This window comes from Anomaloglossus baeobatrachus, chromosome 1 (assembly GCF_048569485.1).
Source record: "Anomaloglossus baeobatrachus isolate aAnoBae1 chromosome 1, aAnoBae1.hap1, whole genome shotgun sequence".
Lineage (NCBI taxonomy): Eukaryota > Metazoa > Chordata > Amphibia > Anura > Aromobatidae > Anomaloglossus > Anomaloglossus baeobatrachus.
In genome coordinates, this window is record NC_134353.1 from 217,453,679 (window position 1) to 217,697,747 (window position 244,069).

The 244,069-nt window shown below is 43.6% G+C and overlaps 1 protein-coding gene and 1 pseudogene across 1 annotated transcript; both read right to left on the bottom strand.

Annotated features, from left to right (window-relative positions):
* Positions 1–66,555: 66,555 nt before the first annotated feature.
* On the bottom strand, positions 66,556–242,802 carry HHIP (hedgehog interacting protein). Its single transcript, XM_075335779.1, has 13 exons — positions 241,568–242,802; positions 227,807–228,002; positions 207,162–207,318; positions 201,171–201,372; positions 125,499–125,650; positions 122,875–123,048; positions 122,358–122,501; positions 118,646–118,767; positions 113,583–113,706; positions 111,903–112,033; positions 109,345–109,426; positions 72,217–72,365; positions 66,556–67,233 (listed from the first exon to the last, which is right to left on the bottom strand). Exons 1-13 carry the CDS (start codon positions 241,823–241,825, stop codon positions 67,040–67,042), a joined length of 2,085 nt encoding a protein of 694 aa, XP_075191894.1. The 5' UTR covers positions 241,826–242,802; the 3' UTR covers positions 66,556–67,039.
* LOC142303201 (heat shock cognate 71 kDa protein pseudogene) lies at positions 115,060–116,624 on the bottom strand (annotated as a pseudogene).
* Positions 242,803–244,069: the final 1,267 nt, after the last annotated feature.

A 244,069-nucleotide genomic window follows, 5' to 3' on the forward strand; every position in this document is an offset into this window, starting at 1 on the left:
TACCGCATCCAAAAAACACCAGTCCTCTGAGTTGTCATCCCAATCAAACTTGCTTTCTCCCAGCTCTGAAGTCTCCATCAGCCCTGCACAGTATGGTGGAACTGAGATGGCTGAGTCTGCAGAGCTGTTCAGTCACACTAAAGCCTGGGAATCAGAGGTCTGCTCCCAAGCTACAGCGAGTACAGACCAGGAAATGGTCTGCAGTGATGCCAAGAACCTTTGTGACTCTGATTCAGGCCGTGAGGACCACGTTTCTGAGCATAATGTTGACCCTTTTTCACAAACTGTAACACCTGTTGTTATAGACAATGAGGAACATACTGATGATGATGAGACGCAGATACCAGATTGGGATGACAACTTAAATATTCGGTCAGGGCAAGAAGAGGCTCGGTCTGAGGGTGAGGGGAGTGCAAACACAACAATTGATGAGGAAGTTCTAGATCCCACCTACTGTCAACCCACAGTCAGGCCCTCGAGGAGGTCAACAGAGACGGTGGAGGAGGATGCAACTGACGACGAAGTTACCTTGCGCCTTCCTGGACAGAGTAGGAGTACTGGTAGCACGTCTACACAACTGCATCCTCAGCCACCACTGTGCCTCTGAGCACTAGTCGGGGTGGATCAGCAGGTCGCATGCCCTCTAAGCCTTGCCTAGCCTGGTCCTTTTTTGACATAGCAAAAGATCGCCCAAATTATGTGATCTGTAAAATTTGTCGTGATTCTGTTAGTAGAGGGCAAAACCTCAGCAGTTTGACAACTTCTTCCATGAATTGTCACATGAATAAATATCATATGTCCCAGTGGGAAGCTCACCGTGCTGCAATGCGGCCTAGCGGAGCGAACCATCCACCGCCTGCCCCTTCTAGTGCATCCGCGCGCTCTTCATCTTCTAGGACTGTGGGGACAGCTGTCACACCTGGTTTTCCACGCACAACTTCCACCACTGTAACCGCAACAGGCAGTTTGCTTGGTAGGTCGTCAGTTGGTTTGGAAGAGGAAACAAGTACGTGTGTACAGCTCTCTCAGACATCGATAGCACCAACGTTGGATGAAGGCGACATCATGTCTACTCCTGCACGTTCCTCACAAAGCTGCATTTTTCCAGGCACACCCTACTCAACACCGTCTACACACAGCAGCGAGATCTCTGTCCCTCAGATGTGGACAAATAAAAGGTCATTTCCTGCGACCCATGACAAAGCTAAGAGGTTGACTTTATCCCTCTGTAAGCTCTTGGCTACCGAAATGCTGCCTTTCCGCCTGGTGGACACACAGGATTTTAGAGACCTTATGTCTGTCGCTGTGCCTCAGTACCAGATGCCCACTCGCCACTACTTCTCTAAGAAAGGTGTGCCCGCGCTACACCAGCATGTCGCACACAACATCACCGCTTCCTTGAGAAACTCTGTGTGTCAACGGGTGCATTTCACCACCGATACTTGGACCAGTAAGCATGGATAGGGACGTTACATGTCGCTGACTGGGCACTGGGTAACTATGGTGATAGATGGTGAAGGGTCTGCTGCACAAGTCTTGCCATCCCCACGACTTGTGTGTCAATCCTCTGTCTGTCCAAGTTCAGCCACTGCTTCTGCCTCCTCCACCTCATCTGGGTCCTCCACCTCCGCCCCAAGCCTGCCTGGTCAGGCCACCCACGTTTGCACTGCGCAGAAGGAATCACGCACCCCTCATTACTATGCTGGCAGCAGAGCGCAACGGCATCAGGCGGTCTTTAGCTTGACATGTCTTGGAAATAGGAGTCATACAGCGGCTGAGTTGTGGGCAGCTCTGGAGACTGAGTTTAAAAAATGGTTGTCTCCACTCAACCTGCAGCCTGGTAAGGCCGTGTGCGACAATGCTGCAAACCTGGGTGTGGCCCTTCGCCTGGGCAAGGTGACACACGTGCCTTGTATGGCTCACGTGTTGAACCTTGTTGTCCAGCAATTTTTAACACACTATCCCGGCCTAGATGGCCTTCTGAACAGGGCACGAAAACTGTCTGCTCACTTCCGCCGTTCAACCGCCACAGCTGAGCGACTTGCATCGCTCCAGAAGTCTTTCGGCCTGCCGGTTCATCGCCTGAAATGCGATGTGCCGACACGCTGGAATTCGACTCTCCACATGTTACAGCGACTGTGGCAGCACCGCCGAGCCCTGGTGCAATACGTCATGACGTATAGCCTGGGCCAACGAGATGCAGAGGTGGGGAAGATCACCCTGATGGAGTGGTCTCAGATCAAGGACCTATGCACCCTTCTGCACAGTTTCGACATGGCGACGAATATGTTTAGCGCTGACAATGCCATTATCAGCAGGACAATTCCAGTCATTTACATGCTGGAGCACACGCTAAACACTATTCGGAGTCAGGGGGTGAGACAACAGGAAGGGGAGGAACTACAGGAGGATTCATATGCGCAAGACACAACAACATCACCAAGGTCCAGACATTCATCATCACCATTGCGGCAGGCATGGGACCATGGGGGACAGGGATCAACAAGGGCGCATGGTAGCAGGCGAAATGTTGAGGAAGGTGCAAGAGAACATGAAGAAATGGAGGAAGAACTGTCCATGGACATGGAAGACTCAGCGACCGAGGGAGACCTTGGTCAAATTTCAGTTGAAAGAGGTTGGGGGGAGATGTCAGAGGAAGAAAGAACGGTTAGCACCTCTATGCCACAAACACAGCGTGGACTTGGTCCACATGGCTGCGCAAGACACATGAGCGCCTTCTTGCTGCACTACCTCCAAAATGACCCTCGTATTGTCAAAATTAGAAGTGATGATGACTACTGGATTGCCACACTATTAGATCCCCGGTACAAGTCCAAATTTTGTGACATAATTCCAGCCATAGAAAGGGACGCACGTATGCAGGAGTATCAGCAAAAGCTGTTACTCGATCTTAGCTCGGCTTTTCCACCAAACAACCGTGTAGGTGCAGGGAGTGAATCTCCCAGTTGTAACTTGACAAACATGGGACGGTCTCATCATCTTCAACAGTCTACCCGTACCAATAGCACCGTATCTGGTGCTGGTAACAGCAATTTTATGGAATCTTTTCATAATTTTTTTAGACTGTCCTTTGCAAGGCCACCAGAGACAACAAGTCTGACACATAGTCAACGGCTGGAGAGGATGATACAGGAGTATCTCCAAATGAACATTGATGCCATGACTTTGCAAATGGAGCCTTGCTCATTTTGAGCTTCAAATCTTAAAAAATGGCCAGAGCTCTCAACTTACGTCTTGGAGATTTTGTCGTGTCCAGCTGCCAGCGTTGTCTCTGAACGTGTCTTCAGTGCTGATGGGTGTGTGCTGACAGATAAGCGCACGCGTCTGTCCAGTGACAATGTGGACAGACTAACGTTCATGAAAATGAACAAGTCATGGATCCACAAGGAATTTACTACCCCTGTGTCATCCTGGGGAGAGTAAATGCTTGTGGATTTGGAATGTGCTTGATGCAAATCAAAACATCCTGTTTGCAACTAGGGCACAAGTACTGCCACTGATGGGGTGTCTGTGTGGCCCAATTTTTGGAAAAAAAGGAAACTCCGCTTGGAGTAACCCTTGCTTACATTGTTTTTAAAAAAGAACCAAGATGAACAGAGCTGGGATCAGGAAAGACTTTGCTACCTACCCCGGTGTCATCCTGGGGACGGTTAAGAATGGCGTATTTTTGAATGTGCTTGATGCAAATCTAGCTGTGAAGTGTACAACTGGGGCATAACTGCTGCCACTGAAGGGGTGGGTGTGTGTGGGGCCCAATTTTTGGAAAAAAAGGGAGACTCCGCTTGGAGTAACCCTTGCTTGCTGTGTTTTTTAAAAGGAGCCAATATGAACAAGTCATGGTTCAGCAAAGACTTTGCTACCTTACCCGGGGTCATCCTGGGGACGGTTAAGTATGGCGTATTTTTGAATGTGCTTGATGCAAATCAAAACATTCTGTTTGCAACTAGGGCACAAGTACTGCCACTGATGGGGTGTCTGTGGGGCCCAATTTTTGGAAAAAAGGAGACTCCGCTTGGAGTAACCCTTGCTTGCTGTGTTTTTTTAAAAGGAGCCAAGATGAAAAAGTCATGGTTCAGCAAAGACTTTGCTACCTAACCAGGGGTCATCCTGGGGACGGTTAAGTATGGCGTATTTTTGAATGTGCTTGATGCAAATCTAGCTGTGAAGTGTACAACTAGGGCACAAGTGCTGCCACTGAATGGGTGGGTGTGTGTGGGGCCCAATTTTTGGAAAAAAAGGGAGACTCCGCTTGGAGTAACCCTTGCTTACATTGTTTTTAAAAATGATCCAAGATGAACAGAGCTGGGATCAGGAAAGACTTTGCTACCTACCCCGGTGTCATCCTGGGGACGGTTAAGAATGGCGTATTTTTGAATGTGCTTGATGCAAATCTAGCTGTGAAGTGTACAACTGGGGCACAACTGCTGCCACTGAAGGGGTGGGTGTGTGTGGGGCCCAATTTTTGGAAAAAAAGGGAGACTCCGCTTTGAGTAACCCTTGCTTGCTGTGTTTTTTAAAAGGAGCCAAGATGAACAAGTCATGGTTCAGCAAAGACTTTGCTACCTAACCCGGGGTCATCCTGGGGACGGTTAAGTATAGCGTATTTTTTAATGTGCTTGATGCAAATCTAGCTGTGAAGTGTACAACTAGGGCACAAGTGCTGCCACTGAATGGGTGGGTGTGTGTGGGGCCCAATTTTTGGAAAAAAAGGGAGACTCCGCTTGGAGTAACCCTTGCTTTCATTGTTTTTAAAAATGATCCAAGATGAACAGAGCTGGGTCAGGAAAGACTTTGCTATCTACCCCGGTGTCATTCTTGGGACGGTTAATTATGGCGTATTTTTGAATGTTCTTGATGCAAATCCAGCTCTGAAGTGTACAACTGGGGCACAACTGCTGCCACTGAAGGGGTGGGTGTGTGTGGGGCCCAATTTTTGGAAAAAAAGGGAGACTCCGCTTGGAGTAACCCTTGCTTGCTGTGTTTTTTAAAAGGAGCCAAGATGAACAAGTCATGGTTCAGCAAAGACTTTGCTACCTAACCCGGGGTCATCCTGGGGACGGTTAAGAATGGCGTATTTTTGAATGTGCTTGATGCAAATCTAGCTGTAAAGTGTACAACTAGGGCACAAGTGCTGCCACTGAATGGGTGGGTGTGTGTGGGGCCCAATTTTTGGAAAAAAAGGGAGACTCCGCTTGGAGTAACCCTTGCTTGCTGTGTTTTTTAAAAGGAGCCAAGATGAACAAGTCATGGTTCAGCAAAGACTTTGCTACCTAACCCGGGGTCATCCTGGGGACGGTTAATGATGGCGTATTTTTGAATGTGCTTGATGCAAATCTAGCTGTGTAGTGTACAACTAGGGCACAAGTGCTGCCACTGAATGGGTGGGTGTGTGTGGGGCCCAATTTTTGGAAAAAAAGGGAGACTCCGCTTGGAGTAAACCTTGCTTTCTTTGTTTTTAAAAATGATCCAAGATGAACAGAGCTGGGATCAGGAAAGACTTTGCTACCTACCCCGGTGTCATCCTGGGGACGGTTAAGAATGGCGTATTTTTGAATGTGCTTGATGCAAATCTAGCTGTGAAGTGTACAACTGGGGCACAACTGCTGCCACTGAAGGGGTGGGTGTATGTGGGGCCCAATTTTTGGAAAAAAAGGGAGACTCCGCTTGGAGTAACCCTTGCTTGCTTTGTTTTTTAAAAGGAGCCAAAATGAACAAGTCATGGTTCAGCAAAGACTTTGCTACCTAACCCGGGTGTGACGGGGGTGTACAACAGAGCAAAGGATGGACGAGGCCGAGGGACGATCCAACAGGTTTATTAACAGGAATACAGGAACAGCACACGATAAGTCCACGTAAAACAGATTCGGGGGCCCTTCCCGACAATCCTCGGACCGGATAACAAAGCAATCGTCCTCACAGTAGTAAAAATAAAAAAGTTACGGCTCTCGGAAGAAGGGGAGCAAAAAACAAAAACGCAAAAATGGAAAGTGCCCCGGGGCTGAAGGGGTTAATTTCATTCTCTAACCAATTTTCCTCTTTTAACCATGTCTTCCATGAATTGCAAACCTATTGTTTCTAAAAGTCCTGAAGAGGGTTGGAGGGTAAAATATTTGAGTATATTGTGTAGAGGAGGGTAGAGAGGCAGGCCCAAAGTTTGTTCCAGAGCATATAGAACTTTAGTTACAATACTGTCCTGAGTAGAGTTGAGCGCGGTTCGCGGTTCGAGGTTCTCCAGTTCGCGGCTCGAGTGATTTTGGGGGCTGTTCTAGATCGAACTAGAACTCGAGCTTTTTGCTAAAGCTCGGTAGTTCTAGATACGTTCGAGAACGGTTCTAGCAGCAAAAAGACCAGCTAATTACTAGCTGGCTTTCCGCTGTAATAGTGTAAGTCACTCTGTGACTCACACTATTATGAAATTTCAGTGTATAGTGTGCGGGAACAGCGCATTCATATCACTGCTGTATGGATCATTTTTTTTTTTTTCCTTGTCTTCCTTCCCTAAGCGCGCGCGTGTAGTGGGGCGGGCCAGCATGTCAGCCAATCCCAGACACACACACAGCTAAGTGGACTTTTAGCCAGAGAAGCAATGGCATATGTGATAGGATGTCAATGTCACATGTCCCTGCATTATAAAAACGGACATTTTCCTCCAGCACGCCATTATCTGCCTTCTGCGTCCTTGGTGTCAGTCACCGCTGGCGCAGCTCCTATCTCCGATACTGCTGTGTACGCTCTATACACAGCGCTGTACAGAATAGGGATAGCACTTTCTATCAGTAATTTTAAGGGCTAATACCGGCAGGGTCAGAGCCATAGGTGACAGGTCCGTGAAAACAGAGTTTAACAGCTACACAAGATGACAGCGTCTGTGTAGCTAAGGTCAGGGATTTCCTCGCTGCATTTCCCCATTAGGAGGGATAGAAAGGCAGGCTTCCTTTCCTCTACCCAGAGACCCACAACCCTGCCACTGTACCCTCCTGCCCTTTGCACACTCCAACTCATTGTTACTAAGCCATTATACTAGCAAACACTGAGTGAACTTAGTGGCATCCTAAAAGTGGCTGTTGGACTTCTGTATTGTCCCACTAGTTCAAAGATATTTGCAGCATGTCTGCCTGCATTGCACACTCAAACTCATTGTTGCTAAGCCATTATACTAGCAAACACTGAGTGAACTTAGTGGCATCCTAAACGTGGCTGTTGGACTTCTGTATTGTCCCACTAGTGTAAAGATATTTGCAGCACGTCTGCCTGCATTGCACACTCAAACTCATTGTTACTAAGCCATTATACTAGCAAACACTGAGTGAACATAGTGGCATCCTATACGTGGCTGTTGGACTTCTGTATTGTCCCACTAGTGCAAAGATATTTGCAGCACGTCTGCCTGCATTGCACACTCAAACTCATTGTTACTAAGCCATTATACTAGCAAACACTGAGTGAACTTAGTGGCATCCTAAACGTGGCTGTTGGACTTCTGTATTGTCCTACTAGTGCAAAGATATTTGCAGCACGTCTGCCTGCATTGCACACTCAAACTCATTGTTACTAAGCCATTATACTAGCAAACACTGAGTGAACTTAGTGGCATCCTAAACGTGGCTGTTGGACGTCTGTATTGTCCCACTAGTGCAAAGATATTTGCAGCATGTCTGCCTGCATTGCACACTCAAACTCATTGTTACTAAGCCATTATACTAGCAAACACTGAGTGAACTTAGTGGCATCCTAAAAGTGGCTGTTGGACTTCTGTATTGTCCCACTAGTGCAAAGATATTTGCAGCACGTCTGCCTGCATTGCACACTCAAACTCATTGTTACTAAGCCATTATACTAGCAAACACTGAGTGAACTTAGTGGCATCCTAAAAATGGCTGTTGGACTTCTGTATTGTCCCACTAGTGCAAAGATATTTGCACCACGTCTGCCTGCATTGCACACTCAAACTCATTGTTACTTAGCCATTATACTAGCAAACTATGCTGCCAGTTTAAGGGCCGTAGTTGCATTGTCAGGGATAATTATTGTTGTTTATTCTGCTGTTAATAAAGCTAGACCACCGCTGAAATCTACACCACCTCTCAATTTTTACTACCACATTTTAAGTGCACAATCTTGTCGCTATCAAAATGAGTGGCAAAATGACAGATGCTGGTGGAAAGGGGAAGAGGCATGTTGGAAAAGGAAAAAAAGGGTTTGTCCGTAGGGAAGGTGGCAAAGCTCCATTAACATCTGCTGAAGATAGACCATCTTCCAGCAAAAGTAAGATGTCTACTACTTATCGTGGACAATCCGATGTGCTCCCTTTTTTACGGACATGAACAACTGGAACAAAGGTAGATGATGGCCAAAAAAGGAAAATGCTTGAATGGATCTCAAGTGGTCCAATAAGTGCCCTCTCCGCCACCTCAACTACCGCATCCAAAAAACACCAGTCCTCTGAGTTGTCATCCCAATCAAACTTGCTTTCTCCCAGCTCTGAAGTCTCCATCAGCCCTGCACAGTATGGTGGAACTGAGATGGCTGAGTCTGCAGAGCTGTTCAGTCACACTAAAGCCTGGGAATCAGAGGTCTGCTCCCAAGCTACAGCGAGTACAGACCAGGAAATGGTCTGCAGTGATGCCAAGAACCTTTGTGACTCTGATTCAGGCCGTGAGGACCAAGTTTCTGAGCATAATGTTGACCCTTTTTCACAAACTGTAACACCTGTTGTTATAGACAATGAGGAACATACTGATGATGATGAGACGCAGATACCAGATTGGGATGACAACTTAAATATTCGGTCAGGGCAAGAAGAGGCTCGGTCTGAGGGTGAGGGGAGTGCAAACACAACAATTGATGAGGAAGTTCTAGATCCCACCTACTGTCAACCCACAGTCAGGCCCTCGAGGAGGTCAACAGAGACGGTGGAGGAGGATGCAACTGACGACGAAGTTACCTTGCGCCTTCCTGGACAGAGTAGGAGTACTGGTAGCACGTCTACACAACTGCATCCTCAGCCACCACTGTGCCTCTGAGCACTAGTCGGGGTGGATCAGCAGGTCGCATGCCCTCTAAGCCTTGCCTAGCCTGGTCCTTTTTTGACATAGCAAAAGATCGCCCAAATTATGTGATCTGTAAAATTTGTCGTGATTCTGTTAGTAGAGGGCAAAACCTCAGCAGTTTGACAACTTCTTCCATGAATTGTCACATGAATAAATATCATATGTCCCAGTGGGAAGCTCACCGTGCTGCAATGCGGCCTAGCGGAGCGAACCATCCACCGCCTGCCCCTTCTAGTGCATCCGCGCGCTCTTCATCTTCTAGGACTGTGGGGACAGCTGTCACACCTGGTTTTCCACGCACAAATTCCACCACTGTAACCGCAACAGGCAGTTTGCTTGGTAGGTCGTCAGTTGGTTTGGAAGAGGAAACAAGTACGTGTGTACAGCTCTCTCAGACATCGATAGCACCAACGTTGGATGAAGGCGACATCATGTCTACTCCTGCACGTTCCTCACAAAGCTGCATTTTTCCAGGCACACCCTACTCAACACCGTCTACACACAGCAGCGAGATCTCTGTCCCTCAGATGTGGACAAATAAAAGGTCATTTCCTGCGACCCATGACAAAGCTAAGAGGTTGACTTTATCCCTCTGTAAGCTCTTGGCTACCGAAATGCTGCCTTTCCGCCTGGTGGACACACAGGATTTTAGAGACCTTATGTCTGTCGCTGTGCCTCAGTACCAGATGCCCACTCGCCACTACTTCTCTAAGAAAGGTGTGCCCGCGCTACACCAGCATGTCGCACACAACATCACCGCTTCCTTGAGAAACTCTGTGTGTCAACGGGTGCATTTCACCACCGATACTTGGACCAGTAAGCATGGATAGGGACGTTACATGTCGCTGACTGGGCACTGGGTAACTATGGTGATAGATGGTGAAGGGTCTGCTGCACAAGTCTTGCCATCCCCACGACTTGTGTGTCAATCCTCTGTCTGTCCAAGTTCAGCCACTGCTTCTGCCTCCTCCACCTCATCTGGGTCCTCCACCTCCGCCCCAAGCCTGCCTGGTCAGGCCACCCACGTTTGCACTGCGCAGAAGGAATCACGCACCCCTCATTACTATGCTGGCAGCAGAGCGCAACGGCATCAGGCGGTCTTTAGCTTGACATGTCTTGGAAATAGGAGTCATACAGCGGCTGAGTTGTGGGCAGCTCTGGAGACTGAGTTTAAAAAATGGTTGTCTCCACTCAACATGCAGCCTGGTAAGGCCGTGTGCGACAATGCTGCAAACCTGGGTGTGGCCCTTCGCCTGGGCAAGGTGACACACGTGCCTTGTATGGCTCACGTGTTGAACCTTGTTGTCCAGCAATTTTTAACACACTATCCCGGCCTAGATGGCCTTCTGAACAGGGCACGAAAACTGTCTGCTCACTTCCGCCGTTCAACCGCCACAGCTGAGCGACTTGCATCGCTCCAGAAGTCTTTCGGCCTGCCGGTTCATCGCCTGAAATGCGATGTGCCACCACGCTGGAATTCGACTCTCCACATGTTACAGCGACTGTGGCAGCACCGCCGAGCCCTGGTGCAATACGTCATGACGTATAGCCTGGGCCAACGAGATGCAGAGGTGGGGAAGATCACCCTGATGGAGTGGTCTCAGATCAAGGACCTATGCACCCTTCTGCACAGTTTCGACATGGCGACGAATATGTTTAGCGCTGACAATGCCATTATCAGCAGGACAATTCCAGTCATTTACATGCTGGAGCACACGCTAAACACTATTCGGAGTCAGGGGGTGAGACAACAGGAAGGGGAGGAACTACAGGAGGATTCATATGCGCAAGACACAACAACATCACCAAGGTCCAGACGTTCATCATCACCATTGCGGCAGGCATGGGACCATGGGGGACAGGGATCAACAAGGGCGCATGGTAGCAGGCGAAATGTTGAGGAAGGTGCAAGAGAACATGAAGAAATGGAGGAAGAACTGTCCATGGACATGGAAGACTCAGCGACCGAGGGAGACCTTGGTCAAATTTCAGTTGAAAGAGGTTGGGGGGAGATGTCAGAGGAAGAAAGAACGGTTAGCACCTCTATGCCACAAACACAGCGTGGACTTGGTCCACATGGCTGCGCAAGACACATGAGCGCCTTCTTGCTGCACTACCTCCAAAATGACCCTCGTATTGTCAAAATTAGAAGTGATGATGACTACTGGATTGCCACACTATTAGATCCCCGGTACAAGTCCAAATTTTGTGACATAATTCCAGCCATAGAAAGGGACGCACGTATGCAGGAGTATCAGCAAAAGCTGTTACTCGATCTTAGCTCGGCTTTTCCACCAAACAACCGTGTAGGTGCAGGGAGTGAATCTCCCAGTTGTAACTTGACAAACATGGGACGGTCTCGTCATCTTCAACAGTCTACCCGTACCAATAGCACCGTATCTGGTGCTGGTAACAGCAATTTTATGGAATCTTTTCATAATTTTTTTAGACTGTCCTTTGCAAGGCCACCAGAGACAACAAGTCTGACACATAGTCAACGGCTGGAGAGGATGATACAGGAGTATCTCCAAATGAACATTGATGCCATGACTTTGCAAATGGAGCCTTGCTCATTTTGAGCTTCAAATCTTAAAAAATGGCCAGAGCTCTCAACTTACGTCTTGGAGATTTTGTCGTGTCCAGCTGCCAGCGTTGTCTCTGAACGTGTCTTCAGTGCTGATGGGTGTGTGCTGACAGATAAGCGCACGCGTCTGTCCAGTGACAATGTGGACAGACTAACGTTCATGAAAATGAACAAGTCATGGATCCACAAGGAATTTACTACCCCTGTGTCATCCTGGGGAGAGTAAATGCTTGTGGATTTGGAATGTGCTTGATGCAAATCAAAACATCCTGTTTGCAACTAGGGCACAAGTACTGCCACTGATGGGGTGTCTGTGTGGCCCAATTTTTGGAAAAAAAGGAAACTCCGCTTGGAGTAACCCTTGCTTACATTGTTTTTAAAAAAGAACCAAGATGAACAGAGCTGGGATCAGGAAAGACTTTGCTACCTACCCCGGTGTCATCCTGGGGACGGTTAAGAATGGCGTATTTTTGAATGTGCTTGATGCAAATCTAGCTGTGAAGTGTACAACTGGGGCATAACTGCTGCCACTGAAGGGGTGGGTGTGTGTGGGGCCCAATTTTTGGAAAAAAAGGGAGACTCCGCTTGGAGTAACCCTTGCTTGCTGTGTTTTTTAAAAGGAGCCAAGATGAACAAGTCATGGTTCAGCAAAGACTTTGCTACCTAACCCGGGGTCATCCTGGGGACGGTTAAGAATGGCGTATTTTTGAATGTGCTTGATGCAAATCTAGCTGTAAAGTGTACAACTAGGGCACAAGTGCTGCCACTGAATGGGTGGGTGTGTGTGGGGCCCAATTTTTGGAAAAAAAGGGAGACTCCGCTTGGAGTAACCCTTGCTTGCTGTGTTTTTTAAAAGGAGCCAAGATGAACAAGTCATGGTTCAGCAAAGACTTTGCTACCTAACCCGGGGTCATCCTGGGGACGGTTAATGATGGCGTATTTTTGAATGTGCTTGATGCAAATCTAGCTGTGTAGTGTACAACTAGGGCACAAGTGCTGCCACTGAATGGGTGGGTGTGTGTGGGGCCCAATTTTTGGAAAAAAAAGGGAGACTCCGCTTGGAGTAAACCTTGCTTTCTTTGTTTTTAAAAATGATCCAAGATGAACAGAGCTGGGATCAGGAAAGACTTTGCTACCTACCCCGGTGTCATCCTGGGGACGGTTAAGAATGGCGTATTTTTGAATGTGCTTGATGCAAATCTAGCTGTGAAGTGTACAACTGGGGCACAACTGCTGCCACTGAAGGGGTGGGTGTATGTGGGGCCCAATTTTTGGAAAAAAAGGGAGACTCCGCTTGGAGTAACCCTTGCTTGCTTTGTTTTTTAAAAGGAGCCAAAATGAACAAGTCATGGTTCAGCAAAGACTTTGCTACCTAACCCGGGTGTGACGGGGGTGTACAACAGAGCAAAGGATGGACGAGGCCGAGGGACGATCCAACAGGTTTATTAACAGGAATACAGGAACAGCACACGATAAGTCCACGTAAAACAGATTCGGGGGCCCTTCCCGACAATCCTCGGACCGGATAACAAAGCAATCGTCCTCACAGTAGTCCAAAGAGTTCCACACAATCCCACGGGCCGCCACACAGGCCTAGCTCCGTCCATGTCCACAGCCACCCAGGCTGGGAGCTCCTTCTTCTTCCAAGTTTCAGCTCACTCTGAAGTTACAAAAAGGGAAATGCATTGTCTGTGCTCCTTGACCAGCCCACCATGTTCAGGGGGTAGGGGTCACACATCCTATCATCAATGGTTTGGTCCATCACAGCGCTCCGATATGTCTGCCAGCCACAGTAGATGAAGGGATCCCCTGCTGTGCAGAACAATGACTATTCCTTCACTGGCCAATGCAATTACAGACTAGATACACAACTCTGGATAGAAGACAACAGGCTATTTACATAATCACATTAGATGCCAAGACTGCAATTGTATGAGAGAGACACATTGAGACCAGTAGCTCCCCCAAGGAAATACATGAATTACAACTAATACAACCAGGGAAAAGTTAGATGACATATTATCCAAAATAAATGACAGGGAAATATACATATCATGACATAGTATCACAGCATATACAGTGAGAGGGTAAATTACATCTTCACACCGGGGTCATCCTGGGGACAGTTAAGTATGGCGTATTTTTGAATGTGCTTGATGCAAATCTAGCTGTGAAGTGTACAACTGGGGCATAACTGCTGCCACTGAATGGGTGGGTGTGTGTGGGGCCCAATTTTTGGAAAAAAAGGGAGACTGTGCTTGGAGTAACCCTTGCTTGCTGTGTTTTTTAAAAGGAGCCAAGATGAACAAGTCATGGTTCAGCAAAGACTTTGCTACCTAACCCGGGGTCATCCTGGGGACGGTTAAGGATGGCGTATTTTTTAATGTGCTTGATGCAAATCTAGCTGTGAAGTGTACAACTAGGGCACAAGTGCTGCCACTGAATGGGTGGGTGTGTGTGGGGCCCAATTTTTGGAAAAAAAGGGAGACTCCGCTTGGAGTAACCCTTGCTTACTTTGTTTTTAAAAATGATCCAAGATGTACAGAGCTGGTATCAGGAAAGGCTTTGCTACCTACCCCGGACTCATCCTGGGGACGGTTAAGAATGGCGTATTTTTGAATGTGCTTGATGCAAATCTAGCTGTGAAGTGTACAACTGGGGCACAACTGCTGCCACTGAAGGGGTGGGTGTGTGTGGGGCCCAATTTTTGGAAAAAAAGGGAGACTCCGCTTTTTTAAAAGGAGCCAAGATGAACAAGTCATGGTTTAGCAAAGACTTTGCTACCTAACCCGGGGTCATCCTGGGGACGGTTAAGTATGGCGTATTTTTGAATGTGCTTGATGCAAATTAAACATCCTGTTTGCAACTAGGGCACAAGTACTGCCACTGATGGGGTGTCTGTGTGGCCCAATTTTTGGAAAAAAGGGAGACTCCGCTTGGAGTAACCCTTGCTTGCTGTGTTTTGTAAAAGGAGCCAAGATAAACAAGTCATGGTTCAGCAAAGACTTTGCTACCTAACCCGGGGTCATCCTGGGGACGGTTAAGTATGGCGTATTTTTGAATGTGCTTGATGCAAATCTAGCTGTGAAGTGTACAACTAGGGCACAAGTGCTGCCACTGAATGGGTGGGTGTGTGTGGGGCCCAATTTTTGGAAAAAAAGGGAGACTCCGCTTGGAGTAACCCTTGCTTGCTGTGTTTTTTAAAAGGAGCCAAGATGAACAAGTCATGGTTCAGCAAAGACTTTGCTACCTAACCCGGGGTCATCCTGGGGACGGTTAAGTATGGCGTATTTTTGAATGTGCTTGATGCAAATCAAAACATCCTGTTTGCAACTAGGGCACAAGTACTGCCACTGATGGGGTGTCTGTGTGGCCCAATTTTTGGAAAAAAGAGAGACTCCGCTTGGAGTAACCCTTGCTTGCTGTGTTTTTTAAAAGGCGCCAAGATGAACAAGTCATGGTTCAGCAAAGACTTTGCTACCTAACCCGGGGTCATCCTGGGGACGGTTAAGAATGGCGTATTTTTGAATGTGCTTGATGCAAATCTAGCTGTGATGTGTACAACTGGGGCACAACTGCTGCCATTGAAGGGGTGGGTGTGTGTGGGGCCCAATTTTTGGAAAAAAAAGGAGACTCCGCTTGGAGTAACTCTTGCTTACATTGTTTTTAAAAATGATCCAAGATGAACAGAGCTGGGATCAGGAAAGACTTTTCTACTTACCCCGGTGTCATCCTGGGGACGGTTAAGAATGGCGTATTTTTGAATGTGCTTGATGCAAATCTAGCTGTGAAGTTTACAACTGGGGCACAAGTGCTGCCACTGAAGGGGTAGGTGTGTGTGTGGCCCAATTTGTGGAAAAAAGGGAGAACTCCGCTTGGAGTCACCTTGTGGTGTTTTACATGATTTTAGAAGGGCGTGCCATGCCTATATCTGTGTCTCCTCCTCTATTTTCCTTGCCCAGCTCTTTTGTTTTCGCATGAGTATATGTCCTTGTCACTTTCCCATGTGTTTGTGTTGTGCTGTGAGTTGTTTGTCACCTTTTGGACACCTTTGAGGGTGTTTCTAGGTGTTTTTATGTGTTTGTGATTGCCTGCCATTGTTTCCTATGCGGTTCGTGTTCGGTTCGTCGAACGTTTGAACTGAACTCGATGTTCAAACGGCTCGACTTCGGTTCGTCGAACTGAGACCCATGTTCGACGAACCGAAGTCGAGCCGAACAACGACCGGTTCGCTCATCTCTAGTCCTAAGCAACCCCAATCTGACATTGCACATTGTATAATTAATGTTGTTTTTTTACATTTGCGAACACTTAACATTGTACATTTTCCACTCATTTACAGTGCACTACATATTTATTATTTCAGAAGTACATTTCTTTAGTATACCTACATAAAAATGTAGACAGACCCAAATTGTTTAATATTCTGTGTGGTCATAGACAAACCCTCCAGAGTGTCTGGTTCTTTCAGAGTCACAGTGTTGTAAATGGACTTCATAATGAAAAGGTCTGTCTTAGGAATGATGTCATATAGGATCTGTGAATGTGGGGTAATGTATTGTGTCTGTAAAATGTAAGGTTAATCTTGACAACCCATATATCCATTTCGAAAGATAAATTGCTACATTATGTATGTCAGTCGGAAATTTATCATAATAAAAGCTTTGTATTTTGACAACATTGACTGTAGCATTCATTGCAGCACACTTTTTCCAGCACACTTTTTTTTTTGTCGGTTAATCTATTCTATTTGTTATCATCTTCGTACACCAAGGCACTTTTTTTCTGCATAGTATCTTAAACTTAAAATTATGACATTATTTCCGATTTTGAAACTTACATTTGTAATTTTATGCTTATAACATACAGATTTGTAGGTTAAAACCAGACATGCATTATTTTTTTAATTCTCCTAGTGGATTTACATTTAGTATATTTATATGCTGTGAATTTGCCCAATGCAAATCAACAATAAAATACACATGTGCTACATGTAGATTTTGATAGGAATGTGCCACAGAAATGCTGTGGGCCATCTATATATACATGTGCACTCCTTACCATGCAAATGATAAAGTCCACAGCAAGTCCACATTTGATGCAAACAAATCACAGCCTGTATAAATCCTACCTAAAAGGTTAATGGTTTTCACTAGACACTTACCGATGAAGTAAATTGTCTACAATTGTTAAGGTTTATTTATTTTTTACTAATACTAATACTAATTGTGGCTAAGATGTCCCAGATATGTTGGGCAAGAGCACTCAAGTATAAATTATGTTTTTATATCAATATACTTGCGTGAGCATGAGTATATTATAGTGTGTGCCGAAAAAAAAATAAAGCATACAAGTGTTTGTAGAACATATACACTGGTGATCAAAATTAGAGAACAACACACAATTTCCTAAATGTTAAGGTCATTGTGTAGTCCTATGTGATTATATCCTAACATGAGTAAAATCGTAGTATTTTAAGCTTATTTCATAAATCGAATTTATTGTAAACCACATAATAAAAATGTAAATCAGATAAATGGAAAAAGAACACTGATCAAAATTAGAGAATACTTTCAGATACCTGCAAGTTATTGGTGTTAATCTGGCACCTGGTGCTAATTTCCTTAATTATCTTACAAATAGTGATGAGCAAACCCCCCGATGTTCGCGTTCAGGATCCTCGCCTGAAAATTTTTTAAATATCGAGTTCGGGTTCTGAGATAACGTGAACTTGCGTCCGAACACCAAACTTGGACTTTACAGTTATGGGATGGGGCGGGGTTGTAAAATAAAGAATATAGTTAATAATAAACATTGGCATTATACTTACCGCTCCTGCAACGCGTCCTGCAGACTCTGTCTCCCGGCCACTTCTGTTTCCGTGTCCGATCATTGCTGTGCCCCTGGGTTACAGGACCTTCCATGACATCATAGCCTCGTGACCAGTCTGGTGTGAATGTTGTACAGACATTGGGTTACAGACTAGTCACATGGCTATGATGTCATGGAAGGGCCTTTAAGTCAGATGTAGCAGAGCTGAAGATGCTGGCCCGCCTTTGTACTACGTTGGAGGTTTTTTTTGAGTAATAAAGATGGAGTCCTAAATGTCTTCTGTTTTATTACTAATAAAATATTAATATTTTTTCTCTGTGTTGTTGTTTTATTTTACTGTTAAAACAACAGACAATCACAGACGCTGTCACAGAGAGGGCGCTGTGATTGGATGCTGGAGTAACCTGAAACCAGTCAAAACATTCTAGATTCTAGAAGATTCCAGGTTACTCCAACAACCAATCACAGACACCTATGCTGCGTGACAGTGTCTGTGATTGGCCATTAGGTCCTTCACACATAACAGTGTAAATATAAATAGTTAAAAAAAATTACGTAGCGCTTTGCAATATTTTTCATTCTCAGCGCAGATAAAGCGGACAGCTATGGGCTGTCACCCCCATCTGCTTGGCTTTACCTTGGCTAGCAATCAAAATACAGGGAAGCCCATTATTTTTTTTTAATTATTTAAAAAAATAATTAAAAAAAATGCGTAAGCTCCCGCCGTATTTTGATCACCAGTCAGGTAAAGCCAGGCAGCTGGAGGCTGGGAATCTCAGCATGGTAAGGCCCAAGCATTCTGGGCTCCCCACTAGAGATGAGCGAACCGGTCCCGGTTCGGCTCGAGGTCGGTTCGTCGAACGGAGGTCCCGTTCGAGTTCGGCTCGTCGAACGTTCGACGAACCGAACTCGAACTGCATAGGAAACAATGGCAGGCAATCACAAACACATAAAAACACCGAGAAAACACCCTCAAAGGTGTCCAAAAGGTGACAAACAACTCAAACACATGGGAAAGTGACAAGGACATATACTCATGCGAAAACAAAACAGCTGGACAAGGAAAAAGAGGAGGACACACAGATATAGGCATGGCACGCCCTTCTAAAATCATGTAAAACAACGCAAGGTGACTCCAAGCGGAGTCTCCCTTTTTTTCCAAAAATTGGGCCCCACACACACCCACCCATTCAGTGGCAGCACTTGTGCCCTATTTGTACACTTCACAGCTAGATTTGCATCAAGCACATTCAAAAATGCGCCATACTTAACCGTCCCCAGGATGACCCCGGGTTAGGTAGCAAAGTCTTTGCTGAACCATGACTTGTTCATCTTGGCTCCTTTTAAAAAACACAGCAAGCAAGGGTTACTCCAAGCGGAGTCTCCCTTTTTTCCAAAAATTGGGCCCCACACAAACCCACCCATTCAGTGGCAGCACTTGTGCCCTAGTTGTACACTTCACAGCTAGATTTGCATCAAGCACATTCAAAAATACGCCATACTTAACCGTCCCCAGGATGACACCAGGGTAGGTAGCAAAGTCTTTCCTGACCGCAGCTCTGTTCATCTTGGCTTCTTTTAAAAACACAGCAAGCAAGGGTTACTCCAAGCGGAGTCTCCCTTTTTTTCCAAAAATTGGGCCCCACACACACCCACCCATTCAGTGGCAGCACTTGTGCCCTAGTTGTGCACTTCACAGCTAGATTTGCATCAAGCACATTCAAAAATACGCCATACTTAACCGTCCCCAGGATGACTCCGGGGTAGGTAGCAAAGTCTTTGCTGAACCATGACTTGTTCATCTTGGCTCCTTTTAAAAACAATGTAAGCAAGGGTTACTCCAAGCGGAGTCTCCCTTTTTTTTCCAAAAATTGTGCCCCACACACACCCACCCATTCAGTGGCAGCACTTGTGCCCTAGTTGTGCACTTCACAGCTAGATTTGCATCAAGCACATTCAAAAATACGCTCTTCTTAACCGTCCCCAGGATGACACCAGGGTAGGTAGCAAAGTCTTTCCTGACCGCAGCTCTGTTCATCTTGGCTTCTTTTAAAAACACAGCAAGCAAGGGTTACTCCAAGCGGAGTCTCCCTTTTTTTCCAAAAATTGGGCCCCACACACACCCACCCATTCAGTGGCAGCACTTGTGCCCTAGTTGTGCACTTCCCAGCTAGATTTGCATCAAGCACATTCAAAAATACGCTCTTCTTAACCGTCCCCAGGATGACACCAGGGTAGGTAGCAAAGTCTTTCCTGACCGCAGCTCTGTTCATCTTGGCTTCTTTTAAAAACACAGCAAGCAAGGGTTACTCCAAGCGGAGTCTCCCTTTTTTTTCCAAAAATTGGGCCACACACACACCCACCCATTCAGTGGCAGCACTTGTGCCCTAGTTGTGCACTTCACAGCTAGATTTGCATCAAGCACATTCAAAAATACGCCATACTTAACCGTCCCCAGGATGACTCCGGGGTAGGTAGCAAAGTCTTTGCTGAACCATGACTTGTTCATCTTGGCTCCTTTTAAAAACAATGTAAGCAAGGGTTACTCCAAGCGGAGTCTCCCTTTTTTCCAAAAATTGTGCCCCACACACACCCACCCATTCAGTGGCAGCACTTGTGCCCTAGTTGTGCACTTCACAGCTAGATTTGCATCAAGCACATTCCAAATCCACAAGCATTTACTCTCCCCAGGATGACACAGGGGTAAATTTGACCAAGGTCTCCCTCATCTGCTGAGTCTTCCATGTCCATGGACAGTTCGTCCTCCATTTCTTCATGTTCTCCTGCACCTTCCTCAACATTTCGCCTGCTACTATGCGCCCTTGTTGATCCCTGTCCCCCATGGTCCCATGCCTGCTGCGTTGGTGATGATGAACGTCTGGACCTTGGTGATGTTGTTGTCCCTTGCACATATGAATCCTCCTGTAGTTCCTCCCCTTCCTGTTGTCCCACCCCCTGACTCCGAATAGTGTTTAGCGTGTGCTCCAGCATGTAAATGACTGGAATCGTCATGCTGATAATGGCATTGTCAGCACTAAACATATTCGTCGCCATGTCGAAACTGTGCAGAAGGGTGCATAGGTCCTTGATCTGAGACCACTCCATCAGGGTGATCTGCCCCACCTCTGCATCTCGTTGGCCCAGGCTATACGTCATGACGTATTGCACCAGGGCTCTGCGGTGCTGCCACAGTCGCTGTAACATGTGGGGAGTTGAATTCCAGCGTGTCGCCACATCGCATTTCAGGCGATGAACCGGCAGGCCGAAAGACTTCTGGAGCGATGCAAGTCGCTCAGCTGCGGCGCTTGAACGGCGGAAGTGAGCAGACAGTTTTCGTGCCCTGTTCAGAAGGCCATCTAGGCCGGGATAGTGTGTTAAAAATTGCTGGACGACAAGGTTCAACACGTGAGCCATACAAGGTACGTGTGTCACCTTGCCCAGGCGAAGGGCCGCACCCAGGTTTGCAGCATTGTCGCACACGGCCTTACCAGGCTGCAGGTTGAGTGGAGACAATCATTTATTAAACTCGGACCGCAGAGCTGACCACAACTCCTCAGCTGTGTGACTCTTATTCCCAAGACATGTCAAGCTAAAGACCGCCTGATGCCGTTGCGCTCTGCTGCCAGCATAGTAATGAGGGGTGCGTGATTCCTTCTGCGCAGTGAGAACGCTGGTGGCCTGACCAGGCAGGCTTGGGGCGGAGGTGGAGGACCCAGATGAGTTGGAGGATGCAGAAGCAGTGGCGGAACTTGGACAGACAGAGGATTGACACACAAGTCGTGGGGACGGCAAGACTTGTGCAGCAGACCCTTCACCATCTATCACCATAGTTACCCAGTGCCCAGTCAGCGACATGTAACGTCCCTGTCCATGCTTACTGGTCCAAGTATCGGTGGTGAAATGCACCCGTTGACACACAGAGTTTCTCAAGGAAGCAGTGATGTTGTGTGCGACATGCTGGTGTAGCGCGGGCACACCTTTCTTAGAGAAGTAGTGGCGACTAGGCATCTGGTACTGGGGCACAGCGACAGACATAAGGTCTCTAAAATCCTGTGTGTCCACTAGGCGGAAAGGCAGCATTTCGGTAGCCAAGAGCTTACAGAGGGATAGAGTCAACCTCTTAGCTTTGTCATGGGTCGCAGGAAGTGGCCTTTTATTTGACCACATCTGAGGGACAGAGATCTGGCTGCTGTGTGTAGACGGTGTTGAGTAGGGTGTCCCTGGAAAAATGCAGGTTTATGAGGAAAGTGCAGGCGGAGACATGATGTTGCCTTCATCCAACGTTGGTGCTATCGATGTCTGAGAGAGCTGTACACACTCAATTGTTTCCCCTTCCAAACCAACTGACGACCTACCAAGCAAACTGCCTGTTGCGGTTACAGTGGTGGAAGTTGTGCGTGGAAAAACAGGTGTGACAGCTGTCCCCACAGTCCTAGAAGATGAAGAGCGCGCGGATGCACTGGAAGGGGCAGGCGGTGGATGGTTCGCTCCGCTAGGCCGCATTGCAGCACAGTGAGCTTCCCACCGGGACCTATGATGTTTATTCATGTGACGATTCATGGAAGAAGTTGTCAAATTGCTGAGGTTTTGACCTCTACTAAGAGAATCATGACAAAGTTTACAGATCACATAATTTGGGCGATCTTTTTCTATGTCAAAAAAGGACCAGGCTAGGCAAGGCTTAGAGGCCATGCGACCTGTTGATCCACCCCGAATAATGCTCATAGGCAGACTGGTGGCTGAGGATGCAGTTGTAGACATGCTACCAGTGCTCCGACTCTGTCCAGGAAGGCGCAAGGTAACTTCGTCGTCGGTTGCATCCTCCTCCACCGCCTCTGTTGACCTCCTCGAGTGCCTGACTGGGGGTTGACAGTAGGTGGGATCTAGAACTTCATCATCAATTGTTGTGTTTGCACTCCCCTCCCCCTCAGACCGAGCCTCTTCTTGCCCTGACCGAATATTTAAGTTGTCATCCCAATCGGGTATCTGCGTCTCATCTTCATCAGTATGTTCCTCATTGTCTATAACCACAGGTGTTACAGTTTGTGACAAAGGGTCAACATTATGCTCAGAAACCTGGTCCTCACGGCCTGAATCAGAGTCACAAAGGTTCTGGGCATCACTGCAGACCATTTCCTGTTCTGTACTCACTGTAGCTTGGGAGCAGACCTCTGATTCCCAGGCTATAGTGTGACTGAACAGCTCTGCAGACTCAGCCATCTCAGTTCCACCATACTTGGCAGGGCTGATGGAGACTTCAGAGCTGGGAGAAAGCAAGTTTGATTGGGATGACAACTCAGAGGACTGGTGTTTTTTGGATGCGGTACTTGAAGTGGCTGAGAGGGCACTTGTTGGACCACTTGAGATCCATTCAAGCATTTTTCTTTTTTGGCCATCATCTACCTTTGTTCCTGTTGTTCGTGTCCGTAAAAAAGGGAGCACATCGGATTGTCCACGGTAAGTAGTAGACATCTTACTTTTGCTGGTAGATGGTCTATCTTCAGCAGATGATAATGGAGCTTTGCCACCTTCCCCACGGACAAACCCTTTTTTTCCTTTTCCACCACGCCTCTTTCCTTTTCCACCAGCATCTGTCATTTTGCCACTCATGTTGATTGCGACAAGATTGTGCACTGAAAATGTGGTAGTAAAAATTGAGAGGCGGTGTAGATTGCAGCGGTGGTCTAGCTTTATTAACAGCAGAATAATAAAGAATAATTATCCCTAACAATGCAACTACGGCCCTTAAACTGGCAGCAGTGTTTGCTAGTATAATGGCTTAGTTATAATGAGTTGGAGTGTGCAATGCAGGCAGAGGTGCTGCAAATGTCTTTGCACTAGTGGGACTATAGCAAAGTCCAATAGCCACGTTTAGGATGCCACTAGGTACACTGAGTGTTTGCTAGTATAATGGCTTAGTTATAATGAGTTGGAGTGTGCAATGCAGGTAGAGGTGCTGCAAATGTCTTTGCACTAGTGTGACTAGACAACAGTCCAATAGCCACGTTTAGGATGCCACTAGGTACACTGAGTGTTTGCTAGTATAATGGCTTAGTTATAATGAGTTGGAGTGTGCAATGCAGGTAGAGGTGCTGCAAATGTCTTTGCACTAGTGTGACTAGACAACATTCCAATAGCCACGTTTAGGATGCCACTAGGTACACTGAGTGTTTGCTAGTATAATGGCTTAGTTATAATGAGTTGGAGTGTGCAATGCAGGCAGAGGTGCTGCAAATGTCTTTGCACTAGTGGGACTATAGCAAAGTCCAATAGCCACGTTTAGGATGCCACTAGGTACACTGAGTGTTTGCTAGTATAATGGCTTAGTTATAATGAGTTGGAGTGTGCAATGCAGGTAGAGGTGCTGCAAATGTCTTTGCACTAGTGGGACTATAGCAAAGTCCAATAGCCACGTTTAGGATGCCACTAGGTACACTGAGTGTTTGCTAGTATAATGGCTTAGTTATAATGAGTTGGAGTGTGCAATGCAGGCAGAGGTTCTGCAAATGTCTTTGCACTAGTGGGACTATATCAAAGTCCAATAGCCACGTTTAGGATGCCACTAGGTACACTGAGTGTTTACCAGTATAATGGCTTAGTTATAATGAGTTGGAGTGTGCAATGCAGGCAGAGGTGCTGCAAATGTCTTTGCACTAGTGTGACTAGACAACAGTCCAATAGCCACGTTTAGGATGCCACTAGGTACACTGAGTGTTTGCTAGTATAATGGCTTAGTTATAATGAGTTGGAGTGTACAATGCAGGCAGAGGTGCTGCAAATGTCTTTGCACTAGTGGGACTATAGCAAAGTCCAATAGCCACGTTTAGGATGCCACTAGGTACACTGAGTGTTTGCTAGTATAATGGCTTAGTTATAATGAGTTGGAGTGTGCAATGCAGGCAGAGGTGCTGCAAATGTCTTTGCACTAGTGGGACTATAGCAAAGTCCAATAGCCACGTTTAGGATGCCACTAGGTACACTGAGTGTTTGCTAGTATAATGGCTTAGTTATAATGAGTTGGAGTGTGCAATGCAGGCAGAGGTGCTGCAAATGTCTTTGCACTAGTGGGACTATAGCAAAGTCCAATAGCCACGTTTAGGATGCCACTAGGTACACTGAGTGTTTGCTAGTATAATGGCTTCGTTATAATGAGTTGGAGTGTGCAATGCAGGCAGAGGTGCTGCAAATGTCTTTGCACTAGTGGGACTATAGCAAAGGCCAATAGCCACGTTTAGGATGCCACTAGGTACACTGAGTGTTTGCTAGTATAATGGCTTAGTTATAATGAGTTGGAGTGTGCAATGCAGGTAGAGGTGCTGCAAATGTCTTTGCACTAGTGTGACTAGACAACAGTCCAATAGCCACGTTTAGGATGCCACTAGGTACACTGAGTGTTTGCTAGTATAATGGCTTAGTTATAATGAGTTGGAGTGTGCAATGCAGGCAGAGGTGCTGCAAATGTCTTTGCACTAGTGGGACTATAGCAAAGTCCAATATCCACGTTTAGGATGCCACTAGGTACACTGAGTGTTTGCTAGTATAATGGCTTAGTTATAATGAGTTGGAGTGTGCAATGCAGGTAGAGGTGCTGCAAATGTCTTTGCACTAGTGGGACTATAGCAAAGTCCAATAGCCACGTTTAGGATGCCACTAGGTACACTGAGTGTTTGCTAGTATAATGGCTTAGTTATAATGAGTTGGAGTGTGCAATGCAGGTAGAGGTGCTGCAAATGTCTTTGCACTAGTGGGACTATAGCAAAGTCCAATAGCCACGTTTAGGATGCCACTAGGTACACTGAGTGTTTGCTAGTATAATGGCTTAGTTATAATGAGTTGGAGTGTGCAGAGGACAGGAGGGTACAGTGCCAGGATTGTGGGTCTGGGTAGAGGAATGGAAGCCTGCCTTTCTATTCCCTCCTAATGGGGAAATGCAGCGACGAAATCCCTGACCTTTGCTACACAGACGCTGTCGCTGTTTTCAGGACCTGTCACCTTAACTCTGACCCTGCCCGTACGAGCCCTTAAAAGGACTGATAGATAGTGCTATCCCTATGCTGTCCAGCGTATCCAATATCGGCGATAGGACTCAGGACGGAGCTACCCCACTGATGTCTGACACCAAGGACGCAGAAGAGATAATGGCGTGCTGGAGGAAAATGTCCGGTTTTATGATGCAGGGACATGTGACATGGACATCCTATCACACATGCCGTTGCTTCTCTGGCTAAAAGTCCACTTAGCTGTGTGTGTGTCTGGGATTGGCTGACATGCTGGCCCGCCCCACAAGACGCGCGCGCTTAGGGAAGGAAGACAAGGAAAAAAAAAAAAAAATGGCGATCGCCATTATACAAACAGGAGTGATCTGAAGGCGCTGTTCACGCACACTATACACTGAAATGTCATAATAGTGTGAGTCACAGAGTGACTTACACTATTACAGCGGAAAGTCAGCTAGGAATTAGCTGTTTTTTTTGCTGCTAGAACCGTTCTCGAACGTTTCTAGAACTATCGAGCTTTTGCAAAAAGCTCGAGTTCTAGTTCGATCTAGAACAGGCCCCAAAATCACTCGAGCCTAGAACTGGAGAACCACGAACCACGAACCGCGCTCAACTCTACTCCCCACACTATCAACTGCAGTCTGCAGCCACCTCTGGAAATGGCGCATTGTTTCTTAGCGCCATTTCCAGGTGCTTTACCCGGCTTGTCCAGCGGCCATGATGACGGTGGCAAGCTGGGTAATAAAGGGGTTAATATCAGTTCATATTTTCAGCTGGTACTAAGGTCAAAATTCATGGTGTCATGCCAAATTAGACTTGGCCACCATAAATTTCTAGTAAACAGTAAAAAAAAATATATTTATTTATATACATCGAGCGGGGGAAATATGCTTGCTGAAATTTATTTAACCTTTCATAGAATAGCCTTTGTTGGTGATGACAGCTTCAGCTTGGAGATATATAAATTTCTCAGGTGTGATTTTGGCCCATTTTTCCACACAAACACTCTTCAAATCCTGAAGGTTCCCTGGGCTCCTTCTATGAACTCTGAGCTTTAATCTGTTCCATAAATTTTCTATTGAAATCAGGTCAAGTGAATGGCTGGACCATTCTAGCCAATTCTATTTAATTTCTCTGACACTAATTGAGACTTTACTTGGCTGTGTGTTTGGGATCATTGTCTTGCTGAAATGTCCAACCTCATTGCATCTTCATCATTTTGGTAGATGCATGCAAGCAAATTTTATCAAGAATATCTTGATACATTTGTCCATTCATCCTTCCTTCGATCATATGAAGTCTGCAAGTGCCATATGCTGAAAAACAGCCCCACACCATGATGTTCTGAAATCCATACTTCACTGTTGGTATGGGGTTTTTGGAGTGATTTCTTTTTTTGCCTCCAAGCATGGGTTGTATTAAAGCAACCAAACAGTTCAATTTTGGTCTGATCTGACCAGACTACACTACCGTTCAAAAGTTTGGGATCACCCAGACAATTTTGTCTTTTCCATGGAAAATCATACTTTTATTTATCAAATGAGTTGCATAATGAATAGAAAATATAGTCCAGACATTGACTAGGTTAGAAATAATGATTTTTACTTGAAATTATCATTTTCTCCTCTCCACTTTGCTTTTGTCAAAGAATGCTCCCTTTGCAGCAATTCCAGCTTTGCAGACCTTTGGCATTCTGTTAATTTGATGAGGTATTCTGTAGATATTTCACCCCAAGCTTCCAGAGGCCCCTCCCAGAAGTTGGATTGGCTTGATGGACACTTTTTGCATACCATACGGTCAAGTTGCTCCCACAACAGCTCAATAGGGTTGAGATCTGGTGACTGGGCTGGCCACTCCATTACAGATAGAATACCAGCTGCCTGCTTCTTCCCTAAATAGTTCATGCATAATTTGGAGGTGTGCTTTGGGTCATTGTCTTGTTGTAGGATGAAATTTGCTCCAATCAAGCGCTGTCCACATGGTATGGCATTGCAAAATGGAGTGATAGCCTTCCTTATTCAAAATCCCTTTTACCTTGAACAAATCTCCCACTTTACTTGCACCAAAGCAACCCCAGAACATCACATTACCTCCACCATGTCTGACAGATGGTGTCAAGCACTCTTCCAGCATCTTTTCAGTTGTTCTGTGTCTCACAAATGTTCTTCTGTGTGATCCAAACACCTTAAACTTTGATTTGTCTGTCCATAACACTTTTTTCTAATCTTCCTCTGTCCAATGTCTGTGTTCTTTTGCCCATATTAATCTTTTCCTATTATCAGCCAGTCTCAGACATGGCCTTTTCTTTGCCACTCTGCCCTGAAGGCCAGCATCCCAGAGTTGCCTCTTCACTGTAGATGTTAACACTGGCGTTTTGCGGGTACTATTTAATGAAGCTGCCAGTTGAGGACCTGTGAGGCGTCGATTTCTCAAACTAGAGACTCTAATGTACTTGTCTTATTGCTCTGTTGTGCAGCGGGGACTCCCACTTCTCTTTCTACTCTGGTTAGAGCATGTTTGTGCTCTCCTCTGAAGGGAGTAGTATACACCGTTGTTAGAAGTCTTCAGTTTCTTGGCAATTTCTCGCATGGAATATCCTTCATTTCTAAAAAGAAGAATAGACTGTCGAGTTTCACATGAAAGTTCTCTTTTTCTGGCCATTTTGAGAGTTTAATAGAACCAACAAATGTAATGCTCCAGATTCTCAACTAGCTCAAACGAAGGTTAATTTTATAGATTCTCTAATCAGCAAAACTGTTTTCAGCTGTGCTAACATATTTGCACAAGGGTTTTCAAGGGATTTCTAAACATCTCTTAGCCTTCTAACACAGTTAGCAAACACATTGTACCATTAGAACACTGGAATGGTGGTTGTTGGAAATGAGCCTCTATACATATAAATATTGCATTAAAAAACAGACATTTTTACCTAGAATAGTTATGTACCACATTAACAATGTATAGAGTGTATTTCTGTTTAATTTAATGTTAGCTTCATTGAAAAAAATGTGCTTTTCTTTCAAAAATAAGGAAATATCTAAGTGACCCCAAACTTTTGAACGGTAGTGTATATTTTCCCAGTATTTCACAGGCTTGTCTAAATGTTCCTAAGCAAACTTTAAATGCACTTGAACATGGTTTTTGTTTGGCAATGGAGTCTTGCGTCGTGAGCGGGCATACAGGCCATGAAGGTTGACTGCATTACTCGTACTTATTGTTTTCTTTGTGCCTCCTGATTCAAGGTTTTTCTGTAGCTCTCCATATGTGGTTCTTGGCTCTTGGCAACTTTTAAGATACTTATTTTTACTCCTTTGTCTGACATCTTGCAAGGAGCAACTAGTCGCGGCCTTATTTATGGTGAAATTTTGTTCTTTTAACTTTCAGAATATGGCCCCAACAGTGCTCACTGGAACCTTCAGTAGTTTAGAAATTCTTCTGCAACTAATGCCATCAGTGTGTTTTGCAACAATAGGCTTACGAACGTCTTCATACAGCTCACTGGTTTTACCCATCATAAGATGTTTCTTGTGTGTCACATTGTTAATGAGACTCCTTTTTATAGGTCATCAGTTGAATCAGCTTATTTTTCAGTAAGTGTCAGGATTGCTTTCTAACAACTGATAGTATATTTCAGCTGGTGTCATGAATTTCCATGGCATTTTGGATCTCTCTTTTTTTGTCATGTGTTCAACACTTCTTTCCTGTGTCATTTCTCATTACCACACATAACCTAATTTATGGACATCTATGGTTTGATTCCTTTCAGAAGCTAATATAAAGTCTTTACCTAAAAATAAAAACTAATAGAAATGAATATATACAGTACTGTGCACATATTTTAGACAGGTGTGGAAAAAATGCTGCAACATAGTAACATAGAAGTGTTCACAGTTTATTTTTGTCACTTAACAAAGTGGAAAGTGAATGAAAAAAGACAAATCTAAACAAATCAATATTTAGACTGACCATATGTTGACTTCAAAACAGCATCAATTCTTCTAGTTATACTTGCATACAGGCTTTGAAGGAACTTAGGAGGGAAATTGTTCGAAACATCTTGAAGAACTACCCAAGGATCTTCAGTAGATGTTTGGCTTGTACACATCCTTCTGTCTCCTCATGAAGGATTTTAAGATTAGGGATCTGCAGGAGCCATATCACTTCCAGTACTCCTTATTCTTCTTTATGCTGAAGATAATTCATAATGATTTTGGCTGATTGCTTGAAGGTATAGTTCTGCTACAGAATAATTTTGGAAGCAATCATGGGTATGATTGAGGGTATTGCATGATGGATAAGGATCTGCCTTTATGTTTCTTCCTGCATCATAGGAGAACACAGATTCGGTGCCAATGGCGGGCCCATACCAATGGTCCATGCTGTCAATCATCAGAAGCACACTACCCCTTGTTAAGCAGGAAGCCTGAACATAGGTGTCACGCTCCCCGGGTCCTGACGTCGTTCCTCACTCACCGCTCCGGTCCCCGGGTCTCCTGCCTCCAGTCACACGTCCTCCTCGGCACCGCTCCCTGCTCTGGCCTCCGGCACCCGGGCGTCGCGCATGCGCATTAGGGCGCGCGCGCGGTCACTGACCTCCTCTTTAAGGCCCAGCACTCCCTAAACAGGATATTGCATCAGTCAGGGTCAGGTATATTTGGAGCTTCCTGCCTGGAGGGCGTCGCCTGTTCTATGAGTTCTATAGCTAGGAGTCCAGGTCCCGCTTGCTGTGTCTTGCATTAACACTGTGTCTTCCACAGAACCACTTCTACCAAGTTAACCTGGTCCTGTTCGAGAGGTCCTGCGGGGACTGTCCTGCCAAGCTATCCTGGCCTGGGCCACAGCCTGTCCGAGTGGTCCTACGGGGACTATCAGCTGAGACGCTACCATCTTCTTCAGTCTGAACCTGCCTCCTACCCTCGGCTTCACCCGGTGACCTTTGCCTCCTCTACCGGTTGGACTCTGTTCACGTCTGACATCTCTACCTGCCATCAGTACCCGGGCACCGTCATCACACCTGGCACCAGGAACTCTTTGTCCCCAGGGACTTCCTCATTCCAGCTTCTGGAAAGGACTCTGACCTTATCCTGCTTAGTGCTCCGGCAACCGTGCACCTAGGCCCTCCAGTGGGGTGACCGGACAGTCCCTGTATAGGGGTTAGCTCTGTGTTGCCTCACTGGGGGAGTCCGATGCACGGCCCAGAGGATCCACCACCCAGGCATTACAGATAGAACAGGCCATGGATCCCGCCGAAGCTTTAGCCGCTCAGTTGGCCGGATTGCAGCAGGAGCTGGTCCGTCAACGCGAAACCCAATCCCGTATGCTGGCCTTCATGACGTCAGTGGAAACCTGCCTGAACACGCTGCAAGCAACCGCCACGTCCCTATCAACACCAGCCATGTCCACGACCTCCATAGGAGCCGCCACCGAGACCTCAAGACTCCGACTGGCTTCTCCGCCAGGGGATCCCAAGACCTGCAGGGGGTTCTTGAACCAGTGCTCGCTCCACTTCAAACTGCTGCCGCGCCTCTTCGCTTCTGACCAGGCCAAGGTAGCCTTCATAATGTCCCACCTGGAGGGTGAGGCACTGGCATGGATGAATCCCTTGTGGGAGAAGGAAGATCTCGTAACCAACAACATCCGAGACTTCCTGCATGCCTTCCGGGCCACCTTTGATGAACCCGGACGCGCTTCCACGTCGGCTTCCTCGCTACTCAGACTATGACAAGGGGCTTTGACAGTGGGACAGTATGCTATCCGGTTCCGTACCCTGGCCTCTGAGCTAGGGTGGAACAATGAAACCTTGACTGCCGCCTTCTGGGAGGGACCTACCGGTCGTATCAAGGACGAGCTGGCCGGCCGAGACGTCCCCTCTACCTTGGACGCCTTGATCGCCCTTGCAACCCGGATAGACCTCCGCTTTCAAGAAAGGTCTAAAGAAATGTCCCGCAAGTGGCATCCTGTAAGGCACTCCGCTTCTCCACAGAAGCCCATCCTCTCCTCATCCGTGCTCCCTGGCTCCTCCATCCATGAGCCCATGCAAGTGGACCGGCTACGGTCCTCCGAGCAGCGTCAAGCGGAACGAGCCGCCAAGGGCCTATGCTTCTATTGTGGAGACGGCGCACACCAGGTGCGTTCCTGCCCAGAGAAACCGGGAAACTCCAAAGCCTAGGGTTGGTAGGAGAGGCCACCCTAGGTACTGGGAAGCTCTCTGACCCAGTGACATGGACTGTACAGGTGACAACAGGAGAAACCGACTTCACGGCAGAGGCGTATCTCGACTCCGGGGCAGCGGGTAACTTCATCCACCAGGCCACAGTGGACAAGTACCAGGTACCTGTCACCCTGCTGCAGACACCCCTTAAAATAGCCTCTGTAAATGGGGAACCTCTCTCTGTCACCGTCCTGTTCGTCACCAAACCTGTGAAACTGCGTATTGATGCACTACACACCGAAGAAATCACCTTCCATGTTCTGCCACGCATGTCTCATCCGCTTCTACTGGGTTTACCCTGGTTACGGGTACATGAACCTACGGTTAGCTGGCGTACTGGAGAAATCATCCGTTGGGGTCCGTCTTGTTATGAGAACTGCCTCCAGTCAGTCCAGCCCGTCCATCGTCCTCCGGCCCCGGACTCCTTACCGGGCCTTCCTCCAGCCTATTGGTCCTTCGCAGATGTCTTTGATAAGAAGGAGTTGGAGGTATTGCCTCCACATCGACCCTACGACTGTGCCATTGACCTTCTGCCGGGAACAACACCCCCTCGGGGACGGATATACCCTTTGTCCCCTGCTGAAACCCGGGCCATGTCTGACTACATCACCGAGAACCTGGCACGGGGATTTATTCGACGGTCCTCGTCCCCGGCTGGTGCGGGCTTCTTCGTCAAGAAAAAAGAAGGCGACTTATGGTCCTGTATCGATTACCGGGGACTGAACCAAATCACGGTAAAAAACAAATACCCACTGCCTCTCATCCCTGAACTCTTCGATCGGCTCCGGGGGGCCCGTATATTCACCAAATTGGATCTCCATGGGGCCTACAACCTGGTTCGCATACGCTCCGGAGACGAGTGGAAGACCGCCTTCAACACCCGGGACGGGCACTAAGAATATTGCGTGATGCCCTTCGGTCTTTGCAATGCCCCGGCAGTCTTCCAGGAGCTGGTGAACGACGTATTCAGGGACCTCCTCTACGTCTGTGTGGTCGTATATCTGGACGACATCTTAATCTGCTCCCCAGACTTATGGACTCACAGAGAGCACGTGCAGATCGTGCTACAGAGGCTGAGGAAGAATCGCTTATACGCCAAACACGAGAAGTGTGTGTTCGAGCAATCATCCCTTCCCTTTTTGGGCTATGTGATATCGGATACCGGTCTGCAGATGGATCCCGGGAAGGTCTCTGCTATCCTCGACTGGCCTCCTCCTTTGGGACTAAAAGCCATCCAACGTTTCCTCGGCTTTGCTAACTACTATCGCCAGTTCGTCCCTCACTTCTCGACCCTAACTGCTCCGCTCTCCGCCCTGACCAAGAAGGGGGCAATCTGAAGGCTTGGAAACCCCAGGCCGAAGCCGCCTTCTGCTCTCTGAAGCGGTCCTTTGCTTCTTCTCCAGTCCTTCACCGACCTGAGTTGAACCGCCAATTCACCCTGGAGGTTGACGCCTCCTCTGCAGGGGCAGGGGCCGTACTTATGCAGAAGTCCGCCACCGGGAAGATGGTCACCTGCGGCTTCTTCTCCAAGATCTTCTCAGCCCCAGAACGCAATTATACCATTGGTGATCGAGAGCTCCTGGCTGTTAAGATGGCGTTGGAGGAATAGCGATATCTCTTGGAGGGAGCGGTTTACCCGGTGATCATCTATACTGACCACAAAAACCTGGATTATATACGCTCCGCTCAAAGGCTGAATCCGCGCCAAGCACGTTGGTCTCTCTTCTTCGCCAGGTTTGACTTTCAGCTACACTACCGGCCCGCGGACAAGAACGTAAGGGCGGATGCCCTGTCTCGGTCCTTCGTTCCGGTGGACCAAGAGGAGGAGCCAAACCAGCCCATCATCTGTCCTAGCAAGGTCATCCCGGTGGCTCCCGTCTCTCTGGCACAGATCCCTCCTGGGAAGACGTACGTCACGGAGACCGACCGACTCAAGGTCCTCCAATGGGGACACTCCTCGAAAGTGGCCGGACACGCCGGCCAGAAGAAAACCTGGGGCGCAATCGCCCGTTATTATTGGTGGCCGTCTCTTCGTACGGATGTCACCACCTTCGTCTCTGCATGTTCCTCCTGTGCCCGGAACAAGACGCCTAAGCATCTGCCCTTTGGTCCTCTTCTTCCTCTGCCGATTCCTTCCATTCCCTGGCAACACATAGCCATGGACTTTGTCACGGACTTGCCCTTGTCCTCCGGTCATGCGGTCATCTGGGTCGTGGTGGACCGGTTCTCGAAAATGGCTCATTTTGTTCCTATGGCTGGATTGCCCTCTGCTCAAGAGCTTGCGGACGCCTTCATACAGCACACCTTCCGGCTGCACGGCTTTCCTGCCCATATTGTGTCCAACAGAGGAACCCAATTCACCTCACGCTTCTGGAGGGCTCTCTGTGAACACCTGGGGGTGTCTCTGGACTTTTCCTCTTCCTACCACCCTCAGTCAAACAGACAAGTGGAACGAGTCAACCAGATAATGACCACCTTCCTTCGCCACTACGTCAATGTCCACCAGGACAACTGGTCCACGCTCCTTCCTTGGGCTGAATTCTCTCATAACCACCAGGTCAGCGAATCCACCTCCAGTTCTCCCTTCTATGTTGTCTATGGTCTCCAGCCTTCTGTGCCATTACCAGTCTCTCCAGCTTCCGATGTACCTGCAGCAGATGCCGTGGCCAGAGACTTCTCCGCTACATGGGCCTCAGTCAAGACCTCCCTAGGACATGCTGCTGCACGAATGAAGAAACATGCGGACACGAGACGTCTTGATTCTCCTCGCTTCTCTTTTGGGGACTTGGTCTGGCTTGCCTCCAAGTAAGTCCAACTCAAGATTCCTTCGTACAAGCTGGGTCCGCGGTACATCGGTCCCTTCAAGGTCCTCAGGATGATCAACGAGGTATCCTACAAATTGCAGCTTCCGCCCTCCCTGCGGATACCCAACTCCTTCCATGTGTCCTTGCTGAAACCTGTTGTCCTTGGTCCCTTCTCTTCTGATGCCAGTCCTCCTTCTCCCATAGCCGATGATGACATCTATGCGGTAAGAGATATCGTGGCCATGAAGACCGTCAGGGGACGGCAGTACTTCCTGGTCGACTGGGCAGGTTATGGTCCCGAGGATAGGTCCTGGGAACCCCGGGAGAATGTGGGTACTCCTCTGATTCATGCCTTTCTGTCCTGGTTGCAGGGAGGTGGCCTGGGGGGGTACTGTCACGCTCCCCGGGTCCCGACGTCGTTCCTCACTCACCGCTCCGGTCCCCGGGTCTCCTGCCTCCAGTCACACGTCCTCCTTGGCACCGCTCCCTGCTCTGGCCTCCGGCACCCGGGCGTCGCGCATGCGCTTTAGGGCGCGCGCGCGGTCACTGACCTCCTCTTTAAGGCCCAGCACTCCCTAAACAGGATATTGCATCAGTCAGGGTCAGGTATATTTGGAGCTTCATGCCTGGAGGGCGTCGCCTGTTCTACGAGTTCTATAGCTAGGAGTCCAGGTCCCGCTTGCTGTGTCTTGCATTAACACTGTGTCTTCCACAGAACCACTTCTACCAAGTTAACCTGGTCCTGTCCGAGAGGTCCTGCGGGGACTGTCCTGCCAAGCTATCCTGGCCTGGGCCACAGCCTGTCCGAGTGGTCCTACGGGGACTATCAGCTGAGACGCTATCATCTTCTTCAGTCTGAACCTGCCTCCTACCCTCGGCTTCACCCGGTGACCTTTGCCTCCTCTACCGGTTGGACTCTGTTCACGTCTGACATCTCAACCTGCCATCAGTACCCGGGCACCGTCATCACACCTGGCACCAGGAACTCTTTGTCCCCAGGGACTTCCTCATTCCAGCTTCTGGAAAGGACTCTGACCTTATCCTGCTTAGTGCTCCGGCAACCGTGCACCTAGGCCCTCTAGTGGGGTGACCGGACAGTCCCTGTATAGGGGTTAGCTCTGTGTTGCCTCACTGGGGGAGTCCGGTGCACGGCCCAGAGGATCCACCACCCGGGCATTACAATAGGGGAATGATGTGCTCCTTATGACAGAACTTGAATAAATTGCTTTTGGCCATTTCTAGAATTTAGGCTATGCTCACATCTTTCCTTTTTTTTTTTACACCATTATCAGAAAAGGAAAATAGAATTAAAGCCCGTATATGATGAACACCAAGAGCGCCTTTAACTTTATGACAGAATCTGTAATGCTTCCTTATCCGTGAAGCAAATCAGAAGTCAATCACAATTGACTACATATAGAGTACTATTTTAAACGTCTGTATATGTAGAAAGATCAAGTAACATGAGATATAGCACAACAATATCACACATAAATTATACACACATCATGTATTCCTTTGGAAGCAGATATGAACAAAAAATGGAGATCACCATTCAAAATTTCTCTGAGTGACCAAATGTAGGACAAAAGATTGCTATTAACTGTCAAATGAAGGCTGGATCATTGGAGATTGGTCACACTGCTTAGCAGTGAATTGCTCCTGTGGTTAAATAGGACCACATTTCTGAGCAAGGAGGGAAGGTTGGCCTTCATGCTCTTTTATTTTGTGTTCCATTTTTAAATAGGCTGTCAATGGGGTCCACATTGTGAAGCATTATGAATGCACTCTTTTATGGCAAGCATTGTTCATCAAGAGCTCAATACAGATGTCACTGCTAATCTCCATTTTCACATGACATATTAAGTAACTGGAGATGCATTCATCTTTAGTTGTGTGAAATATAAAAAAAACACATATTTCTTTATAGAAGATTAAATTAACCAAGGAGTGGACTATTACCAGTGGCCATTTCACCCCATTATGCTAAATCATTCCAATTTTATGTTTAATGAATAAAAGTCACCAAATAACATACATAAGTATGATGAATAATTGAAGCATATTTTATCTATAATAGGAACTGCACACAGCCAACGTAAGAGCATAGACTTGGTATAGGTTCAAGCTAATATGTTATAGAACCTAGATATTATATAGTGTAGGTAGATTAATAACCCAATTTTATGTCCTACGGCAGTGATCTACAGAACGGAGCTACAAGTTGCCTGTACGCACACACAGGTTAAAATGGTGTACATAGAAGCTTTAGGCTGCCTTCACACGTCAGTGTTTCCGGTACGTATTCATACGTACCGGAGACACGGACATACGCAGACTCATTAAAATCAATGGATCTGCGCACACATCAGTGTTTTCACAAAGATCGCATGTCTGTATGAAGCACAGACATGTCCATGTGTTCTGCACGGAGACAAGTCCGTTTTTCTCTGGCAGCACTGATGTCACATGGACCACACACTGATGTGACCCGTGTGATGCATACCGGAGAAAACTGTGAAATAAACTGATTTTCTATACTCACTTGTCTCCAGCGCTGCTGTCTTTAGCGCTCCTGTTGCTTGCTTTCAGGCCACCTCATTATGCTCATGAATATTCACTGCACCGTGGACCCAGAAGCAGCAGCAGTGCCGGAGACCAAAGCACCATGGACAGGTAAGTATAGAAGTTTATGCTGTCTGTGTGCTATCTGGATGTCACATGGACAGCACAGGGACAGCACACTTGTGTCAAAATCACGGCACATGGATAGGCCATACGCACCTTCAACACAGCCATGCAAAACACGAATGCTTTTCACGGATGTGTGAAGGGGGCCTTAGCCAGAGACTTTACAGGTTTGTAACAACCAATGTGGCCGTATAATGATTATAGCCACTGGTATAGTACCGCAGTTCAGACAGTCAAAATAAAGCAAATGGGTACAAAAAATAAAACTTAACCTTTAATTAATATTCCTTAAAAGGAAGCAAGAGATCTTCACTTCCATAAAAGTTATCTATAAAAGTGCCACACACCACATATCCCCCTTAGCATGTATCAGGGGCTCAAATGACCAGAAAGGACTTCATGGAAGATAACATAAAGGTGTGCTGAACAGTTCAACATGCACAAGAAAGGACAGCCACCAACAGATTTGAACTAGGTGTACCACAAAAGGTTCAAAAATCACTGTCTCAAAAAGAAAATGGAACGGTCTCACCCATCATGATGTGATCCATTCGCCTTCACTGAGATTTTAAACGGATTTTGCAGTCTTCCTGGGCGTCCCAATGGTCCCTATTCAGCTGAACACATGGTCCCCTTTAGATTAAATCCTTAAGTCCCTGTTCTCCCAACGTGTTTCCTACAACAAGTATTCTTCAGGGGAGCTTAAACAAGAGACCAGTCCTTATCCATAAGGACTGGACAGGACATGCAGACGGCAGCAGCGGGCCTTCCAAACACTGTGCACACTGAAGAATACTTGTTGTAGGAAACGCGTTGGGAGAACAGGGACTTAAGGATTTCATCTAAAGGGAACCATGTGTTCAGCTGAATAGGGACCATTGGGACGCCCGAGATGACTGTAAAATCCACTTAAAATCTGAGTGAAGGTGGATGGATCACATCATGATGGGTGAGACCGTTCCATTTTCTTTTTGAGACAGTGATTTTTGAACCTTTTGTGGTACACCTAATTCAAATCTGTTGGTGGCTTTCCTTTCTTGTGCAGGTTACACTGTTCAGCACACCTTTATGGTATCTTCCATGAAGTCCTTTCTGGCCATTTGAGCCCCTGATACATGGTAAGGGGGATACGTGGTGTGTGGCACTTTTATAGATAACTTTTATTGAAGTGAGGATCTCTTGCTTCCTTTTAAGGAATATTAATTAAAGGTTAAGTTTTATTATTTGTACCCATTTGCTTTATTTCAACCAGTGTGGCCCCATGAGGTGGATATGGGAAAATAATGCTTCGACAGGAGAATACAGCATCAGATGGAACACTGAAGATTTATTTTCTTTAACCCCTTGCACCCAAGGTGATTTTCCGTTTTTCATCTTTTCCTCCCATTTTTCAAGATCCATAACTTTCTTATTTTTCGGAAAACATTGCCATATGAGGATCTTTTTTTGGAGGGACGAGTTGTGTTTACTCTGCCCCATATTGTACTGGAAAACGGGAAAAAAATTCAAGCGCAATGAAATTGAAATAAAAGTTTAATTGCACATTTATTTTTTTTTTATTTACCATGCACTAATTGCTAAAACTGACCTGACGGTATGATTCCCCAGGTCAGTATGAGTTTGTAGATACCAAACATTTATAGTTTTACTTTTTTGTAAATGGTGTAAAACATTCAGAAGTTTCTAAAAAAAAAAAAAGAATTGCGCTTTTGTCGCCATCTTCCTAGACTCGTAGCATTCTCATTTTTTTATTTTGGTGCTCAGTGATGGCTTATTTTTTTGCATCTTGAGCTAATATTTTTAATTACACTATTTTTGCTTAGATGCAACGTTTTGATCACCAGTTATTGCATTTTAATACAATGTTCCGATGACCAAAAAAAGGTAATTCTGGCATCTTGATTTTTTCTCGCTACACTGTGTACTGATCAGAATAATTAATTTTTAATTTTGGTATATCGGGCATTTCTGAACAGGGCAATACCAAACTTGTGTATTTTTTTTTTATTATTGTTTTATTTTTATTGCGGCAAAAGGGGGGTGATTTGAACTTTTATTTATTTTGTTTTTTTCATGTATTTTAATACTTTTTTTTACAATTGTTAATGATTTTACTGGTCCCCCTAGGAGACTTTATGCCTACAAAGTCCAATCGCTTCTCCTGATCAGCTGTTCTCCTGTGAGTGCCAGCGCTCTGTCAGCATTCACAGGAAACACGTCATGGCAGCAACAGGGGTCATCTGACCCCACGTTGTCAGGACAACCCTCTGGCACCCTGTGATCGAATAAATGGACTACTAATGGCGTCGGGGAACAGCATGGTATTTGACAGCGTGATCTAAAGGGTGCTTATCACGCTGTGACATCGCTACCGATATATCGTCGGGTTCACGTTGTTAGTGACGCACATCCGGCGCCGGTTGCGACATCACAGCGTGTGATACCAAGGAGCGACGATCAACGATCGCAAAATCGTCCAAAATCGGTGATCGTTGACACGTCGCTCCTTTCCTTAATATCGTTGCTGCTGCAGGTACGATGTTGTTTGTCATTCCTGCGGCAGCACACATCGCTATGTGTGACACCGCAGGAACGACAAACATCTCCTTACTTGAGTCCCACCGGCAATGCGGAAGGAAGGAGGTGGGCGGCATGTTCCGGCCGCTCATCTCCGCCCCTGCGCTTCTATTGGACGGCCGCTCAGTGATGTCGCGGTGATGTTGCTGTGATGCCGAACGCACCCCCCCTTGAAGGAGGGATTGTTCGGCGGTCACAGCGACGTCGCTGAACAGGTACGTGCGTGTGACGCTGCTGTAGCGATAATGTTCGCTACGGCAGCGATCATCAAATGTCGCACGAATGACAGGGGCGGGTGCTATCGCGCTCGACATCGCTAGCAATTGCTAGCGATGTCGCAGTATGTAAAGCACCCTTTAGAGGTTAATAGGCATAGGTGGATTGGAGATCCACCCGCACCTTTGAGCTGCACATGTCTGCTGATCAGGGAATAATGTGGGCTCGCATTGAACCTAGGACAACAAAGCTACAAAGAAACAGTGCTACCAGTAGGTGCAAAATAAAGGAGATTTCTAAAATGTCATTCACAAGGTGCATTTCTTCTTTGTTTTTTTATTTATCTGAGGTGCATTTTTTTAATTGCAATGAAATGTATTAAAATGCCTAAAAAGCATGAAAAATACAACAAAACACATGTCATATATGCAACATTTTTCCTGCCAACACTACATTTTTTATGCAATAACAAATGCTGCAAAAAAGCACTGTGTGAACATACTTTTACATCCTTAGTTTATTCATTGCTTCTCTTTGAAGTCTGTTTTTGCAAGAACAGTCTTCACCTAGTATAAAAGTTTAGATTTGTGTTTGTAAGTTTTGATGCTTTTCTGGGATAGCCAGGGCGACCTTTGTAAGATCTTGGGCCTCCCAGATGAAGTCCATGTTGAGTGTTGCTTTAAATTTTGAAATGTATATGTACACTAAAATCACTATGCTATCCACCATGGAGCCAAGACCAATCTTTGCTGTGACATGGTTGGTTGGCCAATACATAACTTTCCACACTTGTACTTAGATGTCTGCTTTTAATTATCATGTTAGATATAGATCTATAGCATTGGGCAGTATACGATCACTGCTTTTAATTACCATGTTTGAAGGTTTTTGCGCTTGGCCATTTAGCGCCTGGGGATCTTTTTTGGTAACATAATCTTTTGTAAGACCTGACCTGTAACAATATATGCACAATTATAGGATAATTCCAATGAACACATTTCTATAATACTCTCTGTTCAGGGTCCCTTGACAATGGATCCATAAGAATAGAAGATCTAAGAGGAGGAAGTCCACAATATTTTATTCTAGATATCTAATATATGCAATCTATATTTAGTGGAGATACCCTTGAGGAACCCTATTATTTTTTTCTGAACAGAGTGTATGTAATGGTGTGTGTGTGTGAAGAAAGCTATAAATTAGGGAATTAGGGAATAGACTACAAGGTTTAGAATTCTGAGACACATTATGTCATTCAATTGTTAATTTTATTTTTTTTCTGTAGTTTACTTTGACCTGTAGATATACTGTAGTGTAATTAAATTACATAAACTGATGCTCAGTATATTACAGTGGTTTTAGATATAAAAAGGCTTATTAGTCAATTAATAGGGGGTCATCATTCATTTAAAGGGTTTGTCCACCTACACTGCCTTGCAATATTTTTCGGCCCCCATTGAATTTTTCAACCTTTTCCCACATTTCAGGCTTCAAACATAAAGACAAAAATGTTAATGTTATGGTGAAGAATCAACAAGTGGCACACAATTGTGAAGTTGAACAAAATTTATTGCTTACTTTAAACTTTTTTTAAAAAATAAATTACTGAAAATTGGGGCGTGCAATTTTATACATCCCCTTTACTTACAGTTCATCAAACTCACTCCAGAAGTTCATTGAGGATCTATGAATGATCCAATGTTGTCCTAAATGACTGATGATGATAAATATAAGCCACCTGTTTATAATCAAGTCTCCGTATAAATGCACCTGCTCTGTGATAATCTCAGTGTTCTGTTTAAAGCACAGAGAGCATCATAAAGACCAAGGAATACAACAGGCAGGTCTGTGATACTGTTGTGGAGAAGTTTAAAGGGAACCTGTCACCAGTTTTTTGGCATATAAGCTGCGGCCACCACCACCGAGCTCTTATATACAGCATTCTAACATGCTATATATAAGAGCCCAGGCCGCTGTGAGAACATAAAAAACACTATAATACTTACCTAACGGTCGTGCGGTGGGCCATATGGGCGTCTCCATTCTCCGGTGGCGGCGCCGCCTCTTTCACCCATCTTCTTCCTCCTTCTTCTCTAACCACGTGCATGACGCGTCCAACGTCATCCAGACTCGCCAGCACTCAGGTCCTGAGCAGGCGCACTTTGATCTGCCCTAAGCAGGGCAGATCAAAGTATTGTAGTGCACCTGCGCAGGATCGGCGAGTGTGCATGACGTAGATGCATCATGCACACAGGCTTCAGAAAGAGGACGAAGACGGCTGAAAGAGGCGGCGCCGGCACTAGAGAGCGGAGATGCCCATATGGCCCACCGCACGACCGTTAGGTAAGTACTATAAAGTGTTTTTTATATTCTCACAGTGGCCTGGGCTCTTATATACAGCATGTTAGAATGCTGTATATAAGAGCCCGGTGTTGGTGATAGCAGTGACAGGTTCCCTTTAAAGCCGGATTTGATTACAAAAAGATTTCCAAAACTTTAAACATCCTAAGGAGCACTGTGCAAACAATCATATTGAAATGGAAGGAGTATCATACCACTGCAAATGTACCAAGACCCGGTCATCCATCCAAACTTTCATCTCAAACAAGGAGAAGACTGATCAGAGATGCAACCAAGAGGCCCATGATCACTCTGGATGAACTGCAGAGATCTACAGCTGAGGTGGGAAAGTCTGTCCATCAGTCGTACACTGCACAAATCTGGCCTTTATGGAAGAGTGGCAAGGAGAAAGCCATTTCTCAAATATATCCATAAAAAGTGTTGTTTAAAGTTTGCCTCAAGCCACCTGGGAGACACACCAATCATGTGGAAGACGGTGCTCCGGTCAGATGAAACAAAAATCGAACTATTTGGGCACAATGCCAAACGATATGTTTTGCGTAAAAGCAACACAGCTCATCACCCTGAACACACTGTCAAACATGGTAGTGGCAGCATCATGGTTTGGACCTGATTTTCTTCAGCAGGGACAGGGAAGGTTAAAATTGATGGGAAGATGGATGGAGCCAAATACAGGACCATTCTTGAAGAAAATCTGTTGGAGTCTGAAAAAGACCTGAGACTGAGATGGAGATTTGTCTTCCAACAAGACAATAATCCAAAACATAAAGCAAAATCTACAATGGAGAGGTTCACAAATAAACTTATCCAGGTGTTAGAATTACCAAGTTAAAGTCCAGACCTGAATCCAATTGAGAATCTGTGGAAAGAGCTGAAAACTGTTGTTCCCAAACGCTCTTCATCCAACCTCACTCAGCTTGAGCTGTTTGCATAGGAAGAATGGGCAAGAATTTCAGTCTCTCGATATGCAAAACTGATAGGCACATACCCCAAGCGACTTGCAGCTGTAATCGCTGCAAAAGGTGACCCAAATAAATTTTGTTTAACTTCACAATTGTGTTCCACTTGTTGTTGATTCTTCACCATAAAATTAACTTTTATCTTTATGTTTGAAGCCTGAAATGTGGGAAAAGGTTGAAAAATTCAATAGGGCCGAATACTTTTGCAAGGCACTGTACCTATATTTTATAAAAATTAGTCTACAAATTGCCTCTTCAGAGAGGAGAACTTGAACTCTAGTGGCACTTATTAGAAGCAGCAATCCTTAAAGTCAATATCGATCATTTAATGAGCCTTGCCGTAAAACATAGGAGAAAAGCCAAGCCAAAATCTCAATGTGCAATCATCTTGTTTCTGAGTATTGCCCATCGTCAGTACAAATTATGAGATCTGATTTGGCTGTATATGAGGCTCAGACTGCGTGCTAGGGTAAAACGTTTCTCCTTGTGGAGAGAGACAAGGCTGGCATGTCACTGCAAATTGAGATTCTGGTTTGGCTTTTATCCTAAGTCATATGACAAGCCTCAATAAAGGGTTGATTTTGACTTTTAGTATTGCTACTTCCAATCGGTGTCATTAGTGTTCAAGTCCTCTTTCTCTCTGACTAGGTCTCCTTACACTGACATGCCAGGGATGTCACCCTCCAAAAAGAGAAATTTTACTTCTTAGATAGACCTGATTTGGCTGTATGAGAGCCTCAGACTCGAACACTTTGCACTAATAAGGGGCAATATTCCAAAACACAATGTCTGCAAATTGAGATTCTGATTTGGCTTTATCCTAAGTCACATGGCAAGGTTTGTCAATGGGTCGATATTGACTATTAGGATTGTTACTTCTAATAGGTGGCACTAGAGGTCAAATCCCCTTCTTCTCTGAAGAGGCAATTTGCATATTTAATTTCACAGAGGAATATTGCATGGTTTATAATCCTCCTCACACTGACATGCCAGCCATGACACTCTACACAAGGAAAAATGTTAACCCTTTTATAAAAACTAGTAGACTGTCATAAAATAGCAGAATACTTAACTTACCAATCCCCACTTCTGATAAGCCAATGTTCTCTTGTCCTTAGTTGGTTTTTGCTGTTCCTGCTCCATTGATGACATGTCAACATGATGTGATAATTTCAACTGATCACTTGCAACAGCGGTGACCATAGAGGAGTTGACAGGTCACTACTACATCCAGTGCTTTGCTAGAGCAGTCACAAGTTCTAACTGTACAGTATCAAGGGAGCAAGAAGAGCAGAGACCGGTTGGGGAAAAAAAAAAATTGTCATCACACGAGTGTATTTAAAATCAGCATTGAATGTTAGGTGATATATTGTATTTAATTTTAATGTTATGCTTGCTAGCTTTGACATGTCTCCGAACTCGAGGACAGTACAGTGATGGACACAGACACAGAAAGCTTTTACTTGACATCAGGCAATAGAGAATAGCTATTAAAGTTTTTCAGAAAAGTTACAAGCCTAATGGTTACACATTCTATAGTGGTACAATGCTTGGCAGTTTCACAGCAAGGAGAAGGCAAAGCTTGGCAGTTACAGTTCAAGATTGAGGCACAGGACTTGGTGGTTTTGGTCAACGTCTGGAACAGTCTCATAACCCCCTTGGGACCTGTCGACTTTTCACTTTTGTGCTTTTGCTTTTTTCCTCATTTTCTTCCAAGAGCTATAACTTTTTTATTTTTCCATCAAATTAGCCTTATTGGAGGTTGCTTTTTGCGGGATGACTTGTAATTTTGATTGACTTCATTCACTAAAAAAATAGGAAATAAATCCAAGTAGGGTGAAATTGGAAAAAAAATGACAATTCTGCCACTGTTTTGGAGGTTTTGTTCATCGTGCAGTAAACATGACCTGGCAGCATGATTATTCAGGACAGTACAAATATGACAATATCAAACCTTGTATATTTTTTTTATATTTTACTTGAAGAAAACTCTTAAATTTGTAAAAAAAAAAGAAACAAACAAAAATTTTGTATTTCTATAGTCTGAGAGCCATAACTTTTTTTTTTACTTTTTATTTCAGTAGAGCTGCGTGAAGGCTTGCTTGTTGAATGTCAAGTTGTTATCTTATTAACCCCTTCACCAGCCAGCAATTTTCCGTTTTTCATTTTTTCCTCCCTTTCTTCCAAGAGCCATAACCTTTTTTTTGTTCCATTAACATAGCCATATGAGGACTTGATTTTTGCGGGACGAGTTTTATTTTTTAAATAAATCATTAATTTTACCATAAAGTGTACTGGAAAACTGGAAAAAAAAAATCCAAATGTGCATTACAAAAAAAGTGCAATTCCACAATTGTTTTTTGGGTTTATATTCACCGTTTTCACTAAATGGTAAAACTGAACTGCTTATATTATTGTGCAGGTCAGTATGAGTTTTACGATACCTCACGTATAGTTTTTTTAATTTAAAAAATATTCAGAAATATTTAAAGAAAAAACGCTTTTGTCGCAATTTTCCGAGAACCGTTACGTTCTCATTTCTCAGGATCTGGGGCTGTTGTTTTTATAAATACTATTTTTGCACTGTTGATGTGATGTTTTGATCATCTGTAATTGCATTTTATTGCCAAAAAACTAACTCTGGGAGTTTTATTTTCTTTTTCTGTTATATTGTTTATAGATCACGTTAATTTATTTTATATTGTGATAGATCACAAATATCTGAACATGGTGATACCAAATATGTGTATGTTTTATTTTCTTCATATTTTTACACTTCCAAGTGTACGAGGGGCGTTCCAAAAGTCATGATAATCGGTTATTTCTATTGCACACAGAAATTAAAATAAAATGTTTTCTTCTCTCTTAGGTACCCACTAGTCCAGGAAAAAAAATCACTTAAATAGACCACGATTCCCGGGAGCTACATTCATTTGAATATGAACTGCCAAGGAGTGAACATCAAAATGGAAAAAAACGAGCTCAGAGCTGTCATCAAATACCTCTGCTTGAAAAAAATGACTACCAAAGACATACACAGCGACTTGGTGGAAACATTGGGGGACTCTTCTCCTCCATATTCCACAGTTGCACGCTGGGCCGAGGAATTTAAGCTGGGAAGAACATCGACGGAAGATGAACATCGTGAAGGACGCCCATCCACGTCCCTCAATGAAGAAAACGTGAAAAAAGTTAAAGCAGTTGTATTGGCAGATCGAAGAGTGACTATCAGGCATGTAGCTGAGGTCACAGGGATCTCATATGGCAGTATTCAAAGAATCCTTACAAAAGAATTGCATATGAGAAAGGTCTCCATGCGTTGGGTGCCAAAAATGTTAACCGACGAGTAAAAGAAGAAACGAGTTGACATTTAAATAGAAAATCTCGAAAAGTTCCAAGCAGACAAGGAGAATTTTTTGTCACGTTTTTTGACCATGGACGAGACCTGGATCCACCACTTTGATCACGAAACTAAACAACAATCGATGACTAAAAAATGAGCCGACGAACCGACGCCGAAGAAATTCAAAGTGTCAAGCTCAGCAGGGAAGGTTATGGCGTCCGTTTTTTGGGTCGCTGAAGGAATTATTATGGTGGACTATTTGGAGAAAGGAAGCCACTATTACGGGCTCCTACTACGCAGAACAAACAAGAAGATTGAGGGAGGCTATCAAGGAGAAAAGGTGTGGCAAACTGCGGGCTGGAGTGCTGTTTCACCAAGATAACGCGCCAGCTCACAAATCTGCAGTTGCCATGGCAACCATTCAAGAAGCGGGCTTTGAACTGGTGGAACACGCCCCCTATTCACCAGATCTAGCCCCCAGTGACTTCTTTCTCTTTCCTCGCCTCAAGGAACACCTCCGGGGCAAGAAATTTGACGACAATAGCGACGTGATAACCGCTGTTGGGGATTTTTTTGAGGGTCAAGATCAAGAATTTTTTTCGAAGGGAATTCTAAGTTTAGAAAAGAGATAGACTAAATGTATAAACTTGTTAGGAGACTATGTAGAAAAATAAAAATTTTTTTTAATATATTCATTGTGTTTATTATTGATTATCATTACTTTTGGATCACTCCTCGTATTTGTGTATTGAATGGCATATATGCGTGTGTGGCTGGGGAAAAATGCAATGTCAGTCCAAATACACACATGCTGGCAGTATTCAGACAGTACTCTAGGAAGTGAGCACTGTCAATCAAAAGCAAGTGAGACCCCCAATATGAAAATGAGGAGGCATAGATGATGTACACACATCTATTTTCCATGCCAGAGGGGCACAGTAGCTTTGTTATTTGCATACAAAGAAAATTATTTTCTCAGTTATTGTACCAGTAACAGTGCTATGGTTGTTAGAAGGGCTAAAGGCCCAGTCACACACAACAACTTACCAGCGATCCCGAAAATGATGCGACCTGATATGGATCACTGGTAAGTCGCTGGGAGGTCGCTGGTCAGATATCACACAGTCAGACCTTACCAATGATGCAGGAATGATACAGGTCGCAGTAACGACCTGTATAATGATCTCAGCAGTCACTGTGACCCTGTCACACAGTGTCAAACACAGCGATGTGTCCTGCCCAGCAGGACATCACCTTTGAAGAAAATGGCCTGGACCATTCTGCAACGACTAGCGATCTCACAGCAGGGGCCTGATCGCTGGTAGATGTCACACATAATGAGATCGCTAACGGGATCGCTACTGCGTCACAGAAACCGTGCCTCAGCAGCGATCTCGCTAGCGATCCCGTTATGTGTGACAGTACCTTAAGTCCTCTACAGCACTGTAACCCATTTAAATTGCATTTTGGGTGTGAAGGACTCCTTTTAAATACCTAGACTCATCCCCTCCCCTCCCTATGTAACGTAATTTTCTTATGTCCACACACATGACCTGTACTTCAGGTAACCAGCGTAGTTACCGCCTACATAACAACACAGTCAGGGGCCCACTGTCCGTACCATACAGAACTACATTTTACATACTTTGTGTGTGTTGAAGAAGCTAAATGGCGAATTAAAGTTGCTTTGCCCACTATAATCTTAACAAGTATGACCACTTAAGTAATCGGCTATAATCAGTTCAAGAATAGATCTTTTTGTCAGGGAATATGGTGGGAATTATGCTAAGACAAATCTCCTTAAAAGGCTGATGACTAGTGATGGGTCAACCTGAACTGTAAGGATACAAACTCTAGTGCCATCTGTTGTAAGTAGCAATCCTAAAAGTCAAATGTGGCTTTTTAAACAAGCCTTTTCATGAGACTTAAGGCTGCTTTACACCAGAAGATCTATTGTGCGATAGATCGTCGGGGTCACGGTTTTTGTGACGCACATCCGGCATCGCTTGCGATGCCGGCCTGTGTGACACCTCCTAGCGACGCAGTATCACTCACAAATCGTGAGTCATGTACTCGTCGCTAGGTTTCATAATATCGGTTAATTTAATTGTTCATCGTTCCCGGGGTACCACACGCCGCTCCGTGTGACACCCCGGGAACGATGAACATCGCTTACCTGCGACCCGCGGCTCTCGCCGGCTATGTGGAAGGAAGGAGGTGGGCGGGATGTTTACATCCCGCTCATCTCCGCCCCTCCGCTTCTATTGGCCGGTGGCCGTGTGACGTCGCTGTGACGCCAACATCCCTCCCACTCCAGGAAGTGGACGTTCGCCGCCCACAGCGAGGTCGGACGGGAGGTAAATACGTGTGACGGAGGCTTACTGACTTTGTGCACCACGGGCAGCGATTTGCCCGTGACGCAAAAAGGACGGGGGCGGGTATGATCGATTGTGAAATTGCACAATCGGTCGTACCGTGTAAAGCAGCCCTTAGGATTTACTGCAGGATCAGAATCCCAATTTGCAGACACGGTGTTTTTGGGTGATTGGCCCTCATCAGTGCAAAGTGTGGGTATCTGATCTGGCAATAAATCCTTAGTCTTAAGCGGGCTTTACATGCTACGATATCGTTAATGAATTATCGTTGGGGTCACGTTGTTTGTGATGCACATCCGGCATCATTAACAATATCGCAGTGTGTAAAACTTAAGAGCGATCTGAAACGATTGCAAAAGCAGTCAAAATCGTTTGCCGCGGAGAGGTCGTCCTGAAATAAAAAATCGTTTACTGCTTTTTAGCGATGTTGTTTGTCGTTCCTGCGGCAGCACACATCGCTATGTGTGACACCGCAGGAGCGACAAACATCTCCTACCTGCGTCCACTGGCAATGCGGAAGGAAGGAGGTGGGAGGGATGTTTACCACCCGCTCATCTCCGCCCCTCCGCTTCTATTGGACGGCTGCCGTGTGACGTCGCTGTGACGCTGCACGACCCACCCCCTTAGAAAGGAGACGGTTTGCTGGCCAGAGCGACGTCGCAGAGCAGGAATGAGCATGTGACGCTGCCGTAGCGATAATGTTCGCTACGGCAGCGATCACCAAATATCGGCCGTACGACGGGGGTGGGTGTTATTGCGCTCGACATCGCTAGCAATTGCTAGCAATGTTACAGCGTGAAAACCCTACTTTATGAAAAGGCTTGTTTAAATAGCTACATTTGACTTTTAGGATTGCTACTTCCAATAGGTGGCGCTAGAGTTTGTCGCCTTCCTCACTGGAGGGACAATTTGAATAAAGGCCCCTAAACACATTGAACTATTGTCACCCGTTATCAATGGGTTTGGCTTTTAGTCTCATATGAAAATGGGCCCCAGGCAACTGATTGTTGGGGGAGATGTCAATATCCAATTTTGGACTGCTGATCATTTTGTAATAAGTCATTAGCAGGCATGTCTGTTGGCAGCTCTCTTATAGAGAGCACAGTAGCACTTGGCCAAACAAGCACTCCTGTGTATGGGAGACATGGTCAAGATGGCTGTTGACCGAATGATTGGCCGAAAGATGGTCATCTGATGTGTATGTATTGCTGAAGCCTTAATTAAGAAAATTCTAACACACAAGAATTGGCTTAGATTCTTTCACTGTTGACACTTAAACTGTGCTCTGTGCATTACAGAATTAATAAATGCCCTATGGTTTGAAATTGGATAACATATTAATAGTTTTATTTAATTTAATAGTAATGTCTAGTGATGAGCGAGTGTAATCGTTACTATTCGCTAAACGCACGGATAGTACGGTATTCGGGTTACTCATTATATTGCGAGTTTCTGTATACTTGCCTCACGATATTCGTATGTCTCGCCCAGCAGGTTTAGCTCCTAATTTGCAGTCGCTAAACATGCTAGGCTTCTTAACCAATCACAGTAATATCGCAGCCATCTTGTGGCATTACTGAGATTGGCTGCCCACGCTTCATACTTATTGTTCACGGCTTTTATCTCTTTGGTCATCTGAAGGCAATTGTCTATGCTGTGAAGATACAAGATGTGCAGCATCTGAAACAATGGATACTGGAAGCCTGAGCTAGCATTTCTTTGGCAGTGTTGCTATCAGTGTGTCAAGAGTGGGAGAAGAGGGTTGCATTGACAATCCAACACAATGGGCAGCACTTGGAACACATTTTATAAGTGGTCATAAAATTGTAAATAACTAATGAACAAATAAAGTTATGTTAAAACCAAGCACACCATTGTTTCTCTTGGGAAATTCTCAATACATTTTGTTGTCTTACATTACCCTCTTCCTATTGGAAAAAATAATGTTGGATCCAAAATGTCCAACTTCAAAATGGCCGCCATGATCACCACCCATCTTGAAAAGTTTCCCCCATCCCATATACTAATGAGCCACAAACAGGAAGTAGATATCACTAACCATTCCTATTTTATTTAGGTGTATCCATATAAATGGCCCACCCTGTGTTATATAGAGTCATTACAAACAGAGTGATCTATTTCAAGTGTTTATTTCTCTTCATGTTGATGATTATATCTTACAGCCAATGAAAACCCAAGTCATTATCTCAGAAAATTAGAATATTATATAAGACCAACTGAAAAAAAATATTTTAAACTCAGAAATGTTGGCCTGCTGAAAAGTCTGTACAGTAACTGCACTCAATAGTTCATCGGGGCTTATTTTGCATGAATTACTGCATCAAGTCGACGTGGCATGGTGCCGATCAGACTGCGTCACTGCTGAGGTGTTATGGAAGCCCAGGTTACTTTGATAGCAGCCTTCAGCTCGTCTGCATTGTTGGGTCTGGTGTCTCTCATCTTCCTCTTGACAATAACTCATAGATTCTCTATGGGGTTTAGGTCTGGCGAGTTTGCTGGCAAATCAAGCACAGTGATACTGTTGTTATTAAACCAGTTATTGGTACTTTTGGCAGTGTGGACAGGTCCCTTGTACTGCTGGAAAATTAAATTTAGGTAAGAGGCTTCAGGCGTTGTTTATTGGTCATAAGTGGCTTGACATATAATATGACAGTTGTAGCCCATGTCTTGGATATGTCTGTGGGTGGTAGCTCTTGAAGCACTGACTCCAGCAGCAGTCCACTCCTTGTGAATCTCCCCCAAATTTGTGAATGGCCTTTTCTTAACAATCCTATTAAGGCTGCAGTTATCCCGGTTGCTTGGGCACCTTTTTTACCACATTTTTCCCTTCCACTCAACTTTCCATTAATATGCTTGGATACAGCACTCTGTGAACAGCCAGCTTCTTTACTAATAACCTTTTGTGTCTTACCCTCCTTGTGGAGTGTGTCAATGACTGTCTTCTGGACATCTGTCAAGTCAGCAGTCTTCCCCATGATTGTGTAGCCTACTGAACCAGATTAGGCGACCATTTTAAATGCTTAGTAAGACTTTGCAGGTGTTTTGTGGTAATTATTCTAATTTTCTAAGATAATGACCTTTGGCTTTTCATTGGCTGTAAGCCATAATCATCAACATGAACAGAAATAAACACTTAAAATAGATCACTCTGTAATGACTCTATGTAATATATGCGCTTCCCCTTATGAATTGAATTACTAAATTAGATTAACTTTTTGATGATGTAATGTATTGAGATGCACTTGTGTGTATATATATGTATATACATATATATAGTTTCTTTACATTTATGAAGGCAATAATTTAACAGCTAACATCGCCCAGTGTAGTTGCATCCTAAGGCTTCAGCTGTTCGTCTTTTTCTTCTTTACTTTTGGTTTGAGACACTTTATTATTTAGACATCTTGTTTGGAGTTGTTAGTATAAAAAAGTGAATTTCCAAAATGCCAGTTGAAGATACAAATACAGACAATGAAAATGTAATTAGTCAATATTTTCAGGGTTACAGATGTGAGTAGTTTAATCATTTTTCAAAAGATTGAAAACTAATAAAAACATACGATAGACTTCATTGGGTGGGAGGGAAAATAACAGTATTATTTATCAAAAGATCAGTGTTCTTTATAAGATGCCGGATTCAACATCTGCACAGTGAATAAAGGTAAAATACTTCATATTTTTTCAGGACATAGCTTTCTTCACATGCAAATCATATTACTATGAACACTTTCAATAAGAGTCATTTTTTAATTTCTTGAGTCTGCAGAAGTGAATCTATAACTATAACAGGTTGGAAATCTACTGAAAGTAGTTAGAATTCGAATTTGAGTTTTGTGATTTTTTTTTCTAACTCTCTGTATAGGATGAATTGAGCACTGGAGATTAGTGGAATATGATGAATAATTGCACCACGCTTTTTCAATTAGTCCATTATTTATTGTTTTGAAAATACACTATAAATAGCTACTAAATGTACTTTTACAGTTTACGTTTCCCCAAGTGTGTTAGTGTATAAAAAGCTTGTTAGTGCTTCATATACAGAATTTACAGCTTGAGTCCCACTGGCAGTAGGGACTTGCACCAGTGGCAGTAGGGGACTTACATATACCAGTGGCCTTAGGGACTTTCACCACTGGCAGTAGGGACTGATACCAGTGTTTGCTGTATAGCACTTGCCCTGCGAGATGAAGAATGGTGAAGGATCCATGGGAGAGCATAAACTACCATAGTTTTTAAATTATAAAACACACTTTTCCTTCCAAAAATTTGTATGTCTAAATCTGAGTGTAGCTTACCGGGAGGTGGAGAATTGGTGCAGTGCTGTCTGCGGTGGGGGTTGTGCTGGCTGCAGTGGTGGCTATTCTGGTGTTCTGGTGGGGGCTGTGTGGAGCAGGGTGGTGCAGCCAGTGAGATGGTCTGTCGGTGGTGCAGGGCTGTGCTAGCTGCGGTGGGGGCTGTGTGGAGCAGGGTGGTAGGGCGGGTGAGATGCTCTGTCGGTGGTGTGGAGCTGTTCTGGCTGCGGTGGGGGCTGTGTGGAGCTGGGCAGTGCAACGGGTGAGATGCTCTGTTGGCAGTGTGGGGCTGTACTGGTTGCAATGGGGGGCTAGTGTGTCGGTATGACGGGTGAGATGCTCTGTGTCGGTGCAGAGCATTGCTGGCTGCAGTGGGGGCTGGGTGGAGCAGGGTGGTGCGGCGGGTGAGATGCTTTGTCAGTGGTGCGGAGCTGTTCTGGCTGCGGTGGGGGCTGTGTGGAGCAGGGCAGTGCAACGGGTGAGATGCTCTGTTGGCGGTGTGGGGCTGTACTGGTTGCAGTGGGAGCTGTGTGAAGCAGGGCACTGCAGCGGGTGAGATGATGTGTCGACAGTGTGGGGCTGTGATAGCTGCGGTGGGGGTTGTGTGGAGCAAGGCAGTGTGGTGGGTGAGATGCTTTGTTGGCAATGCAGGCTTCAAATAATGCTGCCCAGAGTCAGCGCATGTGCAGATGGAGCTTTCAGCTCAAGATCTTATTTGCACATGTGCTGCCTCCGGCGTATTGATCTCCCAGCAGCGGACTTAAGGAAAATGGAACCCGGAGGTGGTGCGTGCGCAGATGAGATCTCGGCTTGTCATTGAGCAGAGAGCTCAATTTGCGCATGCACCAATTCTGGGTGCCATTTCTTTGAAATCTTAGTGAATTGGGCCCAGGTCCCGGGAATATTACTTAGGCAGTAATTAATTCAGTTATTCCCAATTAACAATCTTAATTTAGATATACAAAACACACCACCAGTGTACAATATAAATATAGTGACTAATTAGGTCACTTGCATATAGACATAATCCAAGACAAGAAGAAAGATAAACATAGATATTTGTCAAAAGTGAGGGTTCACATATAAGGGATTACATCAGAGCCCAGGAATTAACTTAGGGGCCGTGATTCGGTTGTTCAGGCAGCGCCACACAGTATGAGAGGCATTAAGAGAATTGCAGTTCATATAGGTCCAGGTAAGTACAGTTAGGTCCAGAAATATTTGGACAGTGACACAAGTTTTGTTATTTTAGCTGTTTACAAAAACATGTTCAGAAATACAATTATATATATAATATGGGCTGAAAGTGCACACTCCCAGCTGCAATATGAGAGTTTTCACATCCAAATCGGAGAAAGGGTTTAGGAATCATAGCTCTGTAATGCATAGCCTCCTATTTTTCAAGGGACCAAAAGTAATTGGACAAGGGACTCTAAGGGCTGCAATTAACTCTGAAGGCATCTCCCTCGTCAACCTGTAATCAATGAAGTAGTTAAAAGGTCTGGGGTTGATTACAGGTGTGTGGTTTTGCATTTGGAAGCTGTTGCTGTGACCAGACAACATGCGGTCTAAGAAACTCTCAATTGAGGTGAAGCAGAACATCCTGAGGCTGAAAAAAAAGAAAAAATCCATCAGAGAGATAGCAGACATGCTTGGAGTAGCAAAATCAACAGTCGGGTACATTCTGAGAAAAAAGGAATTGACTGGTGAGCTTGGGAACTCAAAAAGGCCTGGGCGTCCACGGATGACAACAGTGGTGGATGATCGCCGCATACTTTCTTTGGTGAAGAAGAACCCGTTCACAACATCAACTGAAGTCCAGAACACTCTCAGTGAAGTAGGTGTATCTGTCTCTAAGTTAACAGTAAAGAGAAGACTTCATGAAAGTAAATACAAAGGGTTCACATCTAGATGCAAACCATTCATCAATTCCAAAAATAGACAGGCCAGAGTTAAATTTGCTGAAAAACACCTCATGAAGCCAGCTCAGTTCTGGAAAAGTATTCTATGGACAGATGAGACAAAGATCAACCTGTACCAGAATGATGGGAAGAAAAAAGTTTGGAGAAGAAAGGGAACGGCACATGATCCAAGGCACACCACATCCTCTGTAAAACATGGTGGAGGCAACGTGATGGCATGGGCATGCATGGCTTTCAATGGCACTGGGTCACTTGTGTTTATTGATGAAATAACAGCAGACAAGAGTAGCCGGATGAATTCTGAAGTGTACCGGGATATACTTTCAGCCCAGATTCAGCCAAATGCCGCAAAGTTGATCGGACGGCGCTTCATAGTACAGATGGACAATGACCCCAAGCATACAGCCAAAGCTACCCAGGAGTTCATGAGTGCAAAAAAGTGGAACATTCTGCAATGGCCAAGTCAATCACCAGATCTTAACCCAATTGAGCATGCATTTCACTTGCTCAAATCCAGACTTAAGACGGAAAGACCCACAAACAAGCAAGACCTGAAGGCTGCGGCTGTAAAGGCCTGGCAAAGCATTAAGAAGGAGGAAACCCAGCGTTTGGTGATGTCCATGGGTTCCAGACTTAAGGCAGTGATTGCCTCCAAAGGATTCGCAACAAAATATTGAAAATAAAAATATTTTGTTTGGGTTTGGTTTATTTGTCCAATTACTTTTGACCTCCTAAAATGTGGAGTGTTTGTAAAGAAATGTGTACAATTCCTACAATTTCTATCAGATATTTTTCTTCAAACCTTCAAATTAAACGATACAATCTGCACTTGAATTCTGTTGTAGAGATTTCATTTCAAATCCAATGTGGTGGCATGCAGAGCCCAACTCGCGAAAATTGTGTCACTGTCCAAATATTTCTGGACCTAACTGTATATACTGGTGCTCTCCAAGTGTCCCTTTTAATAGAAGTGAGCCATCAACTTCAATGATAAACAAATAGTCTCCACCTCGACGCGTTTCCCCACATAAGAGACATGTGGTTCATCAGGAGGCTATAAGGTAAATACATTCTATCAGCAACAAGTTGAAAAGATAATATATAAGATACAGAGTTTAAAACTACACCACATATGGTATGAAGATAGAAAAAGAACCAGAGATATAAAAGTACTTGCCCAAAGAGATATGGTGTCAGATATGCAGGTCCATGGCGCCAGTCAGAAAGGATCCACAGCAAGACAATGCTGTAAAGATGATACTGCCACAGTCCAGAGAGGCGTCATGGAGCTGCATATCGACATGGGGATTAAATAGCCTACATTCCGATAATGAGCTGTGAACAATCAGGGCAATCTCGTAATTGCCGTCACCGCCACAGATGCGCATGCCCAATGCATTACAGGCAATGCACACGCGTGGACGGAAGCCCAACAGCGCCAACAGTCAGGGCAATCGTGCGCCGCCGTTCACACCGCAAATGCGCATGCCCAAAACCTCACAGGCAGCACGCACGCGTGGACGGAGGCCCAGCAGCGCCACAGCCAGCCAGTGAGTAACAGCATCACAGCGCATGCGCGGGACCTCAGATAATACGGCATCTCTCTTGAATGGAAAATCACGTGATAAAACAGAGGGAGGTATTCCCGCGCGTGCGCAGTAGTGCGCAAGAGATACTTAGTATTTCTCATTTCATACATTGCAGGTACTGCTACGATAATATTCTAATTGCAGCAGATACTTAAAGATATAAGCGCCGTACTAAATGAGGCCCCCGCTTACAACGCCAAGCACATTAATTGATAGATATAATATATTATATAGTAGCAAGCAATATTGCATACATTATTAGATTAACAGAGAAATCCTAGCAAAGAGGTATATAAGGCATACCATACGTGCAAGCAGGTATACCCTCCATGTTCCCATTGGGAGGGTATATCTGAAGCAGAAGATCCCAAGGGGCAAGAATTCAAATATATAGATATTGGCCATCAATATGGTCCATCCATCCCGAAAGGGAAAAGGTCTTCCAAAGTAAGGCATAGTGGATTATGCAAAACAATTTCGGGTTCCTCTCAAAGCTAAGTGGGAAGGAAGCAGCTAAAAGGAGAGCTGTTCATTAAGCCCTCCCAGAGTCAAAGATCCTATTTTAAATATCCATGATGATTCTTTTTGCAATAATGCTCTATCAAAATCACCTCCCCTGGAGCTAAGTCTAACCACCTCCAATACAGAGAACCGAACATGAGCTATGTCTCCACGATGGACCGTGTTGATGTGACGAGAAATTGGTGTGTCTCGTCCATTCCGAATGTCAGAGAGGTGTTCACCCACCCGCCTCCGGAGTTCTCTCAGGGTCTTGCCGATGTAATCCATAGGACACGTGCAAGTAGCCCTATAGACAACTCCGGAGGTTTTGCAATTACTAAAATCACGTAGAAAGAAGGTTTTTCCCGTGGCTGCACTAATCACCCTCTTACATTGTTCCATAGAGCCACAATATTTACAATTGCCACAGCGAAATATCCCACAAATGCGTCTATCCAGCCAGGTTCCTTGTGGTCTAGGCCCTTGGTACATACTGTGCATGAGTCTATCACCCAGGGTACGACCCCATCTATAGGTGATGCTGGGAGATTTTGTGATGTATTTTGCCAAATCGGGGTCAGCCCTCAGGATCTTCCAGTGTTTGTTAATCACTAAAAAGACCCGTTCAGATTGTATATCGTATGTATCAATAATACAGTTAGGTCCAGAAATATTTGGACAGTGACACAATTTTCGCGAGTTGGGCTCTGCATGCCACCACAGTGGATTTGAAATGAAATCTCTACAACAGAATTCAAGTGCAGATTGTAACGTTTAATTTGAAGGTTTGAACAAAAATATCTGATAGAAATTGTAGGAATTGTACACATTTCTTTACAAACACTCCACATTTTAGGAGGTCAAAAGTAATTGGACAAATAAACCAAACCCAAACAAAATATTTTTATTTTCAATATTTTGTTGCAAATCCTTTGGAGGCAATCACTGCCTTAAGTCTGGAACCCATGGACATCACCAAACGCTGGGTTTCCTCCTTCTTAATGCTTTACCAGGCCTTTACAGCCGCAGCCTTCAGGTCTTGCTTGTTTGTGGGTCTTTCCGTCTTAAGTCTGGATTTGAGCAAGTGAAATGCATGCTCAATTGGGTTAAGATCTGGTGATTGACTTGGCCATTGCAGAATGTTCCACTTTTTTGCACTCATGAACTCCTGGGTAGCTTTGGCTGTATGCTTGGGGTCATTGTCCATCTGTACTATGAAGCGCCGTCCGATCAACTTTGCGGCATTTGGCTGAATCTGGGCTGAAAGTATATCCCGGTACACTTCAGAATTCATCCGGCTACTCTTGTCTGCTGTTATGTCATCAATAAACACAAGTGACCCAGTGCCATTGAAAGCCATGCATGCCCATGCCATCATGTTGCCTCCACCATGTTTTACAGAGGATGTGGTGTGCCTTGGATCATGTGCCGTTCCCTTTCTTCTCCAAACTTTTTTCTTCCCATCATTCTGGTACAGGTTGATCTTTGTCTCATCTGTCCATAGAATACTTTTCCAGAACTGAGCTGGCTTCATGAGGTGTTTTTCAGCAAATTTAACTCTGGCCTGTCTATTTTTGGAATTGATGAATGGTTTGCATCTAGATGTGAACCCTTTGTATTTACTTTCATGGAGTCTTCTCTTTACTGTTGACTTAGAGACAGATACACCTACTTCACTGAGAGTGTTCTGGACTTCAGTTGATATTGTGAACGGGTTCTTCTTCACCAAAGACAGTATGCGGCAATCATCCACCACTGTTGTCATCTGTGGACGCCCAGGCCTTTTTGAGTTCCCAAGCTCACCAGTCAATTCCTTTTTTCTCAGAATGTACCCGACTGTTGATTTTGCTACTCCAAGCATGTCTGCTATCTCTCTGATGGACTTTTTCTTTTTTTTCAGCCTCAGGATGTTCTGCTTCACCTCAGTTGAGAGTTCCTTAGATCGCATGTTGTCTGGTCACAGCAACAGCTTCCAAATGCAAAACCACACACCTGTAATCAACCCCAGACCTTTTAACTACTTCATTGATTACAGGTTAACGAGGGAGACGCCTTCAGAGTTAATTGCAGCCCTTAGAGTCCCTTGTCCAATTACTTTTGGTCCCTTGAAAAAGAGGAGGCTATGCATTACAGAGCTATGATTCCTAAACCCTTTCTCCGATTTGGATGTGAAAACTCTCATATTGCAGCTGGGAGTGTGCACTTTCAGCCCATATTATATATATAATTGTATTTCTGAACATGTTTTTGTAAACAGCTAAAATAACAAAACTTGTGTCACTGTCCAAATATTTCTGGACCTAACTGTACGTGTAATGTTGGAATCATTTTCACGCATCCTAGGAGCCATGAGGCTATGTCTATTAATATTCTTGGCATAAGCATATGACCATTGTATGATCTGTTTGGGGTACCCACGATCTAAAAATCGACCAAAGAGGTCTGAGGCCTGTGTCTTAAAATCTTCCTCCCTTGAGCAGTTTCTGCGTATCCGCAGAAACTGCCCCTTTGGAATACCTTTCCTGAGGGGAAGGGGATGATGACTGTCCCACTTCAATAGGGAGTTGGTCGCTGTTGGTTTACGATGGGTAAGGGTATGAATTTTACCCCCCTCACCTTTTAATATTACCAAGTCCAAAAAGGGGATGGAATTCCGATCACAGGTATGGGTGAATCTTAAACCCAAGGAGTTGTTGTTGAGGCCTCCAACAAATTGTTCAAACTCAAAAATAGACCCTGTCCAGAGGATGAGGATGTCATCAATGTACCGGACCCAAAGTCCGATAGATTGATTAGATTCCCCATCCCCCCCCCCCAAAAAACTACCGTTTCCTCCCACCAGCCCAGGTATAGGTTAGCATAACTGGGGTCACGAGGGCTCCCCATAGCTGTACCCCTGAGCTGGTGGAAGTACTTGGTATTAAATAAAAAATAATTGTGATGCAGGGTAAAGGACAAAAGTTCTTCAATGAATTTGCTGTGTCTCACACACTCATCAGCCCTTGACCTCAAGAAAAAATTCACCGCCAATAATCCTAGATCGTGGGGGATGGAGCTGTAAAGTGCCTCCACGTCAATGGAGGCCAGGATAGTATCCGGGCCCACATTGACGTCCTCAAGGATTTGTAAAAGATGAGGGGTGTCCCGGATACAGGAGGGAAGAGAGGTGACAAATGGGCGTAGGACTCTGTCCACATAGATGCCAACGTTTTGGGACAGAGAACTAATGCCTGCCACAATAGGCCTACCCTTCAAGGGCTCAAGGCCCTTGTGCAGTTTTGGGAGGGCGTAGAACACTGGGATTACTGGGCAATGTGGTACCAAAAACTCATGTTCGTTCACCGATATCAGGTTGTTCTTTCTAGCCCTATCAAGTATAGGGAGGAGAATATCAGTATATGCTTTAGTGGTATCATGGGGTAGACGTTCATAAGTGTCTCTATCTTTAAGCAGGGCATGACACATGCCAAGATATTTTGTGACTCAAAACCACAAGGTTTCCACCCTTATCGGACTGCTTGATGATGAGATCATCATTTTTTGATAGCCGATCAAGTGCCTTTAGCTCCCTTTTAGTAATAATAATAATAATAATAATCTTTATTTCTATAGCGCCAACATATTCCGCAGCGCTTTACAATTCAGGAGGCTCATATACATATACATATCATATACATAAACATATACAAACAAGTAACAATTATAGAAGATACAATATTTAAAGGGAAAAATGGCAACCCTGCTCGTGAGAGCTTACAATCTACAATGAGATGGGGGGAGGGGCTTATTTACAATGACAATCCAGCCATCTCATGGGGGATAGATAATGGCTTCCTGGACCAGTTGGCCAGAGCCTTGAGATGTATTTGGGTGCCATGGAGTTTGACGTGGGGTTATGTTCTGAGAAGTTGTAGAGGGATTAGGTGAAATTAGTTTGGCTAGGGAGTGTGATAGGCCGCCCTAAAAAGATGCGTTTTTAGGGAGCGTCTGAAGCTGAGTAAGTTGTGATTTGTCCTAACTTCTTGGGGTAGAGCGTTCCAGAGGTTTGGTGCAGCTCGGAAGAAGTCTTGGATTCGGGAGTGGGAGGTTCGAATTAGTGTGGATGTTAGTCGAAAGTCATTTGCAGAGCGTAGAGAACGGGTGGGATGATAGACAGAGAGGAGGGTGGAGATGTAGGGGGGGTGCCGCACTATGGAGAGCTTTGTGGGTGAGAACAAGCAGTTTGAATTGGATCCTGTGATATATGGGCAGCCAGTGCAATGACTGGCAAAGAGCAGAGGCCCTTTGCCAGGCTCATCTAGTAAGATTAGAATCCAAGCCATATAATGATTGTGGAATTTTCAGGAGGTCATCTTGCACAAGTCTTAAAAAGATATCAATGCTTGTGCAGCTATGAATTGGTGGAGATTTTTTACTTGGTGTCTTCAGATTAGTGAAGGGACCATCACCATTCCTTAAGAGTGGAACCTGTATTCCCCGCAGAAAAATCTTCAGTGGAAAACACTTGGCTGGCTTCCTCAGCCCAGGGAGCTGTGTTAACAGGCCCTGTTAAAAATCCTGCCATGCTTTGAGTTTGAACAATTTGTTGGAGGCCTCAACAACAACTCCTTGGGTTTAAGATTCACCCATACCTGTGATCGGAATTCCATCACCTTTTTGGACTTGGTAATATTAAAAGATGAGGGGGGTAAAATTCATACCCTTACTCATCGTAAACCAACAGCGACCAACTCCCTATTGAAGTGGGACAGTCATCATCCCCTTCCCCTCAGGAAAGGTATTACAAAGGGGCAGTTTCTGCGGATACGCAGAAACTGCTCAAGGAAGGAAGATTTTAAGACACAGGCCTCAGAACTCTTTGGTCAATTTTTAGATCGTGGGTACCCCAAACAGATCATACAACGGTCATATGCTTATGCCAAGAATATTAATAGACATAGCCTCATGGCTCCTAGGATGCGTGAGAATGATTCCAACATTACACGTATTATTGGTACATACGATATACAATCTGAACGGGTCTTTTTAGTGATTAACAAACACTGTAAGATCCTGAGGGCTGACCCCGATTTGGCAAAATACATCACAAAATTTTCCAGCATCATCTATAGACGGGGTCGTAACCTGGGTGATAGACTCATGCACAGTATGTACCAAGGGCCTAGACCACAAGGAACCTGGCTGGATAGACACATTTGTGGGATGTTTCGCTGTGGCAATTGTAAATATTGTGGCTCTATGGAACAATGTAAGAGGGTGATTAGTGCAGCCACGGGAAAAACCTTCTTTCTACGTGATTTTAGTAATTGAAAAACCTCCGGAGTTGTCTATAGGGCTACTTGCACGTGTCCTATGGATTACATCGGCAAGACCCTGAGAGTACTCCGGAGGCGGGTGGGTAAACACCTCTCTGACATTCGGAATGGACGAGACACACCAATTTCTCGTCACATCAACACGGTCCATCGTGGCGACATAGCTCATGTTCGGTTCTCTGTATTGGAGGTGGTTAGACCTAGCCCTAGGAGAGGTGATTTTTATAGAGCATTATTGCAAAAAGAATCAGCATGGATATTTAAAATGGGATATTTGACTCTGGGAGGGCTTAATGAACAGCTCTCCTTTAGCTGCTTCCTTCCCACTTAGCTTTGAGAGGAACCCTAAATTGTTTTGCATAATCCACTATGCCTTACTTTGGAAGACCTTTTCCCTTTCTGGAGGGATGGACCATATTGATGGCCAATATATTTTTATTCTTGCCCCTTGGGATCTTCTGCTTCAGATATACCCTCCCAATGGGAACATGGAGGGTATACCTGCTTGCATGTATGGTATCCCTTATATACCTCTTTGCTAGGATTTCTCTGTTAATCTAATAATGTATGCAATATTGCTTGCTACTATATAATATATTATATCTATCAATTAATGTGTTTGGCGTTGTAAGCGGGGGCCTCATTTAGTACGGCGCTTATATCTTTAAGTATCTGCTCCAATTAGACTATTATTGTAGCAGTACCTGCAATGTATGAAATGAGAAATACTAAGTATCTCTTGCGCACGCGCGGAATACCTCCCTCTGTTTTATCACGTGATTTTCCATTCAACAGAGATGCCGTATTATCTGAGGTCCCGCGCATGCGCTGTGATGCTGTTACTCACTGGCTGGCTGTGGCGCTGCTAGGCCTCCATCCACGCATGCGTGCTGCCTGTGAGGTTTTGGGCATGCGCATTTGCGGTGTGAACAGCGGCGCACGATTGCCCTGACTGTTGGCGCTGTTGGGCTTTCCGTCCAAGCGTGCGCATTGCCTGTAATGCATTGGGCATGCGCATCTGTGGCGGTGACGGCAATTACGTGATTGCCCTGATTGTTCACAGCTGATTATGGGAATGTAGGCTATTTAAACCCCATGTCGATATGCAGCTCCATGACGCCTCTCTGGACTGTGGCAGTATCATCTTTACAGCATTGTCTATCTTGCTGTGGATCCTTTCTGACTGGCACCATGGACCTGCATATCTGACACCATATCTCTTTGGGCAAGTACTTTTATATCTCTGGTTCTTTTTCTATCTTCATACCATATGTGGTGTAGTTTTAAACTCTGTATCTTATATATTATCTTTTCAACTTGTTGCTGATAGAATGTATTTACCTTATAGCCTCCTGATGAACCACATGTCTCTTAAGGCCCCGTCACACTAAGCAACATCGCTAGCAACATCGCTGCTTACAAACAACTTTTGTGACGTAGCAGCGATGTTGCTAGTGATGTTGCTGTGCGTGACATCCAGCAACAACCTGGCCCCTGCTGTGAGGTCGTTGGTTGTTGCTGAATGGCCTGGGCCATTTTTTAGTTGTTGCTGTCCCGCTGTGAAGCACAGATCGCTGTGTGTGACAGCGAGACAGCAACAACTAAATGTGCAGGCAGCAGGAGCCGGCTTCTGCGGACACTGGTAACCACGGTAAACAGCGGGTAACTAAGAAGCCCTGTCCTTGGTTACCCGATATTTACCTTCGTTATCAGCCTTCGCAGCTCTCACTGTCAGTGCCGGCTCCTGCTCTGTGCACATGTAGCTGCAGCACACATCGGGTAATTAACCTGATGTGTGCTGTAACTAGGAGAGCAGGGAGCCAGCGCTAAGCTCCCTGCTCTCTGCACGTGTAGCTGCGTGCGCTGGTAACCAAGGTAAATATCGGGTTGGTTACCCGATATTTACCTTAGTTACCAAGCGCAGCATCGCTTCAGTGCGTCGCTGTTGGCTGGGGGCTGGTCACTGGTTGCTGGTGACAGCTCACCATCAACCCGTGTAGCGATGCTCCAGCGATCCCTGCCAGGTCAGGTTGCTGGTGGGATCGCTGGAGCGTCTGACTGTGTGACCTCTCACCAGCAACCTCCTAGCAACTTACCAGCGATCCCTATCAGGTTGTATCGTTGTTGGGATCGCTGGTAAGTTGTTTAGTATGATGGTACCTTTATGTGGGGAAACGCGTAAAGGTGGAGACTGTTTGTTTATCATTGAAGTTGATGGCTCACTTCTATTAAAAGGGATACTTGGAGAGGACCAGTATATACTTACCTGGACCTATATGGACTGCAATTCTCTTAATGCCTCTCATACTGTGTGGCGCTGCCTGAACAACCGAATCACGGCCCCTAAGTTAAGTCCTGGGCTCTGATGTGATCCCTTATATGTGAACCCTCACTTTTGACAAATATCTATGTTTATCTTTCATCTTGTCTTGGATTATGTCTATATGCAAGTGACCTAATTGGTCACTATATTTATATTGTACACTGGTGGTGTGTTTGTATATCTAAATAAAGATTGTTAATTGGGAATAACTGAATTAATTACTGCCATTTCTTTGAAGCCTGCACCGCCGACAAAGCATTTGGGCCACCCGCCAGCACAGCCTCTGCAGCCAGCACAGCCACTTGCACCTTGGCCAGCACAGTCGCCCCCACCACATCCAGCACAGCAGCCAGCCAGCCAGCAATGCCTTACTCTAGCACCCCGCCTGCCTCTTGTGACCCCGCACCACCACCACTGCCGCCCCCTCAACTAATACACCAAATGAGTATAAGACAGACCCCATTTGTTTTTTTTTACCTTTATTATCTTTAAATTTGAGGTACGTCTTATAATCTGGCGCGTCTTATAAAATGAAAAATACAGTACTTTTTTTCAATCATTTATTTAAGGAAAGGGGTGGAATACCCCTTTAATGATATTAAAAAGAGTTTCTCACTCCAGATTAGGTCAGTAGTCAGTAGTCTGGATTTTTACAGTATATTTTCTGGGTATCTTGCAATAAAAATGTTATAGAGCATATAAGGCCAGTAGGCACCAATTACAACTCTAAGGGCGGCTTTGCACACTACGACATCGCAGGTGCGATGTCGGTGGGGTCAAATTGAAAGTGACGCACATCCGGCATCGCATGCGACATCGTAGTGTGTAAAGCCTAGATGATACGATTAACGAGCGCAAAATCGTCGTAATAGTATTATCGGTGCAGCGTTGGCGTAATCCATAATTACGCTGACACGACGGTCCGATGTTGTTCCTTGCTCCTGCGGCAGCACACATCGCTGTGTGTGAAGTCGCAGGAGCGAGGAACATCTCCTACCGGCGTCACCGCGGCTTCAGTAGGATATGCGGAAGGAAGGAGGTGGGCGGGATGTTTACATCCTGCTCATCTCCACCCCTCCGCCGCTATTGGCCGCCTGCCGTGTGACGTCGCTTTGACGCCGCACGACCCGCCCCCTTAGGAAGGAGGCGAGTCGCCAGCCAGAGCGATGGTCGCAGGGCAGGTGAGTGCGTGTGAAGCTGGCGTAGCGATAATTTTCGCTACGCCAGCTATCACACGATATCGTACCTGCGACGGGGGCGGGGACTATCGCGTGCGACATCGCAGCATCGACTTGCGATGTCGCAACGTGCAAAGCCCGCCTAACAAGGGTAGTGCTATTTAGAGGGGAAAAAAGCTGATCAGTAATTATTAGTGATAATCGAATACTAAATATGGGTTCGGGTTAATTGTACTGAAAATCTAGTACTATTCATTTTTTCCACTTATAACAACTGCAAAGGATGAACACACCCGCTGTGTATTAACATGTATAGCATAGAAAACACATTAGTTGACGCTGAAAACAAACAAGCAATCAAAAAAAGTAATAATATCAGTTACAGGTTTATTGCAAAGAATACTTTTTGCATTACTATTATAATATAGTAAAATGACCCGTGAAAGCTAAAAAATGCAATTACCTGAGATAATAATATAAAAAAGCAAAAGTGATTTAGGAAAAATTGTCCCTCCCATGGTAGATACAAATGAAATACTGTACACATGAAAAATTTTAATCTAAATAACTATTTTAATGTTATTTTAGAGACAACCAAAAGTATGATTTTTCTCACATGACCTTGTTGCAGCCAGTGTTTACAATACAAGGATGTTTAATAAATGAATATTGTCTATATCTTCACACATACATATACACTCAAATATTCATAAATTACACACACAAACTCACTTTTATGGACAATATATTTAAATTAATAAAAATATTTTAAAACACAGGGATTTAGAGCAGAATTACAAAGTCCTTTTTGTTTGTTTAATTTACATGGTTTAAAAATAAATGCCCGTTTAGAACGTATCCAAGCAGTCCATGATAACTATACAATGTAGCTAGTAAGATCCAGCAAATATGATGTCACATCAATGATCTGGTCTAGAATACCTGCCCTGGCCACTCTCCGAATGTTTCTATCCACTTGCTCGCACTGTGGGCCCAGGTAACCTTTTTTACATAAACACTTGTTTGGCCTCACGCAAACACCTCCATGCCGGCACGCTGGCTCACATTTTGCTGTAAGGTATAAAAGAAATGCAGTATGACTTACAAAATTTTTTCAAAACATTGCAAAAAACAAATGTTGCATTCTATTAAAGTACTCCTTATACTGAATAACATCCTCTACCAACACCCCCACCCCAACTGTTTCTAGAAAGCTCTAAATATTCAGGGAGGATCTGATAATTGGAGCATTGATTACAGCATGATGGGATACTTATGCTAAGTCTTTTTCTGGGGGCATGCAGCACTCATAGTTATAAAAGAAGCTGGTATTTAGAGGAAATGATTTGCATGACTTAAATTCATCATCACTTGAACTGCCAAGATCCCATGGCAACTGTTCCATGATATGTATGATTTTCGTAGCACAAGATTGCATATAAGCATAACTCATTAAAGAGGTTTCCACTTCTAATGTGACCCCCTTTCTTTTATCCTAACTCTTCCTTACTAACACTTTCCTAAGATACTTCTGTCTACTCTGCTCTTGTAAGCTTATCTCTAACAGGCTCGTAAATACCTTTACTGTGGCTTTAGTTTTGATCCTTCTAACTGCAGACCAGAATTGGACCAACTAAGCAGGGCATGTCACTGGTGGGGCCGAGAGGAGAGTAAAGAGTGATCTGGGCATGCGTGACCAGACTACTGTCACTCACGGAGAGGAAGCCCAGTCCTCATCAGTGACATGCCCTGATCAGTTAGTTTGATTCTGGTCTGTAGTCGGGGGGATCAAAACCAAATAATAACAGTGGTCCATACGCCTCCTGAGGAAACAGGATTGAAACGCACGTCGAGGCGCCCGGTTGTCATCCCTTGGCCACGGCACACTTGTGATTTACATAATTAATATCACCACTGTTATTATTTGGCACTTTAAATTATCCCAGTCCATGAATGTATAGTACCGAGGTGGGGTGTATAAGTGCCTAGTCTTGCTACAGAAGTATAGGTGGTACTTAGCCTTAGCACTTGTTATGCATTTACAACAAATGTATAATGCTTTATGCTAATATTCAAAATACAATTGGTGTTATTGTAGTGGTCAATTGGTGATACCGGTAGTGGGACAACCTGCTTATTTTTATAGATTGTTTTTTAAAAATGTTTTAAAAAAATATATAAATAAAGGATATTTTATTAAATTTTGGATTGGCATTTGTCCTGATTTCGATCAGTTATGTTAAATAAAAAAATATAGGAGTCAATCGATGATGACAATTGATCACTGTAATATTGACATACATTAGGTCCAGAAATATTTGGACAGTGACACAATTTTCGCGAGTTGGGCTCTGCATGCCACCACATTAGATTTGAAATGAAACCTCTACAACAGAATTCAAGTGCAGATTGTAACGTTTAATTTGAAGGTTTGAACAAAAATATCTGATAGAAATTGTAGGAATTGTACACATTTCTTTACAAACACTCCACATTTTAGGAGGTCAAAAGTAATTGGAAAAATAAACCAAACCCAAACAAAATATTTTTATTTTCAATATTTTGTTGCGAATCCTTTGGAGGCAATCACTGCCTTAAGTCTGGAACCCATGGACATCACCAAACGCTGGGTTTCCTCCTTCTTAATGCTTTGCCAGGCCTTTACAGCCGCAGCTTTCAGGTCTTGCTTGTTTGTGGGTCTTTCCGTCTTAAGTCTGGATTTGAGCAAGTGAAATGCATGCTCAATTGGGTTAAGATCTGGTGATTGACTTGGCCATTGCAGAATGTTCCACTTTTTTGCACTCATGAACTCCTGGGTAGCTTTGGCTGTATGCTTGGGGTCATTGTCCATCTGTACTATGAAGCGCCGTCCAATCAACTTTACGGCATTTGGCTGAATCTGGGCTAAAAGTATATCCCGGTACACTTCAGAATTCATCCGGCTACTCTTGTCTGCTGTTATGTCATCAATAAACACAAGTGACCCAGTGCCATTGAAAGCCATGCATGCCCATGCCATTGCGTTGCCTCCACCATGTTTTACAGAGGATGTGGTGTGCCTTGGATCATGTGCCGTTCCCTTTCTTCTCCAAACTTTTTTCTTCCCATCATTCTGGTACAGGTTGATCTTTGTCTCATCTGTCCATAGAATACTTTTCCAGAACTGAGCTGGCTTCATGAGGTGTTTTTCAGCAAATTTAACTCTGGCCTGTCTATTTTTGGAATTGATGAATGGTTTGCATCTAGATGTGAACCCTTTGTATTTACTTTCATGGAGTCTTCTCTTTACTGTTGACTTAGAGACAGATACACCTACTTCACTGAGAGTGTTCTGGACTTCAGTTGATGTGAACGGGTTCTTCTTCACCAAAGAAAGTATGCGGCGATCATCCACCACTGTTGTCATCCGTGGACGCCCAGGCCTTTTTGAGTTCCCAAGCTCACAAGTCAATTCCTTTTTTCTCAGAATGTACCCGACTGTTGATTTTGCTACTCCAAGCATGTCTGCTATCTCTCTGATGGATTTTTTCTTTTTTTTCAGCCTCAGGATGTTCTGCTTCACCTCAATTGAGAGTTCCTTAGACCGCATGTTGTCTGGTCACAGCAACAGCTTCCAAATGCAAAACCACACACCTGTAATCAACCCCAGACCTTTTAACTACTTCATTGATTACAAGTTAACGAGGGAGACGCCTTCAGAGTTAATTGCAGCCCTTAGAGTCCCTTGTCCAATTACTTTTGGTCCCTTGAAAAAGAGGAGGCTATGCATTACAGAGCTATGATTCCTAAACCCTTTCTCCGATTTGGATGTGAAAACTCTCATATTGCAGCTGGGAGTGTGCACTTTCAGCCCATATTATATATATAATTGTATTTCTGAACATGTTTTTGTAAACAGCTAAAATAACAAAACTTGTGTCACTGTCCAAATATTTCTGGACCTAACTGTATGCCCTAAACAATCTGATGGAATGATGGCTACAAAGCATTCATATCTCCTTATGGAGGATTAGCTGAGCTGGTGTAATGAGACTTATGAGCAATGCTAAATAGCACCACCTCAAGAAGAAAAACCTGTCACTCCAGTTCCATTATAGGTAGATGCCTTGTAAGTCTATGTCTGAAATATTATAGAGTCTTGTGACATGACTATGGCTACCAACCAAACAAGATATATCCAGCTGTATTCAGTTGTTTCAGAGTTTCAGCTTTTCATCAGTAAAGAGCAGGGAGGTGCTTTTCTGGGTGGGAAGACTATAATACCATTCATAGATGGTATTGTTTCTCCAGCTTGTATGGGGATCCAGTCTTATGAGCAATACTCAGGGGCACTAGAGAGAACATTTTCTTCGTAATAGTGGAGAACTAATTTGTAAGCTATCGTTATTCAAATATTTCAACAAAAATGTTTGCCAAGCTTGTTAGGATAATATGCATGTGGGATAATATAGTCAGTAATCCCAACATTCAACCGTTATGCATCCTAAAATGGCTTTTTAAAGGAAATAGGCTGCATTATCCTAGACAATTAATGGATTGACCTGTTTGGTTAGATACCATCTCATTTTAAGAACACATTTCAATACAAAGTTTGCCAAGTAGATATTTCCAATAAAAACTGAGACCAAAGGTGTTAAGAGAGTAATACTGGTATTAGTTTGAAAAATATTATAGGGGAGCTGCCAAATGAGGAAAATAACATTAAATAATGGGTTACTTCAACATCTTGATTGAGGAACACAGTGCTTCCTAGCCTCCCGAGAACCTGATTGCTGTGGGAAGGATGTTCTTAATTGACTAACCATTTGAGCTGCCATTATTGTAATGTTGCGGGCTTGAACTTTGCGTCAGGAGTGGACATATCAATGGTGCAACCTGTGCAGCCGCACCAGAACCCCAAGGGTAAGGGGACCCATTTCTACCACCAAAGCAGGTGAAAGTGCATTTTGATGAGTTATTGGACTGAAAAGGGCTCATATATTGTTCTTGAACAGGGGCCCTTTTCTGTCTTTGTCCACCAGGGGTTTGCATGCTCTGGTAATTGCAATCAAGTTAGTCTTGCAGCATGTAAAGACCATTGCTTTATTCACTTCTATGGGTGTATAGGAGCGTATATGGATGTGCATGTGTGATCAATACATCCATAGAAAGCGAATAGTGTGGATTTTTACCCACCTCTCTATCACTTCAATCACACAGCCCCGTTCTCATAATAAGGGGACATCCCAGAGGTTGAGACCCCAGTGAGCATACTTTTATTACCTACCCTATGGATATGTCATAATTCTTAATGAATATGGTCACATCCCTGTTGATAAATGCGCTATCAAGCTCATCAAATATTTCAAGCTCCATATAGATAAAATAAATGTATGAGATTTTTATCTGATGTCAACGGGCAACTTTATGTTTTGATATAGATTTGTCGTACAACATATTTTTATTAGATTTTCTCCAACACAGACATTACAGAAAAATATTTCCAATTTATGTGGAGGGGGGGGATAAGGGTAAATGAGGTACTATCTTATTAGAAGAATGTTATTGGAGAAAATGGGAAGGGATCGGGGTTGATATAGATTTGTAAAACGCGTCAGTGTCCACTTTACAATAGCCCCAAATTACCTTATGGAACGGCACTTATGAGTTCTTAATACAAATAAAAACAGAGCAAATGAAAATCTGACGTGTAATATAACTCTTATTTTAAATAAGACTAAATTACGGAAAATCAAGAGTATTCACATCATGGAGCAGACACAGCAATGAGGCTCACATATCATTTAAGGCTGAAACTGTCATTATATGGAGACACTGTGCCTTTCAGCACAGATCAACCACAATAAAATTACAAGGCCCTAAATTATATATTCGGAGGCGCCCAGAGAACATATAGAGGATTTAGGTTGGATTACTCAGTTATGTTACTAAATCCCACTAATCCTTCTCTCTCCAGTTACTTCAACCTGAGTATAGTTATTGTTTTGTGTTAATGATGACAAATTAATGGAAAGCACAAAAAATCAAGGCACATGTAATAAAAAGATTACTAACCAATTCGGCAGAATTCTCCTTCCCATCCTTGATTGCAGCAGCATTTTCCTGTGGGTGTGCAGTGGCCATTTTTACAGTTCCGGGAACACTCAGATGACAGAGGCTGTGCCGGCATCACTGTCCTTCTACAATCTTCAGGTATTGTTGGTCTGCAAAAAATAACAAAAACACAGGTTAATAAAAATAAATATAAAAATAAATAAAAAATCTACTTCAAAAATCATTATTACTATATAATTTGTGCAAAGATAACAGTAATGTATTCAGTAACTCCTAAGACACGCAAGCAGTAGTTTTGCAACTTATTTTATTATGGTTTGTGATGTCTGTTTTTTTACATCTAAATTATATGCTGTTATCTATAATAATGTGTATTTTTACTGTTATCTTTCAATTTAAATTGTTGTTTTAACATCCAGCATCTGTGAACTTTAATGTGCCCGTTTCAGATTTTTTTTTGTGTAAATTTAGTTCATGTTTCTATCTGTAATGCATACCCATTTTTATACATGGCTTACTGGCATAGTTTTGTACAATTTGAGGTTTTTTTTATACATACTAGCATAGTTTTGCACAATTTCAGTTTTTTCAGAGTCACTTGCAGTATTTAAAGGGGTTTTCTAGGACTTTAAAAAGGTTGTCCACTACTTTTACATTGGTGGCTTATCCATAGGATTGGGCATCAATATCTGACCGATTGGGGTCCAACACCCTTCATCCTCGCCGATCACCTGTTATAGGGGTGGCAGGGCAACAGGCAACCAGAAATGCTCAGTTTCGGAGCTGCCCTGTCAACCTATAATGGCCACAGCCAGGTATCACACATCTGCCTACCATTCAAATCAATGCCTGGTGGATGTATAGTAGCCGGACAAGTCACTCCAGAACTGAGCATTTCCAGTTACCTGCTACTGCCACTGGCACCGAGAACAGCTGATCACCACAGGTGGGGGGTGTTGGACCCCAGACGATCAAATATTGATGACCTATCCTAAGGATAAGCAATCAATGTAAAAGTAGTGAACAACCTCTTTAACACTGATGTCCAAACTTAGGGGTCATCAGTGTCTGCCCCCTGCCTTACCCCTGCCACCAATCAGCGATTCCTGATGGTGACGAATGGAACTGATCAGTTAGAGCTACATCAATGGAATAATGGCCGCAGACAGGTACTGTACAGTATATACGACCACTAATGATTTGAATTGGGGTGGATATAAAGTACTTAGCTGCAGCCACTATACAGGTGACAGAGCTTTGCGGTGCAGCTCAGCAACAAAGCACCGGGAACAGCTGATGGGCAGGGGGTGCTGGATGTTGCACTTCCACTAATCAGGCATTGATGACCTGTCCTAGGGATAAGTCATCAATGTTAAAGACCTGAACAAACCCTTTAACAACTTTTTGGATAATTAAAAAACCTTATCTATCGCTATAATTCACTATATATATGAATTTAATAATATAAAATTAATGTTATGTGTGCATATATTAATGAATGAATGATGCATTTATTAATAAATAGATCTCATGAGTATGATGTAGTTAGTGTGAAACTTGATGTCAGATTTGCTATATAAACATTATTGAAAGTTTGAACACAATCTCCCCCCACCTAACCTGATTTACAAATCCTAATTTTAGCATAATGCCTACTCCTGAAACTCCACACATGTACCCTGATTGACAGTTCCTAAGTGATTCTCTTCCCTGCTGCTGAGATCTCTCACTACTTAGTACAAGTTGCAACTAACAATCAAACTGGGTTGGATGGAGATTGAATATTGTTAGACTCATGAGCTCTCTTGCTCTCTAGCTACATTCATAAAATGGTAATTTTATTATCAGGAGTTTGCAACAATTTTGACATAGACTTTTATATTTATTTTATAATGTACAGTACAGACCAAAGGTTTGGACACACCTTCTCATCTCTAGAACAACTATTAAGAGGAGACTTTGTGCAGCAGGCCTTCATGGTAAAATAGCTGCTAGGAAACCACTGCTAAGGACAGGCAACAAGCAGAAGAGACTTGTTTGGGCTAAAGAACACAAGGAATGGACATTAGATCAGTGGAAATCTGTGCTTTGGTTTGATGAGTCCAAATTTGAGATCTTTGGATCCAACCACCGTGTCTTTGTAGAAAAGGTGAACGAATGGACTCTACATGCCTGGTTCCCACCGTGAAGCATGGAGGAGGAGGTGTGATGGTGTGGGGGTGCTTTGATGGTGACACTGTTGGGGATTTATTTAAAATTGAAGGCATACAGAACCAGCATGCCTACCACAGCATCTTGCAGCGGCGTGCTATTCCATCCAGTTTCCGTTTAGTTGGACCATCATTTATTTTTCAACAGGACAATGACCCCAAACACACCTCTAGGATGTGTAAGGGCTATTTGACTAAGAAGGAGAGTAATGGGGTGCTACGCCAGATGACCTGGTCTCCACAGTCACCAGACCTGAACCCAATTGAGATGGTTTGGGGGTGAGCTGGACCGCAGAGTGAAGGCAAAAGGGCCAACAAGTGCTAAGCATCTCTGGGAACTCCGTCAAGACTGTTGGAAGACCATTTCCAGTGACTACCTCTTGAAGCTCATCAAGAGAATGCCATGAGTGTGCAAAGTAGTGATCAAAGCAAAAGGTGGCTACTTTGAAGAACCTAGAATATAAGACAGTTATTTCACACTTTAAGTATTTCATTCCACATGTTTTAATTCATAGTTTTGATGCCTTGTGAATGTGAATCTACAATTTTTAGAGTCATGAAAATAAAGAAAACTCTTTGAATGAGGTGTGTCCAAACTTTTGGTCTGTACTGTATACAATTTGCATTGTAAAATCTAGTTTCAGATTCTCTTTTAGTAACAAAAAGGAGATGTATCATCAGGGGTGTATATAGAAATCACAGAACCCCATAGAAGAAATTTTACTTATGCCCTCCACAAAAAAAATATTTGGAGAGGTGGGTGGGCTCATACCTCCTAACTTTTAACATTGATCGCGTGACAAACAAGAGGAGAAACAGGAGGTGCAACAATTTCAAGAGATTGGCTTGAAATTGTTGCTCCTACTTATTCTTTATTTTGCTGCATCCTTATCTGTTTGTAGTGCACAAGACAGGCTTTTTAGCGCATATGCAGTACAAAATCCAAAAAATATAAAAATCATGTACGATATTTTTTTTTTTTGATGGACACTAAATATGTCAGAGAAAAACACCTATTTTTTTGCAGACTGTCCGTAAATGTTTGGACAGTTGGTATCCTACCTGTTAGGTTAAAAAGCTAATCAGTAACAATGAAAATTTATAAACCCTTCAGAATTTCGGCATCAATTTGACCTATTCTATCCCTTGCTCTTAAAGTGATCTTTGTTGGTCCACCACTCCTCAGGAGGGTAATAATGGTCTTGATTTTTTTCCATTTGTACACAATCTCTCTCGTTGTGGATTGGTAGAGTCTAAATCATTTCCAGAAGTATGTTGTTAAGATTACACTTTGATGTATTCCTGTACTTTAAGTAAAACACCTCACCCATTCACACAATTGTCATCACATTGAATGAAGACACAAGAGTTTAATTTCCTACCAAATCATCTGGTGGGTTTAGACCAACTGCTTACCCTGGAGGGGCATGATTAAATGTCTACCTAGTCTTCACTAGAGCCTCTCATGGTGAGGATAGGTTGAACTGCCAGAAGACACCAGGTACCACTGCAGGGCTGTCCCTGGAACTGCAGCAGCTGACCAAAGGGTCAGAGGTGTGGGTACGATGTACAGGAGGGAGAGACAGAGGCATGGTCAGACAGTCTAGGGTAGGGGCAGGCAGCACAGGGTTAGGATGCAAGGCAGGGTCAGGAGCGGAGAAGTCAGGCGGACAAATAATTAAGCCGAGTCGACAACAGAAGACCTAATATGGCAAAAGGCAGGAAGTAGATGATAGCAGACTGGGAACCAAGTTCGGGCAAGCAGTGGTGAAAGGAGTTGCCTAAAATAGACCATGTTTGCACAGAATAGGTCAGGGATCCTAATCTCTCCAGTACATGGCAGGGATAATTTCCTGCAGAGTCTGGTCACACCCCCTTAAAGTCAAATAGAAGTCACATGCAGAAGCGGCAGTGGAGAGAAGTGCCGCAACAGACAACTCAGTAGGAGACCTGACACAAGGCCCATGGTGAGTGGGGCAGCACTGAGGAGGTATGCGAGTTGCCTCTGTGACAATCTGCTAATCCTAAATGTTCACATACTTTTGCCACTGACTGACATGATATTGGATCATTTTCCTCAATACAAAATGACAAAGTCTAATATTTTTGACTCATTTATTTCATTTGGCTTTCTTTATCTACTGTTAGGACTCTTATAAAATACATTTTTAGGTCAAATTTTTGGAGGAATAAAAAAAATTCTGAAGGGTTCACAAACTTTCAACCATCAGTGTATTTTAATAATGCTGTGACTTTTACTATGATAGGTTTGTGGTTTATAAGGTCACAACAAATCATGCAGAGGTATTTTTCCACCCAGAATTATAGCGTACTTCTTCAGCTCATAGTCATAACCATTTGCTCGTTACTACATGCTAACTAGTTGAAAAAAATCTTTTGGATTCCAGGTGCAAGCAGTTAAAATGCATAATAAATCGAGTGACAGCAATGCACTGAAAAGAGCCAATAAATGGGCACTGTAAATGCCAGTACACAATTGTATGCTATATTCTAGTGAAACGGAGAAAGGCATAGCACACACAGGTGTAATTCACATTAAGCTATTTCTATTATTAAAAATAACCGTGCATAATACCGTATTTTTAGAAGAACAAATCTAATAGTACATATATAATATGTGTTTATTTGAAAACTAGCACAGTGAAATCATTTATTGTTACAGTACACGTTAAGATAATTTTACACGATTTACAGTTTACATAAGCAGTAGAAGCTATATACTGTATATCACTTGATGAGCAGCTCATCCTGTACTGATCCCATGTACCAGCCTGTAATATAATGCAGCATTCAACTCTACAGAATTCAGAGGTGAAGTCTCCCCACATCCTGCCCTGAATGAGACAAGTGCCCCCCAGTAGGTACACACTTCCTGATTTGGCCCATATACTCGTATGTACAGTCATGGACAAAAGTGCTGAAACCCTTTAAATTGATCCAGAACAAATTATTGCAGTTATACACATTGTGTTATACACGTTTATTTCCTATGTGTGCATTGGAACAACATAAAAAAAATTAGAAGAAAAGGCAAATTGAACATAATTTCACACAGAACTCCAAAAACGGGCTACAGAAAATTATTGGCACCCGCGAATTAATATTTGTTTTCACACCCTTTGGAAAAAATAACTGCAATCAGTCGCTTCCTATAACCATCAACAAGCTTCTTACACCTTATAACTGGAATTTTGGACCACTTTTCTTTTGCAAACTGCTCAAGGTCTCTCATATTTGAAAGGTGCCTTTTGTTAACAGCAATTTTTAGATCTCTACACAGGTGTTCAATGGGATTTAGATCCGGACTTATTGCTGGCCATGTCAGAACTCTTCAGCACTTTGTCTCCATCCGTTTTTGGGAGCTTCTTGAAGTATATCGTTGTCTTGCTGGAAGACCCATGACTTAGGGCGCAAACCCAGTTTTCTGACACTGGCCACTACATTGTGGCCCAAAATCCTTTGGTAATCTTCAGATTTCATGATGCCTTACACACAGTCAAGGCACTCACTGTCAGAGGCAGCAAAACAACCTTGTGATGGTGTGATATTGTGGGTTGTGTATCATTTTATGTAGGTTTGTATTTTAGGCGTGTTGCTCTGTCCATTCTATGTATTATTTCTCCTGTATGCAGGTGTATAAACCCCTGCAGTGCTTCTGTCCCTAGGTGTGGGGGAGAGAACCTGGAATCCACTCAACCTCTTTGTTTACCTGAGGGATTATTCAGTCTGTCTGAGAACTACAAGAGAGAAGCAGGAAGATTCATCCTCTGTGATTGAAGCTGAAGCTCCCCAGAGAGACCTGGACATTTATCCCTTACTGGAGTATATCTGTGTTTCTGGACTATTTTACCCTCTGTGTGGTGGATTATTTTATGGACCTTCTGATTTTGCTTGGAATAAATGTTCCTTTGATTGTTCATCCATCTCTCGCTCTGTTGATTGTGTGATATCGGAGAATGAACCTGTGACAACTGGTGGCAGTGGTGGGATCAACAGAGCAAAGCCCAATGGAGAACCACCCACAGGGTGAGTACAGAAACTGGACTGCATACAGTCTACAGGAAAGAGCCAGAGATCTGAGTCTGAGCTACCAGGGGCTGACTAAAGAGGCTTTGTGTGATATCGGTGAAGGACCCCATGACAAACCTCAAAACATATTTTAATTGTCATATCTGACTGTAGGTACTGTGTTCTTTTCTTTGTAGGTCTAATTCCATTTTTGGTAAACAGCAGAATTATAGTGCTTTACCAAAAAGCTCTATCTTGATCCCATCTTGGTCTGTTTTGTCAAACTGAAGTCCAGCTTTTTTATGTGTCTGTGTCAGTACCAAAGACCTCTCAACCGCCTGGTGCCTTTCTACCAGGTCCACCAGGTCATCGGCATTCCAGGGATTCCCTGAGCAACCCAGAAATGAACTGCCCTCGGAAGATATGTGTATGAATTTGTTGAGGATGACCCTTTCCACCATCTGTGCTGGGAATGAAGATTCCAACCATTTTTGAACCTGGTATAATAAGTCAAACATTTGGAACCAGGGAGATTTGTCACAGCGATAGCCCCGGTGGTGCATTTACTGTGCTTTGACAGTCAAAGTTAGTCCTAGGTACACCAAGATCTCGGTTTTCAACTTAACATATTATTTTGCGTAGGGCAAGGCCAGGTCATAATAGGCCTTCTGTGGTTCCCCCATTGAATATGGCGCCAGAACCTCTGACCACTGCTCTGAAGGCAATTTCTCCCCTTCCACCACCAGGAACAGCCAGGAATACTTCAACATTGTCCCCTGGATTCATCTTTTGCAAGGCTCTCCTTACTGTCTTACTCAAATGTGCATTATCACCTTGGCTTGGGGTTGGTGCAGTTGCCCTGGCCTCTGCTAAGCGTTCCATCTGTTGCCTGTGCTGCTGCTGTTGCATTTGCTGTTAACACTGCTGCTGTGTTGCCACTGCTGCTGTGCAACTGGAGATTAGCCTGCATCAGGTACTTTATCAGCTCCTCCATGTTGTTTACTTTCTCGCCTGCTGTCACTTTTACCAAAAACATGTGATTTCTGTGCCTGTGTTTCTGCACAAAATATAGGGATTTCAACTTACTCAGTTGCGTTTGAGGTAGGCATGGGAGGCAATTTAAATAAAACATCCTGGCTGCATTATTAAAAATCCATAATTTATGCCACCAACACAACTTTTCAGTGCAGGAAAAATAGGCTACACAGTATACCAGTCCTAGCATAGAGACTTAACACAGGAGAGCTTCTTACCTCCACCCACAGAAACCTAATGAAATACCTGGAATTCCTGATATTCATCACACGATTCCCTGGGGTGGGAATATGTGAGCAGCTAGTCCCACTTATCTCTCTGGCTGCTCATAAACCCGTCCCTGCCATGCCCTATTAATGCTCTCAGTATTATATGTGCTGGAGCTTGCTTCCGGGCTTACAACACTGAGGATAACAACCATATCTCCCATCCAAAATGTGTTTGGCAGCCATCTTACAATACATATACAGTTAGGTCCAGAGATATTTGGACAGTGACACAACGTTTAATTTGAAGGTTTGAACAAAAATATCTGATAGAAATTGTAGGAATTGTACACATTTCTTTACAAACACTCCACATTTTAGGAGGTCAAAAGTAATTGGACAAATAAACCAAACCCAAACAAAATATTTTTATTTTCAATATTTTGTTGCAAATCCTTTGGAGGCAATCACTGCCTTAAGTCTGGAACCAATGGACATCACCAAACGCTGGGTTTCCTCCTTCTTAATGCTTTGCCAGGCCTTTACAGCCGCAGCCTTCAGGTCTTGCTTGTTTGTGGGTCTTTCCGTCTTAAGTCTGGATTTGAGCAAGTGAAATGCATGCTCAATTGGGTTAAGATCTGGTGATTGACTTGGCCATTGCAGAATGTTCCACTTTTTTGCACTCATGAACTTCTGGGTAGCTTTGGCTGTATGCTTGGGGTCATTGTCCATCTGTACTATGAAGCGCCGTCCAATCAACTTTGCGGCATTTGGCTGAATCTGGGCTGAAAGTATATCCCGGTACACTTCAGAATTCATCCGGCTACTCTTGTCTGCTGTTATGTCATCAATAAACACAAGTGACCCAGTGCCATTGAAAGCCATGCATGCCCATGCCATCACGTTGCCTCCACCATGTTTTACAGAGGATGTGGTGTGCCTTGGATCATGTGCCGTTCCCTTTCTTCTCCAAACTTTTTTCTTCCCATCATTCTGGTACAGGTTGATCTTTGTCTCATCTGTCCATAGAATACTTTTCCAAAACTGAGGTGGCTTCATGAGGTGTTTTTCAGGAAATTTAACTCTGGCCTGTCTATTTTTGGAATTGATGAATGGTTTGCATCTAGATGTGAACCCTTTGTATTTACTTTCATGGAGTCTTCTCTTTACTGTTGACTTAGAGACAGATACACCTACTTCACTGAGAGTGTTCTGGACTTCAGTTGATGTTGTGAACGGGTTCTTCTTCACCAAAGAAAGTATGCGGCGATCATCCACCACTGTTGTCATCCGTGGACGCCCAGGCCTTTTTGAGTTCCCAAGTTCACCAGTCAATTCCTTTTTTCTCAGAATGTACCCGACTGTTGATTTTGCTACTCCAAGCATGTCTGCTATCTCTCTGATGGATTTTTCTTTTTTTTCAGCCTCAGGATGTTCTGCTTCACCTCAATTGAGAGTTCCTTAGACCGCATGTTGTCTGGTCACAGCAACAGCTTCCAAATGCAAAACCACACACCTGTAATCAACCCCAGACCTTTTAACTACTTCATTGATTACAGGTTAACGAGGGAGATGCCTTCAGAGTTAATTGCAGCCCTTAGAGTCCCTTGTCCAATTACTTTTGGTCCCTTGAAAAAGAGGAGGCTATGCATTACAGAGCTATGATTCCTAAACCCTTTCTCCGATTTGGATGTGAAAACTCTCATATTGCAGCTGGGAGTGTGCACTTTCAGCCCATATTATATATATAATTGTATTTCTGAACATGTTTTTGTAAACAGCTAAAATAACAAAACTTGTGTCACTGTCCAAATATTTCTGGCCCTGACTGTATGGGTATGAGAGCATTGCTAGTCTCTTTCCTCATTGACATTGTGATAAACATGCCTAAATACTCTAGACCAGCAATTTACGAAAACTTCTGCTTTTACAAAGGTTTAATTTCCTGTTGAACAGTAAATTAAGACTTTCTAACAACCATATATTTTTAAGATTCCCCACGACTTAGAGTGGCATTAAAATGCTTAGGTTGTGTTAATGAACAAGCTCAGAAATAATTTACAAAGAAAACACAGCACAAACCAAATTTTTAATTCTTGCAATTTACTTATTTATTTACAAGTTCAATGTGAATCTAATTAATTCATGTAGACAAAATAGATATCAGCTTGGTATGGTTCAATACGTTGTGACAAATTGTGACACTTTGGCTCCTCTTGAGTATTTATCTCATTATCATAAGATGCAGAATGAAGAGAGCTGGTTACAATGTTGCTGTTTCTTCTGGTAAGGGTGCTGTAACAACATTGCACTCAATGAACAGGTAGATCTGAATAACATTATTTGGAAGGATCAAAGAGCTCTTAGTGCTGAAGGTTCTTCTCATTTTGAATCTTGAGACAAAGAAATGAAGGCTCAAGAAGCCGAAACGTCACAATTTGTCACAAATCATTGAGCCATGATCTGATATCTATTGTGTCTCCACATGAGTTTATTGGATGAACTTTGAACTTGTAAATAAATATTCTTTAATAGCAAGAGTTACAGATTAAAGTGTGCTGTGTCTTCTGTATGGATTATTTCTGAGACTATTTTCCCTCCCTAGCACTTCCCAACCCATTTATAACAGGGTGAACTTCATTTCTCTTATACTTTAGTTCACAAGCCGACTGATTCCAGTAGAAGCTTTCAGAATTATGAGTTTTGCTATGGACTATAATACACACTATAGTTCAGCACTAGTGTAAGCTCTCTTAACATGTCTAATTTACTACACTAGTACTTTCTATATACTGTAGCTGAGAGACAGACCTAACCTGCATAGGACTGTATAAGACTTATATTGTCCCTATTACAGTCCATCAGTTTCACTGAGACGTTGCACCTTCTGGCTTTACAGACTGATATCCTTCACACTAGATGGATATTCCAAAGCTACAATATGAGCTGCCTTTGGTTAATACTATTTCAGTTGCACCCACCAGGTTTATCCTTTCTGTTTTACACCGGCATCCCCACACTGTCCTGGTTCCCTCCCCCCCCCCCCCAAGGATGCTATGTCACTCACTCTCCCGGCCACTTAGCGGTGGCTGCTCTATCTCCGATCCCTGCCGCCCGCTCCCAGGACCTGTGCACGCTGCACCGGACTTTTGGGAGCACACTTAAGACCAGCAGGCCCTAACCTGGAAGTGCCTTTGAGCAATAGGCACCCACCCTCCCCTTATGGGAGGTGCCCGTGCAATGTTGCCTAATCTTAGAGATGCAGTCCTAGTTGTTCAGGTCCCTTACCTATGTGCTGCTACTGTGTTATTTACACCTGTCTGTTTCGTAGAACTGGCAGCTCCGGCTGCATCATTCCACATCAGCTGAGCCTGCTATACCAGCTGCTCCTGCTGCATCATTCCATACCAGACTAGCCTGCTGTACTGGCTACCCGCTGCTTCACCTGTCTAAACCAACAGCGCCTGATGTACCTGCTGTTGTATCTATTCATACCTTCTATGCCTGCTGCATCTGCTTTATCAGAGACTGTCAATATCCATACCCCTGGTACCAGCTGTAGCAGCACCAAGTCTCCCTGAGTGGCACCTGGTGAAAACTCGATGTGCGCTTAAGTCACAGCTCTCAGGTGTACCTTGTGCTATGGCCCAGTGAGTCCACTCCTGCTTGCACTTGCGAGCATTTCAGTATACCCAGGCCATGGTTCCGCTGGCTTCATTGCTTTCCTGCTTATCGGCCTGCAGCAAGAGGTGGTCCGGCAGCGAGAACAACAGGACCGAATTCTGACCCATGCATGCCTTGTTGCAACCATCATTGCCTGCTGTAGTCACTACTCCAGAAGCAATCTCAGCTCCAAATCCCGGCCTTCATTTGTCTACTCCTCTGCAGTTTGACCTCACATTCCACGAATAATCCAGAGAGGTGAACCGAGAGTGAAGGTTGTTGCGCCTGGCTCCTCACGTGATAAGTTTCTGTCCTGGAAAGCCGAGATACTTCCAAGCATAGAGTATATTAGAGAAACTACCATAGGTGAAAGCAAGCCCTCTTCACCTTTATCCTTATCTGTGTCCATATCTTTTGGCAACATCCGTTTCACTGAGTCGGCCTTTCTGGACTCTGGTTTCGCAGGAAACTTCATATAGCAGGCCATTGTGCATCGGTACTGGATTGCCATCTATTGACTCCAAGTTCCCACAGCGGTGTCATCTGTTGATGGAAAGCCTTTGTCCAAAGCTATCCAGTTCATCACTGACCAAGTTGAGCTTTGGGTGGGAATACTGCACACAGAGAAAATCATTTTCCACGTGCTACCAGGTATGTCACACCCTCTGCTATTGGGTTTGTTGTAGCTTCAGAGACATGAACCTGTCTTTGACTGGAGATCCAGAGATGTGCTCAGATGGGGTCCATCCTGTCAAGAAAAATGTCTTGATCTAGTTTGACCTGCAAGCCCGCATGTGATGCCCTGTAATCTTCCGGGCCTGCTGGCCACCTACTGGGCGCACGTGGATGTCTTCAACAAGAAGGAAGCTAAAACACTGTCACCACATAGGCCTTACAATTGCCCAATCAACCTTTTCCCTGGTTCCTCACCTCCTCGCAGTTGAATCTACTTTCTATCACAGCCATGTCTGTATACATCAAGGAGAACCTGACAACAATCCAGATGTTCCCCTCCCCAACCGGAGCCGGGTTCTTCTTTGTTACAAATAGGATGGCTTCCTGTGTCATTGTATTGATTATAGAGGACTCAACCAAATCACAGTCAAGAATAAGTACCCACTGCCACTTATACTGAAAATTGTTCTACCGACTTCAAGGGTCCAGGATCTTCGCTAAGCTCGATCTCAAGGGAGCATACAATCTTGTCCATATACGGTCGGGTAACGAATGGAAAACTGCCTTCAATACCCGTGACAGCCACTATGAGTATGGGGTGATGCCATTTGGGCTTAGATATGCTTGTATTGAGGAATGTCAGGCACGTCTAATTGGAGTCTGGCCAGAAATATGCAATACTGGTGAAGTACGCAATATCCGTGATTTTGACAGTGTGCACATAGCGCACTGTCAGGATTTGAAAGTCTGAAATCACATAGAGTGACTGCAAACTTATCAAATGAGTGAACAATCCCTTTAAATAAGTCTCTGTTATTGCAGCGCAGCCTGCTAAATTAATCACAAGTACAGGGGAGGGGATGGGGCACTGTTTTTGGGGAAAAGTAGATAGTGAAGCATTTTACACTATCATTTATTGTTCTCTTTGCCCAGATTTTCATACAGTGGGGGCAAAGTATTATCATTAGTGTACCACATGAACAGTGTGCCAGTTTCCCTTTGAGGACAGTGACAGCTTTTCCAGTTTTATGTGATAAAAAGTTATGCAACCAATGAATAAGCGATTGTTTGATATATTTGTATAGCTTTAACACAGGTAATGTGTATGCAATATAGAAGGGGAACTGCTGGTTTACCATTCTTTTCTGTTGAAAAGTGAGTAAAAAACATAAATGAACTTTCCAAAGTCATTGGCCCACAATCACAAATCATCTGAATATCCAATATAAGTCATTTATACATGAAGACTATGAATTATGCTTAGTGCTCTCCGGTATTACACCGCTCCCACAAATACATTACAATTCAACACATTTGTAAAGGGTTTTAGCATGTTTAATTACTAATCACACATCTCTATTCAATGTATAAAGCCGCACATATATTTTATGTTTAACCAAATGTCTTCTAGAGGGAGCAAAGCAACCTAAAGAAAACATTTCTAGAACCTGAAACTAATTCAGCCAAAATAAACATGCTGTTATAGAAGGGGCATATTGAAGTTGAAGCTTACTTTATAAGCGTGCATGTTTTATAGCCATTTTAATATATATGTTGCCTTGCATGCATTCACATATTTTAATAGGGCCTATAAATAATTGCACCTGTGATCCAGATCAGGTAAAAATTAAATATATAGCTATAGCTTTTCCATAAACATGACTCCCCTAATGCTTTTACAATTACCAGATTTTGTATATGTTGAGAAAATTGTATCACATCATAAAACTGCAAAAGTAACCACCATACTCCAGCAGAAAATGTTTCTATATCTAATACCAACTAGATTTTGTTAGTATGCATGTATAAGCGTTAATATTAATAACTGATGTGCTCAGTCATAACATAATAGTAAGATGCAGAAGCAACCAAACAGGGGTGTAACTATAGTGGGTGCAGGGATTGTAGTCAAACTCAAGCTCTGGAGCCTAATGGGGCCCATACAGAGACGAAATGATCGCAGTTGCAAGGATCGTGACTGTGACAGGGCCTGCCTGCCCCAGCACCTGCTTCAGCTGGATGTGCATCCAAGGGCGCACATCTACCTGAAATGCATTGCAGCGCAGAGACCTGTCGGGTCCCTGCAGTGCGATACACAGTGCCGGCAAACAGAAGCTGGCAGCTTTCAGCGGTGTCCTCGTGACTGAAACGGTGTGTGACAATGACATCATGCGTTGCCATAGCACAGATGCCTGCTATACAAGCGTACACCGTGCAACGTGGCAATCGGGCAGGGGGAGTATAGTATATACCAGGAGAGGCCCATGAGAGGAATATATACTAGAAGGAGAACAGTATCTACCAGAAGGGTCCCAGGAGGATGACATTATATACCAGCATAGGGGAGATACCAAGATGGGGGGGCATATAGATCAGGACAGGGGACATATTTAAAGGATGTAGCCCAGGATGGGGGACATATATACACCAGGAATATACCAGGATGTGGGACATATTTACCAGAAAGTAGGCCAGGATGGGTATATTAGAACAGGATGGAGGACATTACTACGTAATGGGGGTGGCAACTCGCATGTCTTTATAGGATTTAGAACGCTGAATGCATGTGTATATATATATATATATATATATATACACACAATATATATATATATATATATATATATATATATATATATATATGTGTCGCCCGGGGACCAGGGGTACTCAGATCCGGGCCACAGGGTCACTTCTGTGGGTATCACGGTGGCGTGACCCGGTCTGTGATCCCAGGCTCCACAGTAAAAGGGGATTTGGGTAAGGGAGATTGTCCGTGACGCCACCCACGGTTGTGGTGAAGTTGGAACACCACCGCTGCTTTGGATGGGGATCCCGGGAGCGATGGTATGGAGCAGCTAGATGTTATTTCTCCCCTCCGTGGGTAGGGGGTTGGTAGTCCCGGGGCCCGGTGATAGGGTAAGCAGGGAGCAGGGCGCAGTGCTGCAGTGCGGTGCCCGAGGGCATGGGTGTACTCACAAGTAAGTCACACGGAGTCACTGGTAAACTAGGAATTGCCGGTGTCCGCAGCCTTCGGTACGGGGGTGTTAGTGTCCCACACACGGTGCAGCAGCCCTTGTTGTTCTTTCCCTGCAGCAAGGTGCCTTTCTCTCCACTCTTTCTCTTTCTCCTCAGCCGGGAATGGGGAATCCACTCCCCTGTAGTGATCCGGGTACCCAGGTACCGAGGGGCCACCGCCCTGCTCCGGCTACCTGTTCTGGCCCCTTCCTCACTACGGCCTGTCCCGGCCCTTTCAGAGCACGCCTCACTCCCAGCCTGGGAGCTACAACTTCAGACTTCTGTCCTGTCTGCTCTCCACAGACTCTCTGCTCCAGCCCCTCCCCTCTCCTCTGCTTTTCCCTTACACTGGGGGCTGTGCTTTGTCATGCTGCACCGGTGTGAGATCAGATTACCAAGGAGGATTAACTCTTTCTGTGACAACCTGGCTGTGCCAGGGCGTCACACACCCCCTTGGTAAAACACGGCCCGTCCTCGGGCCGTCTGGCCACCAACATTTTATTAAACTGGGAAAAGAATAAAACATTTTAAACATTTTCACACATGCATTTTCAATAATGGCAACGTAACGGGTCCTTTAGTCACCCACCCAAACAACCTAGCCTTGGTGCTGCCCCTAAAACCCAGGCAGCACCCCTTGACCCCAGTCCAGGAACGGCTCCAGATTGGTCAACGGGACCGGTACTTCGCTGCCGTTGCGGCCGGGCGGACTGCCGGAGCCGTCGTCATCTCCGTCGCGGCCGGGCGGACTGCCGGGGCTGGTGGCAGGGTGGTGACAAAGGTGAGGCTTGGGGATCCCAGGTCTGGGTCCTCCCCCACAGACGCTGCGGGCTCCGCTACCGGTAACAGGGGTAACGGGTCGGTGCATCGCTGCGGTGGCCTCTTCCAGGAACCAAATGCTGGCAGAGTCCTGGCGTCCCTGCCTTTACAGTCCTAGTCACATAAACTGCAGTTCCTTCTTTCTGCTCCCCCTTGGTACTCGGGAGCAGTCCTTCCAGCAGCTTTTAAAGTTTCCCTGTCGCTTCCGGTCCTCCGGAGCTTCACTTCCGCCCGCGTTCTCAGGGGGCGGAGCCTCTTTTTCGCGCCCGCCGCTCGGAGAAGAAGGCGCCAAGCTGTTGTTTTTGGCGCCTAAAATGGCGGCTAAAATGGCGGACTTCTGGATTTTTCCTCAGCGGGACGCCGCTGACGGACGGGGCAAGGCGCACTTCCTCCAGGTGACTGGATGGGCTCGATCCTGTTCGTGACGCCAAATGTGTCGCCCGGGGACCAGGGGTACTCAGATCCGGGCCACAGGGTCACTTCTGTGGGTATCACGGTGGCGTGACCCGGTCTGTGATCCCAGGCTCCACAGTAAAAGGGGATTTGGGTAAGGGAGATTGTCCGTGTCGCCACCCACGGTTGTGGTGAAGTTGGAACACCACCGCTGCTTTGGATGGGGATCCCGGGAGCGATGGTATGGAGCAGCTAGATGTTATTTCTCCCCTCCGTGGGTAGGGGGTTGGTAGTCCCGGGGCCCGGTGATAGGGTAAGCAGGGAGCAGGGCGCAGTGCTGCAGTGCGGTGCCCGAGGGCATGGGTGTACTCACAAGTAAGTCACACGGAGTCACTGGTAAACTAGGAATTGCCGGTGTCCGCAGCCTTCGGTACGGGGGTGTTAGTGTCCCACACACGGTGCAGCAGCCCTTGTTGTTCTTTCCCTGCAGCAAGGTGCCTTTCTCTCCACTCTTTCTCTTTCTCCTCAGCCGGGAATGGGGAATCCACTCCCCTGTAGTGATCCGGGTACCCAGGTACCGAGGGGCCACCGCCCTGCTCCGGCTACCTGTTCTGGCCCCTTCCTCACTACGGCCTGTCCCGGCCCTTTCAGAGCACGCCTCACTCCCAGCCTGGGAGCTACAACTTCAGACTTCTGTCCTGTCTGCTCTCCACAGACTCTCTGCTCCAGCCCCTCCCCTCTCCTCTGCTTTTCCCTTACACTGGGGGCTGTGCTTTGTCATGCTGCACCGGTGTGAGATCAGATTACCAAGGAGGATTAACTCTTTCTGTGACAACCTGGCTGTGCCAGGGCGTCACACACCCCCTTGGTAAAACACGGCCCGTCCTTGGGCCGTCTGGCCACCAACATTTTATTAAACTGGGAAAAGAATAAAACATTTTAAACATTTTCACACATGCATTTTCAATAATGGCAACGTAACGGGTCCTTTAGTCACCCACCCAAACAACCTAGCCTTGGTGCTGCCCCTAAAACCCAGGCAGCACCCCTTGACCCCAGTCCAGGAACGGCTCCAGATTGGTCAACGGGACCGGTACTTCGCTGCCGTTGCGGCCGGGCGGACTGCCGGAGCCGTCGTCATCTCCGTCGCGGCCGGGCGGACTGCCGGGGCTGGTGGCAGGGTGGTGACAAAGGTGAGGCTTGGGGATCCCAGGTCTGGGTCCTCCCCCACAGACGCTGCGGGCTCCGCTACCGGTAACAGGGGTAACGGGTCGGTGCATCGCTGCGGTGGCCTCTTCCAGGAACCAAATGCTGGCAGAGTCCTGGCGTCCCTGCCTTTACAGTCCTAGTCACATAAACTGCAGTTCCTTCTTTCTGCTCCCCCTTGGTACTCGGGAGCAGTCCTTCCAGCAGCTTTTAAAGTTTCCCTGTCGCTTCCGGTCCTCCGGAGCTTCACTTCCGCCCGCGTTCTCAGGGGGCGGAGCCTCTTTTTCGCGCCCGCCGCTCGGAGAAGAAGGCGCCAAGCTGTTGTTTTTGGCACCTAAAATGGCGGCTAAAATGGCGGACTTCTGGATTTTTCCTCAGCGGGACGCCGCTGACGGACGGGGCAAGGCGCACTTCCTCCAGGTGACTGGATGGGCTCGATCCTGTTCGTGACGCCAAATGTGTCGCATGGAGTCACTGGTAAACTAGGAATTGCAGGTGTCCACAGCCTTCGGTACGGGGGTGTTAGTGTCCCACACACGGTGCAGCAGCCCTTGTTGTTCTTTCCCTGCAGCAAGGTGCCTTTCTCTCCACTCTTTCTCTTTCTCCTCAGCCGGGAACGGGGAATCCACTCCCCTGTAGTGATCCGGGTACCCAGGTTCCGAGGGGCCACCGCCCTGCTCCGGCTACCTGTTCTGGCCCCTTCCTCACTACGGCCTGTCCCGGCCCTTTCAGAGCACGCCTCACTCACCGCCTGGGAGCTACAACTTCAGACTTCTGTCCTGTCTGCTCTCCACACACTCTCTGCTCCAGCCCCTCCCCTCTCCTCTGCTTTTCCCTTACACTGGGGGCTGTGCTTTGTCATGCTGGACCGGTGTGAGATCAGATTACCAAGGAGGATTAACTCTTTCTGTGACAACCTGGCTGTGCCAGGGCGTCACATATACACACACACACACACACTATATATATATCTGTATATATATATATATATATATACACTGTGTATAAATATATATATATTTATATACATATACAGTGCCTACAAGTAGTATTCAACCCCCTGCAGATTTAGCAGGTTTACACATTCGGAATTAACTTGGCATTGTGACATTTGGACTGTAGATCAGCCTGGAAGTGTGAAATGCACTGCGGCAAAAAAGAATGTTATTTCTTTTTTTATTTATTTTTTTAAATTGTGAAAAGTTTATTCAGAGGGTCATTTATTATTCAACCCCTCAAACCACCAGAATTCTGTTTGGTTCCCCTAAAGTATTAAGAAGTATTTCAGGCACAAAGAACAATGAGCTTCGCATGTTTGGATTAATTATCTCTTTTTCCAGCCTTTTCTGACTAATTAAGACCCTCCCCAAACTTGTGAACAGCACTCATACTTGGTCAACATGGGAAAGACAAAGGAGCATTCTAAGGCCATCAGAGACAAGATCGTAGAGGGTCACAAGGCTGGCAAGGGGTACAAAACCCTTTCCAAGGAGTTGGGCCTACCTGTCTCCACTGTTGGGAGCATCATCCAGAAGTGGATGGCTTATGGAACTACTGTTAGCCTTCCACGGCCTGGACAGCCTTTGAAAGTTTCCACCCGTGCCGAGGCCAGGCTTGTCCAAAGAGTCAAGGCTTGTCCAAAGAGTCAAGGCTAACCCAAGGACAACAAGGAAGGAGCTCCGGGAAGATCTCATGGCAGTGGGGACATTGGTTTCAGTCAATACCATAAGTACTCCACCGCAATGGTCTCCGTTCCAGACGAGCCCGTAAGGTACCTTTACTTTCAAAGTGTCATGTCAAGGCTCATCTACAGTTTGCTCATGATCACTTGGAGGACTCTGAGACAGACTGGTTCAAGGTTCTCTGGTCTGATGAGACCAAGATCGAGATCTTTGGTGCCAACCACACACGTGACGTTTGGAGACTGGATGGCACTGCATACGACCCCAAGAATACCATCCCTACAGTCAAGCATGGTGGTGGCAGCATCATGCTGTGGGGCTGTTTCTCAGCCAAGGGGCCTGGCCATCTGGTCCGCATCCATGGGAAGATGGATAGCACGGCCTACCTGGAGATTTTGGCCAATAACCTCCGCTCCTCCATCAAGGATCTTAAGATGGGTCATCATTTCATCTTCCAACAAGACAACGACCCAAAGCACACAGCCAAGAAAACCAAGGCCTGTTTCAAGAGGGAAAAAATCAAGGTGTTGCAGTGGCCTAGTCAGTCTCCTGACCTTAACCCAATTGAAAACTTTTGGAAGGAGTTCAAGATTAAAGTCCACATGAGACACCCAAAGAACCTAGATAACTTGGAGAAGATCTGCATGGAGGAGTGGGCCAAGATAACTCCAGAGACCTGTGCCAGCCTGATCAGGTCTTATAAAAGATGATTATTAGCTGTAATTGCAAACAAGGGTTAATCCACAAAATATTAAACCTAGGGGTTGAATAATAATTGACCCACACTTTTATGTTGAAAATGTATTAAAATTTAACTGAGCAACATAACTTGTTGGTTTGTAAGATTTATGCATCTGTTAATAAATCCTGCTCTTGTTTGAAGTTTGCAGGCTCTAACTTATTTGCATCTTATCAAACCTGCTAAATCTGCAGGGGGTTGAAGACTACTTGTAGGCACTGTATATATATATATATATATATATATATATATATATATATATATATATATATATGCACAATACATATGCATATACATCTAACCAACATGCGGGATGGGGGGCCAGGTCCAAATTTTGCACTGGGGCCCATGGCACTCTAGTTACTCCACTGGGCCCATGCCCCCCTTTGGAACACCAATGGTATTAAAAACACATGATAGCTGGGGACAATATTGTACATTTTACATTTGTGCCCATGAGCTTGAAGATACACCAGATAAACCTACCAAAAGTAGTGTTAATGGAGTACAGTAAGCCTAGCAGCAAAATCAAAATGACCTCTAACTTTCCATGTTTCCTCATATTGTGTCCTCTGTGGCCACACCATCCATGAAGAAGAGGACTCCACTAGCTACCATTCCTACATTATGGTAATTATAGTGTACAGTCAAAAGTATGTTGGCACACTAAAATAACAAATATTTGCACGTCCAAACATCTCATTCCATTTCATGGACCCTTATACAAACTTAGTACTATCTTTAATAGCATTTAGGATTGGCCAGCTTATAGAAGGAAGAAATTTGACAAAACTGTCTAGGTGGTCAAATGCTTTTCTGGAGCTGGCCATTTCGGAACTGCTTGTTGTCCATAGTTTGTTTGTAAAGGAAAATAGCAAATCACTGACCATACCCTGTTGTAATCTGTGGCCGGATCTGGGCTTCGATTGCTGTGATACAGACCAGTCATTTGGCATGGCTAACTTTTCAACTACAGCACTCAACAATGACAGAGAAAATTGAACACTTAACATCTACTTTTCAACAGTTACGTGTTTTCTTGGCATCTGTATTGTAATTGTCTAAAATCTATGGCCAACTAATGACAGTGTTGTAATTAAAGTCTTAAGCTCTTCAGTGTCACCATTTTACTTTACAGATAAAATATTGATTTTATGCACCTGCAATACTGGTTCTGGCAAAAATGGCAGAATTAGAAGAGGAGTACAAACACAATTCCAAAAATGTTGGGACACTGTAAAATGTAAAGAATACATGAATGCAATGATTTGGAAATCTCTTATAGCCATATTTCATTTACAGCAGAATATTGAACTCCAATTAGAAGTTGAACATTAGATATTTTCCATTTCGTTTGAAAAAAATAACTAATTTAGAAATGAATTGCAGTAACACATCTCCATAAAGTTGGGATAGGGCCTTTTTCCTTTGGTTTTTGTTTTATAATGCGCCAAATGTGTTCTCATGGGGAAATATCCAGACTGCAGTCAATCCAGTTCATCTTCAGAACGCTTCTTCTGCAACACCAAGTGGTTTAGTGTTATCTTGATGAAATATGCAAAACCATCTGTGAATTAGTTGTCCAAATGGGAGCACACTGTGTTCTAAAATCAGCACTTATAGTGCCTTTCAAGATGTGGAAGCTGTCTGCCATGAGGGACTATGAGGACATTGGTAAACTGGGGCACCTAAGCTGACCCTCAGATTAGCGGTCCCTGTGCTATCCCTGTTTTCCGAAATACCCCAAATGGGTGGGGCTGTCTGAGTCTGCTTCCTGGCCATGCTCCCGACCAGCCTTGATATTCTACCCCTCCCCCTCCCCCAGGGGGGAACCAGAACATAAGTGTCATTTAACCCACAGAAATAGACAAACAGGGGAAACCAAAACTCTGTCACACAGCATGCACAGAGGTAAAAGACAACAAAAGATTAGAAGGAAAACAAGACAGGGTGGAAACAACAAACGACGGGTAACTCCAAAACAACACCAAGCATAAAGTATCTCTTTCTCCGGAAGTTTGGGACACCACAGCACATAGACCAACACAGCAGAAACTATAGTCAGTGTGTGTGGAAGATCTCCTTTGCACTAAGTATGGGGAAACAGATATGATAGGCTTCCTTACAACATGTGATTCCAGAAGCCTAACAAGCAGGCTAGACGAGGTTAACTCTTGCTAGCCTGTCTATGACTGAACACACTGCTGGTTGACGCCCGAATCTGCCTGTGTAGATCAAAAACACCAGAGAAACCATTGGGTGAAGTGTCAGAATCTGCAATGTGAACAGCGTCTTGTGCCACCATGACCATCAGCAAGTTTGATGTAAAACTCCGTGTGAAACTGGCCATGTTATAGGCAGTAATGCAACCCCATACAATCAGAGATGCAGGTTTTGAACTGTATGCTGGTGACAAGCGTACTAAAAGTCTAGTTTCCGTAAAGAATTTTACATTTTGATTCTTCTGAGCACAGTAGAATTTTTACATTTTGCCTCAGTCCAGATATGATGCAGCATTTCTGGATTATGTTGAAATATGGCTTCTTATTGCATGATAGAGCTTTAACTTGCATTTTCGGCTTGCACGGCAAACAGTGTTCATAGACAACAATTTTTGAAAGTATTCCTGAGGCCTTGCAGTGATTTTCATGACTGAATCTTACCTGCTTTAATGCGCTGCCACCTGAAGAATCATAGATCACGAGCATCCATTATTGACAGTCTGAAATTGTACACATGGATTTCTTCCTTATCTCTGAATCTTTTGATGATATTATATACTGTAGATGGTGACATATTCAAAGTCTTTGGAGTTTTACTTTGATGAAAATTTTTCTGAAATTGTTCCACAATTTTTAGATGAGGTGAACTTGTAACCATGTTTGCTTCTGAGAGACTCTACCTCTTTAACATGGTCTTTTTACACACAGTCATGTGATTTGCCTGAAAATTGACCTTCAGGATGTTCTTCATTAGTATCACTTACTTTTCCAGCCTTTTGTTAACCCTGTCCCAACTTTTTTGAGATGCGTTTCTAAATAAGCTAACTTTTTCAAATGAAATTAAAACTGTCTTACACCGTCTGATATGGGTTCTATGCTCGGTTATGAATAAAACATGGCTATAAGAGATTTTCAAATCATTTAATTATTTTCTTTACACTTTACACATCACAACTTTTTGGGAATTAGGGTTGTAGCCAAAAGGAACATTGACCAAGGTTGTGGGTCATAGAAATAGCTAGAATTTTTTTATTGCTGTTTATGTAGGAAAAGGACAAGTTATTCTTTTGCAAAACTAGAGCAGATCCATATTTCTATTTCAGGAGGACCTGCTTTTGGGCTTCCTTTCTTTAGTAATCTTGTACCCTAAAACTTATGATGAAATGCAGCTATCTCTTGCATTAATTAGTGGATAAGCGTTGTGGAAAGAGAGTAATGCCGTGCTGCAAAAGACAAAAGACAATCCAGGGTAATAGATAGTGATTTCTTTCTCTACACGTTTCAGAGAAGACTTTCTCCTTCCTCAGGAACATCACATAAGTGTATGATTTTCCTGAAGGAGAAAGTCTTCTCCGAAACGCATAGACAAAGAAATCACCATGAATTATGCTGGATTGTCTTTTATCACCGCGGCATGGCATTACCTTATCTTCACAACGCCTATCATCTGCTTCCACATGGGACTGCAGCAGTCGTGTAACCTATGTGAATACAGTTGATTGTGACTCTCACAACCTCCCAAGGTAAGCCTCTCAAGTGTCTTTTCTATCTTTTAACCTCTGGATAAGATCCATTTTCACAATTTTATTGTCTTTCCAGCTACCTTACATTTTGGTATTAATTAGTGACATTAGAGCATATGGACATGACAGAATGAGGTCTACATGTTTCAGAAACCCTCGATGAGTGAACAGAGGGAGACACGAATATTGTAATACAATACAAAGGCATACATGGATGCATAGCCAGCTTTACCTATGTGCGATTGGTGCTGTCGCACAGGGCGCCGGCTGGCAGAATGCAGAGGGGGCGCCCAGGGAGCAGCAATTCACTTTCACTTTGCTGCTCCTTCTCTTCACAGGCTCCAGCAGGGCACCCTCCCCTCCTCTGGGCTCTGCATCCTGTGTTCTCCCACTCTGCACAGCACAGCCTCCAGCAGAGGGCGCCCTCCCCTGCTCTGAGCTCTGCATCCAGTGTTCCCCCGCTCTGCACAGCCTCCAGCAGAGGACGCCCTCCCCTCCTCTGGGCTCTGCATCCTTTGTACTCCCGCTCTGCACAGCCTCCAGCAGAGGTCGCCCTCCCCTGCTCTGGGCTCTGCGTCCTGTGTTCTCCTGCTCTACACAGGCTTCAGCAGAGGGGGCCCTCCTCTCCTCTGGGATCAGTGTCCTGTCTGCTCCCTTCTTCACCAGAGAGAGGGGGGAGAGGTGCCTTCACTGCCGGAGATGCAGCTACTAAAGACCCACTGACCTGGAGCCCAGGAAGTATACAGTAGGTGAGTATAATGTGCTGTGTGTCATATCAGTAATGTATTATGTGCTGTCTGTGTGATGTATAACATGTGTGTGTCCTGTATATTGTGCAATAACTACCTACTTGTCTGTCTATACATCCATTCTGTCTGTCTGTCTGTCTATACATCCATTCTGTCTGTCTGTCTATCTATACATCCATTCTGGCTGTCTGTCTGTCTATACATCCATTCTGGCTGTCTGTCTGTCTACCCATTATCTATCTATCTATCTATCTAGCTATCTATCTATATTAGCTATCTATTTTATCTATCTGTCTGTCTTATCTATTTCTCAATTATATATCATATAATCTTTTTTTATGTCCACGTGGGATCTGTGGGGGCTCCTGTTATATATAAGAGGCTATGTGGGGGCCCCTGCTTTATATAGGAGGCAATATGGGGGGCCCTTCTGTATATAAGAGGCTATGTTTAGATCACATCTGTGTGTAGGAGCCTGTGTGGAGACTCCTGCTGTGTATAGGAGGCTGTGTGGGGGCTCCTGCTCTGTCAGAGGATGTGTGGGGGCTCCTGCTGTGTGCAGGAAGCTGTGTATGGGCTCCTGCTGTGTGTAGGAGGCTGTGTAGAGGCTCCTGCTGTGTATAGAAAACTGTGTGGGGGCTCCTTCTGTGTATAGGAAGCTATGTGGGTGCTCCTGCTGTGCATAGGAGGCTGTGTGGGGGTTCCTTCTGTGCATAGAAGGCTGTGTGGGAGCTCCTCCTGTGCATAGGAGGCTGTGTGGGGGCTCCTGCTGTGGATAGGAGGCTGTGTGGGGGCTCCTGCTGTGTGTAGAAGGCAGTGTGGGTGCTCCTGCAGGTATTTGCATATAATTGTACTGTGGCCTCTAGAGTTAACTCCTCCTGAGGACCCCAGACACCCCAGTCTGACCCTGCATCCATCTATCTTTTATATAGTATCTATGTGTGAGGCAGCAGTCTAGGGTAGCACAGCAGGGAGAAGCCACTGCAGACTGACCTCATGGGCTTGTCATCCTGGTGGCATCATCCCTTGCCAGATATTAAATGTGTGTTTTATCGGAAACGAGGCAGCATCAGAGTAAAATAAACATGACTGCAATAATGGAGCCGATGTCTGATTCCTTCAGGTGTGAGCCCAGACTGGTTAATAAAGGAATTACAGTATATATACTGTAGTTCTTTCATACACAGGGCCCCTCCTTCATGGTGTGTATGTGGTGCTGCATCTCAGTCTGTTCAGGTCATTGGAGCTGAGAGGCATCATCACAAATAACTTGAGGACTCTTTATTATTTAGAAAGCAGAGATTTTTTTGTAAATTCCCCTTTAACATCTGCAGTTTGAACTTTTTGGTCCAAAGTACAAGCAGCATCGGCTACCGGCTTCATCGTGCATTGTCTAGTATCATCCTGTACATTTTATCTTCAGGATTTGTATAGTAGATACTGATCCCACCAATGGGGCCACGACCTGCGCCGCTCTAAGTGTATAGGAATCTACTGTATATCATCTCTCCACGAAGAGCGGCAGCGCCTCATTCTCAAGATACATGTGGCCCCATTGGTGAGTTCTGCATGTACCATCCATGATGTAATATCCAGGGATACAGCATAAATGGTTGAAATCGGAAGACCCTTATAAGAACGAGGTCAGGCGTGGTGTATTTGAGGTGCAGATTCTCCAGCACAAATTTGGAGGAGTTTATTGTACATTTGAAGAGATCAATTTTCTGAGGATATAAAAAATGGCCTCCTGTCCTCGTTTTTTCCTGGGAAACTGGGTAAAAAAATCAGTAGAGGGGGCACCAAAGGGCAGTTTTGCACAGGGCACCATTGAGGCTATGGCCGACCCTGCATGGATGGCAATTCCCTTGATTGGCTAATTTGTAAAACGACATTTCTCATATATGGTTGGCCATGGCCACAGCCTTTTTGGCAGTTAAGGACAGAGAAATCCGACTGGGATCAACATATTGCCAAACTGGCTTCTTTACAAGTCAAAGTTAGTTCCCACATGAAAGAAGGCCACAAGTAATGAATAATTCACTAAATGAAATATGTGAAACACAAATATGCAGCAGGTCATAAAGTTACTTTAATCTTTGATATGATATGTCATATCACAGATAGGTCAAGAGATGTTCCTTTCTTATAAAATACAAATAACCACAGAACAGCAGGGTCACGTGTTAGGATTTTTGTGGCTAAATCACATTTTGGGGTTATCATTTTATTGTGCATTTCATGTTAATGACAGAATAGTTCATTTATTTTATGTAATATTATTCCACTTATATTGCATTAATTGCTCTTGTCGAACCTTTCTAATTTGCAGGTTTTGATTAATGTTTCTTTTAATCTGCCTTCCTACGATGTTACATGTCGTTTGTAAGTCTTTGTATAGCTACAATGAACATTAACTTGTACACTGCCACCTTGCCCAGAAAAGGGATTAAAAGCTCAGGAGTTTAGTGCAACTGCTAAACAGTTTGCACTGCTATCAGGGTGGTCGCAAAAACAACACCTGCTGCCTAAGCACTTAGCAGCTGGGTCAACAGGCCCTGTAGGAGTTTATCAACTAAAGGGGCCACTTGTATTAAACTTTTCCTGTAGAACTTCTGAGAGCAAATAAGAAACCTACATCCATAACATTTCACAAATAAAGATCATTTTATTAATGCATCTAAGGTGCTACGGAAAGAATATAAAGGAACGTCTTCATGTCGTGAATAAATATGGAAATAGGTATAGTCTGGAATATTTTTTTCTCCTTTATCCCGGAATAAATTACAATAGAACATTTTAATGCATAATGAAGCTGAAGTTCTTGAATTGTTCATTAAAGTGTTAACAAACAACTTGTTACTCCAATTTTCATACATTCCTGGAACATATACATAATCACTTCATAAAACCTGTACATTGTGAATGGCTGAAAAGTGTTTTCCAGGCTGCTCTTACCAACTATTTAGAAGAAGTTGTATGTTGAAAGCCGTCAAGTAAAATTAAAAGCACAACAGACCCATTACATGTTTTAAAGGAACTTTCCAACCTCCTGGGCATCTATGCATGAGGCAGGTGTTCTACCAAAAGCCATATAATCTTATAAACACGAAGAGAGTTTTTTTAAAAATGTTCCAAAAATCACTGGTGGATGACTGATAGTCAATGGTGAGGATATATTCACATTGTTTATATGTAATTTATTGCTATGCAGTTGTTTTTGCATCATTATATGTCTCCCTAATAAGTTAATTATTTTTAATAGTTTCATTTATTTCTTACCTATTATGGTAAATAATAGAGATGAGCGAACCCAATGTTTGGTTTTGGGGCCGAATACCGACTTTTAATAAAAAAGTTCGGTTCAGAAGCTTTATGTATGCTGACCACTGGCGCGAGCATAGCTGTGCGCGGGTATGCTCGGTCCTCAGCTCAGTGCGAGCCACTTGCAGAGTTTGAACGGCTCCCACTGGGGGTAATAACAGCGTGATCGGATGTAGTGTGCACCCCCCCAAAAAAAGGAAAACCCTGCGCACCCTCCCCCGGAAGTATTCTGCTTATGGCTGGCTATATGTGAGCGGAGACTCGAACTGCCAATCAGTGACTTCCATTGGGGTTCAGGCCAAGTCCGAACCAGTGGAGGTACGGTGCAGCTGCAGCTGCCAAACCGAACTTGCACAGATTCGCTCATCTCTAGTAAAGAATTCAATTTCATATTTCCCTATTATTTGATAGAAATTGTACAAATCCACTGGAAAGTTCTAGTTTCTGAAAAAAAGGTTAAGGCTCTCTCTTGAAATACATTTCTATCCAAGTGGTTGTCACTTTAGGGACCTAAACAGATTAAGGGAAGGTTAAAATTGAATTTAGGGGCTTTTTCTCATTCCTTTTTTATAGAAAATAATGATGAGGGCAGTATTATTTTTCAAAAAAACTCTCTTGTTTGTGACACGCCCCCTGACGAAGGTTGAGAAGACCGAAACACGTGTCGGGAGTTTTGGGAGTCCTACTATACAGCGGTAATTACAATCTATGTGTCTTTGTGTCCACTATGGCTTTATGTTGCGACATGCCGCAATAGCGATAGCGTAGGCAGCCTTGGCCTCAATGAGGGGACATTGATCTGAGATATTTTAATCTGGATACATAGCGTGTGATATATGGGTCTTTTTTGGCTACTAGCAGAATCTACGGTATAGCGATCACTGCCACTTATTGGCTGAGACTGTCTTTTTGTGCGTGCTAGCATGCAGTGGGAAATATACTCCATATACCTTGGTGATCTCAAGGCTTGGTGATTATAACATGCCATAATATACGGGACTGTTTGCTAGCTCAGACATATATTGATTAATAATTAAAACCATGACTGATCAATGATTAGAATCATGGTATAGCGATTCCTGCTGTTCATTTGCTAAAAACTACTCTTAGGTGGATTTTTGGTATGTAGGCAAGCTACAACATATGGGATTATATATTGTACCTAGTACGGTATCACTGTTGGGAAGTTTGTATGATCTGAATATCCAGCATATGTTGCAGAGGTCCCCCTTTTTATAGACTAATGGGTAATTTTGGACTATAGTGACCCCTGATGTTTAAATGGAAAACGTATGGTTATGGAAATGATTAATATATATATACATATATGCTGGATATTTTTGATTCTCATGCCTTCTATCATATCAACATCAAGTGATTTCTAGTAGGTAGGCATGTTACGATATATGGGATTATATATATATTATATCTAGTACGGTATCGTTGTTGGGAAGTTTATATGATCCTAAATATCCAGCATATGATGCAGAGATCTCCCTTTTTGTTATAGGCTTGGGTAATTTTGACCCCTGCTGTTTAGATGAAAAATTATTTCTATGTAAATGATCTATATATATAGATGCATATGCTGGATATTTCTGATTATTATATATGCTATTGGTGGTCATAACCACACAACTCCGCTGTATAAAATGAGTTTTATATGATATATATGATGCATTATTTGTGTCCACTGTAATACTTGTAATAACACTTGCTAAATAAAAAATCACTTTTTGTATAATTTTGATTCTTATCTTATTGGGCTCTTGATCGTTTGTTCTCTTCCCCTTTTACTATATATTATACGATTTATGCCCGGTTTTGATATAGTCCTGGTTTCTAATCGAATATTTATATATTAATATCAGAATCATGAAAATGTAAGAATGTATTTCACACTGCTGGTTTGTGGTTTTAATATAGCTATTAAAAGGGAAATAGAACGATGAAATGGAAAAATGAAGGTAAAATTTTGGCTTTGGGAATGATCTGTCATGTTATAGAATTGTTTCTCAGTCACACGTCCTGTATTTTGTAACTATCGGATTTCATCTTGCCACAGGCTAGGTTTCATAAGAGAACTAAGATGGACTCAAATCATCCACTGAGAATAATAGAAAAAAGTATATCAAGGTAAAACATGCTTTACATGACAAGCAAAACAACACTCATTTCCCAAGTCGTGTATGAAAATCACATTACTGTGACAGATTGCAAATAACTTCCAGTGTCTCCATCAACCCTTTGGGGTCAATGGCTTTAACATTCTTGGAGTCTGCCTCCTACATATCCTCTACGATACTCAATACAAAGCATCCTTTCCACCCACACACTGCTCTGTGAGGTCTGGCTTCTCAGGTATGACATTCTGGGACCACCCTAAGAGTCCAGTCAAGGTCAATTAATGTTTTTTTGCAATCAGATCCCAATAGTTGCTGGGATTTGCTTAAAGTAACTTACTAGGGGGAGTATTAGATGCAGGTAACGGCTTGAATGAGCTTGACAGTTACATTATGTGTTAGGAAAAGGCCAGGTCCATGTCATGGTGGCTTCATTAGTAACCTCTGTGTGGGGTAAATGCCATTTATTTTCAATCATTTCACAGGGTAACAAAACTGTGTGTCTGGCCCTAAATGAATCTGAAGCCGTTTCTTTCTGTTTACGTTCTTTTCTAGAAGAATGCTGCGCTGTCCATCTATTTCTAAACGTTTATTCTGTCTGTAAACACAGCCATTTTGGGATCTGCTTGTCTTTTGGCCATTATAATCAGTTAGAGCTCAGCTACATTTATACACACACAAGGTGTTTAACTGTTCTATGTAAATTACAACATTCCTAGAATTCAAATAAAGGGATTTTTTTTTATCATTTGGATATATACACTATGTGATTTTAGATACGTCAATACATTTTTATAGGAGACAACAGTATAATAAAAAAACATATTTAACAAACTTTTTTAAAAATTTAAATTTTAAGCTGGCTAAATATGTATTAATTCGGTGATATGCAATGAATTTTAGAGGATTAAGGGGGCTTTACACGCAACAACATCGCTACCGAGATGTCGTTGGGGTCACGGCATTCGTGACGCATATCCGGCTTCGTTAGCGATGTTGTTGCGTGTGAAACGTACGAATGACTGCTAATGATCAAAATTACTCACCTAATCGTTGATCGTTGACACGTCGTTCTAATCCCAAATATTGTTGCTGTTGCAAGACACAGGTTGTTCGTCGTTCCTGAGGCAGCACACATCGCTACGTGTGACACCCCAGGAACGAGGAACCTTACCTGCGTCCTCTGGCAATGAGGTGGGCGTCACTTTCTTTCGGCTGCTTCTCCGCCTCTCTGCTTCTATTGGACAGCTGCCGTGTGACGTCGCTGTGATGCCGCATGAACCGCCCCCCTTAGAAAGGAGGCGGTTTGCCGGCCACAGCGATGTCGCTAGGCAGGTAAGTCCGATGGGTCCTAGCGATGTTGTGCGCCACGGGCAGCGATTTGCCTGTGACGCACAAACGACGGGGGAGGGTGCTTTCACCAGCGACATCGCTAGTGATGTCGCTGCGTGTAAAGCAGCCTTAAGGTTTTTCTTTTACATGGGCAGACGAACTGACAAAAATCGAAGATTTAGCAAATTAATCAGCGCCTATTTATTAACATTTACATGTGGCAATTATTGTATTCCACACAAAAGATCATTCAGTGGATTTGAGCAAATTGGTTCAAGGCAAATTAAATGTTCCTGGAATTCCTAAATCCGAATTTGCTTGTGATTTGTTTTGTACAAATTCATCAGTTGTCTGGCCTCTGTTTTGCTTATTTTTTAAAAGATCTGGGAAGGGGTGAAAAACATGTTCCGCTTGCTGCTCAATTTTCCCCCAATTGGTCCCCGGGCAGCTCCTCCTGCCTATTCTACCCTTCTACCCTTCTACACAATGATCAACATCCTTCTCCCGCGTCTTCATTTTGTGCTAGGGCTTCCAGTGGCGAGTGGGCCTCAATGTGTCACAATGACGTAGAATGAATATGCATGAACGAAGAGGATGTCATGGGCATTGCTGAAGTAAGAGGCGGATGGAGCTGCACGGAAGACAAAATGGGGAGCTGTGGTGGGACAAGAAAGGTGGATACTATATATTTGACAAGGAACTTTCGATTTGCATCAAATTCATTTGATTCAAATTGAATTTCCTGTCTAAATTTGAACAAACCGCATAATTTGAATTTAGGCAGATTCGCTCATCTCTATCAGACAATTGTTTATTTTCCCCTTCCTTTCATGCAGATTATATTAATGTCGGCAGCACATCCCGTTTACATGAGATGATGTTAATCCAGCTGACAAACAATGATTTAAATGTTTACATTAAACACTTGCCCAACAAGATAAAAAAACTTTGTTTTAGAGTTTGAATCTATAGCAAGCGAGTCAACTCCAACTAGTGACAAAAAGCAATCAGCGACAGAAAACCCAACACATTTGGAAACATTTGGAACGCTTTGTTGCAGTTACAGGAGGTCGCAGATCGCAACGAGACTCTTCTGAGCTGACAATGACAGCTGCATAGACATACACACTGTCACTCTCGGATCAGGAGTGCCACGGAGGATTGCAGTGAGAATGCACCAGCTAGTTAAGTGAATGAATATTCAGCCTCACAATCCCAAATATTGCTCTGAGTCATGCACAGACACTCGCACTCTATGCCTCATGTATTACTGGTACTGCCAACCCAAGGATCGCATCACAATCCTCAGTGACTCTCCTGAGGTGAGAGTGACAGTGAGTATGTCTATAAATCTGTTACACTCAGCTCAGGAGAATCACCGTGGATTATGATGTGATCCCCAGGCTGGCAGTACCGATAATACAGCAAGCATAGAGTGCGGGTGCCCGTGCAGGACTCAGAGCAGTGGGCAGGATTACAGGGGGAGGCTGAATATTTATTCACTTAATTAGCTGCGCATTCTCATTGCAATCCTCAGCTGCACTCCTAATCTGGGAGTAACTGCGTGTATTTCTATGCAGTGGTCACTGTCATCTCAGGAGAGCCACAGAGGATTGCAATGCGATCCTCATACAGTGATAAGGTACAGCAGACATAGAGTGTGGGTGCCCGTGCAGGATTCAGAGGGATTGGCAAGATTCTGCATGGGGAAGAGGGTGAATATTCAATCACTTAATTAGCTGGGGCTTAGAGCAACACAAGGGTACAATAGAAGTTACGTATCCTGAAATTTCAGGATTCTGTTAGTTTGAGTACACAACTGAGCTTACTTTCAGAGTAGGGCTTATATTTCAAACCTGCTCCAAAAAGGTCGAAAAATGTTACTATAGCTTATTTTCAGAGTAGGGTTTATTTTCTGGTAAACATGGAGACATCTAACATGATTTCCTCTGGTCTGCTCAGTCTCATCTTTAAAAGCCCATCCTTTAGGTCTAATCAAATTATTGCCTCTATGCTGAAGATGGCCCTATTAAAGGAATCATCACAGGATCTGTGACAATTAGTGTAGACCTATCTGGAAGAATTGTCACAGGATCTATGATGTTTTGCATTTGGTGGATTTAGAGAGAGAGAGAGGGAGTCCATGTCATCCATATATGAAATGTCACTGATGAAGGGAGAACATAACAGGGTTCTGGTCAAGTGACCCTTTTTTACAGTGACATTGCTGAGAATCGGGTCTGTTACATTTGATATCTAAAGGCCACGTCTCACTAAGCGACATCGCTGCTGAGTCACAGTTTTTGTGATGCAACAGTGATTTTGCTAGCGATGTTGCTGTGTGTGACATCCAGGAACGACCTGGCCGCTGCTGTGAGGTTGCCAATCGTTGCTGAATGTCCTGGACCATTTTCTTCAAAGGCGATGTCCTGCTGGGCAGGACACATTGCTGTGTTTGACACTGTGTGACAGGGTCCCAATGACAGCAGAGATCGTTATACAGGTCGCTACTGCAACCTGTATTGTCACTGAGTCGTTGGTAAGGTCTGACTGTGTGACATCTCACCATCGACCTCCCAGCGACTTACCAGCGATCCTTATCAGAAAGTATCGTTGTCGGGATCGCTGGTAAGTCGTTGTGTGTGACTGGGCCTTAAGTGTTACTAAAACCCCTTTAAAAATGTTCACTTCCGAACCTGAATGGTGACAAGTAGTGATGAGCGAGTATGCTTGTTACTACTCGGTACTCGCACGAGTATCACTGTACTTGGGCTACTCGGCGGGTACCGAGTAATTTCGCGATACTCGTGCTGTACTCATGGTCTGCATCCCTGCATGTTGGCGCTCTTTTGAGAGCCAGCCCTCATGCAGGAATTGGCTGGCAGACCACTGCAATGCCACAGCCCTGTTAGTTGTGGAATTGCAGTGATTGGCCGGCCTGCACAGCGTGACCGAGCCTTTATACCGGCGGGCGCACTGTGCTCTGCACACAGCCATCTTATATTCCCTGCTTTCCACGCCCACAGGCGCCTATGATTGGTTGCAGTGAGACACGCCCCCACGCTGAGTGACAGGTGTCTCACTGCACCCAATCACAGCAGCCGGTGGGCGTGTCTATACTGTGCAGTAAAATAAATAAATAAATAATTAAAAAAAACGGCGTGCGGTCCCCCCAATTTTAATACCAGCCAGATAAAGCCATACAGCTGAAGGCTGGTATTCTCAGGATGGGGAGCCCCACGTTATGGGGAGCCCCCCACCCTAACAATATCAGTCAGCAGCCGCCCAGAATTGCCGCATACATTAGATGCGACAGTTCTGGGACTGTACCCGGCTCTTCCCGATTTACCCTAGTGCGTTGGCAAATCGGAGTAATAAGGAGTTAATGGCAGCCCATAGCTGCCACTAAATCCTAGATTAATCATGTCAGGCGTCTCCCCGAGATTCCTTCCATGATTAATCTGTAAATTACAGTTAAAAAACACACACCCGAAAAATCCTTTATTAGAAATAAAAAACAATAACAAAGTCCCTCATCACCAATTTATTAACCCCGACAAACCCTCCATGTCCGGCGTAATCCACAGTCCTCCAGCGTCGCGTCCAGCTCTGCTACATTCAGGTGACAGGAGCTGCAGAATACACCGCCGCTTCTGTCAGCTTCACACAGCAACTGAGGTGAGTAGCGCGATCAGCTGCTGTCAGTCAGGTAACTCACGGCCACCGCTGGATCCAGCGGTGCCGCGATTAACCTCAGTGACAGCAGCTGATTGCTATACTCACCTCAGTTGCTGCATGGAGCTGACCGGAGCGGCGGTGAGTAGCGCGATCAGCTGAGCTGTCACTGAGGTTACCCGCGGCCACCGCTGCATCCACCGCTGGATCCAGGTAACCTCAGTAACAGCTCAGCTGATCGCTATACTCACCTCAGTTGCTGCATGGAGCTGACTGGAGCGGCGGTGAGTAGCGCGATCAGCTGAGCTGTCACTGAGGTTACCCGCGGCCACCGCTGCATCCAGGTAACCTCAGTGACAGCTCAGCTGATCGCTATACTCACCTCAGTTGCTGTGTGAAGCTGACCGGAGCGGCGGTGTATTCTGCAGCTCCTGTCACCTTCATGCAGCACAGCTGGACGCGACGCTGGAGGTCCGTGGATTACGCCGGACATGGAGGGTTTGTCGGGGTTAATAAATTGGTGATGAGGGACTTTGTTAGTGTTTTTTATTTCTAATAAAGGATTTTTCGGGTGTGTGTGTTTTTTAACTGTAATTTACAGATTAATCATGGAAGGAATCTCGGGGAGACGCCTGACATGATTAATCTAGGATTTAGTGGCAGCTATGGGCTGCCATTAACTCCTTATTACCACGATTTGCCAACGCACTAGGGTAAATCGGGAAGAGCCGGGTACAGTCCCAGAACTGTCGCATATAATGTATGCGGCAATTCTGGGCGGCTGCTGACTGATATTGTTAGGCTGCGGGGCTCCCCTTAACGTGGAGCTCCCCATCCTGAGAATACCAGCCTTCAGCCATATGGCTTTATCTGGCTGGTACTAAACTTTGGGGGACCGCACGCCGTTTTTTTTAATTATTTAATTATTTATTTCACTGCACAGTATATACACGGCCACCGGCTGCTGTGATTGGGTGCAGTGAGACACCTGTCACTCAGCGTGGGGGCGTGTCTCACTGCAACCAATCATAGGCGCCGAAAAGCAGGAAAGCAGGGAATACGAGCGGCCGGCTTTTTCAAAAGAGGAAAAGCCGCTGGAGTTTAGTGAACAGCTGTGCAGCGCCGCGGCAGTGATCGGGGAACGGTAAGTAAGAGAGAGGGGGGAGAATGACCGACAGACTGTGAGAGGGGGACAGACAAGACAGAGAGAGACCGACAGAGCAAGACCGACCGACGGGAGATAGAATGAAAAAAAAAATGACCGACATCGCTAGTAAAAAGCACAAAACGTGCGTTTTGGACATCGGAGTGCCACACAATGTTTTACATAAAATCTTTCATGTATTAATCTCAAAATGTAACATACACCAGCTCTATCTCACTATTGGGTATGTGCCCTTAACATTTCCGCCATGAAAATTCATTTTGGTGTCATTTTGGAAGGTTTTCTGGTGAGTCCGTAAAAATGGCGTAAAACTCGGACAAAATTGTTCACAGCTGTGACTTTTGAGTGATAAATGCTTCAAGGGGTCTTCCCCATGCTGTTGCCATGTCATTTGAGCACTCTTCTGAGACTTTTGTGACATTTTTAGGGTTTCTACATGCTGCCGGGGGTCATTTCAGAAAAATACTCGGGTCTCCCATAGGATAACATTGGGCTCGGTGCTCGGGCCGAGTACACGAGTATCTTGGGATGCTCGGCCCGAGCCTCGAGCACCCGAGCTTTTTAGTACTCGCTCATCACTAGTGACAAGACATTTTAACCAGCTCCATGCCACCCAAACTGTGTTGACTAAACTGTAAATTGCACCCAATAGGCTGCTATTAAACAATTAATAAAGTGGCAGGAGACCTTATCTCTGAAATTCAGCATTATTGATAGTAAAACGTATATATATATAAAAAGAATTTAAGGGACAAATTAGGTTGAAATAAAAGAATTCTTGGAAGCATTTGATGGGACATACTTTATATGTAATCAAATTGTAACTATATGGGGTAATAAATAAATTCTTGTTGAACATTGCAGACCTCACCCAAACCTAAAATAGCTGATTACATACTGTCCTGTAAGATTAGACTTTTTACACAGCACAACAAATGTTAATAACATGTGAAACATCTGAAGCGGGAATGGGAACTATTACACATACTCGGTGAATGTTAATAGCTTCTTAAAGTAAGATGAGTTTTCTTTCAGTGGATTAGAAGTAACTATTTAATGAATAACATGGCTCCAACATTATCCTAATACATCTATACTAATTTCAAAGGCTCCTGATATCCCCGTCCTATCAATCAGCCATGTAAAGTGAAGTTTGGATTCCCTATTTTTTATCAGTGATGGTCACCAGATAATAGCACAATTATGTAGTATATTGTAATCCTTGTCTTTAATATTTGCTTTATCAAATATTTTTTATGGGCAGCATTCTAAACTATTATTTGAACCTGTAGTAAAATGCTCTTATAGTATCTTACTTCTGTACTTAAGTTAAAAAAACCTTTTACCTTTTAGGGTCAATGATCTTGTAAAGTTTTCCACTGTGTGTCTGAGTCATACTTTTACTGCTTGACAGTATGTAGACTTCACCTGTTAAAAATGCCAATATAACATCAAGGTTACACATATTATTTCATGACACACCAGAGGCATTTGTCAGATTTCTTATTTAGGTGGTTCGTACTCAGTCGCGGCTTAAACAAGCCCTTCCGTGAAGTTTGTTTTTTTTACTATATCTGTGTACATGCACATGAAGTCTAGTGTGTATGTGTTACTATACCCACCTAAAGTCACTTTCCTTGGGATCCAGCGCCGTTCTGCTACTCTTCTTAGTGAAGTCACCACTTTTCACACAATCCGGATCACTCTAGGCTCTGTGTGTAAGCCGGAAGTCTCTTTTACAATGTAAGTCTATGAAACCTCGTTCTGAGGCTCCATAGACTTAAGGTGGTGTCACACATAGTGACGCAGCAGCGATCACGACCAGCGATCTGACCTTATCAGAATCGCTGCTGTGTCGTTACATGGTCGCTGGTGAGCTGTCAAACAGGCAGATCTCACCAGCGACCAGTGACCAGCCCCCAGCCAACAGCGACGCGTAGAAGCGTAAGTAAGGTAAATATCAGGCTACCAAGGAAAGCACTTCTCTTGGTTACCCGATATTTACCTTAGTTACTAGCGTCCGCCGCTCTCATGCTGCCAGTGCCGGCTCCCTGTTTCCTGCACACGTAGCTAGAGTACACATCGGGTAATTAACCCGATGTGTACTCTGGCTAGGAGTGCAGGGAGCAGGGAGCCGGCACTGGCAGCGTGAGAGCACACCACTTAGCGCTGGCTCCCTGTACTCCTAGCCAGAGTACACATCGGGTTAATTACCCGATGTGTACTCCAGCTACGTATGCAGGGAGCCGGCACTGGCAGCGTGAGAGCGGCGGAGGCTAGTAACTAAGGTAAATATCGGGTAACCAAGGAAAGGGCTTCTTAGTTACCTGATGTTTACCGTGGTTACAGCTTACCGCAGGCTGCCAGAAGCTGGCTCCCTGCTCCTTGCTTGCTTCAGTTCGTTGCTCTCTCGCTGTCACACACAGCGATGTGTGCTTCACAGCAGGAGAGTAACGAGCAAAAAATTAAGCAGGACATTCAGCAACGACCGGCGACTTCACAGCAGGGGCCAGGTCGTTGCTGGATGTAACACACAGCGACAGCGACGGGACGTCGCTGCTACGTCACAGAAAATGGTGACTTATCAGTGACGTCGTTGTCATCGTCGCTATGTGTGACACCACCTTTACACTGAAAAAAGCCACTTCTGGGTCACACACTGCAGAGTGTGACAGAGAGTCTGAAGAGCACTGATGTCACTGAGATGAGGAGCAGAACGGTGGTGGGCCTTGGAGAAAGTGTAGACAAACAGAATTAGACACGCACCATTTATAATAATAATGCCAATAAAAAGAGTATCCGTGCAGTGTACCAAAAATCATGAGAACTAGGAAAAAAAGAGAAGTACACATACAAGCACCGGACCTCTAATGAATGAGATGTGCTACTCCTGTATATCCAAAGTGATGCATCTTTTATTAAACATAGTGAAAATATAAAACCATTAAAAAACACACAATTCCCCTTACAATAAATAGGGGATCCTCTCCCAGAATCCCTATACAATATCACAAGGGAGATGACTAGATGTAAGAATCATACAGGGTAATCAGTACAAAATTGCAGAAACAGTGTATGAGAAACACAGCATATAACCAGAGATATTTACCATAATGGTGGTTAAGTCAAATGACCAAAGATTTAACCCAAAGAGCATAAGAAGTCAGAAGGAGTGAGGAGGTTAAAAACCTTATCTTGGATAAAGTGGCGGCAGGTGAGTATGTTATTACATACACGCTACAGTACTTGCATATATACTCAGATTTAATGAAAAATAACTTAATTGGAGAGCTTCTTTAATTATTGCTTTACTATTTCCTAATATTGCTAAAGCATTTAAATAATTTCAGGGTACATGCCGATGATCCGGACACACTAGACACTTGCAGAGGTGCGAGTGTTCTCCGCAGAAGAATGCAGTATCCATACTCACGATCAGGGTTCTGGGTGCATCGGATTTTTGCTGTGTTCTCCTGCCAAGAACACTCGTGTCTCCACAAGCATAAATTGAGATGCTGAGTCAGTTTTTTCTGAGGAAAAAAGAAGCACAATGGGAATGGGATTTCTCTAAATCCCATCCACTGTGTTTGTACTGTACAACACAGCGTTTTGGACGCAGGAAAAACACGCTACGTCCAAATCACTGCTATTCCTGATTGTGGGCACGTACCCTTAGTTTGCCCATGATACTGGAATATTTGCTCATAATGATTGTTACACACGCTATTGTTCTTAGTACAAAATTATACACAATAAAATCAATACGAAATCAAGACACTAGTGATGGATTTGTCATAGCTGTAGCCTGTCTGTAGACTTCATAATTTAAACATGGCAAAATTTAGGTAAATGTTATCCCCAAGAACCTCACAAATAACATATTTACATATTCTATGTATTGTACCTAGTTCATCTTCTCCGAAACCCAGAATGTGTCCTGTGAAGGGCCCTCTGCATGAAGCTCCGCTGCCGATACAGAATGGTTTCTCCTGCCATTGTTTAGTGATGGAATTCTGGTGGAGCGTTGCAAAGTTTCTGAAAGTATACAAGAATCACTTGCTCATGCTTTCAAAGAATCCAAAATCTTGTAATTTATTTAACATTTTAACAAAACAAAGTTACATTTTTCCTCATCTAATTAAATGGTGACAACTAATCTGGCTATGTGTTTAGTTTTAGAAAACTAAATTAATGAATGGTAATATATTTCTAAGTAAGACACCTAATTGCTAGAATTTTGGCTACTACCCTAAATTACGAAAGACTAAAATGTGGCAATTGTTCCAATATAGTCTTTGTAACACTATCATGCTGTTTATTATGTGACTTGACTTTGAGAACTGGATGAGCCACATAAGGTATCTCAATTTTAATGAAGCACAGTGGCTCAGTGGTTCGCACCGTACAGTGGGCAGCATTATCGCTCAATGGTTCGCACTGCACAGTGGGCAGCATGGTGGCTCAGTGTTTTGCACTGTACAGCAGGCAGCATTATAGCTCAGTGGTTTGCACTGTACAGTGGGCAGCATTATAGCTCAGTGGTTTGCACTGTACAGTGGGCAGCATTATAGCTCACTGGTTCGCACTGTACAGCGGGCAGCATTATCGCTCACTGGTTCGCACTGTAGAGTGGGCAGCATGGTGGCTCAGTGTTTTGCACTGTACAGCAGGCAGCATTATAGCTCAGTGGTTTGCACTGTACAGTGGGCAGCATTATAGCTCACTGGTTCGCACTGTACAGCGGGCAGCATTATCGCTCACTGGTTCGCACTGGACAGTGGGCAGCATGGTGGCTCATTGTTTTGCACTGTACAGCAGGCAGCATTATAGCTCAGTGGTTTGCACTGTACAGTGGGCAGTAGGGTTATCAGTGGTTTACACTGTTACATTACAGCTCTGGGGTCCTAGGTTCATATCCCACCAGTGACAACATCTGCAAAGAGTTTATATGCTCTTCCCCTGTCTGTGTGGGCTTTCTCCCGACTCCAAAGACATACAGATTGGGGACAGTGATGCTGATGCGCTGTGGAATTAATGCCGCTATATAAGCAAGTAAAACAAATATCTAATTATAACAATATATGGCAAATATTTGACAAAAGCCCTAATTACTCTTAGGGTATGAATGAGCATCAATAAACATGCCAACCACACTGACCTATACTATGCAAAGTAAATGTTTAGATGATAAACCAAACAATGGTAACAAATGATTTGTTGATGACGGCTTGTGTTACGTCTGCGGGTGGTCAAATTTGAGGGAACATTGTTATAACAATACCAAACACTGGAGAAGAAAAACAAATTGCAAACAATCTACCTATGTACATGAAAATATGTATACAGATTTAAGTGTAAAACTTTGCTTTTGAGACAAGTCAGAAGTTTGATCGTTGGGCTCCCCTAGTAATCGATGATGGAGTCCAACAACACAGTATTCAGAGTCTATAGACTTTAAATTAAGCCTGTGTCTTAGAGATGTTAACTCAATAGTTACATACATGCTCCTTGTTCACAAACTAAAACTCAAAAATCACCTTTATGTAATTATCGTAAAAAGTAGTAGAATTCAATGGAAACATACCCATAACGGTCTCCGAATACATAGCTTCCGTATAGCCGTTCCGACTGACAGCCTCTGTATATAAAGCCACCAACTGTTTGTCCATTGCTTAGTGGCTTAAATTCTAAGAGCGGAGACTCATTTTCTGAAAACGAAAAGGAACTGTTGTAGCATTAGGACAAAACAGTACAAAGATGTCTAGAATGAACATGAATTATGCCTTTATAAAAAGGAAAAGAAAAAAGTAAGATTTTATAGTCCAACTTATCTCTGTTGTGTTCCTGAAGTGTCCCTAATTTGAAACTTATCAATGCATCTGTATTTGTGTATAAACATACTTATATATTAGAATATCATGCCGATTTACATTTTATTATGGCTCGAAGAGGACCTGTCACGAGGTCAAGTGTCCAGTTTTTTCTTTTCTTTTACTCTAGCTTTTCTCCTGGGTATTCCAACTTTTGGTTTTTATATATCTGCAATATGCTTTGAAAAATATAGAAATATATATTTGTTTTAATTTTTATGATCTTTATTATTTTTATGGGGCGGCACGGTGGCTCAGTGGTTAGCACTGCAGTCTTGCAGCGCTGGGGTCCTGGGTTCAAATCCCACCAAGGACACCATCTGCAAAGAGTTTGTATGTTCTCCCCGTATTTGCGTGGGTTTCCTCCAGGTACTCCGGTTTCCTCCCACACTCCAAAAACATACAGATAAGTAACCTAGATTGTGAGTCCCAATGGGGACAGGGCTGCCAATGTATGTAAAGCGCTGTGGAATTATATGAATAAATATTATATATAAATATTATTAGGGGTTGAGGCTTGTACTAATAAAATTGGAGCAAAAACTGTTGACTTTTTAACCTACTTAAGGTACGATCCCACTATCAGGATGACATTGCATTCTGGATGCACTGTCATCCCTCCTGCGGAGACGCGAGTGTTCTACGTGGGAGAACCCAGTGTCCAAGCACACATTCAGGGTTCTGGGTGCTGCGGATTTTCTCTGTGTTCTCCCCATTGAGAACACTCGCGCCTCCGTAGCATAAATTGACTCAGAAAGCCACACTGCAGGTCCGTTTACACTCCAGAAAAAAGAAGTACAGTGGGCATGGGATTTCTATAAATCTCATCCATTGTGCTTCTACTGTACAACGTAGTATTTTGGACTCAAGGAAAACAAGCTGCGTCGAAAGCGCTGCGGACACTGATTGTGTGGATGTACCCTTTAAAGAATATTGCATTGTCTAGATACAATTGTATCCACTTCTAAGCTGACAGCAGGACTAGGTGTGAATGGGGTTGTTGCCGTCACTGACAAAAATAACAAATATCTTGAAAAACTTGATAAATTGAAGCATAAATAAATATGCAAAAACATTTTTTAGAACTTATTTTACCCAACTTCGTTCACATTACTTAACAATGATTTTTATATTTTCAAACATCTAAAATCTGGTGAATGTCTTATGTTGCTGAGGCTCCTTACACTGCTCTTATGTAGTGATGGGCGAACCCGAACTGTAAAGTTCGGGGTTCATACCAAACACATAGTGTTCGCGCACACGGTCTTCAATCTGAGGAACGCCACGAGGAGCTGGAGGAATGCCGGTCAACTCGAACTTGCCCAGAAGGTTGTTGTCCTTGGTCATGGCCCTTTCACCTTCATAGACCTGGATGAGGACACCAGGCTGGTTGTCGGAGTAGGTGGTGAAGGTCTGAGTCTGCTTGGTGGGAATGGTGGTGTTACGCTTGATCAGGACAGTCATGACGCCGCCAGCAGTCTCAATACCCAGAGACAGAGGGGTGACATCGAGCAGAAGGAGGTCCTGCACGTTCTCTGATTTATCTCCAGACAAGATGGCCGCCTGCACAGCTGCACCATAGGCCACGGCCTCGTCTGGGTTGATGCTCTTGTTCAGCTCCTTCCCGTTAAAGAAGTCCTGCAGCAGCTTCTGGATCTTGGGGATACGTGTGGAGCCGCCGACCAGCACAATGTCGTGGATCTGGGACTTGTCGAGTTTGGCATCGCGGAGAGCCTTCTCTACTGGGTCCAGGGTTCCTCTGAAGAGATCGGCGTTCAGCTCTTCGAAGCGAGCTCTGGTGATTGAGGTGTAGAAGTCGATGCCCTCGTACAGGGAGTCGATCTCGATGCTTGCCTGTGTGCTAGAGGACAGGGTGCGCTTTGCACGCTCGCAGGCAGTGCGGAGACGGCGAACAGCTCTTTTGTTGTCAATGATGTCCTTCTTGTGCTTCCTCTTGAATTCGGCCACAAAGTGATTGACCATTCTGTTATCGAAATCTTCGCCGCCCAAATGAGTGTCGCCAGCGGTTGACTTCACTTCAAAGATACCGTCTTCAATGGTCAGGATGGACACATCGAAAGTGCCACCACCCAGATCAAAGATCAGCACGTTCCTTTCTGCACCAACCTTTTTGTCCAATCCATAGGCGATGGCGGCAGCGGTCGGCTCGTTAATGATACGCAGGACATTGAGGCCAGAAATTGTGCCGGCATCCTTTGTCGCCTGACGCTGGGAATCATTGAAGTAGGCGGGGACGGTGATCACAGCATTGGTCACAGTCTTGCCGAGGTAAGCTTCTGCAATCTCCTTCATCTTTGTCAACACCATGGAGGAGATTTCTTCTGGGTAGAAGGACTTGCACTCTCCTTTGTACTCCACTTGGACCTTGGGTCTGCCGCTGTCACTTATTACATTGAACGGCCAGTGCTTCATGTCAGACTGCACAACGGAGTCTTCAAACCTGCGGCCGATCAGTCGCTTGGCATCAAAAACTGTGTTGGTGGGGTTCATGGCGACTTGATTCTTGGCAGCATCACCGATCAGCCTCTCTGTGTCGGTGAAGGCCACGTAGCTGGGAGTGGTCCTATTGCCCTGGTCATTGGCAATGATTTCCACCTTGCCATGCTGGAAGACGCCCACGCAGGAGTAGGTGGTGCCAAGATCGATGCCGACTGCTGGTCCCTTAGACATGGTTTCTGCACTGCGGTTATCCTTTGCCGGTTTCTGCTGAGCTGCTCGCCGTCTCCGAGCCGCGTGCTGGTGAAATGAGCGCGCACACGGTCTTGAACATAAGTTTTCCTGGGAAGCTGGTGTTACAGTTCGGGTCCAGAGACTGTAAAAAAAAGCACATTAGTAAAAAACATTATGATTATACTTACCGGTCCTGAAGACCCACTCAGCCGGTATTTCCCGTCTGCTTCTGCTTCCGGGTCTAATCATTAACTTCCAGTGGTATTCCAGCCCCATAAACTCACTGTGGGAGTCTCGCATCGGTGTCACCCAGCACCGTGCACACTCTCCTGACAGGAGCGCCTCAGCTGCATGGAAATACATGCAGCCAACCCGCTCCTGTAAGGAGAGTGGGTGCCGTGTCAGGTGATACAGATGCGAGACTCGCACAGTGACAGTTAATGTTCAATCGAATCCATGGCTCATGGACTCGGAAGAACCCTGATGTCACCGCGAAAACGGCCAAAAACAGCCGAAGAGTGCCGAGTGATGAGCAGTACAGTGAATATCCCCGGAGGTTAATGATCGGACCCGGAAGCAGAAGCGGCTGGGAGTCAGCGGCTGAGCGGGTCTGCAGGACGCGTTGCGGGAGCAGTAAGTATAATGACAATGTTTATTATTAACTATATTCTTTATTTTACAGACCTTCTGCCCCATCCCATAACTGTAAAGTCCAAGTTCGGGGTTCGGACACAAGTTCACGTTATCTCAGAACCCGAACTCGAACTTTACAAAAAGCTCAGGCGACTCTCCCGAACACGAACATCGGGGGGTTCGCCCCCTCACTATTCTTATGTTCTGTCCCTTCTGCAGATTGCAGTGTGAATGATAACAGAATATCAAAAACAACTTTAGGTTTAGAAGTTTCCATGCTACTAAGCTTACATGGTAACATCCAAAGTGTGCACACCGTGCATGATCTGCAGAGTAGTGTACATAAGTGGTGATTTTCTCCCCCTTAATGGAAAAGCATGACTCATCAGGATTAACTAGTTTACCAAATTATTTTTCAGTCCTTGTAGAATTCTGGTGGAAAGAAGTTGATAAGTGATGACAAAGTTTGCTGTGTAATGTCTTGGTTAAACATCTGCTGATATTCTAGTTGGATCCCTGTTAGCATGACGTGGGTGACTGTAATATTAAATTCATTCAATGGCACCAAAATGTAGGTTTATGCAGTTATTAACCCATCTGGTTATTTACCATAATGGACAACAGTGGACTTTCCTATATTGAATGGTGCTTGAAAGTTCAATAACCCTTCAGAATTTTTCATATTTCTGAGTAAATTTGACCTAAAACAACAGTAGAATTTTAAAAACTAAATAGATAAAAGATTTTTTTTATTGAGGAAAATGATCCACTATCTTATATCTGTGAGTTCCACTTCTGTTTCCTCCACAAAATTTCAAGTGTATTAAGGCCATTCAATTTTTTCCCAATTGACTTAAGCCCCGTTCGCATGTCTGTTATAAAAACACTCGTTTTTCACGGTCCGTGTTGAAGGTGCGTATGGCCATGCGTGTGCCGTGATTTTGTCACACAGAGCTCAGGAACTTTATACTCACCTGTTCCCGGCGCTGCTGCTTCCGGGTCCGCAGTGCAGTAAATATTCATCAGCATAATGAGCGGGCCTGGAAGCAAGTGACAACAGCGCCGAAGACAGCAGCGCTGGGGACAGGTGAGTATAGAAAATAATTTTATATCAAAGACAGGTGTTTTCTCTGGTACATGCATACTGATGTCACATGGATCACGTCAGTGTGTGGTCTGTGTGACATCAGTGCTGCCGGAGAAAAACAGACTTGTCTTTGTGCGGAGCACATGGACACTGATGTGTGTGCAGACCCATTGATGTTAATGGGTTTGCGTATGTCCATGTCTCCTCTACATATGAAAATGAACATCATACTAAATCACGGATGTGTGAAGGAGGCCTTATGCTGACCTTTGGACTTCTGTATTACGCTATATTATCTGCCATTTATATATTCTAAATAACTTTTTTTTTTTTTTTACAGAGCTGGAAAATCACAATGTAGCCTACCATAATCCTTTCCTTTAATGATCTGTAATATTCGTGAATTTGACCTGTTTCTAGCATTAGAATCTGAGCAAAGAATAGTTGAATTCATACTGGTTTCTTTGGAATGACGATCGACCGCACACCTAAAGTTAGAAAAAAGAAGTGAGTCAAATATTCTATATTCTACTCTTTAAAGTAATTTTTCACATGGAAAAGTACTGTCCAAACTTTCAGAAACTGTCATAAAGCTGTATCATATGAACATGTTTATAAATAGTTTTAGCCCCCCTCAAAAATCCATAGAACCTGTAATATGTTGATTCCTTCTTGTGTTCGGCGTCCACTGGATGATACCACTCAGTGATTGATATCTATCTATGTATGAACAGTCTCAGACAGTCTTTAAAGAAGTTGTCCACTACTTTTACATTGATGGCCTATTCTTAGGGCGGCTTTGCACGTTGCGACATTGCACGTGCGATGTCGATGGGGTCAAATCGAAAGTGACGCACATCCGGCGTCGCAGTCGATATCGCAACGTGCAAATCCTTTTTGATACGATGAACGAGCGCAAAAGCGTCGTTATCGTATCATCGCTGCAGCCTCCGACATTTCCATAATGCCGGTGCAGCGACAGGTGCGATGTTGTTCCTCGTTCCTGCGGCAGCACACATCGCTGTGTGTAAAGCCGCAGGAGCGAGGAACTTCACCTTACCTGCCGCCGGCTGCAATGAGAAGGACGGAGGTGGCCGGGATGTTTACATCCTGCTAATCTCCGCCCCTCCACTTCAATTGGCCGCCTGCCGTGTGACGTCGCTGTGACGCCGCACGACCCGCCCCCTTAGGAAGGAGGCGGGTCGCCGGCCAGAGGGACGTCGCACGGCAGGTATGTGCGTGTGAAACTGCCGTAGCGATAATAATCGCTACGACAGCTTTCACTAGTTATTGCACGTGCAACGGGGGCGGGACTATTGCTGCAGCATCGGTAACACATTGTTACCGATGTCGCAGCGTGCAAAGCCCGCCTAAGGATAGGTCAGCAATATCTGATTGGCTGGGGTCCGACACCCGGCATCCCCTCTGATCAGCTGTTCTTGGCGCCGGTGGCGGCAGAAGGCAGAGGGAAAGGCTCAGTTTTGGAGCTGCCTGGTCTTCTGCTCGCAGCTGCAGCCAGGTACTGCACACCTATTGATTTAAATGGGAGACGGAAGTGCAGTACCCGGCTGAGGCCACTATCAATTGATGGGGCAGCTCCGGAACTGAGCATTTCCTGCCGCCTGCACCGAGAACAGTGAGAACCCTGACCAATCAGGCATTGATGACCTATCCTAAAAATAGGCCATCAATGTAAAAGTAGTGGATAGCCCCTTTAAGTCACGGATTAGGACCACAACCTGGACTCATAATCCTATGAACAGCATAATTTTAAATCAATAAATTACAGCTTTCTCCTCTGCATAACAAAAGATGTTACCTAAAGAATGTGATCATTCTTTATTGGCCACGGGAATAGTTACAAAATGAAACAGTTTTCCTAAACATATTTCATAATGTATCTGATAATTCTGTGCAGATGGTGAAAGACAAATATAGTGGTGAAAGATCTCATAGTAAAAGTCAATATTTCTCCATTTCTAATTCTAGATAATAACTCCCCCACCCCAATGCTGTAATGTCTGATGAGTGAAGCCCTGCAGAGATTCACAATAACTATGCTGGAATCAATCTATTTCAGAATTCTGTTTCTACACGTCTCATAGCTGCTACAGGAGTAATTTGATTTAATAGTTTAAAGGGGCTTTCCAGGACATTTATATTGATGGTCTAACCCTGGGATAGGTCAAAAATATCTGCTTGGTGGAAGTACGACATCTGGCACCCCTGCCGATCAGCTGTTCTCAGATCTGTTGGCAGCTTGTAGTATTCAGTTGCATAGCAGAACTACATAGCTCCATCACCTTCATAATGGCCGTGGCTGGGCACTACACATCTGTCCCCTATTGATTCGAATATGGGGGCAGATGAGCAGTACCCGATTGTGGCTACCATACATCTGAAAGAGCTGTGCTGTGTAACTTCGCATATGAGCACATCTAGCTGCCTCCAGCATCTGAAACAGTCATGCGGGGTACTGTGTATCACACCCCCACTGATCAGATATTGGTGGATAAGATAAGCCATCAATATAAAAGAACCGGACAACCCCTTTAGCAGGGAACCTGTCAGAACAGTTTGACTCTGGAAATTAGTGGTATGACTGTGTATTTCGTTGTATGATAAAAATTATACCTGTTTTGTAGTAAACCCAAGCGCTATTGCTGTAAAAAGAAGGTTTGAGGCCACATGCAAGTTTACCTGGATGTTTTCTGAGAGCATGGCAAGCACGCAAACTTCCATTTCTCAGCAATGACATAGCCGATTACAAGGCAGGTACCATTTTTATTGTTCTGTGGAACATACAGCCATAACAAAAATTTTCAGAAATAAAATCCTCCTGACAAGTTTTCTTCAAATGCAAAGTAAAATAGTTGTGAGCTTATGTGTTACTCATTAAAGTTGAATGGCTCCCTCTATTCCTTCAGTTCATAAATAGTTGTCTCACAATAGACATTTATCATTTATCCAGAGACTACACCACTGAGATACCAATCATCATTTAGATGTTGGGCCCCGAGCCATGGGTTCTCTGCGGCCATGCAGAGAGAAGGAGAATAAATGGAGCATCTCTCAAGCATGTTTGATTCCAGGTCGATGGACCTGATGGAGACAGCCAAGTACAGAATTCTGCTTTTATATTCATCCCTATAGACACAGAAAAGAGCGTGCTCCACCATTGCTCTATTCAAACTCTTACTGGGTCCCCTGCCATATAGATCGCTTCAAGGTGTTCTCGTACTGGGCTTTTAGTGATCCTTTATATAGGAAATAAATGTTCATTATTCTTCTAACTCTTAAAGGGGTTGGCCACTACTTGGACAACCTCTTCTCATTCTCCATGTTTGCCCTGTTAAAATAAAAAAGCTTATACTCATCTACTGTGTCAGTGTTGTTCCAGCGGTGTCGGGGCTCATGTACCCAAGGCTCATGATGTGAGGTTGTGACGTTATGAAAGCCTGCGTCCAATCACTGCTGGCTTCTCTCTCTCTACCTTCGGACATGAATAATCAACCGAACATGAGAGCTCCAGCTGGCTCCTCAATTCCTGTTGATTGCTCATTTGTCCAAAGGAGGGGAAAGAGGAGCCAGCTGTGATTGGGCTTGGGGCTCTCAAGATGTCATAACCTCACATCATAAGCCCCAGGAATACGAGCCCTGACACCGCTGGAACAACGCAGGCACATAAAGTGGGTATAAGCTGTTTTATTTTAACAGGGCTATATGGGAATTAATATAATTTAACATGGGGAATAAGAAGGGGTTGACAAGTAGTAGACAACCTCTGAAGATGTTTTTACACTGCACGATTATTGTGAATGTGTGATCCTATGAACCCTTGTTTCATGAAAATCATGCAGTCTAAACAAACTACCGATCACCCAACAAATATGACAAATGAGCAAATTGCTTTTGAAAACATCTTTTGCTTCATCCAAAAGATCATCATTCTTTTCAAAATTCTGTTTAAATAGGACTTGTGCTACCAATAACAATAGTAGCCTCTACCAATTCAAACTTATATCTTCTGAGTTTCCTCCCTGGCTTTAAGCGCTTAGAACAATAACGTGTGGCTTACCTGCCTGGGTTATGAAGTCCATGTGCAAAGATCTCAGGTGGCTGGTTTGTACTGTTAAAGTGAGGATTGCTTCTTGGTACTGAGTAGAGAGCATTGCATCCATCAATATCAACATCTAATCTTAGTACTGACCCTGTAAAGTCACTAAAAATCAATATGATAAAAAAATGTGTCAAATGATAAAAGCTTTAATTGGTTTTACAAAAAGGATTTGTGAACTGTAGCACAAAACCAAAAAACCTAAACTTACAAAACTTACAATGTAATAATCAAACTGTATATGACACATGGCTGAAGACATAAAACTGTAGCTCTAAATTATCCAAGGATATAAATCAACTTTTGTTTTATAGTATGTACCTAAAAAGTCAAGCTGAAAATCTGCTGGTTGTAATAGTATATTGCAAAACATTCTAACTAAATTAACTAAAAGTAGAAAATAAACCGTGACGCTAACCCACAATGCCATACGAGGCAATATCAAATAAAAAATTGTTTCAAATTTTTGAAGTGTTACCTTAAACCATCCATTTCTTCCATATCATCAATAGTTATCATTCCATCTCCTAGAACAATATACAAGAAGCCATCTGGACCAAACAAAAGCTGTCCTCCTAGATGTTTCCTGTGCAGTTCTGCTACTTCAAGAAACATCCTCTCGGTTCTCACATCCACTTGACTGGGATTCTTCCTGTTTTAAAATGAATAATTTAAACTGTATATTTAAACAAGTTAAGGTTTGTTAATGTTATTTCTATATGAGTACACTGAATATCTATCTAATATCTGTCAATCTAATATTGTTTCACTATAGGCACAATGTATTTAAAAAAAAATGCACGTCTACCAAGGGTACAGAGTGATGATAGCATCTTTACTTTAAAAATAGTTCAGAAATCAGTGATTTCATGATACCGTCAATGAATTGAGCACATCTAGGACATCATTGGTCGGCAATTGCAGACAACTGCCAACAGCGGATCTGGATGAGATGTATGTTCAAGTGCGTTCAGAGTGGCAGAAGATTCCTCAGACAACCATTGATAGCAGCCAAGGCGTGTAATTGCAGGGAGGGATTTTTGCAAGTGGAGTATACTCTATTCTGAACAAATCATGATGTTTTGGAAATGTTCTTTGCATTCTTTCACCATTAGTGTATCATTAATATATCTAACGATGTTGTGACTATCATAACTCCACAACATTTTTTGCAATTTCAATATCAAGTAGTGTATATATACACACACACAGACACACATATATATATATATATATATATATATATATATCTCACACACACACACACACACACACACACACACACACACACATACACATAATATATATCTACACACAATATATATATACACATACACACACTACTCACAAAAATTTAGGGATATTTGGCTGTAGGGTGAAGGGTGAAGTTTGAGGATGAGCCTAAAATGAACGCTAAACTTTTCAGGTTTGCTTAATGTGACCTTCTCTAAACTTTTGGATGCTCATGTCTAACTGTTCAATCTTTCAGTACTTTTTGCACAGCTTGTTGCAAAATAGCAAGGCGCTTAATGGCAAAGTTCACAACAGATATTTGATCCATGAATTGTCCAAAAAAATTGAGGTTCAATTAGAATTGATGTTTAAACAGTCCTCCTCATCATGCTGTTCACAATTTAACATCATGAGACCCAGACGACACCTAACAATTGATACACAGTACCTCACCATTGCAGCAATTCAACCAAGATGTTCTCAGATGAAAGTAGCCACTAAGCATAGAGTGTTACAGAGTGTCATCAGTAGGTTGCAACAGAGATACAGAGAGACTGGAAGAGTCACACAAAGGCATAGAAGTGGACATTCTTTGGCCACATCTCACACTGATGACCACATCATTGTGAACAATGCCCTTTAGAATTGGATGATGAATGCCACATAACTCCAGGCACATTTAAGGGAGGTGAGAGGAACCCAAGTGTCATGCTAGACCATTTGAATCCATTTACATCAGCATTGTCTGCATGCTAGATGACCTGGAAGGGTATCTGACCACTAGACATGGGAGCATTTACAATGCACGAGGGACCAGTAGGCCTCAGTGCTGTTCACTGATGAAAGTCAATTCAGACTCAGCAAATTGATGGCTGCCAATGATGTTGGAGACGTCAAAGAGAGCACTATGTATCAGTCACTGTAATCACCAGATGAGCCTTTGGTAGTGGTGGTATTACAGTGTGGGTAGGGCAGGTGTGTCTTGTCAATACAGAACTGTCCTACACTTAGTGAATAGTACAGTGACAAGCCAGTACAACTTGAGTAACATCAGTAATTCAGTCATTCTGCCTCTGCATGAAAACCACAGGCCTAACTTCATCTTCATGGATGAGAATGCCCCAGCTAATGGAGATCGCATAATTAGGGAATAGCTACTGGAGACTGACGTACCTCAAATGGTGTGACCTGCACTTTTTCCAGACCTGAATCCCATGGGAAACCTATGGGATCGGCCGAGTTGCCATATAGAGACTTGTAACTGCGTACCCCAGAACCTCAGTGACCTTATGGCTGTCCTTCAACCAGAGTAGGATGCCATGCCTCTGCAGACAATAATTCCACTTGTGAACAGCACGAGATATCTTTGTCAAGCTGTAATTGCTGCTCAATGCCACACAACATGTTATTGATACATTGATATTTTGTTTTGGGGTATACCCACCGCTGTTGTTGGCTTTTGCTTCAATACATTGTTTGAGATGAGGAAATCACTATTTCATGCTTCTTATTTAAATGCCCTACATTCATAATAAATTACCCCTGTAGGGTGAACTTTTTACGTTTTCCATGATTTATATCCGAAAGCCAAATATCCCTAATTTTTTGTGAATACTGTATGTATACACTGTATATATACACATATACTATATATTATAAATTTACTTATTTCTCCATTTCGACATATACACACACATTTGGCAAGCTTGTATTGCTTCGTGATATTTGACTGTGTTAGTAGAAGGAACAACAGTAACTTTAGTGGTTAATACCCCAATCAGCACACATGTATAATTTTATGAATGAACCAGATGTTCTAACTATTACTGTTAAAATGGACAGCACCACGCTGCTTTTTAGATGCTGTACCTAGATACTGTGTACTCTACAACGCGAAGAATGTGGTCGTGAGGTCCGCTGGCCCAACGCTCTTGGTTGGTGGTGTATGACACATACAGCTTTCCATTTTTCTTATAATTGGGATGGAATGCAAGGCCTAGCAGTCCTCTTTCATCTCCTCCCTGCAGTCAAACGAGAAACACAAAGAATTGTGAAGTTAATTATGTGCTTTATTGTGTTTCATTTGGAACCAAGAAAAAAAAAATCTTTTCTTTCGAACGGATAATCTGTGCCCAAACTTCTTTCTTTCTTCTATGACTACCGCACAAAAAACGATTATAAAACATTTCACTTTGGGAGACTATTTAAGAGTTTGGAAAAGACAATTGTCCTGCATGGTTATCTATGCTCCAGGCTCTTACACTACTTTTGTGAAGTGATTTGTGTGTGTAATCTTTTGGTAGCCATGAAGACAAGTTTAAGTGCTTTAAAGAATTCTTAGCTGGGTTACTAGGTTGCTTGTAGTTTCTTGAAGGCAAATGAAGGAAAAAAGGTTAATAACATTTAATTCAACTATGCACAACGTAAGAAGAAGACGGAAGAAAAAAAAAACACATCCACGGCTGCCAAGTCCCACTGTCTTGGCAATATGTTTTGAAAACATTCAAATTGCTAGTGTAATATGTAAACCTTTGTTTTACCCTGGAGGCAGCTACATCACTTGTCACAACTCTGGTGGTCCTCACATCATTGCTCCCTGTAGGTACAAACCCGCTATCTCTGATTCCTACATGGAATTCATAGCTAAGAATGTGGTCAATGTAAAGGCGCTGTCCTTACATAGCTGCATGCAGAAAAGGCTTTGGAAGAAATGTAATTTCAGATTTTTCAACAGTGAATTGACAATCGATTTAGCTATTCCTTAGACAATCCCTTATACACCAAAGTAATAACTTATTGGAAAAATCATAATGATGAAGATATTCAGAAAGGGAACTAATAAGATCACATTTGTCCTTTTAGGTGTCTGTGACAAATCTAACAGAAAAAAAGTATTAGGATTATTCTTTATTGATGAGAGCGGTTGGCCATTATTTACTTTTACAGAGAACTGTGAGGGGTACTCGGTCCCGGGCGTGTGTGACACTCAGGGGAGTTGTGGTCGCGGCCGATGCCTGATTCCGTGACCCTGGGGGTGGGTCCGAAATAAAAAGGGGTTTAAATAAAATAAAATAGTTTTTGTCGACTACGCCACTTGTGGTGTGTGGCCAGGTTATTTGGAGCCGCCGCTGCAGGGTTCTGCTGGGGCTGATGAAGTTGCGCACCTTAGGTGTTTTGGGCCCTCCGCACGCAGGGCTGGACCCCAGCAGTGGATGATAGGGATTGTAGTGAGAAACAGTCAGTGTGAGTGCACGAGATGAGCAAGAACACAGTCCACACCAGTGTTGCAGTTTCCACTTGCCTTTACTTTATGGTGGTACTTGAACCCGTGGGGGCCGGATCCATGTGTACCTGCTTCTCTTGTTCTCTGTGCCAGCTGTGACCTGGGTTGGCTGTTCTCCATGCACACTTGTTGTTGGTGGACTCCCGTGGCCTAGAGCTACTTGGGAAACCCCTCCGTTTCTGTCTTGGTCCTATTGCAGGCAGCCTGGACTATTTAAGTGGTTCAGTCCCCGGTCTCCTGTTTGCTGCCTGTGCGTCATACTTTTTTGGGTTGGCGATGGACCCTGGAGATCTTCTCGCCTGGCAGAGTTAACAGATGACCATAAAGTGTCCCATTGTTCTAGGGTCTGCACCCCGCTTTGTGCTGAGTCCTGTGAGTCTTGGTTCCAGAGTTCCACAGGCCTACCTTGGTACCTGGAGTCTGATGCTTCCACAGGTAACCCACGGTGCCTGGAGTCCTGGCTCCGCACTCCACAGTCACTCACTCCTTTTTTACAGCACTCCAGTGGTGTGGTTCTTCAGGTCAGTTTCACTACTTTCACTTTCCACTACTACTCCTCTCCTCCTTTCCTTTACTTCCTTCTCTGACTGACTGCTACTCCCGACTACTCACTATTTCCTGCCAGCTTCCCAACTGACCACTGGCCCCTTCCCCTTGCTGGGTCTCTCCCTCAGGTTGGGTGGCTACTATCCAATCAATGTCCTCCCATTTTACCTGTTTCTAGGCAGTCTCCCAGTTTGGTGTTGGGGTTGTGTGTGGCCTGAAGGTGCTGGTGTGTTTGCTGGCATGGGTATTCCGGGGTTTGAGTTTTCCACAGGTTACATTTGTGGCACCTGGTACCACAAGGGTGCTACATATACAGTATTCTAGAATACAGTTTACAAGTCACCAAACCGATCTGTATAACATAAAATAGAGCTTTTATTATACTCACCTGCGAGGCGGCACAGTCCGATGGGCGTCGCTGGTCTTGATCCGCCACCTCCTTTCTGCTTGCAGTTGCCATCCTCTTTCCCTTCTCCTTGTGGATGACGCATCCTACATCAACCACACAGAGTCTGCCATTGCCCTCCTGCTCATGCGCACTACTCTCTGCCATGCTGAGGGCAGATTAATGTATTGCAGTGTGCATGCACAGGGAAAGTCTAAGAACGCCCGTGCATGCGCACTACAATGCTTTGATCTGCCCTCAGCAGAGCAGAGAGAAGTGCACAGCAGCACAATGGAGGAAATTGTGTGGAAGATGTAAGACGTGTCATCCACACGAAACAAAGAAAGAGGTCAGTGATGGCAAGCAGAGATGAGGCGCCAGATCAAGACCAGCAATGTCAATTGGATCGGGCTGCCTCTCAGGTGAGTATGATAAAAAAGTCTTTTTTATGTTATACAGATCAGGTTGGGGACTTATATACAGCATTCTAGAAAGGTATTTATAAGAGCCTACTGGTGGTGGCCGCAGTTTATATGGGAAAAACATGAGGACAGGTTCCCTTTAAGGAACATACTGTACATTGCCTAATGAAACAACATTTTTATAATAGCATTTGTTAGAACTCTGCATTTATTAATTCCTCCAGAAACTATGAATAAAATGACACTTTGATGTTATCAAGGTGTACCTTTACCCTTTCTAATAGTGCCCAATCAAACTGTATTAAAAATCTTAACATTATTTATACACTTTCCAGATAAGATACAGGTATAGCACAACACAAAATAAAAATTGCTCCAGAAATGTTATTTTATGGAGACTCCAAGAATTTCTGGATATATATGTCAAGGTATCTGCTATGGGCTCTACACATTGGTGATTGTATCTTGAAAATAGGTAAAAGAGATCTAAGGAGCTAAACATATTTACTCACCAAAAAGCCCAAGTGTATACAAATAACATTTTGTTTGCCATAAGTCTATGAAACTGTATAGCATTTACCCACTTCTCAAAACCCCGTAATGATGTATAACCCTATACTTGATATCGACTAAATAAAATTCTACATTGTTTGTTTGCTCAGTTGTATGACATATGTCCACTATCAAACACCTATCAAAGTTGAAATCTCTACATGTTTTGGTGGCCAATATAGGTTGTGTCATCTGCTGAAGATCCATTTGAAATACACTGATAACCTGGTGTAGATTCACCCTGGGCAAGGCTTGGCCTCACCCTCGTGTTGTAGAGTCCTATTCTAGCATCCATGTAATGGCTAAAAGCTCCAAACTCCCCAAGGTTGTGCTGAACTAAGCCTAGCATGGAACCCTTAGGGGTACTTTGCACACTTCGACATCGCAGGTGCGATGTCGGTGGGGTCAAATCGAAAGTGACGCACATCCGGCGTCGCTGTCGACATCGTAGTGTGTAAATCGTTTTTGATACGATTAACGAGTGCAAAAGCGTCAAAATCGTATCATCGGTGTAGCGTCGGTCATTTCCATAATTTTCACACTGTGTGTGAAGCCGCAGGAGCGAGGAACATCACCTTACCTGCGTCCCGGCTGCAATGAGGAAGGAAGGAGGTGGGAGGGATGTTTACGTGCCACTCATCTCCGCCCCTCTGCTTCTATTGGGCGCCTGCCGTGTGACGTCGCTGTGACGCCGCACAACCCGCCCCCTTAGGAAGGAGGCGGATCGCCGGCCAGAGCGATGTCGCAGGGCAGGTAAGTGCATGTGAAGCTGCCGTAGCGATAATGTTCGCTACGGCAGCTATCATAAGATATCGCATGTGCAACGGGGGCGGGGACTATCGCGCTCGCAATCGCAAGCATCAGCTTGCGATGTCGTAGCGGGCAAAGTACTCCTTAGGGCGCAGTAGAATTGCTAGGGATTTGGGTTAGATGCCCATAATGCAGTCACTTTTATAAGGCCATATTACAGCCATGTAAAATTGCATTAACCCATTACTTGCCAAATTAGAAATTTTCATTTTTTTTTGTTAAATGACAAATTTTTAATGAAAAAAATTAAAAATGAAAATGAAATTTAAGCAAAATTAATGAATGCAATGTATAAATTAAATAAATTAATTAAGGATTAATTCATTTAATTTAATGAATTTTAAGCAAAAGATTAGGCGTCCCAAAAAAAGGACATTGGTAGATAATAGGTTAAAGAGAACTAATTAGCTTTTTTTAATTTTTTTTTTATTATTATTATGAGCTAAATGATCACTTATCACAAAAAATCACCACAATGTTAAATGACAGAAAATGAAATTAATCAATTCCTCTCACAGTCTTATTCAGTAAACCCCTCGCTTTTATGTGAATTTTGACTTTTCCGAGCTGTTTTTAGCTGGGAAGCTTTAATAAATAGACACAATTTAGTTAAAGACTCTGAATACTGACTCATGTAATACGCCTTCCTAATGACCTCTGCGAGTGAAAACATTTCTTTTCTAGCTAAGCATGCCTTGAAAGCATTTCCAGAATGCATGACACTCAATCCCTTGTTAGTCAAGAAAAAAATTCTGCCTCACAAATATTAGTGCCACTCGTTCTTTGATAACAATCTGGCACCACGTCCCAGTGTAGATTAGAATGCCACGTTCCAGCTAATGAATGGAAAGGGAAACATCTGAAAAATCCAGAGATTTGCACTAGGAGTGAAACATTTTTTACACATCTTCCTGAATGACTAAGATTGTTCTAATATGTTCCCAGAAAGTACAGGCATAACTTTCAGCTACCCGACACGTGCCAGAGAAATAAACTATGATCCTTACCAACAATTATTTGCGGTTCTTAGTTATGGTCTCATCTTAGATAACAACATGTAATTCTTTAAGGTCATAACATTCTAGTTTTTTTTACAAGAGCTTCGGATTAATTTACTTTCCTAAATTTTAAGTAGGTCGTTTATAGCAAAATTTGTTTGGAATTTGTATGGTTTCTAAATATTTTCTTCCCGATTCTTTAGCTTAAATACATAGTTCAGAAACATACTAATAGCCAGTATCTGGTTTCCTATAATGTTGGCCTTTGAACGTTTTTGGTATATTCCAATATTCCATAGTATACAGTGGCAGACACAGACAGAAGGGGGCCCCTGTGTAAAGACAGTATACGGGCCTGTTACAGTCCAATAGCTCATCATAATGCATAATGCCACTTGCTGTGGAGGTAGACATGGCCCCTCACCTCTTGAGCTCCTGTGTAAGAACAATATATGGGTCCCTTACAGTCCAATAACTCATTATAATGCATAATGTCACCTGCTTTGGAGGTAGACATGGCCTCCTCACCTCTTGAGCACCTGTGTAGGCATAATATATGGGTCCTTTACAGTCCAATAACTCATCATAATGCATAATGCCACCTGCTTTAGGGGTAGACATGGCCCCTCATCTCTTGGACCCCTGTGTAAGGACAGTATATGGGCCTGTTGCAGTCCAGTAGCTCATAATAATGCCTAATGCCACCTGCTGTGGAGGTAGACGTGGCCTCCTTACCTCTTGAGCCCCTGTGTAAGACTAATATATGGGTCCCTTACAGTCCGATAACTCATCATAATGCATAATACCACCTGCTTTGGGGGTAGACATGGGCTCTCACCTCTTGGGCCCCTGTGTAAGGATACCTTCTTTGGAATTAGAATTGGGCCCCCTAACTTTTTGGGCCCTTGTACTGGTTTCACCAATGATTTGTCTGCCCTAATTCTATATTATGGAAGTATGAACTAGAAAATGTGCATCTAGTGTAGAATACATCCAATAATTATGCTGTAATAAGACACGTAAAGTGTAGTATGGAGATGTAGGGGCCCTAAGTGTTTTTCTACAGCGTCACTGCCCATAGCACCATAGCATTGCAATGGGGCCTCATTCTAAATTGCATACAAATATATATATATATATTTTTTAGAATGACAGGAATGAATTAAGAGTTAAAATGGAAATTATTGAAATTAAATATTTAAGCAATGGTTTAATGAGATCCATATCATTCTGCTAATCTGAGTCTCCCAATTTCCGACAAAGTGGTGAGGTACCCCCAACTGTCGCAATGGATACTCGGGAAATATTGAATTCCCTGCTATTTTAACTGGATGAACAATCTCATCGCTCTTGCCAGGCGGAAGACCGGGATAAATGTGACTTCATTTGTTTTTGTTTTAATTCAAACCTTTATTTGTATAAAGATTTGTTTCTACAAACTGTGACTAATGAAATGGTCATGCAGCTAAAAGAATTATCCTCACATCATTATAATGAAACATAAATCCAGTAACCCCAACTTGTAACTTGCTAGTCTTTGGATTTGCTACTGACATTCTATATTTGCAACCATAAATCTAAATAAGAACTTGCACTGACCTTCCTTAAGAACAAACATTAAACAATTTAGAAGACTAAGTACTCCCTTTCCTGAATGGCTTGTGGACCACCAAGAAACAGTCATAAATTTCAAGAAATATGAGGTTTTCTATCACGTTTCTGCCCCTGCGGAGTTTTGCAACAGATTGTTTTGACTCCAAGGTCAGGTTAAAAAAAATGGACTGCATACTTTTATAATACAAGATAGTCTGTTTTTAAAACATTGATGACAACAATTAGGATGTGTCACATGCCGGAAAGATAAATCTGAATATAATACATGTGAACAACTCTCTTTATGGAAGCAGAAAAGTGCAAGAAAATAGCACCGGAAATGTTACGAGAAGATTAATCTACATGTTAAAGTTATTTTATTGAATGAAAATTACGACTACATTTAGAAAAATCAACCATAACATTAAAATTACAGACACGTTATCTTAGGCAACAAAAGAGCAGTTGAAATTGAGCTTTTTGAAGTTGAAGAATAAAAAGAATCTGAGTGACAAAATGACAAAGAACAAAATGAGATGTCTGGGTCACATTATTTCAAAAACGATAGGTCTTATCAGTTGTTCCCTGTATCCTTCTATATCAGGGTTGATATCTACCAATATATTGTGTCCAATCACGTAGAAGAGCTACCATAGCAGAAATTACTGAAAAAGTACTGGATATGATAGAGAGATGTCAGCATATAAAGAAGCTGATTTATCAAAGTGTTTGTGCCGGAAAACTGGCGTAAAACACTTTAAATTATTCCAGTTTTGGGCAACGGAACGTTTGCCATTTTCATGCCATTTTCAAGCAACTACACCAAAATGGGTGGATTCTGAGAGGAGTTGGAGTGGTTGTGCTGCCCAAATTCATTAAATGGCAGCACAGTATAGCTACAAACCCCTCATTAAGACAGGCATATGAGACACTAGTTTTAATGAATCTGGGCTAATGTGTTTTGTAGTATGCAGCGTATGGAGCTGCGTTGCTACAGTCCAGTTAACAAGCTCATGGAAACCCCTATCTACTGCCAGAAAAAACAGACAATTTGGCATATGAATTTAAAAAGAGTCTGTCAGCAGGTTTGCGCTATGTTATCTGAAGACAGCATGCTGCAAGGGTTAAAACAGAGAATTCAGGGATGCCTGTCTTGTTACAGTCTGATCTGTTATTTATTTGCTATGTTTGTTTATGTAACAGGACACAGCAGGCCTTATTATTGCTTGGACTACAATGTAATGTGCACGGCAATCTGGCACGACCCCTCTTCTGATTTACACCTCACTGTTAATGTACAATCTCTACTGAGAGTGCGGGTGTGGCAGGGACAGCTCTCTTAGCTCTGCTTCATGATTAAATCTAAAAACTTCAAAAATGTGTCAGAAAGGATCTCTTTGCCTACATCCTGCTGTTCTCAGATGAGGTGGCACAAACCTGCTGACAGATTCCCTTTAAGTACTGGACCATAGAGAAATGAATAAAGGTTATCTTGTATATTATGTGGATTTCTGGGTGCATGTATGTTGTACATTTGGAGCATAGATAGAACCGAGCTCAATTGTTGGAAGGAGGAAATCCTAAGAAGGAAGTGTCATGCTACAGACAAAGATCTGCTGCGAAATTTTGGGTTCTAGCATTCAGGTGGACAATACTTTAAAAACACACGACTGAACTAAACATTGTTGTAGATAATTTCACCCATTCTTACAATTCTATTCACTAGAGATGATTCCTACTCCTGGGATTCTGGTGTGAGTTGGAATATTGTTTGGTAGCTGAACCCCTCTAGTCTTCATTCCATGTACACTCACAGCTCAACATTACATTGATTTGGTTATAAAGACCAGTGGTATGGTCATTTCTCCATAGTGACCAAGGAATCAGTCTTCAACAAGATAATGCCAGGCTCAATGTTGCTTGTAACTGCATACCCTAAGGGCGGCTTTGCACACTATGACATCGCAGGTGCGATGTCGGTGGGGTCAAATCGAAAGTGACGCACATCTGGCGTCACTTGCGATGTCGTAGTGTGTAAAACCTTTTTGATACGATGAACGAGCGCAAAAGTGTCGTTATCGTATCATCGGTGTAGTCTCCGACATTTCTATAATGCCGGTGCAGCGACAGGTACGATGTTGTTCCTCGTTCCTGCGGCAGCACACACCGCTGTGTGTGAAGCCGCAGGAGCGAGGAACATCACCTTACCTGCGTCCCGGCTGCTATGAGAAGGAAGGAGGTGGGTGGGATGTTTACATCCTGCTCATCTCCGCCCCTCAGTTGCTATTGGCCGCCTTCCGTGTGACGTCGCTATGATGCCGCACGGCAAGAGTGACGTCGCAGGACAGGTGAGTGCATGTGAAGCTGCCGTAGCGATAATGTTCGCTACGGCAGCTATCTCAAGATATCGCACGAACGACGGGGCGGGGACTATCGCACTCGACATCGCAGCATCGGCATGCGATGTCGTAATGTGCAAAGCCCGCCTAAGTGTGCTACCATAGTCTGCACCATCTCTGGACTTGTCTGCCATTGAACACAACTTGGAAGTTGTTGGTTGGTAATTGCAATTGTTGCCGCCAGCAGAGGATCTTGATGATTTCCTTACACGTATGCATTCAGTGTGGCAGAATGTTTCTCACGCAACTATTAATAAGCACAGTGATAATTGATTGTGTGGCAAGGTGTGTAAATGCATGTATTATTGATGAAGTCACTCATTCTCAATACTGAATAAAATGAGATGATTTGAAAATGTTTCGATTTTCATTATTTGCATGTCATTATCCTGTCATTTCGATAGTTACATGACTTTGCCTTCTCCAAGATGTTTAGAACATCCTCCCAGTGTATAAGTGTACCTAGAAGAATTGATGCTGTTTTAAAGGCAAAGGGTGGTCACAACAAATATTGACTTGACTAAGATTTTCTATCATGGGGTGTGATGAGGTGACTTGGAATAGTGGTTTCTTTACTGGCCTTAGGGCTAGAGGGGCCCTAGCTATCCCTGTTACCAAGGATATGTCCAATGGGGATGATGTTATGGCCGTCTTCCTAATCCTAGCTCCTGAATAGCCCTGGTCTATACCTCACCTCCAGTATCCCTGGGAAGGAACAGGGCATGAGTGGTTTATCCCATACAAATAGACAGACAGGGAGAAACCAAAACTCAAACTCACTGCACACACACACAAATACACACACACACACACACACACACACACACACACACACACACACACCAGTAAGATAATACATGCTCAGGAGGAAATAAATAATCAGGGAGGAAATAACAATCAATGAGTATATTTCTACAACACACCAAATAACGCACAGGAGATCACCAGAACTAGATCACCACAGCACAAGGACCAGTATTCGCAAATGAAGCTATAATCTGCATAGAGGAACAGGCGCCACCATTCTTAAAAGAGTGGAGGTGGCTGTGATAGGTCTCCAGACACCTGTGACCCTAGCAGCAACCCACAGGTCAGCAGAAATGAATTCCTGCTAGACTGACCACTAAAAAGCACACAACTGGTTGACGCCCGAGTCTGACTGAGCAACTCAAAAGTACCAGGTGTTGTGTCAGACTTTGCAGTGTGAACAGGGTCAGACGTCACCATAACACCTGGGAGCTTAGAGCTGAACTCAGTGTGACATTTTCCTTGGGGCTTGGGCCCCTGATCTCTTCAAACCAGACCCTATTGATGCCCTTGATTTTTGATATTTAAAAATGTATGCAATTTGTATAGTGAAATCTAATGACAACTCCATTTTAATGATAACTAAGACAGTTTTAATGGTGAATTATAGACAATGCACAAAAAAGTACAAAGATTTCAGCAATTATGTCTTTAATTTCAACCTGTTATTTAATACTGAGAAAAATATAGACTCTCCCCATTGACTGCAAATATTAACTGCCTTATTACAAATTATTAGAAAGAATTTAATAGAAAAAAATACAGCTGCCTATAAATACAGAATTTGTTCTTAAATCCTTTAACATGTGCTAGATAAATTATTGCTAGGTTTTGATTAGTTGCAATGAGATGCAATGGCCCTGTTATAACACTAACATTTCTAACTCTGAAATTTCCTGCGTAATGTATATCTTAGAAGCACTAACACCATAATTGTATCTTTTACAGTTACATACACATGACAGAATAGTTGAAACACACATGAGCAAGGGCAGGGTCTTCAGAATGCTACCCCCGCCCTTGGGCGATGAATTTGAGCAGAATAACTGTTGGGCGTGCAACCATTCATGTAATTCCATTCTGATGCACCTTTCCCAAGCAATTCATAGGGTTCTTGGGATTGACAGAATAAGGCAGAACATTGTTTATTAAAAAGAAGTCCCAACTCAATAGTATACTTGGTAATTTCCTTCCCTGCCAACCTCTTGTCCCAGCCCTCCACATGGTGTCCCTGCTGCCCTTTAGTCCATTGCCTTCAAATGTTTTCAATGGGAGAGAAGAAACAAAAAGGTTTCTTCTCTCCCCAACATCATCTGTCAGGAAACAGTATGGTGGCCCTCATACACATTAGATGGTTGGTCCTCTGCTATTAGACTTTGTTCTAATGTGTGTGGGGGGGTTTTAAAGTACACAAAAAGAATGTGAACTGAACCAATGCATATGCTATTCTATCTACCGGAAGGTGTCTCAGAAAACAGCTAATGTACAATGTAAAGTAGCAGGTAATTACAAACATGATCATTTTCTTAGATTTAAGCGCTCCTGCATAATCAAAGAACCTACAACAAATATATACCTTTTTAACAAATAAATAATGTATGTCCTGAGAACACATCTTATAGGGAACCTGTCATATTGTACTTGCAATCCAATCTGCGGACAACATGGTGGTGAAGAGACTCTAAGCAGAATATCTGAGATTTATTGGTAAATATTCTGTACAACTTGTATTTTACGAGTCCAGTGGGTGGTGCAACTCAGTGATCCTGCATGCAGAAATAGCTGTCAATCACTGAGTAGGACCACCCGCTAGACTTTACTGAAACTTTTCCTATAAAAAGGTATATCAATCTGATCAGCTTCTCCTGATTAGAGATGAGCGGACCCGTGAAAGTTTAGATGGACTTTAGATAAAGTTGGTTTTGAGACATGGACTTGACCTGAATCTCAATGGAAGTCACTAATTGGGCAGTTCGGTCTCTGCCGACATGCAGCCAGCCATAAACAACCCTTCCGGGGGAGGGTAGGCAGGGTTTTTCCATTTTTTTTTGTTTTTGTTTAATCTGATCACGCTCTTGTTACCCCCCAGTGTGAGCCAATCAAACACTGCAAGCGGCTTGCACTGGGCTGAGCACCGAGCGCACCCGAGCACAGCGATGCTTGTGTGAGTTGTATTCATAAGTAACGCACAAACGTTTCTTTTTGTAAAGCATGTTTGGTATGAACACCAAACACTGAACCTCAGGTCCGCTCATCCCTACTCCCGATCTTTAACATCCTGTCTACACACCAGATACTATTTTCAGAATTACAGGATCCCTTTAAGATAAACTCCATTCCGATACCCTACTTTTACAATTACTGACTATTCGCATATGAATAATGTGCAATTCTCCAGATAATGGCAGAGCTTTCTTTGGGGAATGGTGTGACAGTAGATAAATCTTTTCATATGATTTATGTACTCAGTCTTTTCACAAACCAAATAAATGTAAAAGGTCTATCCGCCAATCCAAGCAGCGTAAAGCTGTAGGAAATAAAATAAAATGTGCTCATTTCCTTCTTTTTACAAGCATTAAATAAAAGTATCATCTTCTAACCCAGAGCTTTACATTCTAAGCAAATTAAGAGCATTTGTTAAATTACTGTATAGGTTTATACTCACATTTTTATTAAGAAAATTGCCCTGAAGAGTAGGCTGAACATGGACGGAGTTTGCATATCTTGGAACACTGGCTTTAACAGTTCCAGTCTAGAGCTTTGAAAAAAAGCTATTAAAAGCTAGTCATATATATGATGTCATTCTCATAATGTCTTAAAAAAAGTCGAAAAGTACAAATAATATTTGTAATGTGCGACTTCATCCACACAGCTTTCCATTCCTCAATCTTGGATAATATTTCATGGTGTTTGCTATTTGTTAAATGAACACCTTGCTTGGAAAAAATCTCTTTAGGACGATGTCAGCAACGTTTAGCCATTTTTTACATCAATGAAACAATTTTGGATGGGATCATGAAAATTCCCATGTTGCCAAGCAGAATGAAACAACACAAAGGCACTTTTCAGTTGCTCCTGTAGATCCCCTGTTCATTCTCTCGGTGGCACTTGGATTACATAATCAACCTCTCCTTGATCCCTCATCCTCATATAGACATCAACGCATGCAATCGCAAAAGTCACATGCCGGCTCCTGCAACTAATAAAAACCAGCTACGAAAATAGGTAATCTTCAGAGAAGCATTACATAGCGCTGCAATAATTTTGTCAATTAAATCATGGCTGAGTCACACCTTTTTATTTCTGGTGGCCAACAGGTTTTATTACACACAGGCTTCAAATCTAGGGAATAAGACAGCTCAGAAAAATGGAGATATTAGAGGAACTTAGAAAACTGTGATATTAAAGACAAATGTATTAGCTGGAAAGAAATAGGCATGAATAATAATTGATGTGTCCATTGTGCATGTACTGTTTTTATTAATAACTTCTTTGACCAGATGTTCTATCAAGAAATATTCAAAAAAAAGTTGACCTTGGAAATGCAATAAAGGCATATATTCAGCCCTTATACTCAGGGCTGGACTATAAGGCCCTGTGCACACGCTGGGGTTTTTGACACAGTTTTTGTTTTTTTAAATCTGCATGTGATGGGTAAATGAAGCAGTATCAGTTAAAGGGATATTCTCATCTCCAAGATCCTATCCCAATATGTAGTAGGTATAATAATATTAGCAAAACCAGGTAGTCACACAGTTTAGCCCCCGCACAACACCTTTCCCACACAGGGCTAAAACAGCCGACCTGAAACCCTAGTCACCCCCCTCAGGGAAGGACAGACACACCAGTGGGTGGGACCAAGCGGATGGAGAACGCCCACCTAGGGGTCTGGAGAGCCCGGGGTGGGAAAACAGTAGTTAAGTCTAGATAAGCCTAGAGTCAAGTTGAGTGGAGTGGAGGTAAGGCTGACAGGTGCCAGGGTCGGAGCCCTGACACCTTGGCTAGGTGGCAGACAGTAGCCAGTGCCGACAGGAGATGGGAAGACGGCTGCTGGAGATCCGAGGTGGACCGGAACAGGGTTGCAGCCCACCGGTGCCGACACCGGAGAACCGACCCGGAAACCGTGCCCAGATGGGGTACTCGGAACCTGAAGCCAGGACCGGCACCGACGGCCTAGCTAATTAACTGATTGTGGGCAGGAATCCCAACCTAAGTCCCGAAAAGTAGACAACAACCCACAGAGAGGGATAGGGCATCCGCCAGGGCCCGGTAGATCCCACGGGTCAGCGTCTGATGGGCACGGCTCCCAACCAAACCACCGGGAGCGGACTCCCCGTGTTTCACACCGGGAAGTCTATCTTAGAGCAATACGAAGTGCAGAGGAGAAAGGCATTGACTACTAGCCCGAGTGTGGGACCTGATACACCCATCTGCAGAGGCCGGCCACCATCACCTTGGTTTACCAAAAGAATTGTGTGTTTACTGACTCCACAGCTCAGCACAGCTTCGTCCAGCACCAGGACAACCGAACTGTAAGTGTGCTGATCCCTGCAACCCTGCACAACACTGGGCCCCGGGGCATCCATCCCTACCCACGGAGGTTAACATCCAGCTGCCAACACATATCCCCCGGGTATCCCATAACAACAGCGGTGGTACTACATCTCACCACACACCATGGGTGGCGTCACAGACAGTTTACAACAAATCCCGTACAATTACGTCCCCTTTTTATTCGAAGTGTCCACGCGACCCCCGGGTCCGGAGAACCCCTCGAGCCATACCATAGATCTGGATCCGAGCAGCACCGGCTGCTGGCACGGGGGCGGCACACCTCCAATTAAAAATGTAGTATAGTTTTCCTGATATAGCCATGTGTCTTACCTCATGTGCAGGGCATTGCAGCTTTGGTATCCATGGTTACGACCACGAGCAACTAACAAATTGTCACTATATGAGTGGATGTAACCAAGGATACCTAAGCTGCAATGCCCTGCACATGAGGTAGGAGACATTACTATATCAGGAGAACTATACATGTCTAATTGGAGGTATTTGCTAATATTCTTATTACAACTATTCACATTAGGATAGGATCTTGGGAATAACCCTATAACCACAACAAGATAGACAATACACTTGCATTACCTTTCTAATTGGAACTATTTGTTCATATTTTTATTATTACTACGCCTACTACATATTGAGATAGGATGTTGGAGATGGGAATAACCCTTTAAATAAATATACTGAAAAGTTATCCACACATTATGTGACACTGTTACTACATTGGGAGCCACTATCAGGGTTAGTAAAAGTAACTAAGTAAATACTAAGAATCGTCACTAAAGGTCCAGTCACACTAAGCAACTTACCAGCGATCCCAACAACGATAGGGATCGCTGGTAAGTTGCTAGGAGGTTGCTGGTGAGCTGTCACACTGCGACGCTCCAGCGATCCCACCAGCAACCTGACCTGGCAGGGATCGCTGGAGCGTGGCTACACGAGTTGCTGGTGAGCTCACCAGCAACCAGTGACCAGCCCCCAGTCTCCTAGTTACAGCACACATCAGGTTAATTAACCCGATGTGTGCTGCAGCTAAATGTGCACAGAGCAGGGAGCAGCGCACAATGCTTAGCGCTGGCTCCTTGCTCTCCTAGTTACAGCACACATGGGGTTAATTGCCTGATGTGTGCTGCAGCTATCTGTGCACAGAGCAGGAGCCGGCAGCACAGGCAGTGAGAGCGGAGGAGGCTGGTATCAAAGGTAAATATCGGGTAACCAAGGACAGGGCTTCTTGGTTACCCGATGTTTACATTAGTTACCAGCCTCAGCAGAAGCCGGCTCCTGCTGCCTGCACATTAGTTGTTGCTGTCTCGCTGTCACACACAGCGATCTGTGCTTCACAGCGGGACAGCAACAACTAAAAAATGGCCCAGGACATTCAGCAACAACCAACGACCTCACAGCAGGGGCCAGGTTGTTGCTGGATGTCACACACAGCAACATCGCTAGCAACGTCACAAAAGTTGTTCGTTACCAGCGATGTTGCTAGCGATGTTGCTTAGTGTGACGGGGCCTTTACTATGGACAGGTAACATGATGGTAGATAATGATTTGTTTTATCTGGAGATTGGTAGTTATTGTGTTTTTATTATTTAAATATTGAACAATAATCTCTTAATTATCAATACTGTATTTTTTGGAATAAAAGATACACTCTTATATTAAAAATTTGGAAAGAAAATGAGGGGTGCATCTTAAAATCCAAAAGTAGCTTACTGGGAGGTGGAGAATTGGCGCTGTGCTGACTGTGGGGTGCCGTGCTGGCTCTGGTAGGGCTACATGATTGCTGTTGGTGTCGGGGTGCTACATTTCATTGTTGGCATCATGAATTCACAGATGTACTGCTCTATATTGAAAGACAGAGTGCTACCATCACTCCATGCTTTTGGTAGATGTGCACTTTCCCAACATGACAATGATCCAAAACACACTTCTGTTGCATTTCTGAAGAGCAGGGTGAAAGTGGTTCAATGGCCAAGTATGTCTCCTGATGTGAACCGAACCAAAACACCTGTGGGGAATTCTTCATTCTGGGTCCAGGCTGCAAAAGAGGTCATTCTTGAAGAATGGAAACAAGATAGATGTTGTAATATGTCACCAAAATGTTTATTCCATGCCTAGAAGAGTTAATGCTGTCCTTAAAAATCATGGAGGTCATACAAAATACTAAAAAAAATATTTTTTTATGTGGGGTATATTCATTTTGCATCAAATAACTAATTATATGTAGGATATAGTCAGGTGTTTGAGTAACTAATTATACCAAATGTGTGATAATGATCATCATTATCCTATGAAACTGAAACAGCCAAGTAAAAGGCTTAAAATTGGGTGAAGAACAGCCAAACTATGCTATAAAAGTAAGGTTGTAGAAGAGAGTTTTATAACATAGGTTATAGACCATAGCATGACTATACACAAGACCAAAGACAGTTAAACCAGTAAGGTCTCTCCAAGAAGAAGCACCAAGATATGTTCAACAGTGAGGACCGTAGACACAGTGGATGGCCAAGGACACAGGGCAGCAGATGAAAAAGACACATTAAACTTCGAAATCGTAATATGTACAGCAATGCCATCATCTCAGAATTGGCAGCAAGTGAGACCTAGCTACACCAATTTACTATTCGGACAAGTCTGGTTTGAAGTGTTCATTATGGAAGAATTGTGTCCAAAAAGCCTTCTACATGGAAACAAGGCCACGTTCCTCAACTACTTGAAAACATTGTCATTAGGGTCTGTTCTCTGATGAGTCAAAAGATGAAATATTTGTCTGTAACAGAAGATAGTTCATTATATGGAAGAACGGGACAGCTGTAAATAGGGTGGCAGGGAGCACTGTAGTCATGGTCAGTGAGTGTTGCAACCCCCTGGCCCTGTGTAATGCCTGCCTGGATCTACAGACTCAGACGGGCTGTAATGGACAGGCTAGAGGGAAGCCACTCACCAAGCAGGACCCCCAGAACCCTGAAACCCTTTAACCCCTATACAGGGATTTGGAATTACACAGGGCCCTGGAGATCACTACCTGTGGAAGGCAGCAGTCCGGAGAGTAGTCGTCAGGCAGGGTCAAACCAGGAATTGCAGAACAGGGACAGAGTCGATAGGCAAGGACGTAATCAGAAAACGAAGCAGAGGTCAAATCCGGATCGTGCAGCGAGGTACATAAACGACAGGCAGAAGGGTAGTCAGAACACAAACAAGGTCAGCGCACAGGAATCAAAATACAAATAGCACAGGAGCCAGGAATACAAACTATCTCTGGCAGTGGTCACATGACAGGAGGGGGAATAAGAAGGGTGTGGTGTCCTCCCATTGGCTGCAGGTGAATGATGGAAACTTCATCTGGAAGACACACGCCACCTACAGTCAGCCAGTGGTACTGCAGGTTCCAGGGAAACCCAGCCTAGTGGATGAGCGGAGCCTGTGCTCAGCAGAGCCACGGGCACCGACTCCTCTCCCATCACCAGCACTATCCATGGAGGGAACACGGCGTCGCCTGGTGATCGGAGCAGAAGTCGCAGGAGAGGACTCCGGTGGGGACATGACACCCTGCTACAGGCAGATTATCGGGCCTGTGAACGTTTAGGCTTTGTCCACTTACTTGTCGTTTGGGGTAGGTTCATCTGTTCTATCTTCTGGTACAGAGGCAATCAAGGAGACAACACAAACGGATTCTCTTCTCATTAACACAACTTTACTGTACGTTTAGTATAAAACGCATACAAAATGCAGTCACTTGAAATTCCTCTCTCCTTATCCATTACTTTCTTCCGTCCTGTGCACTATACTATACTTCTTCTGCTGTCTCAGATCTCCTGGCTGTACTCTGTTACCAGCCGATTGGTCTCACCCCATCCAATACATGGGATCCTAGCTTTGCTCTCTTGCTTGTGCCCGGTGGGTCCCGCAAAATCCCTATGTTGCCCAGCAGGCCACCAAGAACAGACCTGCTTATAGGGGGACCGGTCCACCCCCGGCACCACAACCACCCTGCTCCTTAGGTAGCCATCTTCTTTCTTCCAGTACATTTCCTATCTCACAGGGATGTAGTTCCCAGAGCTCCTCCCAGGGGCTAAACCTATCCTTAACCCCTAATGCACTTGCTGTTAAAATGCGGCCGAGCTACCCGGCCTTACTGCATTTCACCAGTACTTCTATCTAACAACTTCTCTAACTCTGCTACATCTTGCTATCTGGGAACCGCTCTGCTGATTCTGCATCTAAACATTTCTTTTACAAAAGACATATGGTATACATTACTTTCAATACAATGCTGTACCCTCTTCTGGCCACTAGATGGCATGGGCCACACTTACTGCATAACCACATAAAATACCAGCATAAAATCTTCTAAAACATCAATTACAAAATATTATGAACATTGCAGTCGGGGTCTTCAGGGGGAAAATTCTTCTAATCCCTGGTACACTGACCACCTCCTTACATAGCAGAACAATAATAAGTGTCTGCAGGCATCAGTGAAGCATACCGGACATTCCTTCCAAGATAGGGGGCTGCATTTCAGTAAATGGAGTTGGGGGTTTCAACAGGTTTGTGTCCTAAATGTTGAGAAATACAGGCAGATACATATGCATCATGCAATACCCTAAGCTAGGGGTCTCACTGACAACAAATTTATTCTACAGTATAGTAGGAAAACAACCCCAAACAATCAACCAATGTGATCAAGAACTTTCTTCATGAATTATTGTCTGTTTTTTGTTTAGTAGGTAAATGTATATACAATTAGGTGAAAGGACCACTATCAAAAAACTGCAAGCCACTCATCAAGGGAATGTACTTACTTTCCTCCATTGTAGCTAAATGTAGCTCTCCGGGTCTTGTCATGCACGCTACCATTATACATGGAAGCCACGACTGCTAACATGCTGTCTAATAAAACAGAACGCTGTACTCCGTCTCAGGGAAATATTTTGATATTAAGAAGCATAGCACATGACTAGATGTAAAACATCCAGCTATACTATTACCACAAGAACTATCCAGTAATAACAATGCGATTGCCTTATGACATGAGATGTCAAACTTGGCTCTTCATATGAGGAAACGTTTTCTACCTCACAGGTTGTGGCCAGCATGAGCTATATTTATATGTCAGGTCCCTACTAATGGCGTCTACCATGTCTAAATTTCACTTGCATAGTATACACATTTGTGTGAACGCTGATTGTAAAGTCAAATCTTATATTTTATGGATGATTAGAGGGAAAACCTTCATACAGTCAGGGCCAGAAATATTTGGACAGTGACACAAGTTTTGTTATTTTAGCTGTTACAAAAACATGTTCAGAAATACAGTTATATATATAATATGGGCTAAAAGTGCACACTCCCAGCTGCAATATGAGAGTTTTCACATCCAAATCGGAGAAAGGGTTTAGGAATCATAGCTCTGTAATGCATAGCCTCCTCTTTTTCAAGGGACCAAAAGTAATTGGAAAAGGGACTCTAAGGGCTGCAATTAACTCTGAAGGCGTCTCCCTCGTTAACCTGTAATCAATGAAGTAGTTAAAAGGTCTGGGGTTGATTACAGGTGTGTGGTTTTACATTTGGAAGCTGTTGCTGTGACCAGACAACATGCGGTCTAAGGAACTCTCAATTGAGGTGAAGCAGAACATCCTGAGGCTGAAAAAAAAAGAAAAAATCCATCAGAGAGATAGCAGACATGCTTGGAGTAGCAAAATCAACAGTCGGGTACATTCTGAGAAAAAAGGAATTGACTGGTGAGCTTGGGAACTCAAAAAGGCCTGGGCGTCCACGGATGACAACAGTGGTGGATGATCGCCGCATACTTCCTTTGGTGAAGAAGAACCTGTTCACAACATCAACTGAAGTCCAGAACACTCTCAGTGAAGTGGGTGTATCTGTCTCTAAGTCAAAAGTAAAGAGAAGACTCCATGAAAGTAAATACAAAGGGTTCACATCTAGATGCAAACCATTCATCAATTCCAAAAATAGACAGGCCAGAGTTAAATTTGCTGAAAAACACCTCATGAAGCCAGCTCAGTTCTGGAAAAGTATTCTATGGACAGATGAGACAAAGATCAACCTGTACCAGAATGATGGGAAGAAAAAAGTTTGGAGAAGAAAGGGAACGGCACATGATCCAAGGCACACCACATCCTCTGTAAAACATGGTGGAGGCAACGTGATGGCATGGGCATGCATGGCTTTCAATGGCACTGGGTCACTTGTGTTTATTGATGACATAACAGCAGACAAGAGTAGCTTGATGAATTCTGAAGTGTACCGGGATATACTTTCAGCCCAGATTCAGTCAAATGCAGCAAAGTTGATCGGACGGCGCTTCATAGTACAGATGGACAATGACCCCAAGCATACAGCCAAAGCTACCCAGGAGTTCATGAGTGCAAAAAAGTGGAACATTCTGCAATGGCCAAGTCAATCACCAGATCTTAACCCAATTGAGCATGCATTTCACTTGCTCAAATCCAGACTTAAGACGGAAAGACCCACAAACAAGCAAGACCTGAAGGCTGCGGCTGTAAAGGCCTGGCAAAGCATTAAGAAGGAGGAAACCCAGCGTTTGGTGATGTCCATGGGTTCCAGACTTAAGGCAGTAATTGCCTCCAAAGGATTCGCAACAAAATATTGAAAATAAAAATATTTTGTTTGGGTTTGGTTTATTTGTCCAATTACTTTTGACCTCCTAAAATGTGGAGTGTTTGTAAAGAAATGTGTACAATTCCTACAATTTTTATCAGATATTTTTGTTCAAACCTTCAAATTAAACGTTACAATCTGCACTTGAATTCTGTTTAGAGGTTTCATTTCAAATCCAATGTGGTGGCATGCAGAGCCCAACTCGCGAAAATTGTGTCACTGTCCAAATATTTCTGGACCTAACTGTATATAATATGGGCTAAAAGTGCACACTCCCAGCTGCAATATGAGAGTTTTCACATCCAAATCGGAGAAAGGGTTTAGGAATCATAGCTCTGTAATGCATAGCCTCCTCTTTTTCAAGGGACCAAAAGTAATTGGAAAAGGGTCTCTAAGGGCTGCAATTAACTCTGAAGGCGTCTCCCTCGTTAACCTGTAATCAATGAAGTAGTTAAAAGGTCTGGGGTTGATTACAGGTGTGTGGTTTTGCATTTGGAAGCTGTTGCTGTGACCAGACAACATGCGGTCTAAGGAACTCTCAATTGAGGTGAAGCAGAACATCCTGAGGCTGAAAAAAAAGAAAAAATCCATCAGAGAGATAGCAGACATGCTTGGAGTAGCAAAATCAACAGTCGGGTACATTCTGAGAAAAAAGGAATTGACTGGTGAGCTTGGGAACTCAAAAAGGCCTGGGCGTCCACGGATGACAACAGTGGTGGAAGATCGCCGCATACTTTCTTTGGTGAAGAAGAACCCGTTCACAACATCAACTGAAGTCCAGAACACTCTCAGTGAAGTAGGTGTATCTGTCTCTAAAGTCAACAGTAAAGAGAAGACTCCATGAAAGTAAATACAAAGGGTTCACATCTAGATGCAAACCATTCATAAATTCCAAAAATAGACAGGCCAGAGTTAAATTTGCTGAAAAACACCTCATGAACCCAGCTCAGTTCTGGAAAAGTATTCTATGGACAGATGAGACAAAGATCAACCTGTACCAGAATGATGGGAAGAAAAAAGTTTGGAGAAGAAAGGGAACGGCACATGATCCAAGGCACACCACATCCTCTGTAAAACATGGTGGAGGCAACGTGATGGCATGGGCATGCATGGCTTTCAATGGCACTGGGTCACTTGTGTTTATTGATGACATAACAGCAGACAAGAGTAGCCGGATGAATTCTGAAGTGTACAGGGATATACTTTCAGCCCAGATTCAGCCAAATGCCACAAAGTTGATCGGACGGTGCTTCATAGTACAGATGGACAATGACCCCAAGCATACAGCCAAAGCTACCCAGGAGTTCATGAGTGCAAAAAAGTGGAACATTCTGCAATGGCCAAGTCAATCACCAGATCTTAACCCAATTGAGCATGCATTTCACTTGCTCAAATCCAGACTTAAGACGGAAAGACCCACAAACAAGCAAGACCTGAAGGCTGCGGCTGTAAAGGCCTGGCAAAGCATTAAGAAGGAGGAAACCCAGCGTTTGGTGATGTCCATGGGTTCCAGACTTAAGGCAGTAATTGCCTCCAAAGGATTCGCAACAAAATATTGAAAATAAAAATATTTTGTTTGGGTTTGGTTTATTTGTCCAATTACTTTTGACCTCCTAAAATGTGGAGTGTTTGTAAAGAAATGTGTACAATTCCTACAATTTTTATCAGATATTTTTGTTCAAACCTTCAAATTAAACGTTACAATCTGCACTTGAATTCTGTTTAGAGGTTTCATTTCAAATCCAATGTGGTGGCATGCAGAGCCCAACTCGCGAAAATTGTGTCACTGTCCAAATATTTCTGGACCTAACTGTATATAATATGGGCTAAAAGTGCACACTCCCAGCTGCAATATGAGAGTTTTCACATCCAAATCGGAGAAAGGGTTTAGGAATCATAGCTCTGTAATGCATAGCCTCCTCTTTTTCAAGGGACCAAAAGTAATTGGAAAAGGGACTCTAAGGGCTGCAATTAACTCTGAAGGCGTCTCCCTCGTTAACCTGTAATCAATGAAGTAGTTAAAAGGTCTGGGGTTGATTACAGGTGTGTGGTTTTGCATTTGGAAGCTGTTGCTGTGACCAGACAACATGCGGTCTAAGGAACTCTCAATTGAGGTGAAGCAGAACATCCTGAGGCTGAAAAAAAAGAAAAAATCCATCAGACAGATAGCAGACATGCTTGGAGTAGCAAAATCAACAGTCGGGTACATTCTGAGAAAAAATGAATTGACTGGTGAGCTTGGGAACTCAAAAAGGCCTGGGCGTCCACGGATGACAACAGTGGTGGAAGATCGCCGCATACTTTCTTTGGTGAAGAAGAACCCGTTCACAACATCAACTGAAGTCCAGAACACTCTCAGTGAAGTAGGTGTATCTGTCTCTAAAGTCAACAGTAAAGAGAAGACTCCATGAAAGTAAATACAAAGGGTTCACATCTAGATGCAAACCATTCATAAATTCCAAAAATAGACAGGCCAGAGTTAAATTTGCTGAAAAACACCTCATGAAGCCAGCTCAGTTCTGGAAAAGTATTCTATGGACAGATGAGACAAAGATCAACCTGTACCAGAATGATGGGAAGAAAAAAGTTTGGAGAAGAAAGGGAACGGCACATGATCCAAGGCACACCACATCCTCTGTAAAACATGGTGGAGGCAATGTGATGGCATGGGCATGCATGGCTTTCAATGGCACTGGGTCACTTGTGTTTATTGATGACATAACAGCAGACAAGAGTAGCCGGATGAATTCTGAAGTGTACAGGGATATACTTTCAGCCCAGATTCAGCCAAATGCCGCAAAGTTGATCGGACGGTGCTTCATAGTACAGATGGACAATGACCCCAAGCATACAGCCAAAGCTACCCAGGAGTTCATGAGTGCAAAAAAGTGGAACATTCTGCAATGGCCAAGTCAATCACCAGATCTTAACCCAATTGAGCATGCATTTCACTTGCTCAAATCCAGACTTAAGACGGAAAGACCCACAAACAAGCAAGACCTGAAGGCTGCGGCTGTAAAGGCCTGGCAAAGCATTAAGAAGGAGGAAACCCAGCGTTTGGTGATGTCCATGGGTTCCAGACTTAAGGCAGTGATTGCCTCCAAAGGATTCACAACAAAATATTGAAAATAAAAATATTTTGTTTGGGTTTGGTTTATTTGTCCAATTACTTTTGACCTCCTAAAATGTGGAGTGTTTGTAAAGAAATGTGTACAATTCCTACAATTTCTATCAGATATTTTTGTTCAAACCTTCAAATTAAACGTTACAATCTGCACTTGAATTCTGTTGTTGAGATTTCATTTCAAATCCAATGTGGTGGCATGCAGAGCCCCTTGCTTTTGGGATTGCTGGGTGTCCCAGTGGTCGGACCCCCAGCAATCATATCCATAGCCTTCAGATGTTGAGTAGCTTTCAGCTATGATAATATATCTTTAAATATTTTGGCATACCTATGTAATTCCATATTCTTCAATGCATGCTTTTTCCAAAAGGCAGACACAGAGGCAAAAAGTAATTACAACCGTTCTTTTAGTTCAACAAATGAAACTTTACAGGGGAGATAATGAGCACAAAGCTTAAGCATGGTTTCTTTATATAACTTCAGATACACAGCAACAGAGCCTCTGACAGTCCCCTTCCCACACAATGGTTTCCCTTCTCCATCCTCTTTACAAGAGTAACTACAAGGGGACAACACGCAGGGTTCGAGGCGCACGCTCTCAGACACTTTACAGCGAAGGTCTAACTTTTCCAGAGGAAATCAAGGTAAAGGGTATGCCATAGCTCCAGCAAAGAGCTCCTTGCTTGCAGCTGCTAACAAAGGTTCAGTGTGGGGAGACTGTTCTGTGTCCCTCGCTAGTGAGGTTAGCCCCATACCTGTAAGGGTAAGAGGCCTGACCCACCGCTCATTCTCCAGCTCTAGCTATAGCATTGTTCAAAGATACTGTAGTCTCCAGGTGGGTTCCTGTTATCTCACAGTTGATGTTCTGATTGATATTGCCACAAATAACCATGTAACTGCAATATTGATGTTCTATAAGACTTTCCTGTCCATACCAGTCACTACTAGCTGTTCTTTATCTGAGCTGTAAAACCAAAATCAGTCTCTCACTAAGAACTAACTCCACCCAATGTGGGCTAGACCCACACTTAACTATTCCTGCCCCTGTAGTCATCTTGTTCCTGGGAAGAACTTCCCATCTACCAACATTTTACATACAGTAGCTTACATCCTACATAACATTCCTAAGCATCTTATACTACAGTAGTATATGAACAAATAACCTTACACTATTCTTGTTAAAACACATTACAATTCACATAACATATTTTACACAAAGACATGTGACAATTCACATATGATCTAAACGCGTTTGATGTCTTCTGGGGCAGGAACACACGACAGCCTCGACCACCCTCTTACAGTATTCCGGCTTTCTCCCACACCTACTTAGATACTCAGAGATTTCAGATTGTGTGAACCATTGAAATAGTGTGGGATGAAAATGGCTGTAAAATGCTGAGGAACATGTTAGCGCTGTAAAAGCAATAAGATGAAAAAATAAATAGTTTTTTTAAACTGTTTACTTGCACTCAAGCAGCACTTCTGCTCTTTGAGTTATTAATTGAGGACTCAGGACCCCGACCCTCACTAATCTACGTTACTAAGCCGAAGCTATACCATAGCAAAAATTGGAAAAGTTCAGTTACCCATTTTTCATATAGGGTATGTGCTCTATTAGTGCTTCTCACGGAGAGAGCATGTGCCTATTCTAATCTTTGGTGCAGTTCACATGTCCGTATTTTGTGGAACGCATGACCATACAAGTATATGGGTTTGTGAAAAATCTCTGACAGCCCATCTTGCCATCTGTGTGCCATCCATTTTTAACATTGTAATGATTAAGAAAAACTTTGACATTTTCTTTTTTATACGAAAAAATGACTGGTGAAACACTGAAGCTAAAAACTGACATAGTGACAAAAACTGTTGAAAATCAAATCCAAAACAACGATCAAAGATCGGACAAGGAAAATCACTGATGTCTAAATAAGGCCTAGGATGCAAGGAAATTGTCAGATGGAGAATTAAGTCCATATGACTGGGGTCTGAAAGTGAAGATATAACGCCATAAACGTAGGGCCAAAGAGAGAGATAGAGGTGAGAAAGTGTTGAAGACAGGAGAAGTGGCTTGGCGTGATTGTGGTCCCTGTGAAAGTAACAGATCTCATCAGAACCGGACATCATAGTTTGGTGTGAGAGGCCTGGAGATTTCAGCGCAAGTGGTGGCGATCAAAAGATGCGTCAAGAACTGGACAAGTGAAGGTGAGGAGACATGCGAATTTCCTGGAACAATAGGAAGTTAAGAGTCTAAGTAATCATCAGTAGCCAAAGTGAAAATCGTGAGAATTCTTAATTTGATTTTTAATAAAGATATGAAAACAAATCCCATACATTTTTTTAATAATACATTTAGCACAAACACTTAATTTAAACAACAGGTCATTCTTGATGAGTCTGACACATTCCCTTTAAGGTTTGTTAGAACTGGGAGCAGTATGGAGCAGTACTACATGTATGTGGATGAGCCATTAATCTACTTATTTAGAATCATTAAGAAGCTAACAGGACAATTTGCATATACTACATATTCGCTCTATGCTATAAACCCAGAATCTTCCCCTTTGTGTAATCTCTTCAGAGATCACGTCATTGCTGAGTATGACAAATTCATTTAGGACCAGACGGGTAACTGTAGTATTACGTTGGATTTTCTGGAAGAAGCAGCATTATAATTTTCATATCATTTATTTTAACAGAGTGTCCAAGGTTTAGTCTATGTTTCAGTATTCCTAAACACAGCCTGTGCGTGCGGAGGACTGTCAGCCATGTACAGCCACATCTTCTGCTAGCTATACACAGTTAATTTAGGATCCTGTGTATCACATCATAAAACAAATAACCTTTGCAGATCACATTATAATACCATCTTTACAAATCTTTACACTTCATAATGATCCTTTGATTTTTCTTCTCAAAATGCCCCGTCTGAGTAATCCTTCAATATATGATGGGTTACCAGCTGATGCAGGAGTGGACACAGACATTTGAGGGCCCCTGTACAAGAACAGTATATGGATGGTTTCCAATCCACTAGCTCAGTGTACTGCGCAAATACACCTGCTTTGGAGGTGGAAGTGGCCTCTTTACCTCTTCGCCTGCACCATTTGTACCAATGGTATGTCTGCCCCTGTGCAGCTGCACCGGTTGTACCAATGCCAACAATATGTCCGTCCCTGTGCAGCTGCACCAGTTGTACTAATGCCAATGATATGTCTGCCCGTGTGCGGCTGCACCGGTTGTACCAATGCTAACGGTATGTCCACCCCTGTGAGGCTGCACCGGTTGTACCAAACCTTAGATATTTCAAATGGAGATCCTGAATGTGCATATTGTTTTCTAGTGGATTAAGTAGCTCCATAACTATATAAAAAACGTAGCTGGAACCAAAAATCAAAAGTTATTTCAATCAGTGAAAAAAATGTACAACCTAATAAAAAAATTATTTAGTAATTCATTGGCCAAATAAGTCATTGTTAGCATGTTTTTCTATAAATTATAATGCTTTACATATTATCAGTGGCTTCCAGAGATAAAGACACTTCGCAATGATCAAAATATCCCAGCTTCACAGCCGATTTGCTGTGTTTTTTTTTTACTTACAATAAGACAGTGTTATTTTATGGTTCACATATGGACTGCAATTAGAGATGAGAAACCTCAAACTCGAGGCTCGGGGTTCGAGCTTGGAAAATTATGTAAAAATCCTCGTGGTACATATCGTGTTGTGCTTGTGTCTGACTGATTACCTACATTGTGCGCGCTGCTGGAAGTGTTTGTTCGTCGCAAATTAGGCTTTCATTCAGCATGAATGAGATGGGTTTTTTTATAGAGAATTAATAAAAAAATAAATCACAACCCATCCACCTCCGGAAGTGTTTTGCTTTAGGCCCATAGCAGAACACTTTCGGATCAAAGTGAGCAGTGTTTTTTTTTTTTTATTCTCCATGAACAAAACAGCTCAGTACACTGAATGAAAAACTAGTTTGAGTAGCGCACCTGAAGCCATCAGGAGCTACAGGGAACTGCATCCTAGCAAGGATGTAGGGCCTACCCCCCGGGACCCAGAAGACCAGTGCCGGTAACACCAAAACATTCATTTTAATCACTGTTTTTCCAGTTCCCAAAGACTGGTGACAGGCTAGGGTTGGACCCAATGGATGGCCACCCAGGGGTAGAACCGATCCAGTCCACTAGATGACAACCAGAGGGGAGGGGTCAGACAGTTGGTAAGTGGAAGTGAGAGGAGACGGACGTAACCATACTGACGGGAGAGTGTAGCAGTGACCTGTAGGCCCAGGCATGTGGTTGTCGGTGGAGTACTCCTGGAACCATAGCACCAACGGGGTACAGAGCCCTAGGTCAGGAAAATGCTCCAGGGAGACATGATAAAATGTGCACAGTGAGGGGACCATCCAGGACCTCACCGACCGTAAAGTTAGGGACACAGTAGCAACGGGAGAACCAGGGGAACAGGACCAGAGAAACTGACCCCACAGGGTTCAAGCTACCTGTCATACGGACTAAGATTGAAAGATGACCAGGAGGGGACCCCCAGATGCTCCAAGCCATGGGGACCCACCAACCAGAGACAGGTGCAGGGGAAGACAGCCACCAGGTCACCACACCAGCACTGGAACTAAGGGGACCAGTGGTGAGGACTAACCTCCATCGGGTTGCCAGACATAACAATGCTGTGAGTAAAGAAACTAGTTACACTGCAATTCCTTGTGTGGCCTACCTTCTTTCCGCACCCTAGCATCGTCACCTATCCCCTGGGGCATGGCCCTACTTGCAGAGGACCCAAAATCCAGGCTGCCACTAACATCAGCCCCAGTAGTGAGAAACTATGCAGCAGTGGCTCCATCTAAATAGCAGCTATCCGCAAGTGGCGTCACGACAAAAACTTTATAATCATTCTCCTGTACATAATCCCTTTCAAGCGACCCCCAGGGTCATGGACCCTGCAATGGACACCCAGTAAATATATTGCCCGGGAAAAAGTACCCCTTAGCCCTGGGGTGCGATATTTGTGACAAACACTTCCAGCAGCGCACACAAGGCAAGTAATCACTCAGACACAAGCACAGCGCGATTCGCACCATAAGGATTTTTACATCATTTTTGAACACCAAGCTTCAAGCCTGAGGTTCGCTCATCTCTAACTGCAATGCCCAGAATGACGGCAGGTCTCCTTACCCAACTTACAACTTCATATATGTGTATGAGGCTGTAAGTTAAGGCCAGGAAACCCATGGATAGTTAATATACTGCTATCCTAAATTTTCCAAAAATCCACATTCACCAAAATGTGGACTTTTGTTGTCATTCCACCAAAATGATGGTCATTGGCCGTAGATGGCCATCAAAAGAGTAAGAAAAATCACTGCACACCTCTATGCCCCCTCTGCTCCTCACTGTTAGCAGTCCATTCCTTGTTGCATCCTCTCATTCCCGTTACGAGCACTGAAATCCCTGGGCCTCTTACGTTGCATGTTGTAATGTCATGATTAGAGATGAGCGATGTTCGAGGTTCGCCAATTTCATGTTCGAGTGATTTTGGGGGGTGTTCGAGATTGAACTTGAATGCAAGCTTTTTGCTAAAAGCTCGACAGCTCGAGTTACGTTCAATAACGGTTCGATCAGCAAAAAGCCTAGCTAGTTACTAGCTGGCTTTTCACTGTAATAGTGTGAGTCACTCTGTGATTCACACTATTATCAAATTTCAGTGTATAGTGTGCGGTGGGGAGGCGTTTAGATCTGTGCTGATGGGAGAATTTTTTTTTTTTTTTCCTAAGCGCGCGTGCAGTGGGGTGGGCCAGCATGTCAGCCAATCCTGAATGTGCATATTGTTTTCTAGTGGATTAAGTAGCTCCATAACTATATAAAAAACGTAGCTGGAACCAAAAATCAAAAGTTATTTCAATCAGTGAAAAAAATGTACCACCTAATAAAAAAATTATTTAGTAATTCATTGGCCAAATAAGTCATTGTTAGCATGTTTTTCTATAAATTATAATGCTTTACATATTATCAGTGGCTTCCAGAGATAAAGACACTTCGCAATGATCAAAATATCCCAGCTTCACAGCCGATTTGCTGTGTTTTTTTTTTACTTACAATAAGACAGTGTTATTTTATGGTTCACATATGGACTGCAATTAGAGATGAGAAACCTCAAACTCGAGGCTCGGGGTTCGAGCTTGGAAAATTATGTAAAAATCCTCGTGGTACATATCGTGTTGTGCTTGTGTCTGACTGATTACCTACATTGTGCGCGCTGCTGGAAGTGTTTGTTCGTCGCAAATTAGGCTTTCATTCAGCATGAATGAGATGGGTTTTTTTATAGAGAATTAATAAAAAAATAAATCACAACCCATCCACCTCCGGAAGTGTTTTGCTTTAGGCCCATAGCAGAACACTTTCGGATCAAAGTGAGCAGTGTTTTTTTTTTTTTATTCTCCATGAACAAAACAGCTCAGTACACTGAATGAAAAACTAGTTTGAGTAGCGCACCTGAAGCCATCAGGAGCTACAGGGAACTGCATCCTAGCAAGGATGTAGGGCCTACCCCCCGGGACCCAGAAGACCAGTGCCGGTAACACCAAAACATTCATTTTAATCACTGTTTTTCCAGTTCCCAAAGACTGGTGACAGGCTAGGGTTGGACCCAATGGATGGCCACCCAGGGGTAGAACCGATCCAGTCCACTAGATGACAACCAGAGGGGAGGGGTCAGACAGTTGGTAAGTGGAAGTGAGAGGAGACGGACGTAACCATACTGACGGGAGAGTGTAGCAGTGACCTGTAGGCCCAGGCATGTGGTTGTCGGTGGAGTACTCCTGGAACCATAGCACCAACGGGGTACAGAGCCCTAGGTCAGGAAAATGCTCCAGGGAGACATGATAAAATGTGCACAGTGAGGGGACCATCCAGGACCTCACCGACCGTAAAGTTAGGGACACAGTAGCAACGGGAGAACCAGGGGAACAGGACCAGAGAAACTGACCCCACAGGGTTCAAGCTACCTGTCATACGGACTAAGATTGAAAGATGACCAGGAGGGGACCCCCAGATGCTCCAAGCCATGGGGACCCACCAACCAGAGACAGGTGCAGGGGAAGACAGCCACCAGGTCACCACACCAGCACTGGAACTAAGGGGACCAGTGGTGAGGACTAACCTCCATCGGGTTGCCAGACATAACAATGCTGTGAGTAAAGAAACTAGTTACACTGCAATTCCTTGTGTGGCCTACCTTCTTTCCGCACCCTAGCATCGTCACCTATCCCCTGGGGCATGGCCCTACTTGCAGAGGACCCAAAATCCAGGCTGCCACTAACATCAGCCCCAGTAGTGAGAAACTATGCAGCAGTGGCTCCATCTAAATAGCAGCTATCCGCAAGTGGCGTCACGACAAAAACTTTATAATCATTCTCCTGTACATAATCCCTTTCAAGCGACCCCCAGGGTCATGTACCCTGCAATGGACACCCAGTAAATATATTGCCCGGGAAAAAGTACCCCTTAGCCCTGGGGTGCGATATTTGTGACAAACACTTCCAGCAGCGCACACAAGGCAAGTAATCACTCAGACACAAGCACAGCGCGATTCGCACCATAAGGATTTTTACATCATTTTTGAACACCAAGCTTCAAGCCTGAGGTTCGCTCATCTCTAACTGCAATGCCCAGAATGACGGCAGGTCTCCTTACCCAACTTACAACTTCATATATGTGTATGAGGCTGTAAGTTAAGGCCAGGAAACCCATGGATAGTTAATATACTGCTATCCTAAATTTTCCAAAAATCCACATTCACCAAAATGTGGACTTTTGTTGTCATTCCACCAAAATGATGGTCATTGGCCGTAGATGGCCATCAAAAGAGTAAGAAAAATCACTGCACACCTCTATGCCCCCTCTGCTCCTCACTGTTAGCAGTCCATTCCTTGTTGCATCCTCTCATTCCCGTTATGAGCACTGAAATCCCTGGGCCTCTTACGTTGCATGTTGTAATGTCATGATTAGAGATGAGCGATGTTCGAGGTTCGCCAATTTCATGTTCGAGTGATTTTGGGGGGTGTTCGAGATTGAACTTGAATGCAAGCTTTTTGCTAAAAGCTCGACAGCTCGAGTTACGTTCAATAACGGTTCGATCAGCAAAAAGCCTAGCTAGTTACTAGCTGGCTTTTCACTGTAATAGTGTGAGTCACTCTGTGATTCACACTATTATCAAATTTCAGTGTATAGTGTGCGGTGGGGAGGCGTTTAGATCTGTGCTGATGGGAGAATTTTTTTTTTTTTTTCCTAAGCGCGCGTGCAGTGGGGTGGGCCAGCATGTCAGCCAATCCCAGACACACACACAGCTAAGTGGACTTTTTGCCAGACATGCAAGGGCATCTGTCATAGGCTGTGAATGTCACATGTCCTTGCATTATAAGTACGGCCATTTTCCCTCATGGCGCCATTATCTGCCTTCTGCATGTGGGTGACAGTCACCGCTCACGCAGCTCCTGTCTCCGCTCCTGCTGTGTACGCTACACACACAGCACTGTACAGATTAGGGGCAGAAGTTTATTTCAGCCCTTTTTAGGGCTGATTTCATGGGGTTCAGAGCCATAGCTGACAGGCAGGTCCGTGGAAACGCTGTATACAGCTTTAGATAGTGTCTGTGTACCTAAGCTCAGGGAATTCCTTGCTGCATTTCATCATTAAGAGGAATAGAAAGTGAGGCTTCCTTTCCTGTCCACTGACCCACAGAACCCAGCCACTGTACCAACCTGCACACTTTTGCCATGCTATTTTTATAGCAAACAGTGCTGAAACTTAGTGGCATACAAAAAGTGGCTGCTATACTCCATTGTTGTCCCACTGGTGCCAAGCAATTTCCAGCACCTCTGCATTCTACCCTCCTGGCCATGTTTGCTACGCTATTTTAATAGCAAACAGTGCTGAAACTTAGTGGCATTCACAAAGTGTCTCCTATAGTCCATTAGTGTCCCACTGGTGCCAAGCAAGTTCCAGCACCTCCGCATTCTACCCTCCTGCCCATGTTTGCTACGCTATTTTAATAGCAAACAGTGCTGAAAGTTAGTGGCATCCAAAAAGTGGCTGCTATACTCCATTAGTGTAACACTGGTGCCAAGCAATTTCCAGCACCTCTGCATTCTACCCTCCTGCCCATGTTTGCTACGCTATTTTAATAGCAAACAGTGCTGAAACTTAGTCGCATCCACAAAGTGTCTGTTATACTAATTTAGTGTCCCACTTGTGCCAAGCAAGTTCCAGCACCTCTGCATTCTACCCTCATGCACTTTTTGCTACACTAATTTTTATAGCAAACAATGCTGAAACCTAGTGGCATCCACAAAGTGTCTGCTATACTAATTTAGTGTCCCACTTGTGCTAAGCAAGTTCCAGCACCTCTGCATTCTACCCTCCGGCCCATGTTTGCTACGCTATTTTAATAGCAAACAGTGCTGAAAGTTAGTGGCATCCAAAAAGTGGCTGCTATACTCCATTAGTGTAACACTGGTGCCAAGCAATTTCCAGCACCTCTGCATTCTACCCTCCTGCCCATGTTTGCTACGCTATTTTAATAGCAAACAGTGCTGAAACTTAGTCGCATCCACAAAGTGTCTGTTGTACTAATTTAGTGTCCCACTTGTGCCAAGCAAGTTCCAGCACCTCTGCATTCTACCCTCATGCACTTTTTGCTACGCTATTTTTTATAGCAAACAGTGCTGAAACCTAGTGGCATCCACAAAGTGTCTGCTATACTAATTTAGTGTCCCACTTGTGCTAAGCAAGTTCCAGCACCTCTGCATTCTACCCTCCTGCCCATGTTTGCTACGCTATTTTAATAGCAAACAGTGCTGAAAGTTAGTGGCATCCAAAAAGTGGCTGCTATACTCCATTAGTGTACCACTGGTGCCAAGCAAGTTCCAGCACCTCTGCATTCTACCCTCCTGCCCATGTTTGCTACGCTATTTTAATAGCAAACAGTGCAGAAACTTAGTGCCATCCACAAAGGTGGAGGAGGATGCAACTGACGACGAAGTAACCTTGCGCCTTCCTGGACAGAGTTGGAGTACTGGTAGTACGTCTACAACTGCATCCTCAGCTACCACTCTGCCTCTGAGCACAAGTCGGGGTGGCTCTGCAGGTCGCATGTCCTCTAAGCCTTGTCTAGCCTGGTCCTTTTTTGACCTTGCAAAGGATCTCCCAAATCATGTGATCTGTAAAATTTGTTGGGAATCTATAAGTAGAGGCAAAAAGCTCAGCAGTTTGACAACTTCTTCCATGAATCGTCACATGAATACCAAGCATAATTCCTAGTGGGAAGCTCACTGTGCTGCAATGCGGCCTAGCGTAGTGGGCCAACCACCGCCTGCCCCTTCCAGTGCATCTGCGTGCTCTTCATCTTCTATGACTGTGGGGACAGCTGTCACACCTGGTTTTCCATGCACACCTTCCACCACTGTAACCGCAACAGGCAGTTTGCTTGGTAGGTCGTCAGTTGATTTGGAAAGGGAAACAAGTGCGGGTGTACAGCTCTCTCAGACATCGAAAGCTCCAACTTTGGATGAAGGCAACATCATGTCTCCGCCTGCACTTTCCTCACAAACCTGCATTTTTCCAGGGACACACTACTCACCACCGTCTCCACACAGCAGCCAGATCTCTTTCCCTCAGATGTGGACAAATAAAAGGCCATTTACTCCGACCCATGACAAAGCTAAGAGGTTGACTTTATCCCTCTGTAAGCTCTTGGCTACCGAAATGCTGCCTTTCCGCCTGGTGGACACACAGGATTTTTGAGACCTTATGTCCGTCGCTGTGCCCCAGTACCAGATGCCCAGTCGCCACTACGTCTCTAAGAAAGGTGTGCCTGCGCTACACAAGCATGTCGCACACAACATCACCGCTTCCTTGAGAAACTCTGTGTGTGAACAGGTGCATTTCACCACCAATACTTGGACCAGTAAGCATAGACAGGGGCGTTACATGTCGCTGACTGGGCACTGTGTAATTATGATGATAGATGGAGAAGGGTCTGCTGAACAAGTCTTGCCGTCCCCACGACTTGTGCATCAATCCTCTGTATGTAGAAGTTCCTCCAACGCTTCTGCCTCCTCAACCTCATCTGGGTCCTCCACCTCCGCCCCACGCCAGCCTGGTCAGGCCACCCACGTTGTAACTGCACACAAGGAATCACTCACACCTCCTTACTATGCTGGCAGCAGAGCGCCACGGCATCAGGCGGTCTTTAGCTTGAAATGTCTTGGAAATAAGATAATTTTTAACACACTATCCCGGCCTAGATGGCCTTCTGCACAGGGCACGAAAACTGTCTGCTCACTTCCGCCGTTCAACCGCCACAGCTGACCGACTTGCATCGCTCCAGAAGTCTTTCGGCCTGCCGGTTCATCACCTGAAATGCAATGTGCCGACACACTGGAATTCGACTCTCCACATGTTACAGCGACTGTGGCAGCACCGCCGAGCACTAGTGCAATACGTCATGAGATATAGCCTGGGCAAACGAGATGCAGAGGTGGGGCAGATCACCCTGATGGAGTGGTCTCAGATCAAGGACCTATGCACCCTTCTGCACAGTTTCGACATGGCGATGAATATGTTTAGCGCTGACAATGCCATTATCAGCATGACAATTCCAGTCCTTTTCATGCTGGAGCACACACTAAACACTATTCGGAGTCAGGGGATGGGATAACAGGAAGGGGAGGAAGTACAGGAGGATTCATATACGCAAGGGATACCAACATCACCAAGGTCCAGACGTTCATCATCACCAAGGCGTCAGGCATGGGACAATGGGGGAGAGGGATTAACAAGGGCACATGGTAGCAGGGAAAATGTTGAGGAAGGTGCAGGAGAACATGAAGAAATGGAGGACAAACTGTCCATGGACATGGAAGACTCAGCAGATGAGGGAGACCTTGGTCAAATTTCAGTTGAAAGAGGTTGGGGGGAGATGTCAGAGGAAGAAAGAATGGTTAGCACCTCTATGCCACAAACACAGCAAGGACTTAGTCCGCATGGATGCGCAAGACACATGAGCGCCTTCTTGCTGCACTACCTACAACATGACCCTCGGATTGTCAAAATTAGAAGTGATGATGACTACTGGGTTGCCACACTATTAGATCCCTGGTACAAGTCCAAATTTTGTGAAATAATTCCAGCTATAGAAAGGGACGCACGTATGCAGGAGTATCAGCAGAAGCTGTTACTCAATCTTAGCTCGGCTTTTCCACCAAACACCAGTGGTGCACGGAGTGAATCTCCCATTTGTAACTTGACAAACATGGGATGGTCTCATCATCAACAGTCTAACCGTACCAGCAGCACCGTATCTGGTGCTGGTAACAGCAATTTTATTGAATCGTTTCATAATTATTTTAGACCATCCTTTGCAAGGCCAACAGTGACAAGAAGTCTGACACAGTCAACGGCTGCAGAGGATGATACAGGAGTATCTCCAAATGAACATCGATGCCATGACTTTGCAACTGGAGCCTTGCTCATTTTGGGCTTCAAATTTTGAAAAATGGCCTGAGCTTTCCACTTATGCCTTGGAGATTTTGTCGTGTCCAGCTGCCAGCGTTGTCTCAGAACGTGTCTTCAGTGCTGCTGGGTGTGTGCTGACAGATAAGCGCACACATCTGTCCAGTGACAATGTGGACAGACTAACATTCATCAAGATGAACAAGTCATAGATTCGCAAGGACTTTACTACACCTGTGTCATCCTGGGGAGAGTAAAGGCTTGTGGATTTGGAATGTGCTTGATGCAAATGTCCCCCTGCTGTGTTTTTAAAAACGAGCCAAGATGAACAAGTCATGGTTCAGCAAAGACTTTGCTACCTACCCCGGTGTCATCCTGGGGACAGTTAAGGCTGGTGTGTTTTGGAATGTGCTTGATGCAAATCTACCTGTGAAGTGTACAACAGGAGCACAAGTGATGCCACTGAAGTGGTGGCTGTGGGGCCCAATTTTTGGAAAAAAGGGTGACTCTGCTTGGAGTCCCCCTGCTGTGTTTTTAAAAATGAGCCAAGATGAACAAGTCATGGTTCAGCAAAGACTTTGCTACCTAGGCCGGTGTCATCCTGGGGACAGCTAAGGCTGGCGTATTTTTGAATGTGCTTGATGCAAATCTACCTGTCAAGTTATAAAATGGGGAACAAGTGATGCCACTGAAGTGGTGTCTGTGGGGCACAATTTTTGGAAATAAAGGAAACTGTGCTTGGAGTCCGCTTGCTTGCATTGCTTCTAAAAATGATCCAAGATGAACAGATCTGGGATCAGCAAAGACTTTGCTACCTACCCCGGTGTCATCCTGGGGACAGTTTAGGCTGGCGTATTTTGGAATGTGTTTGATGCAAATCTACCTGTGAAGTGTACAACTGGGGCACAAGTGACGCCACTGAAGTGGTGTCTGTGGGGCACAATTTTTGGAAAAATGGGAGACTCCACTTGGAGTAACTCTTGCTGTGTTTTTAAAAACGAGCCAAGATGAACAAGTCATGGTTCAGCAAAGACTTTGCTACCTAGCCCTGTGTCATCCTGGGGACAGCTAAGGCTGGCGTATTTTTGAATGTGCTTGATGCAAATCTACCTGTGAAGTTTACAACAGGGGCACAAGTGCTGCCACTGAAGGGGTGTCTGTGTGGTCCAATTTTTGAAATAAAAAGGGAGACTCTGCTTGGAGTCCGCTTGCTGTGTTTTACATGATTTTAGAAGGGCATGCCATGCCTATATCTGTGCCTCGTCCTCTTTTTCCTCGTCTAGTTGTTTTATTTTCGCAGGAGTATATGTCCTTGTCACTTTCCCATGTGTTTGTGTTGTCTTGGGAGTTGTTTGTCACCTTTTGGACACCTTTGAGGGTGTTTTCCAGGTGTTTTTAGGTGTTTGTGATTGCCTCCCATTGTTTCCTATGGGGTTCGAGAGGTTTGTCGAATGGTTCGTCGAACGGTTCGTTGAACGGGGCACCATTCCATGAACCGAACTCGAACTCTAGGGGGGTGGCTCATCTCTAGTCATGATGACCTTTCATGCATTTGGGCATTTGAGCAGAACCCTACCTGTTACGGGGGGCTGTCTGATAATAACTGAAAGGAGTATCAGACAGTCAGGGTCCACCGTGCAAAGACTTTGCTGCAGACTATGGCAGAGTGCAATACCTCTGTTAACTCACAGAAGGATATAATAAGTAAGTAAAGCAATTCCTCCCTTACTTGGAGGGTGTGTGGAATGATCTCTGTTAATAATCACAGAGACAAAGGCAATGTGTGCGAAATGGCACCTATCTAGGTCCGCTCTTCTAGTGGTGCAAAAGAGACGAACAGCAGCGTAAGCCGCACAAAGCTCCGACCTGCGTTCGCTCCACTAGTGTGCGAGGACACGAACCACTAGATATGGCACCTGCCTAGGTCCGCTCTTCTAGTGGTGCAAAAGAGACGAACAGCAGCGTAAGCCGCACAAAGCTCCAACCTCTGTTCGCTCCCCTAGTGTGCGAGGATACGAACAACTGCCAGACGCAGTATAAGGAACGTTACCCTAGCGGCAACGTCCACCTACGAGTAGAATCACAAGGCCCAGCCAGACCATGTGCCTCAGGCACCTGCCTATGTCCGCTCCCCTAAGAGGTAAGGATACGGACAGCAGCCGAAGCTGTAAGGTATAAGAACGCTACCCTGCCGGTAGCGCTCACCTAGCATAGACAGAGGAATGCCTAGAGGAACGCGCACAGAGCGTCTACTCATATGCATGAACCAAGAGGACTGAGCACCATGCGGCGTGTGTCAGGGTCTTATATAGACTCTGTGCCTCATCCAAGATGGAGGACACCAGAGCCAATCCGCTGCCAGAACGACAGGAGTGACGTCATGCTGGCCTATCACCGAGCAAGACGTCACAAGCACATGACCAGCGACCAATCGGCATAGAAGGTGTCAGAGACATGTGACCTCGTGTCAGCGATGATGTCACCCGCACATGTGCAATGGCTCCAAGATTGGACTTAGTCTCCGGCGCTCGCACATGTGCAGTAGCAAGAAATCTGGACTTAGTCTCCAGCGCTCGCACATGTTCAGTAGCAAGAAATCTGGACTTAGTCTCCAGCGCTCGCACATGTGCAGTAGCAAGAAATCTGGACTTAGTCTCCAGCGCTCGCACATGTGCAGTAGCAAGAAATCTGGACATAGTCTCCAGTGCTCGCAGCAACCGTAACAGTACCTCCCCCTCAAGGGCCCCCCTCCCGGCGACGCAGGTAATCGGCAACTAAGTCGGGAGCATGGACAGCCTCCTCAGGCTCCCAAGAGCGATGTTCCGGACCATAGCCCTCCCAATCTATCAAGAAGAACCTGCGCCCTCTAACCATCTTAGAACCAACTATGGCTCGTACCTCATAGCTAGAGCGAGAGGAATCAGAGGCAGGAGAGTGCACTTCACGAGCGTGAGGTAAAATAGCCGGCTTTAGCAGTGAGACATGGAATTTGTCATGAATCCTAAGATGGACAGGTAACTTCAATTGATAGACTACAGGATTTACCTGTCGAAGAACCTCATAAGGACCCAGGAAGCGAGGAGCAAATTTGACAGAGCTCACTCTAAGTCTCACGTGTTTTGCAGAGAGCCACACAAAGTCCCCTGGAGAAAAGACAGGAGCCGGGCGACGAAACCGATCGGACACCGTCTTCATACGGTCCTTAGCTGCTTGGATCGACTCTTGAGTCCGATCCCAAACCTCTCTGGCATTAGTTGCCCAGTCGGCCACAAGAGGAGGAGGTGCAGCAGCGGGAAACGGTACTGGTACCCTAGGGTGTTGCCCATTATTGAGTACGAACGGTGTCTGCCCAGTGGCCTCAGCCAGTGAATTGTTAAGGGCAAATTCTGCCCAGGGTAGGAGGGAGGACCAGTTATCGTGGTTCTCAGCAACAAAGTGTCGAAGGTATATAATCATAGATTGATTGGTACGTTCAACCAAACCATTAGTCTCCGGATGGTATGCCGAAGAGAGATTCAACTCAATTTGCAGAAGGCTACAAAGATCTCGCCAGAAACGGGAAGTACATTGCGGGCCTCTATCACAAATGATACGATCTGGCATCCCGTGAAGCCTAAAGACATGCTTGAGGAATAGTTTGGCTAGTACCCTGGAAGATGGGATTCTCGATAACGGTACGAGATGAACCATCCGGGAGAAATGGTCCGTAATGACCCACACAAATCTATGTCCCTGTGAACATGGAAGATCACCCACAAAGTCCATGCCTACCACCTCCCATGGTCTATCTGGCACTGGTAAAGGATGCAAGAGCCCAGCCGGTCTCTGCCGTAATGGACGGTTGCGAGCACACGAGTAGCAGGAACCGACATATCTCTTGACGTGGCTGGCTAAGTGTGGCCACCAATACCACCTCTCCAGTAACTCTCGTGTCCGCCTAATACCAAAATGCCCACCCACCTTTGAGGTGTGGGCCCATGACAGTATATCATTCTGTCGATCAGGCGGAACAAAGGTCTTGCCCGGTGGGATTTGGTCTAACGTCACAGGGGAGAGCGTATGAAAAACCCTGGAGGGAAGGATAAGACGAGGTTCGTCAATCTCTTCCTGGGTAGAAAGCATAGAGCGAGACAGGGCGTCTGCCTTGTTATTCTTACTCCCAGACAGATAGTTGATGGAGAAGTGAAAGCGGGAGAAAAACAAGGACCAGCGGGCTTGGCGAGGATTCAGACGCTGAGCGGTTTGTAAGTACGTCAGATTCTTATGGTCTGTATAGACCTGGAAAGGATGTTTCGCTCCTTCCAGCAAGTGACGCCACTCCTCCAAGGCTAATCTCAAGGCGAGCAGTTCCCTATCCCCAATGGTATAGTTTCTCTCTGCCGGTGAAAAGGTTTTAGCAAAGAAGAAACACGGCCTTTTTCTACCTGCACCGTTCTTTTGATACAAGACCGCACCAGCACCCACTGAAGAGGCATCAACCTCTAAGAGGAAGGGCTTATTCTCATCGGGTCTTTGAAGAACGGGAGCAGTTGAAAAGTGTCTTTTTACTGCCTCAAAAGCCTGAGATGTCTCAGTAGACCAGGCTTTGGGATTAGCACCTTTCTTAGTCAAGGCCACCAAAGGGGCCACCAAAGTAGAAAAATGGGGTATGAACTGCCTGTAATAATTTATGAATCCTAAGAAGCGTTGCACCGCCTTCAAGGAATGAGGTTCGGACCATTGCAGGACAGCAGAGAGCTTCGCAGGATCCATAGCCAGACCCTCTTGTGAGATAATGTAACCCAAAAAAGGCAATGAGGACTGCTCGAATACACATTTCTCGAGTTTAGCAAACAATGAGTGCTCCCTTAAACGGGAAAGGACACGAACGACATCCTGACGATGAGTCTCCAGATCAGGAGAAAAAATCAGGATGTCGTCCAGATACACCACTACTGAGGATAACAGTAAATCCCTGAACACATCGTTTACGAAGTCCTGAAATACTGCGGGTGCATTACATAACCCAAAAGGCATGACGAGGTATTCATAGTGACCGTCTCGGGTGTTAAAAGCGGTCTTCCATTCGTCACCCTTTCGAATTCGTACCAAGTTATACGCACCCCGCAGATCCAACTTCGTAAAAACTTGAGCTCCTCTCAGTCTGTCAAAGAGCTCCGAAATTAAAGGTAATGGGTATTTGTTCTTTATTGTGATTGCGTTGAGACCCCTGTAATCTATGCAGGGACGCAAATCACCCTCTTTCTTCCGAACAAAGAAAAACCCAGCTCCCGCGGGAGAGACAGACTTACGAATGAACCCCTTCTCTAAACTCTCTCTTATATAGGTCGACATGGCCTCCGACTCAGGTATCGACAGGGGGTAAACCCTGCCTTTAGGTGGAACCGAACCTGGGATAAGGTCTATGGCACAGTCATACGGCCTATGGGGTGGAAGAACCTCAGCACCCTGTTTGGAGAACACGTCAGCGAAATCCAAATAGGGTGTAGGTATGGGAGAGAGATCAGTTGATGCAACCGCAACGACCTTAGGTGGTAAGGGAAGACATCGGGACTGACATTTCGAACCCCAACTAATAATGCTGTCAGACTCCCAGTCAATGTGAGGAGCATGAGTCCGAAGCCATGGAAGACCCAGAAGGACGTCGTCTATACCCTCAGGCAAAACAAGAAAAGAAATCTCCTCTATGTGACCCTGAGACAGGGAAAGGCACAAGGGAACTGTCCTCAATGTAATGGAGTCAGACAACATAGTTCCATTAACAACACGGACAGGAATAGGCGCCTCTAACATGATAGAGGGAATATTGTGTCCCTTTACAAATCCTGAGGACACAAAAATCCCGTCAGCTCCGGAATCCACAAAAGCCATAATAGGCCATGTATTCTCAGATAACGAGAGCTGACCTGGGATACAACACTTAGAGGGTGCAGAAGACGTCTCTAGTAACTCCCCTCTAATGGTTACTAGGCCAGGGAGTTTCCCTGACGACTAGGACACTTGTTGGCATAGTGCCCAGCCTGACGACATACGTAACATATAGGAGGACCAGACTTGCGTAGTCTGGAGGACGTATGACCTAACTCCATAGGAGTGGGAGATGTTTCAGATGCTGAGGAAGATGGTAGTGGACCCTCAACAACTGGAATAGCCCGATGCTTAGGGCGTGAGGAAGAGACCTCGAGTCTACGTTCCTTATGGCGTACATCGATCCTCGTTGCTACTGTGATCAAGTCCTCCAGAGAAGCAGGGACCTCACGAGTAGCAAGGGCATCCTTGACATAGCCTGCCAACCCTCTCCAGAAGATAGGAATCAACACCTTCTCTGGCCAATCTAGTTCTGCCACCAGAGTTCTAAAAGCAATGGCATAAGAACTAGTGGATAACGAACCCTGAGATAGATCTAACAGTCTCAGGGCCGCATCATGGGTAACCTGCGGACCCATGAATACCGCCTTAAGAGCATCAAGAAAGTCTTGATGTCTCAGAGTAACCACATCAGAGCGCTCCCATAGGGGAGTCGCCCATTCTAAGGCTTTGTCCTGAAGTAAGGAGATGATAAAGCCTACTCTGGACCTCTCCGTAGAGAAGCGAGAAGAGTTGACCTCTAGGTGTATCTGACACTGACTAATGAAACCACGACATGATCTGGCATCGCCAGAATATCTGTTTGGCAGAGCAAGTCGAGGATCATGTGCAGATGTCACCATGGTCTGAGGTTTATCCTCTATACTCTTGAGCCGTGACTCAAGTACTTGTATGTAACGGTGTAACTGCTGATATTCTGCCATAACTGCCAGACCCTTGGCTCAGTCCTAATGTTACGGGGGGCTGTCTGATAATAACTGAAAGGAGTATCAGACAGTCAGGGTCCACCGTGCAAAGACTTTGCTGCAGACTATGGCAGAGTGCAATACCTCTCTTAACTCACAGAAGGATATAATAAGTAAGTAAAGCAATTCCTCCCTTACTTGGAGGGTGTGTGGAATGATCTCTGTTAATAATCACAGAGACAAAGGCAATGTGTGCGAAATGGCACCTACCTAGGTCCGCTCTTCTAGTGGTGCAAAAGAGACGAACAGCAGCGTAAGCCGCACAAAGCTCCTACCTGCGTTCGCTCCACTAGTGTGCGAGGACACGAACCACTAGATATGGCACCTGCCTAGGTTCGCTCTTCTAGTGGTGCAAAAGAGACGAACAGCAGCGTAAGCCGCACAAAGCTCCAACCTCTGTTCGCTCCCCTAGTGTGCGAGGATACGAACAACTGCCAGACGCAGTATAAGGAACGTTACCCTAGCGGCAACGTCCACCTACGAGTAGAATCACAAGGCCCAGCCAGACCATGTGCCTCAGGCACCTGCCTATGTCCGCTCCCCTAAGAGGTAAGGATACGGACAGCAGCCGAAGCTGTAAGGTATAAGAACGCTACCCTGCCGGTAGCGCTCACCTAGCATAGACAGAGGAATGCCTAGAGGAACGCGCACAGAGCGTCTACTCATATGCATGAACCAAGAGGACTGAGCACCATGCGGCGTGTGTCAGGGTCTTATATAGACTCTGTGCCTCATCCAAGATGGAGGACACCAGAGCCAATCCGCTGCCAGAACGACAGGAGTGACGTCATGCTGGCCTATCACCGAGCAAGACGTCACAAGCACATGACCAGCGACCAATCGGCATAGAAGGTGTCAGAGACATGTGACCTCGTGTCAGCGATGATGTCACCCGCACATGTGCAATGGCTCCAAGATTGGACTTAGTCTCCGGCGCTCGCACATGTGCAGTAGCAAGAAATCTGGACTTAGTCTCCAGCGCTCGCACATGTTCAGTAGCAAGAAATCTGGACTTAGTCTCCAGCGCTCGCACATGTGCAGTAGCAAGAAATCTGGACTTAGTCTCCAGCGCTCGCACATGTGCAGTAGCAAGAAATCTGGACATAGTCTCCAGTGCTCGCAGCAACCGTAACACTACCGGGCCTCATCAGACCCGGAAGTCCCAGCTCAATTCAAGAGGAACGGGATTTTCAGAATGACCCCAGAGCATATTAAAGCACAATAAATTTGAAAAGAATAACTTTTATATGAATCAAATTTCCTGGGAAAATCAAGGAGAATTTGAATTTTGCCTGATCCGCTCTTCTATATTCAACATCATTTTTATGTCTTTCATAATTCTCTATCATCAGGTAGATAAAGCATTGCCTCTAAAAAGAGGAGTCCTGCACAGATTCTGCAAAGGTTTGTGTGACCATATCTCTCTTGTCACCACATTGAGTTCCTAAATACACCTTTACATAGAAAACATTACAATATATACTCTACATAATATGCCACAAAAAAGAATGTTATTGCAAGTTGTGGAACATTTACTATTTCTGCACATAAATAATTATGATTATATAATGTGTCAGTCTTGTAGATTAAAAAGCAAAAAGTAAAGCTTTATTTTATAAAAAAAAATAATCAAATGCTAAAGGGCAATGAACACTACTTAACTCTAAGATGTCAAATAACCCACGCCTTCAAGTAGCACAATTTAGCCCCTGTGTAAAGAATTGGAGCTCCAACGAGCCCACTGGCCATATTGCTTCACCTTCCGGAGGCTAGTGACTTCTGCCCTTTTCAGGTCAAAGTTCAGAAATGGAACAGGCCAGGGAATGTGGCAAAGCAGATGACTATACTTAAGTAATGATGTGTGGAAAGCCATTTTTTGAGACCGGTACCTTGCACTTAATTAGGGAGAACCAACAAAATGAATTGACACAGCTGTGCCTTACAGATATCGAGGAACGCACATCTAGAAGATTAAAATGCATTAAAAAAAAATGAAAAATTGAGATTTATCATTCACCACGAGCCACAAAGTTCACAGAAAACAATTCTTGCATAGGTTGATTATGGAAGTTAGTTACACTATACAATAATATAAAAGGGCAACATAATCTCTCCCAAATCTCCTTCATTTTTGGTCCCTGTTGAGTGTTCTAGTTATAGTTATAGAGTGTTACATTGACCTGTTGTAAAAGTTTAAGAAGCTAATGTAAAATTCATGAAAAAGCAATATGATAAAAAATCTTTGTGTTATTCGACTTGTGCTGGCCAAATTCTGCATATACGAGATGCTAATAAGTAATAACAACAAATCATTGTTAATTGTAACAATTATTACGTGTTTCTTGAACCTGTCTCCTCCAGCAATGGTATAAATTATTTGAGGTGCACAATAAACATGTCATCATGGTCATTAATTGGTTAGGGATTTCAACAAATGTTTTAGGTTATAACAATGTTCTTTAACAATTTAAACCTTCATTTTTCAATGGAATTAATGGGGTAATGTGTTTTGGCCAAAGGTGGTGCAAATCCGGGTACATGTTTAGGGGTATAATTACATGCGGCAGAAAGTTCTGTGCCTGGAATTTTGTTCCATACATATATAAATAGGGTTATTTTGCAGGTATACACATAGATTTCTGTAAGCCTCATTAAGATTAATGCAATCCTAGATCTGGTATGAACACTTGATTGCAAATAATGCATACAACATTATATAATCAGGGCTTGGATATTCAGTGAGGAAGAAGTTTGTAGTTAAAGGGAATCTGTCAGCAGGTTTTTGCTACCTCATCTAAGAGCATGTAGACAAACAAGAGCACTAGGAGTATTGGTGCAAAAATAGAAATTTATTTATTAATCTCATTAAGTAACAACACGTAGGAAAAAAGATATTACGAGCATAGGTTGTGGGAATAAGATACTTGGGTCCCATGGACCACAATACAAAGCTCAATTGTAAATCAATGCAATGGGGCATGAACTAAGATTATCCACAAAATTGTATATGTAGGAATTAAAAGAATCAGGCAAGATAAGGGAGGAAGGAACCTCTCAGAATATAAGACCCTTCAATTAGGAAGGGAGTGCCATATGAGGTAATTAATTGGAGACGGACATAAAAAGTCAGTACATCTATTCCAAGTAATGCGCAAGAGATGCTTGCCTGTTCATAATAGTGGTACAGGGGAGCCAGACCAAAGGAAAGTCACAGATAAAAGGCCTGGGTCCCGTGGACAACAATCGTGCTGTTTACAAAATCCTACAATGTGGCTTAGTACATAAGAGAGTAAGCCCTTAATTTAATATAATTGAGTATAGTACAGGACTAGGAAAAAAGGAGGTAGCAAAAACCATCAGGCCCTTACAGTGGAGTGGAGATGGGCACTATATATACACCCACATGGAAACCATTCAAGGGAATAATCTCAGCCAATCTTCATAGGGCAAGTGGAGCGCTTACCTAGTCACAGTGGTGGTGCAGGGGAGCCAGGCCAGACCAGAGGGGAACCTCCGACGGCCGTTTTGCGGTGTATAACCGCTTCTTCCGGGAGGAGTGAGTGCCATCTAAGAGCAGCATGATGTAGCTAAAGACACCCTGAATCCAACCATGTATCACTTAAGGGGGCTTTACATGCTACGATATCGCTAAAGCGTTCTCGTTGGGGTCACGGATTTTGTGATGCACATCCGGCCGCTTTAGCGATGTCATTGCGTGTGACACCTCTGAGCGATTTTGAATCGTCGCAAAAACGTTCAAAATCGCTCATCGGTGACATCACCCCCTCTTCCCAATTATCGTTGCTGCTGCTTGTACGATGTAGTTTGTCGTACCTGCGGCAGCACACATTGCTATGTGTGACACCGCAGGAACAAGGAACCTCACCTTACCTGCGGCCGCCCGCAATGAGGAAGGAAGGAGGTGGGTGGGATGTTTACGTTCCGCTCATCTCGCCCCTCCACTTTGATTGGGCGGCCGCTTAGTGACGTCGTTGTGAAGCCGAACAAACCGCCCCCTTAGAAAGGAAGCGGTTCGCCGGTCACAGCGACGTCGCTAGGCAGGTATGTGCGTGTGACGCTGCCGTAGCAATAATGTTCGCTACGGCAGCGATCACCACATATCGGTCCTACGATGGGGGCAGGTGCTATCGCGCTCGACATCGCCAGCAAATGCTAGTGATGTTGCAGCGTGTAAAGCACCCCTTAGATTACTGGCTACAGCCATTCTGACACAATCAAGATTTTGATATTCAGCATGTAGCAGAGCTGAAAGAGCTATCCCATCCACATCAAGCACTCTACAGAGTTTGTACATTGACGTGTCAATTAGAGGAAGGGGCATGCTGGACTGCTGTCGCTCTGAAATTGTATTCTGATCAACGATAAGTACTGCTGCTTAAACAACCATAACAGATAAAGAACACATCAGATCTTGACAAGACAGGCATCCCTGAATTCTTTGTGTTAACCCTTGGAGCATGTTGTCTTCAGCTTACATAGCAAAAACGTGCTGACACTTTAAAGGGAATCTGTTGATGGTTTTTGCTATGTAATCTAACAGCAGCAGCAAAAGGTAAGGGCAGAGATCCTGATTCCAATGATATATCACTTAGTATCTTGGGTACAGCTGATATAGGATTACAGCATTTTGTGCTGCAAATCTTGCAGAACACAGAATGTTAAACTCTGTATACCCCCACCCACACCACTGATTAGCAGATTTCTGTGTACAAGAAAGCTGCCAATCAGTGTTGGGGGAGTGATTGGATCATGAGATATGACACACCTTGTCCTACAGTAATAATTTTCTGCTGTTAAAAAAATGATTTTATTGAAACAGCAAAAGTATTAGGTGCCACATCCCTGGAATAAGGGTCTCAGCCACTACAACATTCTGTGCTCAGCTTACATAGTAAAAACCTGCTGACAAATTTCCTTTAAGAATAAAAAAATTAAAAACACCATATAAAGGATCACGATCCAAAATGTATATAAATTATTGTGGATGTTGTGAATACAGTTTTTATTAAGATCTTAAAGAGAGGCTGTCATCAGAAAATCACCTATTGTTTATATCAGATTTGAGATGAATGGATTTAATAATTTTTTTTGGGCAATGATTTTTTTTTAAATCACAATCTGCAGAAAGAAATAAAACTAAAAGACATTTTGCAATATTCTCACAAGTAACTAAGATTATTTGAGACTTCCGTTTCTTTACAGTAGACTGTTCAGAAATCTCATTATCATCAGAGGCACGATTACAATGAAAGGTAACACCTCCATGCACAGATGATAACACAGGATCCATCATTCACATTTGATTGTTACAGCTCCTACTTGCTCCCTCTCCATTCAAAATGACCTTAACGTACATCAACTAGATATTTCAATAGATAGGATTGGGTCTGAGTCAGTCTATTGCAACTGGAGATGAGCACATCTAATTGAATTTACTGAAATGTGCAGTTTCATGCAAATCCAAACATTTTAAGATTCGATTTACGATCTGTCCCGCACTGCTGAAGCATCATAGAGCAGACTAATGTCATTTGGCGTTGCTGCATAGGCATCCCCAAAATGCCCTGCAGCTATGACATCTTATGGATTATCATATCTTGTACAATGGTGGTCAGTACGTGGGCCGTCATAGAACAGTGGCATCCAACAGAGTCATTTTCCATCTCCTGAGTCACTGGGTAAGACACTCTCTTCTGTAGAGAGCAAGCTCTTATGGTCAGCAGGATCCCCTCTCATTCTCTTGCCTGCATAGTGTAGGCTCTTGTGGTCAGAAGATCCCCTTACTCTCTCTCATGTAGAGTATAAACTCTTGTGGTCAGAAGATCCCCTTGCTCTCTCTCCTGTAGAGTATAAGCTCTTGTGGTCAGAAGATCCCCTTGCTCTCTCTCCTGTAGAGTATAAGCTCTTGTGGTCAGCAAGTTTTTGGGGTACTTTGCACGTTGCGACATCACTACTGCGATATCGTCGGGGTCAAATCGAAAGTGACCACCATCCGGTGCTGGTAACGACGTCGCAACATGTAAAGCCTAGATGCGCCGATAAACGATCGCAAAAGCGTCATAAATTGGTGATCTGTGTAGCGTCGGTCATTTTCATAATGTCGCACCAATAGGAGATACAATGTTGTTCCTCGTTCCTGCGGCAGCACACATCGCTGTGTGTGAAGCTGCAGGAGCGAGGAACATTTCCTTACCTGCCTCCACCGGCTATGCGGAAGGAAGGAGGTGGGCGGGATGTTTACGTCCCGCTCATCTCCGCCCCTCCGCTTCTATTGGCCGACTGCCGTGTGACGTCGCTGTGACGCCGCACGACCCGCCCCCTTAGGAAGGAGGCGGGTCGCCGGCTAGAGCGACGTCACAGGGCAGGTAAGTGCGTGTGAAGCTACTGTAGCGATAATGTTCGCTACGGCAGCTATCACCAGATATCGCATGTGCGACAGGGGGAGGGTACTATCGCGCTCGGCATCGCTAGCCGATGCTAGCGATGTCGCAACGTGCAAAGTACCCCTTTGTCTCTGCCTTGTCTTCTCTAGTGTATATTTCAAGCAATCAGAAGCTTTCCAATGTTGAGATTCACACTATTTATTTGTCGCAAATCATTTTTTTGTTTTTTTTTTAAATCGGCAAAGTGGCTTGATCTGTAAAATGAAGCAGCCTTGCGTCTGCAGCACCAGACAAATGCAGTAGCACTGAATCTGAATGTAATCAGGTGCTAACTGTGCTCCAGCAATGGATGGAATCAGGATGTAGCGGTGCACTCCAGAAATGGATGGACTCAGGATGTAGCGGTGCACTCCAGCAATTGATGGACTCAGGATGTAGCGGTGCACTCCAGCAATGGATGGAATCAGGAGGTAATAGTACGTTCCAGCAATGGATGGACTCAGGAGGTAGCAGCGCATTCCAGCAATGAATGGAATCAGGAGCTAACAGTGTGATCCAGCAATGGATGGAATCAGGAGCTAACAGTGCGCTCCAGCAATGGATGGAATCAGGAGGTAGCAGTGCTCTCCAGCAATGTATGGAATCAGGAGCTAACAGTGCACTCCAGCAATGAATGGAATCAGGAGCTAACAGTGTGCTCCAGCAATGGATGAAATCAGGAGCTAACAGTGCGCTCCAGCAATGGATGGAATCAGGGGCTAACAGTGTGCTCCAGCAATGGATGAAATCAGGAGCTAACAGTGCGCTCCAGCAATGGATGGAATCAGGGGCTAACAGTGCGCTCCAGCAATGGATGGAATCAGGGGCTAACAGTGTCCTCCAGCAATGGATGGAATCAGGGGCTAACAGTGCCCTCCAGCAATGGATGAAATCAGGAGCTAACTGCGCTCCAGCAATGGCTAGAATCAGGAGGTAGCAGTGCGCTCCAGCAATGGATGGAATCAGGAGGTAGCAGTGCGCTCCAGCAATGGATGGAGTCTTGAGCTAACAGTGCGCTCCAGCAATGGATGGAATCAGGAGGTAGCAGTGCGCTCCAGCAATGGATGGAATCTTGAGCTAACAGTGCGCTCCAGCAATGGATGGAATCAGGAGCTAACAGTGCGCAACAGCAATGGATGGAATCAGGAGGTAGCAGTGCGCTCCAGCAATGGATGGAATCAGGATGTAGCAGTGCACTCCAGCAATGGATGGAATCAGGAGGTAGCAGTGCGCTCCAGCAATGGATGGAATCAGGAGGTAGCAGTGCGCTCCAGCAATGGATGGAATCAGGAGGTAGCAGTGCGCTCCAGCAACGGATGGAATCAGGAGGTAGCAGTGCGCTCCAGCAATGGATGGAATTAGGAGGTAGCAGTACGCTCCAGCAATAGATGGAATCAGGAGGTAGCAATGCGCTCCAGCAATGGATGAAATTAGGAGCTACCAATTGTACTCCAGCAATGGCTAGAATCAGGAGGTAGCAGTGCGCTCCAGCAATGGATGGAATCAGGAGGTAGCAGTGCGCTCCAGCAATGGATGGAATCTTGAGCTAACAGTGCGCTCCAACAATGGATGGAATCAGGAGGTAGCAGTGCGCTCCAGCAATGGATGGAATCTTGAGCTAACAGTGCGCTCCAGCAATGGATGGAATCAGGAGCTAACAGTGCGCAACAGCAATGGATGGAATCAGGAGGTAGCAGTGCGCTCCAGCAATGGATGGAGTCAGGATGTAGCAGTGCACTCCAGCAATGGATGGAATCAGGAGGTAGCAGTGCGCTCCAGCAATGGATGGAATCAGGAGGTAGCAGTGCGCTCCAGCAATGGATGGAATCAGGAGGTAGCAGTGCGCTCCAGCAACGGATGGAATCAGGAGGTAGCAGTACGCTCCAGCAATAGATGGAATCAGGAGGTAGCAATGCGCTCCAGCAATGGATGAAATTAGGAGCTACCAATTGTACTCCAGCAATGGATGGAATCAGGAGGTAGCAGTGCGCTCCAGCAATGGATGGAATCAGGAGGTAGCAGTGCGCTCCAGCAATGGATGGAATCAGGAGGTAGCAGTACGCTCCAGCAATAGATGGAATCAGGAGGTAGCAGTGCGCTCCAGCAATAGATGGAATCAGGAGGTAGCAGTACGCTCCAGCAATAGATGGAATCAGGAGGTAGCAGTGCGCTCCAGCAATGTATGGAATCAGGAGGTAGCAATGCGCTCCAGCAATGGATGAAATTAGGAGCTACCAATTGTACTCCAGCAATAGATGGAATCAGGAGGTAGCAGTGCGCTCCAGCAATGGATGGAATCAGGAGGTAGCAGTGCGCTCCAGCAATGGATGGAATCAGGAGGTAGCAGTACGCTCCAGCAATAGATGGAATCAGGAGGTAGCAGTGCGCTCCAGCAATAGATGGAATCAGGAGGTAGCAGTACGCTCCAGCAATAGATGGAATCAGGAGGTAGCAGTACGCTCCAGCAATAGATGGAATCAGGAGGTAGCAATGCGCTCCAGCAATGGATGGAATTAGGAGCTACCAATTGCACTCCAGCAATGGATGGAATCAGGAGGTAGCAGTGCGCTCCAGCAATGGATACAATCAGGAGCTAATAGTGCGCTCCAACAGTGGATGGAATCAGGAGCTAACAGTGTACTCTTGCAATCCAGACTAGCTTCAGAATAGTGGTTACAAGCTCTTTGGAAAAATAATAATTTTTAATGTGCTATAAATAATAAAATTAAACGTCACTCTGTTTTTGAGGAAAAAAAATACTTTTAATAACAAGTAAATTGCAAAGTTGCTTATTTTTACAATTAGTTTACAAATTTTCCCATATTGGAACATGGGAATAAACCATTAAATACACAATGCATATGAAATCAAATTATATTTAGGGAAAAAGTCACTGACTTCCATCACTCATGGAGGCATTCATGGAAAACAATAATGAAATTTAAAAAAGAAAGGACACTAAATAACTGGTGGGTAATTAATCCAACCAAAAATAATGCCTGCCATGCCATTTGAAATGTAAACCCTCGGAATGCAGATCTCTAATGTAAAAATCCACTAAACTTTTCTCTAGGAGTAATTTAAACAGTTTGCCGAGTCTGGGAGGGATATTTACCCTCTCAGTACCTTGAAAGCCAAATTAAGAAGCATTGCAGGAATGTACAGATGAAAGATCTTTAGTTATGGGTGAATTAGGATTGTAATGAGGGCCTCTATTAGAAGCTGGCCTCTCTTATATCACTTAGCCGTGGTGATTGTGTTATACCGTGTATGTATAATATGACATGTACAATGTTTATGTGGCTACCAGAAGTACTATTCTGAACTCATTCATTCATGAAGTAAAAACTAAGTAATATACAGTAATCTTGTTTATTCCATTACTTTGGCATATATCCATACATGTTTATATTTGAGAAATATCTCAAAATACATTTTCAACCAGATTGGCAACCACTGACTCAGGGTAATAGCTATAACTAGAAGGGTACGTTCCCATGATCAGTGTTAGCAGCGTTTTGGACGTAGAGTCTTTTTGCTGTGTCAAAGATGCTGCGTTGTACTTTGTATATGGCCATCTAGAAGAGAAGATAGCCCTCTATGTAGACGACATTCTGTTGTTTCTGGGAGACCCAGGGGCATCGTTGAGCTGTGCTATGCAGATGATCGAGCGGTACGGGGGGATCTCTGGACTGACTATCAATTGGACCAAATCGAATCTGTTTCAGGTGGACGCGGGAGTGGATAGGTCGATCCTGGGTGATGAGATCAACAGACTGCGGGTTGTGGACCAGTTTAGATATCCATGCCAATTGGGAATTACATTACTATTAATCTAGTCTCTTTGCTGAAGCAATTGCGAAGTAAGATAACTGCTTGGAATAAGCTTTATTTATCAGTAATAGGATGGATTAATCTTATTAAAATGGTGCTTATGCCCAAGATACTCTACGTGTTGCACAATTCTCCTGTTTGAATCCCTCAGAGTCACTTTAAGGCGATTGATTCCATGTTCCGTGCTCTAATATGGAAGAACAAACAAGCCAGACTTAAACTCGAGACGCTACAGAGACCGAAGGATGAGGGGGGGCTAGCACTGGAGAAGGTACCGGCATTTTCCACATGATGTGGATGTGCCCCAGGTTGGCACCCTTTTGGATAACTGTTCTTAATAGAATAGAAGGAGCTTATAGATGTAAACTTCCCAGACAACCCCTGGTATGTCTTTTAGGTTACGTGGAAGAAATTAGAGTAGACAACAATTTTAAAATAGTGATAGCCAGACTGCTGTATGCGGCAAGGAAAGTAGGAAGGTAATTGCCAAACACTGGATGCAGGGAGACCCACCGACTAGAGGGGAATTTGTCACATATGTTAATCATATTGTTCGAATGGAGAGAAGCATATATGGGAAAAGGAAACAACTTGCATTTTTTGATAGATTGTGGAATCCGTGGTTGCAATATGGATAAGTATTAGAGTTGGGAGATGTTGGACTAGGGGCAGAGATAGTTCAATACATTCCAATATATGCTATTGAAGGGTTACAATGTAAGATCTTTGATATTTATATGGGTAATATGTACGCGGAGGGGGAGGGGATGTTGGGGAGGGAAAGTTTATAGTTCTGCTCATTATTGCTGAAAATATAACACATGTTTTGTATACTTGGTGAAAAATAAAAAATTATCTGATTAAAAAAAAAAAAAAAGATGCTGCGTTGTACAGTATAAGCACAGTGGATGGGATTTATATAAATCCAATGCCCACGGTGTTTCTTTTAGATGCTTCGTAAACTGACATTAGGAGTGGGTTTCCGAACTGCAGCATGTCAATTTGTTCTTGTGGAGATGTGAGTGTTCTGAGCAGGAGAACAGCAAAATTACGCTGCATCAGTAATCCTGATTGTGGGCACTGATAGTGCGTTCTTCTACCTGGGATGCTAGCATCTCCACAAGAGAAAGTATGCTGTGTCCAGAACGTTCCTGCATCTGGATCATGGGCTCTTACCCTGTTAGTAACAAAGACAATGACTATAAAATAGTGCTAATAAAAAAGTGCAACCCAAAAAGCCCACATAACAGTGCCCTCTTTAAAAGGACACTCATAGGGACACTCATATGCCCCTTCTCTTGAGGCATATATATGAGTGGGACTGGCAGATAGCCTTCGTGGTCCAGTAATGACAGCAGGAACCAATGTTAGTTACTTTAGGCTATACAGTAGGCATGCTCTTGAAGTGAGCAACCGAGGGCCCGCCGCTCTGCAGAGCAAGTCACGGGATCAGACAGATTAACAAATAAGAGAAAAAAAGGAGCCAGCACGATTTGAAATTGGCATGCATCATATAAAAAGTGAAAATTCACAGATTTATTCCAACTGTACTATAATAAAAAAATGAGATTTTTAGCAAATAATTGATCAATTTTTTGAGCCACCCCTGCCAACGTCACGGAAAATCTCAATAGGGGGGTCCTACTCTATATTCTGTATTTCATGTGCCATGCGGCCTCCTAGATAAAGTTAAAAGCAGAACCATAATGGAGCACACATACCTGTAACCTGTATATATAACCGCTTCTATGTTGCAAAAGAGGCAATTGTGGATAGAGACCAGCCCAGGTCCCAGCATGTGGAGATTAACAAATAAACCAGGGAAAATGTTTATTTATAAGGAATAACAAACGCAAGCTACCAGGCAGCAGGAGAGGGGAAAAAGGAGTAAAGGCGGGAAAAACAACCCACAGTACAAAACTATACTCTTTAGCTGAAGTGACTGCCCAGGTCGCCACAAACTAGAACAACACACAATATAGTTTTAACAGCAGTACGACAATATGCATATATTCAACATTAAATAATCCTTCTCTGTCCTCTATCCTAAGTGGTCTCCCCTAAAGGGATCATGCAGATACCGCACTCTGATTACGAACGCCTACTATGACTCCCCATCCGCTACACCCAGGCGTACACTCACAGCACTGTCGGCAGGACCAGTCCGCTCTGAGGCTTGATGGTACAGTGGTGTGCACTTCACTCCGGGAGAGCAATGCTGGACTTCTCTTCCCACGATTCACCGGGCAGCTGGGCTGATCAGGCAAGGTCTTCTAGCAGAGAAAAAGGAGCCAGCACGTTCTGAAATTGGCATGCATCATATAAAAAGTGCAAATTCACAGATTTATTCCAACTGTACTATAATAAAAAAATGAGTTTTTTAGCAAATAATTGATCAATTCTTTGAGCCACCCCTGTCAACATCACGGCAAATCTCAATAGGGGGGTCCTATAAGGTCTTCTAGCAGGCTGCACACCGACTCTATGTGTGCGTCCAGCTGCACGTCCTGGAACTCTCTTCCACTGTCTTCCACTTCCTGCTTCTCCCTGTACTTTTCTAATGGCAGACCAAACAAACACACAGCAGCAGGGGAGATTTGGGCCATTCCATTATGCTCTGCAGGGGAGACAGTCTCTTAAAGCCATAGTACAACAAAGTCTTAAATTCACAGTAAAGCAACATCCTTAGTAGGGGCTGCACTCCCTTACACGTGCACAGACATAAAGAGGAAGGAGCATCACAATATATATTTAGATTCCTTGTATCCTGGTCCGTTTCTGCCAAGGAAATTTTTGCAATCATATAGACCTGTTTCTGCACAACATAAGCTCCATCTATATATCTAATTCAGTTTTTGAAAGTATTAAGTAGGCAACACGGTAGCTCAGTGGTTCACACTGGTACTTTACAGCGCTGAGGTCCTGAGTTCAAATCCTACCAATAACAACATCTGAAAGGTGTTTGGAAAGGTGTTTAGATTGTGGGAGGAAAGCCACACAAAGACATATGGATCGGGAATTTAGATTGTGATCCCTAAAGGGACAGTGATGACAATGTTGTTAAGTGGTGTAGAATTAAAAGTGCTAAGGAAACAATGTGTAATAATTATTGGGAAATTTCAAGATCCAATTCCAATATGTAGTAGGTGTAATGAAAATAATATTAGAAATGTAGTATAGCTCTCCTGATATAGCCAAGTCTCAACTCATGTGCAGGGCATTGCAGCTTAGGTATCTATGGTTACAACCACGAGCAACTAACTGACTCTCACTATATGAGTTCATGTAACCATGGATACCTAAGCAGAAATGCCCTGCACATAAGGTAAGAAACATTGCTATACAGTCATATGAAAAAGTTTGGGCACCCCTATTAGTGTTAACCTTTTTTCTTTATAACAATTTGGGTTTTTGCAACAGCTATTTCAGTTTCATATATCTAATAACTGATGGACTGAGTAATATTTCTGGATTGAAAAGAGGTTTATTGTACTAACAGAAAATGTGCAATCCGCATTTAAACAAAATTTGACCAGTGCAAAAGTATGGGCACCCTTATCAATTTCTTGATTTGAACACTCCTAACTACTTTTTACTGACTTACTAAAGCACTAAATTGGTTTTGTAACCTCATTGAGCTTTGAACTTCATAGGCAGGTGTATCCAATCATGAGAAAAGGTATTTAAGGTGGCCATTTGCAAGTTGTTCTCCTATTTGAATCTCCTTTGAAGAGTGGTATCATGGGCTCCTCAAAACAACTCTCAAATGATCTGAAAACAAAGATTATTCAACATAGTTGTTCAGGGGAAGGATACAAAAAGTTGTCTCAGAGATTTAAACTGTCAATTTCCACTGTGAGGAACATAGTAAGGAAATGGAAGAACACATTTACAGTTCTTATTAAGCCCAGAAGTGGCAGGCCAAGAAAAATATCAGAAAGGCAGAGAAGAAGAATGGTGAGAACAGTCAAGGACAATCCACAGACCACCTCCAAAGACCTGCAGCTTCATCTTGCTGCAGATGGTGTCAATGTGCATCGGTCAACAATACAGCGCACTTTGCACAAGGAGAAGCTGTATGGGAGAGTGATGCGAAAGAAGCCATTTCTGCAAGCACGCCACAAACAGAGTCACCTGATGTATGCAAAAGCACATTTGGACAAGCCAGTTACATTTTGGAAGAAGGTCCTGTGGACTGATGAAACAAAGATTGAGTTGTTGGGTCATACAAAAAGGCGTTATGCATGGAGGCAAAAAAACATGGCATTCCAAGAAAAGCACTTGCTACCCACAGTACAATTTGGTAGAGGTTCCATCATGCTTTGGGGCTGTGTGGCCAATGCCGGCACCGGGAATCTTGTTAAAGTTGAGAGTCGCATGGATTTAACTCAGTATCAGCAGATTCTTGACAATAATGTGCAAGAATCAGTGACGAAGTTGAAGTTACGCAGGGGATGGATATTTCAGCAAGACAATGATCCAAAACACTGCTCCAAATCTACTCAGGCATTCATGCAGAGGAACAATTACAATGTTCTGGAATGGCCATCCCAGTCCCCAGACCTGAATATCATTGAACATCTGTGGGATGATTTGAAGCGTGCTGTCCATGCTCGGCAACCATCAAACTTAACTGAACTGGAATTGGGTTGTAAACAGGAATGGTCAAATATACCTTCATCCAGGATCCAGGAACTCATTATAAGGTACAGGAAGCGACTAGAGGCTGTTATTTTTGCAAAAGGAGGATCTACAAAATATTAATGTCACTTTTATGTTGAGGTGCCCATACTTTGCACCAGTCAAATTTTGTTTAAATGCGGATTGCACATTTTCTGTTAGTACAATAAACCTCTTTTCAATCCAGAAATATTACTGAGTCCATCAGTTATTAGTAGTGTTGAGCGAGTATGCTTGTTACTACTCGGTACTCGCACGAGTATCACTGTACTCGGGCTACTCGGCGGGTACCGAGTAATTTCGCGATACTCGTGCTGTACTCGGGGTCTTCATCCCTGCATGTTGGCGCTCTTTTTAGAGCCAGCCCTCATGCAGGGATTGGCTGGCAGACCACTGCAATGCCACAGCCCTGTTAGTTGTGGATTGCAGTGATTGGCCGGCCCTCACAGCATGACCGTGCCTTTAGCCCGACACTTCCCCGCTCGGCTACGGCCCCTCCCGCACTCCACTCCGCATGTATATATATATATACACGCATACACACACACGCACGTTTTTTTTTATAATTTACATTTTTATGGTTTCTACATGCTGCCGGGGGTCATTTCAGAATAATACTCGGGTCTCCCATAGGATAACATTGGGCTCGGTGCTTGGGCCGAGTACACGAGTATCTTGGGATGCTCGGCCCGAGCCTCGAGCACCCGAACTTTTTAGTACTCGCTCATCACTAGTTATTAGATATATGAAACTGAAATAGCTGTTGCAAAAACCCAAATTGTTATAAAGAAAAAAGGTTAACATTAATTGGGGTGTCCAAACTTTTTCATATCACTGTATCTTATATATTACACCTACTACATATTGAGATATGATCTTGGAGATGGGAATACCCCTTTAAGCCTTGTAATACAAAGTCTTAGTTTTTTATTTCGTTTGATACATGATTCTCCAGTATAGCACCACACAGCATTGACATGCTCTTGGTCATGCTCCTACAGGTGCTATATGTACAAAGGTGATCTCTACTAGAGGTAATGGTTTCAGGGAAGAATAACGCTGTAGCTGATTGGATTATTCAATATTTTGGGCCCAAATTTTTACTTGTTGACACATTTTAAGCCACATTCTTCCTGCTAAACCGTGTTAAGTTTAACCACAGTCACCTGTTGAGTGTAACACAAAATACAAATGTATCCCAACCATATAATACAAGTGTTTTGCAAGGCCTGTATGCCATTTTTTGTGCATAAAGTGTGCAAATATTTTAGTAACTCTCCCTCATAATATTATACATAGCGCAGGAGATAAAGAGTGATTTTTATTCTTGGTGGTCTTGGCATAAAATAAGTTTTATGGTCTGCTCCTTTAATTCTTATTAGCAATGCCTTCCCTTTATTAATAGGATTTCACCCTTTGTGGTAGTTTATATATTATATATTGTGGTATATTATCTTGTAGTGAAGTAATTTTATTAAAGGCTTAATTTACAAAGCAATAAAGTCTTCAAACTTTGTAAATTCTTGGCAAATGCCAAAAACAACAAAATCGTCCCAATAATATGCTCATGCTTTTATAAAGGCAATTAGTACGGCCCTAAATTTATAGTGTTTAAATGGACAAGCCTTACGAGTAAAGAAAACAATTTCGGTTTGAGATTACGTAGAAGAAAATCAGCATTGATTTCTTTGTATATAAAAAAAGAAACTATTTAAACATGTCAAACTACTGTTTTAACCAAATAAATCACTAATTATAACATTTAAATGAAGCAATTTCTGTTTACACATCGTTGTTCTAGATACAGATGGGATTTCTACATTTTTTAAATTACTAAACGTTCAAAAAGGATTTGTACGCCTAACAAAATCAAAACAGGGATTATCTTGCACTGTGTGTGGGATATTGCCATAATCTATACAGTGCATGAGAATGTAGCTGGCACTCTGTAGAGCGCTGCACACATTTCAGTAATAACAGGGTATGAGGCATACAATTTCAAGGAACACCCACACTGAAAATTATTCTTTCCAAACAGAGAATTGTTTGGGAACACGTTAGGTTAATTGGCTCCTTGGGATTCCTCTCAAGGAAACAGAGAACATTGAAATGTACACATGTGTATGTAAACCAATGAAGTATTATCTTTTTCTTCCCAGATCCTGAAATCTTAGATAATAGGAACAAAACCAAGAAAGAGTGAATTTCCTAAGGCTCGATGAACAGCATTCTTGGCTAGTAGAGGAGGTGAAAGTTGCTCCCCCACAAAAATGCTGGCCTTTCAGGATCTCTGTGCCTCCACTCTTGTCATACTCATTAGGACTTCCACAAATAACACTTGAGAGGGATATCAAATTACAAGATGAACTCATGCATGAAGTGTGAACAACTCCTGACAAACCAATCTATCCGCCGTACAGTGAACAGTTTCAGTAGATTACACAAAACAGTGCAGTATTAACTATATATCAATAAAACAGCATTCCATTATTTTTACCTATATTTTGCAGCATATTACAGTCTATTAATAACGAATAATTATGACACTTTTGTATTTGCTGTGTTATACCTTTTTCAATTTACCTAATGCATTTCCCATTATTCTTCTTTATTTTCAGAAAGGGCAGACTCTCATCAGACAACATTTGCTCTGTCCTATTTATGGGCAGCAGTGATAGATCATACAACTATTACTGCAATGTCTCAGTATACTTTTTTTTGTTTTCCCTGCCTCCTGCTTGTGATAGATCCCCTCCTGTCAGTTCTTACAAGTATGAAGAAGAGACAGGCTAAAGCAGGTTATAATAAGATATGTTTGCGATTTTGCATACAATACTTACATATATCAGAAGCTAGTGTGAAATAGAAAAGTTTTATATGTCTCCCGCTGGATGTGCTTACTATATCACTGCTCTCTATATAAAGCAAAACAATCACTGATCTCAGGGAGAACAGCCAAAGAAAACACTGCCGGCAGACAACAAAGGCACTCAACACAGTGAAATCCTAGGTGCATTGCCCCCTGGGAATTATACAAATCAAAAAGGTCCGTAGAGCCTCTGTTAGGAGTCTCGACATGGAAAATAGCCAGATATACCTCCGGGAAGGACCTAGCCAAGGAGTGGCTCCTTTTAGGAGACCACCATAACCACCATATTAAGTGCGCTTTAAGTCAATATCCGCAAATTAAAAAGGTCCGTGAAGCCTCTGTTAGCTCCACGGACCTTTTTGATTTGCAGATATTGACTAAAAGGGCCACTTAATATGATGGTTATGGTGGTCTCTTAAAAGGAGCCACTCCTTGGCTAGGTCCTTCCCGGAGGAATATCTGGCTATTTTCCATGTCGAGACTCCTAACAGAGGCTCCATGGACCTTTCTGATTTGCTCTATATAAAGCAGAAATTATATTATTAGCGGTATGGAAATATATAGAAACAAAGTTGGAGATGTATAAGGAAGGGTTAGAGAGCAGCCAGGATGGATTTAACGATGATGATTTCATCCTGCAGTTCAAAAGGCGTCAGTGATAGACCTCCTGTTCGCAAAGTAGCGCTAGTACTAAATCGATGGTCAGAGATTACAGCTGCACATAATGAATGGGACAAATTGTATGTATACTACAGGTATAGAAAATATTTGGATACAACTAAGTGGGGATAAAAAAAAATAAGCTTATTGAATATGAGCAAAATGGTACATATGTAAAAAATGCTCGAGTTCTGCTAATTTAGCATAAAAATAATTGGCAATGCTTTTTGAACTCCTGAAAATCAGGCAAAAGTGTCTACAGGTCCAAAATGAAAAACAAGAAGATTTATTAGCTAATGTAATGTAGTTATGTTTAGTAAAGAAATACATTTGCTATTAGTGTGAATTAAGTGTGAAAAATATTCTGTACTGCACTTCCAGATGTGAACTGGATGTGATTGCTTACATAAAGTAAAAGGGATTGTCTAGGCCGGGTCCGGGTGTGAAAATTAGCCGCATTGATGCTAATAGAGGTTAGCGTCAATACCAGACACTAACCATGGGTAACTATGGACCTGATTTTAGAAATAAAACAACACAGATTCCTATATGACATCGTTAGATTCTAATAGGGCATATTTTTAGAGGTTGACTACTTTAATTGACCCTTCCAGTTGGATATACCACCTCAACTAGGAGCTATGATACTTAACTGGGTCAAATATATAAATTACTTCTTGTGAACTTCCCAATTTTAATTCACAGGAGAGATGGACATAAATTCTGACAAACATTTTTTTCCCCTGCACTGATGGTGCTGTGTTTGAAACAACATCACACAATCCACTGCAACGTGTGTATCTAATGCAACTATTTATCTAGTCATATCTCGTCACTGATCTGTAACTGCAGGTGCGCTTGCTCCTACGCAGAAGCATATCCCAAAGCAGCACTCAAGTTGTTCTTCCACATGTCCATAAATAAACCTCACTGACTTCATAAGAGAGATGAGAAATAATATTTTATATTACATGATCTCTGGAACAAAATATATTCACAGCACAGATGGGAGTTGCCCAAACAGTTCAAAGCTGCCCACGAGGAAAGAACTGACTATAGCTGCAGCCAAATGGAAATATTCTGGCAAGGGATCATAAACAAGTCTACTAAGACCCATAAAGCTTAATGGTGAAGTCCGCTGACAGATTGAATACATCACCATGTAGGCATTACCTAGTAGACAACTGTCACTGAGAGCTAGAAGAAATGTTGGCTTTCACTAGGTCAGGATTGTCCAACTGGAAGCTCCTTAATGATGTGTCATGTATCATTCTCTGAGGTACATTTACACTGCACGATTATCTTGCAGTCTAAACAGGTGGCAATCGCCCGACAAATGTGCAAAACACTTGATTGGATGGAATGATATTTTGTGCAAAGCAAAGGATTTTTGCTCTTCTAAGTACATTGTCCTGTAAAAATCGAGAACCATGACAGCTTATGTGCACTGAGCAACCTTTCACAGATCGCTCAGTGCGCATCATTTACTTTGGTTTAGCTGTATAAACAGGCTATTAAGCGACCGTCGATCGGTAAAGGTCATATAATGCCGCCAATCCTTAGAAACTAACCCTAAGAGACCAGCTGCCAGGGTTTTTGTAGCTAAGGAGCACAAAAAGTTTGCATCATTTGATTATATCTTTTCTGATGCCTTCATCTTTATATTTCTTTATACTCCCAGTTTAAGCTGTCTATATGGCTGGTAAAAAGTGACTGATTTCATCTTTTACAGTTTGTTCCTTGTTTTTCTCTGTCAAAGGTATAAATCAATAAAACAATCAATAGTGTAAACAAATAGTATGTGGTTTTATTGCATTTTTTGGCCTCTCTTTGTGATTCTATGAAACCACATCAGCTGAGCCTTAGATCGCATAATACAGCTGCTGCTCCTCCACGGCTTGGCTACATGAACTTCCACATAAACCAATGGGAGAACTGAGGGCAAATAATTCACAGGATCAGATGGATAGAAATAGATTGTAGTTATTCCCAAAGTGTTTCTAGGTCAAATGGACCTCTTCCCCAAGGAAACCACAAGAAAGATTTATGATGGGTTGTGATGTTATGCTGGGTGCACTCACCGATAAAGCAATATTAAATTCTAGTGAGAGATAGCAGATCGCTGTAGTGGAACTCGACAAAAAGCTTGGTGCAGGTTAAGCACTAATCTATTGCTCCCTGGCATCCTGGTAGTGTGGTGGCTGTAGTGTGGTGGTGCTTATTAGACTGAGCTGATTCCCGATGCACATTTCGGAAGCATTCGGCTTTCTTCCTCAAGGCTGTCTCCGTCTCATTACGCTCATCATTATATGGTGCAAGTTATTGGAGTGCAAACAGCCCTATTTTATTATTTAAGCCCTTGGGCTTTAGGGTATCCAGTTCAAAAATGCATTTACAATCGACTTTGCTGATTTTCTTTAGAAATTTCATTTGCAGAATATCATATAGAAACGATTCCAGTACTGGGTAGGAAGGGTATGTGTGTAGAGGAAGGGTTCGTGAAGGGATGTTTTAATAAGATTTCTCTACTCTGCTTTCCTGATGAATTTGGAGATATCATCCAACTCTTGTGCATGCTTCTAGCCCAGCGCTTGACTATGCTCCATTTGAAGCCATTGACCCAGTGGTGTATGAACCACCACTGTACAAGGTATGAAAATCCAATTTATAAACTGGGACGTGATGTCATTGCCACAGACGCCCGCTTTGCCTCACAAACTGATATTAGCCCACTGATATTTCACCAGTGTGAATCTCAAAGTGTTCAAATTCATGTGAAACCACAGATTTGGGAAAATTCGATTTAAATTTGATTTTCACAGATCGATCTACTCATCTCTAAATTCGAGCCACCCAGGTATTCATCTGAATAGCCTTTATGTTAAGCTACATTTGCCCAACAGAAACCATTTCTAGTTTCTAATGGTTCTGCCCAGCAAAATCAGATGTTCACTTTCACTGCAACTTTTTAAACAATTAAGTGCAAATAAAGCAAAGGTTCTATACTACTTATAGTAACAATTAATACAATAAATGTGATCCATTCACCACTGAGACACTTGTGTGGATGAGCCACAATAGAAAAAGGGTGTGCACACCTATAAAACTAACGTGATCTGTTCTGTATAATTACCAAATTACAAATGGGATTTTAACAATGTGCTAATAAAAATGCCCAAGGTGCTACTTTATGAGACAGCGCGCCCTCTCTGTGAACTACGGCCAAATTATATATTAGTGAACACCCAACTACAATCACACAGTGAGGAAGGAAAGTTTATTTTAATGAAAATAGTAAAAATAACATTCATCTATATATCTATCCTCAGCTAATCTACTTTTAAAGCAGATACTTTGCAGCAACGTTCACCTATTGCTATTTATTTGCATTTCTATTGGCCTTTTGGATCTACTTTATTAGCTATGATCATAAACTACAATTGAATGAGAAAAAAGTATTGGTGTATAAACAGAAAGTGTATAGGGAGTTCATTACAACAAGTATACGGCGATTGTTGAACCACTAAACCATCAATAACAAAAAGAAATTACGGGGATAAGAAATCAGTTAAAAATTGAAAGATGTCATTTTCCTGGCTAATTACTGACTATTAGCTACGTCTATTGGCCAACCTGGTATAAAGGATATTTTTTGGTATTAAAATAGCAACAAATATACTTAATCAACTGGCTTTTGAATAGGGTGGGAGGACTTATTGTTTTACTTTAAAGCACCACTCCACTTTTTTTTTCTTCACTGAAGTGGTGCTTTAATCCATTCTTATACGAACCCTCCAGCGACTTCACCCTTTTTTGAACCCGCAGCACCTTATTGTGCCCATAACTTCTGAATGTCCGGAAGACAGAAATTCCATCACAAGCTATTAATGTAACTCTATGAAACCAGAACAAGGCTCTCATAGACTTGAATTGATTTGTTACCTTCGGAGCGCTCCATAAAATATTGGAGCTGTCAGCAGATCACAAATCACGGGATACCAACTGGAACAATGCTGGAAACAGTAGAAGATGACAGCAGGTGAGTACAAGACCAGGGGCAGGGGACTTAAGGGTGCTTTACACGCTGCGATATCGCTAACAATTTATCGTCGGGGTCACGGTGTTTGTGACGCACATCCGGCGTCGTTAGCAACATCGCAGCATGTGACACGTATGAGCGACCTTAAACAATCGCAAAAGTGGTAAAAATTGTTGGTGTTGGAGAGGTCGTCCAAACACCAAATATCGTTGTCTGGTGAGTAGCGATGTTGTTCCTCGTTCCGGCGGCATCACACATCGCTATGTGTGACACCGCAGGAGCGACGAACATCTCCTCACCTCCGTCCACCGGCAATGCGGAAGGAAGGAGGTGGGCGGGATGTTACGTCCCGCTCATCTCCGCCCCTCCGCTTCTATTGGCCGGCAGCTTAGTGATGCTGCAGTGACGTTGCTATGACGCCAAACGCACCTCCCCCTTGAGTGAGGGATTGTTCGGCGGTCACAGCGACGTCGCTGACAAGGTATGTGCGTGTGACTTTGCTATGGCGATAATGTTCGCTACGGCAGCGATCACCAAATGTCGCACGAATGACGGGGGCGGGTGCTATCGCGCTCGACATCGCTAGCAATCGCTAGCGATGTTGCAGCCTGTATGGCACCCCTTACATTCAAAGCACCACTCCAACATTTCTTTTTCTTCGCTGAAGTGGTGCTTTAATTCTAGGTCTCCTGCCCCCGTTCTTATTCTCACCCTCTGGCAACTTCACCCTTTTTAGAACCGGCATCGCCATCTTGTGCCCATAACTTCTGAATGGCCACAAGTTGGAAGTTACGTCACAAGAACTTAATTTAACTCTATGAGAGACAGAAAAAGGCCAGAATGAGGCTTTCAGAGACTTGTATTGATTTGTGAACTTCGGCGTGCTCCATGAAACACTTGTGATGCCAGCAGATCACAAATCAGGAGAGGCCAACTGGAGCGACACTGGAAACAGAAGACGGCAGCAGGTGAGTTTAAGATAAGGGGTAGGGGGCTTAAATTTAAAGTATAATTCGAGCAGTGAAATAAAAAAATGTTGGAATGATGCTTCAACTTAATGTCTGTTCACAAAATCACATGAGGTTTTCTGGTTATTTTTAGAGCATACACCTAACATGTTTGTATGGCTCCAAGATCAGATAGAGGGCCAAAGAGTATCTTTTTGGCCTCAATTTGGCTACTATATCAGTAAAATTGAAAATAAGGTATGAAATAACATAGTACACTACACTGTACTTGTCCAATAAAAACAGTTAATTGTATCACATTTTTTTTAGTATTTTTTATTGAATATATAAGTGAAGAATGCCACTGTACAGCAGGAGCTTCTCAATAGCCATTCATGATGTAGCCACTAAATGGTTGCACTTATAATCTATGGGTAAGGAATGCTGGCAGATACATTAATTGAACGTCACACAAATCCACCAATTCTGAGATTCTATGCGCCCAGTCCTGAGGGAGCGATGGCACTGCTCTCCCCTCAGCGACCGTGTTCTCCCCACTCACACATGTTTCCTGTCTGTCTCTGTTCTACCTGAGTGTGTGTCTTGTTACTTCCCAGTGTCTTGCTCCACGCCCTTGGGTTGCTGACCTAGTGGGTGGGAGGTTCCATTCACTATAGTGACCATGCAAATGACTATACCCTAACTCAGTCCCGGTGGAAGGGCAGCTGACTGTGTGTTATAGTGGTGGTTTACCGGCAATGACCTCCTCTGTATCCGGGCTGAATACTGCACCTCGGCCGAGGTGCAGTACCTTGTGGCACTTGAAGCCGCAGGGGTGCCACACATGCGACTCTGATGTGATCTTGCGATCGGATCATAGCTGCTGAGAATAGGGAGGGAACACTTTCTCCCTCTCCTCCGCGTTCTGTCTCTGCATACATCGCACTGCTGTCGGATGACTTGCGAGTGCGGTGCGATGTTTCACACCCTCCCATAGATGTGTATGAGGGGATGTGAGCTGCGACGCGCTGCCAAATGCAGCATGGTGCGATTCATTTCTGATACCGAAATAGCATTAGAAATCAATCGCAGATGGACACTGCTTCATAGTTTTGCACTGGTGCTAGTGCAATCCTATGTTTTATCGGATTGCACTCGTCCCTGCAAAACGCAAGTGGAACCGAGCCCATACAGTGACTATAAAGACATCATTTTAGTGGATACATTGTGAAAATTTGTTGAAAAGCTCATGACCTATTTATTTAACTGATGCCATTATAGTCTGTGGGTGATGGATGCCAATGTTAGGCATCAGTCACAACCTCTATTTACAGTATTCATCAGAAGTGTTCTCCACTGTGTACAAAACTATGATGTGAACAAGGCCTAAAGCGGGCTTTACACGCTGTGACATCGCTAGCCGATGCTAGCGATGGCGAGCGTGATAGCACCCGCCCCTATCGTTATGCCGATATTTGGTGATCGCTGCCGCAGCGAACATTATCGCTATGGCAACATCACATGCACTTACCTGGTCGGCGGCGTCGCTGTGACTGCAGAACAATCCCTCCCTCAAGGGGGAGGGACGTTCGGCAACACAGCAACGTCACCGCGACGTCACTAAGCGGCCGGCCAATCAAAGCGGAGGGGCAGAGATGAGCGGGATAAACATCCCGCCCACCTCCTTCCTTCCTCAGTGCTGGCGTGTGGCAGGTAAGGAGAGGTTCCTCGTTCCTGCGGCGTCACACGTAGCGATGTGTGCTGCCGCAGGGACGAGGATCAATTTCGCCCACGCGACAGCAGCGATATTTGAGAATAGACCCCCATGTCAACGAAGAGTGATTTTGGACGTTTTTGCAACGATCCAAAATCGCTCCTAGGAGTCACACACAACGAGATCGCTACAGCGGTCGGATGTGCGTCACAAAATCCGTGACCCCAACGAGATAGCTGTAGCGATCTCGTAGCGTGTAAAGCCTGCTTTAGACTTTATCCACTAAAGATAAATCCAAAAGTATGCCAGTCCATGTGTAGACATTATTTATCACCTAGTCTAATACTGGAATAGTGTAAGCTTATTTCGGTGATGTAAATAAAGATTAAATTATTCCATTATTCGGAATCATTCAGTATAATGTGGTTTGTTGTTATTGTTACAACATTTTTAAGCACTTGCTAAATAGCACCTTGCTGGAAAAGAAATAATTATTCTACTTGTACTCTTGAAACCACATAATGAAAAACATATGTTCTCAATCTGTTTGGCAGCGAGACGTGCCACATAGCATCGAGCTATGTGAAGTAATCACATCCTTGAAATACACATTAAGATAGAGTGACTTGAATAAGATAGTGAAGTGGAAATATTTTGGCAGACGGTAAAGTCAATGGCTGTGAGAAAGCTAACACCACCTCACTGAGCTCTAGAGAAACCAGATCCTCCCACAAGGTGGCAAGTGAGTTTAACCTCTTGGAATCATTGATTTTACAGAAATAGGTTTCATTTCACAGCTTCTAGCATTTAGAGTTAAATATTTCCAGAACCAGATTATCCAGAACTTCTAAGATTCCAGAATTGAAAGTCTTTTTACTGGGTAAGCAGAGAGTCTCCATTCTGGCACACGTAGCTAAAGAATAAAGCCCAGAGCCATTGCATCACATCGGAACAGCAGACCAGATGGGAAGCCACAGTTTACTGTCCAGTCATTCTGCTGTGAAAGCACCTGGGAAAGTTTATAGGCCACTAAACTCTGAGGCTCACAATTTCCAGTACTCTGGCAAATTGTTTGTCTTAAGTCTTCCAATGTATATTCAATCACGAATATTACAATAATTTGGGTCTATTTCTAAATATTAGGTCTATTTAATGGAAAATTCCACCTGTGTGAGAGTTATCTTCTTCGCTCTCGTGGCAATGTGGTCCTCTTCTGGTCCAATGTGAAATTAGACTTGCTGGCTCACACAGGATTTTAATGTATAGAAATCACTTTCTTAAAGGGAACCTGTCAGATGAAATATCCACCCAGGACCTCGAGCAGTTCTGGGTACAAATTTCTAATCTCTGCCTAACCGTCCCTGTATCTAGTAGCATACATAAAGGGATCTTTAGAAAAAGTATTTCTAAAGATCTTTTATGATATGCTAATGAGCGCTTGGACTAGTTCCTGCACTCATTTCGCCCTCTTAGAATTGTAGCACACCCCCTGGGGCGTGCTAACATGCTAATCAATGCATCATCACCAGTGGTGAGACGCGTAACTGTATCTGCTGTGACCGCTGATCTGAATGCCCGGCACTTTTAGTCTTGCACACTAGACCTCTCTGAAGTCGGGACGCGTACACTCGACTTCATACTGCACATGACCGGAAGTGCCAGCCATTCATATCAGCAGTCACAGTGGACATAGGTATGCACTTCACCACTAGTGATGCTGCATTGAATAGCATGTTAGCACGACCCTATGGTGTGCTAACATGCTAAGAGGATGGACTAATCGGGGGGAGTAACGCCCTAGCGACTAGTCCCTGCGCTCAATAGCATATCATAAAAGATCTTTAGAAATACTTTTTCTAAAAATCTCTTTATCTATGCTACTATATGCTGGGACAGTTAGGCAGGATTTAGAAAAAGAAGATTCCGGTCTTGGTGAGCGCTAGTAATAGATCTTTGGTCTTTGATCTTGTATGATGATTAGCTTTATTATTACAATAACAAAAAAGCTCTTGTATTAACACAACACGTTTCAGCAAGATACACTTGCTATCCTCATGACACCTGAGGATAGCAAGTGTATCTTGCTGAAACGCGTTGTGTTAATACAAGAGTTTTTTTGTTATTGTAATAATAAAGCTAATCAACATACAAGATCAAAGACCAAAGATCTATTACTAGCGCTCACCAAGACCGGAATCTTCTTTTTCTATATGCTCACTTCCGTAAGGGAATCCGGATAGAGCTGGTGCGAGTAATAGAATCCATCAGATCATTTGAACAAATCAGCGGCAGGATGCAGGATCGCACAGAGCTTCAGGATTCAAGGTGTCGGTGAATCTGGAGCCAGCAGCGGTAACGAACCTGGATCCACCCAGCAAGATAACGGGTAACGCCAGCTGAGACAGTCCCTCACCCCCTAGAGGAATTACACATCTACTACCGGTGTTGTGCGAGGGCGCACAACCTAACCAGGTGAGCAATTTCATAATATAAAGATATAGAAATCACTCCATGGGTGCTTCTCATATGCGCTATACTCTCTTCACAGTTAGGCAGGATTAGCACTATGCACTCAGAATTGCTTGTGTTCTGGGTGTATATTGCCCTGACAGGTTCATTTTAAGGCTCATTTACACATGAAGTTTTCACATGCTGTACGTCTTTATCACAAATAGCTTGACTTGCCAACTGTCCAGAAAATCCATGACAGTCCATAAAAATGTATCACTTTTTTTGACCTGTCCATAAAAAGAAATTAAAGGCATCCATGTTTTTTTAGATGCTCCAGCAGATATTTTGATTGTAATTTATTATCATTTTACAGTTCGCAGTGACTGTAGCAGATGTCTTTACAACAGAATTATGGGCTGTAGACATCTATCACTTAGAATCATAAGGATTTATTATTGCTTTCCAATGTGTCCATATAAAATATTGGCTGTAAGTGATTGTTTTACAAGCTGTCCAGAAAAAATAAAAAAGCAATTTAGCAACCTGCGAAAAGCATTTATAGTTGTGTTTATGGGACTATTCACATGTCTGTGATTTTTTTGTGGACCGAGTAGATAAAATTCGTCATGTACAGTCATGGCTAAAAGTGTTGGCACCCTTGAAATTGTTCCAGAACATGAAGTATTTCTATTACAAATGTTTTGTTTTACATGTTTTCTTCCTTTGTGTAGTGTAAGAACACAATAAAAACCCCAAAAAACAGAAAAAATTGAAAATTTGACATACATTCACACAAAATGCCAAAAATGGGCTGGACAAAATTGTTGGGAGCATCAACTTAATATTTGGTTGCACAACCTCAGAATAAATAACTGCACTCAATCACTTCCTATAACATTCAACAGTCTTTTTAATTCTCTCAACTAGATTTTTTGAGCAAACTTCTTTTGCAAACTGCTCCAGGTCTCTTAAAATTTGAAGGGTGCCTTCAATGGGATTTAGATCCAGTCTCATTACTAGCCACTTCACAACTCTATAAGGGTTTTGTTTCCATCCATTTCTGGGTGTTTCTTTAATTATGTTTCGGGTTATTGTACTGTTGGAAGAACCATGACTTAGGACGCAAACTCAGCTTTCTGACACTGTGCACTACATTGCGACCCAAAATCCTTTGGTAATCTTCAGATTTCATGATACCTCTGGGACTAGAAGCCTTGACTGTATTCAAGGCAACAAACTGATCCCAAAACATCTTTCAACCTCCAGCATATTTGACTGTAGGTACTGTGTTCTATTTTTTTCTAGGGTTCATTCCATTTTCAGTAAACAATAGAATGATCTGCTTTAATAAAAAGATATATCTTGGTCTCATCTGGCAACAACACGCTTTCCCAGAAAGATGTTGGCTTACTCACCTACATTTTGGCAAACTGTAGTCTAGCTGTTTTATCTCTGGGTCAGCAGTGGGGTCCTCCTTGGTCTTCTGCCATAGCGTTTCATTTAATTCAAATGTCAACGGATAGTTCTCACTGGCACTGATGCACCCTGAGCCTGCAGTATAGCTTGAATTTCTTTTGGGGCTACTTCTGACGCCTGCCTGAAACCACAGTCCCAGGATGGTTGATACGGGTGATACAGACAGGATAGGCAGGATTTCGAGAACCCTGAAACCCTTTAACCCATTTACAGGGATTTTGAATCACACAAGGCCCCGGAGATCACTACCTGTGGAGGCTGTAGTCCAGAAGGGAGTAGTAGTTCGGCAGGATCAAACCAGGAAATAAAGAACAGGGACAAAATCAGCAGACAAAGGCGTAGTCAGGAAATCAGTCAGAAGTCAAAACCAAAGATGGCAGCGAGGTACAAATACGGCAGGCAGGAGAGTAGTCAGAGAGCAGGCAGGGTCAAAGCATGAATCAATAATCAGAGTAAGGAGAACCAAAGTCTAGAAGGAATACAATCTATATCAGGCAATGGCCAGCAGCAGACAGGAGAGCGGATGAAAAGGGTGTGGTGTCTTCCTATTGGCTGTTAGTGAATGGTGGTAACTTCAGCTGGAAGACACACCTACACTCAGCCAGTGGTACTGCAGGTGCCAGGGAAACCTAGCTTAGTGGATGAGCGGAGCCTGTGCCCACCAGAGCCACTAGCAGCGACTCCTCTCCTATCACCAGCATAGTCCATGGTGGGAATACGGCGGCGCCTGGTGACGGAAGCAGAAGTCGCAGAGGCGGACTCTGGTGAGGACATGACACTACTTATCCAGCATCTGTACTATCCTGCATATAGAACAGAAAACTTTCATCAATTTTTCTCTGCTGTCCACGTGCATGGAGATTAGCTACAGTGCCATGGGCTGTGAACTTCTTGGTTATGTTGTGCACTGTGGACAAAGGAACATCAAGATCTCTGGAGATTAACCTGTAATCTTGAGATTGTTGATACTTTTTAACAGACTTTGTTCTAAAGTCTTCAGACCATTCTCTTCTTTTCCATTTGTTCTGCATGCTTAGTGTGGCACACACAGACACACAATGCAAAGACTGCGTCAACTTCTACCATTATTATCTGGTTTCAGGTATCATTTTCATATTGCCCACACCTGTTACTTGCCACAGGTGAGTTTGAACGACTATCACATGTTTGAAACAAAGTTATTTACCCATAATTTTGAAATGGTGTAAACAATTTTGACCAGACCCTTTTTGGTGTTTTGTGTGAAATTATGTCCAATTAGCTTTTTTTTCTCTGTTTTTTTTATCTTGTTCTAATACGCACAAAGGATATAAACGTGTATATGACAAAACATGTATAATTGCAATAATTTTCTGGGAAAAATACTTCATTTTCTGGAACAATTTCAAGGGTTCCAACATTTTTGACCATGATTGTAATTTATGGGTCCATGAAAAACAGGACTGCACTTGGTTGACAATTTTTTTTCTCTCTCATTAGTGAAACAAAACTGGTGAAATACTGACCAAACTCTCTGATGAAACTGTAAAGAAAATCTGAGATGGAACTTGTTACGTTTTTCTCAATATAGGATTGTCGTGATTGCCAAAGTTACTGTTGGGTCTCTAAAATGTGAAACAGCCAGCACCAGTGGGCTATGAAGTGGGATTAGCACGTGACTTCTAACTTTTCCTGACATGCTTTGAATGTCATCAAATATGAGTGGACACCACCTCAAGGACCCCATAGCAGTGGTGTGGACTGTAACCACTGGCAACAATTCTCCCATCCAATTTCATGTTGATCATTCTACTTCCAATGAAAGAAAATTCAGCACCCCACCAGTATTCCGTTAATTCTCACACATTGGAGGGTTTTCACGAATTAACTGTTTATAATCTATATAAGGTTCTGATTGAAGACAGATCTTTGGTCCAAAGCCAAATATTGATCAAGCTATACTGTTTTGTAGAAGCTTTGATGGGACTACTTCACTTTTGTGGTAAGGGCACATAAATGTTTTAGATGTAACAGAAGTGTGAACAACTGGCATGGAATAATAGCTGACTGCAAACATTGCAGCTAAGGGCGCATTCACACTACGAGCATATGTGTTAAACATATCCATAGCCCCCATTTATCCAACAGAGGCCAAAAGAGTGCCCTTAGTACAGAATAAGCTAATCGACTAGGATATTGGATACAGATGTATTCAGTAAAAGGTATCCAGTCAAACCTTTAAGTTACATGACCCATTGACAAAGAGGAAAAGAAATGCCATATTGTCAGTGTATTCATACGAAAAAAACCCCAGAGGATTGACACAATACAGATGACTGTGAAAAGATCCTCCAGATGTGTCATTTCATTGAAACATATATGTCAAGGTCAGCATTGCCTCTTCTTTGAATCTGCACAATATTTTATCTCTGTAGACTTCCAATTTGAAACATACACATATGGTGATGTCTGTAAAGCCTTGTGGAAACTAATGGTGCTATATACGTGAGTAACATAAATAAATATATATACATTTTATGCCTGAAAGATGAAAAATGTTGGCATACTCTGCTCCTACAATGACAGGTCATGGCTGGAATCCGACAAGTCCTTTGAAAACTCCATAGAAAAATCTGCAAACCATAAAGAGTTATTCCCACAATTGAAAGTTATCCCCTATCCATAAGATTGGGCATAACCTACTTATGGCAGAGGGTTTAGCTGCTCGGAATCCTGGTGATTCCAAGAAATTGGGCTCTGTCTCCAAATAAAAGATCCATCTTGAATGAAGCAAACACTCAACATCATTGTCTATCGGACAGTCCCATGCAAGACAAGGCTCTGCCTCAGGAGCCAAGCTTCATTCTCAGGAGCACTAGGGTTCCTATCAGTGAGACCTCATTGATCAGTAAGCTACATAAATGTTAAAGTATTTAAATCACCTCTGACCTTAATTCCACTTTGAACGACTTTATGTATGTCCAAGAAGGGCTCTTTTACTAACTCTCCTTCCGGGGTGAGAATCTTCACATAACCTTCCTTTTCAAGAATAAAAAGTCGATGTGATCCATCTCCACTATGCATAGCTCCAACTGGCTGCCTCAGACCTCTCATAACCTCTTGAATGCAGTAGCAGTTGTGCTTGTGTTTTCTGCAAGAAACAGGTACTGTTATAGTACATGAGAAGTAAGTTAATGAAAAAAAATCTTGTATAGCAGCATTCAATATATCTCCACCAATACAGTAAAAATCAACCACAACCAATTGTATACTTTTCCAAGTTTCTAATATATTATGGCCTTGATTCATAACGACTTGCTTTTTGAAGCCAGTCTTGATGGGGGGTGTGGAATGGAGTGCAGGCACCTCTTAATGAATCAAACAAGATGCAAAGTGGCACGTGTCTCTCTGTGTATGTCTTGCCACAATTCTCATTCCAGTGAGGGACAGCATTAACATTTGTGGCGTAAGTTATACCCCTGTTTGTTAGGAATTTCATGAACGTGGGTCACCACTTTGCCTACTTTGTCTGCAATGGGCAAAAATGCCAAAAGTCACAATTTGTTTTGGATAGCATGCATTGTGCAAACATTTTGTGATTCTTCAAAGATTTTACTCCAGCTTTCTTATGTAAATGCTTTGAATCTGACCTTTGTGTTACAGCTTATTGTTATTTTAAGATCTCTGTCTTGTCTATGTCTATGTGCCTGTGTATAATATATACAGTCACAGGTACATACATACATTCATACCATACATACAGACACATACTGTGTGTATAATATATGTGCTTGTATGTATACATAGTATATATAAGAACATACACACATACCAGATACAGTTAGGTCCAGAAATATTTGGACAGTGACACAAGTTTTGTTATTTTAGCTGTTTACAAAAACATGTTCAGAAATACAATTATATATATAATATGGGCTGAAAGTGCACACTCCCAGCTGCAATATGAGAATTTTCACATCCAAATCGGAGAAAGGGTTTAGGAATCATAGCTCTGTAATGCATAGCCTCCTCTTTTTAAAGGGACCAAAAGTAATTGGACAAGGGACTCTAAGGGCTGCAATTAACTCTGAAGGCGTCTCCCTCGTTAACCTGTAATCAATGAAGTAGTTAAAAGGCCTGGGGTTGATTACAGGTGTGTGGTTTTGCATTTGGAAGCTGTTGCTGTGACCAGACAACATGCGGTCTAAGGAACTCTCAATTGAGGTGAAGCAGAACATCCTGAGGCTGAAAAAAAAGAAAAAATCCATCAGAGAGATAGCAGACATGCTTGGAGTAGCAAAATCAACAGTCGGGTACATTCTGAGAAAAAAGGAATTGACTGGTGAGCTTGGGAACTCAAAAAGGCCTGGGCGTCCACGGATGACAACAGTGGTGGATGATCGCCGCATACTTTCTTTGGTGAAGAAGAACCTGTTCACAACATCAACTGAAGTCCAGAACACTCTCAGTGAAGTAGGTGTATCTGTCTCTAAGTCAACTGTAAAGAGAAGACTCCATGAAAGTAAATACAAAGGGTTCACATCTAGATGCAAACCATTCATCAATTCCAAAAATAGACAGGCCAGAGTTAAATTTGCTGAAAAACACCTCATGAAGCCAGCTCAGTTCTGGAAAAGTATTCTATGGACAGATGAGACAAAGATCAACCTGTACCAGAATGATGGGAAGAAAAAAGTTTGGAGAAGAAAGGGAACGGCACATGATCCAAGGCACACCACATACTCTGTAAAACATGGTGGAGGCAACGTGATGGCATGGGCATGCATGGCTTTCAATGGCACTGGGTCACTTGTGTTTATTGATGACATAACAGCAGACAAGAGTAGCCGGATGAATTCTGAAGTGTACCGGGATATACTTTCAGCCCAGATTCAGCCAAATGCCGCAAAGTTGATCGGACGGCGCTTCATAGTACAGATGGACAATGACCCCAAGCATACAGCCAAAGCTACCCAGGAGTTCATGAGTGCAAAAAAGTGGAACATTCTGCAATGGCCAAGTCAATCACCAGATCTTAACCCAACTGAGCATGCATTTCACTTGCTCAAATCCAGACTTAAGACGGAAAGACCCACAAACAAGCAAGACCTGAAGGTTGCGGCTGTAAAGGCCTGGCAAAGCATTAAGAAGGAGCAAACCCAGCGTTTGGTGATGTCCATGGGTTCCAGACTTAAGGCAGTGATTGCCTCCAAAGGATTCGCAACAAAATATTGAAAATAAAAATATTTTGTTTGGGTTTGGTTTATTTGTCCAATTACTTTTGACCTCCTAAAATGTGGAGTGTTTGTAAAGAAATGTGTACAATTCCTACAATTTCTATCAGATATTTTTGTTCAAACCTTCAAATTAAACGTTACAATCTGCACTTGAATTCTGTTGTAGAGGTTTCATTTCAAATCCAATGTGGTGGCATGCAGAGCCCAACTCGCGAAAATTGTGTCACTGTCCAAATATTTCTGGACCTAACTGTATACCCAACACATACAATATATAAACATATGCAGGCACATACACACATACCAGATATATAGGCACATACCATATATAGACATATTCAGGCACATACACATACCAGATATATACATACATATACACATACTATATGGGTATATATCTGTATACAGTATATACACAGGCTCATACGTAAATACCATAAATACATAAACATGCACACATATATACAGGCACTTACATATATACCAGATACACACATACAATATATACACAGGCACATACACACATATACTATATATATACACAGGCACATACACATATATATATATATATATATATATATATATATATATATATATAGGCAAAGCAGAGGTTTTTGTGTGGATTATGCACTGAAATCTGCATAGAAAAACCTCTGACTATGTCTTCACTTTATAAGCGATTATGTACTTACATATCAATATCATACTAGGAGACATTTTACAATGGACTATTACATAGACTCTGTATCATTACAGAAGCAAGTAGAGGTAAATATAGAAATGGCCAGTAGTTGCCTTGAAAAAAAAATGAAATTAGGCTTTGTTATTTTTTTCAGGCAAAAAGGTTGAGGAACCCCTTCAAGCGTGAATAGAGTGTAATTAAAGTTCATTTCATATGGTCCGAAATATGCTAAAGCCCAGAACAGAGCTTCTCAGTATTTCTACTGGGGCATCACCAGACTGACTAAGATTATGCTTTGGCCTCACCAAGCAGACCAAGATGAGGTCTGTACCCCTTCAACTGTAGTAGAAGTCCACACTCAAATTTAAAATGTTTTCTTAAGTTTTCTTTTATAACCTTCTAAAACCAATATATCATTACAATAAGAATAACATATTATGTAAACAGAACAAGAAAATATATATTTGTACCGGAGTTAGCCAGGAGATAGAAAAATTATTAAAATTTATAGTCTTCAGTGGTTGATATCTATTAGTGGCTAACTAAAGTATCAACCCTAATGAGTACTCTCAATTTTGATTATTGTTAAATCAGACATTTCTGGAGTCATATGGTGGACTGGTCATCAAGTCTTTTATGAAATCTTCTCTAAAACCATAAGGGGCATCTCCCAGTTTGAGAAGAACTGCTCAAGGCTAACTTTTATATGTTAAAATACGTTAAACGTTTAGGGGACAATTAATCAAGACGTGATCTTGAACCAGGGTGCCCTAGAGTAAGATGAGTGAAAATTGTGCTTCAATTAATGAATTCGGTTCACATTCCTGCTGCTGTGAGTCAGACACAGAAATGTACTCCAATCATTAACAAGTACTCTGATAGCATGAGAAATAAACTAGTCCAATCCCTAGCTGGGGTACCTTGGTGCCTAATTTCTTACCAATTTTCTATTGTGTATTATAATACATTTTTCAGGCAGTGCTATTGAACACCCTTCTCAATAAGTTCTCCCCACTATTCAAAACGTTATAAAACATCAAAAGACGCAAATAAATTGTGAAAAAAATTTCCAACCCTTTACTCAATTTAGTGGCACAAACCATGAACTGAATCAGGCTTTGTTTATTTTCGAAGACGATCTTTAAAAGCAAATATTCAGTTACATGCTAACAATGTCCAGTATTTCAGAAAAGTGAATTTTTAAAAATATAATATTACATATTCTCATGGGACAACAGAGAAGATATGACTCTTTCATTCAATGTAAAGTAGTCAGTATATAGCTTGTATAACTGTAAATTTGGTGCCCTCTAAATAACTCAACACACAACCATAAATATCTAAACCACTGGCAACATAAGCGAGTACACCTCTAAGTAAAAATGGCCAAATTGTGCCCAATTAGCCATTTTCTCTCCCCATTGTCATGTGACTCATTAGTGTTACAAGGTCTCAGGTGTGAATGGGGGCAGGTGTGTTAATTTTGGTGTTATCGCTCACACACTCTCTTACACTGGTCACTGGAAGTTCAACATGGCACCTCATGGCAAACAATTCTCTGAGGATCTGAAAAATAGAAATATTGCTTCATAAAGATGACCTAGGCTATAAGAAGATTATAAACACCCTGAAACTGAGGTGCAACACAGTGTCCAAGATACAAAATACGTTAAAATAGATGTATGAGTCCCGTCAAGCATGGTGCTGGGAGTGTCATGATTTGGGGCTGGATGAGTGCTGTCAGCTGTGGTGAGTTACAGCTCATTGAGGTAACCATCAATGCCAACATGTACTGCGACATACTGAAGCAGAGACTGATCACCTCCCTTTAGAAACTGGGCTGCAAAACAGTATTCAAACATGATAATGACTCTGAAGACATCTCTAAGATGACCACTGCCTTGCTAAGGCTATTTTCACACATCCAGCTTTTCGCCGGTTTGCCGGATTCGGCGCACTCCAGTACAGAGTATACAGTACAATAGCAGCACATCAAGCTCTCGTCACATGCTGTCATGTGACCAGAGCATGTGACCCGGAAGTTGAGCGCTGCCATTGTACTGTATCACACTGTACTGGAGTCCGCCGAATCTGTCAAACCGGCAAAAAGCCGGATGTGTGAAACTAGCCTAAAGGAACTGAGGATTAAGGTGCTGGACTGGCCAAGCATGTGTCCATACCTAAACTCCATTGAGTATCTGTGGGGCATCCTCAAACAGAAGATGGAGGTGTGCAAGGTTTCTAATATCCACCAGCTCCATGATGTCAACAAGGAGGATGGAAGAGGATCTCAGCGGCTCCTGTGAAGCTCTAGTAAACTTCATGCCCAAGAGAGTTAGGGCAGTGCTTGAAAATAATGGTGGTGACACAAAATATTGACACTTTGGACACAGTTTGGCCATTTTCCCTTAAGGGTGTACTCACTTTTGTTGCCAATGGTTTTGACAATAATGGCTGTGTCTTGGAGATATTTAGAGGACACCAAATTTACACTGTTATACAAGCTGTACACTGACTACTTTACATTGTATCAAAGTGTCATATATTGAGTGCTGTCCCATGAAAAGATATAATAAAATAGTTCCAAAAATGTGAAGGGTGTACTCACTTTTGTGATATACTGTGTCTGACTAATGTGTTTGGACCCGACATTCCATTACCAAGCATGCTATGCAAAAGCATGATGGCAAATCCTAATTAAAGTGATTTCAGAGGTCATTCCTTACTTCTTTAATTTTGAAAAGTCGAAATTAATTTGAGACTTAATTACAAAAGAAAATATAAACATACTAGTGGGAGAGCGCTGTGGGTCGGAAGTACTCTACTAACAACTGAGAAAGCATGACGAGCATTCAAAATATTAAAAAGGCATTTGTTCCCAGGCAATCACATAAACAGCAGATGAGCAAAACATCTGGAGGGCACAGCTGTGAAAAATCAGACCAGACTACGTTAATTCACTGTCAAAACCACAAAGTTGTCAGTGTTTTTCAAGATAAAAGAAATGTTATCGATATGAACCTGCTGATCTCTTCCACTTTGTCATACTCCTCCATTTGGTCCAAGTAGTTTGATGCTGGTCCTCGCACTTGTTTTCTTGGAAAGTCTGGAAAGCACAGGCTGCTGTCCCTCATCCCTTGGTAGAAGCAGAATTCATCCGCGGTCGTTTGGAGTAAACCTGAAATAAAAGACAGATATTTAACATAAAAAAGTAAATATACAATAATGTTCCAACTACCAATAGATTTATATTTTTCACTATTAGTTTCACTTGTTTACTTTATTGGCAATTAAGACACACTAAAGGGGGCTTTACACGCTACGATATCGTTAATGAATTATCGTTGGGGTCACGTTGTTTGTGACGCACATCCGGTGTCATTAACGATATCACAGTGTGTAAAACTCTGAAACAATCGCAAAAGAGGGCAAAATCATTTGCCGCGGAGAGGTCGTCCTGAAATAAAAAATAGTTTTCTGCTTTTTAGCGATGTTGTTTGTCGTTCCTGCGGCAGCACACATCGCTATGTGTGACACCTCAGGAGTGACAAACATCTCCTTACGTGCCTCCACCGGCAATGCGGAAGGAAGGAGGTGGGCAGGATGTTACGTCCCGCTCATCTCCGCCCCTCCGCTTCTATTGGACGCCTGCTGTGTGATGTCGCTGTGATGCTGCATGACCCGACCCCTTAGAAAGGAGGCGGTTCGCTGGCCAGAGCAACGTCACAGAGCAGGTATGTGTGTGTGACGCTGCTGTAGTGATAATGTTCGCTACGGCAGCGATCATCACATATCGGCCATACGACGGGGGCGGGTGTTATCGCGCTCGACATCGCTAGCAATTGCTAGTCATGTCGCAGCGTGTAAAGCCCGCTATACTCTAATGCACAGGTTTTACAGGATTTCCTATTATTACAGTTTGGAATATCATAACTTTATTCTAGCAGAGTATTTGGGATATGAATTTACCTTAAGGAGTTTTCAGAAACTTCAACATTTATAGCATTTGTTCACAATAGTTAATAAATAATAAATTCGTGAAAGTTCAACTAATGGCATCTTGCCCATTAGCTAACTGAAGTGGAGGTGGCCGTCTGGCAAGCGTTGTGTTCTTCCTATTATTTAGCAGGTACAACTCTGTATATTTTGTAGCTGCAACGTTCTGCATTTTAGTCTCATTTACTTGAATTGGATTTACCTGTTATACTCCGTACAACCACCAAAAATTGTACAGAGCTGAACTTCCACACAATGGAGAAGACTCTGAACAATCAACTGTCTAAAGTAGCAGCAATTCTCATTGGAGTTCACTCAGCTGATCAGTTGGGATGCTAGGACGTCAAACCACCAGCAATCTGATATTGATGGCCTGTTCCAGGGATAGGTCACCAATATCATTATAGACTCATAGAGTGGTAGAGTTTGAAGGGACCTCATGGGCCATTGGGTTCAACCCCTTGGGAGTGCAGGTTTTCCTAATTCATCCCAGCTATATGTTTATCCAGTTTGCACTTGAAGGTTTCCATTGATGGGGTGCTCACTACCTCCCGTGGTAGCTTGTTCCACTCTCTGACTGCCCTCAATGTCAGAAAGTTTTTCCTAATGTCTAATCTGAATCTAATTCCTTTTAGTTTCATCCCATTGCTTTTTCTACTTCCTTGTGTTAATAAGAATACGATGGTTCCCTCTGTTCCCTCTGCACTGTGATTACCTTTCAGATATTTGTAGACCGCTATTAAGTCTTGGAGTAAAACAAGATGTCCAGCACTGGAGAGTAACCAGATTCAGCCAAGTAAATTTCCAAGTTTTAATAGACATTCGGTGTCTCAATCTAAAATATGACAGGTCATAATGGTCACTCCAAAGGAAAAATATGACATAGCAATCCGTTTCTGCTACATGAAGTAGACTTGGTCAAGCTTGAAGACCATAGAAGGTGAGCTAAAATCCATTATTTGGTGCTAATAAAGCGGGCTTTACACACTACGATATATCTAACGAGATGTCGTCGGGGTCACGTCGTAAGTAACGCACATCTGACATCGTTAGTGATATCGTAGCGTGTGACAGCTATGAACGAGCAGAAATACTCACCTTCTTGTTCATCTCTGACACGTCGCTCATTTTCTAAAAATGGCACGTCCTGTTGTTCATCGTACCCGAGGCAGCACACATCGCTCCATGTGACACCCCAGGAACGATGAAATGCAGCTTACCTGCAGCCGCCGGCAATGCTGAAGGAAGGAGGTGGGCAGGATGTTTACGTCCCGCTCATCTCCACCCCTCCGCTTCTATTGGCCGGCTGCTGTGTGACGTCACTGTGACGCCGAACGTCCCTCCCCCTTCAGGAAGTGGATGTTTGCCATCCACAGCGAGGTCATTTGGGAGGTAAGTACGTGTGACGGGGGTTACAGCATTGTGCGACATGGGCAACAAATTGCCCGTGCCGCACAAACGATGGGGGCGGATGCGATCGCAAATGCGATCGCATGAGAAATTGTAAGGTGTAAAGCAGCCTTTAGTCTTCTCTCAGCCTTCTATTTTGCAAACTAACCATTCCTAGTTCTTTTAGCCGGTCTTCATAAGACATGGTTTGCAGATTTTCTACCATCTTGGTTGCTCTTCTTTGGACTTGCTCCAATACATCAATGTCTTTCTTGAATTGGGGGGGCCAAGAATTATACACAGTATTCCAGCTGCTCATATATGAGGAGCTCTGTAAAACCTCTTTAGTAAATGGTCAAAATTGGCACAGCTAATGATGTGATAAACTAAAACATTAAATAAAAGTAAAGATAAAATTTGAACTAAGAAAAAAAAAACTTTACATTTTCTTGATAACAATAGAACAGTAGAAGTGAGCGAGCACTGCCTTGCTTGGGTTTTTGGTATTCATTAAGATCAGTTGGATGCTAAGATGGGCACAACTTGAGTACCTAACTTCTGGAAAAATGCTTGAGTCCCCCATTGACATCCATTATATTTGGGTACTCGAGTCGCTCCCATCTGAGCATCCAACTGCTCGTTACGAGTACTGATGACCCGAGCATGGTAGAACTCACTCATTACTAATGAACAGCTAAAAACTTTGTATGAGGCTCGACTTCTCTGTACCAAAATCAAAGGGATTCTGTTTGTTCCCTCTAAAACCAGATTTCAACACAAGAATGCCAGAACCAATACTCATAATATTGTTTGATAGATGTCAGTATACAAAGGGAGCTAATAATTCAGATGGTATATGACATGCTAGGGCTCGGGCAATATATACTTCTCTCTTACCAAACCACCATTGCCATCCCAGCTCTACTGCCAATCCTGATGAGATGTTGTGATCTTAAAATAAATTGGCTTTTAAAGCTTATTTCAAAGACGACTGAATAATATCACTGCTGCTTAATCGGACTTTGTATAAATTAGAATGATGCATTCTTGCTGAATTTCTACCAATGTAATTAGAAAAAGGACAGTAAAAAGTAAAATACTAAAAAGCAGTAATGAAAATAATAATAACGATGAAGGCCTCCCAAGTCCATGGATCTCTGACATGATTATCTCTTCTTCTAGGCTTTTCATCTAATTATTAGCATCTGACTCTCCTTGATTGTGCAGTGTGTGACCGCTTCTCTCTCTTCTCATACAGAGCAGCATGGCTCTGTCCAGTGCTTGAGTTATGCTTTCATCTGGTTATCCTTCAGAGCAGCTTGGGTGGTCACAGAAAGCACTTGACATCTTGATGCACTTCAGCAGTTTTACATATACACAGCCTTTGTAGAAAAATAAATTTGTCATTCGTCACCACATATGTTGATCTGGGGAGTGAGGTTCCAGCAGCTCTGGCTCCTGTGTTTCTCCATCATTCTCTCAAGCCTTACTCTCCTGAGTCACCTTAACCCCTTCATCAAAAATGCTGGTGTTTGTCATTGTTAGTGGTGAATTCTGTGTTTTAAACAGTAAACAACAGCACCTTTTGGGAGCCGTATATCATGTACCATCAAGCGTAACCCAACTCCTCGAAAAGGGCAATGTTCTAAGTCGAAAGTTTTATAAAGAACAGTGTGCTGGTGAATTAAGAATAAAAGAAATGGCTTCATGAGTGGAAGAAACTACCCTAGATTACACACAGGTGGCTTTACTGCATAGTATTGCTACTTCGAAAAAAAATATGTTAAAAAAATCAAGTATTATTCACCTCATTAGTATGAATCATAGAAAATACACATAATCAATCATAGATACAATGCCATAAACTTATCAATGCAAAGCAATTTATAATTGTGGTAAAGAGAGTACTTGTGGAGAAATCCAAGGGCGGACATGTCATTGGTGCAGACTGTGCGGCCGCACAGGGGCCCCAGCGATAAGGGGGCCCATTTCACCCTCCAAAGCAGGTGGAATTATACATTGATGAGATATTTGACTTTAAAGGGCCCACTTACTGTTCTTGCACAGGTGCCCCAGACGTAAGGGGGCCCATTTCTTCCTCCAAAGCAGGTGTAATTATGCATTAATGAGATACTTGACTTTAAAGGGCTCTTTTGCTGTTCTTGCAGAGGGGCCCTCTTTTGTCTATGTCCGCCTTTGCACAAATCCACCATGGCACCAAAGTGGAAACATAACGGTCACGTAGTCATACTAGTAAGCATACTTCTATTCATTATGTAAGATTGTGAGACCACACTTAACATGGTTGAAAAGTTAAAAACACCATATAAATATAGCAAGTAGATTCCAAGAAAGTTCTCTATTGAGGTTTACTGTTGAGCTTCATATTTTCTAACATGGAAGAACATGGGTAGACATTGCAACATGGATGTAGGAGACTTAATCATTATTGTACCATGAAACGTATTCAACTTGGCTTTAAAAATATGTGATTAAGAATTAGAAATATGAATGATCAAAAAGTCAAAGAAATAAAAAAATATAGATGTAAGGGTGGCATCCCATACAATGGGGCTGATTATTGTTCAGTCTTAATGAAGAGGCTTTGTTGAGTAAAATACGCCTCAATCATTACAAAGTGAAAATAACCGAATGAATTAGGGGCATCTTACAAGTGGCATGCACCTCCATCAAAGATGCTCTCCAGTCAGCGACTGAAGTATATTTCTGGTGACATTACTGGCACTAAACTTGAATCAATTTTCATGAGTTGGATGAACAGGCTTACCCAAGCCCGGTCCCCCAATGCGCTACACATTTAGTTGGCAATTTCCAACTTGCACAAATATTTTGAGAGTGTTTTATACCAGAATTCAGTTGTAAACACATTAAGAAATTGGGTTCAATGTGTTCTGGAAAAAAAATATTTGAGCAAATTGGAAATAAGGTGCAGTACTAAGCAATGGCCACTAAACAGTGTATGGGGTTGATGTGTTCTGCACCATACATTGTTTATATCATGCAACTCAGAGAGTAAATGTTTAGTTGATTTGTGGGCAAGATGGATATTGGACCCCCCACCCCCAAGAGCTATTGTGACCTATTCTACACATTTTTCTTTAATTGTCTCCAACATTCAGTTTTGCTGATCCAAAGACAGAAGTACATTCAAAGTGAATGAGAAATCATGGAAGGATGTAAACAGCTTATGCCTCCTTTGGCAGAAACATCAAATACAGTGCCTTGAAAAAGTATTCACACCCAGTGAAAGTTTCTCCATTTTTTCATGTCACATCCGCAAACAATTTTATTTTATTGGGATATTACAGTGGGGAAAAAAGTATTTAGTCAGCCACCAATTGTGCAAGTTCTCTTACTTAAAGGGAACCAATCATCAGGATTTTCGTGTATAAGCTAAAGCCAGTGCTATACTGGCACTACGGTATTAGGCTGATTCTCTACAAACCATTAGTGGTCAGTTTGGATGTTTAGGTTTGCAAAATCCAAGAAATTGAAGTTTATAAATTCATCAGCTTCTTGAGTGACAGTTTCATCTGAGCAGATAATACAGTTAGGTCCAGAAATATTTGGACAGTGACACAATTTTCGCGAGTTGGGCTCTGCATGCCACCACATTGGATTTGAAATGAAACCTCTACAACAGAATTTAAGTGCAGATTGTAACGTTTAATTTGAAGGTTTGAACAAAAATATCTGATAGAAATTGTAGGAATTGTACACATTTCTTTACAAAGACTCCACATTTTAGGAGGTCAAAAGTAATTGGACAAATAAACCAAACCCAAAAAAAATTTTTATTTTCAATATTTTGTTGCGAGTCCTTTGGAGGCAATCACTGCCTTAAGTCTGGAACCCATGGACATCACCAAACGCTGGGTTTCCTCCTTAATGCTTTGCCAGGCCTTTACAGCCGCAGCCTTCAGGTCTTGCTTGTTTGTGGGTCTTTCCGTCTTAAGTCTGGATTTGAGCAAGTGAAATGCATGCTCAATTGGGTTAAGATCTGGTGATTGACTTGGCCATTGCAGAATGTTCCACTTTTTTGCACTCATGAACTCCTGGGTAGCTTTGGCTGTATGCTTGGGGTCATTGTCCATCTGTACTATGAAGCGCCGTCCGATCAACTTTGCGGCATTTGGCTGAATCTGTGCTGAAAGTATATCCCGGTACACTTCAGAATTCATCCGGCTACTCTTGTCTGCTGTTATGTCATCAATAAACACAAGTGACCCAGTGCCATTGAAAGCCATGCATGCCCATGCCATCACGTTGCCTCCACCATGTTTTACAGAGGATGTGGTGTGCCTTGGATCATGTGCCGTTCCCTTTCTTCTCCAAACTTTTTTCTTCCTATCATTCTGGTACAGGTTGATCTTTGTCTCATCTGTCCATAGAATACTTTTCCAGAACTGAGCTGGCTTCATGAGATGTTTTTCAGCAAATTTAACTCTGGCCTGTCTATTTTTGGAATTGATGAATGGTTTGCATCTAGATGTGAACCCTTTGTATTTACTTTCATGGAGTCTTCTCTTTACTGTTGACTTAGAGACAGATACACCTACTTCACTGAGAGTGTTCTGGACTTCAGTTGATGCTGTGAACGGGTTCTTCTTCACCAAAAAAAGTATGCGGCGATCATCCACCACTGTTGTCATCCGTGGACGCCCAGACCTTTTTGAGTTCCCAAGCTCACCAGTCAATTCCTTTTTTCTCAGAATGTACCCGACTGTTGATTTTGCTACTCCAAGCATGTCTGCTATCTCTCTGATGGGTTTTTTCTTTTTTTTCAGCCTCAGGATGTTCTGCTTCACCTCAATTGAGAGTTCCTTAGACCACATGTTGTCTGGTCACAGCAACAGCTTCCAAATGCAAAACCACACACCTGTAATCAACCCCAGACCTTTTAACTACTTCATTGATTACAGGTTAACAAGGGAGACGCCTTCAGAGTTAATTGCAGCCCTTAGAGTCCCTTGTCCAATTACTTTTGGTCCCTTGAAAAAGAGGAGGCTATGCATTACAGAGCTATGATTCCTAAACCCTTTCTCCGATTTGGATGTGAAAACTCTCATATTGCAGCTGGGAGTGTGCACTTTCAGCCCATATTATATATATATAATTGTATTTCTGAACATATTCTTGTAAACAGCTAAAATAACAAAACTTGTGTCACTGTCCAAATATTTCTGGACCTAACTGTATATGGGTGGGTATTCATATGGATTCCCGCCCCCTGCCTGTTGGTCCTCCCTCTCTCTGTTCTCTATGGTAAGTATTATACAAACTATTCACTTTTTTGAAGGAACTGTGTGAGGTCATACCCATGTGATCTGGTATCCAGCTTTGTTGACTGAGGCCCCGCCCCTTCTGGTCACATGGGAATGACCTCACCACAGGTCCTTCAACAAAGTGAATCGTTTGTATAATACTTATCATAGAGGGAGGAACAGGCGGCAGGGGGCGGGAATCCATATGAATTCCCACCCAGAGATTATCTGCTCAGATGCAACTGTCACTCAAGAAGCTGCTGATTTTATAAACTTCACTTTCTTGGATTTGAAAGCCTAAACATCCGAGCTGACCTCTAGTGGTATGTAGAGAATCAGCCTGATAGTGCCAGTATAGCACTGGCTTTAGCTTATATACGAAAATCCTGATGATTGGTTCCCTTTAGGGTAAGTTCACACAGTGCGTTTTTCCGCGGCGTTTTTGCGCATTTTTTCGGGTACAATTTTGCTCAGAAAACTGCATGACTTTGCTTCCCCAGCAAAGTCTATGAGTTTTAATTTTTGCTGTCTGCACACAGCGTTTTTTTTTAGCTGCGTTTTTGTGGTGCCCACAAAAACGCAGCATGTCAATTATTTTTGCATTTTTCACTGCGTTTTTCACCCATTGAGTTCAATGAGATGTTCAAAAACGCAATGAAAACTGCAAATTGCAAATATAGCTGCGTTTTAGTGCGTTTTTATTACTAAAAACGCAGCTATAAACGCAAGGGGTGGGTAGTAAAGTGACATGTACAGGAAGAGGATTCCTTCTGTCAGTAAATACAGAAGCGTGAATCCTCCTGGTACCGTCACCGCTGCTTCCATTTCCCGCCCGGTGCCATGTCTGTTCCCTTGCAGGAGGTGCAAGCGGCTGCTAAATCAAAAGTGAACAGTAGAAAAATGTCATACTCACCTGTTTGCAGACTCCCGGTGCCATGTCCGCTCCCAGCTCCTCTCCCGCTCTGGCTGTGTGCCAGCTCCCAGGCACGTACGATAGCTGCATGACCTGGCTGTGAGGACCTGGCGGTGATCACCTGATGCAGTCACCTGACGCATCAGCTGATCGTAAGTCTCGCGGTGACGCCGGATTTTACCGCCGAGTGACTGATTCCCCGGCGCTTGTAGTCAGTTCATGACAGCTGCAGACAGGCCGGGGTGATCTCCGGAGTTCAGGTGAGAGCACCGGAGATTAGCCCGGGATGTCTGCAGCTGTCATGAACTGAATCGCAAGTGCCGGGGAATCAGTCACTCGGCGCGCTGTACAGTCTCGGCTGCAGTCTGGAGCTCAGGTGAGAGCTCCGGAGTGCAGTGCAGGTACCTGAATCCAGACCTGGCATTACTGGAGTTTCCTCTGGTAGCCAGTCCGACGCTGCACAGACGTGTGTAGTTTTTTTTTTGCACTGATGCATCAGCTGATTGTGTAAAAGCCGTTTATACAATCAGCTGCTGTCTCGTCTCATGTGATTCAGGCCTTGAACCTGACACATCATCTGATCGCTTTGCCTTCCAGCAAACCGATCAGATGATATTGGATCCGGATTGGACGGCGCGGGACCATTGACCCAGGATTACTGCGGAGGGGGGTTCTTTATTTCAATAAAGATGGAGTCACTAATTGTGTTGTGTTTTATTTCTAATAAAAATATTTTTCTGTGTTGTGTTTTTTTTTTTATCTTTACTAGAAATTCATGGTGGCCATGTCTAATATTGGCGTGACACCATGAATTTCGGGCTTAGGGCAAGCTGATAATACACAGCTAGCCCTAACCCCATTATTTCCCAGTGAGCCACCCGGCATCAGGGCAGCTGGAAGAGTTGGATACAGGGCCAGAAGATGGCGCTTCTATGAAAGCGCCATTTTCTGGGGTGGCTGCGGACTGCAATTCGCAGCGGGGGTGCCCAGAAAGCTTGGGCACCCTGCATTGCGGATTCCAATCCCCAGCTGCCTAGTTATACCTGGCTGGACACAAAAATTAGGTGAAGCCCATGTCATTTTTTTTTTTAATTATTTCATGAAATTCATGAAATAATAAAAAAAAGAGCTTCCCTATATTTTTGGTTCCCAGCCGGGTACAAATAGGCAGCTGGGGGTTGGGGGCAGCCCATACCTGCCTGCTGTACCCGGCTAGCATACAAAAATATGGCAAAGCCCACATCATTTTTTTTGTTTGGGGGGGCAAAGAAATCCTGCATACAGTCCTGGCAGGAGGATGCTGAGCCTTGTAGTTCTGCAGCAACTGTCTGTTCTCCTGCATCCACTAGTGGATGGAGTATGCTGAGCCTTGTAGGTCTGCTCCCCCTGACTCTCCCTCCAGCATACAGTCCTGGATGGAGCATGCTGAGCCTTGTAGTTCTGCAGCTGTCTGCTCTCCTGCATACACCAGTGGAGAATGAAGAACATATGGAAGAAGGTAATGACAACAGACCTTTTTTTTTTTTTTTTTTCAACAATCTTTAATGGCAATGTTCACTGATGAAAAAAATGCAGCAAAACACAGTGAGCAAAAACGCAGCAAAACACAGCAAAAAACGCACCAGAACGTGGTAAAAACGCACACGTTTTTTCCATGCGTTTTTTAAAGACGCTGCATTTCTGTGCAGTTTTAGCGCTAAAAAACGCACAAAAACGCAGCGTCAAAAAAACGCAGTGTGTGCACATAGCCTAAAACAGATGAGAGAGGATTGTAATTGACATCATAGGTAGACCACAACTATGAGAGACAAAATGAGAAAACAAATCCAGAAAATCACCTTGTCTGATTAGGCAAGATTTTTTTTTTTCAAATTATGATGGAAAATAAGTGTTTAGTCACCTAAAAACATGCAAGATTTCTGGCTCACAGACCTGTAACTTTTTCTTTAAGAGGCTCCTCTGTCCTCCACTCATTATAATAGTGTAAATGTATATGATATAATACAGTAGTAATGGCACCTGTTTGAACTTGTTATCAGTATAAAAGACAGTTCAAACAGTCACAGTCCAAACTCCACTATGGTGAAGTCCAAAGAGCTGTCGAAGGACACCAGAAACAAAATTGTAGCCCTGCACTGGGCTGGGAAGACTGAATCTGCAATAGGCAAACAGCTTGGTATGATGAAATCAGCTGTAGGAGCAATAATAAGAAAATGGAAGACATACAAGACTACTGATAATTTCCCTCAATCTGGGGCTCCACGCAAAATCTCACCCTGTGGGGTCAAAATGATCGGTGAGCAAAAATTCCAGAACCACACGGGGGAACCTAGTGAATGACCTGCATAAAGCTGGGTCCACTGTAACAAAGGGTGCCATCAGTTATACACTACGCCAGCATGAACTCAGATACTGCAGTGTCAGACGTGTTCCCCTGCTTAAACCAGTACATGTCCGGGCCCATCTGAAGTTTGCTGAAGAGCATTTGGATTATCCAGAAGAGTATTGGGAGAATGTCATATGGTCTGATGAAACCAAAGTAGAACTGTTTGGTAGAAACACAACTCATCATGTTTGGAGGAGACAGAATGCTGAGTTGAATCCAAAGAACACCATACCTACTGTGAAGCATGGGGGTGGCAACATCATGCTTTTCGGCTGTTTCTCTGCAAAGGGTCCAGGACGGCTGATCCGTGTACATGAAAGTATGAATGGGGTCATGTATTGTGAGATTGTGAGTGCAAACCTCCTCCCATCAGCAAGGACATTGAAGATGAAACATGGCTGGGTCTTTCAGCATGGTAATGATCCCAAGCACACCGCTAGGGCAATGAAGGAGTGGCTTCGTAAAAAGCATATGAAGGTCCTGAAGTGGCCAAGCCAGTCTCCATATCTCAACCCCATTGAAAACCTTTGGAGGGAGTTGAAAGTCCGTGTTGCCTAGTGACAGGCCCAAAACATCACTGCTCTAGAGGAGATCTGCATGGAAGAATGGGCCAACATACCACCAACAGTGTGTGCCAACCTTGTGAAGACTTACAGAAAACGTTTGACCTCTATAATTGCCAACAAAGGATATATAACAAAATATTGAGATGAACTTTTGTTATTGACCAAATACTTATTTTCCACCAAAATTTTCAAAACAAGTCTTGCCAAATCAGACAAGGTGATTTTCTGGATTTGTTTTCTCATTTTGTCTCTGATAGTTGAGGTCTACCTTTGATGACAATTACAGGCCTCTCTCATCTTTTTTAAGTGGGAGAAATTGCACAATTGGTGGCTGACTAAATACTATTTTCCTCACTGTATATGATTTACCAACAATAAGTATTTGTGAAGTGCAAAGGAAATGATACATGGTTTTCTAAATATTTCTAAAAATATAAATCTTAAAATGATTGAAAATTAAAATATTGATGCAGGAGTTACTGAATATATATGCAAGTCACAATTTTCACTGTTATATTTTTAAAATATTTAGAAAACCATGTATCATTTCAATTACAGTTCACAAATACTTGCTACGTTGTGTTGGTATATATCACATAAAATCCCAATAAAATACATTTAAGTTTGTGGGTGTCACGTGAAAAAAATAGGGAAAAGTTTACAGGGAATGAATACTTTTTCAAGGCACAGCAATTAATAAAGAATAATAGGGAATTATGTTGAAAGCTTATTTAGTTAACAAGACAATTTTAAGTAAAGCCATGGTCAGTTTTTTGTGTCTGACCTTTGCACTAAGGGGTACTTTGCACATTGCGACATCGCTACTGCGATGTCATTGGTTTCAAATCGAAAGTAACGCACATCCGGCGCCAGTAACGATGTTGCAACGTGTAAAGCCTAGATGCACCGATAAATGATCGCAAAAGCGTCGTAAATCGGTGATCTGTGTAGTGTCGGTCATTTTCATAATTTCGCTGCAGCGACAGTTACGATGTTGTTCCTCATTCCTGCGGCAGCACACATCGCTGTGTGTGAAGCCGCAGGAGCGAGGAACTTCTCCTTACCTGCCTCCACCGGCTATGCGGAAGGAAGGAGGTCGGCGTGTTTTTCTATTGATCGCCTGCCGTGTGACGTCGCTGTGACGCCACACGACCCGCCCCCTTAGGAAGGAGGCGGGTCACTGGCCAGAGCAACGTCGCAGGGCAGGTAAGTGCGTGTGAAGCTGCCGTAGTGATAATGTTCGCTACGGCAACTATCACAAGAAATCGCATCTGCGATGGGGGCGGGGACTATCGCACTCGGCATCGCAAGCATCGGCTAGCAATGTCGCAGCATGCAAAGTAACCCTAACACTTGCGGAACCACTACAATCCTCTCACAGATGGACAGCACTGAAGGGCTATGTTACTGAAGAGCAGAAAGTCACCAGCTGTTATATTAGGAATTAAAAGAGAAATATATTTATGAAAACCTGTCATATTAGAAAGTAAAGTGCCTGACCAGTACAATAAAGCACCCATCCAGTTTGAGAACTCCACATTCTGTCTCTGCCATCTTAAAGCACCACTACAATGGGGGTTTCACTACTGGAGTGGCGCTTTAAATGTAAGCCCCCCTGCTCCCTGTCTTAGGGTATGGTCACACGAGTATAGCGCCCCTGAGAGCCTCAGGGCACTACAAAGAACTGCATCCTCTAGGGGATGCAGGACCTACCCCCTGGGACCTGGAGTACCAGTGCCAATTCCACCAACACACATCTAAAATCCTAGTTCTCCTCTCCCCACTGGGCATAAAGGGTTAACCATGTAAGGGGATGGTCGCCATGGGAACGAGTCCCTGGGTATAGCCAGCCTGGTGGGAGGGGTCAGTCAGTCGGTGGCAGTCAGACGTCAGGAGCACATAGGAGAAGTGTGCGGACGTGCCTGAGCTGGGTTTGTGTAACGGTGACCCCGGGGGCCTAGGAGAGAGGTCGCCAGGACGGGTACCGGGATACCGGTGGGACCAGAGCACGCACGGGGCACAGGGCCCTAGGTCAAATGTCAAGTTTCAAATGGTTTGATAAATACCTGCACGGTGAGGATACCTTCACGGACTTCATCGAACCAAATAATCTGGGGGCATCAGCAGTAAACTAGGATCGGGGTTCAGACACTTACCTCCCCACAGGGTCTGCACTGCCCGCTGTACGGAGAAGGAGACTGTACTCCAAAAGGGACAGTGGGGTTCCCAAACGCTCCATGCTACAGAGACTCAATCTACAGAGAGTGCCGGGGATAGAGCAACCTGGGTCACTACATTGGCATTGATACTCCTGGGAGCGGAACCAGCAAGCCGAGGGTCCATGTGAGTAGAGACTGTTGAAGTTAACCTGGTGTGGTCTCCATCATTATACACTATGCATCTCCCAGGCACAGTTCTACCTGCGGAGGGCCTACCACCATAGCTGTCACTACCACCATCTCTGAGAGTACCCATATTGAGCAGCGGCGGTTCTCCATTCCTAACCGCAACCCGCAAGTGGCGTCACAAACATTAACTCTATTGTCCCCTGTAAATACCCCCTTTTATTAAGTGTCCCCAGGGCACAGGACCGGGCAACGGCCACCTGAAGTGACATTCCCGTTTGCAACCGCCCGGGACCGAGTACCCCCTTCCCTGGGCGACACACGAGCATATGACTCGGATGAGTGTAATGGGAGAAAATCTTGCATTGCACTCAGACAAATGTTATTCAGTGAGGGAGAGCAGATGGTCAGCTTTTTTCTCATCCAGATTCTGGATGAGCAAAAAGTCGCCGCAGCATGCTGCAATTGTCCATGAGAGATGTGTCACTCGCACCCATACAAGTCTATGGGTTTGAGTGAAACATCGGACTGCACTCAGATGACATCCAAGTGCAGTGCAATAATCGCATCAGCTGACAATGGAGGAGATGGGGAGATAAATCCCTCTCTTTACTCTGCAGTTCCTGCCCTATCCTCTACAGCTGTGATTCGATCACAGGATTGGATCACAGTTGAAAGACACTCGGCTCACGCTGGCAACACAGAGGGAGCCCAGGGTGATTAGCATATTACACCCGATGCACTCACCTCGGATGCCATACGATCGTTCCTTATACTCACCCTCTGATGTTTTCATATGTTACTGACACCGCTCTGATCCCGCAGCGCCATCTTGTGCTGGTTGACTCTGACTGGCTAGAAGTCAGAAGCTACATCACAGGCACTTAATGCATCCCTATGAAAGCCAGAACAAGGCCAAAAAGAGGCCAGAACAAGGCTCCCATAGAGATGCCCTCTGGCTACTACATGGAACACTGAAGCTGCAGGCAGGTCACTTTTCAGAGCAGACCAACCACCAGAGCGCCGCAGAAAAAGGATGATAGTGGTGGAAGGTGAGTGTAAGAGGGGGGAGGGGACTTTTGAATTTCATGAAATAATTAAAAAAAAAATGACGTGGGCTTCGCCCAATTTTTGTGTCCAGCCAGGTACAACTAGGCAGCTAGGGATTGGAATCCGCAATGCAGGGTGCCCAAGCTTTCTGGGCACCCATGCTGCAAATTGCAGTCCGCAGCCACCCCAGAAAATGTCGCTTTCATAGAAGCGCCATCTTCTGGCGCTGTATCCAACTCTTCCAGCTGCCCTGGTGATGGGTGGCTCGCTGGGTAATAATGGGGTTAGGGATAGCTGTGTATTATCAGCTGGCCCTAAGCCCGAAATTCATGGTGTCACGCCAATATTAGACATGGCAACCATGAATTTCTAGTAAAGATAAAAAAAAACACAACACACAGAAAAATATTTTTATTAGAAATAAAACACAACACAATTAGTGACTCCATCTTTATTGAAATAAAGAACCCCCCTCCGCAGTAATCCTGGGTCAACGGTCCCGCGGCGTCCAATCCGGATCCAATATCATCTGATCGGTTTGCTGGAAGACAAAGCGATCAGATGATGTGTCAGGTTCAAGGGCCTAAATCACATGACACAGCAACTGATTGTATAAATGGCTTTTATACAATCAGATGATGCATCAGTGAAAAAAAAACCAAAACAAAAACCACACACTTCTGTGCAGCGTTTGACTGGCTACCGGAGGAATCTCCAGTAATGCCAGGCCTGGATTCAGGTACGTGCACTGCACTCCGGAGCTCTCACCTGAGCTCCAGAGTGCAGCCTGGACTTTACAGCGAGCGATGAGTGACTGATTCCCCGGCACTTGCGGTTCAGTTCATGACAGCTGCAGACAGGCTGGGGGGATCGCTGGTGCTCTCACCTGAACTCCGGAGATCACCCCGACCTGTCTGCAGCTGTTATGAACTGACTGCAAGCGCCGGGGAATCTGTCACTCGGCGAGCGCTCGCTGTACAGTCTAGGCTGATGCAGCAGTGCAAAAAAAAAAAACCACTACACACGTCCGTCCTGACTGCCGTCCAACCGCTGCAGGAGCTGCCAGTAATCAGCTGATGAAGTCTCCTGATGGCATCAGCTGATAGCCAGCCGGTAAAAGGTGGCGTCACCGTGAGACTTACGATCAGCTGATGCGTCAGGTGACCGCAGCAGGTGATCACCGCCAGGTCCTGCAGCTATCGTACGTGCCTCGGAGCCGTCACACAGCCGGAGCGGGGGTCGCGGTACCGGGAATTGGAGATGGGAGCATGGCACCGGGAGTCTGCAGACAGGTGAGTATGAGATTTTCTACTGTTCACTTTTGATTTCGCAGCCGCTTCCACCTCCCGCACGGGAGCGGACATGGCACCGGGCGGGAAATGGAAGCAGCGGTGGCGGTACCAGGAGGATTCACACTTCTGTGTTTACTGACAGAAGGAATCCTCTTCCTGTACATGTCACTTTACTACCCACCCCTTGCGTTTATAGCTGCGTTTTTAGTCATAAAAACGCACTAAAATGCAGCTATATTTGCAATTTGCGGTTTTCATTGCGTTTTTGAACATCTCATTGAACTCAATGGGTGGAAAACGCAGTGAAAAACGCAAAAATAATTGACATGCTGTGTTTTTGTGGGCACCACAAAAACGCAGCTAAAAAAAAACGCTGTGTGCAGACAGCAAAAATAAAAACTCATAGACTTTGCTGGGGAAGCAAAGTCAGGCACTTTTCTGAGCAAAAACGCACCCGAAAAATGCGCAAAAACACCGTGAAAAACGCACTGTGTGAACTTACCCTAAGATGCAGCAGCTCTGCCTTGCAGGAGATCATGTTGTCGGTAAGCTGATAGAAGCATTATCAATGCTTCTATCTTTGCATATTACCGGCCAGCGCTGTGCACCTGCAGGAGAGGAAACAAGTGGTGAGTAGTGAGTACACAGTGTCCTCTCCTCAATCTGTCCTGATCTACCGTGGTGTGTGCCTGCAGCATGGAGAAGCAAACACACGGGAGTCAGAGAAACAGCTAGAAGAGCACAGGCTCAAATGCTGGGGGGGAGGGGAATCAGTGCTGGGGAGATTCATTACCTTTGCAGCAGCACAGACATGTTTCGGGTAGCACGCTGCACTCTGTGCTCACATCACGTGTTAGGATGGTAGGAGGGAAAAGCAGCGAGGCGGGGGGAGAGAGTGGGTGGGCGGAGCCACGGGATACATAGCTCACGCCTGGGGTAGCGGGACAAACCCTGAAAATCGTGATAGTCCCGCTGTATCCGTAACGGTTGGGAGGTATGGTAAATGCAGCTAACATTATAAAAAGCCGTGTAAAAATCGCCTACGGGTGTGAGAAAAACAATTAGATGCCACAGTATAGCATCCAATCTTTACGGATACATTGACAATGAGACATAGGAAGCTGTAAATGGTCCTGTAAATGATAAAAAGCTGATGCAGTCAAACAATTATTTATGCACAGATGACAAGTGAGAAAAAAATCGTTAACTTTTCTGTATGAAATGCTGAATGATTTTTTTATACGGTCGTTCAGCCCTATCTGTAAAAATCCGATGCTACACTGTGTCATCTGATTTTTTCTCACATCCATCGACTTGAATAAGTGAGTCTCATCCAATTTCCGCAGGAAAGCGGCCATGATGCATTTTTTTTCCAAACACAGATTCGGTCAGTGACAAAGAGTACAGTCCCTGACAGAAGTTCTGTCGCTTATCCATGTTATGAAAATAAAAACTTATAACCTGACTTTAAATTCATCCATTGGTTTCATAAATTACTCTTTTGAAAGCTGAAACCCTCCCAAATTTGGTTTAGGTTATGAAAATAAAGTTACTGCAAAGCTGAAATATTGATCATTTAATGAACACTGAAAGGTCAGATTTTGGCAAGACAAACGTTTTGTCACCTTGTCATATAATGCACACAATCCTAGTTTACATCCTTACCTGTGCTCACTAAATGATTGCTTAAGTAGTGGGTGTGTATAAAAAGAAACCCAGCACCCCAGACCTTCAGTTGAACTACAACTTGACCTCTGACAACATGCCAAAAATCCACCCTGCGTCCAAAGTCTTGATTATCAAGAGGCTGAAAACCAGATCCACTGCAGAGGTGGCTGGAACCTTTAATGTGTCTCAGCGTCAAGTACAAAGAATAAAAAAAAAGATTTGAAGAGACTGGAGATGTTTTTGACAAGCCCAGGTCTGGCGGACCCCGCAAGACAACTTCTCAGAAGGAATGTTTGTTGATTAGAAAATCCAAAGCCAGCCCTCTTCCATTGCAGCGGAGCTCCAAAAGGCCTGGTCACCTCAAGTCCCTGTGTCAACTAGAACAGTTTGTAGGATTCTATCTCGAAATGGCCTCCATGGTCAAATCAGTGCCCAAAAGCCAGCACTAAACAAAAGGCAATTAAAAAAAAACGTGTGGCATTTGCCAAGTCCCACAGTCTGCTAAACAGATGGACGGTGGAAAAGTGGCAGAAGGTGGATTTCTCGACGAAACTTCAGTTGAATTACACCACAGGCACTGCATATACTGCAGGAGACCTACTGGAGCCCGTCTGGATCCAGAAAACAGTTAAGTTTGGTGGTGGAAAGATCATGGTCTGGGGTTACATTCAGTATGGGGGTGTGCAAAACATTTGCAAGGTGGAAGGCAATATCAATAGCCTAAAATATCAGGAACTATTAGCTACTTCTTACATTCCCAATGATAAAGGGGTCAAATTCTGCAGCAGGAGTGCTCCATCTCATACATCCATCTCTACAACAAAGTTCCTCCTGACAAAGAAGATCAAGGTGCTCAAGGACTGGCCAGCCCAGTCACCAGACATGATCATCATTGAGCATGTTTGGAGTAGCATGAAAGAAGAAGCTTGGACAACAAAACCAAAGAATCTAGATGAACTCTGGGAGGCATGTAAGACTGCATTCTTTGCTATTCCTGATGACTTCTTCAATAAATTGTATGAATCATTTTGAACCGCATGGATGCAGTCCTTCAAGCTCATGGAAGTCACACAAAATATTAAATATGACTCTAATAGCACCACAACTTCATTCACCAATGTTATGCAACATATCTTTGTATTAAAAGTTAATTATTTGTTTGAATTTCACATTACTTTCTGTGGGCGACAAAACTTTTGTCTTGCCAAAATCTGACCTTTCTGTGTTCATTAAATGATCAATATTTCAGCCTTGCAGCAACTTTATTTTCATAACCTAAACCAAATTTGGGAGGGTTTCAGCTTTCAAAAGAGTAATTTATGAAACCAATGGATGAATTTAAAGTCATGTTATAAGTTTTTATTTACATAACATGGATAAGCGACAGAACTTCTGTCAGGGACTGTAGTCTTCTGCAAAGCATCAGTGAATAACATTGGTCCAAGTGCTGTCCTTTTTCACGGATCACACTCAGACCAAAAACATGGCATGTGACCCAGGCCTCAGGGGGATATTGATATTTTTTGGTATTGTTGTGATGGCCATTTCTACAAAAGTGACAACGGGAAGTTCAACCATACATTTTAAATGATCTTGCTGTCAAACTTTATAGCATCGTCTCCTCCTGCACTTATTAGTGGCAGTTGATGGCAGCTAATGTGACCAGACCTGTGCATCATCCTCCACCATTGAAAAATCAGCTTTCCAATGTTCAATGCTTTTTATTTGGAGTAGGCTGGATACGTTTGGTCACCACCTTGTCTGCTGCCATTCTGAGACCTGAAGAGTGGTGCAGTCTCTCAGAAGGCCACAGTAATTACAGTAGTAAACTATGTTGCAGAGTAAAATGAACCGTTACTTTTCATGATTTCCTCATTTATGGATTGTATCTTTTGTTATGGTACTTATAAGACTTTCAGAGCATCCTATCAATGTAATTGTGTAAGTAGCTAGGAAAGATATACAAATATACTAATGCACACCCAATAGCGGGGTCATAGTCCCAGTTTTGATGTGTTGTTTTTTTTAGCAGGAGATGCAGTATTGGTTTAGAAACTTGGTATATAAATTCCAGCACCAAATCCGCATCTCTTGGCAAAAAATAAAAAAAAACACGCCGTTTTCTACTAGGAGATGCAGGTCACAGGTGGGGGACTGTGGTAACCTCCGGCTGTGACCAAAGGAGGTAAACTCAGTGACATCACTGCTCACAGCTGTGGCTTAGTCAGTGCCTGCCTGAAGCCCCAATGTCAGTATGTAGCAGATCTGGGATCGTCATGAGACGTTGTATGGATTAGGTCATACATAAGTGTTTTGGGGTTAATAAATTGGAGAAAGAGGGTGTACACATGAAACAGCCACTGAGTGGTAGTTTCATGTGTACACTGTGCATAAGCAGAAAGCGGCCAATCTGTGATAGGGGATGCGGTTGGACTACCTGGCAGTAGTTTTACTAGTCCTCTAATGATAAACTAATGCTGATACAACAATGGTTTTATGAAAACTACACTAAGAACATCAGTAAGTGATAAGTTGTTGGAATCAGGGACTCTGCGTCTACATTATGCTGCTCTCAGATTATGTAGCAAATACCTGGTGACAAATTCTATTTAATACACTCTAGATAGTAATAAACAAAAATTAAATGTGTAAAAAAAATAGCTTTAACAAAAAATTATTTGAAAGAATTGGTAATTTTCTGACGACACATGAGTATATATGGCCATTACAGTTCATAAATGTTTTCTTATTCCAGTTTGTACAGTAATTCCATTACCTGGTATCTGACCTCGGCATGTGTAGTAGAATTCCTTACAATAGTCCTTGCACAAGGTGGGGAGCATTAGTTGCCTTTCAAATGTGTCGGTGCTCTCTGGCGGATGGAAGAGATTCTGGGCATGTGGTGAACAGTAGGCACACCTGATTTCCTCCAGAATTTTTGCACATTCTGTGTTGTTGGTAACTGAAAATATCTGCAAGTCACAAACCAGAGAAAAATAAGCACATGATGTATATTTCACTCGGGTAAATATTTAAAGCACAGCTAACAGAACAATAAACTGAAGTACAGAGGAACATGTTGGTTGCACTTTTTTTTTTTGCAAAATCTATCTACAGAGTGACCAGGTATATAGAGAATTTAAAGAATTTTAATTAATTTTAAGGTCAACTGCTTTATTTTTTGTGAGTTTGTATGGGTGCCCATAAAGAGCATTGGAATTCTAAAGACAAAATGCATTACAATAAAAGGTATATGCAGGTGGGGTAAATATGAATGCTTTAGAGTGTTTGATCCTATTCTTGAAATTCCTACCTTGGAATTTTCTCCATAGGGGTTCATTTTTTAGGCTATTTGGTTTTCTGTTAGGTAAGGTATTGTTGTTAACTCATTTGTGACTTTATTTTGAATTGTCAAATGCTCTGCAATAGGACTGTATGTAATAATACCTTTACTTTGAAGACATGATGCATATTGGTAATACATATGAGTTACCATTAAAAGGAACCTGTCAGGTTCGGATTCCCTGTATAAGTAAAATTGGAGCAGAGGTGATAGGAGAAATCAATATAATAATCGCATTCAAGTCATTCAGTTGATTGGTGTCACACTCAGCATATTCACAGGCTAAGGCTAGGGTCACACTTGTGAGAGACTAGCGCGAGTTTCCCATCGCATCACCCGGCATGGCCTTCCGCCCTCTGGACAGGAGCGTCTCCGCTGCATAGAAATACATGCAGCCGACCCGCTCCTGTCAGGAGAGCATATGGCCATGCCGGGTGATGCGATGCGAGTCTCTCGCAAGTGTGACTCCAGCCTAAATGAGACTATCACGCTGATGGGTGTGGAACTACTGCTTCACCCTGATTTATCCTGGAGAGGCATAACTAAGTGCCAACAGGGTATGCGCCAAACCCTCTGATCGTGAAATTGGACTTGGCTGCCAGTAGACACCAGGTGCTACTGCAGGGCAGTCCCTGGTGCTGCAGCAGCTGACTCCAAAGGTCAGAGACACAGGTACAGAATGGCTGACAGGGCAAGTTCAGGGTAACAGGCAGGATAAAGGATCACAAGCAGGCTGAACACTGGGACACAGATTGGTCAGGTTCAGAGTCACAGTGTCACACGTGTCTCTCGAGGTTGAGAAATGCGTGACGGTCCTGCGATCTGAGCTTCACTCATTATAGGGTGGCTGAGCATATTAAATGTATTTGCTTTCTGTTAGCACTTCAGGTGTTAAATGTCAGTTTTTTTCCTGCTAGCAGCTTCTTGCCAATCACCTTACGTGCAGCCGGTGTGTCACCCCTCCCATCTCCTTTAAGTAGTCTCTCCATCTTTCAGCTTCCACCGCATATAGAATCTTCTATGCCTGACCACCTAGGTGACTGCAAGTCTCTAGGAGCTGCTGGATTTTTGTTGATTTTCCAGTTGTTGGAGTCGTGTTGTTCAGCTATCAAGTTTGTGTTGTGTTGTGTCCCCCTATCTGTCTATTAGTACAATGGTGGGGCTAGAGTCTCCCGCCAGCCATTACACTAGCCAGGTTGTTTGTCGGGCTGGAGAGAGATTAGGTATCCAGATTGCTGATGGGTTGAAAACACCCAGTATAGGAATGCTATGGAGCACAGGTAACAGCATGAGATAAATCCAGAAGGTGTCCTGTCACCACTCTCCCTAGCTGTAGGGCCCACCGTTGTAAAAGTGCCCCCTTATCCCTCTTGTTTGTTGTGTGTCTTGTAGTGAGCCAGACTTCCGTGGGTCTGAGCACAGCTGTCAAGAAGTGTTTTCGGACACTGTCCACTCTGAGAGTACATAAGCAAGGATGGTTGACCTTAGGGAGATCAACATCCAACACCGCGGAGACACCATCCCGTGTTTCTCAACGCAGTGATTCTAGAGCAATGCCTCCTGGGAAATATTCAAAACAAGAAAGCCCACGGAGACACCATCACATGTTTCTCAATGCTGGCAGGAAACTAGCCAGGTCTTTCACCGGGAAGGAACAACCATGGGAAGGGCAGTCTCCAGTCAAGGAGACCACCTATGCCAAACATGGTATCCATCCACAGACAGCTGTTTCGGGGTATTTGCCCCTCATCAGTGTGTCACTCTGAGAGTGACACACAGTCAGGTCAAAGGATGGGTAAAGATTTGCAGAAAGGTCATGGGATGGGTTCAGGCAAGACGGGTTCTGATTCAGGGGCAGACGACAGTACTATTAATCAGGAACTCAATAGGACTAAAGTTGCTCAGGCACCTCCCTACAGGGGATGGTGTTTTAAGTTCCTTATGCTTCTCACCATATGCTGAGGACACTTGCAGAGTGCGCGCTTCCCCCTTTTAGTAGCGGGGAGCGTGCGTGCACACCCTAAGCAGGTTATCATGAGTCCTGTATGACATGCGCAGGCCCTGGAGCTGAGGACTGTGGCGGGAGCTGGCACACGGGAAGATAGACTTACAGGGTGGCATGTCGGAGTCCCTACCAGGACCAGGGAGAGGAACCATGCAGTACAGTGGGCACGACTGGAGGACAGCCATGACTGCTCTGTTGCTGAAAATATTATTTTCTCTTATTACTAATGACTGCTAGTTGGATGCTTTTGATGCTAATTATCACCTCTAAAATTCTCCATTTTTTTTAAATAGGGAGTCTGGGTCTGTCAATAAAATGTTTTAGAGATTTACATTCATTTCATCTTCAATATATATTTAATAAGATTCTAGATGTAGATAACTGCAATATGAACTTTTTCCCAAATGTTTGGCATTATCTAATGATGACTAACCTAACCCCAGAGGGTTGATTACATCCACAATTAATGGATCCGACAGAGACCACATTGATGTGTTTTAGTATGGTGGGGCCTTGGGACTCTTTTCATATTAAAGAATTTATTTTCATTTTTTAATAACACAGAATGGTCCCATTCAACAGATTATATAAAAAATAGCTTAGCAGCCTGAACTGCACCATAAGTAGTAAATTTCAGGCATCGAAAAGTAAATATAATTGGAAGAGATAAGTCAGTTCTTGGCAGAATGCAGTTCTTTCTATTGAACTGTCAAAGGAAATTATTAATGAATGTTGTGGCCAGTTAAAAAAAAAAAATCCTTAAAATGTGAGATGTGGAATAGGGTTCCATAAATTGTCAAATTTCTACTACACTTTAGTTTTTTGTGTGTCTCTTGCTCCAACGCAGCAGGAGCCTAACATCTTGTACTGTGTGAGGTCTGTGGTGGAATTACCTTTCTGGAAGATTGATAGAGCCATCATTCCAGGTTTGGTTTCAATAAACTAATACTCTCTGTGAAGTCAATTATAACGCCTTAGGGTCCTATTTAACACATGAATTGCTGGATAGGCATGTGAGACACGCAACTCTCCTTTGGGACATAGAGCTGTCCTTCTCGCTTTCTTTTTCTTGTCTTAGTACATCAGTTTCAAAGATCAAGAAACCTTCTGTGAAGTGAATGAACTTACCCAAAAGTCAATGAAACCCAGAGTGGCACATGTATGTCTATTTAAGCCTGTGGCTCATGGCCTTTGTTACTGTTAGTGGTCATATCTTTGGATGTATAGAGATATGTTCATTAGGCTAGTCATAGATATAATGATTGTCATTAATGATCGGAACAATGTACAAATCATTTTCTATCATTGTTACTATGGTTTCTATAAACATGAAATACTCTGAACAGTGGAAATCTGCTCTTTTGATGAGAACCACTACTTTTCCAGTTTCTAACCTTTCCTCAGTCGGATAAAAATGCATGTGTTGCAAGGCAAATGCATGATGCTGACCATGGGAAAAATCATAGAACATATGTAATAAACACGGTGATATAATAAAGATATAAAGGGAACCTGTCAGCAAGTTTTACATATAGAAATAGTGGTATACCTGCAAAAGTGTCTGTACCCCAGTAAACTTCCAGCCTGATTTGCCTTTGGATTCTTTAATAGGTTTCTTAAGGCTTTTTTCATCTGGGAACAAGCTCCAAAACAGTCATATCATACCAAGAACATCCTTGCCAAGAGGAAATAAAGTTTAATCCTCCAGGAAGCCATAAGCTTTCAGTCATAGGGTGTGGCCGTCAGGGCGTCAGTCACTACTCAGAGCATAGTGAGCAGTGACTAACTTTGTTGCCCACCCCAGCACTGACTGACACCTGGCTCTATACTGATGCAATGCTGGGCCGGCTGTCAGTCAGTGCTGGGAGGGGCAACAAAGTCCCAGCCATGGATCACTATGCACAGATGCACAGAGCGGGGACTGAAAGCCTGAGGTTACCAGAAGGAATACAGTTCATTTCGTCCCACTAGCAGGAATCTCAGTGCAGTGGCCACATGGCATCTGAATGCTATTAATTTGCAGAGTAACCCCATATCTGCAGAATAGGATTTTTTTTTACAGAACAGGTTCCCTTTAACAATAATTTTAATTTTTACTTTATAAATCATAAATCAATAGTACACTAGAAAATAAGGAACTTTGTTATATATCTTATCAGACAAATCTTCTCTTTCACAGAACAGATCAGTCATTATCAAAATTTCCAATTCTGAGGTAAACTCTGTATTTGGTGAAGACTTTTCCATTACTGAGATAGGAGATGAGAGCTGTTACTGATGAGACGCTATGTAGATAGAAAAGGAAAGAGGAGGCGGAGCTCTGCTTCTAGCTCCTCCTTCAGCTTCTAGCTCCACCCTCTTCCTCTAGCTCAGTGTTTCTCAACTCCAGTCCTCGAGACCCACCAACAGATCATGTTTTCAGGATTTCCTCAGCATTGCATAGGAAATAAGTCCATCACCTGTGCAATACTAAGGAAATCCAGAAAACCTGACCTGTTAGTGGGTCTTGAGGACTGGAGTTGAGAAACGCTGCTCTAGTTCCTCCCTCCTCCCATTGTCGTAGAATCTCATCAGTAACAGCTTCCATTTCCTCTCTCAGTAATGGGAAAGTCTTCACTGAATACAGATTTTACTTCGGAATTGAGCATTTTGATAATGACTGATCAATTCTGGCAGAGAAAGAAGCTAATTTTTCTGATAAGATACATTACACAGTTGCTTATTATCATCTCTACTATTGATTTATGTTTGTTCTTTAAAATAAATGTATTGTCTATCGTGTTGTGGTTAAAGTGTTATTCCCATCTCCAAAACCCTATCCTAGTATGTAGTAATTGTAATTATAATATTAGCAAATACCTCCAATTAGAAAGGTAGTATAGTTCTCCTAAAAAAGCCAGGTCTCTTACCTCATACGCAGGGCATTGCAGTTTAGGTATCTATGGTTACGACCATGAGCAACTAACTAACGCCATAGATTGTAAGTTTGTGAGCAGGGCCCTCACTCCTCTTGTAACTGTTGAACTTTGTAAATAAACTTTATCATTATTATTATTAATAATAATAATAATAATAATAATAACTGTCACTATATGAGTAGACGTAACCATGGATACCTAAGCTGCAATGCTCTGCACATGAGGTAAGAGACACAACTTATCAGGAGAACTATACTACATCTCTAATTGGAGGGATTTGCATATATTATGACACCTACTAGGTACACATTAGGATAGGATCATGGAGATTGGAATACCCCTTTAAATTGTTAACTCCAATCCAACATTAAAGGCCCCGTTACACGCAACGACGTATCTAACGATATATCACCAGGGTCACGGATTCCGTGACGCACATTCGGCATCGTTAGCGACGTTGTTGCGTGTGACACCAACGAACGGCCGTTAACGATCAAAAATACTCACCTTATCGTTGATCGTTGACACGTCGTTCATTTTCAAAAAATCGTTGATTGTTGCAGGACGGAGGTTGTTCGTCGTTCCCGAGGCAGCACACATCGCTACGTGTGACACCTCGGGAACGACGAACTACAGCTTACCTGCGGCCGCCGGCAATGAGGAAGGAAGGAGGTGGGCGGGATGTTACGGCCGCTCATCTCCGCCCCTCCGCTTCTATTGGGCGGCCGCTTAGTGACGCCGCTGTAACGCTGCACAAACCGCTCCCTTAGAAAGGAGGCGGTTCGCCGGCAACAGCGACGTCGCTAGGCAGGTAAGTCCGTGTGACAGCTCCTAACGATTTTGGGCGCCACGGGCAGCGATTTGCCCGTGACGCACAAACGACGGGGGCGGGTGCTTTCACCATCGACATCGCTAGCGATATCGCTGCGTGTAAATCCCCCTTCAGTTTAGTGTATCGGAACACACATAAAGATGTAATCAAAGAGGAACTATGGATGGCATTGGTTGTGAATCTATGAAGCCAGTAAGTCCTTAAAGTGACCATAAATATTGGATTATTGTTGGCAGAACCTTATTAGTTATGGCAGTTCCGGATAATTATCTGATGTGTACGAAGCTGTCCAGACTGTACCACGACTGGTGGTAGATGTCTTTACAGTGGAAACTGGCCTCAAACTCATTAGTAATTATGATAGGTTTCTCTCTCTCGCTAGTAAAATCAAGCATTACACCAAATGTATTTCCTTAGTTCAGATGTACGCGTTAGAAATGTCTTAAGCTGGGTTTACACACTGCAACATCGCAAAGGACATTGCTGTAACGTCACCGGTTTTGTGATGTAACAGCGACCTCCCTAAGTCTCTGGTGAGTCGCTGGTGAGCTGTCAAACAGGCAAACCTGGCCAACAACTCAACAGCGATCCGGACCTGCAGAGCGACCTAGCTGGTTGTTAGGGACGTTGATAAGCAGCCTTTTGAAAGGGAAGTTGCTAACAAAGTCGCTGCAAAGTCTTCACACACTGAAACTTCATGCTGCACAGCGGGAAACAAAGGACCTAGGAATGGTCCTGAACGATTTGTAACGATTACAACTTCATAGCAGGGGCCGGGTCGCTGATAGGATTCACACACTGCAACATCGCAAACAACATCGCTATTGCGTCACAAAACCGGTGATGTTACAGCGATGTCGTTTGAGATGTTGCAGTGTGTAAACCCAGCTTAAGTATATAACTAATTGTCTCTGTTTACTGTAAACCAAATTGGACAGTGATATGTTTGGATAAGGGCTTATCTCCTTCATCCTCATCTATACACTTGTATATACTGCATTATGTACACTGTTTTTCTTCGCTCGATGTAACCTTTTATAATACTGTATTATGGATCCTCTAGTACGTTATGTGACAAGTCTTATAACCAAACCTATGATTGACAGGTAAGATCATAATCAACATCGGGACAAAGTTTCCATGCTACGTACGAGTTCTTTGAACTTTCTTCATGTTCCATTTAATGAATATTGTCTAACGTTCACATTAGCTAGCAAAATTAAGTAAGATTCGAGTTCTCTTCTAAAAAGTTTAGATACAAACCATTTGTTTGTCACTAAAATGTCAATTTCCAGTGTATATAGGAATCCCTAAACCTGAACTGTATTAGAAAAGGGTTCAAATTCAGTTTAAAGTGAGTAGGTAAATAAATAATAATACCCTGGTGGCTTTAACAAAAGAGTCTACAAGACAATGTTTGTTTAGTCATGAGACTGACAAAAAGCTTTTGTCTCTAAAGAGCTAAAGCAAACAAATGAGTGTAAAAGAACACACTTAAAGCCATAATCAAACAGCCACCAATGACAACTTTGGCTGTAAATCCATGTAACCAGTACTAGGCCTAAAGGTGACCATAAATATTACATTATTGTTGGCAGAATCTAACAATTTACGGTAGTAAATCATCTGAAGTGTCCGAAGCCCCCCCAGACTCTCTCCCGACTGACGATAAATCAGATAAGAAATAGTCCCACAGGAGGCATCCGATAGCCACTTCCCCCAATTCTTCTATGGAGAACACATGCATAATCGATCAACTGAGCTTCCATGTGCATTGATGGGGTGAGGGGAGATTGGTAAGGATCAGCTACCAAGGCATTCAGTAAAGTTTTAGGTGAACCAAGAAGCAAGTTTGGATGGGCAATAAATAAAATTGTCTCTCCAGTAAAGGAGACAAACTCTAGCACAGCGCCACCTATTGGAAGTAGCGATCCTACAAGTCACAAGTGGATTTTTAACAATCCTTTGCAATATGACTCAGGATATATAAGCCAGATCAGAATCCCAATTTGCAGACACGGTGTTTCGGGGTGCTTGCCCCTCGTCAGTGCAAAGTATGGGGGTGTCTGATCTGGCTCATGAGAAAGCTATGTGGGGACCACGGGGGAACACTATTCTCCTTAAGGAGACTTTGCAAGCCAGTCTGGCTGCCAGGTAAGGGGACTTATAGCTGCCACGCCCCTCTAAGAAATATTCAAATTGTCTCTCCAGTAAAGGAGACAAACTCTAGCACAGCGCCACCTATTGGAAGTAACACATATAAAAGTCATTAGGAGGATTACACTCCAATCTTAGAGGTTATCCACTATTTTTACATTCATGGTCTATCCTTTGGATAGGTTATCAATGTTTGATCGTCCGGGATCCGATACCCAACACCTGTTCTCAGTGCTGCTGCTGGCAGTTGGTTCCTGGAAATGCTCAGTTCTGGAGCTGCACATCTTCTGAGAGCAGTCGCGGTTGGGTACTCCACATCTGCCTTCTATTGATTTTAATGGGAAGCGGATGTGCAGTTCCAGAGAACAGCTGATCGGCGGAGGTGAGGATTGTCGGACCTCGGCCAATCAGTCAATGATGACCTATCCTAAGGATAACTCAATGTAAAAGTAGAGGATAACCTCTTTAAGCCCATTGTTTATCTTTTATAGCTGTTGTTTGGCTGACCATTATCTCACCTGACTTCCATAGAGAGGAGCATTCATTCTGTCAAGTGCTCCTATGTTCCCTAAGAAAGAGTCACTGCCCAATATTCCTGGAGGTGGTTTATCTCAGGGTAAGCAAAATAATCAGCCTGCAATAAGACATGCTGTATCATTATCTCCCCATTATCATTTATCATCTGCCAAAGGCTGCCATACGCCAATCCTGTCAGTATCAGCCAACCGTCAAGATCGTTACGATCAATTTCTTCTATTTTCACCTAGGAATGGAGTGCCAATAAAAAGATACCGTACCTAAGTCTTGGTACCATTTCATAATGTACTAGTTCTTTCAATGATGAGGCAATACAACTAGTTCTCCAACCCGTAAGTATCTATGTGACGGAAGGCTGCAGAGGATAATTGGGCCCAATCACCTTCTGGAACTGTGTATCAATTCTATAGTTTATTGACTAACTTACAATAAATTCTAAAAGCCTATTGATTATTGTAGAGATTCACAGAATACAAAAGAATTCTAAACTCCAATTTAGCAAAAAAAAAGAAAAAAAAGAATACGGGATTAGGGCATGAATCTACACATGCTCTAAACCATCTGTTTGCTGTAGATTTCAATCACAGCCTAACCTCAGTAGTCCTGGAACGCTATAAACATGGAGCTTTACCCATGCCTGGAATCATAAATTGCTCCTGGTCACTGGAGAATAATGGACAAACTGACACTAAAACCTGCAGTAAGACAGTTCTCACTCATCTGGGATAAGAAAAGGGGCCTGGCCCAAATTTTCCCTGAAAAGGAAAGAACATTTGGACAGAGCGCAGGGGCTGAAGGAGAATGATGTTCTCCAGTTTCACCCATTAGTGAACCAACTAACAAACACAATGGTGTTGTTATTCTTTTGCCATAAGCAACAAGACTCTGTGTGTGGGCAGCAGTTTAGTGAGGAGGAGGAGAAGTCGACCCCTTTTTGTCCTATTGATTTTGTTCTATTTGCATGACTTGAGCAAATTAAATGATGCAATATGGCTTTTTGTTACAAAACAAAGTGAAAGATACCACCCAGACACATATGTTGATTCATAGAAGTTGTTTACATGAGAATAGAATGAAATCTACCGTGAACCAAGCATAAAAATTCGATTCAGCAATGGCCATTTTTCTTTACTGTGCTTGGGCCAGAAAGGCTGAAACACAAGTTTTCCGAGAGTGTCTCAGGCCTTGACAACAACATACTTGCCACTGAGGAATTCGTAATTAAACTAAAAACAGGGTAAGGAAAAAGGGACACCTGATGGTTTATTCCACGTGCGCGGATTCTTAATTAAATGATTTGTTAACGCCAATGAAGATAAATGCACAATACAAAGGGAACATTTAACACATTCACCATTCAAGAATCCGTCTTCCATTGTCCGTTCAAAGCTATGAACCAAAACGTGACCAAGATGCATCTAACATTCAAAATCCTATCACTCAAGACCAGTTTTTCCAATATATCCAACCTGATGGCCAACGGCCATAAGGCTTTAATTACTCCTGACATTTAATAGTGTCTGTCTAGAATATTTTTCAATATGAAGAAAAACTGAAAAGAAAAAAGGCGCTAATAGGGTACTAACGTAAAAACGTTGGTAGGTAATGTCAGATGTGCTCACCTGATACAGTTGTGAAAATAGTCACAACCACTAATAAAGCGTATAAGTTACGGCTGCAGCAGGCACCACGAGGAGATCAGCGTCAAAAACCAAAGTAGAAGTGGACTCTTGCGCTGTCATAAGATGGTCAGCAGTAATGGTTAAATCGTGATTTTATTACGCGTTTCGGAGATCACATCTCCTTCCTCAGATAAATCACACATATACCTTCTTCTTTGTTTCTGATGTAGAATATTTTTCAGTCACCAAGGAGAGATGTAATGTAACTTTAATTGATTCTTATGGCTCTGTACTAAGACCAGTTATTCCCGACACAATATACCACTACTCTCGAGCGCTTAGCTTTTCAACCAAGCACACTAAAGCCAATAAAGGAGTGACATTAATCTCTATGATATCACTGTCCAAGGGACCCAAGGTCAGGTTTAGGCTTCATGTGACTCCTCAGCTGTTGACGTACACCACAACAATGACTTGGATAGAGAAGCAAGCTCATAGGAGAGATGGCACACACAACCTGCCGCACGTAGAGATGCCTACAGAAGACTCAATGAGAACTACTTAGAAGTTATAGGTCAATAATGTTCATGTAAACATTGGAAACTTATTTTAGAGATCAGCTATCAAAGATCACTCAAGACTTGAGGCTTCGGACAGCCAAGATCTTATAACGTTTGCAGAAGGTGTAGGAAGCGATGAACGTGTCAAGATAAACATCTACACCAGCATCTATTTTCTACTTCAAAATTTGGCTTGAAGCGCGATCTTTTCTGTGTGGTCTGTAACATGAGGCTTGTTTGCAAGGATGTCTCTGTCCATGGTATGGGTAAGATGTAGCGGAGGTACAATGCCTGAGCATCTGAGGTAATCACTAAGGCAACAACACAACGCAAAACAACCCTCTCATTTATGTGCCAATGTCCGGCCTTGGTCACACCACCATTCACATGTTCGTTCGTGTCTCGGTGACAGTATTTACTTTATGTTGACATAATGTATCAAGTCCAGTTTTGTGAATGTGAAAACACAAGTCATTTCTAAACATATATATTTGGTTGATGGATGCAGCCCCCTGTTTCACGCAAAATAGACAAACATATACAAGAATTGTAACGCGTGCCTACGCTTTTTATAGGATTTATTATGACACATGGAAATTCCCACCCACTCTGTTTATAAACAGAATTCTGCTTACCTATATATATGTATATATATCCGATTTACACACACTAATACAACTTAGTATACAGTGAACTTAAACACATGCAGGGTATATTTACTGTAAATAAATGCATACAGGCATGCATCCTGTCCCTCCAGCTTATAAACACCATTAAAAGGTACACAGATGGTAACACAAACACTATCGACATGTGTATACAAACTTACACATACCACCTCACTGTTAACCCCTTACATCCCAATACTCTAAATGATGATATTCCATAGGCAAGACAGACATAGGGCTGATTGAGTGGTTGACAAGACGCCATGGCCAACATCACTACAGTCAGTCGTAATGTTCCGTGACTAGTTTGATGTATCCCAAATCAAGGGTAGAGAGTACTACTGTTACATTAAACTGCAATTTTTTGCATTAAACTTTGGATCTGGTGGTGATCCATTTGGGTTGCCACACGTTTTTCAGTGGATCATACACTAATGGGCACCTGTGAAATTTACATTTATAATTCAACCCCTATAAACAGCGCAAATTTGTTACATATATATGTTATGTCATCATCCAAAAAGTGGCTCCTACAAACCAACTAGGTCTGATACAGAAGCAACTTTTTCTAATACCACTTTCTGGGTTGCGCAAAAGTTTGGTGGAAAGATCAACAACTTATCCTGCACATCTATCTGTTTTTAACGGAAGCATAATGTAAAAAAGCCAGAGATGAATCCTAGAAAAGTAGAAGGAATGAGATGATTCCTCAGATTCCCAGAACTGGTAATCATGTTAGTGTGCAGCGCTCCCTGCTTCCCTCACATGTGATGCTCTGGAGCCTCTTAGTGTCAGGAGCTGTTAGCACAGATGGGGAAGTTCTAACAGCACAAGCTACATGGAGGGTCACCTTAATCTATAACCTATGGCTACCCAGGAATGTGCGGATGACGGTGGCACTACAACTCCCAGCGAAGCTCCAGCTCATTTATGCATTCTATGACTATCTGTATATATCTCACCTTATGTGGGAAAATCTGGTCAGAATATATATATATATATATATATATACACTCTTATTGGATGGTTCATTACATGAGACGTGTAGACACCCTGTCTGTGGCTCATCCATATCATGGGATAATAAACCTCCTCCTGGTTACTGCAGACTTTCACAATCTTCTGTAAATATTTAATATTTCGTAGGAAACTTTGATACATCAGATAAACAAAAGCTCTTAGGAGGAGTTCCCACAATGAGTTTCGCTCGCGTTTTTAGCACTGCGCATTTTCGTTGTAAAGCAAAGTGGATGGGATTGCCAGAAATCCCCTGCCCACTTCACTTCTCTTTTACGCTGCGCAAACTGATCTGCGGTGTTGTTTTTCCAATCCGCAGCGTGTCAATTTATCTTGTGGGAACGCTCAGTTTTCTGAGCAGATTTTCCCCATAGACTTGTATTAGATGCGGAAATTGCACAGGTAAAAAAAAAAAATGCACGTGCGTTTTTGGTGTGTTTATCTAGCGGAAATGCATCAAAACTGCAGGTAATCCGCACCCAATGATGTCAGTACAAGGAAGTGTCAAAAAGAGACAAAAAAACGCAACATAAAGAGACAAAAGCGCAGCGTCAAAAATTAGATAAAAGGGCAGCGTAAAAAACGCACACAAGATAAAATAACGCAGGTAAAACTATATAATAATCGTGGGAATGTGCTCTTGTAGGTTTGTCATATCTGTCCAAATATAAAGTGTTAATGCCAAATTGCAGGTAAAAAGATGAAGAAGAAAACATATGTGAGCACAACTAAATTCTGGTAACTAAATGAAACATTCCTACAGACACCTGCACACAATAACACGTGTTTGCCATCCAGCTCCCTTCAGGTTACTGCAGTGCCAACCACCAGCTCACCAGGACATCGGAGCCTGTAGATGTTAATGGCTTGCTGCTTACCTTGGGATCTATATGCATGCCCGTGCTCTCAGGTTTTGGGCAGCAAGAGAGTCGGGGATACAGTCCTCTACATCCAGCTCCCCCCAGGTCCAGGCTCTGTAACTTCCTATGTCTCTTTTTTACTCGTTTTGGGGGGTTCCCATTTAGGCACCTTCTCCTCCTGGCCACAGAGTCACTCTTCTCCCCATATTTCGCTTCACATTCCAGAATCAGCAGCAAAGCGGTTCCCCAAATCAGCATCCACTGGAGCATCAGCATCTTCTTCCCTGCACAGTCCAGTAATGTCCCGAGTTGCCCAGGTGTCTTCAGTTGCGTAGGTGTCCTGAGTTGCCCAGGAGCCCCAAATTTCCCAGGTGTCCCGAGTTGCTCAGGTGTCCTGAGTTGCCCAGGTGTCCCTAGTTTCTTAGGTGCCCCGGGTTGCCCAGGTGTCCCTAGTTTCTTAGGTGCCCCGGGTTGCCTAGGTGTCCTTAGTTTCTTAGGTGTCCTGAGTTGCCCAGGTGTCCCTAGTTTCTTAGGTGCCCCGGGTTGCCCAGGTGTCCCTAGTTTCTTAGGTGCCCCGGGTTGCCCAAGTGTCCCTAGTTTCTTAGGTGCCCCGGGTTGCCCAGGTGTCCCTAGTTTCTTAGTTGTCCCGAGTTGCCCAGGTGTCCCTAGTTTCTTAGCTGTCCTGACTTGCCCAGGTGTCCCTAGTTTCTTAGGTGCCCCGGGTTGCCCAGGTGTCCCTAGTTTCTTAGTTGTCCTGAGTTGCCCAGGTGTCCCTAGTTTCTTAGGTGTCCCGAGTTGCCCAGGTATCCCTAGTTTCTTAGTTGTCCCGAGTTGCCCAGGTGTCCCTAGTTTCTTAGTTGTCCCGAGTTGCCTAGGTGCCCCTAGTTTCTTAGTTGTCCTGAGTTGCCCAGGTGTCCCTAGTTTCTTAGTTGTCCTGAGTTGCCCAGGTGCCCCTAGTTTCTTAGTTGTCCTGAGTTGCCCAGGTGTCCCTAGTTTCTTAGTTGTCCTGAGTTGCCCAGGTGCCCCTAGTTTCTTAGTTGTCCTGAGTTGCCCAGGTGTCCCAAGTTGGTCAGGTGTCTCGAGTTGCCCAGTTTCTCAGGTGTCCCGAGTTTCCCAGGTGTCCCACGTTCTGCAGGTACCCCGCGTTTCCCAGGTGTCCTGAGTGCAGGTAGGGCAGGCTCAGTCCCCGCAGTTTGGCACTGTGCAGACTGCTCGCTCCTCTCCAGCTGCCTGGGACTGTGCTGCTCTCACATCTCCTCGGGGCTCTCATGTTTCGCTCCTCTTTTTGCTTCTTTTTAAGTGGAGCACAAGGAGGTGCTGCCACCCCGCGCCCCCTGACGTCACAGGCACCAGTGGGGATGGGGCTGGAATTTGTGTCCATCGCCTCTGGGCTGCCCAGCAGAAGTCTGTAATCTGCCTCACATGCCGGGCACTGCGACATGTGCCCCAGTGCAGCCTGTGCTCGGATGCCTCCTGCAGACAGTGCATGTGTGGGACGAGCCTGTGCCAGCATGCATCCATCCATTTACAGGATATCTGTGCAGGTGGGACTGATCATATAATGATGCTCACACACAGATGATGGAAGCTGAGATGACTGATTCATCAAACATTCTGCACAAAATGAGTATATGTTTGACAACACCTTAAAAACAAACATTGCAATGTGGTTTTCACCCAGTGATATGGCAAAATCCTTATGTGCCTCATGTATATTTTGCACTATACTTTAGGCAATGTAAAATATCAACTGTGCGAGCACATGGCAGGCATAATGTGTGCAGTGCTGGAGCATCACAGCAAAGAGGCTGCTAACCCTTCCCTGGTACCATGGGTCAATGTGACCCCATGCAGATTGGTAGAACTAGTGATTTTATTTCACAGCACCAGACAAGGGTTAAATGAATTTCTGATGATCTGCCAAAGATCCGCAGAACGATAACCCAATTTTCATTCAATAGTGGTAATCGGCTAAAAAAATTATCTTATAGGGTTTTTATAGTTTGAACCAGAATATTGGGTTACAATTTATCGATCTATCGGTCTGTCTGTCTGTCTGTCTGTCTGTCCATCCATCTATCCCTCTATCTATCCCTCTATCTATCCATCTATCTATCTATCTATCTATCTATCTATCTAGCTATCTATCTATCTATCTTTCTATCTATCTATCCATCTATCCCTCTATCCCTCTATCCCTCTATCTATCTATCCCTCTATCCATCTATCTATCTATCTATCTATCTATCTATCTATCTATCTATCTATCTATCTATCTATCTATCTATCTATCCCTCTATCCATCTATCTATCTATCTATCTATCTATCTATCTATCTATCTATCTATCTATCTATCTATCTATTTATCTATCTATCCCTCTATCTATCTATCTATCTATCTATCTATCTATCTATCTATCTATCTATCTATCTATCTATCTATCCCTCTATCTATCTATCTATCTATCTATCTATCTATCTATCTATCTATCTATCTATCTATCCCTCTATCCCTCTAT

Bases quoted from the DNA above. Each gene is read 5' to 3' on its own strand.
- HHIP (XM_075335779.1), bottom strand. From the start codon at position 241,825: ATGCTGATGCTCCAGTGGATGCTGATTTGGGGAACCGCTTTGCTGCTG. The intron at 113,707-118,645 runs GTAGGCTACATT...TTTCGTTTTCAG, and splicing joins CATTAAAGGAAAGGATTATG to AAAATGAGTCTCCGCTCTTA. The intron at 67,234-72,216 runs GTTAGTAATCTT...TATACCTTACAG, and splicing joins AGGAGAATTCTGCCGAATTG to CAAAATGTGAGCCAGCGTGC.